General features: G+C 41.9%; 4 protein-coding genes, 1 long non-coding RNA gene, 1 other non-coding gene and 1 pseudogene across 13 annotated transcripts; 6 read left to right on the top strand and 1 right to left on the bottom strand.

Annotated features, from left to right (window-relative positions):
• Positions 1-54,238: 54,238 nt before the first annotated feature.
• Positions 54,239-138,765, bottom strand: LOC104845924 (uncharacterized). 2 transcript variants are annotated; one of them, XR_010318725.1, is made up of 4 exons: positions 135,428-138,765; positions 105,823-105,988; positions 90,025-90,081; positions 54,239-61,252 (listed from the first exon to the last, which is right to left on the bottom strand). It is a non-coding gene; the product is annotated as an uncharacterized LOC104845924 (long non-coding RNA). The 2 variants fall into 2 exon arrangements; XR_010318724.1 differs by having other exon boundaries at positions 138,422-138,761.
• On the top strand, positions 81,443-82,076 carry LOC111750691 (microtubule-associated protein RP/EB family member 1-like; annotated as a pseudogene).
• Positions 93,100-122,530, top strand: EPCIP (exosomal polycystin 1 interacting protein). Its single transcript, XM_064273194.1, has 3 exons — positions 93,100-93,757; positions 112,349-112,436; positions 113,863-122,530. Exon 3 carries the CDS (start codon positions 113,885-113,887, stop codon positions 114,584-114,586), a length of 702 nt encoding a protein of 233 aa, XP_064129264.1. The 5' UTR covers positions 93,100-93,757; positions 112,349-112,436; positions 113,863-113,884; the 3' UTR covers positions 114,587-122,530.
• LOC111750749 (U6 spliceosomal RNA) lies at positions 119,079-119,185 on the top strand. The gene has a single exon (XR_002785832.1). It is a non-coding gene; the product is annotated as a U6 spliceosomal RNA (small nuclear RNA).
• Positions 138,766-138,820: 55 nt separating the features above from the next.
• PAXBP1 (PAX3 and PAX7 binding protein 1) lies at positions 138,821-176,921 on the top strand. Its single transcript, XM_064273192.1, has 18 exons — positions 138,821-139,246; positions 141,614-141,742; positions 146,848-147,024; positions 148,702-148,923; positions 149,628-149,731; positions 150,740-150,957; positions 151,472-151,661; positions 156,186-156,309; positions 159,780-159,879; positions 159,968-160,083; positions 162,366-162,565; positions 164,585-164,729; positions 165,409-165,530; positions 166,211-166,287; positions 166,694-166,760; positions 170,182-170,328; positions 171,722-171,876; positions 174,675-176,921. Exons 1-18 carry the CDS (start codon positions 138,904-138,906, stop codon positions 174,790-174,792), a joined length of 2,754 nt encoding a protein of 917 aa, XP_064129262.1. The 5' UTR covers positions 138,821-138,903; the 3' UTR covers positions 174,793-176,921.
• Positions 176,922-183,658: 6,737 nt separating this feature from the next.
• On the top strand, positions 183,659-271,292 carry SYNJ1 (synaptojanin 1). Of its 7 annotated transcripts, XM_064273190.1 has the most exons (30): positions 183,659-183,743; positions 184,527-184,672; positions 208,021-208,107; positions 209,591-209,858; positions 212,978-213,203; positions 215,049-215,132; positions 218,099-218,160; positions 219,201-219,297; positions 220,580-220,749; positions 221,763-221,844; positions 224,904-225,056; positions 227,414-227,579; positions 230,131-230,154; positions 235,609-235,800; positions 238,067-238,151; positions 241,447-241,587; positions 241,867-242,059; positions 242,286-242,444; positions 243,407-243,563; positions 244,204-244,321; positions 244,421-244,636; positions 247,870-247,948; positions 249,272-249,434; positions 252,280-252,489; positions 254,124-254,267; positions 258,777-258,812; positions 258,953-259,023; positions 260,120-260,228; positions 260,461-260,678; positions 268,311-271,292. In XM_064273190.1, exons 2-30 carry the CDS (start codon positions 184,549-184,551, stop codon positions 269,088-269,090), a joined length of 4,614 nt encoding a protein of 1,537 aa, XP_064129260.1. In that variant the 5' UTR covers positions 183,659-183,743; positions 184,527-184,548; the 3' UTR covers positions 269,091-271,292. The 7 variants fall into 7 exon arrangements, with proteins under 7 accessions (XP_064129260.1, XP_064129258.1, XP_064129257.1 ...); XM_064273188.1 differs by lacking the exon at positions 183,659-183,743 and having other exon boundaries at positions 183,826-184,672; positions 227,423-227,579; XM_064273187.1 differs by lacking the exon at positions 183,659-183,743 and having other exon boundaries at positions 183,829-184,672.
• Positions 271,293-276,604: 5,312 nt separating this feature from the next.
• CFAP298 (cilia and flagella associated protein 298) lies at positions 276,605-288,047 on the top strand. Its single transcript, XM_003410305.4, has 7 exons — positions 276,605-277,277; positions 281,083-281,250; positions 283,190-283,257; positions 285,011-285,169; positions 286,261-286,392; positions 287,370-287,465; positions 287,737-288,047. Exons 1-7 carry the CDS (start codon positions 277,139-277,141, stop codon positions 287,845-287,847), a joined length of 873 nt encoding a protein of 290 aa, XP_003410353.1. The 5' UTR covers positions 276,605-277,138; the 3' UTR covers positions 287,848-288,047.
• Positions 288,048-288,358: the final 311 nt, after the last annotated feature.

Below are 288,358 nucleotides of genomic sequence, written 5' to 3'. Positions count from 1 at the left end.
CTCACTACCACCAAGAAAGAAGAGCCGGGAGTGGAGCACATCCTTTGGACCCGTAATCCCTGTGCTGAGAACCTCCTAGATGAGGGGAATATTGATGCCAAGACACCTGGAGATCTCCAAGGCACACCAGACCTACAGATGTTGAAAGGAGACAAGGACCTTCCCCCAGAGCTGATAGAGAGAGAAAGCCTTCCCCTGGAGCTGGCACCCTAAGTTCAGACTTCTAGTCTCCTAGACGCAGAGAGGATAAATTTCTGTTTGTTAAAGCCACCTATTCATGGTATTTCTGTTATTGCAGCCCTAGATAACTAAGACAGGAACATTGGGCTGAGAGCTTTGAAACCCCCAATTCTCCTGAGTCTCTCCCTTCACCTGCAAAGACAGCTCTCCCTGTCCCCCGCGTGCAGGACAGCTTTCCCATCTGAAAAGCCTTTCAATGACTTCACTTGGGACAGTTACCTCAAGTGCTGATGCTAATTCTCTTCAGGACCCACCCCACCTTGACCTTTCATTGCTTCTACACCAATAATAAGAATTGGATTCCAACAAAGCATAATCGGGGAGGTACAAGACCTGCCCTGGGAGGAGCCTCTTCAGTGAAAGATTTACAGGACTTCATATTGTTATCAGCAGGAGTCTGGGGAACACGTGTGAAAGTCGATTCTCAGGGTGTTAGACCAAGGAGGAAAGAATGTACGACTCACTTTGGCTAAATTTATAGGCATAGCTGCGCTTGCCCAGATGTGCGTGGAGCACTGGAGAGTAACATTAGTAATCTAAGATAGCTAATCAGGCTAATCAGAGCCTAGATGCAATAGTGGCCTATAGCCTGTGAGGTTAAAATGCCAGAAATCCAACAGAATACTGTAGAAAAAGGTGTCTAATGACTCATGGAAATGAGAATGTTGGAATGTATCTATTCTACTCAGCCAACGCTAACCATACTCCCTGGGATGCCCCAGAGGACCCCTCCTAAACTAGCAATCCATTGTTGTTAGATGCCAAAGAGTCAATTTCGATCCCTAGTGACCCCATATGGCAGAGTAGAACTGCCCGGTAGGATTTTCTCGATGTAAATTCATTGGTGAGGGTGACGTGAGAATCCTTGAAGAACTCTGACATACCTGTGCTCCGTAAGCTGGACGTGGCAGTGCGGGATGCTGTAACAGAATGAGATTTTCTGCTTTCGGTGAAAATAGTAAGATTCCAGAGTGGCAAGGGCCAGGTAGTGTTTCTTAGCTGTCACAGACAATTGCCATAAGTCACAGAGGTAGGGTGATCATTAGAATGTTTTGACTACAGGAAACTGAGGTGATAGCTAACTGATCACAGGGTCCCAAGAAATGAAATAGATTGAGAGCCTAAGGAGACAGTGTTCGATGTATGATATATAGGTGGGAAAATTCCAGATCTTGTGGGCAGAAACCTAACTGGAATCTCCACTGGTAGACTTCATGACCTCCTAATCAATTCCCAGATCTAAGCCAGTTCACATAATTGAGGCCTCTTGAATGAAGTGGAAGCAAAGAAACTTGAGGAAAAGTTCTGTACTCACTCTCCTGTTACTTGTCACAATATAGTCCAGGGGAACCTTGATTACCCATGGAACAGCACGCTGGCCATTATGTTGAAGACACCATGCTAATTGTGCCTGGTGATTAGAGCATAGCAGTACCCTAGATACTCCAGTGCCCTGGGTGCTTGCCCAAGTATGAAGACAAACTGTCAAAGTTCCATGGCTTCTCACATCAGGGATGTTTCTAGGGCTACAAGGGTCTTGGCCATGTCAGGATATCTTCTCTAAATGAGACACAAGTTGTTCTACCTTGCAGAACCCATCAAAAAATTAAACTATCATAATAAATTATTATAATAAAATCTCAATAAATTATATTAATTAATCCAATTAATAAATGGACAAATGATCTGAAAAGACATTTCTCTAAGAAGACACACAAAAAGCCGTTAAGCACATGAAAAGATGCTCAACATCATTAGTCATTACTGAAATGCAGTAAAAACTACAATGAGATAATTACTTCATACGTACCAAGTCTGCTGCCATCCAGTTGATTCCAACTCATAACCACCCAATAGGACAGAGTAGAACTGCCCCGCAGGGTTTCCAAGGAGCAGCTAGTGGATTCAAGCTGCTGACCTTTTGGTTAGCAGCCCAGCTCTTAACCACTGGGCTTCCAGGGCTCACTGGGATAGTTGAAATAAAAATAAATAAATAAATAAAATTACCATAATAAGATTGTAATAAATTATGTTATGATATAATATTTATTTGTATATTACATTACATAAACCTAATAGTTGTAGTATTATTATAATTTTATCATGATAAAATTATCATAACTTGGCAGATCTTGTTGAACATTTGAGCACACTGCTGCAACCCATTTCATGGGTAACCCGTGTTGCTGTCAGTTTTGAATGGAGTCCAGACTGTGGTGTGAACTTGCCAGCCACTTGAGCCTCATAGTTCAGCAGAAATGTCTATGGCAGAGAGATCCTGTATGGATTTTCTAGAAAGCCCCAATAGGAGAATCACAGTATGGACTCCTACAGTTTCAGGGCAAAGCATGCCATCTTCTGCTTCTCTGTTTGAAAAGTAGTCCCTAGCTTGCTAATGAGCTCAGGTGGAAACTAAATACCCGACCTCAATACACTAAGCGATTAAGCAACCCAAGCTGTTTATCGTGAAACGTGTGTTATCTGATCCACCTCCACAAAGCTGAATACTCACAGTGGTGTTCCATTGCAAAAATGAAATGGCGTACGTGAGACTGGCGCAGAGAAGCCACAGAAAGCTCCAGTAAATGGCATTAACAGATGGTTCAGTGTCCCACGGTTCTCGCCTTGACATCTTTGCCACCTCTCCCACAGCCCACACCTATGGCCTCGTGTGGAGCTTCTTGTAACGGGTTAATGGCGGAGGGAAAGGCACAGATTTGGTGTATGGATGAATTGGCACAGCACACTGACATCAGCTGGAAGTGGATGGCAGCTACATTATGCCACATTCAGAGAGAAAGCGATAAAGGGAAATCCTCCATAATTTGGGAATTCATCCGATGTCCAGTTGCAGCTACCTCCGGCCTTAGCATCTGTGAGCTGGGATGTCTTCAGAAAAAGCTGGCTACCCAGTAAGCAGCACTTGGGGAAACTCTCCTATCCCACAGCCCACTGCAGGGCTCTTTCCTGTTCACTCACCATTACTGACAGAATCCTCACTGGTTTGCTTAAATTCCGACATTAACATGTTTGATCTGAGTGAGAAAGCTTGGAAGTCAGGAGGTAGGGAAGCCAGGGGTGAGGTGTGGCCTCCTCAATACGGATCTCTTAGAGTGGGCGAAGAGTATGAGGAAATTCATGCTTCTTTCACTGTAGGTCATTCACTGTTGAGGAGGTTCTACTTTGTGGAATGACATCAAGGACATCATATAGTCGTATACAAAGAAAGCAAGAGGTTATTAAAAAGACGAGAATGAAAGAAAAGACCAAAATGGATGTCAGAAGAGACTCTGAAACTGAACATCAAGTAGCTAAAGCAAAAGGAAGAAATGAAGAAGTGAAAGAGTTAAACAGAAGATTTCAAAGGGCAGCTCAAGAAGACAAAGTAAAGTATTATAATGACATGTGCAAAGACCTGGAGTTAGAAAACCAAAAGGGAAGAACACGCTCTGCGTGTCTCAAACTGAAAGAACTGAAGAAAAATTTCAAGCCTCGAGTTGCAATATTGAAGGATTCTACAGGAAAAATATTAAATGATGCAGGAAAAATCAAAAGAAGATGGAAGGAATACACAGAGTCACTATACCAAAAAGAGTTGGTCGATGTTCAACCATTTCAGCACATACTACATGAGCAGGAACCAATGGTACTGAAGAAAGAAGTCCAAACTGCACTGAAGGCATTGGCGAAAAACAAGGCTCCAGAAACTGATGGAATCCCAACTGAGATGGTTCAACAAACGGATGTAGCACTGGAAATACTCACTCGTTTTTGCCAAGAAATTTGGAAGACAGCTACCTGGCCAAATGACTGCAAGAGATCTATATTTAAAGGTGATCCCACCGAAAGTGGAAATTATCAAAAAATATCATTAATATCACATGCAAGCAAAATTTTGCTGAAGATCATTCAAAAGTGGCTGCAGCAGTATATTGGCAGGGAACTGTCAGAAATGCAAGCCGGATTCAGAAGAGGATGCAGAACCAGGGATATCATTGCTGATGCCAGACGGATCCTGGCTGAAAGCAGAGAACACCAGAAGGACGTTTACCTGTGTTTTATTGATTATGCAAAGGCATTCACCTATGTGGATCATAACAAACTATGGATAACATTGTGAAGAATGGGAACTCCAGAACACTTAATTGTGCTCACGAGGAAACTGTACATAGATCAAGAAGCAGTCATTCAAACAGAACAAGGGGATACTGTGTGGTTTAAAGTCAGGAAAGGCGTGCGTCAGGGTCATATTCTTTCACCATACTTATTCAATCTGTATGCTGAGAAAATAATCCAAGAAACTGGACCATATGAAGAAGAACAGGGCATCAGGATTAGAGGAAGACTCATTAATAAATTGTGTTATGCAGATGACACTACCTTCCTTGCTGAAGGTGAAGAGGACTTGAAAAACTTACTGATGAGGATCAAAAACCACAGCCTTCAGTATGGATTACACCTCGACATAAAGAAAACAAAAATCCTCACAACTGGACCAATAAGCAACATCATGATAAACAGGAAAAAGAGTGAAGTTGTCAAGGATTTCATTTTACTTGGATCCACGACCAACACCCATGGAAGCAGCAGTCAAGAAATCAAAAGACGCATTGCATTGAGCAAGTCTGCTGCGAAAGTGTTTAAAGTGTTGAAAAGCAAAGATGTCACCTTGAAGACTAAGGTGTGCCTGACCCAAGCCATGGTGTTTTCAATCACCTCCTGTGCGTGTGAAAGCTGGAGGAAGAATACGGAAGACCAAAGAAGAATTCACGCCTTTGAATTGTGGTGTTGGAGAAGAATATTGAATATATCATGGACTCCCAAAAGAATGAACAAATCTATCTTGGGCGAAGTACAGCTAAAATGCTCCTTAGAAGTGGGGATGACGAGACTTGGTCTCACATACTTTGTACATGTTGTCAGGACCAGTCCCTGGAAAAGGACATCATGCTCGGTGAAGTAGAGGGTCAGTGAAAAAGAGGAAGATCCTCAATGAGATGGATTGACACAGTGGCTGCAACAATGGACTTAAGCATAACAACGATTGTGAGAATGGTGCAGGACTGGGCAGTGTTTCGTTCTGTTGTACACAAGGTCACTGTGAATTGAAACCAACTCGATGGCACCTAACAACTTCTTCCAAGACAGATTTGTTCGTTCTTTTGGCAGTCCACGGTATACTCAATATTCTTCTCCAATGCCACAATTCAAAGGTGTCACTTCTTCTTCGGTCTTCCTTATTCATTGTCCAGCTTTCACATGCTTATGAGGCAACTGAAAACACCATGGGTTGGGTCAGGCACACCTTAGTCCTCAAAGCAAATATGTGTTAACATCTAGAAATTCAAAATACAGGCTGACTGCTTAAATGTGATGCTTAAGTTAGAACACAAAATCTGCACAATGTGATTGTAGTTATTGAATACATTTTAATCAATGAGTATTTATTTTTATTAAAGTAATTCATTTTATTGTAACTACCAATGACCAACTGAAAAAAAAATTTTTTTTTAAATCCAAGGGTAAGTTACTGTGTCACAGTCCACCTTCCGATCAGCAGCCATTCCTCATTAACATGTGTGGCTCTGCTGATTTTTGCTCATTTGCACCCTGTAAAAGGCCAGTGACAGCTTCCTTCCCTCTCTGTTCAAATAAACAAACAAAGAAGGAAATTTGTAGCAGGTGAAAGTTTAGTTTTTTAATGATGCAGAGACCAAATTGTTTTTAAAGTTGAAATATATAAAAGACTCCAAAATCCCCTTTAATTTCTCATTTCTTGCAATTACCCATTATAGTTTACCAGATCTTTGACTTTGAGTCACAGAATCCGAAATAACTCAGAAACTAACCTTTTGCACGTACATAGCTTATTAGCAACAGGAAAAATTACTTCTCTCTCTGTCTGTGAACTCTTTTCCCTCCCAGAATATAAAATAGAGGCAAACTTATGGGATTTACAGGCAGTGACCAGTGAGTGACATTTTCATATGTTGGAGGTGAAACAAAATCTAACCTAGAGCAGGTAAGAAAGTGTAAGATTGGTCATTTGTATTCACACGGAGCAAAGGGGAACTGGGCACAGATGGATGCTCAGATCAGAACACCCAAGGCTGATGCAAGTTCTCTTCCTTCAGCCGCTCTGAGCCTGCGGGTCATGAGAAGTTGGCAGCTGCAACGCTTGGAAGGCATAACTAAGGCTGCTGAAGAAAATGCTGATGTGAAACACATCAGACGGGAGAGGGAGCAGTCAGCTTGATCACGTCAAGCTGACACTGAAGTTGAACAGCTTTGCAAATTCCTCTTAGTTATTTGAGGTGATCAATCACTGAGAGGTTTCAATACAAAGTCTTCTGCTTTTTCATAGAGAAAAACAAAACTCAGACCGTGGAAAAATCCATTGCTTGACTATACATATTTGACATTAGCCAGCAAAACACCCCACTTTTGACTAACCCCTTGATCCTGGGTCTCTGTTTTTCCTGGGAAAGCCTGGTGGCATAGTGGTTAGGAGCTATGGCTGCTAACCAAAAGGTTGGCAGTTCAAATCCACCAGGCACTCCTTGGAAATCCTATGGGGCAGTTCTACCCTGTTCTATAGGGTCGCTATGAGTCAGAATCGACCCAACGGCAACAGGTTTGGTTACAGGTTTTGTTTTTCCGATCCCCCTTTTTTTCTCTTTCCCTGTGTAACATTGTTGTTAGTTGCTGTTGGGTCAACTCCAACTCATGGTGACCCCAGGTACAACAAAGCAAAATATTACCGATCCTGTGCCATCTTCGTGATCGTTGGGCTGCTTGAGTCCACGGTTTCAGCCACTGTGTATTTGGAGTGCCTTCCAACCTAGGGGCTCAGCTTCCAGCACTGTATCAGACAATGTCCTGTTGTGATCCATAAGGTTTTCACTGGCTGCTTTTGGAACAGAGATCATCAGGCCTTTCTTCCCAGTCTGTCTTAGTCTGGAAGTTCTGCTGAAACCTGTCCACCAGGGGTGACCCTGCTGGTATTTGAAATATGAGTGGCACAGCTTCCAGCATCACAGCAACATGCAGGCCTCCACAGGACGACAAACTGACAGACGGGCGGTGGTGTGCAACAGTGTCATGTATCATTGTTCCTTTCATGTGCCATTCTTTTTGTGCTTGGCTACACTGAGACAATTTTACAGCTCATGGACAAGCTCTGATGGCTTTGGGGGAGTTCCAAGAACGGCTTGCACTATGGCAGTTCCCGTGGAATGAGCACATGTTGAGTTTCCTAGGGTGGCAGCACACAGCCCAGTGCTCACTAAACGGGCTGAGGCTGGCCTGCGTTCTGCTTTCAGGTATGAGAGTCACCTCCTCCACGATGCACATAAGTGGAAACAGCCTTCTTAATGCCGGGCCCGCCCAGATCCTCTCAAGTTATGGCAGAGATTAAGTTTCCACGACATCCAGGATCCGTTACACATTTTCCTTGCATTGTCAAAAGCAGCTCCTTCCCACCAACCTGCCAGATGACGGTGCCCTGGGCAGTGACCTGACCCTCTGAACAGGTGAAGAGATCATGTCAGAAAATCCATATAGATGCCTACTGCCGTTGCTCTCCGTGTTAACATATGCACTCTTAACTCAGCCCTTGTTCTGGAAAAGGCACTGAGCTTTGCCAGGTAACTTGATGCCCTCTTCACCCCAGGGTCAAGGCTCAGACTTGTCAGCTCAGTGACCTCTGTCTGAGGTCATGCCCTTGCCCTGCAGGGAGGCTTCAATGAATGGGCATGATACAGACCCCTGGGAGGGGAACTTCCCCCTAAGATGCTGCCCCCCGCACCCCACAGGGGACTGGTCCCATCTTCAGAGTGACCACTCTCCAGAGCAGATGCTGAGACAGGCAGGGCAGATGGTCTGATGTTGCCCTCTCACCCATTACCATCCCGTCAGAAGGTCTCAAGGTCAGAGAAGTCTGTAATTCTTTTACTATCTTTTACTATCTCTTTGATACAGATAGATAAATGGATGGATGGATGATGATAGATAAATAATAAATAGATACATAGACAATAAATAATAGATGATAGGTAAATAAATAAAGGATGCATGGATGGACGGACGGACGGACGGATGGATGGACAGGTAGATATGTGGTGTAATGTAGTGCAATATAACAAGTAGCTAGAACTGTGTAACTATTTCTTTCCCAGTACCTCATGAATCTGTAAAACAACGGGTAGACCAGCAGGAAATTCTGTTACTATGACTGTCATTACCACTGTGTCAGTTTCCTAATGCTGCCCCAACAAAGTACCACAGACTGGGAGGTTTGAAACAACAGAAATTTATTGTCTCACAGGTCTGGAGGCTAGAAGTCCAACCAAGGTGTCGGCAGGGCCATGCTCTCTCTGAAGATTCTAGGGGGAGATCTTTCCCTGGCTCTTCTAGCTGCCAATACCTCCAGGTGTTCCTTGGCTTGTGACAACATCCCTTCGCTGTCTGCTCCCGTCTCCACACGGTTGTCCTCCCTCTGCACCTCTGTCTCTGTGTCTCTTCTTCTTGTATTGAATTAGGTCCCATCCTACCCCAGTGATCCACAGCACAACACCGTCTCTCAGGCACCCCAGGTCTCCTCTCACTGAATCACTCACCAATCCTCTACCCAGTAGAACTCACTACTCTTTCTTGCCTCCTGCTACTCCCTGTGCCTAGAACAGACTTTCTTTTTTCTTTACCTGGCAAAGCTTATTCATCCCTCAGGATCTCTCTCAAATGTCACCTCCTCTGTGAAGCCCCCCCATGACTGACTTCCCTTCTTTTAGTGCTTATCATGTAGTATCCTAATTAGAGCTTCTAAGTGGTGCAGATGCTTAAGGTACTCAGCTAAACGAAAGGTTGGAGGTTTGAATCTGCCCTGAAGTGTGTGGGAAGAAAGGTCTGGTGATCTACATCTGGAAAATCAGCCACTGAAAACCCTGTGGAGCACAGTTCTATACTGACACACATGGAGTCACCATGCATTGGAATCTACTCAATGGCAACTGGTTTTTTTAATCATAATTGTTGGTTTACGATGTGATTATCTCCCTAGACCATAAGCTCCCCTTTAATTATTTTCTTTCCACCCACCGTGACCCCTCCAGATCCCTTGGCACAAATTAAAAACCACATCAAACCCTTTGCCGTCGAGTCAATTCCAACTCACAGAGACCCTTAGGACAGAGTAGAACTGCCCCATAGTGTTTCCAAGGAGCAGCTGGTGGATTCAAACTGCCGACCTTTTGGTTTGCAGCCATAGCTCTTAACCACTGCGCCACCAGGGTTCCAAATTAGGGGTTCAATTAATGTTTGCTGAATGAGTAAAGGTGCTAAAATTGAAAGGAGATACCGAAAGGGGGAGCAAAGGAAGCCCAGAAGACAAATGTTGCCCACTTCACAAATGTGTGTTGCATTGGCCTTGCTACAACACACTCAGACAGGCAGTGTGGCCCCCTTCACCATGTTCTTCCCTTCACCTCGGTCTCCCCTTCACCATGGTACCCCTTTCACTATGATCCCCCTTCACCACGGTCTCCCACTCTCCTGGTCTCCCCTTCACCATAGTCTTCTCTTTACCACAGTCTTCCCTTCACCCTGGTCTCCACTTCACCACGACCTCCCCTTCACCACTATCCCCAATTCACCCTGGTCTCCCTTTCATCACGGTCTCCCCTTCACCATGGTCTCCCCTTCACCACTGTCCCCCCTTTACCCTGGTCTCCCCTTCACCAGGGTCCCCCCTCCACCATGGTCTTCCCTTCACTGCTGTCTCACCTTCACCGTGGTCCTGCCTTCACTATGGTCCCCGCTCCACTACAGTCTCCCTTCACCATGGTCTCCCCTTCACCGTGGTCTCACTCTCCTCCTCTCACACCCGATAGCTTTGGAATGGATTAGTCTTGAGTCATAGTTTAGTGTTTTGCTTTTACTGAAATGTCGTCTCCCAATGTCTGTGAGTAATTTTTGTAGGGATTAACCACTCTTCGATAAGTGTCTGGGTTCCCTGAGTTCTTATTTTCTGCCTGTGTCCAACCAAGGAATTAAGGCATCATCCATTGTCTACAGTTAAGGGTAAAGAGGCAGATGGCAGATTTAGGGAGCCTGGTTATCATGAACTGCCCAGGGGCCTATCCCCAGCATGCTATTGCAGCGTTTGGTATTTGTGGGTTCAATCCCCCAATGAAACTGAGAAATCACATGCTTTTTCAGGAACAAGTAAACAATGAGGGCAGTGGTGGTCCAGTGGTAGAGTTCTTGTCTTCTATGTAGGCGACCTGGGTTTGCCTTCCGGCCAATATACCTCACATGAAGCCACCACTGTCTTGTCAGTGGAGGTTTGCGTGTTGCTATGATGTTGAATCGATTTCAATGGAGCTTCCAGACTAAAATGGACTAGGAAGACTGGCCTGGTGATCTACTTCCAAAAGTCAGTCAGTGAAAACCCTATAGATCACAATGGTACGATCCATAACTGATCATGGGAATAGCATAGGACTGGGAAGTGTTTCGTCCGATTGTGCATGGGGATGCCATGAATAGGGGCCCACTTGAGGGCAGCTAACAATAGCAAGCAAACAGGCACATGACCGGCTGGCCACCTTGCCCAACTCGTCTTCCTCTGTGTGGTCATCCCTGTGGCTCTGTCTGAGACCCGTGCGCGCTTGCTGAGACCTCTCTACTCCAATCTTGCTGGGAAACTGTTAGTTTAACTTTCGTGAAAAGAGTAGCAACTTCCCTGTGAGAACAGGAGAGTAGTTAACAATTTTCTCTCTGAAATGAGAGCAAATGTTGAACACAGAAACGAGAACCACCAAGTAATGGAATTTTTTTTTTTTTTTTTCGGTGAGAATGTTTATCACATAATTCTGGGTCAAAACAAGGAGGAATGTTGAAATTTGCAAATGAAAAATACCATTACCACATCATTGTCCCAGATGCCTCAGATAGCTGTTGCTCTGGGAGGGCTGTTAATCAGTCCTACGGGTAATGTATGCAATTATTGAGCCAGCACATAGCCTAAGGCCCTATTAGAATATACCATGGGAATTCATATTCATAATAATGTATGGATGTTTTGTCTCACCCACCACACACACATACACACACCCTGTTTTGTGAGTCTGTGAAGGAGACATCTATTGTTTGGTCCACCCCACTCACCTCTCTCACTTCCTTGGAATTCTCATAGGATCCACCATGTTCCTACCCAAGCTGCCAGCCTCAGTTGTTTGTTCCCAGGGTAGGTGCCTGTCCCAAGTAGACCAGTGCCTCACTTCCCTAAGATGTGTGGATATGGGACTTGAAGAGTCAACTCAGCATCTCTCCAGGGCCACAGCTACGAGCCATGAGACTCAGATGCTATCAGTAGTCATGTTTCCTAAACCAAACCCACTGCTGTGGAGTCGATTCCGACTCATAGCGACCCTATAGGACAGAGTAGAACTGCCCGATAGAGTTTCCAAGGAGCGCCTGACGGATTTGAATTTCCTACATAAGGACAAATACAGCTTGCAGCTAGAGAAGAAAGCAGCAGAGAGGAGAGGCCAAGTGGAGTTCTTGGTTCTGGAGGGAGTTGTCCCCGAAGCCAAGCTCTATCCCCTCTTGGATCTTAGCAGGGCAACAACTCCTTAGATTCTTTGAGTCCTCTCAGAACATGCTACCTATTTGAAGTATAGTGTTGGTGAAGAATATCGAGTATACTGTGGACCTCCAGAAGAACAGATAAATCAGTCTTAAAAGATTTATAACCAGAATGCTCCTTAGAAGCAAGGATAACGACGCTTCCACTTGCTTACTTTGGACACGTGATCAGAAAAGCCCAATCGCTAATGAAGGACACCATGGTTGGTAAAGCGGAGGATCGGCAAAGGCGAGGAAGGCCCTTGGTGAGATGGACCGATACGGCGGCTGAAACAATGGACTCAAACAAGGCAACGATCATGAAGATGGCACAGGACCGGGCAACGTTTTGTTCTGTTATGTGTAAGTTCACTACGAATCAGAGTCAACTCAAGGGCAACTAACAACAACATTTGTGTATGAACCACAAGCTAAGAATATAAATGGTTGGGGAAAAAAAATCAAAAGAATGAAATAAAGTTTTATTGGAACTAAAATAAAATTTTATTGGAACACAGACACACTTTTTTTTTTTTTAACACAATGTATGTGGCTGTTTTCATGCTACAGCAGCAGAACAGAGCAGTAGTAACAAAGACCAGATAACCCAAAAGTATAAAATATTTACTCTCTGGCTCATTCCAGGCAAAAGGGCCTATTCTAAAGTCAGAAACAATGGAAGGTCTTCTAAGAAGCCATGAAATTAAATCAACTTTTAAAAAATGTTACTCATGCAGCAAAAATTCTTTTTAAAAAAACCCATTGCTGTCCAGTTGATTCTGACTCATGGCAACACCATGACTTACACAGTAGAACTGCCATATAGGGTTTTCTTGACTATAATCTTCATGCAGGCAGATCACCAGGCCTTTGTTCCGGAGCCACCGGGTGAGTCTGAACCACCAACCTTTCACTTAGTAGCTGAACACAAACTGTGTGCACCACCCAGGGGCACGAAAACTCTAGCAATTGTTTATTTAAGAAGAAAATTTAACTGCAACCCTTCTGCTTTAGAAACAAAGAGGGGCCACAAAGAAGTCACCTTCACCTTTTACGTACATATAATGTCCTCAATTATTTATATTTGAAAAATGAGTATCACACACAGGTAAAATTTTGCTGAAGATAATTCAAAAATGGTTGCAGCAGTACATCAACAGGAAGCTGCTAAAAATTCAAGCTGGATTCAGATAAGCACGTGGAATGAGGGATATCGTTGCTGATGTCAGATGGATCTTGACTGAAAGCAGAGGATACCAGAAAGATGTTTACCTGTGTTTAATGACTATGCAAAGGCACACACCATGTAGCATGAGTCAGAATTGACTGGATGTCAACTGGATTACCTGATGTCCTTTGCCAAATCACATAACCTCTCTGGCATTTTGTTTTGTTTAAAGCAGGCTGGATTACATGATGTTTGAGGTCATTTTTGACTCTACTTCTATCATTCTTGTTCTTCCGCTGTGAGTCTGTGTTGCTTGTGGGGCTTATGCTTGCGTCAGGCGTCAGGACAAGTTTCACAGGTAGAATGTAAACCCAGTCATGGGGTGGCATTAACGTGTGACACTGGACTCTGTTCCAACTCATTTCAGCAAACCCAGTGCCGTATCCACGCCTGACAGACAAGCTGTGATGTCTGTTCACAGGACCAAAACCGAGCTCTGAGAAACGACACTGAATCCCACAGATGCTTGTCCTGTGAAACATCAGCAGGACAAAGACAGCCAAGTAGCCCTCATTAATCCACCTGGAAATAAAAAAGATTAAGCAGCCCAGAAACTGTGCCACTGGGAAAATTACAGAAATCAAGAGTGTTGTGTGCATCTGGTTTACCAGGGAGAAGACATGGAGATAAAGCCTTAAGTCTTTAATAAGGCTAGAAATTAAAACTGGGATTAACAACAAGACGCACATATAAGAAGCTGTACAGGACACTCCTGCGTAGGTTTTGCTGGCCTGGTTTCTGGAACATTCTCCATGTTGTTGATATCTTTCAGCCTTTTCTCTGGTTGAAAAAAATAGTCATCGCCTACTAGTTTCAGGTCTACAACCTTTCCCCTTGATGTACTAAACCAAAAGCAAACCCGCTGCTGTCAAGTTGATTCTGACTCTTGGCTACCCTCTGAGTTACAGAGTAGGACAGTCCCAGAGGGTTGTCTTGGCTGTAAGCTTTATGGAAGCAGATCACGAGGCCTTTCTTCCATGGTGGGTGATACTAGATGGGTTTGAATCACCAACATTTAGGTTAGCAGTTGAGCGTAAACCGTTTGTGCCACCCAGGGACCCTCTGGATATACTGTCGTTGTTAGGTGCCACTGAGGTGGTTCTGACTCATACAGACCCCACGTGACAGTAGAACTGTTCCGTAGGGTTTTCTTGGCTGAATCTTTATGGGAGCAGATAGCCAGGTCTTCTTCGTACAAAAAACCACCTGGCGGGTTCAAACCACCGACCGTTCAGTTAGCAGCTGAGTGCATAACCGTTCTGCCACCAGGAATCCTCTGGATATACTAGACCTGCTTAAAGACTTCCTTCAAAACCATCATTAAGCACCATTCCATGAGGTTCCTGCACAGCCAGGGAATGTGAGTCACTGAGTCTCAACCGAACCTTGTGATACATAGAGTAAACAGCTCCCCATAAGAGGGGACCGAGGCTACACGTCCATCACGTTGGTGGCAGCGTGGTGTGGACTTTTGTCACATTTTAGATACTTCACGTTCTCTACCAGAGTCAGTGTTTTGGATTATAGCAGTGCATATCCAGAAGTCCCTGTTAATTCGCTGGATGCTTCAAATGAAACTTTTTTTTTTTAATTATACTTTAGATGAAGGTTTACAGAAGAAACTAGCTTCTCATTAAACAATTAGTACACATATTGTTTTGTGACATTGGTTTACCAACCCCACGACACGTCAACACTCTCCCCTTCTCAACCTTGGGTTCCCTATTACCAGCCTTCCTGTTCCCTCCTGCCTTCTCATCCTTGCCCCTGGGCTGGTGTGCCCCTTTAGTCTCATTTTGTTTTATGGGCCTGTCTGATCTTTGGCTGAAGGGTGAACCTCAGGATTCAAATTAAGCTTTTGAAGTTCCATGGTGAGTAGTTGGGGAAAAGGACAGGCAACAGTCTTGAAAGTCAAGTTTTCAAAACATTTAAAAAAAATAGGATTTCTTAGACTTCCTGAAGCTGCATTTTATATGTCAAGAACTAAAGCTTTGAGGACTGGCCACAGAGCAGGTCACAGAATGCAGGATATGACATAAGGAAGCTCCCAGCCCACAGAAAGAAGAAAGGCCCTTCCAAGGCTCTGGGGAGGAGACTGGAAAGAATTCCAAGGGGATGAGAGAGGATCCTCAAGAAGGCACTTGGTACCCCATAACTTGCTGAGTCTCAGGGGTTTGGGGCAAGGTTCAGGTGAGGTGGCAGGAGGATGTGGACTGATTCAGTGGAGCCCAGGGACAGCTTGAGAAGGTGGCAAGGATGGTGCTGGGGCAACATGGTGCCCAGACAAGAGTGGTCAGGGTCTGAGGAAGGGGGGGCAGAAGTATGCAACTGAGACAATGCCATCAGAGACTGTGCCTGAGCATGGTGTGTCAGGAGATGCAGAATCCCCCATGTTCCTATGGGCCTGCAGAAGTGCTTAGAGTGTTCATGTGTGGAGGAGCCTTGGAACCAGGATGGGAAGGCTACAGATTGTGGGAATCTTAGAACCAGGGGTCATCCCAGGTACCATAACCCTTGGCGCAAAAACCAGCCAGCACAGAGCCCGGGATGTAGTAGACACAGCTCTGCAGACACAGTACAGATGCCCAGGAGCAGGAGGGATGGTCTAGGACACAGAGAAGCCAAGAGGACAGAAAATGGAGGAAGAGCAAAGCTCCAACCTCAATGTTATGAGACAGGAAGCCACTACTGACTAGCGGTTATCCCTGTGGGAAAAGGAAGAAGAGGGAAGTCGGAGAAACCCTGAAAAGCTGATTATTTAAAAGAGACTGAGTATAATGGGGCACAATGACCACCGCCTCCACCAGACCGAGTCTAGCACAACTAGATGGTGCCAAGTTGCCACCACCAACTGCTCTGACAAGGATCACAATAGAGGGTTCCAGACAGAGTGGGAGAAAAATGTAAAACAAAACTCAAACTCACAAAAAAAGACCAGACTTACTGACCGGTCTGAAAGAGACTAGAGAAACCCCAAGAGTATGGCCCCCAGACACCCTTTTAACTCAGTACTGAAGTCACTCGTGAAGTTCACCCTTCAGCCAAAGATTAGACAGGCCAGTAAAACGAACAATAACACATGTAGTTGAACCATGTATACAAGACTAATTGGGCATATCAGGCCAAAAACAAAGAAAAGAAGGCAGGAAGGGACAGGAAAACTGGATGAAGGGGAGTGGGGAACCGGAGTTGGAGAAGGGAAGAGTGTTGACACATCACAGAGTTGGCAACCATTGTCGCAAAACAATTTGTGGTTAATTGTTTAATGAAAAACTAATTTGCTCTGTAAAAAAGGAGAGAGAGAGACCGAATAATTGAAAGAAACTATTTTAAACCAGACATGACAATTTAAATAGTAAGTTTAATTGTTTTCCACTCTCAAGTTGGAATAGGGACTCAAGATCAAGTTTATTTCCACTACAGAAAAGTAAACTAAATTTCATCTATTCACATCTGAGTGTATGGCCTACAAAACTTGGGTCCTGTAAGAACATGAAAATATCATATGTATATGTTTTACTTAGGAGTCACTGGGTGATGCAAACAGTTAAGTGCTTGACTATTAATCAAAATGTTGGAGGTTCAAACCCACCCAGAGGCACCTCAGAAGAAAGGTCTGGTGATCTGATCCCAAAAGTCACAGCCATGAAAATCCTATGGAGTACAGTTCTACTCTGCAACACATGGGGTCTTCATGAGTTGGAATCAACTCAATGACAACTGGATGTATTATATACATGTTTATATATAAACACACACATATATATGAATATATACACCAAAAAAACCCCAAACCCGTTGCCCTTGAGTCAAATCCTACTCATAGCAACCCTATAGGACAGAGTAGAACTGCCCCATAGGGTTTCCAAGGAGCACCTGGTGGATTTGAACTGCCAACATTGTGGTTGGCAGCCCGTAGGCTCTTAACCACTATGCCGCTGGGGTTTCCATGAATATATATGGTACTAGCTAAAGCAATGGAAGAAATGATGAAGTAAAAGAGCTAAGCAGAAGATTTCAAAGGGTGGCTTGAGAAGATAAAGTAAAGCATTATAATGAAATGTGCAAAGACCTGCAGTTAGAAAACCGAAAGGGAAGAACGCGCTCGGCATTTCTCAAGTTGAAAGAACTGAAGAAAAAATTCAAGCCTTGAGTTGCAATATTAAGGGATTCTACGGGCAAAAAACTGAACGATGCAGGAAACATCAAAAGAAGATGGAAGGGATACACAGAGTCACTGTACCGAAAAGAATTGGTTGACTTTCAACCATTTCGGGAGGTAGCATATGATTAAGAACCAATGATACTGATGGAAGAAGTCCAAGCTGCACAGAAGACATAGGCAAAAAAAAGGTTCCAGGAATTGACGGAATACCAGTTGAGACGTTTAAACAAACAGATGCAATGCTGAAAGCACTCATCTATGCCAAGAAATTTGGAAGACAGTCACCTGGCCAAATGACTGGAAGAGATCCATATTTGTGCCCATGGCAAAGAAAGGTGATCCAATGGAATGTGGAAATTATTGAACGGGAGCCCTGCTGATGCAGTGGTTAAGGGCTTGGCTGCTAACCAAAAGATGGGCAGTTTGAATCCACCAGCTGCTCCTTGGAAACCCTATGGAGCAGTTCTACTCTGTCCTGTAGGGTCACTAAGAGTCAGAGCTGATTCAACAGCAAACGGTTTGGTTTTTGGTATTATTAACATTGCCTGTAAGTGAAATTTTGCTGCAGATCATTCAAAAGTGGTTGCAGCAGTACTTGGATACGAAACTGCCAGAAATTCAAGCTGGATTCAAAAGAGGGTGTGGACTGAGAGATTATACTGCTGACATCAGACAGATCTTGGCTGAAAGAGAGTATCAGGTAAGATGTTTGTCTATGTTTTATTGAGTATGCAACGGCATTCGACTGTGTGAATCATAACAAACTATGGATAATATTGTGAAGAATGGGAATCCCAGAACACTTAAGTGTGTTCATGAGGAACCTGTACACAAACCAAGAGACAGTCATTCAAACAGAACAAGGAGATACTAAAAAGGGGATACAGCATGGTTTAAAATCAGAAAAATTGTGCATCAGGGGTATATCTTTTCACCATACTTATTCCATCTGTATGTTCAGCCAATAATTTGATAAGCTGGACTATATGAAGAACAACATAGCATCAGGACTGGAGGAAGACTCATTAACAACCCGTGGTGTGCAGACAACACAACCTAGATTGCTGAAAGTAAAGAGGACTTGAAGCACTTGCTGATGAAGATCAAAGACCACAGCCTTCAGTATGGATTATGCCTCAACAAAAAGAAAACAAAAATCTTCACAACTGGACCAATAAGCAACATCATAATAAATAGGGAAAAGATTGAAGTTGTTAAGAATTTCATTTTACTTGGATCCACCATTAACACCCACGGAAGCAGCAGTCAAGAAATCAAGTGACGTATTGCATTGGGCAAATTTGTTGCAAAACACCTCTTTAAAGTGTTAAAAAGCAAAGATGTCACTTTGAGGACTAAGGTGTGCCTGACCCAAGCCATGGTATGTTCAATCACTTCATATGCATGCACGAGCTGGACAGTTAATAAGGAAGACCAAAGAAGAAACCATGCCTTTAATTATGGTGTTGGTGAAGAATATTGAATATATCGTAGACTGCAAGAAGAATGAACAAATCTGTCTTGGAGGAAGTACAGCCAGAATGCTCCTTAGAAGCAAGGATGGTGAGACTTCATCTCACATACTTTGGACATGTTATCAGGAGGGACCAGTCCCTGGAGAAGGACATCATACTTGGCAGAGAGTCAGCAAAAAAGAAGAAGACCCTCGACAGGATAGACTGACACAGTGGCTGCAACGATGGGATCAAGCATAACAATGATGGTGAGGATGGTACAGGACCGGGCAGTGTTTTGTTCTGTTGTACATGGGGTCACTATGAGTCGGAACTGACTCAATGGCACCTAACAACGTTATTGACTAATGATGTTGAACACCTTTCCATGTCCTTGTTGACTATTTTAGGTATCTTCCTTTGCGAAGTACTTGTTCAAGTTTTGGTCTGTTTTTAATGTATTGTTTGTCTTTTTATTATTGATTTGGAGGAGTTTTTTTTTTTTTTTTTTACATATTCTGGATAAAGCCTCTTGTCATATATATATATATATATTTTTTTTAATTTCCTTCCAGTCTTTTCACTTTCTTAACGGTGTTTCCTTTGATGAAAAATTTTTAACTTTATAACATTTAATGTGTGAATGTTTTGCTTTTATGGTTATTGCCTTTTGTGACATTTTAAGAAATCTTTGCCTATCCCAAATAGTGAAGATATTCTCCTATGTATTCCTTCTCAAATTCATTTGTAAGTAATGTATAGAAGGAGAGAGGAGTCCAGGTACTTTTCCCTCTGTGCCAATATCTAGCTTTCCCACCATTTTCTCCCACCATTGACTGAAATGGTGTTTTCTTTCCCCCACTGAATTGCTTTTGCATCTTTGTCAAAAACCAATAGGCACAGGTCTACCACTTCCCCAGTCACCACTGTGGGTCTGTTCCTGAACTCCCTATTCTGCCCTCCTGATCTGTTTGTATATCTTCGTACCAATACCACATTGTCTCAATTACTGTAGCTTGATAGTAAGTCTTGAAATCAGCTAATCATCCAACTTAGTTTCTTTCTTGCAGTTGTTTTGGCTGTTTTAGGTCTCTTGCACACAAATTTTAGAGATAGCTTATCAATTTCTACAAAAATCCCTACTGAGGATTTTGATTAGGTTTGCATTGAACCTATAGATAAATTTGTGGAAAGGTGGCATCTTAAAATACTGAGTCTTCCAATACACAGACATGCTGTATCTCTCCATTTATTTAGGATGGCTGGTGATTTGAACCACTAACTTTTCGGTTAGCAACTGAGGACTTAACCATTGCACGACACATATTTTGGAGCGACTCCAGGAGCCCTGGTAGTGCAGTGGTTAAGAGCTACGGCTGCTAACCAGAAGGTCGGCAGTTCAAACTCACCAGGTGCTCCATGGGAGAAAAGACCTGGCAGTCTGCTCCCCTAAAGATTATAGCCTAGGAAACTCTATGGGGGAGTTCTACTCTGTCCTATAGGGTTGCTGTGAGTTGGAATCAACTCAACAGCACATAACAACAACAACCAGAGATAGAAATAGATACATGGATGCAGATTGTTTTCCCCTGGGGGGTTAGGGACCCTGGTGGCACAGTGGTTAAGAACTCAGCTGTTAACCAAAAGGTCAGCAGTTCGAATCCACCAGATGCTCCTTGGAACCCTTATAGGGCAGTTCTACTCTGTCCTACAGGGTCAGTATGAGTCAGAATTGACTCAACAGCAACACACTTGGTTTTTGGTTTTGGTCTGGGGAGGTCAGAGGTTTAGAAGGGACTGAGGGGGTGGGGTGCAGAGGCCAGAATCGTTTCAGTTACATTTCTCCTTCTCTCAATGGCTTGCAAAGGTCTTAGGCCCAAGTGTCTCCAGTGCTTGCTGCTGACCGGGCAGGCCAGTGCCGAGGACAGAGGAAATGCAGGAGGCCCCTATTGGGCTGCAAGAGCAGCTCCTTCCATCAACTATACCCACCACCCAGGGTTCAGGTCCCCCGGCTGGACCTGCTGGGAATGTAGCCACTAATCACTGCTGAAAGAGCCCTTCCCTGAAAATGAGGGGTTTGGTTTTGTGCTCTGACATCAAGCAGCCTTGCCTGCACTGGCCTCCATCTCCCCCTTCAGTGAGCTGGCCTGTTGGGTCTCCATGTTATTAGCTTCCACCTCGCCTACAATGGCAGCCGACGGAAAGCAGGGCTCCCGCTGCGAGGGCCACGCCACCCTGGGAGGGAAATGACCAAGGTCAATGTTGGGGACACGGCATCTGCAGCAAAGCCTCTGCTCACTCTCCTCCTGTGGTCATTGTTACTTTCCACTGGCCAGCTGCCTGCAGGCTCCAGGCAAAGACAAAATGGGTAACACAGCCACCATTCAGCAGAGATTAAATGCCTGGAATGAGCCACACCTCTGAACAATGGCTTCCTAAAAGAGGGGCAGCCTGAATGGCTGGGAGCCCCATTGATAACTGTTTTAAAAGAGGTGAAGGCCAGCCTGGGGGGCAGACAAGTTTCACCCCCCCCCCCACCTTCAACCCAGCTCGGACCCTCCCTTCTCACCCTTCTTTCCCTCCTGATGGCTTGTTTTGCCCAGGTTGTCCTAATATAGGATCATTCCTTTCCATCCAGGGAAAGTTTAAAATCCACGGATTTGCTACTGTAAGTCACACTGCGGGTGCTGATGACATTAGTGCTCTTATCTGTGCCACTTTCCATGTGACAATTAGTCACTGTCATTCACACTGTGCGATCAGCTGTTAAATCCTCATTTCTGCTCATTTGAATATGAATGTGCTGTTCAATAAGGTGTTAGATTGCCATGTTTACAAATATCCTCCAGGTATTTAGAAATGAATGACGCAGAGCAGGCTGTGAAGTTGCGCTTGGTGCCAGTTTAAGTAACTTAAGCCTATTTATCAGTCACTTAGCAATTCTTTTCACATCCCCCCACCCAGTTCCTACCCTTCTCAACCAAAACTAAAATCTGCTCTTTTTGTTTGTTTGTTTTTTTGCTGTATTAAACTCATAATCTTCAAGAAGGGACTTAATTAGCAGTCACCTCTACACGGGTCTCCTTTTCTATAAATGAGAGAAATAAAGAAACGAAACAATCTGCAGCTGCCATGTTATGTATCCACTCCTAACCACGTTTCTGAAAACAAGACTTGTATGTAGCAAAAGGGGGGCAGGGGCAGGGAAGAGAACATTTTTGAATGAAGGTAAAACCTGGAAACTCCTGGAAGGAAAACAACCTGGGCCAGAGAGCAGGGCTTCTCAGACCTTAACATGCATCTGAATCGCCTGGGGGTCTGTAGGCCTTACCACTGCTGATTCGTTGAGCGGAGGAGAGTGATGGCTGAAGTACTATATTTCTAACCATCTCCCTGAGACCCTGGGTGGCACAAACAGGTTACCATGCTCAGCTGCTAACAGAAAGGTTGGAGTTTTGAGTCCACCCAGAGGTGACTTGGAAGAAAGGCCTGACAACTGACTTCCAAAAAAATCAGCCATTGAAAACCCTATGCAGCACAGTTCTACTCTTACACATATAAAGTCACCAGGTGTCAATCAACTTGATGACAAAGAAGGCAAGGAGTGAGGGAGAGAAGAATGAAGAAATGAAGGATGGGAGGAAGAAAGGAAGAAGGAAGGAAAGGCTGTCCCAGACGCTGCTGCTACTGCTAGTCCAGGGACCGTGTTGAACAGTGAGGCTCTAAAACACACATAATACATCCGCCTTCAGCCATGATTTTTACAACAAGGATACAATTCTCACCAGGAGATTTAAGAGATATTATAAATTTTTTTCTACTTAAAAAAAAAAAAAAAAACTACACTTCAGCTGATTCTACCCAGAAAGCTGCATTTCTACTCAATTCTTCAAGAGCAGGTCAGACATCACCAGCCCTGACATTATCCAGGGAAGAATTCATCAAGTTTTTCTCCTGTACTCTGACATCCTGGCTTAGTTCTCTGGTGCTGCTGTAACAGAAATACCATGAGTGGGTGGCTTTAACAAATAGAAATTCATTTTCTCACAGTTTAGGAACTTAGAAGTCTGAATTCAGGGCGCTGGCTCTAGCGGAAGGCTTTTTCTCTCTGTTGGCTCTGGGGAAGGTCTTTGTCTCTTTTGAGATTCTGCTCCTGGGTGATCTTCAAGCGGCTTGGCATCTCTCTTCCCCCATCTCTGCTTCCTTGCTTTCTTGTTTAGTCTCCTGTATATCTCAGGAGACTGACTCAGTAGCGTCTGGGGTCTTAAAACCTGTGAGCATCCATCTAAAATACTCCACTGGTCTCACTCCTTTGGGAGCAAGGGAGAATGAAGAAAACTAAAGATACAAGGGAAAGATTAGTCCAAAGGACTAATAGACCACATCTACCATGGCCTCTACCAGACTTAGCCCAGTAAAACTAGATGGTGCCTGGCTACCACCACCGACTGCTCTGACAGGGATCACAATAGAGGGTCCCAGACAGAGCTGGAAGAAAATGTAGAACAAAATTCTAACTCACAAAAAAAGACCAGACTTACTGGCCTGACAGAGACTGGAGAAACCTGGAGAGTATGGCCCCTAGACACCACTTTAGCTCAATAATGAAGTCACTGCCGAGGTTTACCCTTCAGGCAAAGATTAAAGACCCATTGCTGTCGAGTCAATTCTGACTCATAGCAACCCTATAGGGCAGAGTAGAAATGCCCCATAGTTTTCCAAGGAGTGCCTGGCAGATTTGAACTGCAGGCTTTTGGTTAGCAGCCACAGCCCTTAGCCACTATGCCACCAGGGTTTCCAGTCAAAGATTAGACAGGCCCATAAAACAAAACAAGGCTAAAGGAGCACACCATCCCGGGGGCAAACACTAGAAGGCAAAAAGGGACAGGAAAGCTGGTAATAGGGAACCCAAGGTCGAGAAGGGAGAGTGTTGACATGCCGTGGAGTTGTTAACCAATGTCATAAAACAATATGTGTATTAACTGTTTAATGAGAAACTAGTTTGTTCCGTAAACCTTCATCTAAAAGCACAATTAAAAAAGGAAAGAAGAAATATATGGGCTAATAAATAAATAAATAAAACAGAGACTGACTCAGGACACACCCTACACTAATCCTGCCTCATTCACATAACAAAGACAACCCATTCCCAAATGGGATTATAACCACAGGCATACCTAAAAAAATAAATAAATAAACAAGCCTTTTGCCATGGAGTTGATTTAGACTCATAGCAACCCTATAGGACAGAGTAGAACTGCCCCAAACGGTTTCCAAGGAGTGACTGGTGGATTCAAACTGCCAACCTTTTGGTTAGCAGCCGAGCTCTTAACCACCGCACCACCAGGGCTCCGACCACAGGCATAGAGGTTAGGATATACAATGCATATTATTAGGAGACACAGTTCAATTCATAACACACCCTTTGATCAAAAGTCTATTGCAAAGGGGGGGACGGAGCCAAGATGGCGGACTAGGCAGACGCTACCTCGGATCCCTCTTACAACAAAGACACGGAAAAACAAGTGAATCGATCACATACATAACAATCTACGAACCCTGAACAACAAACACAGATTTAGAGATGGAGAACGAACTAATACGGGGAAGCAGCGATTGTTTCCAGAGCCTGGAGCCAGCGTACCAGTCAGGTACGGCACAAGCACAGAGAGCTGCTCCACCCCCCTGAACTAACCCCGGGAGGGAGACCAGCCGGTTCCGCGGGCGGCGTGGGACGCAGCCGGTAGGAGAAGTCTCTGGGAGGCAGTGACTGGTCTTGAAGCAGGAAGAGCAGCGTCCCAGCTGGGGAACCGTCTTGCCAGGATTTGGACTGGACGCAGCGGATTTTCTGGAAAAACTAGTTTCCCAGTGATGGCTCGGAGACAACAATCCATATCAAACCACTTAAAGAAGCAGACCATGACAGCTTCTCCAACCCCCCAAACAAAAGAATCAAAATCTTTCCCAAATGAAGATACAATCCTGGAATTATCAGATACAGAATATAAAAAACTAATTTACAGAATGCTTAAAGATATCACAAATGAAATTAGGATAACTGCAGAAAAAGCCAAGGAACACACTGATAAAACTGTTGAAGAACTCAAAAAGATTATTCAAAAACATAGTGGAAAAATTAATAAGTTGCAAGAATCCATAGAGAGACAACATGTAGAAATCCAAAAGATTAACAATAAAATTACAGAATTAGACAACGCAATAGGAAGTCAGAGGAGCAGACTCGAGCAATTAGAATGCAGACTGGGACATCTGGAGGACGAGGGGATCAACACCAACATAGCTGAAAAAAAATCAGATAAAAGAATTAAAAAAAATGAAGAAACCCTAAGAATTATGTGGGACTCTATCAAGAAGGATAACCTGCGGGTGATTGGAGTCCCAGAACAGGGAGAGGGGACAGAAAACACAGAGAAAATAGTTGAAGAACTCCTGACACAAAACTTCCCTGACATCATGAAAGACGAAAGGATATCTATCCAAGATGCTCATCGAACCCCATTTAAGATTGATCCAAAAAGAAAAACACCAAGACATATTATCATCAAACTCACCAAAACCAAAGATAAACAGAAAATTTTAAAAGCAGCCAGGGAGAAAAGAAAGGTTTCCTTCAAGGGAGAATCAATAAGAATAAGTTCAGACTACTCAGCAGAAACCATGCAGGCAAGAAGGGAATGGGACGACATATACAGAACACTCAAGGAGAAAAACTGCCAGCCAAGGATCATATATCCAGCAAAACTCTCTCTGAAATATGAAGGCGAAATTAAGATATTTACAGACAAACACAAGTTTAGAGAATTTGCAAAAACCAAACCAAAGCTACAAGAAATACTAAAGAATATTGTTTGGTCAGAGAACCAATAATATCAGATATCAGCACAACACAAGGTCACAAAACAGAACGTCCTGATATCAACTCAAATAGGGAAATCACAAAAACAAACAAATTAAGATTAATTAAAAAAAAAATACACATAACAGGGAATCATGGAAGTCAATAGGTAAAAGATTACAATAATCAAAAAGAGGGACTAAATACAGGAGGCATTGAACTGCCATATGGAGAGTGATACAAGGCGATATAGAACAATACATTAGGTTTTTACTTAGAAAAATAGGGGTAAATAATAAGGTAACCACAAAAAGGTATAACAACTCTATAACTCAAGATAAAAGCCAAGAAAAACGGAACGACTCAACTAACATAAAGTCAAACACTATGAAAATGAGGATCTCACAATTTACTAAGAAAAAAGCCTCAGCACAAAAAAGTATGCGGAAAAATGAAATTGTCAACAACACACATAAAAAGGCATCAAAATGACAGCACTAAAAACTTATTTATCTATAATTACCCTGAATGTAAATGGACTAAATGCACCAATAAAGAGACAGAGAGTCACAGACTGGATAAAGAAACACGATCCATCTATATGCTGCCTACAAGAGACACACCTTAGACTTAGAGACACAAACAAACTAAAACTCAAAGGATGGAAAAAAGTATATCAAGCAAACAATAAGCAAAAAAAGAAGAGGAGTAGCAATATTAATTTCTGACAAAATAGACTTTAGACTTAAATCCATCACAAAGGATAAAGAAGGACACTATATAATGATAAAAGGGACAATTGATCAGGAAGACATAACCATATTAAATATTTATGCACCCAATGACAGGGCTGCAAGATACATAAATCAAATTTTAACAGAATTGAAAAGTGAGATAGATACCTCCACAATTATAGTAAGAGACTTCAACACACCACTTTCAGAGAAGGACAGGACATCCAGTAAGAAGCTCAATAGAGACACGGAAGATCTAATTACAACAAACAACTTGACCTCATTGACTTATACAGAACTCTCCACCCAACTGCTGCAAAGTATACTTTTTTTTCTAGTGCACATGGAACATTCTCTAGAATAGACCACATATTAGGTCATAAAACAAACCTTTGCAGAGTCCAAAACATCGAAATATTACAAAGCATCTTCTCAGACCACAAGGCAATAAAACTAGAGATCAATAACAGAAAAACTAGGGAAAAGAAATCAAATACTTGGAAACTGAACAATACCCTCCTGAAAAAAGACTGGGTTATAGAAGACATCAAGGAGGGAATAAGGAAATTCATAGAAAGCAACGAGAATGAAAATACTTCCTATCAAAATCTCTGGGACACAGCAAAAGCAGTGCTCAGAGGCCAATTTATATCAATAAATGCACACATACAAAAAGAAGAAAGAGCCAAAATCAGAGATCTGTCCCTACAACTTGAACAAATAGAAAGCGAGCAACAAAAGAATCCATCAGGCACCAGAAGAAAACAAATAATAAAAATTAGAGCTGAACTAAATGAATTAGAGAACAGAAAAACAATTGAAAGAATTAACAAAGCCAAAAGCTGGTTCTTTGAAAAAATTAACAAAATTGATAAACCATTGGCTAGACTGACTAAAGAAATACAGGAAAGGAAACAAATAACCCGAATAAGAAACGAGAAGGACCACATCACAACAGAACCAAATGAAATTAAAAGAATCATTTCAGATTATTATGAAAAATTGTACTCTAACAAATTTGAAAACCTAGAAGAAATGGATGTATTCCTGGAAAAACACTACCTACCTAAACTAACACATTCAGAAGTAGAACAACTAAATAGACCCATAACAAAAAAAGAGATTGAAACGGTAATCAAAAAACTCCCAACAAAAAAAAGCCCTGGCCCGGACGGCTTCACTGCAGAGTTCTACCAAACTTTCAGAGAAGAGTTAACACCACTACTTCTGAAGGTATTCCAAAGCATAGAAAATGACGGAATACTACCCAACTCATTCTATGAAGCCACCATCTCCCTGATACCAAAACCAGGTAAAGACATTACAAAAAAAGAAAATTATAGACCTATATCCCTCATGAACATTGATGCAAAAATCCTCAACAAAATTCTAGCCAATAGAATCCAACAACACATCAAAAAAATAATTCACCCTGATCAAGTGGGATTTATACCAGGTATGCAAGGCTGGTTTAATATCAGAAAAACCATTAATGTAATCCATCACATAAATAAAACAAAAGACAAAAACCACATGATCTTATCAATTGATGCAGAAAAGGCATTTGACAAAGTCCAACACCGATTTATGATAAAAACTCTTACCAAAATAGGCATTGAAGGAAAATTCCTCAACATAATAAAGGGCATCTATGCAAAGCCAACAGCCAATATCACTCTAAATGGAGAGAACCTGAAAGCATTTCCCTTGAGAACGGGAACCAGACAAGGATGCCCTTTATCACCGCTCTTATTCAACATCGTGCTAGAAGTCCTAGCCAGGGCAATTAGGCTAGACAAAGAAATAAAAGGTATCCGGATTGGCAAGGAAGAAGTAAAGTTATCACTATTTGCAGATGACATGATTATATACACAGAAAACCCTAAGGAATCCTCCGGAAAACTACTGAAACTAATAGAAGAGTTTGGCAGAGTCTCAGGTTATAAAATAAACATACAAAAATCACTTGGATTCCTCTACAACAACAAAAAGAACACCGAAGAGGAAATAACCAAATCAATACCATTCACAGTAGCCCCCAGGAAGATCAGATACTTAGGAATAAATCTTACCAAGGATGTAAAAGACCTATACAGAGAAAACTACAAAGCTCTACTACAAGAAATTCAAAAGGACATACTTAAGTGGAAAAACATACCCTGCTCATGGATAGGAAGACTTAACATAGCAAAAATGTCTATTCTACCAAAAGCCATCTATACATTTAACGCACTTCCGATTCAAATTCCAATGTCATATTTTAAGGGGATAGAGAAACAAATCACCAATTTCATATGGAAGGGAAAGAAGCCCCGGATAAGCAAAGCACTACTGAAAAAGAAGAAGAAAGTGGGAGACCTAACTTTACCTGACTTCAGAACCTATTATACAGCCACAGTAGTCAAAACAGCCTGGTACTGGTACAACAACAGGCACATAGACCAATGGAACAGAATTGAGAACCCAGACATAGATCCATCCACGTATGAGCAGCTGATATTTGACAAAGGACCAGTGTCAGTTAATTGGGGAAAAGATAGCCTTTTTAACAAATGGTGCTGGCATAACTGGATATCCATTTGCAAAAAAATGAAACAGGACCCATACCTCACACCATGCACAAAAACTAACTCCAAGTGGATCAAAGACCTAAACATAAAGACTAAAACGATAAAGATCATGGAAGAAAAAATTGGGACAACCCTAGGAGCCCTAATACAAGGTATAAACAGAATACAAAACATTACCAAAAATGATGAAGAGAAACCCAATAACTGGGAGCTCCTAAAAATCAAACATCTATGCTCATCTAAAGACTTCTCCAAAAGAGTAAAAAGACCACCTACAGACTGGGAAAGAATTTTCAGCTATGACATCTCCGACCAGCGCCTGATCTCTAAAATCTACATGATTCTGTCAAAACTCAACCACAAAAAGACAAACAACCCAATCAAGAAGTGGGCAAAGGATATGAACACACATTTCACTAAAGAAGATATTCAGGCAGCCAACAGATACATGAGAAAATGCTTTCGATCATTAGCCATTAGAGAAATGCAAATTAAAACTACGATGAGATTCCATCTCACACCAGCAAGGCTGGCATTAATCCAAAAAACACAAAATAATAAATGTTGGAGAGGCTGCGGAGAGATTGGAACTCTCATACACTGCTGGTGGGAATGTAAAATGGTACAACCACTTTGGAAATCTATCTGGCGTTATCTTAAACAGTTAGAAATAGAACTACCAGACAACCCAGAAATCCCACTCCTCGGAATATACCCTAGAGATACAAGAGCCTTCATACAAACAGATATATGCACACCCATGTTTATTGCAGCTCTGTTTACAATAGCAAAAAGTTGGAAGCAACCAAGGTGTCCATCAACGGATGAATGGGTAAATAAATTGTGGTATATTCACACAATGGAATACTACACATCGATAAAGAACAGTGACGAATCTGTGAAACATTTCATAACATGGAGGAACCTGGAAGGCATTATGCTGAGCGAAATTAGTCAGAGGCAAAAGGACAAATATTGTATAAGACCACTATTATAAGATCTTGAGAAATAGTAAACCTGAGAAGAACACATACTTTTGTGGTTACGAGGGGGGGAAGGAGGAAGGGTGGGAGAGGGTTTTTTATTGATTAATCAGTAGATAAGAACTGCTTTAGGTGAAGGGAAAGACAACACTCAATACATGGAAGGTCAGCTCAATTGGACTGGACCAAAAGCAAAGAAGTTTCCAGGATAAAATGAATGCTTCAAAGGTCAGCGGAGCAAGCGCGGGGGTCTGGGGAACATGGTTTGTGGGGACTTCTAAGTCAATTGGCAAAATAATTCTATTATGAAATCATTCTGCATCCCACTTTGAAATGTGGCGTCTGGGGTCTTAAATGCTAACAAGCGGCCATCTAAGATGCATCAATTGGTCTCAACCCACCTGGAGCAAAGGAAAATGAAGAACACCAAGGTCACACGACAACTAAGAGCCCAAGAGACAGAAAGGGCCACATGAACCAGAGACCTACATCATCCTGAGACCAGAAGAACTAGTTGGTGCCCGGCCACAATCGATGACTGCCCTGACAGGGAGCACAGCAGAGGACCCCTGAGGGAGCAGGAGATCAGTGAGACCAGAAGAACTAGTTGGTGCCCGGCCACAATCGATGACTGCCCTGACAGGGAGCACAGCAGAGGACCCCTGAGGGAGCAGGAGATCAGTGGGATACAGACCCCAAATTCTCATAAAAAGACCAAACTTAATGGTCTGACTGAGACTAGAGGAATCCCGGTGGCCACGCTCCCCAGACCTTCTGTTGGCACAGGACAGGAACCATCCCCGAAGACAACTCATCAGACATGAAAGGGACTGGTCAGCGGGTGGGAGAGAGACGCTGATGAAGAGTGAGCTCAGTATATCAGGTGGACACTTGAGATTGTGTTGGCAACTCTTGTCTGGAGAGGGGATGGGAGGATAGAGAGAGAGGGAAGCCGGCAAAATTGTCAAGAAAGGAGAGACTGAAAGGGCTGACTCAAGAGGGGGAGAGCAAGTGGGAGTAGGGAGTGAGATGTATGTAAACTTATATGTGACAGACTGATTGGATTTGTAAACGTTCACTTGAAGCTTAATATAAGTTATTAAAAAAAAAAAAGTCTATTGCAATAATTATTAGATCCTGATCAGTGCTCAAACGATTTGTGTGTATCTCAGTCTTTCTCCCCAGAGTGTAAGGCTTAGGGGACAATGGCTGGATGCCCAGGGAGCTGTAGTAGGTGCTGCTGCTGACCTAACCCCGAAGCACGTCTTCTTTCCTCCTTTCCGTCACAACCCTGGTCTTGTTCAGGTGTCCCCCCTTCTCCACTCGACCATGTGCTCTGGAAGAGGCAGGACCCTAGGGTGTGCACGGGCCATGAGGTATCCAAGGCAACAAGAATGGCGCCAATCTTTTGGCCATGATTGGTTCCAGCAGAGTCGTGGGTCAATTTTGTAGCCAATAAGACAAGATGGAGTTCTGCTGAGGGCTTCTGGGAAAGATTTCTCCACCCTTAAAAAGAGACACAAGAAAGAGACCATTCTTCTGCTTCCAAAGGATGTTGTGTCTGGCTAAGACCCATAGAGGAAAGCAGCTGTCTTGCCCCCAGCTCCAGGATTAAGCCAGCAACCGAGAAGAACAGGGAGTCCCTCAGTATTACAAAGAGTTAATGTCCTCAAATGCTAACCGAAAGAGTGGAGGTTCAAGTCCCCTCAGAGATGCCTCAGAAGAAAGGCCTGGTGACCTAGTTCTGACAAAGCAGCCACTGAAAACCCTGTGGAGCACAGTTCTGCTCTGACACACATGGGGTCATTGCCATGAGTCAGATCAACTCCACGACAACTGGAAAAAGAGGAACAGAGAGAGAGGAGGCTACAACCAAAGGAATCCAGAGAGGCGGAGCCTGAGCCTGAGCCCCGGGCACCCTGCCTGTGGGTTTCTCTGGGTTAGATGCTGAAGTCCCTCAGGCGGCATGGCTTAAGTTGGCGGAGTACCAGTTTTCTGTTTCTTGCAGCCCAAACCCACCTTAACTGATACCAATACCTTACAGATAGGAGACAATTCCTGAAGTTTTCAGGATTGAACTAAAGTAGGAAGAACTAAAGTCGGGCTGGTTCACAGCACTTAGAGGACTCCTCAGGCAGCTGATGCTGTTCCCTGTGCTAAGCAACCTCATAAGTGGAAAGCTGTTTTCAAACCAGAAAAACAACAAGGTGATTTTGTTTGTTTTTTTTTGTATGGAAGGATTTACCATGGGCTACTTTTCCTAGGGGGCCCTGCACAGTGGTTAAGAGCTCGGCTGCCAACCAAAAGGTTAGCAGTTCGAATCCACCAGCCGCTCCTTGGAAACCTATGAGGCAGTCCTACTCTGTCCTAGAGGGTCACCATGAACCAGAATTGACTTGATGGCAACGGGTTTGGTTTTGGTACTTCTCCTAGAGAGGATATGGGTGGTTCAGCGGTAACACTGTTGCCTTCCAGGTGGGAGACCCAGGTTTGATTCCCAGCCAAGGTACCTCACGCACAGCCATCGCCCATCTGTCAATAGAGGTTTGCATGTTGCTATAATGCTTCCACACTAAGATGGGCCAGGAAGAAAGGCCTGGTGATCTACTTCTGAAAATCAGCCAATGAAAACCCTATGGATCACAATTGGTCCGATTCACAACTAGCAACAACAACAAAGAAATCATTCATGGGGTCAAGAGATTTAGTGGCTAAACATTTTGCTTTAAATTAAGTAAGAAAGAACTAATGAGAAAATGTACAGTCACATGGAAGTATACTCAACCAGAAAACACTTAAAGGTGAGAATCATTAAAATATAGAATAATCTCTGAAAAGCAATGGAATATTCAAAACTTTGAGTCATTTTAAAATGGACAAAATAATTTCTTCCCAGAGCATGTCCAGCTACTTCGGAAATGTGATTATAACCTGAAAATTGTCTCAAAATTTATTTCGCAGAGCATTGCATTAACAACTTCAACTAAGATAGTACTGACAAACAATATCTAGATATATAACTTAACCCGTATCTTAAATTCCCCCATGTTTAAGGGCACTGAGGAAGTGTTAAACTTTAAATATGGAAAAACTACAAAATGCCTTGTTACTTCTTTGTTTGACTAGCTTTCAAATTCATTACCTGATGTGACAATGAGGCTGATAAAAGAAGGAAAGGAAGGAGAGATGGAGAGAGGGAACCTATGCATTCAAAATAACAGTAATGTTATCAGTAATGTTACCTCATACTGTGGTCTGCCAAAAGAACAAGCAAATCAGTTTTAGAAGAAACATAACCAGAATTCTCCTGAGAAGTGAGGATAGCGAGACTTCAACTCACTTACTTTGGACACTGTTATGGATTGAATTGCGTCCCCAGAAATATGTGTTGTAAATCCTAACCTCTATGCCTGTGGTTATAATCCCATTTGGGAATGAGTTACGTTAATAACTCATTCTGTTATGTTAATGAGGCTGTGTTAGTTTAGGGTGTGTCTTGAGTTAATCTCTTACAAGAGTTAAAAAAAGCAGGTTAGGCCCAGGACAGGAACCATTCCTGAAGCCAACTCTTCAGACATGGATTGGACTGGACAAAGAGGGATGCCGGTGAGGAGTGAGCTTCTTGGATCAGGTGGACACTTGAGACTATGTTGGCATCTCCTGCCTGGAGGGGAGATGAGAGGGTGGAGGGGGTTAGAGGCTGGCGAAAGGGACACAAAAAGAGAGAGTGGCGGGAGGGAGCGGGCTGTCTCATTAGGGGGAGAGCAATTGAGAGTATGTAGCAAGGTGCGTATAAGTTTTTGTGTGAGAGACTGACTTGATTTGTAAACTCACTTAAAGCACAATAAAAATTAAAAAAAAAAAAAGCAGGTTAGGTATCATGAGGAGGGGGTCGCTATTGACTACTCCAAACGATTTGTGTCTTTCCACTATGTCTTCATTAATTATTAAGCACACAGGTTCTTGGCTACCCCAGACGCCAGAGGCCTCAGTCACCGAAAGGGTAACAGAGAGGGAGAAAGAGCAAGCAAGCTTATGGCAAACAAACTCCAAAGTCCAAAGTCTAAGGTCCAAAGTCCAAAGTCCAGACACTTCTGTCACTTTTGACTACGTTGTCTCTTTGAGCTCAGGAGCACTATATCAGGCCTCTACCTCAGCAAGACTTTCGTCAAGCTAGGGTTGCAGAGGGATCTACTTTCCTTCAGACTGAGTAGAGATCGGGGTGGCTAGAAGGCCAATCGCCCTTACTTCCAAACTCAGCTGGCTCTGGGACTGTGGTCGATCAACCTCTTGCATAGGGAGTCCTCTGGCAGGTGAGAGGTCTCACACCACCTCTCTATTGTCCAAAAGGGGGTAGCTCTGATATGCTCCGAGCAAAGTTGAGTCTTAGTGTCTCTTCTTTTATACATGTTGGGGCTCTCTGAGCCCTTTAGGTTGGTGTTGATTAGTACTTGTTTACAACTTAGCTGGAGCTCTTTGAGTCTGTTTGGTTGATATTCATAAGTCCTTGTTTGTGACTTAGTTGGTCCCAGTTCTTCTGTTGATAAAGTTGTTTTTCTCCTCTAGGTTACATCGTCTTCTTTATCTTCTTTCTTCACATTTTGTTTACTTCTTCATTTACCTTCAGCCAGCCTGCTCTCCACATTAGGCAAGCAGAGATGGGGGAAGAGAGATGCCAAGATACTTGGAAATCTCCAAGGAACCAGGAAGCAGAAGCTGAAGAGACAAGGAACTTCCTCCAGAGCCAACAGAGAAAGCTTTCCCCTGGAGCTAGCACCCTAAATTTGAACTTCTAGCCCCCTAAGCTGTAAGAAAATAAACTACTGTTTGTTAAATCCACCCACGTGTGGTATTTCTGTTATAGCAGCACTAGATGACTGAGATAGAATTGTCATCAGGAAAGACCAGTCACTAGAAAAGGACATCATGTTGGGGTAAAGTAGAGTGTCAGTGAAAATGAGGGAAACCCTCAATGAGAAGGATGGACATAGCGGCGACCAAAATGTACTCAAACATACCAAGGACCATAGAGATGGCACAGGACCAGGCAACATTTTGTCCCATTGTACACAGGGTCTCCATGAGTCGGAGCCGACTCAACAGCAAGTAACAACAGTGTTACCTTGAGATTATACATTTATTCCTAAGCACCTCCATTCCCCAAATACTTTGGGGAAGCTTCTGTTTGGAATTCCTTTTTGTACAGTGGGCCTGCCTGGCAGCAGATGTACCAGTTAGATCATTGCTTACGTGAGCGTCGCATCCCATGATAAAGCTTTGGGCAAAAGAGACTTACAGGTTTTCCAGTGCTCATTTTATGGATGGAAAAACTGAGATTTTGAGACTCACGTAATTTAAGAGACTTGACAAAGTCACAGAGCTTTTATTCACTTAAAGATCAACAATGGAGTGAGAAAAGTGATTTAAATGCCTATGCTACACTGAACTATCCAAAGTACGTTTTTTTTTTTTTATTGGATTCACTCACTCATTCATTCCACATGTATTTACTGAATGCCCAGAGTGTGCCAGGCCCTGCCAAGCACACAGCAGAGAACAAAAGAGACACAAACCCCCACCTTTATAGAGCTCATTTTCCAGGGATTCGATATCATTTAAATTACTGATTCTATTTTTCCATCGAGGTTGCTATTTCAACAATTCTTGGGAACCACCTGATTAAAATCAAAACTGTCTTGCACAGCTAAACATAGGTTACATGTGATCCAGCAACTCCTCTCCTAGGTATTAACCTAAGTGAGACGCAGAGGTATGGCCCACACAAATCTGCACCTGAAAGTTTATAGCAGCTTATTCATAACTGCAAAAAAATTGGAAGCAACCACGATGTCCTTCAATAGGTGAATGGATAAAAAGGCTGTGGTCCCTCCATGCAATGGAGTATTATTCAGTGATAAAAAGAAATGAGCTCTCAAGCTATGAAAAGCCATAGAGGAAACTTAAATACATATTGCTTACTGAAAGAAGTCAGTCTGAAAAATGCATAACCCACTGGCGTCCAACAATTCCAACTCAGAGGGACTCTACAGGACAGAGTAGAACAGCCCCATAGCTTCTAAGGCTGTAAATCTTTATAGAAGCAGACTGCCATTGGTAGGTTCCAACTGCTGACCTTTAGATTAGCAGCCAAGTGTTTTAAGCACTGTGCCACCAAGGTTCCTTGTATATTCAATATTATCGCATATACAGTATTATACACAATTATATATATATCATACAATATGTGTGTACATATTACAGGAGCCCTGGCGGTTCAGTGGTTAAGGACTCGGCTGCTATCCAAAAGGTCAGCAGTTCAAGTCCACTAGCTGCTCCTTGGAAACCCTATGGGGCTGTTCTACTTCATCCTCTGAGGTTGCTATGAGTTGGAATCAACTCGCTGGCAACAAGTTTATATACTTATTATATACAGTATGTTATCCCAATATGCTTTATAGTTGGACATTCTGGAATAGACAAAACTATAGAGTCAGGAAAAAGATCAGTTGTTGTCAGGGGTTGGGGGCTTGGGGGAGGGATGAATTGGTGGAGCACAGGGCATTTTATTTATTCAGGGCAGTGAAACTATTCTGCATGATTCCACAATAGTGGGTACGTGATATTATGCATTTGCCAAAACCCATGGCCTATACAACACAGAGCGTGAACCCTAATGTGAACTGTGGACTGTAACTAATTATAAAGTCTCAATATTGGTTCATCCATTGTAACAAATGAACCACCTGAATGCAAGATCTTAGCAATGGAGAAACCCTAGGCAAGGAGGAGAAGGGGCATATGGGAATGCTCTCAACTCTCTGCACAATTGTTCTGTACACCTAAAACTGCTTTAATACATTTTTAATACTCTTTAGAAAATAAAGTGTATTTTTACAAATCTGTGATGTTGAGCCATTGTAAATTTGCTCTACCAACATAATCTGATGAGTATGGGAATTATAAATATTAGTCGACTTTATTAATTATAAAGAAAAGTGGAAGTGCCATCCATTCAATTTTTTAAGAGAGAGAAATTAAATCCCATGAAGAAACAATGTTCCAACATAACACCGAGACTCAGCAGCCACATCATTTAAAACAGTGGAAGACTTAGAAATAAGACAAAAGAAAAGTGAAAGAATTTTTTGAAGGCTTTACATACAGAATAGGAAACAGTAAACTTTTGGCAAGTGTTTTGGCAAGCTTGCAGAATGAAAGCACTCAGTGGCTGCAACCGTTTAGCTCACAGCTGTTGGAAATGAAGAATGTCAAAATACTCAACTGTTAGAATCCATGCACGCTTCAAAGAAGCAAAGCTCCAGGGGAGACCCAATTGTATGAGGGCTATCACCGAAAAAAAAAACCAAACCCATTGCCAGCGAGTCAATTCCCACTCAGAACAACTCTATAGGACAGAGCAGAACTGCCTCATGAGGTTCCCAAGGAGCACCTGGTAGATTCAAACTGCTGACCTCTTGGCTAGCAGCCGTAGCTCTTAACCACTATGCCACCAGAGTTTCACTGAAGACCTAGAGAAAAGGCAGAAAAGGGAGGTCCAGGACTGAGCAGAAGGCCACGTGGCCCTTGATGCCATGGCCACAGACCACTGCATCCACAGGCCCACTCCAGCCTCACGTACCACTAGGTCCACAGGCCCACTCCAGCCTCAGGTACCACTGGGTCCGCAGGCCCACTCCAGCCTCAAGTACCACTGGGTCCGCAGGCCCACTCCAGCCTCAAGTACCACTGCTTCCACAGGCCTGCTCCAACCTCATGTACCATCAGGGAAAATTACCAGAGGAACTGAGAAATTCGTTTTCACAGGATGCAAAACCTGTTGCTGTTACTTCATTCTGCACACTGGTTCTTGTTTATCCAATGAGGAAATCATGAAAACTTAGGTAGGGCTCCATTTTTTCTTTTGCTTTCTCTTTTTCTAAAAAAAAAAAAAAAAAATCGTATTTACTGCACCAGCAACCAGTTGCCATTGAGTTGACTCCAACTCATGTAACTGCACGTGTGTCAGAGTTGAACTGTGCTCCATACAGTTTTCAATGGTGTCTTTCTTCTAAGATACCTCTGGGTGGACTCCAACCACCAACCTAGTTTGCATTCCCAGGGATGCCACTGTACCAGCAGAAACTGTTACTTCTTAAAAGCCCAAAACTAATCCTATTTTATAAAGCAAAAATGTTGTTTATTTTGAGAAGCTAATTTCTTAAGGTGGCTGTTGAGAAAGCTCAAAAATCCCTGTACTTCTCTGGGTTAAGTAGACACAGCACATTCCAGCCACAGCGGGGAGGTGGGGACAACACAATGCCCGAATGAAAGGTGTGAAGATTATGTAACAACCTGGAGAAATTGTATGTGATATGTTATCTTTTTCTTTTTTTCAACCTTTATGTAATTTGACCATATTAGTTTTACAGGATTTCATTTTACTTGGATCCACAATCAACATCCACGGAAGCAGCAGTCAAGAAATCAAAAGATGTACTGCAACGAGCAAATTCATTGCAAAAGACCTCTTTAAAGTGTTAAAAAAAAAAAAAAAAAAAGTCACTTTGAGGACTAAGGTGCTTCTGACTCAAGCCATGGTATTTTCAATTGCTTCATAGGCATGCAAAACTGGACAATAAATAAGGAAGGCCGAAGAACTTGAATTATGGTTTTGACAAATAATATTGAATATACCATGGACTGCCAGAAGAATGAACACATCTGTCTTGGAAGAAAGTACAACCAGAATGCTCATTAGAATCGAAGACAGTGAGACTTCGTTTCACGTACTTTGACATGTTATCAGGAGGGATCAGTCCCTGCAGAAGGATATTATGCTTGGTAAAGTAGAGGGTCATCGAAAAAGAGGAAGATCCTCAACAAGATGGATTGACACAATGGCTGCAACAATGGGCTCAAGGATACGAACAATTATGAGGATGGAGCAGGACCGGGCAGTGTTTTGTTCTGTTGTACACAGGGTTGCTGAGCCAGAACGGATTTGACAGCACCTAACGACAACATATATATACATGCATATCCTTCGACCAACAATCCCTCTTTCAGGTCTTCATCTTAAAGAGCTAACAGAGAAGTACACGAAGGTGTTTGTACAGAGACGCTCATATCAGCGTTCTTTATAATGTGCAAAATGGATACACACTACATAGACAACAAAAAGGGATTCATTAGATCATTATGGAGTCTCACGCTTCCTTTAAAAAGGAATATGCAGATATAGAGATAATGATATATTTAAAAAGTCTCCAGGACATATTGCTGGACAAAAACAAGCAGTTTATAAAGTGGCAAGCATGGTATGCTGCTATTTTTATTTAACAAAATACATAAATGCATGGAGTTTCTGGGTGGTGCCAACAGCTAATGTGCTCAGGTGCTAACTGAAAGGTTGGAAGTTCAAGTCTACCCAGAGGTGCCTCAGAAGAAAGGCTTGGTGATCTACTTCTGAAAAATCAGTCCTTGAAAACCCTATAGAGCACAATTCTACTCAGACGCACGTGGAGCCGCCATGTGTCGGAGTTGACTCTATGGTAACTGGGTTTGTTTTGTTTTTAATAAATGCCTAGAAAGACACTGAAGTATGGCCTCCAATCTATTGGCAGTGGATGTCTCTAGGTGGAGGGTCTAGAATGACCTTCACTTTGCTCCTTATCTTTCCTGAATGGCTTGAACATTCTGCAAGAGTAGATGTCGACTTTATTTTCTGGTACAGGAAGGAGATGGAGCTTCTTGGGAAGTCCTGGAAAATCCCAGGACGACCATAAGTGGAGACTCCATGGTGAGGCTTGAAGGTTGAGCTGAAAGGTTTAAATGACGTGGAAGCAAAGAGGGAGCCAAAGTAGTCTGACGGAAAGAGAAAGGACCACGAAGAAGCAGAATTTTCAGGTGATTAGCCTGATTTCTTTGCAAGGCTGCAGAGGAGTGAACGTCCACATGATTATTCAGGGAATCCTGCCATCATGGAAGCCAGAGGGCCGTTGAACGACCTCTGTAACCCAGGTTTTTCATTTAGCTTGGATGCCTGTACAAGGAAGGGAAATACCAAGCTCATCATTTCAAGAAATGCCCTCGTCTTTGGTGATGGAGGAGAAATTGTTCCGTAGAACATAGTAAACCGTCAGCGTCCACTGGTAGGCTGTAAATTAACTTGATCTGCAGGTACATATAGCACTATTGTTGTTGTTCTTAGGTGCCGTGGAGTCGACCCCGACTCATGAATTCTGCCTGGTCCCCATGGTTGTATATTGGACCATTGGGATCCATAGGGTTTTTATTGGCTGATTTTTGGAAGTTGATCACCAGGCTTTTCTTCCTAGTCTGTCTTAGTCTGGAAGCTCTGCTGAAACATGTTCAGCATCATAGCAACCTGAAGGTCTCCACTGACAGATGGGTGGTAGTTGCGCATGAGGGGCATTGGCTGGGAATCGAACTGGGTTTCCCTTGTGGAAGGAGAGAATTCTGGCACTGAGCCATCATCTTTCCTACAAAGAAAGGTGAAAAGAGGGTGAGATGATCTATGTCTTACTATAACAGATCCAGCAGTACAGAGTGACCGGAGAATATCCCTGTGACTATTATAGTTTAGCTTTGAAATCTTCATAAACCAAAGTTGTGGGTAGTTTTCTACTAGAAAATATAATAGCTGTAATGCTAGTAAATTTTCTGAGTGAATAACTGAAAATTGACTGCCTGGGATGTGCAAACGGGTAAGTGCTTGACTACTAGCCAAAAGGTTGACAGTTCAAACCCACCCAGAGTTGCCTCAAAAAACAGGGCTGGCCATCTGCTTCAGAAAAGTCATAGTCTTGAAAACGCAGTGGAAGAGTTCTACTCTGCACCCATGGGATTGTCATGAGTTAGGATCTACCTGATGGCAACCAGCAACAACCGAGAAGTATTCTGGGCTTAATTTAGTAGTTTACCAGATTGAATATTCTCTACAGAATGAATGTAGCTAACAATAGAAATAAAAAGTTTCCACATTTTAATGAATTTTCATTGCATTGGTCTAGAACAGAAGTTTTGTTGCTAAGTCTGATAACGTATCTTCCGTTACCTAAATTTTAAAAAGCTATCATGAGAATGCAGCCAAAATATTAAAAGGAGAATATTTTCAAAATTACCGGCAAAAAGAGTTCCAAAACGTCTCAATTTAAGACGTCTGGAGGAAGTGACAGCCTAATTTTCAGAGGACTTTCCCACTTGATCATTTTTAATGATGTTCATTTAAAAACTTCTGATAGCTTTACAAGCCATACCAAATTAAAAATTAAACTGCCCCCCCCCAAAAAGCGAAACCATAAAGCTAAGCCAAGCTGCAACAAAGGCCCCTCAAACACTTTAGCCTATTAAAACATTTTAGAGCATCTCGGAGTGAAAATCAAGCATCTCTGCTCAGACCTCCTTAGGAAATGTTTGATGTCACCACACAGACTTGCTATCAAGCCCTTTGAGTTAACACAGAGATACAAAGTAATACAATAAGCATGGCTTCTCCATGGGATTCTTAAAACATAGGAAAACCTAACAGGCTGCCTGTTTGCTTGCTTTGGATGCGTGGCAATGGATGTAGAGGATATTATTAAGACCAAGTTATTCTATGACCGTTTGCTGCTTAAAATTTGCCCGTTGAGCCAAATCCATACATTGCTGATGTTCAAATGAGTTTTCTGTGACCACCCCCCACAAAAGGATTTGATTGTGTAATCTTCAAAGTGTTTAATTTGTATTAAAGCTAAATCTGGGGGCTCTGAAACCTTCGGGACTCTCACTGTGGATTTTTGTTCTGGTTCACACACCTTGAGACAAAGGCTCCTAGTCAAGATGTGGAGCAAAAAGACGTTTTTTTGTGTGTAAGACGCAGGGCAAATTTATTCCCGAGGCGGCCTGGAATGGGCTTCAGAAAATGGAAAGTGTCTCTTGAAGAAAGGGTCTCTAAGTAAACTGGACTGCCATTCAGAAGATTTGCTCTGACACTCACAAGTGGGGCAAGAAGAAAGGAAAAGCTGTTGCCAGGTTTGGGGTGTTTATCAGCTCCCCTCCAGACACTTGACCTGATGCTGGGCCCCCCCTAATCCGCTGATCTGCATGCGGTGGTCTCACGGGCCGCAGCCCACGACTGCCGGCAAAATTGCCAGGGACACTTGTCCCCGTACGCTGATCCCTGGGACATTGTACCAAGCGCACCTACCCCCCCGCCTGCCCCCCGCCCCTTCGAGCGACTCCCCCGAAATTTAATTCTGCTCACAAATTGTGAAATAAGTTGTTTGGGCTGGATCTGTCGAGTGAATTGTCCCGCTAATGAAACAGTCTGTTCATTACACAGTTGTAGGACGGAAGAGTGCGCTCCCATAGCCGGGACCCGGGCGGGTGAACGGTGTTAGACTGACAGTTGACAAAGGAATGAATAGCTTTCTCCTGTCAAATCAGGCTTACAAACAGCTTGGCCTACAAACAGCTACTGCTTGTCTGCAGGCGGATTTAGGGTTCCCGGCAGCTAATGCCCCAGATTTGTAAGTACAAATTGGTTAGTCTTCAAACTGTTTGCGGAAGGAATAAAATGACCAAAAATTAGTTTGTTTTAGCCTTTTCCCCCTCCCCTCCCTGCTCCCGAGAGTGAAACATTAAAAAAGGAAAGGATACAATTGTGCGTGTCGTGGTCCTGTGGAATATTGGGTTTTGGGTTTTTTTTGTTTGTTTGTTTTTTTGCTTTGCTTAAGGCATCAAACTAAAGAGGACCATTGTGGGCAGAAAACATTTTGTTCCGCACAGGCACCCTGCTCCCTGGAAAGCAGCTGAAAATCTAATGGAATTAATTTAAGATTGTGATTTTGAAAGCTAGAGAGCAGAGAGAGAAAGCGGAAGATCAAAAACTTTGGTTTCTATTCATTTTAGTACCTGTTGCTTAAACCGGTTATAAGACCTCCCCGCTTTTAACTGCACTGGGCATTCAAACGGGTAATTTAGATTTTTCGTGGAATTTTTCATAGACCATTGTGTGTAAATTAGATAAAAACCCGTTTGATTTTTCTCTGCCTGTTTGAATTGTTTGGTGAATACATTAAACTAAGGAGAAATGATTGCCGAGAAGGCTTTGTAGGTGAAATGTTTACCCTGTGGTTTCTCACATTTGAGTCCGAATGAGTTTAAATAACTCTCTGGCATATTACAACTGCTGCAGAATTGCAGACATGAGTAACATCATCTAATTATATCATTTGATGGGAAAACAAGCAAAAGGTAAAAAACTAAGAATATTTTAAAATTCAAGTCTGATCTAATTTCGTGAACTAAGAACTCGCCTTCTTGGTCAGATGCAGCCGCAGGCTGGCCAAACCCGTCATAACGCTAGGAGTTGCTCTTTCCTTTTGCAGTAGGTTCAGTCTCACATCTTTCTGAGCACATGCTCTAAGGACAATTTTTTAAAAATCAGACCTTTAGGAGCTTTGTAAGCAGCAGTTATGAGCTCATCTAATTGTGCCTTAAAAACGGCTCCCTTATCAGCGTCTAAATTCTGTGCCGATGTTTTACGGAGTCCCAGACAATAAGCATACCCTTGACTCCTAAATGCAAAGACAGTGATGGTTGGCTATTGGAAACCCGAATAAAGCACATGCATTAGGCTGGTAGAGAGAATAAACGGGTCAGCCTGTATCCCAGGTAAGGCTGGGTCATTTTTAGGAAGTTGTCCAAGTCTATAGAATGCACTGCACCTGTAAGCCCTCATGGCAAAACTGGTCACTTGAATCTGGGGACAGGGAGTGGGAAAGAAAGTCACAAACGACTGAACAACAACCAATTGGACTCTACGGAGGACACAGAATGGACCCAAGTGGCCTCTGTCCATTCTCCACCTCTCTGCACGGCCCCAGAACTTTGCAAACATTCTCTGGTGACAACCATTCCTTTTCCTTCAAATCTGAGATTCTTTCCTACTTCAAGACACGTGAGAGCTTTTCGAAGACAGAGGCCATGACTCGTGGAGAACTTTGGACTAGGAAGATGCATAGTTTTAGTAAAATATTTTCAGAGAAGTTTTTTTGTTTGTTTTCAGAGAGAGGGCATTTCCCTGTGAAGCTTGTAATGCAAATGACTATCTTACAGTGGAAAGTCACTGGAAAACTCAGGGGTTTCCATAATCAGGTCACCTGTTTGGGGCAGGCTTCTCTCACAATCTGCTAAGATGGCAAAGTACCCAGGAGTGAGTAGGATGAAAGCTGACCCATTGTTTTAGGGAAATAAATGCTTAGGGCTCTTTATTGTCTTAATCCTATGAAAAACAAAAGCCGCTGACAGAAAGCAGTTTTCAACAGCAAGCTGTAGGCTAAAATGGAAAGCGATCTTGCTCTGGAAGGGAGACCTGTGCCTGAGAAAAAGCTGCATCACTAGCAGGAGGGGCTGGTCATAGGTGTAGGCTGTGCTGGAAGGAACTGCTATTGACCTCTATCTATAGTCTTCATGGTAGTCAAGCCTCAGCCTTCCAGTGACCTTGGGTGGATCTCCTACCCTTTCTGAGATCTTACCCGCCGCATCTGTAAAATGGGGAGAATAAACCTCATACTCTTATTATGACGAATAATTGTGCAGCACAGCGCCTGGTCACCTGACCCAGAAGTTAAGTGTGTGTGTGTGTGTGTGTGTGTGTGAGGCATTGGTGGTTCAGTGATAGACTTCTTGCCTTCCGTGTGGAAGACCTGGGCTTGATTCTCAGCCAGTTCTTCTCATGTGCAGCCACCACAGTGAAGGCTTATGTGATGCTAAACAGGTTTTAATGGAACTTCCAGTCTAAGATGGAGTAGGAAGAAAGGCCTGACTATCTCCTCCCAAAAATCAACCAATGAAAACCCTATGAATCACAACCACCACCCAAGGATGGCACAGGACCAGGCAGTGTTTTGTTCTGTTGTGCACAAGATGACCATGAGTCAGGGTTGACTCCAAGGTAACTCACAACTATGTATACGTATATATGAATATAGGAGTCCCCAAACGGCTAAGCACTTGACTACGAGCCAAAAGGCTGGCAAGTTCAACACCCAGAGGAGCCTCAGAAGATGGTCTGCTTCTGAAAGCTCACGGTCTTGAAAATCCTATGAGACACAGTTCTACTCTGCAACACTTGGGGTCACCGTGAGTCAAAATTGACTCAATGGCAACTAACAACACTATATATATATGCACACACACACATGTATATATTTTTATGAGATTTCTGATATATATATACACACATATATGTATATGCTTTTATGAAATTTCTGATATATATATACACATACATATGTATATGTTTTATGAGATTTCTGATATATATACACACACATCTGTGTATGTTTTTATGAGATTTCTGATATATGGAAACCCTGGTGGCGTAGTGGTTAAGTGCTACAGCTGCTAACCAAAGGGCTAGCAGTTCGAATCCGCCAGGTGCTCCTTCGAAACTCTATGGGGCAGTTCTACTCTGTCCTATAGGGTCGCTATGAGTTGGAATCAACTCGATGGCACTGGGTTTGGTTTGGTTGGTTTTCTGATATATATACACATACATCTATGTTTTGTGAGATTTCTGAACTCTCCACTGGCTGAAGCACAGAAACACTGAGCACCTGTGCTTTACGAGGCATCCAGAGGGCCCAGTGGAAAGGAGGAGGTGATGGCTGTAGCTTAATAAGCCTACCCCATCAGTGAACCTCACTCTGCTCGGCATCAACAGTTAAGGTTTAATGCATCAAATGTCAGACCTGGGAGGGTTGTCCTGGAAGTCTACCTCCCTGGTTTTACAGATGAGAAAATCAAGGTTCAAATTCATATGGGGCCTCCTGATTCCCAGCCTGATAATGCTCTTTCTCGGCAGCACGTTAGTTTTAAAGGAAATGTAACCTGCTCTATCTTTTTGATCCATAATTTTTACTTTCTATAAAATGGACATTTGGGTGAGTTCAGTGAGTTATCTGCATTGATATTGATTGGTCACTTCTTGCCTTTTAGGTATGTTCATGAATCTGTCTTAGAAGAAACACAATCAGAATGCTCCTTAGGCACAAGGATGCCAAGACTTACAGGGCAGCGTTTCTTTCTGTTGTACGTAGGGTTGCCATGACTCAACAGCAACTGACAACAACATGATCTATAAGAGCTATTTTTAGAAGCTAATAACCATGTGGAAACCCTGGTGGCATAGTGTTTAAGTACTATGGCTGCTGACCAAAAGGTCGGCAGTTCAAATCCACTAGGTGCTTCTTGGAAACTCTACAGGGCAGTTCTACTCTGTCCTATGGGGTCACTATGAGTTGGAATCGACTCGATGGCAGTGGGTTTTTAATAACCATGTCTACTTTTTTTCCTAGTTAAATGCTGAGGTGGCGGCTGTTGTTTTACTTGTGAAATCAAGCAAAAAATATCTACTTGTCTTTTGAAATGTTTGAAAAATTTAGCCTAAAAAATACGTTTTTTTCATTTAAAGCATCTATGGACTCAAGAAAACTGTACCTAAGCCGTGACTCAATGGTAAACTGACTGGAGAGCAGGAATGTCAACTAGACCACATTGTACACAGGTTTTCCAAGGTGATCTAGGGCCCTCTGAAAACCTCCAAAAGGTATTTGTTTTCTCCTTTGTCATTTTCCTTCTGGGAAGGCTGCCAGGCCAGCTTCATTATTTGCAAGGAGTGAGCCCCAATTCAGTGTGAAGGGGCAACAAGGGTAAATGCCACCATTCAGGTCTTCAGTTAGGGCATAAGCCACCCATTGCTTAGGCTATGTATTGTCTTGCTTCGAGGGACTGCTTCTAAAATTCAAATATTATCAGCACCCCAGTTTGGCCGGGACAATCTTTTAGAGAAAAGGAAACTAAAACCCCCAAGGTGAGTTTCTTAATTTTGCCCAGTACCAGCCCGTGGAGGCTGTGGATAACGTGCTTTCACCAAAGATGGAGAGAACCAACATATTAAATCCTATATGGAAAGCACTATAGCTTAGGGGTCAAAATATATTGAGAGACTGTGCAGTCATAAAATGAGGATTTGAATTTTATTTCTGCTACTTATTAGCTCTGACTTCAGTTATTTAACTGGTTTACTCATCGGTTTCTTCATCTGTAAAACGGGGATGGTGATAATAGTACCTACTGCATGGGGTTGAAAGTAAAGATTAAATGAATACACATAACACACACAAAAAATATTCATAACACATGTTGTTGTTATTAGGCACTGTCCAGTTGGCTCCAACTCACGGTGACCTTATATAACAGAATAAAATGCTGCCCAGTCCTGTGCCATCTTCATGATGGTTGCCATGTTTGAGTCCGTTACTGCAGCTCTTGTGTAGTGCCTTCCAGGCTAGGGGGCTCATCTTTCAGAACTCTACCAGATAATATTCTCTTGTGATCCATAAGGTTTTCATCGACAATTTTTTGAAAACAGATCTCCAGGTCTTTCTTCCTAGCCTTAGTCTAGAAGCTCTGCTGAAACTTGTCCACCATGGGTAACCCTGCTGGTACTTGAAATACCAGTGGCATAGCTTCCAGCATCATAGCAACATGCCAGGCACCCAGCAGTGGATTAACCAGTCAGCAAGGTACGCGTGGGCTTCATTGTGTTTACTAACTAATCTGTAGTGTACAATTCCATATCTGTGTTGAAACCCATGTGAAATTGTGCAGTAGAGATTAGTAAGTAAGCACCAGTAAGCCCGGCATACCTTGCTTATTGGGTAATCCGTCCCTGCAGGCACCACAGTACGACAAATTGACGGACAGGTGATGATATAACACATAGTATTTTTTTTGACCCCTAAGCTATAGTGCTTTTCACGTTATCCAGAGCCTCCAGAGGATGGTACTGGGCAAAACTGAAGAAATTCATCCTGGGGGTTTTAGTTTCCCTTTCTCTAAAAGATTGTCTCTCCCAAGCTGAGGTGCTGATAACATGTGAATGTTAGAAGGAGTCTGTCGAAGCAATCAGCTGCTGTTATGAATATTCTCAAGATCCTCTGCACCTCCCTATTCAGTGTGTGGTCCTTGGACCAGCAGCGTCAGCGTCACCTTGTCAGAAATGCAGAATTTCAGTTCCCACCCCACACCCCCTAAATCAGAGTCTGTGTTTTAAGGAGACTCTCAGGGAGCCATCCACATACTGCAGCTTGAGGAGTCCTGGCTTAGAGCACACATCTTTCTTTCTGCACACTGAGACTTCCTCGAGGCCTCGACTGGGTGGTGTATGCATGAAGGCTGGTGTCTTCGTTCCGGGTCCCCCATATGCTAGCGCACTGCCCAGCAGGGAGGGTTGCCAGGCGGGTTATTTAACAGGTTTTATGATACATTAGATCTTCCAGACCTCACGGCAATTTGACCATTAAAGAAATAACTTTTTTTAAGGTAGCCCAAAACAAGTCAACTCAAGCGACTAATGGGATTAGCGTGATGATACTGAAATCAGAGTTGTACCACGTGAGTCTCCGCCCATCAATCACAGCTGATGTCCTCACCGCTGATTATGGCTCATTGTTTCATCAAATTAAACACCAAAGGGACGTTGTAAAGGCAGCATACGGTCTGCTTTCAGAAGCAGTCAGCTTGGCGGCCTCATTGTGACCCCCAGAAACCTTCCCAATCAATGCATGGAGGGTATTTGCTTGGGCAAAGCAATGTCTCATAAAAGTGGCTGCTTTTAATTGCAGGCTTGCCATTGCTGGAAGCCAAACCACATGACGAAGGGAAGAGTAGATGGATGATGTTGGGGGGGGGGTGGGGATCAACTGTCTTTTCCTGCTCTCCATCCCGGGGCAGCAACCCCTGGAGAAAAGATGGCGAGGGAGATACCTGTTCCTGCTCCTACCAACTAGATGGGTGCTGAGCACTCAGAAATTTTTTTTTTTTTTCTCCTCTCTGTTTGGAAAAGAAGAATTTCTGGGTGGTGCAAACAGTTAAGCACTGAACAACTGACTGAAATATTGGTGGTTCAAACCCACCCTGAGGTGCGTCAGAAGAAAGGCCTGGTGATCTCCTTCCAAAGGTCATGGCCTCAAAAGCCCTATGAGGCACAGTACTACTCTGCACGCATGGGGTCGCCATGACTCAAAATTGACTGGACAGCAACTCTTTGGGTTTGCTATTTGGTAAAGCAGGCTGGGAGTGGGCTTTGGAGTCAAAGTGGGGATAGTTGCATGTGGCCGAAAGATCTGCTGAAAGGGAGATTATCTAATGATCGGGAGAGATTAGAGAGAAAGCACATTGTGGAAGGGGCTGCTAAACAGCCACTGTCCTCGGCTTCCGGTGGCTTGCCCAGTTGTTGTTGCTGTTAGCTGTCGTCTGGTTGATGCCCAACTCATGGTGACCCCGTGTACCACAGAACGCAACACTGCACAGTCCTGTGCCATTCCTAGGATTGGTTGTGGAGTGGACCGTTGTGATCCGTAGGCCTTTCTTCCCAGTCCTTCTTAGCCTGGAAGCTCCGCTGAAACCTACTCAGGATCACAGCAACGCGCAAGCCTCCAATGACAGACGGGTGATGGCTGCACGTGAGGTGCATTGGCCAGGAATTGAACTCTGATCTCCCGCGTGAAGGGCAAGAATTCTACCGTTGAGCCACCGCTGCATCTCACAGCTTACGAGGCATGGTGTATGAGGCTTTGGAAGGTGAGCCCAGCCCAAGACTGAATTTCAAGAGAAAGCTATTAGACGATATTAGGAGCACTGTTTGGTTGTTATTTTGCACTAAGTGGCTGGCCTTTCCTCCAAGGAGCACACGTGTTCACCAACGTGTAATTAGCAAGCAGCAATCCTCACAGCCCCCTGTGAGCTCGGCCTGGAGAGGTGTCAAAGGCACCAAGTCACTTTAGCCATTTTCTCTCCTCTTCCTACTCCCTTGAAAACCCACTGCTGTCGAGTTGATTCTGACTCAGAGCAACCCCATAGGTTTCCAAGGTTGTAAATCTCTCCAGAAGCAGACTGCCACGTCTTTCTCCTGAGGAGCCGCTGGTGGTTTCGAACCGCCGATCTTTCGGTTAGCAGTCAGATACTTTAACCACTGTGCCACTTGGACCCAAACCAAACCCAACCCAGTGCCATCAAGTTGATTCCAACTCATAGTGACTCTATAGGACAGAGTAGAATTGCCCTACAGGGTTTCTAAGGAGCACCTGGTGGATTCGAACTGCCAACCTTTTAGTCAGCAGCTGTAGCTCTTAACCACTACGCCCCCGGGGTTTGACCAACCTTGATTCAGGGGTGGAAATCCCCCCGAGGCACATCCCACCTTCTGGCTTATATGTGGCACTTGGTTGGTCTGACGACACAGTCACCACCACCCCTAGAGAACAGCGCTGAGCCTGTACCCCTTTAGATCTCTCCTCAAACAACCAAGCCAGCAGGGAGTCATTGAATCACAGTCTGTAAAGGGATCTTAAAAATTTTTAATTTTTATTATTATTCAAAAGCATGATGCATTGTTTTAATTTTTAAAAAAATACTGAAGGGGATAAGATAAAAAGTGAAAATCCTGTCTGCTGTTCCCCTCTAATATCCTTCTCTCCTACCTTCTCCACCCCCAGCCCTTAACCACACCTGGTATGCTGTGTATTCTGAAAGGGATCTGAAATGGCATCCAACCAACTTCCCAATGGATATTGAAATCTCTTCTGCAATGCAGAGAACGAGCCAATTCCCCCAGTAACCTCACCTGGTGAGAAGACCTCACAAATAGCAGCCTTTTTCCTTGAAGGTTGGGAGATTCTGGATTTTATCCTGACTTTTTTTTTTTAAACTCTGGTAGGATTATAGTTGTATAAACCAGTTACCATCACTTTGACTCTGACTCAGGAGAGCCCATGTATTACAGAGTAAAACTGTACTCCATGGGGTTTTCAATGGCTGAGTTTTGGAAATTAGATTGCCAGGTCTTTCTTCCAGGATGCTTGTGGGTGGACTCAATTCTCCAACCTTTCAATTAACAGTTAGCTTGCACCACCCAGGGACTCCATATAGTTGCACAGAGGTGATATTTTACCATTCATAAAATGTTCACTTATGTAACGGGAAAACTTGCCATCTTCCTATAGAGGGCAAGGTTGGGGGGAGCAAAAAGCAATAAATAAATAGGTATTTAGGTCAACGAAATCCATGAAAGCAGCAATGTCAGTGACCTCAAATACCAAGACATCTCGTATACCCACATTAAATTATCTTGTTGTCATTGTGTGCCATCAAGTTGATTCCAACTCATAGGGACCCCATATCCAAGGCTGTAAGCCTCTATGGAAGCAGACTGCACATCTTTCTCCCTCAGAGCTACTGGTGGTTTTGAACTGCCAGTTAAGTAAAGGGATGATTTTATAAGAAATGGAACTCATCTACTGATCTGACTAAGGAAATTCGGTATGGAAAGATTTCATTTTCTCTCCTGCTCGATTAAGGGGTATTTTACAGTAAAACATGAGTGTCTTACAGCAGACAGTGGGTTCATCCACGACAAGACTTAGAAAATAGCACACCTCCACCTCGGTAACTGGTGGGGCAAGACCTGATGCCCAGGTTGCTCCTGGCGTAAAATTCATGGAGGGGGGGTTAGTGCAGGCGTGGGGACCCTGAGTGGCCCAAACACTGGTGGTCTACTTCCAAAAGGTCACAGTCATGAAAACCCTGTGGAGGACAGTTCTACTCTGACATACATGGGGTCTCCATGAGTCGGAATCGACTTGACAGCAACTGGTTTGGATTTTTTGTTGTTGTTAGTGCGTGCATACAGTGTCTGCCACTCAGCTGAAATAATGGATGCGCTTAACCAATTTAAGTGGCCTTAATAAACTCGTAACCCTGGCGTTTTTGTCACTTTGGGATCTACTGTAGCTGAAGTGTAGCAAACAAGCAACCTGCTGGGGAAAGGCACTGCTCACAACACACCTGTGGTGAGTTATTTTTTGGTATCAATTGAGAGCCCAAACACTGATGCAATTTGGCCAGCTTTAGAGCTGGGTGCATCGGCCGTGCTCCCAGTTAATTAACGCATGGTATTTTTTTTTTTAAGGTGTTGTTTAAGGTGTTGCTAATAGCTACACATCTTGTAAACATGTTGAGCAGGTCCTGCCCCTGCAGGGCCTGTGCTGTTAAGTGATATCTCAGCTGGGGCTGGCAGAGCTGGCCTTCCCACCCGGGATCTCCACAAGGTACACAGCCTCCACTCAGAATCAAAACATCAGGCTACCAGAGCTCCGGGCCCTCTTGGGTCGTTGCTGTTCCCACAGAGGTGACTGTCTTTTGGTCGTTGTTGTTAGGTGCCGTAGAGTTGGTTCCAACTCACAGCGACCCTGTGTACAACAGAATGAAACACTGCCTGATCCTGCGCCACCCTCACTGTCGTTGTTACACTTGAGCCCATTGTTGCAGCCACTGTGTCAATCCATCTAGCCCTGGGTCTTCCTCTTTTTCGATGACCCTCTACTTTACCAAGCATGATGTTCTTCTCCAGGGGATGATCCATCCTGATAACTTGTCCAAAGTATGTGAGACATAGTCTCACCATCCTTGCTTCTAGGGAGCATTCTGGATGTACTTCTTCCAAGACAGATTTGTTCATTCTTTTGGCAGTCCACAGTATATTCAATATTCTTCACCAACATCATAATTTTGATAGTAACAATAATAATAATAGTAATGCAATGGTAATAATAATGAGATGGAGAATAAAAATAAAGAGGAAGTGGAGGAGGAGCAGGGGAAGAAACTTGCCTTAAAGTTCACTAGAGGATGCTTCTGTCAAGGCTGGGGCAGGTGTCTTCCCACCAAAGGAAACAGGAGCCTCGAGTCTTCCTGAGAAAGATCGTGACTGTTCCTTAGTCTGCCCAAACTGCTGGCCTGCTGCGTTACAGCTAGTTACCTAAACTAAAACCGTGGCCACAGATGATTAAAACAGGTTTGCGAAACAGTTTAAAGATAGAAAACTATTAAGGGAGGCAAAAGATGAATGAAGAACTGGTCGCACCATGTGGCTGTGGCTTTGTTTCTTTGCTAACTTTATGCTTGGATTCTTCTGGAAGGTGAGATTAATCTTAAGTATTCAGTGGGATACCAGGGAAGGTGATGAGGGGCACGTACTGTTGTTCACGCCACCAGCCCAGCACTACGGACGCCTGGTGTTAGGATGAACAAACAGCCCGGCTTGCCAGGGCTCTCTTGGTTTTGGCACTGAAAGTTTCATGACCTGAAAACATGTCAGGCCCAGACAAACCTGGACAACTGGTCACCCGCCCTGGAGTCAGAGAAGTGCCTGGGGTTAAAAAAAGACCCTAGAGACTATCTTGCCCAACTCTCTCAATTTACACCGGAGGAAACTGGGGTCCAGCGGGATCAATGAGTCAGCACAGCAGAGGGCAGAATATCTTTTTAATAAACGATGCATATACCCACTGTCTCAACATGTTGATAAAATGACCAACATCAGAGCAAGAGGCAAAATTTGAAAGCAGGTTCCTCTGACACCAATGTCCGCATTTTCCCAACTATGGCACTTCACACTAGTATGGAGCAGCCCGCAAATTCCAACAGCTGATTACCCCCATCAGATGGGAATGTTGATTGGAAAAGGATGTTTTTCGGTTTGTGCAATGCAGTTAGGGAGATGACGCGATCATTACGGGATGCCCAGTTGACTGATCGTTGCGGGATTAATAACTGGCCTACTTCCGAGGATTTAGACCAGCGACATGTGTGTATTGACCTGAGTTTGCTTTTCTCTTTCTTTTTAATGACAAGCTCAGCATCTGATAGACTGTAAATCGTCCAAGTCTCCAGTGTCTTATCTTCATCAGAATCAGAATACAAACTCCATGAGGATAGGAATTTTGTTTCTTGCTATGTCTCAGGGTCTAGAACAGTGCCTGGAACATAGCAGGTTTTCAATGCATATTTTTTGAATAAATGAACGAGTGAATGAATGAAATTCAAAATTAAAAGTAGAAATGCTAAGTAATTTTATTACTTATTTTTATGTTAAATTTTATTTAAAAGTTAATCACAAACCCAAGTGAGGGGAAAATAGAAATAAGAGAAGCAAAGCTGTATCTGCCAAAAAAATCTTTTAACCAAGAAAATTACTGAATGGGCTCTTGAGAAGATGTTACACTAATAGAGATTGCTATTTAAAGTAATCATTTTTGCAGATTCTCTAGCAAAACAAAGAATCCTTTGGAAGAGAATAAAGACCATAAATTTACATTTCTAGAATGCGTGAGGGTTTCTGTGGGACTTGCTTCCAGTGAAGGATCTGTTATGTTCAAGTTAAGCCTCGCTTCCCTTTGTTTATGTAGTCACTTACATGTAAACCAAAAAAAAAAAAAAAAAAACCCAAACCCACCGCCATTGAGTCGATTCCGACTCCTAGCGACCCTATAGCGAACCTATAGGACAGAATAGAACTGCCTCATAGAGTTTTCAAGGAGTGCCTGGAGAATTCAAGCTGCCAACCTTTTAGTTAACAGCTATAGTTCTTAACCACTACGCCACCAGGGCTTCCGACTTACGTGTAGGGGGCACCAAATGGAATGGTTTTCTACTTTATAATTATTTTTCACACGTACATATTTACAAGCATCTTGTTGTCAAAACAGTATTATACAGCCCCAGACTTCTTCAAGCTTCTTTGTAAAATATATATTTGGGTCTTTTCTAAATGAATGGCTTTTTAAAAATTAAAAGTTTCTGCAAACACCTACAGGCACCTCTGTCTTGTCGGCATCTGAGTCAGAATTGACTCAACGACAGTGGATTTGGTTTTTGGTTTTTTGATGTTATCAAATGGCATCCCTCTGGTACTCTGGGTGAAATACGTGAGTATGCAGAATTCAAGGTTTAGGGCTTATGGGTGAAGCTTTATGTCACTTACCAAGTTCTGTGTTGCCTAACTAGTCAGCACTTGAAAAAGGTAACACGTTTTTTAATTACGTGTATTTGACCATGGAGAATAAATAAGAAAAAAAATCATGTAATTTCAAAAATGTTGTTAAATATAGCTTCAGTCCTTAAAATACATTTTAGAGAAAAAACAAATAAATTATTAGATACAGCGAATGAGAATAAAGAGCGTGTCAGGCTTAGTGGCAAGAGATCAGAAAGTCAGCTTAAAAGCAATATACGCTGTTTGGAACTTAAACACAAATTTAACATTCTGAGAAGTAACTTTCTGACAGAATTGCACTGCCGTTTTGTATTAGATGTACTGTTAAGATAATGGCGGAACATCTTCTTTTTTCATGGATACAGGAGGTCTAGTACCGTACAGAATTGATTAAATCGTGACCTTCTCAATGCAAACAGTGCAGAAAATACCCATATAGTACAAGGAGATGTGTCTATGTCAGGTCAACAGAGGCATAAAACCGTATAAACTCTACTTCTTTTGCCTTAGTCTTTACATCTCCCTAGAACTATGACTAATCCTCTTTATTTGAACAACTTCAAAGATTCCAGTTTGACACACATGGCACATACAACAAACTCCTCAGCTAATTCCTGCCAGCAGGTAACCAGAAGCAACAAAAAGGTGCGCCTTGACGAAGACTTGCCTTGCTGTCCAAATCACCACTTCAGTTTATCCAGCAGAAATGTATCCAGTCACAGCCCACTGCTCAGGGGCGGAACGACACCTGCTTGGTAGAGGCAGGAAATTCACCCAGCCTACCAGACTTAGACTAGTCAATTCCATCTCACTGTATTCCCATACAGAAAAACTACGAATTTTTATATGACTTTCTAACCAGGCACTTAACTGACTTATATCGTTATTTCTAACAGGTTTTCAATTGATTATTTATGGGTTTTGGAGATATACAATAATATCATCTGCAAATAATTCCCTCCCATATTTATAGCCTTTTTTCCTCTTGTCTAATCGCATTGGCTAGTACTTCCAGAATAATATTAAATAACAGTGTGCCCATAGCAGTCGATATTGTCCTATCTTTGATAATGGAAAACACTTCTTGCATTTTACTGTTAAGCACCCTGGTAGTTTTCTCAATTGACACGTGTGTCTGTGTTTACATGTGCCTCTATCATGTCCAGTGTGTATCCCTCTATTCCTAATTAAAGCTTTTCATATCAAAAGTGGCTGTTGGGTTTTGATAAAAAGCTCTTTGGGCAACCAAAAAGATAATTATGGAGTTTTTCTTCTCTGACTTATTAATATACTCAATTATGATAACAGACTTCATAACATCAAACATTCCTTGTATTCCCATGATTCTTGCATTCCAAGAAACTTCTGAACTCCATATGCTAATATGCACATTTAGAACTGTACTTAAGGATATACAATCTAAAGAAGTCACCAGAGCTGTCCCTCTTGATACTGGCGTTTCCGTTCCCTTCAGCACCATAGGAAGGCGGATGCTATTAATACACGTCTGGATGTAAGTCCTAACAACAGCTGACACATAGCCTGTTTTATCTGACAGATGCTAATCTAACTGCTTTGCATATGTTAATACTTTCAATCCCCATAACAGTATGCATGAGGCAAACACTATTATTGTTATTATCCTCATTTTTCAGATGAGGAAACTGAGCTTAAGTTGTCTAAGGTCACACAGGTGGTAGGTGCCAAAGCCCTTAACTTGTCTAAGGTCACACAGGTGGTAGGTGCCAAAGCCCAGGCAATCTGGCATGGTTCTTATTATGTCCTACTTCCTAAATCACTCATTTTATTCACCTGCAACATGCATTTATTGAATGCCTCCTATTTAAAGACACTACACAAAATGTGGCACAGTGATTAAGAGCTTGGCTGCTAACCAAAAGGTTGGCAGTTTGAATCCACCACCTGCTCCTTGGAAACCCAATCGGACAGTTCTACTCTGTCCTATAGGGTCGCTATGAGCTGAAATTGACTCAATGGCAATTGGTTTTTGTTTTTTTTTTTTAATGCAAAACACTTTCCTTTTTTTAAAAAATGAAAATTTGGTGAACATTTGGGGTCTAAAAATTATGTCTCTCTTTATTCCAGGCACTATTTTTTAAAGCTTTCTCCCCAACCTTTCTATCCTTTCTGTCAACCTGCTGCGATCCAGTATGTCAGACTGCAGTAACACTAAGTTCAGCCCGGGCCACCAGCCTCATCTCCCGGCATCCTTCCACATTCTGTGAGAGTACTGCTGAAAAGGCATGCCCTCTGTGACAAAGAGAACCAAATATCCACGTCAGATTGATGAAGATGCTGCAGATGACACTGGCAGATGCCCGTCTTGTCTGGAAAGGACAGAAAACTAGCTAGACTAGCACGGGCAGCTAGACCCAGCGTGCTTGGTCTGTAGAAGGGTAAAAAGTGGGGAGAAGCTAGTTCCTCGTGTCTATCAGCCCAAGAAAATCACCAAGCGCAGCCACAGCCGGTATGTGTGAGCGGAGTCCAGGAGGTGCCTTTCCCACCATATGTCTTGTCTCTGCCCCAGAGCCCCTGTGGCATTTTTGAAGTGTTGGTCCTTGATTCCTTCGGTTACCTGGTTGTAATTAACCCCCTGAAGCACCTTTGTCTGGGTGGCAGTGTCAGCTGGGAGGCCAATGAATGGAAGGCACCCTTGTCAATATTTTTTGGAAGGAGCGCTGTGAATGGGCCTGATGAACCGAGGCTGGGGGGCAGGGAGGGTGGAAGGAACGTTTCCTCTTTAATCCGGCATTTAATCACTAGAGCCTGGGACAATAGGAGCTCCTCCAGCCTCCCAGAGCCTGATTCCACTTGGCAAACCCAGCCCTCTTTTGTCAGCCTCACAAGAAGGTCCCACCTCCCCGTACTCCACACAAGACTCACTTCACAAGTGTCATTGAGATGAAGCAGCCAGTCCATGGGACTTGTGACGCTGGCCCCAGCCTCTGCCACCAGCACTGGCCCATTCAGCGTAGGCCTTTGTTACTCTCTGATCTATAATCCCATGAAAAGCCTTATTTGATTTCTAGGTACTTTCATAGTTCTCAAAGTGAGTGTAACCAAATGGAACTCTTCTCTCTATATATTCTTATTTTTCCAGAGAAAATTATGATTCTGCTAAAGAGTTAAAGGTGGTTCGCAGCAATATGAAATTATAAACGTAATGGTACTAAAATAAAAGGAAATCTCTTTCTTTCTTTCTTTCTGGCCCCCCCTTCCCTTCCAGTCCTTAATGACTATGGCCACCTAATTTTATATATCATAATCACAACAAAGGAAACCATGGTGGAGTAGTGGTTAAATGCTATGACTTCTAACCAAAGGGTCGGCAGTTCGAATCCGCCAGGCACTCCTTGGAAACTCTATGGGGCAGTTCTACTCTGTCCTGTAGGGTCACTATGAGTCGAAATCGACTCGATGGCATTGGGTTTGGTTTGGTTTTGGTTAATCACAACAAAGATCTGACTTTGATATTTTGGTGTTTTTCAGTCAAGTTTTTTTGTTTGTTTGTTTTGATATTGCTATATTGCCTTTGGAGACCCCGGGTGGTGCAAAAAGTTAATACACTCAGGTGCTAACTAAAAGATTGGTTGGAGTCCACCCAGAGGCACCTCAGAAGAAAGGTCTGGTGACCTACTTCTGAAAAATCAGCCACTGAAAACCCTGTGGAGCACGGTTCTACTCTGACACACATGGGATTGCCTGAGTCGGAATCAACTCTATATATTTTTAATATTGCCTTTGTGGTGATCGTTTTAATGGCAAGATCTTTATTTTATCATGTTCTTGAAGCTAACCTTTACCCAACTGCTAGACAAATGTATGTCACAGTAGGGGTGCAGCAGAATCATAAAGCCTCGGGCTGGTTCCGTCTTCTCCCAACATTGTAATCTGTGCACCTCGGCCACTCTGAACATGAATCTCTTCATCTATCAAGTGAAGGTCCCACCAGCACCCACCTCCCAGGGCTGCAGTAAAATCAAAGGGATGATGTGTGTGAAAGCTGTTTCCGTACTGCTGAGCCCAGTACAGCCAGTGGTCATTATTAGCTTGTCTCCAAGTTTCCAATACCAAAAAAAAAAAGATTATAGTGAGCACTTTCAAACACATACTGTTCAACTTCTTTTGGATTCTTTGCCTAGGACAGAATCCAAGAACTAGAATTACTAGATCAAAGAATATAAACATTTGTATGGTTCTTGCATCTGAATTGCTGTCTGATTTTCAAAAGGGTTGAGCCAATTTATATTGTAACCAGTGATGTCTGGATGCAGCATTTGTCAAGGCCTGGCCTTCACAGCACATGTTCATTTTGAAACATGTAGGCTAATTATGTAAGTTGTTCCTATTTGCATTGCTCAACTACTGGTGAAGTCTGAACATTTTCCACGTGTTCACTTATGAAAATAATTCCTCTTGTGTGACAGCTTAACCATTTATCAATGTGAGCTTTTATACAGCATTAGGCATTTTTGGAAACCCTGGTGGCGTAGTGGCTAAGTGCTACAGCTGCTAACCAAAGGGTCAGCAGTTCGAATCTGCCAGGTGCTCTTTGGAAACTCTATGGGGCAGTACTACTCTGTGCTATAGGGTCGCTATGAGTCGGAATCAACTCGACGGTACTGGGTTTGGTTTTTGGTTTTTTGGTTAAGGCATTTCTAAAAGAATGCAAACTTCTTAAGGCTGGATCATACAGGGAAACTGACTTGAGCTTTAAAACAACCCTTACATGTCAAAATGTTTGCAGGATTTTGTAGTCAATAAAAAAAAAAAAATGGGTTCTCAAAAATCAAGAATTTAACGTTCAAAAATTTCTCCTGCTTTTTCCTAAAATACATCTATCCATGTGGTTTCTCTGGATCTTGTGACAAGCACTGCAACTTTGGTCCTTTTCTGTAGTGCAGCTATTACCCGGTGATGAAAGTGACATATTTGGGGACTGACATTTTACCTGTGAGAAACTGAGGCCTGGGTGCTGCACTTCAATTAACAGATGTATCAACAAGTATTTATTAGGTGTTATTAAGCACTTAATAAAACATGGTTCCTCTCAGCAATCCCAATCCTAGGTATGTGCCTAAAAAAGTTGAAAGCAGGGATCATGACTTAATATTTTGATCAAAGAGTCTATAGACGAATCCTGATCAAAAGAGGGGAAAATATGGAACAGAATTTCAAATTCTCATGGAATCTAGGCTTTCTGGAGCCATCAAGGCTGGATGAACCCTCAAAACTATTGTCCTGAGATAATTAAGCCTTAAACCAAAAATATCCCCTGAAGTCTTCTTTAAACCAAACAATAGTTTAGCTCAAGTAGTAAAGAATGTCTGCCTTGAGCATTGTGCTCTTTTAAAGAACTATCTATATGGGATCAAATTGACAACAGCAACTCAAAAGTCTCGGTAGGAAACTTAGGGGGCAGTGAGTTTATGTTAACAGGGGAGAAACAATCTAGAAAAGGAGGATGACAATGGTTGCACAACTTGAAGAATGTAATCAATGTCACTGAATTGTACATGTAGAAATTGTTGAATTGGTGTATGTTTTGCTGTGCATATTTTCAACAAGAAAAAAATTTTTTTTTAAAAGAAGAAGTTTTAAACCAGGAATGCAAACAGAGACTTGCACACCAATATTCGTTGCAACACTTTCCACAATAGCCAAAAGGTGGAAAGAACTAAATGTCCACCAACAGATGAATGGATAAACAAAATGGGGCGCATACACGTAATGAAATATTGCACAGCCACAAAGAGAAATGAAATCGTGGTACGTGCTACAATGTGGATAAGCCTTGAAAACATTATTCTGAGTGAAGTAAGTCAGTTACAAAAGGACAAGTACTGTATGACTCCACTTATAAGAAATAAACAAATGTCTAGAGACCAAAGTTTATAGTACTTAGCAAGTGTGGGAGGGAAGGACGAAGAGAGTCTTTACTAGGGGGCACTTAGTTCTGTTAATGGTGGTGGAATAACTTGGAAACAGACGGCAGAAATGGTTATACAACATGATGACTGTAATCAATGTCACTGAATTGTCCATGTAGAAATTATTGAATTGCCAAATGTTTTGTTACATGTATTTTTACCCTAATTTAAAAACAACAGAAAACATGGTTCCTACTGTCAAAGGAAAACAATAACCAGAAGGAACTGACAATAGGTAACCATCATAGAACACTGAACATACTTGGAAACCTAGTGGTGCCACCTCTAAGCCCACCTGTAGATCAGGAAAGGGAGAGGACATGTAACCTGGAGCGAGCAGGAAAGTCTTCAGGGAGGAGGCAAAAGTCGCCTTGCCTTAGAGCAACGGCAGCGGAACACAGAAGGAGCTGGTCCACCTAACACATCTAGTGCAGTCACCACGCACAGCCGACCTGGAGGAGCCACGAAGGCAGCAGAGCCCTTGTCTATGAGGCTCTTAGGTCTAGATGGCAGGAGACGGGTGTTCGCAAAAACAAGACCTGGAAACAAAAGATGAAAGCACAAAATAAACAGAAAATTACAAGACAGCTCTGAAGATAGTATTATAGCTACAGTACGTGAGTATTGGAGTCCTTGCATGGTACAAAAGGTTACAAACTCAGCTACTAACTGGACGGTAGGCCGTTTTAATCCACGCAGAAGTGCCTTGGAAGAAAGTCCTGGTGATCTACTTCCCAAAGGCCAGCCGCTAACAACCCTACGTGAAGCTCTGCTCAGAAACGCAGGGTCATCGCAATTCAGAATCTAAAAACCCTACGTGCAGCTCTGCGCAGAAACGCAGGGTCATCGCAAGTCAGAATCTAAAAACCCTAGGTGCAGCTCTACTCTGAAACGCACAGTCATCGTAAGGCAGAATCTAAAATCCCTACGTGCAGCTCTACTCTGAAACCCAGAGGGTCATCGCAAGTCAGAATCTAAAAACCCTACGTGCAGCTCTACTCTGAAACGCAGAGGGTCATCGCAAGTCAGAATCTAAAAACCCTACGTGCAGCTCTACTCTGAAACGCAGAGGGTCATCGCAAGTCAGAATCTAAAAATCCTACGTGCAGCTCTGCTCTGAAACGCAGAGGGTCATCGCAAGTTAGAATCTAAAATCCCGACGTGCAGTTCTACTCTGAAACGCAGAGGGTCATCGCAAGTCAGAATCTAAAAACCCTACGTGCAGCTCTGCTCTGAAACGCAGAGGGTCATCGCAAGTCAGAATCTAAAAACCCTACGTGCAGCTCTGCTCTGAAACGCAGAGGGTCATCCAAAGTCAGAATCTAAAAACCCTACGTGCAGCTCTACTCTGAAACGCAGAGGGTCATCGTAAGTCAGAATCTAAAATCCCTACGTGCAGCTCTGCTCTGAAACGCAGAGGGTCATCGCAAGTCAGAATCTAAAATCCCTACGTGCAGCTCTGCTCTGAAACGCAGAGGGTCATCGCAAGTCAGAATCTAAAAACCCTACGGGCAGCTCTGCTCTGAAACGCAGAGGGTCATCCAAAGTCAAAATCTAAAAACCCCACATGCAGCTCTGCTCTGAAATGCAGAGGGTCATCGCAAGTCAGAATCTAAAAACCCTACATGCAGCTCTACTCTGAAACCCAGAGGGTCATCGCAAGTCAGAATCTAAAAACCCTACGTGCAGCTCTGCTCTGAAATGCAGAGGGTCATCCAAAGTCAGAATCTAAAAACCCTACGTGAGCTCTATTCTGAAATGCACAGGGTCATCGCAAGTCAGAATCTAAAATCCCTACGTGCAGCTCTGCTCTGAAAAGCAGAGGGTCATCGCAAGTCAGAATCTAAAATCCCTATGTGCAGCTCTACTCTGAAACACAGAGGGTCATCGCAAGTCAGAATCTAAAAACCCTATGTGCAGTTCTACTCTGAAATGCAGAGGGTCATCGCAAGTCAGAATCTAAAATCCCTACGTGCAGCTCTACTCTGAAACGCAGAGGGTCATCGTAAGTCAGAATCTAAAAATGCTGCGTGCAGCTCTACTCTGAAACGCAGAGTCATCATAAGTCAGAATCTAAAAACCCTACGTGCAGCTCTACTCTGAAACGCAGAGGGTCATCGCAAGTCAGAATCTAAAAACCCTACGTGCAGCTCTGCTCTGAAACGCAGAGGGTCATCGCAAGTCAGAATCTAAAATCCCGACGTGCAGTTCTACTCTGAAACGCAGAGGGTCATCGCAAGTCAGAATCTAAAAACCCTACATGCAGCTCTGCTCTGAAACGCAGAGGGTCATCGCAAGTCAGAATCTAAAAACCCTACGTGCAGCTCTGCTCTGAAACGCAGAGGGTCATCCAAAGTCAGAATCTAAAAACCCTACGTGCAGCTCTGCTCTAAAATGCAGAGGGTCATCGCAAGTCAGAATCTAAAAACCCTACATGCAGCTCTACTCGGAAACCCAGAGGGTCATCACAAATCAGAATCTAAAAACCCTACGTGCAGCTCTACTCTGAAACGCAGAGGGTCATCGCAAGTCAGAATCTAAAAACCCTACATGCAGCTCTACTCTGAAACGCAGAGGGTCATCGCAAGTCAGAATCTAAAAACCCTCCGTGCAGCTCTGCTCTGAAAAGCAGAGGGTCATCGCAAGTCAGAATCTAAAATCCCTACGTGCAGCTCTACTCTGAAACACAGAGGGTCATCGCAAGTCAGAATCTAAAAACCCTACGTGCAGTTCTACTCTGAAATGCAGAGGGTCATCGCAAGTCAGAATCTAAAATCCCTACGTGCAGCTCTACTCTGAAACGCAGAGGGTCATCGTAAGTCAGAATCTAAAAACCCTACGTGCAGCTCTACTCTGAAACGCAGAGGGTCATCGCAAGTCAGAATCTAAAAACCCTACGTGCAGCTCTGCTCTGAAACGCAGAGGGTCATCCCAAGTCAGAATCTAAAAACCCTACGTGAGCTCTACTCTGAAACGCACAGGGTCATCGCAAGTCAGAATCTAAAATCCCTAGGTGCAGCTCTGCTCTGAAACGCAGAGGGTCATCGCAAGTCAGAATCTAAAATCCCTACGTGCAGCTCTGCTCTGAAACGCAGAGGGTCATCGCAAGTCAGAATCTAAAAACCCTACGTGCAGCTCTACTCTGAAACGCAGAGGGTCATCGCAAGTCAGAATCTAAAAACCCTAGGTGCAGTTCTACTCTGAAACGCAGAGGGTCATCGCAAGTCAGAATCTAAAAACCCTACGTGCAGCTCTGCTCTGAAACGCAGAGGGTCATCCAAAGTCAGAATCTAAAAACCCTACGTGAGCTCTACTCTGAAACGCACAGGGTCATCGCAAGTCAGAATCTAAAATCCCTAGGTGCAGCTCTGCTCTGAAACGCAGAGGGTCATCGCAAGTCAGAATCTAAAATCCCTACGTGCAGCTCTGCTCTGAAACGCTGTGGGTCATCGCAAGTCAGAATCTAAAAACCCTACGTGCAGCTCTACTCTGAAACGCAGAGGGTCATCGCAAGTCAGAATCTAAAAACCCTAGGTGCAGTTCTACTCTGAAACGCAGAGGGTCATCGCAAGTCAGAATCTAAAAACCCTACGTGCAGCTCTATTCTGAAACGCAGAGCGTCATCGCAAGTCAGAATCTAAAAACCCTACGTGCAGCTCTATTCTGAAACGCAGAGGGTCATCGCAAGTCAGAATCTAAAAACTCTACGTGCAGCTCTGCTCTGAAACGCGAGGGTCATCGCAAGTCAGAATCTAAAAACCCTACGTGCAGCTCTACTCTGAAACACAGAGAGTCATCGCAAGTCAGAATCAGCTCCATGGCAGCTCTCGCTTGGTTTTTTCATATTTGTATTGTAGCATAATATTTGAGTATGATATGATGAGATCTTGAGTATCAGTATTTTAGTACAATATTTGAGTATGGTGTTATGTGTGAATACTATCGGTGTAATATTTGAATATGGTATTAAAATTACAACATTTGAGGATTAGTATTGTAGTATAATATTTTAGGATAACATCATAAATTTTTTAGCTTTACTCCAGCTGTATGACTTCACTTTACCATACTTGAGCGTCAGTTTCCTCATCGGTAGGAGTATAGTAACTCCTCTCTCACCAGGCTGACATAAGGATAATGTCTGTTTAAAGATATGTTTGTAACATTTATTTAATGCTTCACCGTCTGCAAAGCACTTCCACGGCCCCCATTTTGTTTGAGCCTTACTGGGCTCATTTTACAGACGTAAACACTGAGGCTGAGGGAAATCACATGACTTGCCCAAGGTCATATAAACCAGGGCAAACCCACTTGAACCTTGGGCATCTATATAAAATGGCGTTTTTTTAGTTTATTAGTGGTTAACTTGGGGCGGGGGGGAACCTTTCCTCAGGGAGCACTGAGCTTCTATTACACACATGTGAAGCTTGTGCCGGAGGTTTTACTTGCTTTACGGCACGCGGCCACCAGCCTCCTTGCTGTGAAGTCAGGATGCCTCTGCCCAGGTTTGCAGAGATGGTTCCGAGGCTCGGATGATGTAATCACCCAGTTAATTCACGGTAGGGCTGGATGAGCTCAGGTCTGTCTGAATCTAAAGCCTGAGTTCATTCCAGGACACAACCTACCTCCCCAGGAAATGATGGGCTGACGTCTTGGTTGGGCGAAGTCAACCTGCGGCCCCTCCTGGGAGTGACAGCCCACAGGTGACTGGACATACCTGAAGGAGGGGCTCTGCCTATCTGCAGAGAGATTGGGTGGCTGGAGACTGCAAAGGCCAACAGCATTCGGGAGTCATTGAATCCAAGGCAACTACAAACTACTGTGAACTACTATTCTGAAACTGTACGGTTGTTCGTTTCTGAAATGCATGCTCCCAGAGACACTGCACTTCAGCAGAAAATCAGCCAAAATCCTGCTGTTTGTTACTTCACTTGCAGCAGGCAGTGAAGATGGAACTCAACCTGAAAATTCCTTGCCATGTGAGCTAATCAATGAACATAGATTGTTTTCTTGATGCAATAAATTTGTTGCTTTTTCTAAACCTTAAAATATACACACGATTCACTATCAGGTATTAACTTGCTGATACATAGTTTTAGCACAAGTTTCTGTTTCTTTGTTTTTACCTTCTGATTATTCTGAACTTTGTGAAACTCTAAGACAAAGCAAAGTTAAAAATCAATCAAGAAAAAGATTTCAAATAAAAATGTTCCTCCCACCTTAATTAAACAAGGAAATGTTATTCTTTACGTTGTCAATTCGGCTTTAAAGAACATATGGCTTATTACAAAGGATGTTTGCAACCTCATGTAATTCCATACTAGTCTGTATTCCTTCCTTTCTCAGGAGATACACGGTGTTACAGGATTGCGTGCATCAGCTGAACTACATATGTGCTTTGTTAAGTGATTTTTGTTTCATTTCTTAGCAACTAGTATAGTTTTAGAAAGGTGATGTTGTGTTATGACATGGTAAATGACTCTAGGCAAACATTTAACATTTTAAAAACTCAGAACTTTTTCATAAGGTTTATTATTATCAAATTGCTAACCAGTTGCCATTGAGTTGATTCCCACTCATGGTGACCCCTTGTGTGTCAAGTAGAACTGTGCTCCATAGGGTTTTTCAATGGCTAATTTTTCAGAAATAGATTGCCAGGCCTTTCTTCTGAGGTGCCTCTGAGTGGACTCGAACCTCCTACCTTTTGGTTTAGCAGCTGAATACATTAACTGTTTACACCACTCAGGGACTCCATTAAATTGCTAGTCCCCTCCACATATTCAAACACAAAGAAAAAAACCAAACCCGTTTCTGTTGAGTGGATTCCGACTCATAGCGACCCTCTAGGACAGAGCAGGACTGCCCCATAGGGTTTCCAAGCAGCGGCTGGTGGACTCAAACTGCCAACATTTGGTTACAGGCGAGCTTTTAACCACTGTACCACCAGGGCTCCTCATATTCAAACAGATATTATTACAATGTTATTTTTAGTTACAAAAGGATGTAGAAGTTATACCATACTAATTTGAAATATATTATCAGGTTTTATTTTACTTATAATTTGGTGGCTTTTTTAAGTTATACTATTTCTTCATGTCTGTTATTAGCAGAATCTTATGCAAAAAAAAGGTCTGTTATTGTCAGTGTCTACCTCTGATTTTGAAATAATAATTTGCTTCGTTAATTGTTCATTAACAGAACGAGTCATAAGACACACTTTGGTATTGACCTGTGGGCGGCCGGCATCACTCGAGCGTGGTGGAACGACTTACAGAAGCTCGTTTGCCCTGGAAGAACACCCTGCGGCCGAACTTGAAAGTGGATTTTCTGCATTTCCAACTGCGAGCAGGAGAGAATGCACACTGGCAGAGGGGGACGAGCCTGGCGTGGCCTGGGACCCTTTTTGAGTTTATTTAACTTATCATTTTCAGTGTATCTACTCAACAAGCACAGAAATGTCTTAAATAATTGAAACAACTGATTTCCTGAGTTTCAGAAAAAAATTTTCCCAGATTTCAACAGCCATAGAACGGCACAGAAAACAATAATATTCTGAAAAGACGTGTGGATTTGTACAGACTCCTCTTAAAACTTTACAGTTGAGTTTGATTGGTTTGGATCCCAGTTGCTAGTGGGAGTATGTGGCCGGTTCCTAAGATTTTGCAGGAAAAAGTGGAAGGGAGTAATTATCTGTGAGTGTGTACTACCTGTCACCACAGTGGCAGCACTAGAGCAGAATACTGGTGACAAAAATAAAATGCAAGTCAGCCAAGCAGCCCTCTCAGGAGAAATCAGAGCCGGAGAACAGCGACCTCTCCAAGCCGGCACCAGCCTTGGCAGGTTCATTAGGCCACCTGGCTCAGAGCCCTTTCCACCCGTCTGCCAAGGGGTGACTCTGCTGTGCCCACCTTTCCCAGTTCAGCTTCAGAGTTGGGGTAGAAGAACTAAAAGACCAGGTGTGACAGGCAAGGAAACCACGATGGTTACTGTCCATTTTAAGACAGCCTCAGGCCCTGCTAGGAACTAGCCCGTTTGTCTTGTGTGCCTGTGGCCTCCCCTTTTTCATCCTATGCCCCCGCCCCGTTATTTCCAGCTCTCAGAAAAAGGTCTCATAGACATGTTTATATTTTCCCATCATTTTAAGTCCCTGGGCGGCATAAACATTTAATACACTCAGCTTCTAAAGACTAGAGATTCGAGTCTACCCAGAGGCACCTCAGAAGAAAGGCCTGGTGATCTACTTCCAAAAAAATCAGCCACTGAAAACCCTATGGAGCCCAGTTCTACTCCAACCCACATGGGGTGTCCATGAGTCAGAATCAAATCAATGGCACTATCTGTTGGGGGCGCCAGGCCCAGGGTGCTATCTCCTGGTGAGGTGGTTGCCCCCTGCAGTGTATGAAATAGCCACCACTTTCTTTGGGTTTTGTGATGTTTAGGACCCCCCCCCCACACACACACAGACACACACACATTGAGAGGAAACAGTAAAACACGAGGTGACAACCAAAAAAAGAAAAAAAAAAATAACCAAACCTGTTGCTGTCGAGTCGATTCCGACTCATAGCAACCCTATAGGACATAGTAGAACTGCCCCATAGAGTTTCCAAGGAGCACCTGGCGGATCTGAACTGCCAGCCCTTTGGATAGCAGCTGTAGCACTTAGCCACTACACCACTAGAGTCTACAAGCAGGAATAAAACAGGCCTGGTCCCATGTGGGTAAAAGGAGGAGAGTCGATTAAATGATTTCTCAGGTTTTTCTCAACTCTCCGATTCTGTGGTTCTGGGAAACAGGATGTTATAGTGAAGGGCTGTTGTCGCTGATGTCATTGTTAGCTGCCCTGGAGTTGGCACCTGACTCACGTGGAATGAAATGCAGCCTGGTCCTGCGCCATTCCCATGATTGGCTGGAGATGGGGCCCTTGTGATCCACAGGGTTTTCACTGACATACAGATCACTTGTAAATAGAGAATAAGATCAGGAGGGTCTTCCTCTTTTTCGATGACTTTACCAAGCATGGTGTCCTTCTCCAGGGACTGGTCCCTCCTGATAACGTGTTCAAAGTATGTAAGACGAAGTCTCACCATCCTGGCTTCTAAGGAGCATTCTTGTTGTGCTTCTTCCAAGACAGACTTGTTGGTTCTTCTGGCAGTCCATGGTATATTCATTGGCATGAGGCCAAATTAAGCTGCCTAAATGTCATTTCCAACAGGTCAATGACCTGCTCCACAGCACACCATCCTCCCCACCATGCAGGGCCACGTGAACCTCTTCCTGCCCTCCTCAGCTCCCTTCCTGGGACATGCTCCTTCCCCACACCTTTCCAAGTGTCATGCATTCACTGAGGGCTCAGTGTGAATACTACATTTCCTGGCTACTCTGTCCACCCTGTCCTTTCCTTTCTCTGAATATCATGATGGAGATACTTAAGTTGGGCAAGGAGAGAAGCGAGGATATGACAGTGGTGAGAAGTACTAAAAAGTTGGTAGCAACAATGTACTGGAGGCCCAAGTTGAATTAAATAATCTTAGGGTTGGGTGTCCCAAAGATAGGAGGTGGCAGTTGGAGATGGGGATGAGTGATAACTTGCAGGTATTGGTAATGACAAGGCGTCATGCCCAGAGGTGTGCTAGTGTCTTAGGCTGGGTTCTCTGGAGGAGTAAAACCAGTGAAGTGTATATATATATACATAGAGAAAGAGAGAGGGATTTTAAAGAAATGGCTCACACAGTTTTGGAGGCTGTAAAGTCCCAAATCTGTGGGTCAGGTGTCAGGCTGGAGGTTTCTTCTGACTCACATGGTTGCAGGGGCTGTCGAATCCCAAAGTCAGCAGGTCAGGTGGCAGTCTGCTGGCTCACATCCCAAGAACCAGAGGTCAGATGATGATGAGTCAGATGTAGGATCAAGAGAGAGCTTTACCAGAACATCCATATATACTGGATGCAGGCCACACCTCCAAGGACACTCCCCTTACATCAAATCACAAAATGGAGGATAATTATATGATACTGAGAATCACGGCCTAGCCAAAATGACACATAACATTAATAATCACAGCTGGTAAACCAGCACTTCTTAAACTGGGGAAGAAATTGAAGTTGTCAATGACTTCATTCTGCTTGGGTCAACAATCATTGTCCATGGAAGCAGCAGTCAAGAAATCAAACGACGTATTGCATTGGACAAATCTGCTGCAAAAGATCTCTTTGAAGTGTTAAAAAGCAAAGATATCACTCTGATGACTGAGCAGCATCTGACCCAAGCCCTGGTCATTTCAATTGCCTCATATGCATGTGAAGGCTGGACAATGAAAAAGGAAGACAGTGGAAGCATTGATGTATTTGAACTGCGGTGTTAGCAAAAAATATTGTCTATACCATGGACTGCCAGAAGAACAAACGAATCAGTCTTAGAAGAAGTACAATCGGAAGGCTTCTTAGAAGCAAGGATGGTGAGACTTTGACTCCCTTTCTCTGGACAGATCACCAGCAAAGACCAAACACTAAAAATGGTCATCATATTTGGTAAAGCAAAAGGTCAGTGAAAATGAGGGGAACCCTCAATGAAATGAATTAACACAATATCCACAACGATGGACTCAAATATATCAGAGATCACAAAAGATGGCGCAGGACTGGGCAACGTTCCGTTATATGTAAGACCGCCACGAGTTAGAGCTGACTCAACGGCAACTAATAACAACATTAAATTGCACTTATGACCAGTTCCTCCGAGGCTAGACTATAACAGTTCTCTAATTATTTCACTTGTCCAGGCACCTTCAAGGCACCACACACACTACCCGACTCATAGCAACATCGTGCGACAGAATAGAACTACCCCATAGGGTTTGAAGGAGCAGCTGGTTGATTTGAACTGCTGACCTTTTGGTTAGCAGCTGAGCTCTTAACCACTGCCCCACCAGGGCTCCAATCTCTGGGTAAGGAAGAATGTTTTCAAGCATAAAAGCAGAAGAAGAAATCATACACACACGCGCACACACACACAGACCTGACTGCACACAAATTCAAATTTTCTTTGCTACAAGAAAACTAACTGTAAGCTTTAATGTATGAACATGGCAATTGAGTTATTCTATGTATTATAAGAAACACTGACACAGCATGACAAAAAAAAGATCTCCAAGAGAAAAATAGACAAAGAAAAAAGACATTTTACAGAAAACAATATTTTTTTTAAAAAAGTCTTACCTCACTGTTTATCAAAGTAATGCAAAGTGAAATGGGATTGCATTTTTTACTTTTCATATTAGCCAAAATGCAAAATAAGAGTGTTCTCAAAGTGACAGACACTTTCTTAAGAAGCCCATGGAAACATAAAGCAGTTCAAACTTCCTAAAAACGATATGGACAGTGTATGTCCACAATTTTAAAATAGTTCATATACTTTGACTCAATGATTCCACTTCTTTGACACTAATCTAGAGAAATAAACCAAAGCAAACAAAGCTTTATATATCCAGGATTTTCATCACATCACCATTTATAATGGTGAAAAAATGGGAGGAACTCAAATACCCAGAGTTAGGGAAACAGGTAGTTTTGATACATCCATACACTGGAATATTTGCAGCCAATAAAAATCGGTGGTTTATAAGTCAAAAAGCAGCAAACAAAACCATACAGTATGATCCCCATTTGGATTTTTAAAAAATTGAAAAAACTTAACAATGGCCATCTCTGGGTAGTGGGATTACATGTGTTCTTATTTATACTTCATATTTTCCAAACTTTTATAACAGAGGAAAAGATTATGTAATAATGTTAATAACAACATAAAAGCTAACATTACCTGGCCCAGAGCCCCGCTGGCGCAGTGGTCAAGAGCTTGCCTGCCAACTAAAACGTGGGCAGTTGGAATCTACCAGCCACTCCGTGGAAGTGCTATGGGGCAGTTCTACTCTGTTCTATACAGTTGCTATGGGTCCAAATCGACTCGATGGCACAGGGTTTGGGTTTTGGTTTGGTTCCTTAAGTGCCCGGACTGTGACAAACACACTGCATGTACTGTCTCATTCAACACCCACAACAGCCTTATCATGCAGACGCTCAGGTCTTCTGCTTCGTAGATAAGGAAACCGAGCTAAGTGTTAGTTCCAGAAATCAGATCAGATAGTCTAACTCCAGAGTTTACATGTTGAAAAGATTTTTATTAAAGAAGAAAAATACTCCTGATAATTAAAAATTAAGGTATAAAAACAGGCAGAGTGTGTCAAGACAATTTTTTTTTTTTTTTTTAATGCACAGAGAAAAGTACTGGCACCAAAATGTTAACAGTGGTTCTCTCTGGACATGGAATTTGAGATTACGATTTTCCTCTTTATATATTTTTTATAACCATAGATTTTATCCTAATGATAAAGGAAAATGATAAACATTAAGACAGCAACAAGACAAGTCATATTACATGTTAACTTCGAAAGCTGCCATGTATAATTCTAATTAGAAAATGTATTTTTAGTTCCAAAAAAATTTTGAAAACACAACCCCTTCGTAGAGAGGGGGCTGCCCTACCAAGCTGCTCATACCATTTTGAACGTGGAGTTTTCTCTGTACGTATCTATTAATGAAAAGCGGCAATATTAAGAGAAATGTTCTGGAAGTTTTTCTGCTTTCATGAGGAAGCACAATGACTGGAAAAGTCACTTAACCGCATAAGCTTCCTGTAAAGAGACTTGACCCCTAGTTTTTGAGTCATGGCTAAACCCTAAAGCAGTATTATTCAGATTCTGTTATTCAGATTCTCTCCCAGGCACCACATGAAGAAAGCCTGAGAACGCAGAAATTCAGAAAGAAGGAAAAAAGGCGGATTCTTAAATCCAGAGTTAAATCCAAAGGTAGGCCCTTTAAAGGACATTTGCTTCCCGGTGTCTTCACTGGAGGGTTGGCTGTAACCAAGTGTACCCTCCCTTCTCTTGGAGCCTGGTGGTACAGTGCTTAAGAGCTTGGCTGCTAACCAAGAGTTTGGCTGTTTGAATCCACCAGCCGCTCCTTGGAAACCCTATGGGACAGTTCTACTCTGTCCTAGAGGATCACTATGAGTCAGAATCAACCCACACCAGGCTTGGTTTTGGGTTTTGCCTTTCTCTTTCACCCTCTCACTTTCATCTCTCCCCAGGTTCTAAGTTGGTTACAAGGCTAAAGGAAATCATCCTTCCTCCTTCTAGGTAAACAGAAGCTTCTGCACTTCTAATTTGGCTTCTCAGATTGGGGGTAGCTAGTGGAGGGGCAGGGGGTAGGAGTGGAGGGGCAGCAGGTGGGAGTGGAGGGCTTAGGCACCTCTTAGCGGAGGACAACTAGCTGGTCCCCAAAACCCAATGCTAGTCAAAACAAAAATGAGTCAGAGCGCTGTCCATGCCAGCTTGGCTTGCAGAGAAACACTGCCATCTAGTGGAAGAGAGAGCGATGCCCCCATTTTTTTCCCTGAGCCGCTGTTAGTTGCTGTGGTCTGATTCATGGCAACCCACGTTTGCAGAGCAGAACTGATGCACAGCGTTTCCAAGGCTGTGACCTTTCAGAAGCAGATTGCCAGGCCTTTCTTCTGAAGCCTCTGGATGGGTTCGAAACACCAACCTTTTGACTAGTAGTCAAGTGCTTAACTGGTTGTGCCACCTGGGATTTCTTGAGCTAATTATAGATTGGAGACCTACAAAGCCATTTCGTTTTTAAGCTGAACCGCATTTAAGCTTTCCTGGGAAAAGTTTTTTCATCATCTACTCTCTACCTTAAAATTATACTTCAGCAAAATGGGGCAAAGTAATTGGGCCCCATGTGTGCAGAGTAGAACTGTATTCCCTAAGGTTTTGAGGCTGTGAGTTTCCCGGAGCAGGTTGTCAGGTCTGTCTTCCAAGGAGCCTCTGGGTGAGCCCATTGCCATCGAGTCAATTCCAATTCAGAGCAGCCCTACAGGACAGAGTAGAACTGCCCCATGGGGTTTCCAAGAGCGGCTGGCGGATTCAAACTGGCGACTTTTGGTTAGCGGCAGAGCTCTTAACCACTGCACCATCAGGGCTCCACTGGTTAGCAGTTAAGCATTTGACCATTTGTGCCGCCCAGGGACTCCAGCTGGGCGCTGCTCACCTACGGGAAGTACCAGAAAGCTGACCTAGACAGGAGGGGAATGAGGGAGAGAATAAAGGTGTACTTAATTCATGATGGATCTACTGTTCCCCTCCTTGTCACTGGTACTTTCCACTTGTTTATATGCGTATTATGCCTCCTTACTCAAAGCTTCACCTCATTGGCCTCAGCGACTCAGGTTACACAGGTGAAGACCCGAAGTTATGGTAGCAAACTTCCCTGGGGTAGCATCCTGGTTTCATGACCTTGTTTTGAAAGCAATGCTATCAAGAAATTTCTGTCAAAATAGACATGAGATGATGACCCAAGATCCAGAGTGAAGTGTTAAGATTTATGACAGTCAGAGTGGAAATGAGGGGCAACGTCAGGCATGCCCTCTAGGATCTTGGCAAAGTGAACCTCAGAAAGTTTAGAGTAAAGAAAAAAAGATGACTGGGATAAAAATAAATACATCCATTATGGAGTAAGATGGTAGAAACAAATCTAAATGCACCAATAATCACATTAATATTAATGGATCAAATTCTCACATAAAATAGCAGATTGCATTATAAATCAGTGATATTTTATTTACAGAAGATAAATCCAAAATATGGGCAAGGAAATATTCAAAGTAAAACGATGAATAAAGATACAGCAGGTGTTATGGATTGAACTGTGTCCCCCTAAAAATTATGTGAAGCCCTGGTGGTGCAATGGTTAAGAGCTCGGCTGCTAACCCAAAGGCTGGCAGTTCAAATCCATCAGTGGCTCCTTGGCAATCCTATGCGGTAGTTCTACTCTGTCCTATAGAGTTGTGTTGTAAATCCTCACCCTGTGCCTATGGATGTGATTCCATTTGGGAATAGGGGCTTCGTTGTTATGTTAATGAGACCATATCAGTGTCGGGTGTGTCTTAGCCAACCACTTTTGGGATGTAAAAGAGCAGATCAGGCACAGAAGAAAGCAAGCACAGATGGCAGCAGATAGATGGTATGCCACAGAAGATCAGATCACCAAGGAACCAAGGAAGAGCAGCGGAAAAGAGACAAGGACCTTCCCCTAGAGCCAACGCAGAGAAAGCTTTCCCCTAAGCCAGTGCCCTGAATTCAGGCTTCTAGCCTCCTAAATTACAAGAAAATAAATTTATGTTTGTTAAAGCCATCCATGTGTGTTATTTCCGTTATAGCAGCACTAGGTAACTGAGACATCACCCACATGTGGTATTTCTGTTACAGAATAACTAGGTAACTAAGACATCACCTACCTGTGGTATTTCTGTTACAGCACCACTAGGTAGCTAAGATATCATCTGCGTGTGGTATATCTGTTATAGCAGCACTAGATAACTGAGACATCACCCATGTGTAGTATTTCTGTTATAGCAGCACTAGGTAACTAAGACATTACCCATGTGTGGTATTTCTGTTACAGCAGCATTAGGTAACTGAGATATCACCCACGTGTGGTATTTCTGTTACAGCAGCACTAGGTAACTAAGACATCATCTGCGTGTGGTATATCTGTTATAGCAGCACTAGATAACTGAGACATCACCCATGTGTAGTATTTCTGTTATAGCAGCACTAGGTAACTAAGACATTACCCATGTGTGGTATTTCTGTTACAGCAGCATTAGGTAACTGAGATATCACCCACGTGTGGTATTTCTGTTACAGCAGCACTAGATAACTAAGACATCATCTGCGTGTGGTATATCTGTTATAGCAGCACTAGATAACTGAGACAACACCCACGTGTGGTATTTCTGTTATAGCAGCGCTAGGTAACTAAGACATCACCCACATGTGGTATTTCTGTTACAGAATAACTAGGTAACTAAGACATCACCCACCTGTGGTATTTCTGTTACAGCACCACTAGGTAGCTAAGATATCATCTGCGTGTGGTATATCTGTTATAGCAGCACTAGATAACTGAGACATCACCCATGTGTAGTATTTCTGTTATAGCAGCACTAGGTAACTAAGACATTACCCATGTGTGGTATTTCTGTTACAGCAGCATTAGGTAACTGAGATATCACCCACGTGTGGTATTTCTGTTACAGCAGCACTAGGTAACTAAGACATCATCTGCGTGTGGTATATCTGTTATAGCAGCACTAGATAACTGAGACAACACCCACGTGTGGTATTTCTGTTATAGCAGCGCTAGGTAACTAAGATATCACCTACATGTGGTGTTTCTGTTACAGCAGCACTAGGTAGTTAAGACATCACCACGTGTGGTATTTCTGTTACAGCAGCACTAGATAACTGAGACATCACCCACGTGTGGTATTTCTGTTATAGCAGCACTAGGTAACTGAGATATCACCCACATGTGGTATTTCTGTTATAGCAGCACTAAAAACAGGCCAATATGAACATCCCCCCCCAAAATCTGGGATAGCCATATTAATCTCAGACAAAATAACGATAAAGAGGGCAATCAACATTCTGATATAAAATTCAACTGACCAAGAAAATAAAATGATTGTAAATTTTGATTTGGAAAATAATATTGGAATCATATCCTCGAGCATAGAGAATGTGAACCAGCTGGAGCTGGGCCCACAAGGACTCACAAGGACACATCAACTGGGGCCTGAGATAAAGACAATAGATGACACAATCTTGGAAATTATCTTTTACGGAACTCTTCACATAAAGCCAATCAAACAGAACACAACAGATTTTCCATTCTTACCTTGTTCTATTAGCATTTAGTGAAGGGGAAATTTGTTGGACCAACGAAGACCCTCCTGACTGTGGTTACTGAAACCTCACCAATGATTGTTAAGAAAGACAATTCAAAATGTAGGATCACAATTTCTAGACAATCTGTGACACGGTAAAGTTTTCAATGGTTTTGCCCATTTGTAATATTAATATATACTGACTATTCTGTAATGTTTCTTGGACTCGGGAAGACATAGTTGTGGCAGCGTGCTTGTCCGTTTTCCCATTCTCGCTTATTCTATAACATTTCCTTGGACTCAGGCAGATGTGGCTGTGGCAGCGTGCTTGTCCGTTTTCTCACTTCTGTCTATTCTGTAATGTTCTTAGACTCAGGTAGACACAGCTCTAGCAGCTTGTCCACTTCCCACTTTTGCTTTTTTGAATATACATCAAATAAAGCTTTCTTTTTGCTTTACTAAACTTTGTGATGTTTTTTACCCTGCAACAGTTAGAAGGCATCACATAAAATATAAAGCAATAATTGCAAAACAGGGCATTCTAAAATTAAATGGAAATGCTAAAGGCTAAGAATAGCCGAGGCAATCCTGAAAAAGAACAAACCAAAAGGATTTACATCATCAGATATCAGAACCTATTATAAGACTGTGGTAACTAAGACAGTATGGCACTGGCACAAGAATAGGCAGATAAACCAGAAGGATAGAATAATGAATCCAAAAACAGACTCAGGTAACCAGCTATCTGATTTATGAAAAAGCTGGCACTGCAGAACAGTGGGGGAAAGGATGGCTTTTCAATATGTATTTTCTGAGGCAACTGAATAAAAAAATCTGGACCTCTACCTCATACAAAACATGAAAACCAATTCCAGATATGTTGTAGGCTGAAAGTGTTAGGCTGAACCAGAAGAAGCTGCTGTTTTTTTTAAGGTCAAATACTGGTAATTTCATATGGCCCCATCTAATAAAACAGTAAAGTTCTTGGAAGAAAACACAGGAGAACATTTTTATGACACTGAAGAAGGGCAACAATTTCTTAAATAGACACGCAAAATTTGATAATCATGAAGGAGAAAATTAGTGAGTTAGAATACATTAAAATTAAGAACTTCTGTTCATCAAAAGACACCATTTAGACAGTGAAGAGGTAAGCCACAGAGTGGGAGTACAGATTTTTAATACACGTATTCAACAAAGGGCTGATATCTGGATTATGTGAAGAACTCTTATAAAGTGATTTTTTAAATCAGATAATCCAGTAGAAAAATGGGCAAAGTTATGGGCAATTATGTCATTTTACATGCAGATATCTATCAAATTATCATCAAGAAAATGCCAATTCTGACAAACCTGTACCACTATAAGGAGCCCTGGTGGCACAGTGGTTAAGAGCTTGGCTGCTAACCAAAAGGTCGGCAGTTCAAATCCACCAGGCACTCCTTGGAAACTCTATGGGGAAGTTCGACTCTGTCCTGTAGGATCAGTATGAGTCAGAACCGACTCAATGGCACCTAACAACTACAACAACACACCACTATACAAGGCATTGGTGGCTTAGTGGTAGAATCCTCACCTTCCATGAAGGAGGCTCAGGCTTGGTCCCCAGCCAACGCACCATCTGTTAGTGAAGGCTTGGTGTTGCTGTGATGCTGAACAGGTTTCAGGAAGCTTCTCGACTGAGACAGCCCAGGAAGAAACATCTCGTGATCTACTCCAAAAAATCAGCCACTGAATAGCCTATGGGTCACAACAGTCTGATCTGAAACCCATTGTGGGGGTGGAGCAGGACTAGCAACACTGTTTCATTCCCTTGTCCGTGAGGTTGCCAGGAGTCAGGAGCCCCTAACAGTAATAACAACCGTCATGGACTGAATTGTCTCCCCCCAAAATATGCGTCAGCTTGTTAGGCCATGATTCCCAGTATTGTGTGGTTGTTCTCCATTTTGTGATTTTCCTGTGTATTATAAATCGTAATCTCTGCCTGTGGTTAAAGAGGATTAAGGTGGGATGTAACAGCCTTGCTCAGGTCACATCCCTGATCTGACGTGTAATAGGAATTTCCCTGGGGTGTGACCTGTACCACCTTTGATCTTACAAGAGATAAAAAGAAAGGGAAGCAAGCAGAGAGTGGGGGACCTCATATCACCAAGAAAGCAGTGCCGAGAGCAGAGCACATTCTTTGGGCCCAGGGTCCCTTCACAGGGAGGCTCCCAGTCCAGGGGGAAGATTGATGAGAAGGCCAACAGAGAGAAAAAGCCTTCCCCTGGAGCTGATGCCCTGAAACTGGACAATTAGCCTACTTCACTGTGAGGAAATAAATTTCTCCTTGTTAAAGCCGTCCACGTGTGGTATTTCTGTTACAGCAGCACTAGATGACTAAGACAACAACATACCGCTACACACCTACCAGATGACTGAAACGAAAATGACGCCACCAAGGACGGGCAGGGATGTGGAACAGCCACGTACACCACTGGTGAGAATGTAAAATGGTCCAGTTACGTTAGAAAACTGCTCAGCAGGATCTACTAAACCTGAGCATACACGTAGTCTATGATCCAGCAATTCCACTCCTAGGCGTGTACACAACAGAAATGTCTATATGTAGTCACTAAAGGCATTTACAAGCATGTTCATGGCAGCACTATTTGTAATAACAAAATTGGATGAAACTCAAATGCCCCCCGATAGGATGGATAAATAAATTCTGCTATAGTCACATAGGAAACCCTGGTGGTACAGTGGTTAAACGCTACGACTGCTAACCAAAAGGGTCGGCAGTTCAAATCCACCAGGCGCTCCTTGAAAACTTTATGGGGGCAGTTCTAATCTGTTATATAGGGTCACTATGAGTCGGAATCGACTTGACAGCACTGGGTTTGGTTTTTTGGGATAGTCACGTGATGGAATAATATACAATAGTCAGTGAATCGACTCGATGGCGCTGGGTTTTTTAGTCCGTAAGAATGAACCATCTGTAACTATTTGAATGGATGAATCTCATAACCACTTTGTGGAGTGAAAAAATCAGATGCAAAAAGACTTACTAGCTGTACGAGCTTCGGCATGTTACACTCTGTGGTTCATTTTCCACATCTGCAAACTAAGGATGATAATAGTCCTACCTTATAGGGTCATGGAGAGAAGTAAATGAGTACTATATTCGAGGGTTTAAAACATTGCTTAGAACTTATTAAGTGCTATATAGGTTTTTGTTGTTGCTAGTAGTAGCAGTATAAGTAGCTATACTTAGTCCCAAGATAGGTTAGACATGTAATCTCTATTGGCAAATATACGTCCAACAATATTTAGTAATTCTATTAACAAGGAAGAAAAAGACATTGGATATTGGGGTATAGCAGAGAAGGTAAAAACAACAACAAATCATAATAAAGAAAAGACAAGAGAGCATGAATAACTCACATCAAAAAACAAGTGCCGATGTATCAGTTGGGAAACCCTGGTGGCGTAGTGGTTAAGTGCGATGGCACTGGGTACGTATCAGTTGAATTACTCTATGATGAGACAAAGCCAACAACAAATCCAACTATATAATGTTTAAGAAAGACTCATCTAAAACAAAACACTATAGAATGTAAAAGGGCAAAATCTAACAAAAACAACCAAGGTAGACAAAATAGAACTCAAGATGAAAAGTAAATGGGGAAAAGAAGAATAATTCACTTGGATAAAAAGTATGATGTCGATGAAGACGTAACAATCACGCAGCAAACAACGTAGCTCCCAGTAGATAAAGAGCAAAGAGTTAAAAATGACAAGAGAAACCATATCACCCATAATAGCAGTGGAAGACTTTCTCAAGAACTGACATTTCGAGTATGGATACTAAGTAAACATATAAAGGATTTGGATAACACAATTGATAGGTTTGATCTAACACATATTTGGGTAAATCTGAAGCCAATAAATGAAAAATAAACATTCTTTTCAAACCTACGGAAGACTTTCAGAAATGTTCACCACATATAAACCACAAAGAAAATCACAAAAAGTTTCCAAATGCTCAAGTAATGTAGGCTAAATTTTCAGACCACTATCCAATAAAGTTAGGAATTAATATTAGGAGAGCCAAAAGTAATGTCCCCCCACCCCCACCCGCCCAGGAAAAAAAATTTTTTAATCCTTTTTCAGGCTGTTACCAACCAAGCAGACTGATCAATTTAGCATCAACAAAACTGAGACAAGCAGATATTAGATACTTCCTGATGTAATGTCACGGGACGTACATAGCAGCACCCATGAAGTATTCCTGCAAAAAATAATCAAACCTGGACCTAATAGATACCACAAGGTAGTTATCTAGACTATGAGATTAAGAAAGCTCTAAAAGAAATTAAAGAGACCTGTGGAGCCCTGGCTGGCACAGTGATTAACAGCTTGAATACTAACCAAAAGTCTGGCAGTTTGAATCCACCAGCCACTCCTTGGACACCCTATGGGCAGAGTCAGAATTGATGTGATGGCAATGGGTTTGATTTTTGGTTTTGGTTTAACAACCAAGTATAAGTAGACCTTGTTTAGAGTCAAATAAACCAAATGTAAAAATTTTGTTTTGGACAATTCGGAAAATTTGAATACAGAACAATTAATTCGGTTGTAAAGAATTGTTGTTAGGCGTAACAGTGCTACTATGACTATTTAAGAAAATGTCTTCTTATTTTTGTAGACGCATCTGAAGTATTTACAGGCGGAATGACATGATGTCTGAGGTTTGCTTCAAAATACTCCAAAAATAAAAATAAATAAATAAAGGGGGGGGGAGGGTGTGAAATAAATGAAAGCAGTATGGCAGAATGCTGATGGTTTTTGAAGTCGGGTGATGAGTACATGAAGATGGATTATGTTGTTATTGTTGTTAGGTGCCATCAAGTCAGTACCAACTCACAGCGGATGGATGAGTCCCGTCAGTGGATCCCAGCTAACAACTGTGCTTGGGGGCTGTTTATTGTCAGTCTGTGGATATACTCTTCCCTGGCTCCATTGCCTTAAGGAAAAGGAAATTCCAAGCTAAGCTGAAAGGTGAACGTATTCAGAATTTTAAAACACTACAAGCAGGTTTTAAGAGAATGAGGATTGACAAAATAATTCTTGTGGACAAATCATGGGAAGGAAGTTTCAAGACGATTGTGAATTTGTCCAGTGGGGACTAATTTCTGGATGCGAAGATGGAAAAGAATCTGACTCCGCTGCAGCTGCTAGACAAGGCCAAGTACTTCACTGGCCCTTTCTCTTATTGCTGTGTCTCCGAATAAGCCAGCAGTTCAGCCCCACTGACGCCTGTTCCAACACACAGAACTACCAGTGCAGGCGCTGGCTTAGGCAACGGGGTGACGGAGCAGCGAAATTAAATAAAGCATCAGGTCAACGTATTGCAACAAGAATTGGAGAAGGCAAAGGATTTCTACTTTGGAAAGCTAAGGAACATTGAATTGATCTGCCTGCCAGGAGAACGAGGAAGATTACCCCGTATTGCATGGAAGTGTGGGTATCTTCCACGCAGCAGATGAGACACGATTCCTGAGGAATGGAGCCACTGAAGAATCAGAAGGGTATTAACAGCCAGGACCAGCGGAGCAGCAACACTGGAATTCTTCCCTCCAAATCATGTGCTTAGCTGTAAAATGCTCCCTTTTATCCTTCTTAGAGGACTTGATGGTCCTCCAAAAGTGCACTTTGATTGAAAAGACTTCATTCCTTTTCCCATACATTTGAGTGGGGAACTTTTACCTTACAATGAAGTATTACTATCTGGTGGGTTCGCCTCAGAAATGAAGAGGTTGATCTTGGCGGCTCACTGTAGGGTTACTGGTAAGCAATGACTTCTGGATCAGTGTTATGTACTATACTGAGGTGAAGACTTCAGAGAGAAAAGTAAAGACTACTGATTCACTGAATTGGATTAAGTTCCTGTGAAATCTGGTTAGAGAACATTTTTAATAAGAGTTAAAAAAAAAAAAATACACACCCAGGTAATAAGAGTAAAAAACAAAATCCAATTAAGACTTTTCAGTTTTTATCTTATTTGATCTCTCTGCCCTTTTGAACACTATATACCCTATCTCATTTCAGGAAGGATTTAGGATAAGGTTAATATTTTTGGCATATAATATGTTGATAGTTTCCTTTCTGACTTCTGCAATTACTTATCTTACAAGTTTCTCCATGCTCTTGAGATTTAATTACTACTCAATTAATTTTCTTCATATTTTCCCATGGCTTTTTTTTTAATTCACTAATCTCATATGGGCTTTATTCCATATGAAATGACAGTCTAAATTAGTTTTCCTCCAAATCCCTAGCCAGTGATTCCAAAAACATTGCTCCTCACAAACATGGAATGCCTTCTTTCACATATCAAATTTTTTATATTTAATAAACTATGATTCCAAGTTGTTTGTGCTATTCCATTGATCTGTCTATGTCCATGGCAGCAGCACACTGTTTTAATGACTCTAGCTTTATTTTAATAACTCATATAACTAATCTCCTCTTATCACTCTTCATTTTAGGAATATTCTTTGTTTATTATCTCAGTTGAACTTTAGAATACTTGTATCAATGCCTTCAAAAAAATACATGGGGATTTTTATTACTATTGCATTAGCTCTATAAATTAATTTTTTAAAAATTAATAATTTTACAATATTTAATTCTTCTACTTGAAACATGCTATTTCTGCAGAAGAAATTCCAAAACATGACTTGCATTACTTGGTGATTTGTTTGCTCTATGGAATAAAGGAGAAGGAAGAATAAAAAATGTTTCCAGGGTTTGGGGTCTCTTGTGACTGAGAGGAGCATAATAGGAGCCAACAGAGTATTGCTAAGAGCTACCCAATGGAAGAGGGAAGATTCTTCAACGTTACTTTGGAGGGCAGAAAAACAGTCAATGTCTCAAAATCGCCAGGAGACGGGTTCATTCGTACATACAAAACCATTTCACATGATAGAGCTTTCCAATAATGAAAAAAGCTGCCTTCTAAGGTGGGCCCTTTACCCTGAAGGCAGTCAAACAGGATGGACTACTAGGTATCAAGAAGACGTCCCTTCTATTTCTATAGTCTGTGATGAGTTGGTTCTCTATGTGGGTGTGACCTTAGTACAATTGAAACAAGGGGCTGGAATTCACAAAGAAGAAATGTAAAAAAACATCGATGGTCAAGGACTGAGCTTTAGGTAGTTGCCATGGATTGACCTGTGTCCCCCCCAAAATATCTGTCAACTTGGCTAGGTCATGATTCCCAGTATTGTATGATTGTCTACTATTTTGTTATCCAATGCGATTTCCCTATGTGTTGTAAATCCTATCATTATGATGATTAGCAGCAGTTATATGGATGAGATCTACAAGATTAAGTTGTGCCTTAAACCAATCTCTTTTGACATATAAAAGAGGGAAGGAGCAGAGAGACAGGGGGACCTCACATCACTAAGAAAGCAGCACAGGGAGCACAGCGCATCCTTTGGACCTGGGGTTCCTGCGTGGAGAAGCTCCTAGTCTAGGGAAGATTGATGACAATGACCTTCCTCCAGAGCTGACAAAGAAAGAAAGCTTTCTCCTGGAGCTGATGGCCTGAATGGACTTCTAGCCTACTAGACTATGAGAAAATAAATTTCTCTTTGTTAAAGCCATCGACTTGTGCAGCACTAGATAACTAAGATAGTAGTGCTCGAGGAAGAAGAAAGAAGAGCCCAAACAAGAGAAAGAGATGATATTCCAGACTAAGATGGACTAGAAGGAAAAACCTAGCAATATGCTTCTGAAAATCAGCCAGTACAAACTGTATGGATCACAACAGTCCACACTGAAACTAATCATGGGGATGGGGCAGGACTGGGCAGTGTTTGTTCCATTGTGCGTGAGGTTGCCACGTGCTGGGGCCCAAGTCGATGAGCTAATAACTTCAACAACCAATGATGTGACATAAACATCAAGGAACAGAATTGTGTATGATAAAGGAGGACCAAGGCAAAGTTGGCCAACAGTCAAGGACCACAGAGGAGTAAGTAGATTAAGGCCTAGTGAGAGTCACTAGACAGGAAAACAAAGTCACTGGAGGGTGTAGTTCCAGTAGACCTATGAGACCGTGGAGTGGTGCCTGACTGGTATTACACCATCAAGTGATGGGGAGGCTGTGTACATCCAGGACCCAAAATCTGGACAGGAGATACTAAGAAACAGAAAGTACAGTAGATCCCTGGCATTCGCGACTTTAATATTCATGGTTCTGACCACTTGCCTTCGACCCCACAATCCAAGACAGGTGTTAACTTTTCAATTTTGCCAAGACACATGTTGGAATTAGGTCTGCTGCGAAACAGCTATGGAGGAGTAAATCACTTATTTGGAGAGTAGCCTAGCCGACTGCCCAGAGTCTGTATCACATCATGCCTTTGTTATTCTCTATAAATCTTTGTCTATGCTGCAACCAGGGACAGGTCAACCAGTAAGCAAGGTATGCACAGGCTTACAGTAAGCAAGGTACCCATATAAAAAAAAAAAAAGGAAACCCTGGTGGCGTAGTGGTCAAAAGCTACAGCTGCTAACCAGAAAAGCCAGCAGTTTGAATACACCAGATGCACGGGCTTAATAGTGTTTATTTATTAATATGTACTGCACAATTGCACAAGGGTTTCTAAACAGATGAAACTGTGCACTACGGATTAATAAGTAAGCACAAGTAAGCCGGTGCATACCTTGCTTGTCGGATAATCCATCCCTAGCTCTAACTGTCATGAATTGATAGGGACTCTACTTCTTGTTGCGTAGTGGTTAAGAGCTACAGCTGCTAATCAGAAGGTCGGCTGTTCAAATCTACCAGGTGTTCCTTGGAACCTCTATGGGGGAGTTCTACTCTGTCTCATATGGTCGCTATGAGCAGAAATCAACTCGACAGCAATGGGTTTGGTTTTTGGTTTTGTTCTACTTCTTTATCCAGGTAACATCATCCCGTAAGCTCATGGATAATACTGCTGTTAAGACGACGTGCTATGACGAATGACGCTAGCACTATATGATATCATTAAAAGGTCTGAAGACATGATTTGATGTGTCAGGTACTGTTCTCTTTGCTTTATGGGGGCAATTATGTATAAGGAGGTACTCACAAAACTGGGGCTTTCTGAAGTTCTCAGCATACATTCCTTAAAGCTATCAAGGTCCCGCTTACTGGGAGAGGTGAGGGCATCAGTACAGAATGAAGCCTTCTCAGGAATTGGGAAGGGTGGATTTTTGGCTCAAAGGAGGAAGAATTTATTTTAGAATCTGGAAGGAAGAACAAAGTATGTGGCTTAGCCTGATTTAGCCAGACAGCAGAACATAAACACATATGTGCAAGGACTTTATTGGGGAGTGTGATCCCAAAAAGTAGGAGTGGAGGAGAATGAAACAGAGGGCAATACAAGTGAGAGGCAATACAAGGTATGTTATTGAGCTGCTTGACCCCACGGACCACCTGAGAAACAAAATGCGTGCGTCTCAGGATTATCTGTCTGGGGCAAGAAAGCTGGCATGCTCCATTAGTCAGAGAACCAGTTCAGGAGGTAGTAGCTTCCAGCACTTGTAGGTTGCATTTATGAGGATGTCAAGAGGGTGGGTGCAGTATCCCAAGCCACAGTGACAACAGCAAAGCCTTAGGATGAGAGGCAGGAGGCGCCTGCAGGTTGTCTCTATGTGCAGCTGACTAAAAGGATCTGAAGTGCCTGATCTGCGGTGAGGAAACCCTGGTGGCATAGTGGTAAACAGCTATGGCTGGTAACCAAAGGGTTTGGCAGTTCGAATCCACCAGGCGCTCCTTGGAAACTCTATAGGGCAGTTCTACTCTGTCCTATAGGGTCACTACGAGTTGGAATCGACTCAACAGCAATGGGTTTGGTTTTGGTTTTTTGATCTGAGGTGAAGTGTGTTTGTTATATACATGATACAAAGATGGTGTCTTAGTCAAGGTTCTCTAGAGAAACAGAACCAATGAGGGGTGTGTGTGGGGGGGGAGGGGTGTGTATGTGGAGACAGAAAGAGAGGCAGAAGGGAGGAAGAGGGAGAAATTTACTTCAAAGAATTAGCTCACACAATTGTGGGGGACTGTCAAGTCCAAAATCCATAGGTCAGATTGGAGACTCCTTCAGGCTTCTGTCCCAAAATCCACAGGTCAGGCAACAGGAAAAGTGCAGAATGAAGAAACAGAACAAGTTCTGCCAAAATATCTATTTATAGTCTGGAAGCAGAACACACCCCAAGTAAAACCCCTTTTCAATTGATAGATGCCATTGGATTAGATTATGACAAGTGATTACATTATATTACATTATGAAACAGCAACTAGTGTTTGGCCAAACAACTGGGAAACATAGCCTAGCCAAGTTGATGCATAAAATTAACCACCACAGATAGCCTTACGTTATTCATTTCTTCACAATAGGCCGAAGCCCATTAGCCTATAAAGCCTACTGCCAAATTGAAATTTGTGCACATCCAACTGTTTTTAAAATAGCCCAAACGAGGGGATTTTTTAGTCATTTAAATGCTGCCTGCTTTGCATACCCCATGAAACTGTGCCCAACATCTGGTAGCCGGAGATATGAATGATAGCAAAAACCCATTGCCGTCTAGTCGATTTCTACTCATCTCGACCCTATAAGACAGAGTAGAACTGCCCCGTAGGGCTTCCAAGAAGTGGCTTGTGGATTCAAACTGCCAACCTTTTGGTTAGCAGCCAAGCTCTTAACCACTGTGCCACCAGGGTTCCCTGCCCAAACCACAGATAAGATAAATCCAGTGGTTATAAAGACCCCAAGCTCCCCCTGCCCTCTAGAGCTCTCTGACCTAGAGATTCCCCATCTTGCTGCTGAAGGGCATCACCTAGCACCCCCCTATTTCCCCCTCCCCTGTCCCCCCAGTTCCTTTGCCCTCTTCCCCTTCTAGTGGCTCCCTGCGCCATTGTCTCTGGAGGGCCCCCTGCATGCAGCTGTCAAAACAGCAGTCCCAATAATTAGCTTGCTGTGTAACACTGCCACCTTGTGGTCAGAGCTTTTTCTTTGCTCAGCCCTGAACTCCCACTACAATGTCTGTGTAGGCAGGATGATGAGTAAAGCCCTCGCCAGGTCCCTGGCTCCCCTCAGAAAAATAATGTGCAAGATCCTTACAAGAATGAGCATGAGGAGTGAGCATTTGATGCAAGTGGAAAAATGTATCAAAGCTGCTGGGCAAGGGCTGACTGAAAGCATGGTGGAACTGCAGCTGGGTTCACTTGAAGCCACGCATCTTAAGCTTTTAGTTCTTCACATTTTCTCCATGAATTCTTTCCCTCTAAGAGCAGGAGTTGAGAAAACAGGCTGTGGGGGTAATCTAGGTGTTATGGATTGAATTGTGTCCCCCAAAATATAAGTTGGAATCCTAACCTCTATACCTGTGGATGGAAACCCTGGTGGCACAGTGGTTAAGTGCTATGGCTGTTAACCATAAAGGTTGGCAGTTCAAACCCACCAGGTGCTCCCTGGAAACTCTATGGCACAGTTCTACTCTGTCCTATAGGGTTGCTATGAGTCAGAATCAACTCGACAGCAATGGGTTTTTGGTTATACCTGTGGATGAAATCCCACTGGGGAATAGGGTTTTCTTTGTTATGTGAAGGAGGCCATATCAGTATAGGGCGTGTCCCTAACCTAATCATTTCTGACTTACAGGGAGCAGCAGAGACAAGCGAGCACGAAAAGGGGAAAGAGAGATGGTATCTGATGATGATGGAGGCAGATGAATCTGCAAACCCTGGAATCCAAAGATCATTGGCTACTAAAAGCTGAAATAGACAAAGCAGAACTTTCTCCTAGACCCATGCCCTGAATTTTGACTTCTAGCCTCCTAAACTGTGAGAAAATAAATTAATGATCTTTAAGGCCACCCAAGTCTGGTGTTTCTGCTACGGCAGCACCAGGAGACTAGACACTAGGGGCAGATGGTACGGAGTGCATGACAAAGGTAACGGGTAGTGGTCGTTGAGTGGTGCTGAGGCAGCTTTGGAGAAGCTCATCATGGAGCCCGGGGCTCATCATGGAGCCCGGGGCTCATCATGGAGCCAGAAGCAGCTGGAACAAATGAGGTAAAACCAGAAACACCATGGTATATAGGTACATGAGCACATGCAGTGTACACGGGCGTGGGAGAAAGAATAAAAGAGGAAGTTCCTCTGGAAGGTGAACAGAGCCATATGCTGATATCAAGGTCTAGAGCACAACCAATACTGCTGGGTGAGGACATGAATGTCTGTATTCTGCAACCAGCTGAGTGATATAGATGTTGAAGTTACCAAAGAAGGAGTTTGAATGGAAAGGGAGAACTTGAGGTGGCAATTGAAGTTGCCCTGGACGGAAGTAACAGCTCTTGATGAAGTAATAGAAGATACTGGTAATGATCTGGAGGAAGCTGGCTCTGGTGGCCACCACCTGTCTGTTACCCTCTGTCAGTCTGTCAACTGCGGTGGCTTGCATATGGCTGTGATGTGGGAAGCTATGCCACTGGTGTTTCAAGCACCAACAGAGTCACTTATGGTGGACAGGTGTCAGCACAGCTTCCTGATTAAGACAGACTAGGAAGAAACACCTAGTGATCTACTTCCAAAAATTAGTTAATGAAAATCCTATGGATCAAAGCAGAATATTGTCTGGTATAGCGCTGGAAGATGATGAGCCCCTAGGTTGGAAGGAACTCAAAATACACAGTAGATGCAACAATGGACTCAAACATAGAAGATGGTGCAGAACTGGGCAACATTTTGCTCTGTTGTACATGGGGTCACCATGAGTCAGAGTCGACTGGACGGCAGCTAACATGCACACACACACACACACACACGTCTGGAGGTGTAGAGATTTCAAATGGTGATGCTTGGGAGAAGGGTGTAGGGTATGGGTCACAGGTCTAAAAGGGCAAGGAGTAGGCCCATTTTTCTTTGCTGTTGAGTTGGAAACAGTGAAATCTCAGGCATTCTGGTAAAAAAGTTTAGGGAACAAGCATGTTTATTAGCAGTCAAGGCAGTTCTAAGGTTTGAAAACAAAGCAAGGTTTGCTTCTGTTCAGACTAAACACCAGATGTTATTTGTGCAGAGTTAGTTGGAGAGGGGGGTGTGGACTTTCATTTAAAACACTGGATATTGCTTGAGTGTTGTAATAAGGTGCTTGTATTGATTTTGTAATTAAAATGAAAGAAAGAAATAAAGTAAAATTAGTCAAGGGTAAAGCTAGACTAGATGCCCATAGAACTCCACCCACCAGAAGACTCTCCAGCTAAACAAAAAAAGGAGTCTATGGTGTGACTTCATTACTCTTCCCAAAACTCATTCTTATCAAACTATGTGTTCCAATTAATACAAAGAGCAAGTGGAATGAAATGTTTTGAAAAGATGAGGAGATAAAAACCTGTGGTAAATGTTTAACGTACCACACACAGAGATCCAGCCATATTTCATCAGCTACTGTTTGCCTGGCCTTCAAGTTTCCAGGGAGGTACCTACCTCCACGCCTTCTCGCTCTCTTTGTCTTCAGTCCAGTTCCCAATTCTCCAAGGGGTCCTGAAAGGCATCAAGGTCAAAAACAGAGAAAATGCCAAAGAGTAATAATTAGAATAGCTACACTATCAAACACCTCCATTCTGCCCAGGTTGTGCAAAATGCTTTACGTAGTTTATTTCAGTCAGTGGCTTAAGACAGCTGTGAGCAAGTGCTGTTATCTCCATCTTGCAGACCAGGCAGCACAGGAATTCAGCAATGCCCTCAGGCACCAGGTTCCTTCCATCTTCCAGCCCTTCCCACCTTTTTATGGGTGCCACTCTTCCAGCATCGTATCTACGTTCCAGCAGGAAGAAGGAAGAAGCAGACGAGGCAGTACTGGCAAACTGCCACTTAACTGACCAGATAGAAGAATACTGAATATACCATGGACTGCCAGAAGAATGAACAAATTTATCTTAGAAGAAGTACAGCCCGAATGCTCCTTAGAAGGGGGATGGTGAGAATTCAGAGATGTTATCAGGCGGGACCAGTCCCTGGATAAAGACATCATGCTTGGTAAAGTAGAGGGTCAGCACAAAAGAGGACCCTCAATGAGATGAACTGACACAGTGGTTGCAACAATGGGCTCGAACAAAACAACAACTGTGAGGATGGCGCAAGACTGGGCACTATTTCGTTCTGTTGTACATAGGGTTACTACGACACCTAAAAACAACAACTACAAGTTACTGATATGTCGGGATTCTTGGTTACAAACAACAGAGTCCACACTAGCTGGTTTAAATTGAAAGAGTTATTTTTAATGACATACAGATAGTTTTCTTTTTGAACCACTGGCAGGGCTGAAGAAGCTTACTCTAGGCTGAACACTGAAAGTCATCATAGAATTGAGCCATCAAGGGAGGGGCTGCCTCTTCCACCATCAGGAAGTTGCTGAATTAAGATGTCACATCCTCCAGCAGGAAGCCAGTGCCACAGTCATGCCACATCTGTCAGAACCAGGAAGCAACTAAATCAGAAATCCACCACCATAGTGGCTAGTTTCCAGACCACACTGCTTCTGCTGAGACCCAGGTCAGCAAAACAGATGTCACGCACTCTCCTCTTTCTCCCCACCTAACTCAGTTCCCAAGGTCTCATGGCCCTCTCTCCGTGTGACTTAGTTCCAAAATCAAATACAAACGATGAATACAACTTAAATCCTATCTGCAACCCTAGCTGCAAGGGAATCCTAGCTACAAGGGAACCCTAGCTGCAAGGGAACCCTAGCTGCAAGGGAACCCTAGCTGCAAGGGAACCCTAGCTGCAAGGGAACCCTAGCTGCAAGGGAATCCTAGCTGCAAGGGAACCCTAGCTGCAAGGGAACCCTAGCTGCAAGGGAATCCTAGCTGCAAGGGAATCCTAGCTACAAGGGAACCCTAGCTGCAAGGGAATCCCAGCTGCAAGGAAACCCCAGCTGTAAGATGAGTATTTTCGCTTTCCAGTCTCTGTAGTAGAGGCAGGGAAGAGAGAAAGATGTTGGAACAGATGTTGAGTACACCAAACTATGGTACTAGCCACAATTGCTCTGAAAAGCTGGGGCAGCTGTCATATGGCCGGCCAGCCTTTCCCTCCCCCATCCTCAGACAGCTTGCCTGCATATATTATCTCATTTAGTCCTCACCTGAACCTTTCAACTACTCTTGCTATCCATACTTTATAGATAAGGAGACTGAGGCTCACAACGTTTAGATGATTCGCTGGAAGGTGGCAGGATCAAGATTTGAACCAAGGTCTACGTTCCACCATTCTTAGATAGTAGAATTCAAGTGTTTGCTTTGCAGAAACTAAACACCAACAACAGTGGGTTCACCTCTTCTCTTTGCAATTCCCTTACTCCTGACTACGATTCACTGGCTTTCAAAAAAACTGAATAGACCTGATACTCATCTCCCAACCTTTGCTCTGGCAATTTTCTTAATTGCTTGAGATGCTTGATCCCATGGACCCCTGAGAAGCCAAACAACATGCATCTCAGGATTATGTGTCTGGGAGAGAAAGGAGGAAGGATTTATCCACCAGCTTGTCCCCCACTGGTCAAAGAATCACTCTATGAGGCATACTATGTGTCTTAGTCATCTAGTGCTGCTATAACAGAAATATCACAAGCAGGTGTCTTTAACTACAGAAACGTGTTTTCTCATGGTTTGAAAGGCTAGAAGTCCGAATGCAGGGCGCCAGCGCTGGAGGAAGGCTTTCTCTCTCTGTTGGCTTAGGGGAAGGTCTTTGTCTCTTTACATCTTCTGATCCTTGTCTCCTTGGCATTTACCTTGCCCCATCTCTGCATGCTTAATCTGCTTCTTTTATATGTCAAAAGACAACCCTACATTAATAGTGCCTCAATAACACAACAAAGAGAACCCATTCCCAGATGGGATTATAACCACAGATATAGATAAGGGTTAGGATTTACAACACATATTTTTGGGGGACACAATTCAATCCGTAATACTTTCCTTTTCCTTCATACCTGAGCACCCACATTCTAGCCATTTTCAAGGTCCCAAACCAAATGCTGTCTCTCCAGGAACACTTCCCTAGCCTCATTGCCAAAACGTGATCTCACCTCTGCTGAAACCACCACATATTTTCTCTGCACCGCCCTTCAAATATTTCCCACAATCAACTTATACAATCGTCCCTTTGTACGATAGGCTCTTAGAAGACAAGAACCAGTACATCTATTTCTGTGTCTCTCAAAACTCCTAGGACAGTGCCTGGGTGTGTGTGATGGTTCACCAGATGAATAATAAATGAGTGAATGAATTTTCCCAGTGAGGTGCTCTCGTCTTTAAAAATACTGGACAATCTGCACCCCCGTAATTGCAAATCAGGTGTTCTGGTCTCTTTGTGTTTTTAATTAGTGAGAGCCCCACACATTTGATCACGTTACATTTAGGGAGACTCATTGGTTACTGTTATGCTGCATATTTTTTTATATATTTGTTTTGTGCCTTTTTTTTTAATGAACTAAAAAAAAAAAAAAACAGGACTACATGTATAGAGTTGAAATGAGTTCATTTCCTCTTTGGAACAACCCAAGAGGATAATTTTTACAGTAGGGCAGACATTTAGCATAGGCTCATCAGGTCCTTGGGTGGCACAAACAATTCGCAGTCAACTGCTAACCAAAAGGCATCATGGAAGAAAGGCCTGGTGACCTGTTTCCATAAAAACTACAGCCAAGAAAACCTTATGGAGCTCAGTTCTACTCTGTAAAACATGAGGTCTCCATGAATCAGAATCAACTTGACGGAACAGGTTTTTTTAAATCATTCCCCAGACCTAAGAGAGTAGAACAAATCACGAAGGCAAAAGTATCGCGGCGTCTCCGTGCTCTACTTAATTCACTGGATTCGCTGCTAACGTAAGATTTCTTCCATCGGTGTCAGTACTTCAGGGTCAGCAGCCAGAGCAGCCTCCTTCGCTCCTTCTGGAAACTTCCCAGCTTAGAGCCCAAAAAGAGCGACGAGGAGCTGCCTAGGCAGGTTCTCTCCTGCTGTGGCTAAAGGAGCGGTAGGCCAGCCACAGCCTCCTGGTTGCCATGGAAACAAGGAGGGCTGCTGGCCCTCTGAAAGCGGAAAAGAACAGCAAGTGCCTGCAGATTAACCAGCTGTCAAGCCAGGGCGAAGGATCAGCGGCCAGACAAGGGGCTGCAGAGCCGAGGGAGAGACGAGCCTTGCTGGAACTGGGAGATGTAAGTAATTTAGCTGCCCTTCTTTTTTGGAAAGTGTGTATCTGTTAACGGACAGTTTTTAATAGCTTTGAAACTTCTGCATGGCAGGAAAGTTCTGTGACGGTGTTAAGGGCCGCTGTCGGTCACCTCCCTCTTGTCATATTTGCATTTCCTGAACACAAGATACACTGACGGGTGGTTTTCACTACAGAGCACTTTTTTAGGCTTCCAGGATACGAATTGCTCTGTACAGAGATCTTGCCTTTAAAAGGAAACGTTTTCAGTGCATTAAGCAAACAATGCAATGACCTTCTCCTTTAGTCCCTAAATAGATAAATGCACTTATGCTAACCTTGTATAACGGATATCTCTGTGGAATCTGGGCTTCTTGTTTCCACTGTATAACATCTGGCTATACTTTCCTGTCCATCTTTGATGCTATATAATAATTAGATAAAAGAGTTCCTTTCCTTATTGTGAGCCTAAACAAAGAAAACTACGAATTCTCAAAGTATCAGCTTATATTGTTTCTTTGCTGTTTTTATCGTTTAATAGTAGTATATTTACGCATTTACACGCTACATTTTATAGTTTAGCCCCTAGAAAAAAACATACAAAGGAGAAAACTAAATTTAGACAAGCATTAGCATTTGGGGATAGGATAGTGAACTCTTTTTGAGCTGGCCATTTTATTCAAAAGTAAAAACAAATGAACATGATAATGTAGTGATGATATAGGTGTTGGGGATGTTTGGTCAGACCCAGTAGTCCCTACACAGTCCAGTATATACTTCATCGTTCAGTAAATGCTTCTGGACAGTACTTAGTATTAAGTGTGTTGGTATACGTTGTTGTTATCAGTTACCATTGAGTCGATTCCAACTCATGGCGACCCACATGTGCAGAACAGAACTGTGCTCCACAGGGTTTTCAAGGCTGTGACCTTTTGGAAATGGATCACCAGGTGCCTCTGGGTGGGTTCGAACTGCCAACGTTTCAGCTAGTAGCTGAGCGTTTAACTGTTTGTGCTAACCAGGGAGTCCTTGATGTATGTTGTTGCTGTTGTGTGCTGTCGAGTAGATTCCGACTGCCCCATAGGGTTTCCAAGGAGCAACTGGTGGATTCGAACTGGCGGACCTTTTGGTTAGCAGCCTGAATGCTTAACCACTTAGGGAAAGGAAATGTTACACATGCATTGCGCACAATATTTATTTAAAAAAAAAAAAAAAAAACCTGTCCTTAAAAACTACCAAAAACATCAGACCTCACTTGTTTGAAAATTTCTTTTCATGAATGGAGTCATCCTTGAGAAAGTTTTTACTTTTTTTTAAAAATCTATTAAGACTGAATAATGCAATGCTTTTGGAAGAAAAAAAATTTTTTTACTGAATTTTTTATTATACTTTACTAAATTTTTTTTGACAGGAATTGGGCATGTTCTGAAAATAACAGTTTCAATTAAGTATTCATGGAAAGGAATGATTTTCAACAGCTGAAAGATTTCCCAACTTTCTTTTCCCCACCAATGTTTTTCTTTGCTCAAAGCTGGCATACTCAGAGCTTTTGAGATTCAGGGAGCAGTGGCTCCTTCCTCGGTGTCTGTGGGAGCAGGAGGAAGAGCAGGAGGCCATGCTGCCCCGTGGATGTGTGATTAGGGGGCACTTCTGCCAGCTGAGGTGAGCATACAGCAAGTGATCCAAGAAAAACCTTGATAGCCATTCTGTAATGAGCTCTCACAAGGACCTGTGTGGAGAAGAAGGGAGCAGTGGCTACGTATTTTAGCCGAACTTCCTCGTGGCTCTCTCTCTGAGATGTTTTTTGTCCTATAATCCAAGCCTGTATTAACAGAAGCAGCACTTAGCTAATGCTGTTCTCTATTCTGATTATGAACTGGAACTTATTTTTTAATCTAAAGTATAAAAGTTCCCTTTGGGAGCCCTGGTAGCACAGTGGTTAAGCCTTTGGCTGCTAACAAAAAGGTCAGCAGTTCGAATCCACCAGCCGCTCCTTGGAAACCCTATGGGGCAGTTCTACTCTGTCCTATAGCGTCACCATGAGTCAGAATTGACTGGATGGTTATGGGTTTGGTTCAGTTTTGGTTCAGGTTTGCTGTATGATTTCACGTATATGAAATATCTAGAATAGGCAAGTATATAGAGACCAGAGTTTATTTGTGGTTACCAGGGGCGGGTGGGAAGGTGGGAGAAAGGGGAACTCTGTTGCTTAGGGAACTCTGAGCTTCTGTTAAAGGTGATGGGAAAACATGGAAATGGATAACGGTAATGGTTGAAAAGCATGGTAAACATAAGTGACGTCACCGACTTGTACACTGGAAGAACGCTGAAATGGCAAACCATTTGTTGTGTATATATTTACCGCAATAAAAGATTTTTAATTCCTCTTTTAAAAAGTGTTTCTGAAATGATTATGTAAAATAGAACCCACTTAATTCCTTTTGTTTCCTACTCAATCACAACGAGGTTTTTATACATATGTTAGGTTAAAGACCATGAAGTTCAGTAATAGAATAGAAGTCATGGAACATCATTCCAGCAGGCACATGACCTTGGGGCCAGGAACACTACTACAATTGCCACCATGACTCCTTAAGATTTGGCTATCTGGGTTCAAATCTTAGTTGCCCGACTTACTGGCTCTCGAACCTTTGACAAGATATTTAACCTCTCTTGTCTCCATTTTCTGATGTGACTATGGGACCATAATATCTACTTTAGGGTTTTTGTAAGGATTAAGTGACATAAGACATGTAAAGTACTTAGAACAGTGCCTGGCATAGAAGTAGCACTTATTAATGAATAAAAAGTAGGTACAGTTACTGATTTCAGTGAGGTTTCAATATACATGTATCTCTTACATCTCTAATTTTAATGTACCTTGTACCTTATCAGAGCCCTGGTCACGCAGTGGTTAAGAGCTATGGCTGCTAACCAAAAGGTCAGTAGTTTGAACCTACCAGCTGCTCCTTGGAAACTCTATGGGGCTGTTCTACTCTGTCCTATAAAGTCGTTATGGGTTGGAACTGACTTAACGGCAGTGAGTTTGGTTTTTGGTTGCATCTTACCAATGACCATTTTCTCTATTTAGCTAGCTTAGCCTTGGGAACAGGGCTGAAGGGCAGTAAAATGTTGATGCAATAAAATACTGATATAATAATACCTCTCCTCCACCCAGGAGTCTGAACTTTGTTGGGAGTCCAGAGTTGTGTATTTGACTTGTTACATTTGCGATGTCTACCATACATCCAGTAGAGCTATCAAGTAAGACGTTCGATGCCTGAGTATGAAGCTCAGAGGAGAGGTTAGGAGCTAGAGATGCAACTCTGCTAATCATCAGCATATCCAGTTACCATCGAGGGAACTTCAACTCGTGGTGATCCCATGTGTGTCAGAGTAGAACTGTGCTTCACAGGGTTTTCAGTGGCTGGTTTTCTGGAAGTAGATTGCCAGGTCCTTTTTTCGAGGCACCTATGGGCAGACTTGAACCTCCAACCTTTTGTTTAACAGCCAAGCACGTTAACTGTTTGTACCACCCAGGAACTCCAATCAGCCGTCGAGTCGATTCTGACTCATAGCGACCCTATAGGACAGAGTAGAACTACCACATATGGTTTCTGAGGAGCAGTGCTGACCTTTTGGCTGGCGGCCAAGCTCTTAACTACTGTGCCTCCAGGGCTCCTTAGCATATAGATGGTATTTAAATCCATGAAAGAGTCTGTGATCACTGAGGGACTGGATGTACAAGGAGAAGAGCACCAGGCACTAAGCCTGAAGCTTGCAACAATGGCGGGATGAGAAGTGAAGACGCCAGGCAAAGAGACTGAGAAGGTATGGCCACTGAAATGGCAAGAGAACGTGGTACCATGGATGAACAAAAAGCTCTTCCCTCAAGGAGGGAATGGGCAACCATATCAAATGCTGTTGAGGAATCAAGTGAAACAAGACCAGAAAATTAACTTTTGGATTTGGCACGTTGGCTGGTGGGGGCCACTGGAGACCTGATACATGACGAGGTACTTTATGGGACTGTGATAATGTACAACTGCAAAGGGAAGGTCTGAATCCCCTTTTATTGTTCTGGAAGCAGGTACTTAAAATATTAAAGGTTTGCCAGCATTTTTGTTTCTTATCTCCTAGCAAAAGGGTTAGTGTCTGACTCATTTTCTCAGCAAGCTCACACTGATGTCAGTGGTGGCAACAAAAGCCTCATTGGAGTGGCTTAAAACTCTGACTCTCTGTGATTACAGATTTGTTTATAAAAGCTTGTTTTTAATTTCTTTTATAGTAGACTGACGTGGCCCTATAAGAAAAGCAGGTTTGAGGCAGGCAAGAACATCGCTCAGCTGCCTTACCCAAGTAGTTGCATGAAAGGGGTGGGATTTGTAGATGGATTACGAGATGAAGGTGGTTTCTTAGTGGATGAGAGACAGAAAAGTTCTCCAGATGCCGGAGCAACACAGCAGCATAAGGGAAGAACGGAGTCTAGATTTGAGAATTAGAAAATACAACGGAAGTGAAGAGAGACACCCTATACACCCCCCCTACTTTAGTCTTTGTTCCCACAGTATTCCCTAACACCTCTTCCTCCCCAGTTTTGATCTGTTTCCCATAAAAGGATTATTTCCAATTTGCCTCTCTGAAATGCTGGATCTCCAATGTCATGAAGGAAGCCAGGCTCTTCTCCACGGCCAGGGGGTCTGAAGAACTGTCAGTCTCTAGATACCATTTCATGGGCACTTGTTTTTGACCAAATTGTGATGCCCCCATCATCTGCTGGAACGTTGTTGTTATAACAAAAATTATCTTCAAGAAGTCATCAATAAGATCAGGGGGCATTCTATTTTAATAAACTTTTAAAATTTTAGAATCATTTTAGATTTAAGACTGTGACAGTAGTACCGAAAGTTCCCATATACTCCCCCACTAGTTTCCCCTGTGGTTAACTTCTTACATGGTTGGTTACATCATTGCTTACATGGTTCACTACATTGTTGGTGACATGGATGGTTGCACTGTTGGCTCCATTGTTGTTTACATTGTTGGTTCCCATCAAGTTGGCTCCAGCTCATGGCAACCTTATGTACAACAGAAGGAAAAGTTGCCTGGTCCTGTACCATCTTCATGATCTTTGATACGTTTAAGGCCATAGTTGGGGCTATTGTGTCAGTTTATCTCATTGAGGTGTCCCTGGTTTTCACTGACCCTCTACTTTACCAAACATGATGTCCTTTTCCAGCGATTGGTCTTTCCTGATGATGTATCCAAAGTAAGCAAGAGGGAGTTTTACCATCCTTGTTTCTGAGGAGCATTCTGGTTGTATTTTTTCTAAGACTGATTTGTTCTTTTGCTGTTGAGTCAATTCCAACTCACAGTGACCCTATAAGACAGAGTAGAACTGCCCCGTAGAGTTTCCAAGGAGTGCCTGGTGGATTCGAACTGCTAACCTTTTGGTTAGCAGCCGTAGCACTTAACCACTATGCCACCAGGGTTTCCGTTCTTCTGGCAGTTCATGGTATATTCAATAGTCTTTGTCAACACCACACCACAATTCAAATATTTTAATCCTTCCTCTGTTTTCTTTTTTCATTGCCCAGCTCTCCCGTGCATTTGAGGTGATTGAAAAGACCATGGCTTGGGTCAGGCACACCTTAGTCATCAAAGTGACATCTTTGCTTTTCAAAAATTTTAAAGGGCTCTTTTGCAGCAGATTTGCCCAATGGAACATGTTGTTTGATTTCTTGACTGCTGTTTCCGTGGAATACCACATTACATTTAATCGTCATTTCCAGAAGGCATTTTAAAACCTTTAAAAAAACTTTCAAGAAAGCAACAGGGCTTCAATAGCCTTTGCCTCTGAAGTTTTAAATTAAAACCAGCAAAGGAAAATTCAGTTCTTACTCTTTTAAAATCTAAAGGTTGGAACTTGAATATAGATGACAGGAAAGAGCGTAAGGCTTACATCTTGAGGAAATAGTTTCAGGTACTTTATGGGACTGTGATAATGTACAACTGCAAATGGAAGGTCTGAATCCCCTTTTATTGTTCCGGAAGCAGGTAATTAAAATATTAAAGGTTTGCCAGCATTTTTGTTTCCTATCTCCTAGGAAAAGGGTTAGTGTCTGACTCATTTTCTCAGCAAGCTCACATTCACATGACAGGCCCAGTAATTTGAACAAAGCTTTCCCTGAGTTCGCTTTACAAGACTGGACTCTCAAATGTTCAATTATGGAGAAATTTTGCAGCAGGGCTCATTATAATCTCAGTTAGGGCAATGGCTTTGTGATGCTCACAAATATCTGTGAGATCAACCTATACTAACTCTGTTTTGCTTAGGTCCTGGGAGGGTGTGGCGTGAAATGGAAGGACAGTGATCAGGGGCTCAGACTATCATTGTAAGTGAGCGTGTCACCCCGTGTCCCATCAGATTTACAGGAAAGTTCCAAGGCAACTGTGAAGCTACTCTGGGCTCATTGGTAAAGTGACAGGAAGTTGGGGTGACCTCTTGGAACCTTTGCCAGATGTCATCCATCCATGGTTTTTGTGGGTGACTCATAGGTAAAGCAAAGAACAGCACGCTCAAATTTCTCACCCGCTCTTCCATACTCAAAATGTCCTGTGGTTCTCCTGTCGTGGCTAGGCCATGCAATGAAATTCCTGCTGAAGGAGACGATTCTTGCTTGGTGATTTGGTAACATGATACAGTCCACAATTCCAGGAGGTAAAAGGCAAAAGAGGTACCAAAGGTCAGTAAGATGTATGACTTAGCCAATGCAGGGATTCATTTGGACAATATCAGTGTTAATGGAGAGCCTTGGTGTGTCAAGCTTGATTCCTTGACCTCATGCTTGGTAAAGTAGGGGGTCAGCAAAAAAGAGGAAGACCACAACAAGACGGATTGACACAGTGGCTGCAACGATGTTCTCAAACAAAGCAATGATTGTGAGGATGGCCCAGGACCAGCCCGTGTTTCATTCTGTTGTACATAGTGTTGCTGTGAGTCAGAACCGACTTGATGGCACTTAACAACAACAACCTATGTGTCAGGCACTGTGCTAGGAATGGGGAAACTGTGGACAATAAGGAGACCAGGGCTCTGTCACATCAGAAACATGACCTACACAGCATGCCAAGAACCAGGAGTCCAACACCCAATAAGTAGATTAGTGGGTGAAATCAACACCCAGTTAAGCCAACGATTTCAAAACACAAAATTGGTTCTTAGTCATCTTAGTCTATGAGCTTCTGATCGCTTTAGTCCATTTCTAGATTAAGTAACTTTAATCTCAAATCAGTAATCCATTTGAAACCTGGCTTTACCATTCAGTGGGTACAAATTAGGTTATATTAACACAAATAGCTTGTATTTTGCTGGTTCATGCTCTCACCTACCTGATACAGGTCCTTGCCTCCTCCCAACCACCCTCTCTGCCCAGCAGGGTCTCCTCCTAACTATTTGTGGAGGCCCCAGGTGTGTCTTACCTATATTTACAAATGGCCCTCTCACGTGCTTCTGTGCCTGGCTCCCACTGGATGTTAACTGTCCCTTGCCTCTGCCATGGGGTCTCTGGTGATTTGCTGCCCAGAGAGCAGTCTCAGGGGCACCCCAATCCGTTCTACAGAAGGGGCCAAATAGTGTTACCTGCTCCCATTCCTACCGCACCAGAGCTGTGCTGTGCTCAGGGCAGAACTGCGAAGAGTGCCCTGTTCCCACCCTGTGTAAAGCTTTGTCGCCCCGGCAGGGACTGTTTATGCCCCGTCTCAGGCTCTTCTTGAAGCAGTCCATTCAGTCTCTGCCTGCAGCTCCACTGGGCTCATCCTAAGGCCTAGGCTGGGTGGAAAAGAGGCTGCGTGCAGCAATTCCATCCCTCTTTTCTTCCCACCCCAGGCCCCAGGAATGCATCTTCTTTACCCTCCCTTCTTCCTCAACAACTCCACTTATGCAAGGAACCACCAGCGCTGGTGGCACTGTGGTTAACAGCTCGGCTGCTAACTAAAAGGTCAGCAGTTCAAATCCACCAGCTGCTTCTTGGAAGTTCTATGGGGCAGTTCTACTCTGTCCCATAGACTCACTATGAGTCAGAATTGACTCAACAGCAGCAGTGAACATCTTGAGGGGGCCATTATACAGCCATCACAGTCTCCGTCAGGCACGGTAAGAGACCAAAAGTAAAGTGTCCTGATCATGTTCCACGTTTCTACTTTTCCTTTAAACATCTTACACACATTTAAATTAGAAGAAACGGGAATTGGACAATCAATTTCCATGTGCCAGAGTTGTTCGTTAATAATTTCAGGACCTTCCTTTCCCCAGAATTTACAGAAGGACATTTATAAGCCTGATTATGATTGTTTACAGGAAAAATGATGCAAACAGGCCTTTTTGTTTGATGCTTAGCCTGCTCTCTATTCAAATTCTCAAGGTAAGCAGTGCATTTAATGAACCAGTTACTTTATATTTCCCTGGGGTAGCTTTTGGGGTGCCCTGACACAACATGCTAATCACTATAATTCTATAATCTCTATAATTCTGAAATTACAAAACATCAGCGTTTATGAGTAGTACTAATAAAACTAGTAAAATAATGAAAAACAGTAAAAAATCAAAGTAGTATCAGTGAAAACCCAGTAGATCACAATGGTCTGATCCACAACCAGTCATGGGGATGGTGCAGAATCGAGCAGGATTTCATCCTGCTGTGTATGGGGTCACCATGAATCCAGGGCCCATGTGATGGCAACTAACAAGAGCAACACCATGAAGAGTAGTGCAAGTACTAGTGAGTAGTACCAGTGGGTACTAGTGAGTAGTACCAATGGGTACTACTGAGTAGTACCAATGGGTACTAGTGAGTAGTACCAATGGGTACTAGCGAGTAGTACTAATGGTACTGTGTCTACTACCATAGGCATCTTATTTTCCTCTATCGTAACCTTTTGTGTTACGTCTTATCATCCCGGTGCCAAAAGGAGAGAAATGAGACCCAAGGAGGCTCCGTGGCTGGCCCAACACCGTGCAGTGTGAATTGAACGTGAACAATAACATAGTTTTTATTGTGTCCTTGTAAAACCCCAACTACATGCTTGAAGCTAATTTTGCCTAGTTCCAACTTAGAGAGACACGAAATTTTAACTTCTCCTTCCACCTGAGAAAGCCAAGCAGTTTAGATCCCACCGTATAAAGCAAACGAGCTCCCCAAAATGAGCCCCCCATCAATCAGAGTCGTGGTGCTTCTGTCCCCTGCCTCTCACAACCAGCTGTGCAACACAGGGGACTCCAGCCTCGCCAACAGAAGTCGCCAGGAGCAGAGACTTCAGAGGGAGATACTTGTAAGGGCGTGTGAAAATTCAGGGGGCGGGGGTGTGCTGTTGTGGAATGTGAAGAAGAAAGGAAAGACAACACTCATCGCAGTGAGAAAACATTGGGGAGAGACCCAAATTAACTTCCCTTTCAACTTTATAAACCTGGAAATATTAAACAGCAAGGATATCATTCCCCCCTCAATGTCATCTTAAGTAGTGTTATCTCTGACCAACCTTGAGCGGTGCATTCGTGGAACAGAGCCAAAGAAAAGGAAAATGCAAAAAAACTCCTTTTTCTTGAGAGCTTTTCAGGGTCCTCCACCTAAAGGCTTCACACAGCGTCCCATGAGCACCTCTGCCCCGTAATGCTGAATAGTCAGCATCACCCCCTCAGCCTAGATGGGGACAGTGATTGTGTAATTGCATGCCACCTCTGGAGGGTGGGAACTGGGCCTCAACAGGTGACCCCCCAATTCTGGGGTCTCTGGAGAATTTCCACCCCATACTTCTCCCACACTTGCCATTTGAGCCTTGCTATTCCTCTAATAAGGGGCAAAGCAGGTCTAAGGCTTAAAGTATAAATCCCCTTGGGCAATAATGTGTTGATTTAATTCCTATTAAGGCTTAAAAAAAAAAAGTTGCTGCCTAGTCAATTCCAAATCATGGTGACCCCATGTGTGTCAGAGTAGAACTGTGCTCCACAGGATTGTCAATAGCTGATTTTTCAGAAATAGATCACCAGGCCTTTCTTCCAAGGCACTTGAGACTTGAACCTCCAACCTTTCAGTCAGCAGCTGAGCGCCTTAACTGTTTGCACCCAGGGACCACTGAGGAGGCTTAAACAACTGATATTAGACCCCTCTCTGAGTGTGCATTTTCACGCCAGTAACCCAGAAAGAGTGGTTCAGGGAATGACCAAGGAATTAAGATGAAGGCAGGGTGAGGGGAACCTAGGGACTTGAGTGATACTCTGCTGACTTCATAGTCTTGCCCATAACTAGTCCTCCGTAGCAGCCGGTCTTGCTGCCGGTCTAATGAAACACGTGGCTGTCAGGAGCAGAGTAGATGTCTCCAGGATAGACTTTCCCAATGAAAAGAGCTTTCCACTGCTGCCCAGATGGGCCCTCCTTTTTCCTACGGGTCCCCCCACCCAGGGGTCAGGCGGCACTCTCGGCTGCATGCCCACAGCAGGGAAGGAACCTCGTCCCCACCCCTATCTCCTAACTCTGCCCTCTTGGTCCTCTCCACCCCTTCAAGGATTCCACATATGGAAACAGATTTATCCTGGGAGCCTGGAGTTAGGAGTCAGCAAATGGAGAGATAAACTTTCAAAGAGTATACAAAGGCAGAGTGTTCTCTTACTTAGAAGTCATTTTCCAGTCTCTAGTCTCCCTTTCAGCCTCTATCTGGCAGCCTAAATTACCCTCCTTCAACACAGATCTAAACAGCCCTCCCACCAGACTTCACTGCCTGATTTCTTGCCTCCTGCAGGGGCTCCCAAGGGGGGTGCTGACATCAAAGGGGTGCATAAGCCCAGCCAGTGGGGCGTGGGCTGAAATTATTGAAGCTTTCGTTTTCATTTATCTTTTATCCAAATTTAAAAAATTTTCTACTGCTTGTGCATTGTTTGCAATATAAATAATAAATAAATATGGTATTGCAGGTAGGCACTTGATAAATTTTAAAAAATGGTAGCTATTAGGGAGAGTTTTTCAAAGTTTTTATTGATGGGGTAAAAATCAGAAGAGTTTGGAAACCCACTGGTTGTCAGGGTGAAGTCCAAACCTCTAAGCTTGGCCAGCGTTCCCAGCCTCATGGGCTCCGAGACATCTTTTATAGTCATTCAATGTGCTCTGAACACACCAAGCACTTCAGTTTCTCTGAGATTTTGCTCACGTGACCCTTCTATCTGCACTGCCTCACCTCTCCTCACTCCCACCCCTTCTTTGCCTAAATAGCACCCCCTTTCCCGTTTCTCCCTTCCCAAGACTTGATCGGCATCTTTCATAAGCACCCACCAAGTGCACTGTCTCAGAATTCGTTGCCTAATTGTTTGTTCCCATAGCACATTCTAAATTTCTTAGGCAAATTTCAAGTTCCTTAAGGGCAACGATGATACCTTCTTCCTCTTTGATCTCAGCACCCGGAGTCCCTGGGTAGTACAAATAGTTAATGTGCTCGGCTACTAACTGAAAGGCGGGAGGTTTGAATCCACCCAAAGGTGCCTCGGAAGAAAGGCCTGACGACCTACTTCTGAAAAATCAGCCACTGAAAACCCTATGGAGCGCGGTTCTCGTCTGACACACGTAGGGGCACCATGAGTCAGAGCTGACTTGTCAGCAACTGATGAGGCCGCCGTCTGGCACAAAATAAGTGTTCTCTAAATGTTTAGTTCTCATTTTCTGTGGAGAAAAGAAGATGTAAAAAATCATAAATAGAAGTAAAATATTAATACCTGCTGCATTAGTCAGAAGAAGCCCTGATGGCACACTGGTTAAGTGCTTGGCTGCTAATTGATAAGTCTGCAGTTCAAACACACCAGCTGCTCCGTGGGAGAAAGATGTGGCAATCTGCTTCTGTAAAGATGACAGTCTTGGAAACTCTACGGGGGCAGTTCTACTCTGTCTTATACGGTCAATGTGAGTTGGAATCGACTCAACGGCAAAGGGTTTTTTTTTTTTTTTACAGGTATTTCATCAGTGTAAACTCTATTATAACAAACTTCAAAATATCTTGGCTTATAGTAGTAAAGGTCTGTTTATCACTTACCTTACTCTCCTATGTCTTTAAGGAGGAGAGGTACACTCTGCTGCACACAGTCATTCAGGGACTCAAGCTTCCATCTATAGTTCTGCCATTCTCTGGGGCCTTAACGGTCCTTCACGGGCTCTTGCAGCCATGTTCCACTACCCAGAACTCAGTCACATGGCTCCACCTAGATGAAAGAAACTTGGAAATGAAGTCCAGGAGTGTGTCAAGGGAAAAGACAAGAACATGGATATTGATAGGAATCTAGCACTCTACTAGCAGAAAGGTTGGTAGTTCAAACCCATCCAGAGGCACCTCAGAAGAGAAGCCTGGCAATCTTCTTCCAAAAGGTCACAGCCTTGAAAACCCTATGAGGTAGTTCCTCTCTGCACACATGGCATCTCCATGAGTCAGAATTGACTGAACAGCAACTAACAACAACAGAAGTCTCTGACACACCTAGACTGTGAGACACGTTAAATGGCTTTTATACAACCATAACAAAAGCTCAGGTGGTGTAAATCCATCTAAATTTTCCAGATACTAAAAATGTTTATGATCATTAAATCTTTGAGCCTTTATTAGATGAATCCCTGAAATTATTGCCCTGAGATAATCTTTAAACCTCAAATCAAAAACATTCCCTGAAGTCTTCTTAAAACCAAACAATAGCGTAGCTTAACTAGTAAAAAATGTCTGCCTTGAGCATTGTGCTCTTTTAAGAACTATCTATATGGAATCAAACTGAAAACAGCAACTTGAAAGACTGGATAGGAACCTTAGGGGGCAATGAGTTTATGTTAATGGGGGAGGAACAACTCAGAAAAGGTGGGTGAGAGTGGTTGTACAACTCAAAGAATGTAATCAGTGTCACTGAGTTGTACATGCAGAAACTGGAATTGGTGTATGTTTTGCTATGTAGATTCTCAGCAACAAGTAAAAAAAAATTTTTTTAATCTTTGAGCCTTTAAATCACTGAGCATGTTTAAAAACCAGAGTTACTGTTATCCTGAGATCAATTCGAATATTATTTTCGTATTGCAGCTGAAGAAATTTCTATAGCAAATAATACTAGCAACTAGCTGCACGAAGGCAACGACCTCTGAACTGAGCAGATACAGACATCAGTTACTTCAAAACAAATTCCGCACAGATTCCTTTCCAATCTAGGATTACACCCAACATTTAGATAATGTTTACACTTGACTCCGAAAGGAATGTTTCAAACTGGACTAGTTCTGTTTATAAGAAGATATTACCAGTAAGGAGATAGTGTGTCAGGGGGAGGATAGCATTTGGATCATTTGCCCAAAACAGATGTGAAATGTCATGAATAACAGTGTTTTAAACTCTATAGTCTCAGCACAAAAGAAAAAATATATATAACTGCAGAAAAACATGGTGACCTTCTCCAAAATCCTTTCAGCAATTAGGATTAAAAAGGGATTTAAAATTCTAATTCAGAAAAGTGAGTTCTAATTCAAAATTAGAAGTGATTTTTTTTTTTTTTTTTTTTTAAAGCGGAAAAGCACTTAGAGAAAAGACTCAGGTGAAGAAATTGGGGAAGTAAGAGGACGAGACACTGATAAGGTGTTCCAGCAAGAAGCAAACAGTCTCATGTACAGATCTGAGCTATGGTCCTGGGGTAAAGGCAGAACAAAGCCAGCATCTAGGCACCCCAAGAAACATAGCTTGCAGTCAGGAGGTGGGGAGCGAAGCAAGGATGTTGCTCACAAATGCGGTCCCCAAGGTGTGTCATCGCAGAAATTGTTGAGGATTCAGAGGGGAGAGTGACAGGTCATTCAACAAGAGAGATGGTTTGGGATCCTGGGTGTACCCCAAAGCGAGACACACACCTACATTCTTGGAGCATTCTTTTATCAGAAGAGTGCTCAGGAGAGGAGGAAGATGGCCATGCTCACCCCCGGGCACTAGCGCACAGCTGCTGTTTTGACTGCCCACCTTGCCTCTTTCTGGTGAAGCTTGCTGATTACCGCCATCCTCTCAGTTCGCTGTCTCCAGTGTGGCCGGTCCTACTCATCAACCGCATGGTTGGGCATGTGATTTGGGGAGACCCGTGCATTTTTGCTTCATACTGTTGGTAAAGCAGGACTTTTGTCTCTGGGAGTTGCTCAACTGGTAACAGAAAACCTGAACCTTCTGGTGACCATCTTGTCCCCAAAAGGGGTGAACTTGCCTGAGAATGAAGCCAAAACAGAGGAAAGCAGAGGCAAGAAATGAAGCTCATTTCCTGGCCACTTCTTTTTGTGCACCTGGATCAAGCCATGCCTGAAATACTCCCTTGACTTCAAATGCGTGAGATTTGTTTTGTTTTTAACTAAAGTTAACCAGTCTGAATTGGATTTCTAGGACTAGCAGTTAAAAGTCTTACTATACTAAGATTTGATAAACTATTTTTTTTCATTCATTCAATAAACATTTGTTGAGACCTTGCTATGCACTTGATGCAATGTTGGAAACTGTGACTACGGAGCCAGAAAGAGGGGTGATACTCCGGTGGAGATACACTTGAACCAAGAATCACATCACAGTGTGATAATAACAATTTGTATAGGGTGTTAAGTCTACAGGGAGCTCTGGTATTCTGGTGGTTAACCCTCAGCTACTATCCGAAAGGTCGACGGTTCAAACCCGCCAGCTACTCTGTGGGAGAAAGACGTGGCAGCCTGCTTCCGTAAAGATTTACAGCCTTGGAAATCCTATGGGGCATTTCTACCCTGTCCTAAGGGTCACTGTGAGTTGCAATCAACTCAAGGGCAATGAATTTGGTTTTTTTTTTTTTTTCCGGTTGTTAAGTCGGTACTTTTTTCTGGGGACAGGTAGGAGGAAGGTGACATGATAAGCTTCAAAAAGGAAGTAATATCTGAGTAGGAGACTATTTCTTGAATGGGAAAGAGAAAAGGGAAATTATGTAATTAGCGTACAGTTGTAAAACCAAAAACCAAACCAAACCCATTACCATGGAGTCAATTCCGACTCATAGCAACCCAAAAGGACAGAGTAGAGAACCGCCCCACAGGGTTTCCAAGGAGCAGCTGGTGGATTTGAGCTGTCGATCTTTTTGGTTAGCAGCAGGCTCTTAACCACTGCACCACCAGGGCTCCATAGAGTGGCAGGGACTTGAGAATTCCAAAGGCGGGACAGAGGAGATTGACGGGCTTTGAGGTGGCAGTGGTGGGAGAGTCAGGGGCCTTGCTGAGCAGGCACCCCCTGGGTCTTCCTGGCCCGACGGCACTTCCTCAGCGCCCCATCTTTTGTGTCCCTCATTGCGACTTGCCTCCTATGTTCTAACATGATCCCCCCTCACTGCACTCCCTCCGGGCAGGGGCACAGCAAGGAGCAGGGACAGTGTAACATATTATGGCCATTCTCCTTACGTCCCACGGGAATGTGCCTACAGGTGAACAAACACATAGCAAACTGAAGGGTTTTCTTGCCGTCCACATTCAGCAAGTCTAAAGAAAGAAATTCATGGTAAAACTGAAGTCGATAAATGTCCAGCTGGCCTCTTTGTGGTACCCTCATAAATACCTCATAGACAAGGGGTATTTGTCCCACCTTTCTTAGGCTTCCTGCATCTGGCCTCCTTATTCCAGCCTTCGGACATCCCTGATAAATGGTGCAAATGGTTAAAGCATTCGACTGGACTGAAAGGTTGGAGTTTTTAGTCCAACCACAGGTGCCTCAGAAGAAAGGCCCAGTGATTTACTTCTGAAAACTCAGCCATGGAAAGCCTTGTGGAGCACAGCTGTGCTCTGACTCAGTGGGGTCCCCATGAGTCCAAACTGACTCGACAGCAACTGCTTTGGTGTTGGTTTTTCATGTCCAGGAGGCAGGGACCACCCTGAGGTCAAGCCAGGGGCTTGACTGTTGGAAAGCTGCTCACGAATCCCTGTGGGGACTTCTAGCCCTGCAAGTTCCAGGACAGCAATATCCTTTTCCCTTTCACTCTTTTCCTCTTCCACGCATGCCTCTGAACAGTATGGAGCACCTGAAAGGATGATCCAGGCCCCTGTATAGACCATCTTTACCCACTTTCCCTTTAAGGCTGGGGTCAGAGTGGGCCAATGATACTGACAGCAACACTCCTAGTTCTGGGATAACAAGGTTCCTGGGACATGCTGTCCCAGAAGCCTCTGGCGGAATCTGGGACAGCTGGTCACCTAAAATTCTCTTGTAATTAATAAATTATTCACTGTTACTTACTAAGTGGGGTAGTCACCATCACACTCCAGCGCCATATAAAGCTGCCAAACCTCTTGTTCAGAGACAGCTCCGCCTCCACCAGTTCTCCAAGCCCTTTCTTTTATTACAAGATGTACCTGTTAATAAATCCCTTAACAGAACCTTGTGCCAAATTCAAAATAAACACAAAACTCTCTAAACCGCCTTATCCAGTCCCCCAAATGGAATTTGTCTCTGCTACATTTCTGTAACTATTTGTATTTTTAGCACAGCCCCTCTCAGCTCAGCCTTACCTGTCTTCCTCCTTTGAGTATAAGCCCCTGGAAGGCGGGGTCCATGTCCTGGTTATCTTTGTTTCCCCTACTGGGCCTAAGCCAGGGCCTGGCACACAGTCGGTGATGGCCCTACCTAACTCCCCCCTTTTGCCCACTGCTGCAGCCTCGTGGTCCTCACTTGCAGGCCTGGCCCAGCCTTGGGTACCACAGGCAACAGGAAGCAGGTTCAAGTCTGTCAGGACATAAGCTCCATGAAGGCTGGGACCTGGATTGCCTTGTTCTGGGCTATGTCCCCAGGGCTGACAAAATGCCTGCCACTTAGTTAATTCTCAATGAGCATTTGTTGAATGAAGGAATGGAGTCAGGATTGCTTGAACCAATGTCCCACCAGCTGTTCAAGTTTACTTGGCTAAGCTTATTTTTACCCTCCCTGCACTCCAGACACCCGCAGACAACTTGTGCTACCTGTCTGCCCGTCTTGGTTATCTAGTGCTGCTATGACAGAAATACCACAACTGGACGTTTTTTTTTAACAAACAGAAGTTTATTCTCTCACAGTCTTGGAGGCCAGAAGCCCGAGTTCAGGGTGCCAGCTCTAGGGGGAGGCTTTCTCTCTCTGTTGGCTCTGGGGAAAGGTCCTTGTAGTCAATCTTCCCTGGTTTAGGAGCTTCTCAGAACAGGGACCCCAGGTCCAAAGGACACACTCCACCCTCAGTGCTTCTTTCTTGGTGGTATGAGGTTCCCCTCCACGGCTCACTTCTATCTTTTATATCTCCAAAGAGATTTACTCAAGATACGACCTAAACCTGTAGGCTGAGTCCTGCCTCATTAATACAACTGCCTCTAATCCTGCCTCACTAACATCACAGGGGTTAGGGTTTACAACACATAGGATAATCACATCAGATGGCAAAATGGTGGACAACCACGCAATACTGGGAATCACTGCTTAGTCAAGTTGACACACATTTTGGGGGGCCACAGTTCAATCTATGACACTGGCTGTCTGTCTGATTCCCAGTAGTTTCAGCTTTGCTTCCCTTGGACTTCTCACTGCCTTGTTTTTCCAACCTGTGGCCTCATCTCCTGCTGTAGTGTTGTGTGTCTACCTGGCTTCTTTCCTGCTGTCTGCTTACTCTTTGGATGCAGGTTTTGCTCCCCAGCCCGGCCCTTCCATCAATTCCTCCCCCGCCTCTCTGGGGTGGCCCTGTCAATAGCTCTAGGCCTGCCTAGTCAGAGGTCTCATTCCAAGTACCTTGCCAATTCCATGGGTAAATATAGATGAACTGAATTGTATTGCTTGGTCTCTCTCTTACCTTAGGATGCAATAACAGGTAATTCACAGGAAATTTAATTATTTTTACAATACTGAAATCTGCCGCCGTATGCCATGATGCTTATCTTATTCCAACGACACCATAAAAGGAGACTTCCTACCTATTATATGCCAGGCAATCTAGTACATGCTCTACTTTGTTAGGGCTTTTTCCCCCAAGCGGACATTTGTGTCTCCACTGGACACTGATATTTAAATGACACATGCATTCATTCCTTATCTAGGATCGTTTTTTAGTTGTTGTTAAATGCTATCAGACAGTTCTGACTCATAGCAACCCTATGTACAACAGAATGAAACGCTGCCCGGTCCTGTGCCATCCTCATAATCGCTGCTATGTTTGAGCCCATTGTTGCAGCCACTGTGTCAATTCATCTCATTGAGGGTCTTCTTCTTTTTCGCTGACCCTCTACTTTACCAACCATGATGTCCTTCTTCAGGGATGGGTCCCTCCTGATAACATGTCCAAAGTATATGAGACGAAATCTCACCATCCTCACTTCTAAGAAGCATTCTGGCTGTACTTCTTCCTAGGCAGACTTGTTTGTCCTTCTGGAAGTCCATGGCATATTCAATATTCTTCGCCAACTCCATAATTCAAAAGCGTCAGTTCTTCTTTAGAATCATTCAGCAGCACTTATATATTGATTAGTGTTGTGTTGAATCTCTACAATAAATTGCTTGAAAAATCAATTCATAAAATTTGTTCTTATATTATTGATGTTGTTAGTTGCCATTGGGCCGGCTCCAACTCATGATGACCTTATGTACAACAGAACGAAGCACTGCCTGATCCTGTGCCACCTTCATGATTGTTGGTATGTTTGAGTCCATCGTTGTAGCTATTGTGTGAATTTGTGTCATGGAGGGTTTCCTGCATTTTCACTGACCCCTTACTTTACTAAACATGGTGTCCTTTTTTAGAGATTGGTCTTTCCTGATGATGTGTCCAAAGTAAGAAAGCCAAAGACTCACCATCCTTGCTTCTAAGGGCTGTTCTAATTATATTTCTTTTAAGACTGATTTGTTGGTCCTAGGCTGATTTGTTCATTCTTCTGGCAGTCCACATTGATACATAATCAGCCTCTTCACTGTCTAGTAACACAGTTACAATTGACTCTGGCACATTACTTCCTAGGAGGCCAGCAAGAGAATGAATGGATCTGTAAACAGATGAATATTGGGGGGGGGGGGGATGTTCATCTAGTTAGAAATTAAAGTTTACCATTAACCAAAAGTTCCATTGGTATTCATGCTATGTTGCTTAACAGGTAGCACTTGGGTAGCTGAATCCAACAAGGAACAATTTGTCCTGAATTCCAGGAAGTCAGATACGGAGGGGGAGAAGGGTGCGTACTGTTTCAGGGGTTCACAAGTCCTAAGTACTAGTAATTGGATGTTTGGAGGATGTGCCCACTCAAATAACTCCACATCCCTCCCCACGGATAGGATGCCGTCAGCCTCCGGTCTGGCACTCGACCTCACTCCTGCGCTGGCATGCTCACGGTCAGCTGACACCACTGGGAGTTCTGTGCTCATATAGTAGAGTTCGGGGGTTTTGCCGTGGCTCAGGGAAAATAGCACTCCCTGTGCTTGGGCTCCAAGCATTGCCCAAGTCTGACTCATGTACAACAGAAAGAAATGTTGCCTGGTCCTCAGTCATCCTCATGATCATTGGCATTTTGATTACTGAGTCCATCTTTGTGGCTGTTTTGCCAATCTGTCTCACCGAGGGTCTCTGTTGCCCTTGTTGGCCCTCTACTTCACCAAACATGATGTCCTCCTCCATCGACTGGTCTTTCCTGAAGATGTGTCCACGGCAAGTAAGTCAGACAATGGTCTGTTGTCATCCATAGCGTTTTCATTGGCTAATTTCTGGGAGTAAATCACCAGGCCCTTCTTCCTGGTCTGTCTTAGTCTGGAATCGCTGCCGAAACTTGTCCACCATGGGTGGACTCTGCTGGTATTGGAAATACTACCATCACAGTAACACACAAGCCACCACAGTATGACAAACTGGCAGATGGGGGGTGGTAGATTTGTTATTTAGGGGTTCCTTTTCTGTAGGCTGTGTTTCTTTTTTTTATTGTTGTTTAGATTTTATTTTTAATTGTGCTTTAGATGAACGTTTACAGAGCAAATTAGCTTCTCATTAATCAATACGTATATTGTTTTGTGACATTGGTTCAGGCTGTGTGTTTCTAATGAGAGGCTGTGATAACAAAGCTGCATATTTTCTTTCAGGTGAGTCTCAACAAACCAGTTCATGCAGGAGAGACACGAACACGCTGCCCCCACTGAGACAAAAATGGCACCACCTTCCAGGCGCTGTCTCCTGCTGGTCATTGCCCTGGGCATCCTTGCATTCGGCCACTTCACGAAAGGTCAGAAGAACAGCACTCTGATCTTCACAAAGGAAAACACCATTCGGAACTGCAGCTGCTCTGCAGACATCCGGGACTGTGACTACAGCTTGGCCAACCTGGTGTGCAGCTGTAAAACCATCCTGCCCCTCTCCGCAGAGAAGACCAGCTACCATGGCCATCTCACCATCTGGTTCACAGATACGTCTGCGCTGGGCCTCCTGCTGAACTTCACCCTGGTCCAGGACCTAAAGCTTTCTCTGTGCAGTACAAACACTCTCCCCCCTGAATACCTGGCTATTTGGGGTCTGAAGAGGCTTCGCATCAACGCAGAAGCCAAGCATCCGTTACCAGAGCAGAGTTTACTCATCCACAGCGGTGGAGAGAGCGAATCCAAAGAAAAGCCCGTGTCCTTGCACAAAGACTGGCCAACATGTATGTATATCTCATTCTTAGACATGGCTCTTTTCAACAGGGAATCGTCCTTAAAGTCATACAGTATTGCAAACGTTGCCAGCACCGCCAACAACTTTCCCTACTTTCCTTACTTTAAATCCGTCCCAATTCCAAGCAACAAAAGCTATGTTGTCACCTTCATTTACTAACATTGTGACTATGTTCAACCACTGGGAGCTTGGCAAACTATGGACAATGGGAACAAGGAATCTGGGAATAAGGTCACAAGATAGGTACCTCTACCCACAACTGTATCCTCCCCACCCCATGTCTTAGTCATCTAGTGCTGCTATAACAGAAATACCACCTGTGGATGGCTTTAACAAACAAGAAATTTATTATCTCACAGTCGAGGAGGCTAGAAGTCACAATTAAGCATGCCGGTTCCAGGGAAAAAGTTTCTCTCCTTGACAGGTCTGGGGGAAGGTCCTTGTCATCAATCCTCCCCTGGTCTAGGAGCTTCTCAGCACAAGGACCTCAGGTTCAGAGGGTGAGCTATGCTCCTGGCGCTGCTTTCTTCGTGATATGAGGCCCCTCTCCTCTCTGTTCTATTCTCTCTTTTGTATCTCAAAAGATACTGGCTCAAGATACAACCTAATCCTGTAGATTGAGTCCTGCCTCATTAACATAATTGCCTCTAATTCTGCCTCATTAACATCAGAGAGTAGGATTTACAAAATACAGGAAAATCACATCAGATGACAAAATCGAGGACAATCACACAATACTGGGAATCATGGTCTCGTCAAGTTGACACACATTTTTAGAGGACACAATTCAATCCATGACACCCCCCCATTCACAGAAGAGCCACATATACAAATGGGCAGCCCTCTCTACTCCAACCACGGGAGCTGTTTTGAAAAACAAAACATAAAGAAACCACCAAACCCCAAGGATCCAGTCCAGAAGCATATATTGAATGCCAGATGTAGGCTAGGTCTTTGTAACTGGTAGCCCATGGAGAAATGTCAGACCAGAAGTAGAGAAAGCAATACACACCAGGAACTGCTTACAGAGCTAAATGCAGGGGACGATCCTGAGAAAGGCATGGGCCTGTTCCCCAGAGGGATCTTCCTTTAAATCCCTGCCTTCGTTTTTTTCCTGCTTCATTCTGTCACATTGCCTGGAACGCTCCTCAGCAGACTGATAGGTTTCAGAGGTATAGGAACCGTGAATTCCACAAAACGATTAGGTTCTCTTAGACCGATATCTTCCTAATACTACCAAGAATAGAAGCACTGAGAAACAGGAGTTTTGAGAGTATGTTTGTTGAGTATGAAAGTGTGTGCATGGGAGGTAGGACACGCATGGATAGGGTAGATCCCTAGGACCAAATGAGGGCACTAGGGTCCCAAGGAGGGGTATCCAGAAATGGAAATTGGAGGACACAAAAAAATAATTGCATATATCTCAAAATTTTGCTTAGAGCAAGGTCTGAACACAGGCAAAGTTTCCTTCTCTTCTAGCCCCTCTCTTCCACGTCCTTTTCTTTCTTTGCTTTCTTCTGTCTCCTTCCCCACTACACCACATCCTCTATTTCTCCTCTCACTTCTTCATCCCCCTTCTCCTCCTTTTCCCTTGCTCTAGAAATCAAAACTTAGATTGACATCATTAGAACTATGTTTAACAAACAAAAAAAAACCCCAAACCTGTTGCTGTAGAGTCAATTCCAACTCATAGCAGCTATAGGACAGAGCAGAATTGCCCCATAGGGTTTCCAAGGAGGAGCTGGTGGATTCAAAGTGCCAACCTTTTTAGTTAGCAGTGAGCCCTTAACCACTGCACCACCAGGGCTCCTGTTAACGACCAGAAACAAAATAAAATAAAAAAACAGACCTATTGCCGTCAAGCTGATTCCAACACATAATGACAAGTAGGGGCTAAATAGACTTTTCTGGGCTAATCTGGGAATCTGATAATCATTTATAACATTATTCTTATAGATAAAAATGCTCAAATTACTAATCAATAATTAACAAAAGAACTTTTACAGCTCAGTCCACTTGGAAGTTTAAGATGATATGTGTTAAATGATATGTGTGTGTGGTTAACATAGAATGGTTTTATATGTGCCAATAAAAGGAACCAAAGCAATGTGATTTTTTTTTAATTAGATTGACTCATTATTGAACAAAGAAAATTTTGCCACACAGAGAGTCAACTTACCACTAAGGTGGAATCTAAAAAATACATGATAGTTGTGGTGCAAATATCTAAACTTAGGGTGCCACGAAGTTGAAACACCACTGTACCTTTATGGCACCATAATGATAAGAAATAGTTTTCTTATGAAATGACAAGATGTCCTAGGGTTGATGACTTTGGATCACATTCACCATATTTTCTGTCTTACCTTTAACATAAACCAAAAGCCAAACCAGTTGCCGTTGAATGGACTTCAACTCATGGCGACCCCGTGAGCATCAGAGTAGAACTGCCCTCCATAGGGTTTTCATGGCTATGACCTTTCAACAGATTGCCAAGCCCTTCTACTGAGGTATCTCTGGGTGGGTTTGAACTGCCAATCTTCCGGTTAGTAGCGAAGTGCTTAACCATTTGCACTACCTAGGGACTTCTATCCATAACGCAGGATAACTAAAATAACATGAAATTTCAATATTTGCTTAATTGGTGGGGGATTTGACCATTCAGGCCAATTAACATGAATCCATAATGTCAGTGTTTAAATTAGGCCAAAACTTGAAAAAAAAATTGAAGTATAAATTTTAATAGAAAAATGTAATGACCTCATTACTGACACTGTACTTCAGAGGTAAGATTTAAAGTGACAGAAAAAGGCAAATAAGGAAAAGGGTGGTGGAGAAAGGAAGGCAGAAAGGAAATAAGTGAAAAGATCAATAAATAAATAGATTTACTGTCCTGTAGTACTTAGTACTGAAAATGGAAACCCTGGTGGTGTAGTGGTTAAGTTCTATGGCTGTTAACCAAAAGGTCAGCAGTTCAAGTCCACCAGGCATTCCTTGGAAACTCTATGGGGCCGTTCTACTTTATCCTATAGGATCGCTACTAGTCAGAATCGACTCGATGGCAACCAGTTTGGTTTTTTGGTTTTTAGTACTGAAAATGGAGCCCTGGTGGCACAGTGGTTAAGAGCTTGTCTGCTAACCAAAAGGTTGGCAGTTTGAATTCACCAGCCACTACTTAGAAGCCCTAGGGGCAGTTCTACTCTGTCCTATAGGGTCGCTAAGAGTTAGAATTAAATTGATGGCAATGGTTTTTGTTTGTTTGTTTGTTTTTTGGTTTAGTCCTGGAAATGCAACAATTGAATTATAATGGATTTTTATTAATAAAATGTAAAATTAAATGATGTTAGAAATTATGTGCCTATTATAAATATCTTCCATTTGGTAGGTTTTAATAGTTCTAAAGCCCTTTCACATATGTTTCAAGTGATTCTTATAAGAAATAATTACAGGTCAATGGGATTTACGTCAACAGAAGAGAAAAGCTAATTTAGTTAAAAGCCCAGCCTGAGGTTTCTAGGTTTCTGGATTGAAAATGTGGTTCCGGCTGTGCTGTTGTGGGATAAATAGGTGACAGAGGACCCACAGCAGAGATGTGGGGACAAAGGGCCTCTGGGCTTAGCCTAAGGGTTGGGACAACAGTGAGCGGTGAGGGTTGTGGTAAACTCAGAGTGCACACCGCAGCTGAAAGAGTCCCTTCCTACTATGAGGGAAAGAACCACTGAAGGAGCGGAGCCAAGACAATAAGTGTAGGGTGTGGAGGGCCACGTGCAGTATTGACATGGCCAACTTCCTCACCTGCCAGAACCATCAGTGGCAACTTTAGGGCTCTGCATCCATCCTGCATTCAGCAGCCCACTCCTCAACATCAGGAGTTAATGGTCCTGAAAGCCCCTAAGGTGGAAGAAGGAGGGATAGAGGAACTTAATGCCTGTGAGGAAAAGTGAGTTAGGGGTTAAAACTCCTGAGCGAATCTGTGAAAGCCCCTGAAAAGAAGGAAGAAACAAAGCAGGGAAGAAAGAAAAGAGATATTAATAACATTTTACACACATTAAATTAGTAAAAATGGGATCTGGACAGTCAATTTCCGTTTCCCAGGCTTGCTCACTAATAATTTCAGGATCTCCCTCTGCCCAGAATTTACGGGAGGATGTTTGTAAATCTGTTTTGATTTCTTACAACAAAAGCAATGAGAAGTCTTTTTGTTTTATGCTGAGCCTGCTCTTTATTCTGATTTTTAATTTATTCTAAATTTAACAGAGAACCCAGTCACAGCTCAGACTGACATACAAGTCCTGTGTAGCCAATCTAAACTCTACAGAAGCAGTAAGGGTGAGTTGGCTCTGCAGAGCAAGAGAGGGTGTCATAAAGCCACACCGATGTAAGTACAGGCACAATAACACACAGACAAACAGATAAAGCAGTAGGGATCGCTTACAAACAGACTCTCAGTTTTAAAAAAGATTAGTATATGGTAAGGTTAAAATCACAAACCTCTGGAAAAAAGGAAAATAATTCAATAAATGGCGTCGGGGTGAAGGATCTGCACTATAACAATAGCAGTATTGTATCTGGGCGATGGGATTAGAAGCAATTTTTATTTTCTACTTCTTGAGTAGCTGAATTTTCTAAATTAAAAAAAAATAAACACACCGTGTTCAGTTCGGCAGCACATGTACTAAACTCGGAATGATACAGAGAAGATTAGCATGGCCCCTGCACAAGGATGACACACAAATTCCTGAAGTGTTCCATATTTTTAGGGGGATTGTGCTGTCACGTTGTAGAGATTGCAACTGTCACGTAACAACATGAGTATAAATTTTTGCATGAGAAATTAACTTGAGCTGTTAACTTTAACCTAAAGCACAATAAAAAAAAACAAATAAATAAATACACTGACACTATAACATCGGTAATAGGAAAAACCCAATAAGAGTATTTTCACGTAAATAAATAAGATGCTAGAACTGCCCACTGCTTAAAGTTACAGCCTCACCCCACAACAAGCATCATAATGTTAAGTTAGATAACATTAAAATGACACCACAGAACAACTTAAAAATATGGGAGACAAAAAGAAAAAGACTAACAAGCTAACAGAAAAAGAGAAAAATAATAAACACATAGTTCTCATGAGATGAAACCCAAATAGCCAATAACAAAATTTAAAAGAATCATCTCTAATAAGAAAAATACAATAGATATTTCATCAAGTAGGTTGGCAAAAAATTAAGTTAGTTGATAGCAAGTTTTGTCATGCCTGTAAGTAAACAGATGCTCTCTCATACACTATCCATGGGAGAGTAAACTGGTACAACCATTTTGAAGTACATTTTGGGACTCCCTGAAAATGCACAGAGCCTAGAAGCCAGCAATTTCACTTCTCTGTATTCACCATAAAGAAACACCTCCACACATACATACACGTCATTAGTAAAAATTCATTTAGCCGTTCACTTAGAATAAGTGCACATTTCTGTATGCATAGCATACTTCAGTAATGTTTGCAAAAGAATAAATACCATAACTAACACTCATATAATTACCACCCAGAACTGAAAAATAGGAACATTTTGTCACATCTATTTCATGTTTATTTTTTAAACAAAAAAGATAAACACTATTAGTTAAAAAAAAAAAAAAACTGCCAAGAAATCATGACATTATTGGGGCCATTGGGGAAACTTGAATATGGACTGGCTATAGATAATGAGAGTGTCTTGGAAGAAGTACAGCCAGAATGTTTCTCAGAAGCAAGGATGGCAAGACTTCATCTCACATACTTTGGACATGTTGTCAGGAGAGCCAGTCCCTGGAGAAGAACATCATGCTTGGTAAAGTAGAGGGTCAGTGAAAAAGAGGAAGACCCTCAACAAGATGGACTGACACTGTGGCTGAAGCAATGGGCTCAGGTGTAGCGACAATTGCGAGGATGGCACAGTACTGGATAGTGTTTCCTTCTGTTGTACACAGGGTTGCTATGAGTCGGAACCGACTTGAAGGCACCTAACAACAACATCGTGATGTCTGCGTGTAACTCTCAGAAGGCTCAGCAAAGAGAGAGAGAGAAAGTAGCAAAATATTAACAGTTGTTGAGCCCAGGTGATGGGTATATGGATGTTCATTGTCCTATTCTTGCTTTTTTATACATTTGACGTTTTCCAAAATAAAAAGTTGGAAAAAAGAAATGAGGTGTATTTATATGCATTTATAAGACCTGCAAACACCTAACTGAAAGCAATGAAGCACATTATAAAACGGCACATAGAATACGATACCATCTAGTTTAAAAATACACAAAACATTACTACAGATAGACGCTGTATCAGAAACCCTGGTGGCGCAGTGGTTAAGTGCTACAGCTGTTAACTGAAACACTGGCAGTTTGAATCCACCAGCCACACCTTGGAAACCCTATGGGGCAGTTCTACTCTGTCCTATGCGTCACTATGAGTTGGAATTGACTGCACGGCAACGGATTTGGTTTTTTTGGCTATGTATGTTGAGCAGAGAAGGCTTAAACACCAGGGGTTAGCTGCTTACAAAATCACAGGAAGGGCTGGAGGAATAGAAGTCGGGGCTGCCACTGCACTAATCAGCTGAAGGGCACACTGCTGCACCAGGGTCAGAAAGTCCAAACTGACTCTCACCAGTTTTGCTTTAAACAGCTCATACTTCAATTTTGATTCTTGTTTCATAACAAATGTTGTAATTATAAATGAACAAACGAAAAGATGTCATAAAAGAAATGTAGCGACCAGAAAATAAATATTACAACAAAATACTACTGTCTTAGTCATCTAGTGCTGCTATAACAGAAATGCCACAGATGGGCGGCTTTAACAAAGAGAAATTTATTTCTTCACAGTAAAGTAGGCTAAAAGTCAAATTCAGGGTGTCAGCTCCAGGAAAGGGCTTTCTCTCTGCTGGCCTTCTCATCCATCTTCCCTCAGAGTAGGAGCTTCTCCTTGCAGGAATCAAGGGTCCAAAGGATGCGTTCTGCTCCCGTCACTGCTTTCTTGGGGGTAGGAGGTCCCCCTTTCTCTGCTAGCTTCCCTTTCTTTTTATCTCTTGTAAGATAAACGGTGGTGCGTTGCCCAGCTACAAGCGATGACCGCCCTGATAGGGAACACAACAGAGAACCCCTGAGGGAGCAGGAGAGCAGTGAGATGCAGACTCCAAATTCTTGTAAAAAGACCAGCCTTAATGGTCTGACTGAGACTAGAAAGACCCCAGAGGTCATGGTCCCCAAACCTTCTGTTAGCCCAAGACAGGAACCATTCTCGAAGCCAACTCTTCAGACAGGGATTGGACTGGACTATGGGATAGAAAATGATACTGCTGAAGAGTGAACTTCTTGGATCAAGTAGACACATGAGACCATGTGGGCAGCTCCTGTCTGGATCAGGGATGTGACTTTAGTAATGGTGTTACAATCCCACCCTAATCCTCTTTAACATAAAATTACAATCACAAAATGGAGGATAAGAGGCAATACCGAGAATCATGGCCTAATCAGGTTGACACATATTTTGGGCGGAAACAATTCAATCCATGACAACTATATTTTTAGGTAAGTCTTTCACACGTTATAAGAAAATATTCCTTTCTATATTTTGCTCTTACGAGTTCTTTAGTGATATCATCACAATTAAGCTGCAAACAATATCCACTTCCATACATAACAAGGATAATGAATCAAGTCCTTCTTGAATCATCATTGTACAGTGAAGGGTTTTGAGTCTATTTAGGGACAAAAATGAGCATTCTGTTGTGCAGTTTGTGATTATTAAAGTTAGGAATATGCATAAAGCAATTGAACACTGGGAAATACGCATTGTATTTTATCTTCTACTATGGAATCATATGTACCTACATGAGTAAAATGTCTTTCCTGAATCTGTAAACTTAGTTCTCATGTAAGAATGAAATTGTTCTTCTCCGTAAAGGTCTGTATTTAAGTCATTGGGATGAGCCTGCACGCATTTCTTCGATGCTCTCACGCATTCTTCAGCAGGTATATCCACATTGTTTAGGAAGGAAAATCTATATGAAAGAACTTCATACACTCTCATTCCTCTTTTCGTGCAAGATTCTAGTGTGTCAGTGATGCTGTAGTACGTGGTTATGAAAATTTGATCTCTGGCATTCAACAACGCTTCTGAAGCACGTCTGTCATTTACGTGTTTCCTTCTAGTGCTTCTGCGATGGTGAGCTGCTTCATGATCAGTATTTCGCGTATTTGTTTTGATGTGTTTTCAAATTATTTCAAAATCTTCTCTTAAATTACGTAAATACCCTGTTAATGACTGGTAGAAGTCTATACACATCATTAAATTTACTTCTGAATCTTGGAGAGCTTGACTGGTCTGAGCAAAATGCTACAATATATTATTCTACATAACCAACATTAAAACAGTATTCTAGCGTTTCCATTTTGTTGGCAAGGTTTTCAGCTTCTCTTTTGGTATCTCCTTTTTGTGTCTGGACTTCAGCAATACTTTCTAAGGCATCTAGAATCTGAGTGTACGATTCAAAAATCTACTGCGCTACGTTCTACAAGATGAAGTGGATGTGCAGCACATGGTGTGGAAACGGTATATTCATTACACGCTAAAACTAGTGTTGTATGCCTTTGTAATGCTCTGATATATTGGCAGCATTGTCACAGGACCAGGCTCTGCACTTAGAAAAACCAGTTTTGCAAATTTCAGATAAATAGTGAAATATTTGATTTGCAATTTCTTCGCTAGTATGACTTTTTAAGCTAGTAAATGTGATAAATTGCTCAATAGGTTTTCCATCTGTGGAGACACATGCCTTAAATTAGAAAGATCAGGAGTGGGAATCTACAAAACTATACTTCTTTTACTGAAAATAGTTGATGAAAATTTATCACTTAACAATGGATAACATTGTCATCGAGTCAATTCCAACTTATACCTACCCTATATGACAGAGGAGAACTGCCTCATAAGGTCTCCAAGGAGCGACTGGTGGATTTGAACTGCCGAACTTTTGGTTACCAGCCGGGCTGTTAATCACTGTGCCACCAGGGCTGCTTATCACTTAAGTTTATTAATTCTTCACACATTGTTTTAGACTTATATGATGATTGCCATTTCCTGTGTTACCATATTTTGAGATGTGACCTGCTAAAAATGCATCACCTGAGCAACAAGTTCAAGTAAACCCCCAAAATTTCCATTTTGTGGAGACCCAAACACTTCATTTCTTCCTCGAAAAGATAGTCCATGTTCGGCATTGCAAAACGGCTTTCCAATACTGACATTCTTCATTAATTTGTGCCTCCAGTTCATGAGTGAAGCCAAAATCACACCTTTGGCAGAAACATGACAATATACAATTTCTGTGAATTGAACTCCTTTCATGTTTATCAATCACATTCGAGTTACACCGATCACTAAATCTATCTGTAGCAAATCGAGAATTAAATGATTTAGGACTGAATAGTTTGCAAACAATATACGGAGCCAACTGATGGAGAACACAGTAGCCACTCCCTATTGCAACTTTCACCATTAGCTTGGCACCCTAGAAATATACTGTTTACAGAACCTTATTTGTTTACCATCCAGAAATTTTTGACATGAATTTTCAGACAGTCCAATGTGATGTTGACAATCACTTGGCCCTCTTTTGATCCAATAATTTATATTGTTAGAAGAAAAATTCTTCCACAGAGCAGGATCTGTATTTCTGTTATGACTTCTGTACACATGACAATTTCAGATTCTAAAATAGTTTTGCTATCTACACCATTATTAATTTTTTTTTACCCCAACAAGGGATGGATGCAGAATTTGAAACAAACTCTGTTATATTCATACTGCCATTAGCGGTACTAGTACTAGTACAGCGGTACTAGTACTAGTACAGCGGTACTAGTACAACGATTTGCACCCATTAAATCTGAGCGTTCAATGGAAGAAGTCTCTTCTGATTCATCACGTTTTAAAAAGGAAGTTAATTTTGGAATTCTCTTTAGGGATTCACAAATCCTTTTTATTTTCTGTGAGTTTTTCTGCTCCACTTGGTTGCTATTTCATTTTACCTGGATATAAAATTAAATCACTTTTTAAATTGGCCCTACCATAGCAAATAAATTTGAATAATTGAAAATAGAATTTATAAAACAAGTAAAATTTCTAAAATAAAATTTAGATTCGAATTTAGGCAATAACACAAAAAAATTTGTATTTGAAAATTAGTAAGTAAAAAAATTACTTTGGAACATGTAATTTTGTTCTTCAGGTCTGAGATAAACAAAAGAAACAGTACTTATGAGGCAGCTGGAAATGATTTCATTCGTTTGTCTACGATGTTTGTTGGCAGGCCCTTCACATCTCTCCACAACTGTTTCCCATCTTGAAATAATACTTAAAAACTTGCGCACTCACTTCCCATCCTTTGTTGCTGCGTCTTCACAGTTCATTGGGCTACTGCTGATGCCCAACAGGGCGAGAGTGATCGCAAAGACTGTGATACAAATACAAGGGGATGCTCAAACTGAAGATGCGTTTTGGTTCGCTTTGCCCAGGACCAGGTATCATTATCATTAATTATGATAATTATGATATGATTAATTATGTCATGTAATTATGGTGCAGCAGGTGCATTCTTCTGAGAATTGAATGTGAGGTTATACCAGATTGGTCTGAAATGAGAAGGAAAATATAATTGTTACCATATACAAAATTTATAAAATGGTATTGATTTCATTTAGTACCCTGAGAGTTCCCTTCCACTGCAGTGCTCGCTTTTTCTTGTGTTCTGTCTGCTTGGTATCTATGGGTCTCTGCTTTGGACAACCGGTGCTCCTGTTTTGTTGATGACCTAGGCATATGCTTAACTTGCTTATTGGGTAATCTGTCCCGGCTTGACACAGAATGTTAGCTGAGTATCCATGATTGCCACAACTGCTTTGAGATGCCCAGAAGTCAGTGACTAGAGGACTTGACACTCCTGGTGGCCATGACTGACTTTAACTCCCTCATTGCATGGCCTCATTCACCAGCTCTGACAATAGAAGGAAGATGGCCTCTGCCTCACTTCAGCATCCCAAGTCTCACACCAGCGCTTCTCCAACTGGCAGAACATCAGTCCCATCCAGAAACCAAGCTTCAAGGGAGTCTTCAAAATGTGATTTTTAGCTTTGCAGTCCCTGTAGTACAGGAAGACGAAGTCCTGGTTGTACAGCGGTTAAAGCACTTGGTTGCTAACCATAAGGTCAGCAGTTCAGATGCACCAGCTGCTCCTCGGGAGGAAGATGTGGCAGTCTGCTTCCATAAAGATTACAGCCTTGGAAACCCTACGGGACAGTTCTACTCTGTCTTACAGGGTTGCTATGAGTCAGAGTCGACTCAACTGTAGTGGGTTTGGTTTGGGTTTGGAGGACAGGAAGATGCACAGAAGGAGGTGAGGAGCAAGGCCAAGTATCAAAGGATGACACCCAGCACAGTCTGCCCCTAGATACTCGATATCAATACACACTCCCTTCTGCCCACTTTTACACTTCCAAACAATAACAATAGTGACAAAAACATGGTCCTCCTAACTTAATACAGCTATCCTTCATACAAGTAAAAATGCTCTTACCCTCTCTCTAAAATCCCACAGACCAAAACCCCACAGTCACTGCTTCCACCGACAGGTAACATGCAATGGTCTTCTACATTAGTCACAGTCACGCCTTGGTGTCCTGTTTAAGCGGGATTAATGTTTACAACTGGTATATAAACATAGACAGGCATAACAGAGTAACCAAGAACACAAGGGTGGCTCCTACCATCCTCATTTCTGCAACTGGTCAGGAGGCATAATTAGTATCTATACTCCCTACGTCTGCTACCATTTCTTGTTTCTCTATCCCTGAGAAGACCAGCTAAGGAAGGCTCTGGCCCTGCAGGGGTAAACCAAGCCTTTATTCCTCAGGGTCTGAGCCCTTGGCACTGCTGCCTTTGTTGGACTGCATGATCTCCCGTTCATCTTTTCCACCAGATATGGGAGTACTGGGAACTGCCCCAAAGGATCCTCTATGTTCCAGATCTGTTCTTCACTGCCCCACTGTGCAAAAGCAGCATTATTTCCCCTAGATAGTAGGATCAATTACTAAGACCACAGAGTAACCCCTTCTTCTTTTCCCCTGATGATTCAGAAGCCAAAATTGGTTGGGATGCGTACTCAACTCCCAGTTCTTTGGAACCTTTGTGTCTTCTGATAGAAGCACTCCTCCCTTGGATAAAGAAACTTTCAAGCTAGCAATTTTCAGGTACCAAAACACAAAAACAAAATAAACCCATTGCCATCAAGTCAGTTCTGACTCATAGCGACCCTACGGGTCAGAGTAGGACTGCCAACGAGTTTCCAAGGGGTGGCTGGTGGATTCGAACTGCCAACACTTTGGTTAGTAGCATAGCACTTAATCCCTGCGTCATCAGGGGTATTTTTGAGTAGGCCGTTAGGTCTTGTTGGGAGAATAGTCTGCCTTTACACCTTCCATCCAGGCTGCCTAAGTAAAGGTGTGGGGTCAGAACATTCTCTGATAAGAAGACTGGGAATTGAGCTGTCTTTTCTTTCCCAGTTCCTTGTCCTTGTTGGGGAAGCCTTCCCCCTGTTCTGGGCACACAGTAACTTTCTCTGCCTCTTGTACATGCGTGGGCACTATATGGTACCTGGCCAGTCCCACTTTTGTTATCAGTTCCCAGCAGGAAGTGAATGGGGTCTCCAGTACTACAGCTTAAGAGGGGTGTCATGGATTGAATTATGTCCCCCAAAAATATGTGTATCAATTTGGCTAGGCCATGATTGCCAGTACTGTGTGATTGTTCACTATCTTGTCATCTGATGTGATTTTTCTATATGTTGTAAATCCTACCTCTACGATATTAATGATAGGTGGCAGTTATGTTAATGAGGCAGGGCTCAATCTACAAGATTGTGTTGTGTCTTGAGACCACCTCTTTTGAGCTATAAAAGAGAGAAGCAAGCAGAGAGACAGAGGGACCTAATGCCACCAATGAAGCAGCACTGGGGTCAGAACATGTCCTTTGGACCCAAGATGCTTCTGCTGAGAAGCTCTTAGCCCAGGGGAAGACTGATGAGAAGGACCTTCCTCTAGAGCCAACAGAGAGAGAAAGTCTTCCCCTGGAGCTCACACCCTGAATTTGGACTTCTAGCCTACTAGACTGTGAGAGAATAAATTTCTGTTTGTTAAAGCCATCCACTTGTAGTATTTCTGTTATAGCAGCACTAGATAACTAAGACAAGGGGTAGATGTAGAACATCTGCCCTGTACTGGCCATATGCGGGATAAGCCTGTTGGCCATGGGAGACTGGAGTCCAGCTGATCTTACTGCCTCTTCTCTATGTGAGTAAAGTGTTTCCCATGCTCTGAGTGAGCATGTGTGTGGTCTATTGCTGGTGATTGTGAACCCTGCCAACAGGTGTTATAGGTAGAGATGCCATCCTTTGGTCTCCAGACGGGTGTATTCGGGCTAGAGGATATTAGTTACTGGTTCAAAACATATACATCAAACAAACAAACATATCCATTGAACAGCATCCCAGCCTCTCAAGGCATTGTCTCCCAGTTGGCGCCATGGCTAAGTCTTCCATAGGCCACGCCTATGTTCCATAAAACCAGATTCTTCCGGGTGACAGGATACATGGAAAGGTTAGCAAATCCTGTGAATGAGACCATTGCACTGTTTTTCTTACTGTAAAATTAGTCCCTTGTTCAGAAGCAATGCTAAGTGGATAAGGTCCAAGGTACAACCATTATGGTAGGTGGCTGAGGTGGGGTGGTAAAGATGGTTACTGGAGGCAAGGAGGCTAAAGAGCTAAGAATCCAGGGAGGTCATCCACTCAAGTGGTGAAGCGACTAAGAATGAGTGAATGTATAAATGAATATTTATTTTTAAAAATTCTGGAAGGAAAGGCACCAAAAATTAATAGTGGTAATAAGATTATAGGTGATTCTTACTTTCTTCTTTGTATAGTTCTGCATTTTCTAGATTTCTAAAATCTGTGCACAGTTCTTTCATAATGAGATAAAGGTTACTTCTTAAAGTCCACTTAGAGTTCTTACCAAATTGAAACTTGTATGTGATTCTTAACTTTTGTTTATCCCCCTGTAATTGTACCATGTATTTATTGTACAACTTTGCAGCCCTCTAGTAAAACTAACCCCACGCATCTGTCAGTTTGTCATATTGTGGAGGCTGTGTGTTCCTGTGATGCTGGAAGCTATGCCACCGGTATTCAAGTACCAGTAGGATCACCCATTGTGGACAGGTTTCAGCTGAGCTTCCAAACTAAGACACAATAGGAAGAAGGACCCAGCAACCCACTTCTGAAAAGAATTAGCCAGTGAAAACCTTATGCATAGCAGCGGAACATTATCTGATATAGTGCTGGAAGATGAGCCCCTCAGGTTGGAAGGCACTCAAAAGACGACTGGGGAAGAGCTGCCTCCTCAAAGTAGAGTCGACCTTCGTGACGTGGATGGAGTCAAGCTTTCAGGACCTTCATTTGCTGATTTGGCATGACTCAAAATAAAAAGAAACAGCTGCAAACATCCATCAAAAGTCGGAACCTGGAATGTACGAAGTATGAATCTAGGAAAACACGAAATCATCAAAAGTGGAATGGAATGCACAAACATCAATATCCTAGGCATTAGTGAGCTGAAACGGACTGGTATTTGAATCGGACAATCATATGGTCTACTATGCCGAGAATAATGAAGTAAAAGAGCTGAATAGAAGATTTCAAAGGGTGGCTTGAGAAGACAAAGTAAACTATTATGATGACCTGTGCAAAGACCTGAAGATAGAATGCCAAAAGGGAGGAACACACTCCGCATTTCTCAAGCTGAAAGAACTAAAGAAAAAATTCAAGCCTCAAGTTGCAATACTGAAGGATTCTATAGGGAAAATATTAAATGATGCAGGAAGCATCAAAAGAAGACGGAAGGAATACAGAGTCACTATACCAAAAAGAATTAGTTGACGTTCAACCATTTCAGGAGGAAACATATGACCAGGAACCGATGGTACTGAAGGAAGAAATCCAAGCTGCACTGAAGGCATTGGTGAAAAACAAGCCTCCGGGAATTGACAGAATACCAATTGAGATATTTCAACAAATGGATGCGGTGCTGGAAGTGCTCACTTGTCTATACCAAGAAATTTGGAAGACAGCTACCTGGCCAACTGTCTGGAACAGATCCATATTTATGCCTATTTCCAAGAAAGGTGAGCCAACCGAATGTGGAAGTTATCGAACAATATCATTACTATCACATGCAAGCAAAATTTTGCTGAAGGTCATTCAAAAGAGGCTGCAGCAGTATACCGACAGGGAACTGCCAGAAGTTCAAGCTGGATTTAGAAGAGCACGTGGAACCAGGCATATCATTGCTGATATCGGATGGATCCTGGCTGAAAGCAGAGAATACCAGAAAGATGTTTACCTGTGTTTTATTGGCTATGCAAAGGCATTCAACTATGTGTATCGTAACAAATTGTGGATAACATTGTGGAGAACAGGATGCCAGAACGCTTAATTGCGCTCATGAGGAATCTGTACATGGATCAAGAGGCAGTCGTTCGAACAGAACAAGGGGATATTGCGTGGTTTAAAGTCAGGAAAGGTATTCTTCAGAGTTGTATCCTTTCACCATACCTATTCAATCCGTATGCTAAGGAAATAATCCGAGAAGCTGGACCATATGAAGAACAGGGCATCAGGATTGCAGGAAGACTCATTAACAACCTGCAATATGCAGATGACACAGCCTTGCTTGCTGAAAGTGAAAAGGACTTGAAGAATTTACTAATGAAGATCAAAGACCACAGCTTTCAGTATGGATTATAACCAAAAAAAAAAACCCAAACCCAGTGCCATCGAGTTGATTCCGACTCATAGCGACCCTATAGGACAGAGTAGAATAGAACTGCCCCATTGAGCTTCCAAGGAGTGCCTGGTGGATTTGAACTGCTGACCCTTTGGTTAGCAGCCGTTGCACTTAACTACTACACCACCAGGGTTTCCAATATGGATTATACTTCAACATAAAGAAAACAAAAATCCTCACAACTGGGCCAATAAGCAACATCATGAAAAACGGAGAAAAGATTGAGGTTGTCAAGGATTTCACTTTATTTGGATCTACAATCAAAACCTATGGAAGCAGCAGTCAAGAAGTCAAAAAATGCATTGCATTAGGCAAATCGGCTGCAAGAGATCCCTTTAAAGTGTTAAAAAGCAAAATGCCTCCTTGAGGACTAAGGGGCGCCTGACCCATAGTATTTCCAATCGTCTCATATGCATGTAAAAGCTGGACAATGAATAAGGAAGGCTGAAGAATGACACCTTTCAATTGTGGTGCTGGCAAAAAATACTGAATATACCAAAAGAATGAACAAATCTGTCTTGGAAGAAGCACAACCAGAATGCTACTTAGAAGCAAGGATGGTGAGACTCACATACTTTGGACATATTGTCAGGAAGGATCAGTCCCTGGAGAAGGATATCGTGCTTGGTAATGAGGAGGGTCAGCGAAGCGGAAGAAGGCCCTCAACGAGATGGATTTACACAGTGGCTGCCACAATGGGCTGAAGCATAGCAACAATTGTGAGGATGGTGCAGGACAGGGCAGTGTTTCATTCTGTTGTGGATAGGGTCGCTATGAGTCGGAATCAACTAGATGACACCTAACAAGAATAGTAAAACTAAACAATACAGAAAAAAATTTCTGCCTTTTATACCCAGAGGGAATGCTTATAACCCTGCTGCCTTCAACACTATAAAAAAACACTATACCTGTTTTTAATTTTTTTCCCCAAGAGGGACAGATAATAATATAGGAATGATACAGAAGCTAACGGACGTGATAAGAAAGTTCTTTCAGGAAAACTATTGCTACTTTTTTTATTGACTGTACAGTTCTCAGCTGCATCAGTAAAGTGTCCATTGTGAGCGCAATATAAAATCACATAGTACTACGGTTCTGAATTATATTCTTTTCACACAGTAATATAAAATATTGAACTGGATAAAGTTATTTCAACTGATCCTTGTTTGAAGTGAAGTGTTTTTCAAAAAGTTCGCTAACGAGACGTGCTGGAGCTGTTAACTGTAATCATCTTGCAGGAAAATGTTCTGCCTCAATCCCAGAATACCTTACACATTTTCTAATGATCCAGATACTTAAATGGTCATTGGCCCACAGAAAAGAATTAACTCAAATTGAAATCGCAATCATTTTACATTTGTGGTTCTTAAGATGCGGTGGGCAGCAGCCCGCTGGTTTTCTTCTTAATAGTCACAATTGTTGTTAGGTACTGTCAAGTCGGTTCCAACCGATAGTGATCCTGTGTACAACAGAATGAAACCCTGCCAGGTCTTGTGCCATCCTCACAATTGTTGGCATGCTTGAGCCCATTGTTGCAGCCACTGTGTCACTACGTCTCGTTGAGCATCTTCCTCTTTTTTACTGACCCTCTACGAAGCATGATGTACTTCTCTAGGGACTGGTCCCTTCTGATAACATGTCCAAAGTATGGGAGACAAAATCTCACCACTCTCACTTCCAAGGAGCATTCTGGCTGTACTTCCTCCATGACAGATTTGTTCGTTCTTCTGGTAGTCCCTGGTATATTCAGTATTCTTCACCAACAACATAATTCAAAGGCACCAATTCTTCTTCGGTCTTCCTTATTCACTGTCCAGCTTTTACATGCATACGAGGCAATTGAAAATACCATGGCTTGGGTCAGGCACACCTCAGTCCTCAAAGTGACATCTCTGTTTTTTAACACTTTAAAGAAGTCTTTTGTAGCAGATTTGTCTAATGCAACGTGTCTTTTGATTTGACTGCTACTTCCATGGGCATTGATTGTGGATCCAGTAAAATGAAATCCTTAAGAACTTCGATCTTTTCTCCATTTACCATGATGTTGCTTATTGGTCCAGTTGTGAGGACTTTTGTTTTCTTTTTGTTGAGGTGTAATCCACACTGAAGGCTGTGGTTTTTGATCTTCATCGGTAAGTGCTTTAAGTTCTCTTCACTTTCAGCAAGCAAGGTTGTGTCATCTGCATATCGCAGGTTGTTAATAAGTCTTCCTCCAATCCTGATGCCCTGTTTTTCTTTATATAGTTCAGCTTCTTGGATTACTTGCTCAGCGTACAGGTTGAGTAAGTATGGTGAAGAATACAACCCTGATGCACACCTTTCCTGATTTTAAAACACACAGTAACCCCTTGTTCTGTTCGAACTGCCTCACTGTTTATGTACAGGTTCTGAAAGGGCACAATTAAGTGTATTTGAAATACTGGAGGCATAGCTTCCAACATCACAGCAGGACCCATGCCACCACAGTACAACAAAGTGACAGAGGAGTGGTGGTGATTACAATTAATGACTAATTTTTGCTTATTATGTCTCTAGCACCTGATTAGATCCAGAAGGACAAAGAACATATCTGTCTAGTTCACTGTATACTTTTATTATGACACTCCCAGTTTGGATAGAGAGAAAAGAAATTTCACTAGCTTTCTTTTTGTTGAAGAAACTGCCATTTCAGATGAAGATTGACTATTACAGCTGAACAGTGAATACATTTGAAAGAGCTATGTCACTCTCCACTGGGAATATCAGTGTGGTAAAAAAAAAAAATTAGTATTAATTTTTAAAATCTTGGATCTTTTTGCATCAATTAGTCCCAACCCACCTGGAGCAAATGAGAATGAAGAACACCAAAGACACAAGGTAATTTTGAGCCCAAGAGACAGAAAGGGTCACATAAATCAGAGACTACATCAGCCTGAGACCAGAAGAACTAGATGGTGCCTGGCTACAACCGATGACAGCCCTGACAGGGAACACAACAGAGAATCCCTGAGGAAGGAGAGCAGTGGGATGCAGACCTCAAATTCTGGTAAAAAGACCAGACTTAATGGTCTGACTGAGACTGGAAGGACCCCAGAGGTCATGGTCCCCAGACCTTCTGTTAGCCCAAGTCTGGAACCATTCCCAAAGCCAACTCTTCAGACAGCGATTGGGCTGGACTATAAGACAGAAAGTGATACTGGCGAGAAGTGAATTTCTTGACTCAAGTAGACACATGAGACTATTTGGGAAGCTCCTATTTGGAGGGGAGATGAGAAGGCAGAGGGAGACAGAAACTGGCTGAATGGACACAGGGAATACAGGATAGAGAGAAGGAGTGTGCCATCTCATTATGGGGAGAGCAACTAGGAGTACCTAGCAAGGTGTATATAAACTTTTGCGTGAGAGACTGACTTGATTTGTAAACTTTCACTTAAAGCACAATAAAAATTAAAAAAAAGAACCCTTGAATCTTTTACAGATGGATTCCATCAATGAGAATGGTTTGATAGAAAAGATGATCTCACTGAATTATAACCAATGGCTAAATTTCATTGAAATTTGAGATAATGTAGACATTTTCTAACATTTTCAGCTAGGATCATTTATATATTGTAGATGGAGAATTTTTGTTTTTTTAGATGGAGAAATTCATCTTTCTTTACTACATACTTGCAAGGCAAAGAGCTTACCTCATTTTCGCACTGCTTAAGCGCCAGTGAGGATAAAACCAAAAAAAAAAAAAGGAAACTTGTTGCCATTGAGTCCATTCTGACTCATAGCAGCCCTATAAGACAGAGTAGAACTGCGCCATAGAGTTTCCAAGGAGCAGCTGGTGGATTTGAGTTGCCAACCTTTTGGTTAGCTGCCGAGCTCTTAACCACTGTACCACCAGTGCTCCAGTCAGGACATCTATGGGCATATCATAAAAAAAAAAAAAAAAGAAAAAAACACATACTCAAACCCTATAACAACGAGTTATTACGCTGGTAAGCCTTATTTTATTTCACTTTTACAATCATATAATTTTCACTGATGAAATTAACTCTTGGATTAATTGAAACTCTTTGGTACTAGGCAATGGAAACAAGCTTGCATTGCTTTAAGCAAACACAGACACACACAATAAAACATCATCAACAACACCAGCAAAACAACAAGGAATGTATGATAAGGACCCCAGGGAGTATCAAAGGGAACCCACAGACAGGAAGAGAGACCTGGCCCAGGAAGAGTCGTGGGTAAAGGACGCAGAAAGGTGCCAGAATCTTCTGCCTTCTGGCATATCTGCTTGTTTCTCTCTCCTGGTTCACTGAGTAGTTCTCTCAGCTCCGGAGTTGACACGGTAATTTATGGCTTTCCTACGGTGTTTGAGCTCATTGCAATTCCAGCCAGAAGCAGGGATTCATCGTCTTACTATCTTAAGTGCAAATTCTTGGGAGAATCTGATAGATTCACTTTGGATAAGGTGCCCCCCTTCACCCAATCCAGATACCACAACCAGACATCCAGCCTACTGAAGGCAGTTCCCAAAGGCAGAGGGGGTGCATTTTAGGCTGGGTGCTACACTGAAAGGTGTCTATTACTACTTTAAGAACTAATCTGCCTTAGTAATTTATAACATTGAGATTGTGTTTTGAGAATAGAGGGATGAGAGCTGCAGAAAATGTTAACTTATATCATCATACCTAAAAAAAAAAAAAAGAGAGAGAGAGAAAACCCATTGCTATTGTCGATTCCAACTCATGGTGACCCCATACGTTACCGAGTAGAACTGCTCCACAAGGTTTTCTTGGCTGTAATCAGAAGCAGTTTGCCAGTACTTTCTCTGCACAGCTGCTGGGTGGGTTCGAACCACCAGCCTTTTGGTTAGCAGCCGATCAAAACCGCTTGTACCACCCAGGAAACTTTTGTATCAGCAGAAGGTAAAACACTGATCACTAGTGAAAATTAATAAAGATAATGTCCGATACCATTCAGTAACAAATATTTATTGAGTGTCTACAGTGGGCCAGTAGCTATTCTAGGTGCTGTGAAATCAGCAGTGAACAAAACATAGAAATCTCTTCCCTTATGAAACTTACATTCTACTTGAAGTGAATAAAGAACTGCCGTCAGCAAGGCAAGGTCTAAAGAAATTTAGGCAATGTCTTCAGCTTTTTTTCCAGACTAGGATTATTGAGATGTCCAGAGCTATAGTTTTAGAAAGGAAAAAAAAAAATCCTATATAAGGGATTCCCAGACAATTTTCAGACAATTAGATTTTACCTGCCAAGTAAAATTTAAAAAAATAAAATAAAAAATCTGAGAGGACTCATACTCTCACTATTTAGTTTGCCAAATAAGGACATTATAACACTACCATACACTGTCAACATTTCATAAAAGAAATGTTAGCATCTTAACATCAAAACAGAAGGAATGACGTAATCTCAGAATAAAGGACCCTTCTTTCTGAAAAAGGATATCTGACTACTCTATTCTGACAGACTGTCTTTACGCTGCTCCTTTCACTTGTTCATAGATCTGCATTTGGTAACCACTCTAGACTGAGTTGGCAAACGAAACAGATATGCCTATTTTATCTGAATTTATGGGTCAGCTAATCCTTGTGAAGTCACAATTTGGTGAAAGAAAGTAATCTGAATAGTTGTTTGAAAAGACGACTTTTTAGAAAGAACTCAACTTATTGATTTGAAAAACTGGTTGACGCTTTGCACGAGTTTTTGCCTTCCCAGAATACTAATGTCAGTCCAATGTAAGTTGGTGATGACATACTATATTCATTAAACATATTAGTTTAACACTCAAAACACAGAAATCCTTTATGAAGTAATTATTGTCTGATAATATAAAACCAAACAAAGCCAAACCCATTGCCACTGAGTCAATTCCAACTCTTAGTGACCCTCCAGGACAGAGTAGAACTGCCCCATAGGGTTTACAAGGAGTGACTGGAGGATTCAAACTGCCAACCTTTTGGTTAGCCATTGAGCTCTTAGCCTCTGCACCATCAGGGTTAATTTATTCAGGGCTAAGTTATTCAATTTCAGGAATTTAATTTCCACAAGGTCTACAACCTCTGTTGGAAGAATCTTTGGCTTGGTTGGGTGACAAAGTAATTTTTAAGTGTTTAACTCTGCTCTTTAATTATCTGAATAAGTAGACTGGCAAAGTTATAAATACATTTGTTGTCTTAATATTTTGGATCTCTTTAAAATAACAAGGGTTTCCCCCTCTATCTATTTTCCACATTAATCACCAGTCTTTTACAGCAGGAGATTTTTAAAAAATAATTTAATTTTGTTGATGGTAAGAATATATACAGCAGAACAGACACCAATAAACAATTTCGACATGTACAATTTAGTGAAAATGATTACATTCTTCAGGTTGTGGAACTTTTGTCACCCTCCTTTACCGAACTGTCCTTCAACTGTTAACATAAACTCAATGCTCCCTAAATTTTCCATCTAATCTTTCGAGTTGCTGTTGTCAATTTGATTTCATATAGTTCTTAAAAGAGCACTATGTTCAAGGCAGACATTCTTTACTAGTTAAGCTAAACTGTTGTTTGGTTTTAAGAAGACTTCAGGGGATATTTTTGGTTTAAGGTTTAAAGATTATTTCAGGGCAATAGTTTTGGGGTTTACAGTGGGAGATTTTTTTTGAAGTTTTAGGTCAAAATACAAATATATTCTGCTTCTGGACTTTATCTTTGCTCCTTCTACCTTAATTTTCACTGCAAATCCATCTCTGGGCTCAGGTGTCTGGAGGCTGACCAGGCACAATTCAAATTGTCAATGGTGGAAATGGGAGCTCAATTTCACTATGCAACAATCTTTTGGAATAAGAACTGAAATCGATGCTGAACAGCCAGAACATGAGGACTGAGAGGAATGTGAGTAGAAAGTAAGTCAGTTATTTACTGGAGGGAAGTCTTTTTTTTCTCAGCCCAGATCATGTTTCTAGTTTCCAAAACTGGGTCCTAGGTGGGCAAGTTTTAAATCCCATCAAAGACAACCAGAGACAAGAAGAAGATGTGTATGAAACAGACATTCTTGGTGGGCCTGGGATCTTCCACCTCAACCTGCAACTTAAATCTCACTGAAATTTTAATGGGATGGAGGTGGCAAGCAGGCACTCAGATACTTTGCTGGTAAGAATACAAATTGGCACAACTTGTAGCAAGAACAAATGAGAACTAGCAAAATTATGAATGCATAACTTATGACCCAGCAATTCCAATTCTAGTTCATTGTAGCATTGATTATTACAGCAAGGCTGGAAATAACCTAAATAGCCATTTTTATGAGACTAGTTAAATCATGGTACATTCTGACAACAAATCATTATGCAGCTGGGTAAAAGATCGAGTCAATAATATACAGACCGGGACCGATGCTAAAAATGCACCGTTTATACAACATCTCCGTCTAAAGGGGGGAGTGCATGAAAAGTATACATATTTATTTGCTTTTATGTTCATAAAATCTCTCGGAAGGATCCTAAGAAACTGATAACATTGCCTCCGAAGAGGTGAACTGGAAGGCTTGTAAACACGAGTAGACTTTTTCCACTACCCTAAATGACCTTTGTACCTTTTGAATTTTGAAACATAAAAATGTATTCACATGTACACGCACACGCAAAGGAGAAGGCTCCAAGTTTGGTGATGCAATGGGGGAAGCGTGTGACTTCAACCTCAGAAGCAGTTACCCTGCTAAAGTCTTCCCAGCTAAGATTGTAACTCTGTGACGCAAACCTTAAGTCTGCCACCATTCTCACCCCCATGTCTATTTTCCTTCTATTTGTTTCTGAAACTGGCTACGCTTCGGATCGTATTTAGTCATGTAACTGCTAGCAAAGTTGGCATTCTGGGAAAAACAGTAGAACATTATTGCTTTCGTTATAAGGGGGGGATTTCACCAGGTAACATTTCATCATAAATGAAACTCAGTCTGTGACAAAGGTGCAGAAATACGAAGTATTACTCAATAAACCCCAAATAGAACTACTAATAATTATCAAAGTCACAGTTTCGAGACGAGTATTCCAACCCTAGAACCTGACTTTACCTCACCAATGTCAGGTGCTCCTCTGGCTCCTCCCCGCCTCCTCCTCTATTCGCACCTCCCAGCCCTTGGCGGGAGGTTTCCTCACGTGACTGCACTGCGTAAGTGCGGAATACACACTGCAGGGACGCCGCCGAGGGACGGCCGAACGTACTCTTTCCTCTCGTCTCTATGGTCCTCTCTGTGACCTATCGGACAGTCACGGAGCCACCACCTAGAGTCCCAAAGTTCTCTGCTAATAGTCGTCCAGGCCGATAGGGGGCAGCGCTATGAGATAACGTTCTCGCGAGAGGCGCGCGGCCCGCCCCCAAGTACTTGAGGGTGAGTGTGAGCGCGGGCGCATGCGCACTGGGCGGCGCGCGGTAGCAGGAGGGAAGACGCAGCCCCGCTGGAGCTCAAGGGAGCGCGCGTGCGCCGTCGCGAGCTCGGCGCTGTCTGGGCTGCCGTGTGAGAGCGGGTGAGAGGGCTCGGTGCCGGCCGCGGGGATGTTCCGAAAGGCCCGGCGGGTGAACGTGCGCAAGCGGAACGACTCGGAGGAGGAGGAGCGGGAGCGCGATGAGGAGCAGGAGCCGCCGCCGCTGCTGCCGCCCCCGGGCACCGGCGACGAATCGGGCCCCGGCGCCGGCGACAGGGCCCCCGGGGGGGAGCCGCTGCTGGCCCCGGGGCTGCCGCCGTCCTCCGCCCTGATCCCGGGCCTCGGGGCTGAGTCGGGGGGCGGCTTCGCGGGCAGCGCAGAGCCGGGCAACGGGCTGAAGCCTCGGAAGAGGCCGCGCGAGAACAAAGAGGTGCCCCGGGCCAGCCTGCTGAGCTTCCAGGACGAGGAGGAAGGTAACCGCCGGCGCCGTTTCCGTGTCGCGCTTCGGGCCCGGGCCTCGCACCCTGTGCCCTCGGCCCCGTGCCCCGGACCCCGCACACCGGCCCCCCGGCCCTGCGCCCCGACCCCCGCGCCCTGCGCCCCGGAACCCGCACACCGAACCCCGCGCATTGCGCCCCGGGCCCCGCGCCCCGGATCCTGCACCCCGGATTCCGGACCCCACGCCCTGCGCCCCGGCCCCTGCACAGCGGACCCCGCGCCCTGCGCCCCCGACCCTGCGCCCGGGATCCCGCACCCCGGGCCGAGCCCTTCCCGCCGGCCTGGCCGCTCATCTTCCCCGCCTCCGGCCTTCTGCCCGAGCGGGACCTGTGTCCCGCCCCCCACTCGCCACCAGCCTTTTCCTAACAACCGCCTGCTCTGCACCGCCCAGCGGTGCGTTTTGTCCGCGGAGGGGCCAGAGCTCTGTTCAGTTCTGAGTTTGTAAGTGTAGTCAGCCTCCCCAGTGCTGCCTGTTTCCTGCTGGGGTCTCCCGACTGCTTTTGATACCTCCTGAGCTCCCTGCAGGTCACTGTCCATGCCTGTGGGGTGCTCGGTCCAGGCACCCTTGACCAGCAAGGCCGGCCGTTGGCTAAGAGGAGTGCCAGGTCTGGGGATAGAAGCTCGTGTTTGCAGCCCTGGTTATAGTGACCTTGGGCCAGTCCCTTGGAATCGCCAAGTCTGTTTCCCGGTAAAAGTAACAGAGTAACAGATATGCCGGTCTCCTGGTAATGGTTTTTAGAGGGCTGAAGACAGACTGAGCAACAGTGATGCAAGGCGGTTTGTCTAATAATGGAGAGACCTGGCTGCAGTGGAGTTAGATTTCTGGTCTTTTCCTCTTTAGATACTTATAGGGTTAACGGTATACCAGCCACTTTTTATGCCTGGGGACCTCAGAGGTAGTAGTTATTCAGGTTCTAATGCACTTAGTGTCAAGGTGGGTCCCTCCTGAAATGTATGAAGCTCAGCAGACCTGACATGGAGGCTCATTGTTGCGTAGATGAGCATTCTATTAGATGATGGTTCCTGGATGTCTTAGTCTTGTAAACTTTGGTTTTTTTTCCCCTTTTATTTCTGTGAGGTGAGGCTTGTAAGCGTAATACGGCTTTCCTATGTGATACTTGGGGAGCCCTGATGGGTTTGTTTTGGTTTTTCTGTGTCATATTTGGAAAACCAGGGCTCGCAATGTAACCCAATGGAAAGGTACCGGCCATAAATTCTGTATTTAGTTCTTATTGGTACATTGTCACATCACAGATGGGTGGCGCCAGAGTGCCATTCACCTTATTGGCAGCTTGTATTGCCAGATCTTCTCCAAATCCATATTAAAACCAAACCCGTTGCTGTTGCTGTCGAGTTGATTCATAGTGACCATATCGGACAGAGTAGAACTGTCCCATAGAGCTTCCAAGGAGCGTCTGGTGGGTTTGAACTGCCGATCTGTGGTTAGCAGCTGTAGCTCTTAACCACTATACCACCAGGGTTTCCAACTCCATATTACCAACCAAAAATTTAAACACACTCAATTGGTAAGTGTGCATTCCCATGCTGAAAACTCATGCCAGCAAAAAAAAAAAAAAAAAAAAATTCTTTTTTAAGTAAAAATCTGGTAATGAAACAAGCTTAAATCTTTTTCCTTCTTGACCAGTTGTGTGTGCGTGTGTGTGAATAACTGTGTTCCGTGTTATGAAAAAATATAACTTAGAAACCTCATTTGCATGTTGGTGCGAGATAGTTTCTTGTTTCCGCTACAGTAGGCTGTTTTCCCTTGGCCTTTCTGTTATTTGTTTCATTTTGTTTGAGATTATGCAGCCAGATTTTTGTATTTGGTGAGTTGGGGGCTGTTCGATAAAGTGGTTTGCATTTGACTTTTTAATTTTCAAATTAAAGAGGTCACAATGGATTTATCATCCAAACTTGTAAAAAGTGACTTGCCCTCAGCTTAGACTTGAAAAAAGGCATGTCAGTTTGTGATGGACAGAGAGTTCCTCAAACTCAACGAGTTTTGATTTGGGATGTTTTGTTTCAGATTCCTTAATAATTTGGGGAGTGAGTACTTTTCCAGAAACATTTTGAGTGATTTTTCCTGTGAAATAGATGACTTAAGAAATGTTTGTGACGTTACACGTGTTATTCTTGTTTAATGATTCTCAAGTCCTCATCACTCCAGATTAATTTATGAAGTTGGCCTCTGTTTTTGAGAGCCGCTGAGATTTGAAGTAACTTCAGATTATGTAATGATGGTATTTGACTACCTGGATGGCAAATAAGACCATGTCAAAGTTAGAAGGGAAAGTGTTTTCAGAAAAATGGTTGCTACAGACTTGCTTTAATTTCTTTTTAAGAAAATGAAGAAGTTTTCAAAGTGAAGAAATCAAGTTATAGCAAAAAGATAGTAAAATTACTTAAGAAAGAATACAAAGAAGATCTTGAAAAATCGAAGATTAAGACAGAACTCAACTCATCAGCCGACAGTAAGTACCGAACTAATAAGAATGTGTTGAAATGGCGGAATGAAAAGCTCTTTCTTTACAGCAATTGAACAGATTTAATACATACATTGTGAACTGATTGAGTTACATCTGACTGATGGTCGAGGGTCCAGACTGAGTAGCAGTACAGTTCCGTAATTTAATTCTAACACAATTGCATTGTAAGTGCATCCTTAAAGTTGTCACCCCTGGAATGCTCCCACGGGAATGGCTAAACCCTGTCCCGATTTTCCTAGTAGCCTATAGATGGCTGTTGAGCAGAGAAAGGTTTCCCATTTCAACCTAAGAGTTTTCCATTTCTTGGTGATATTTCCTCAGTTGGTTTAATTCTTAGAGAACTTTCAGGAATGTCCCAAGTTTAATGTTGGCAGTGCCCCCACTCAGTGGTCCTATCTGCTACATTGATGAAGACTCCTCAGTATGCGGCAGGCACCTCGTACAGACTTCCTTCACGTCCTCTCAAAAGCAAAGTTTAAAAATTTTAAGCAGTTATTTTGTCATTAGGAAAGTGGATCCTTTATTTAAAAAAAAAATTGCCGTCAAGGCGAACCTGACTCATAGTGACCCTAAAGGACATAGTTAAACTGCCTCATAGGGTTTTCTGCTGTAATTTTTATAGTTCGAAGCCCTGGAAAGCAGACTGCCACATCTTTCTCCTGCAGAGCAGCTGGCGGGTTCGAACCACCAACATTTCAGCTAGCAGCTGGCTTAACCGCTGCACCACAAAAACTCCTGGATCTATTACAGCATGAAGTTATTGTGTGAAATTTAAGATCAAATTTATTATGTTTCAAATTGTCACCTACAGTCTGAATATGAAAATGTGTGGCATTATATGTGATTTACAGTCTAGTTTTAGAGGTGACCTCATGACAGTAGGCCCCAGTACATGGCAAAATGTTGAATCAGTCGTCCAAGGGATAGCTACACATTTTTTTTTTTTTTATTTAAGGGAAGGGACAGAGAATGCTTCATAGAAAAAGCGGGATTTGAGTCTCGCTCTTTGATAGTTAAAATTCTAAAAAATAGGAGAGGGATGATATGGGGCTCTTATCACAGGTTAAAACAATTGAGGCCTTTATAGATGAGAGCTAGTACCTCTGACAGGCCAAAGTGGATGATCTGTGTAGAAAGTACTTAGAGGTTAGAGTGAAAGGTACGTGGCTGACAGATCGTGAAGTATGTTTAGTATCTAGTAAGGAGTTTAGAGTTGCTGTCTTCCGGGGCTTGCCGAGATGGTGACATGATGAATGCCGTTTTGAAACCTTAACCTGGTATTAACATACAGCATGGATTGGCGAGAGGAGAGGTTGGAGGCCCAAAGCAGTTGAAACTCAAGGGCCAGCTTTGATCCATTAATAGTGGGTTTTAAAAGGTCTCAGTTGAGCAAGACCCAGGCTTTTCCTGACTCAGTGGGAAAGTTATGTTAACAGTGTTTGCTGTGGATGTGGGAGAAGAAATGGGAGGAAAGGATTATTTGGGAAACATTTCAAGGGAAGAATTGGTAGGCCTGGTGTATGCTTTAGCTATTGTATTTAAAAGAAATAGTTAAATTTGAGCTTTTGTGCCAGGGCGACTGAGAATAATTAAGTATTCTGTACAGAAATAGGGAAGGCAGGTTAGAGGAGGAGTATTTTTTTAGGGAAACTGCCTTGGTTTTCCCAGACCTCTTGAGAACTATGTACTATGAAATAGTATGAGCAAAGTGAGGACTGGGAAGGGACTGTTGGCATGATTGCCATTTGCCGCTGTAGATTTAGAAATTGAAGGAAGTATGAGGCCATCTTCTATGGCTTCCTTCTGCCTTCCAGCCCCACATAATCCTAATATTCTGCTCACCAGAAAGCTCAGATAATCCCTGTACTCCCCAAGGGTGGCCCCTCTGTTGGTATTATGGGTGATGGTCATTGTCCTTGAAATGGTGGTGCTTTGGAGCCCTTTAATTAACTCATAGTCCAGAGCTCATTTTATCTCCAGCTCCTTAAATAGGCAAAGAGATGTATTAACTTTAAAACAAGAGTAGTATTGACTTGGAAAGCCTATTTTTTATAACATTCTTAAAATAATGAGCTCACTCTTAAATCTGAGTGGAAATAACCAATAAACAGTTGGACATGTAGATTAGATGTGGTGCTTATAGAGGTAATAATTAAAACCAAAAGCGAATGACGTTGACAAGGAAGCAGCACAAAGGAAAAGTTGTTGTTAGGTGCCGTTGAGTCAGTTCCAACTTAGAGCGATGAAACACTGCCTGGTCCTATGCCATCCTCACAATCGTTGCTGTGTTTGAGCCCATTGTTGCAGCCACTGTGTTAATCCATCTTGTTGAGGGTCTTCCTCTTTTTTGCTGACCCTGTACCAAGCATGATGCCCTTCTCCAGGGACTGGTCCCTCCTGATAACATGTGCAAAGTACATGAGACAAAATCTCTCCATTCTCACTTCTGTGGATCATTGTGGCTGTACTTCTTCCAAGACAGATTTGTTCATTCTTCTGGCAGCCCGTGGTCTATTCAGTATTCACCAGCACCATAATTCACAGGTGTCAATTCTTCTTCAGTCTTCCTCATTCATTGTCCAGCTTTTGCGTGCATATAAGGCGATTGTGAAAATACCATTGCTTGAGTTAGGGACAGCTTAGTCCTCAAAGTGACTTCTTTACTTTTTGATGCCTGAAAGAGGTCTTTTGTAGCAGATTTGCCTAATGTAATACATCATTTGATTTCTTGAAAGCTACTTCCATAGACGTTGAAAATTACAGAGGAAAAATGACAGAGGGCCAAAGACTTATACCCTGTAATAAGTCCACATAGAGAAGAGGATTTACCAAAGGAGATGAAAGAATCAGAAAGCCCAACGGAGAAAAGGGAAGAAAGTTTCAAGAAGATGATGGTCAGTTAGTTGTATGAAATAGAACAAAAAAGTTCAGGAAAATGAGGAGGAGCTGTTGGTACAGCTTCCAGATTTTTCTCTGGAGGAGGGCATCTGGCAGAAGGGAGTGATTTGGTAGCGAAGCTCCGTGCCCATAGGGCTTCGCTGCTCAGAGAAAGAAGTGCCTTTTGCTACCTTGCCCAATGATGCTGTATGAATTAGCTGTGGCTACAGCCATCAGGTTAAGTTGGTGAGCTTAGATTGGGAGGAATCTGAGTCCCTTTGTCAGGATTAAGGCACACAAGTTGATGAGGAAGTAGAAGACACCAAGTCCTCACTGCTTCTGTGGGAAGTTTGGCCAAAAAAAGAAAAATTAGAGAACAGTAGCTAGAGGGACAAATGAGATCAATAGAAGTTTTTTTGGTAAAGAGAAACCCTGTGTGTCTTTGTAGACGGAAGGGGAGAAAGCAGTGGAGGGGGAGAGCCAAAGTCTAAGGCGAAGGGCATAGTTAATTGTGAGAGCAAGATTCCAGAGGTAGTAGTAAATGAACTTACGGGTATCAGTGGAACCCTTAGAGATGTGTGTAAGGACAATGTGTGACCGCTAACCAAAAATTGACCTGTCCACTTGTGCGGTCACAAGCAATACTTGTGAACTTAATGAAACATAGACTCTTAAAATCTGCAGAAACCATCTCAGCATGTCTGATCTAATAGATATTTTGCAATTGTGTTTTCAGCCTACTAAAAGCTTTTTTTTTTTAAAAGCTGTGGATTTAGTGTGGGTTTGGAGAGGAAGGATATAGGTAGTTTTTACTCCATCTAACCATACACCTATCCATGAAGCGAGTTTTCAGTTTCATAACCCCAGAAGACACTTAAGGAGGAAGTCTATGGCTAAAGAGATAGGATGTTAAATGAGGAAAAAAAATTGAACAGCCTAAAACAGAATGACCTAAATCTTCTCAGTAATGTCCTAAAAAGTGGGGCATGGTGATAATATCTCTGGAAATTTTATTTCAGGAGGAGACTGTGGTTTGAGAAGAATGGAGGACATTAGAAGCAATTTTGAGAAGGGGAACATGCTAAGGAAACACCAGTGGAATATCTTTTATATTTAGAGTAAACATTCGCTTTACTCTTTTATTATATTCATTGTGTCTGTTACATGCATCAGAGTACGTCTAGGTGAAAAACACTTTGGTATTCTGGAAACAGTGCCTGGGAGGGAGGGTATAGTAGGACTATAGAATCATCCAAGCCCATTCCTGTTGAATCTGTCCATTCTATACGACAGAGTAGCAACCCTATAGGACAGAGTAGAACTGCCCCATAAGGTTTCCAAGGCTGTAATCTTTACAGAAGCAGACTGCCACATCTTTCTTCCACAGAACTGCTGGTGGGCTCTAACTGATGACCTTTAGATAAACAGCTGAGTGCTCAACCACCGTGCCACCTGGGCCCCTATTATAAGTAATGTAAAACAAGGAAAGTTTATCATAAAGGTAACTGCTGTAACCCTGTGGCAAGGAAGCAGCCTTGAAATAGGCCTGAGGATGAGAGAGCCCTCTTCTGTCCACAGGGCAGAAGGTGGCCACTCCACAGCTCCGCCCTGGGTTTACACGTGGTTGTTCTTATGCCATCTAGTTTCTGACTTCTCTCTCTATCCCAATTCCAGATGCCCAGAAAGAGACTCAGGTGGTTATATATTCAGTCATGGCAGTGGAGTCCAGCTGCAAAATGTAAACAGGCCTGTCCGGGCCTCACCCCTTTGGATGTTGAGTGAAGAGTAGTTATGAGCTGAGACAATACCCCAGAAACCGTCCCATTACAGGAAGATTTATCTCGTTTACAAACATATGGTGCTTTGTTCTTGACAGAAAGCTGCCTTGAACAGGCTTAGAGCTTAATGGAATACTGACGTAAAATGAAATAGTGCCTAAAAGAGATACGAACAGGTACCTTTGGGAGTTTAGATGAAGAAACAGTTAATTTGATAGAATTCCGCTGCCAGTGGGATTCTCAAATATATTCCTTATTTTTCCCTTCTGGTTATGTTTATTGTGACAATATTTTCTTGCATCAACATTTGAGTTTTTAATAAAGTAATTCGAGCTTTAGTGGAGTGAGTCCATAATTGAATAACAGTGACACTTTAATTTATGGATTTTATTCTAAATATATTTTAATTAGGTTTTTTTTCCCCCATAAATTCAGATGAACAACCTTTGGACAAAACAGGACATGTTAAAGATCCAAATCAGGAGGATGGCGTTATCATTAGTGAACACGGTGAAGATGAAATGGACATGGAAAGTGAGAAGGAGGAAGAAAAGCCAAAGGCCGGTGGAGCCTTTTCGAATGCTTTGTCTTCTCTGAATGTTCTCCGTCCAGGTGGGAACTCAGAACTGAAACAAGCCCTCAAGAATGGGCCATCCTTAAAGATGGGTGTTAAGGGAGAGAGCCAAGTGGCATGTCTTAGTACAACAGCCCTGTGTGGAACTAGGGTGTTGGCCATTTGCAGATACAGACAATGGGTTAACTAGAAGCTTTCCAGCTTTATCAGGTTTATTTACAGATGGGTAATTTTGTTACCAATGCAAATGAGATTTCAAGTCAATGGATAAATGATGTACCAAAGTGTTCTTTTGCATTTCAGATAAGACTCACCTTCTTTTCTGCAAAATTTTCTTTCAGAACTGCTACGAGAAGTAAAACTAACTTCTATGTCCGCACTTTTCTTCCTTTTTCCTTTTCTAGAGGAAGTGATTTGTAGATCTATACGCTGACTAATCAGCTTTTGAATAAATAAGTATTTAATAGCCAAATTTAAATTACGAGGAGGTGCCATTTAATTTTCATTACATTTATTAAGTTTAAAAATACCTACTGTATCACTACAAATATATGTACTTAGTGACAGTAATTGGCAGTCCTTAAGGAAAGCTACTTGCTAATATGAATGAATAGATTTCAAAATATTCTTACTCTTTGACTCTGTAATTTTATTTTTAGAAATTTACCGCAATGATATAATGGTTTCATTGCAACATTTTTTGCAGTGGACAAAATTTAGAAAAAGTATCTAGCAGGAGGGGGATGGTTTAGTAAATTAAGATACATTCGCTTGATGCGTTGTTACATGGGTGTTTAAATAACAGTTACTAGGCAAGCAAGATGGCCTTCGTTTTTACAGTAGGGAAAAACAGTCAGTTCTTTTGATTGTTTAGTAAAATATGCTTCATCTCTTCAGTCATTTTGTGTTCATGTAAAACAGTAGCATGGAAAAAAGCTTATTATGGCTTAATATAAAGAAAAAATAGATACAGAATTATGTATTCAATATGCTTACAGGTAAACCAAAAACAATATTTGTGAGAGAAGTATACTACGAGCCTAATCGTGTTTCCTCAGGGTCAGGAGATCACAGTGACTTGTTTTTATCTGTTTTCCAATTTCATATACAACTAAACTGGAAAACAGATAAAAGCAAAAGGTAGGAATGGTTTCATTACTTTCGTTTATTTCTTTAATAGTGAAAAAAATATAAAATGCAACTGCTCTGGGGGGCCTTTCGCCTTTTCCCTCCTTCCACTCTCTCCCGTACATGTTATTATGTATTTCCATGACTTTTAGTTTCCATTTAAATTGAATTAGAGAGATAAACCAGCTGTTTCTATATCAAACTTTTGTTCTCTTGCTTGTAACTCCTAAATTTAAACACCATTAAATGCTAGAGTTTTAAAACAACTTTATTAAGTCATAAAATTCACCCATTTCAAGGGTACAATTGAGTTGATTTTCAGTAACTTCACCAGGTAGTACAACCATCGTTATAAACCAGTGTTAGGTGTTCTCACTCCCCTAGTAATAAACATACCAGATTTAATTCAGGCAGTAGAATCCATCATCTGGGCTGCACGTATGGTTTGAGGAGGGGTGCCAGCAGCTAACAGTAGCACATCACTGTTACAGGGTATCTTGGTGAGATTGTTTTACCCATTGTATTTTCAGAAAATTTATACCTTTAATATCGCCATACTTTATAATTCTCTTACCGTTTGTTTTCAGGAGAAATTCCAGATGCAGCTTTTATACATGCTGCCAGGAAAAAGCGTCAGATGGCCCGGGAATTGGGAGACTTCACTCCTCATGATAGCGAGCCTGGTAAAGGACGCCTCGTCAGGGAGGACGAGAACGATGCTAGCGACGATGAAGATGATGACGAGAAGCGCCGTATCGTTTTTTCGGTGAAAGAAAAGTCACAAAGACAAAAAATTGCTGAGGAGATAGGTAACATAATTTAATAGGCTAGCAAGCCCACTCTGTTGCCATTAAATGTGGTTTGATGCTATAGTCAAATAAAAAATAACTACACTGTTTTGTTTTGTTTTTTAACTGTTTTCAAAACCCAAAACCAAATCTTTTGCCACTGAGTTGACTCCGACTCATAGCGACCCTATAGGACAGGTTAGAACTGCCTCATAGAGTTTCCAAGGAGTGCCTGGTGGATTTCAACTGCCAACCCTTTAGTTAGCAGCTGTAGCACTTGGAGGACAGTTATTGCTTGGGTACAAGTGTCTTATTGGACTTCTTTGAAAACTGTAACATATTTGTGATAGTGTACGTTTTTTTTTGAGCACTTCCTGTGACCGGATACTGTGCTAAAGCACTTTAGATGCATAAATTTATATAATCCTCACAACGTTTTTAGGAAATATTAGGTTTTGTTGTTCCCTTTGTTTCAGTCGAAGCTTACAGACAGTTATTAGGGAAGCTATTTAAGGTGGTAACCACTACATTATACCACCTTTAGCTGTCAGGGATGCTCTGTTTAAGACAAGTGAGGTCAAGAGCATCAAATGACAGAGGAGGGCACAGTAGGAATTGTATTTTAGGAAGATTGAATTAGTACCAATAGTTTTATTAAATTATGGTGGAGTATCAGGCTAACATCCCTTCCCTTTTCTCGTGTACTTTGCTGCTTATGTTTGCAGGTATTGAGGGGAGTGATGATGAAGCCTTAGTAACTGGGGACCAAGATGAAGAGCTCAGCCGATGGGAACAGGAGCAGATAAGAAAAGGAATTAATATCCCTCAGGTAAGAATGAAGAAGTAAATTTCAACAATCAGAAAGCCTTTTTTGTCTATTTTGTTAAAGTGGAAAACATGACATATGGAATCTTTGTCATTCATTCAATTAACATAGTCAAGAAAACATGAGGTAATGGTGCCAATAGACTTAGAAGAAGTGTATTATATTTTGCTTTTTACAGTCAGAGTGATGGAAGAATTTACAGTTCCTTAGATCATTGTTTCTCAAAGTGTGGCCCCCTGGCCAGCAGACTCAGCATTACATGGGAGCTTATTAGAAATGCAGAGTCTCAGGCCCAGCCCAGACCTATTGAATCAGAAAATCTGGGGAGTGGGGCCTGGAAATCTGTGTAATAAGCCCTCCAATGATTCCTAGGGACACTGAAGTTTGAGAAACACTGCTTTGGATAATTTTTTTTTTTCCTGTGTAGCTTTTTTTTTTTTCTTATTTGAATAATAGCTTATTTAAAAGTTATTTTGTAGATGATTTCTCAGTAATGCAAAAGCTTGTTGAGATAGGTGAAAAATGTCTTCCCAAGTAGTTATAAGTTTGTTTTATAGATGTAAATAGTGCAGTGGGAAAGGTTGCCTGTATGTAAACTATTTTTGTAATAGTAGTGCTTTGAGGCAGACTTATGCGTGCATTTGGTTGAAGAAAAAATCCTGGACTAGGTGTCAGGAGTCTTAGATTGTAATCTCTGATTGTCCCTTTATTCTTCAATCACACCCAGGTCATTTATCCTCTCCCATTGATAAAAATGGTGGCCTGGGTTATTTTTAATGTTCCTTCCAACTCTAAACTCCTGTTACTGTGTTTTTCTGAAAATTACTAGGACAGTCACCCAGCCCTACTTCTGTTTGATTTTGAAGAACTTTGCAGTTATTTATTTTAATTATACACTATTTAGAAAATGAGTATGATTTTTGTCTTTTTTTTTTTTTTTTAACTGTAGGCATGCTGTTCTTTTCAAAGTTTTTGCTCATAGTTTTTATATATGTCCCATTTCTTTTCTAGGTTCAAGCAAGCCAGCCGACTGAAGTGAATATGTACTACCAGAGCTCTTACCAGACAATGCCTTATGGTTCATCCTATGGCATTCCTTATAGCTATGCGGCCTATGGATCATCAGATGCCAAATCTCAAAAATCAGATAATACAGTCCCTTTCAAAACTCCCAGTAATGAGATGACTCCCGTTACTATTGATTTGGTAAAGAAACAGCTTAAAGACAGGTAGGGCAGATCAACTTCTTAAAGACCTGTCCACTAGCTTTCTGTCCCCTCAGGCAACTTGTAGTCTGGGGTAGCAGATGCAGGATATCAGCAAAGAAGACTCACTGGTCCACATCTTCAAAAGCTCAACAGAAGATGCCTTCATACTTTGTCCTGCCACCTTCTTGGATTACTTCTGTGGAAGCTGCGAAAAGTTATTAAAAAAAAAAAAAAAAAAGCCACTCCATGTTGAAGACAGTTCTGAGTTTGCACCTCTTGGACTCTGAAAAAGTGTAGTCAAGATATGGGGGGAAAAGCAGAGCAGTGAGATTTTGGTTAGCCCACCAAATAACTTTTTATGAAGTCTGTAAACTGCCATTTTTGAACAAAAAGCAGTACAGATGGAAAGCTGCCATCCCAAGTATTTTTGTGTTTTAATAATGGAACTGAATGCATTATTATAATATTGCAAGAGTCCTGACAGCATAGATCTGGGGATGTAAATGTGTTATATTTATCCTTTTGTGTTCTCAAGGTTGGATTCCATGAAAGAATTGCACAAAACAAACCGACAGCAGCACGAGAAACATCTGCAAAGCCGAGTGGACTCTACCAGGGCTATTGAGAGATTAGAAGGGTCTTCTGGGGGTATTGGTGAACGGTATAAATTTTTGCAAGAAATGCGAGGGTATGTCCAAGACTTGCTTGAGTGTTTCAGTGAAAAGGTAAGAATGCAAAAATATTAATCTCTTTGAATAAACCAAATTAGGGAGGTGTAGATGACCTTGCGTAGAACATTTCTTTATTTCTCAGAAAATACCTCCTGAATGCAACTGTAGAAGCAATGCAAAGTCATGCTTCCTTTTCTTCACTTCTTTGGTGGCGTTAATACCTCAAAGCACATTTTAATAAGACTTTGGCAAGTCTTGCCTTAATGCGATGGTCGATTATTGGCCTGCCTTAAATTGCTGGAAAATAAGGCTCATCTGGTGGAATTTTCTTTTTTATGGTTCAGGTCTACGCTTGAACTTTCTATAAGTAATTGCAAATATGCATAAAGTAGCAAATTTCCTTAGTTCTTATTTTTTACTCCATATAGAGTTGGTCACCACTGCTGCTAATTGTTTTCACCTAAATAAGCGTGTGCTTCATCCATTTCAGAAACCATTCATTGGACTTCATTTCTTTTAAGGTCTCATTTTTTCCAGATCGTTTTTATAGTATGATAGTCAGTTGACACAATTTTTTGCATTCTTCTGTGCCATCGTTTACATTTTTAAAACTAGCCACACACAGAATCCCCCTTCTTCTCAAACAATCTGTTATGGTTTGATGGATTAGTTATAAACATTATAGACTTTTCGGCCTTATCTTTAAAAAAATTAAAATTATGGTCAATGAGCATCTTGTCCCTAAACTTTTAAGTGATAAAAGATTGGAAGGCATATTTCCCTTTATCATTAGCTATGTGCTTTGTCATAGAATCTGTAGCATTTAGTATGGTTAAATGAATATGTTAACTTTTTAATTGTCTCTGTTGACTACTTCAGTACCCTAAAATCCAAGAATGGCAAAAGAACACTGGCAGACTGTGTTCCTAATTAGTCTTGGTGGTTCCAGTCAGTCTGAGGTCAGATCCAGGCTGAGACAGCATTTGTCATGTTTTGTCTGGAGGATTTATGTTCTTGTCCTTATCACCTGGTTTTTGGAGAAGCAACTACAGTCTGAGCTTTGAACCCTTGTGGCAGATTACTGGCTTAGGGTGACGAGTACAGGGGTGGGGAGGAACCATAGGCTTGGCTGTATTCCTCTCTCTAGGCAGCGGGGGGATGGAGTGCCAGAGTCAAGATGGGAAGTGGGACGTAAGTGTGGGAGTAGTTAGTGGTTGCGTCCTTCCTACTGGTAAAGCCGTTCTGAGCCGGGCATGATGGGGGCTTATCTGAAAGCCTTCTGTGACTAGAGACAGGAACTTTGTCTTAGACCATCCTGAAAGTGAGGATTGTCGCTGTCGAGTTTTGTCTTGAAGTTTTTTGGTGTTTGCGTTGAAACTTAATCGAGTAAACTTACACACCAGTCATTGCAAACAGATGAAACTTTTAAAAAAGTGACAGTAATGATCAACTAGAGTGTGTTAAAAAAAACCTTTTTGCGATTGAGTTGATTCTGACTTACAGTGACCCTGTAGCGTACCATCCTTGAATTAAAGAGGATAGCAGGACATCCTGGCTCATGTGGTTTTAAATTGCATACTATTTTTAGAAGAATCATTAATCACTGTTTGTCTTTCTGTCTGAATCTACATGTTCTACGTAATATATATTCACATAGTAAAGTGTATTAACACTTACACCATTTTAAACTTAGTCAAAGTCTAGATCACTTATCATTGGGAATAGAACAAAAAAAACGGTACACCCACTCCTCACTTATCGACATGGTTAGCTTCCAAAGGCCAGGTCATGATGTAAAAATCGGCATTGTGTGAAAATGGAGGGTAACTACATTATTACATAACTGCCAGTTACATTATTACATGAGTGCCAAACCTCTGAGAATCAGGACCCAGCCAAGTTGACAGGTAACCATCACAGCCAGTGTTGTTGCCCTCACCTCACACCTTGGTGTTCACTTCGTACCTCGGTGTCCATTACTGCCAGACGTATGTCATTAATGTGCAAAATAGTCAGATAATAGGTTTTTTACTATTGTTGTAAATGGAAAATGTCAGATAACGAGATAGCTGCTAAGTGAGGAGTAGGCGTAGTGTCCTGGAGAAGGATATTTTGCTTGGTAAGGTAGAGGGTCAGCAAAAAAAGAGGAAGACCCCCAATGAGATGGATTGACACCGTGGCTGCAACAGTCAGCCCAAACAGCAATGATTGTGAGGATGGTGCAGGACTGGACAGTGTTTTCATTCTGTTGTACACGGGTCACTGTGAGTTGGAACCGACTCAGCGTCACCCAACGACAATGACAACAACAGGTGTAATGTAAACTGGTACAATCATTCACATGAAGTTTGTTTTCAGATGTTTGGACTTTTTTTTTTTTTTAATCTTTCAGTTTTTTGAAGTTCATTTTATTGGTGAGTTCTTGCAGAAAAGGTTAAAAGGGGGAGGTTCTTTGTCTTTCCTTGATGATCCTGTTCCTGGAGACGTCTGCGCAGATGGTGCTGACACGGTTACAGAGTCACTAGATAAATGTTTTCAAAGCAGATCTTAAACTTCGTAGATGAGAGAGACTTTCTAATGTTAGGAGATAGAGCTCGCTTTTAAAGATCAGTGTTTTCTTTCGTTTTGACATTTTCACACATGCTCAGTTTCATTAAGAGCACTGTCATGCCAATAATGTCATATAAACTGTTATATTGGAAATATTTAGGAACATTTGGATGGATTTGAGTAATTCAGTTTACTTGTTATTCTATAAAAGTATTGTTTTCAGGGCAAGACCACAAGAACATAATCACATTATTTTATAAAAGTAATTGGTTTTTGAACTTAAATTATTTGCAGATTATCTTAACTTTCCATTTTTTTGTTTCCCTCTTATCATTTTCCTTCTTGTGTTCCTTGCCCTAAATTTGGTCCTGAACTAAAACTGTTTAGTAATGGTTTTGAGTTCGGAGAGGGTAAAGAAGTTATCTTGGTGCAAGCTCCTGAGATAAATCAATATTGTTAAGAATTGAATGAGAGCTGAAAATGTGTCCTTAGGGCTTTTATTCTCAGATTTTCTTTGGGCTTTGTCAAAAGGCATTCCAGTTACCTAAACAAAAAGTGCTTTATCAGGATTTTAACTGCAAATTTGATAATTAAATCTTGTATGATGCAGCGTCAGGCATGCAGCCTCACAGTAGAGGAGTGTTAACAGACTCCAGGGCCAAGATCTTAAGGACCATTGCTTGTCTTTAGTCCTTCTAAATGAGGTGGGGACGAGTGAGCCGTAGTAATATGGAGTAGTGAAAACATTGCTAACAAGTTCACTTGTAGGGAATTTTAATGCGAGAGTCTCCAGGCTCTGCTGCCTCAGCAAATGCAGATGTGGGGACATTGTTGCCCATGGCATGGCTTGTTAGAGAGTGAAACGACTGGACCTTTCTGTGGACATTTGCTCTTTCTGCACTGGAGTCATGCCAGCATGTAAAGTTGCTGTTATTACAGACATCTTTCTATTCCCTCTGCCTTTCTTATTTTCCATTTACAGTCCGTTCAGTTCAGGAAGCTGCTGTAACACTCGGTGCCAATCTTCCCAAACTCTAAATAATGCGTTTTCCATCTGTACTAACCATCAGGAAACTAGAATTTCTGGTTTCCTCAGGTGTGTGTAGTGTTCCTTAGTGTTTTGTGAAAGTTTCATAGCATTTGGTTATGAACTAAGATATGTATAAAGAGAAAGCGTTTTTTTTTTTTTTTTTTTTTTTTTAAGTTTTTTGTATTCTGTATGAATTAAATTGAATGCTTTAGCTATGGATATCAACCTGGAAAAATTTATTGAGTTTTTAAACTGACATTTTTGTATGAAGAATTTTAGTATTTTGTTACAAAATGTGGATAAATTTAAACATCTGATAGGAAGAAAGGAACTTTCTAAAGCTAGAGATTTGGTTTGCCCTATTAATCAGTCATTCAGCTTACATTTAAAACGTGTGACCAAGTTGCAAGATAGTGTAACAGATTACTGCAAGGTGCTTGGTGCATATGAGTGGCAGGGCAGTGTGGATGTCTCAGGTTGGGTGGTTAGTAGATTCTTGATCATAACCTCGTGGAGCCATTGCATGGTGGGGAGGGTACTGCACAGTGATAATGGTTTACTATTAACCAGTGGGGAGGTACTGCACAGTGATAATGGTTTACTATTAACCACAAAAACCAAGAGGCGGATCATACTCCTGGAAAATTAAAACTGGACATTAAAAGACTTCCAAGTACTTAAATATTCTAAAGAAAAAGGACTAAAATTCTTGACGTTTATTTGCTCTCTTTACTAACATTGAAGTGTTAAGTTTCCTAACAAAGCTTTTGCTCCAGTGACTCAGCACTGTCCATTATGGCTCTGTACGTGGATTAAAAGAAGAAGTGGTGTTGCCTAAACGTTATAAAAACAGATTACTGTTTGTGTCCTTTTGGGGATTCGTAATTATTCTGTCCATAGAGAGGGTATTTTTTCAGAAATCCGGAAATAGGATGGAACCCTGAAATAAGTAAGCCGCTGAGGAGTTTGGTGTTACGGAGTATGTTGTATTTTCACAGGTACCACTGATTAATGAACTTGAATCAGCAATACATCAGCTGTACAAACAGCGAGCTTCCCGCCTTGTCCAAAGACGGCAAGATGATATTAAAGATGAATCTTCGGAGTTTTCAAGCCATTCAAGTCAGTCCATCTTGAAGGTTTTTATTATTCATTAAACAACCTTGTTTCCTTAGTGCAGCCTAATTGAAAATTAGATATCCCAGCTTTTTTTTTTTTTTTTTTTGTTAAGAAACCCGTTTCCTTGCTCTTAGTCAGGTAGATCTAAACACCTTCACGGCATTTAAGAAGCTATAGCTTCACAAAAGAGCTCTAAAACCTGCACTGATAGTCTGTCAGTCTTATTCTTTGGGCATATTTTTTCATTCTCCTATAGAGTATGGAAACTAGAATATGATCCGTATTTTATCTTAGAACTACTATCTGTTTTTCCCTGATTGATTTTTTTCCTTCATTTTCATCCTGTTCATAGCACTAACACAAATGCTATCGATGACAGGGAAAGATTTTGAGTTTCGAGGCTGGGAAAGTGTGTGCGTGTGTGTGTGTGAGTGATGTAACAAATGACACAACTCCAAGATTGAGAGAGTTTTCAGATTCATTTCTAGGATAAAGCAGTGTGTTGTATATTTTCATTTTAAATGTTCCTTTCTCCAGTTTGCCCTATATACCGGGCTTTTTAAAAAGTCAGTTAATGCCTATAATTCTTGAAATTTTAATGTAAAAGTTTAGAAATTGAATTTATATTCCTTTTATTACAGATGTCTGTTAAGAGAAACCAAAGTTAATTAGAAACCTCTTCTATAGCTTACCTGAGATTCTTTCACCAGACATTTTAAACCTTTTAACTCCGTTTTTCCACTGCCCAACATATCCTTGGATGCTCTGATAGGAATTTTCCCTCATGGATACCTTGTGGCTTCTTTTGTCATCTGTTTTCTACTTCAGCAGTTCTCAAGTGGAAGTGTATATCAAAATTACTTGTGGTATTTATTTAAAATGCAGATTTCCTGGTCCTATCCCCAGAGAGTCTTACTAGGTCTTTGGTGGTATCCAGAAATCTGCACGTTAAATAACCATTTCAGGTAATCCACGTGCAAAAGGCCGTACTGTTACTTTTTTTAAAAATACTTTTTCATACAGAGTGACCTTTAAGTCAGAGAGACGCCCTGAGAACGCATCATCTAGCCTGTCAGATGTGTTTGGGAGAGCGTAAAGAAAGGGTCACATGGCCCGTAGAGCTGACTCAGACTCCGCTGTGAGCCATGTAACAGCTCTGACCATTTCCACCACACAAGTTTAAATCAGATCGTTGACATATTAGGCACCTAAATGACTAACACATCCCTGTCAGATTACTTCTGATCCAGACAGAACCAGATTTCTGGGGCAGATTACAGGGAACCGTTACACCTAGGAAGGGAAGAAATGGTTTGTGTGAGTTGTGTATTTCGTCAAATTCCTTCTCCTGTCTGTTATCGGTTCTTCATGATTTGGAGCTATTTATTTACATGGAACTTGAAGTGAAAGTTGAATGGTATATGTTAGACTGAAAGTGAGGGGAAAAATGGAAAGGTAATGAGAAGTTGAAAAATGCTATTCTAGAGGTGGCTACCTTTACTGCCAGAGATTTGAGGAAAATTGCGTGGGACAAATTCCCTCTTTGGTCTTTTTTTTTTAACGAAGCGAAGACTAGCCTGAAATTCATCTGTTTGAAATGATAGGTACCTGTCTACCGTTACTGCGTGTAGTTCTTACAGAAGTGAAGGAGCCTGTCGCTTGAGCCGTCTGTCTGCTCTCTCACATACCATCCCCAGTCGCTGTTTGTAAAACATGTAAATATGGTACTATTTTAAGTATTTAGTGTAGTGATAGATATTCTTTACAATACTTCTCTAATGAAAGTTACCTTTTGAAGAGGCAGGAATCACTTCTATGATACGTAAGTAGACTCACAGCTGAAGTGGGCTGGGCGTCTGTCTCGTTGACTCTAGTAATCCTTTATTGTAACTCAGGAACCCTGAAACATACCTCCTTCCTAATATCAGCTATTTTGAAATACGAGTGAAGAATTCAGGGAAAAAGTCAACTTGTAAAAATAGTAGGGTCTAGGATTGTGAGGATGGTGCAGGACCAGGCAGTGTTTCGTTTGGCTATACATAGGGTCGCTGTGAGTCAGAAGTGACTCGATGGCACCTAACAGCAACAGCAACAGGATAGTCAGAATACACTGGGATAGAGAGCTCATTTTTGGTTTTGTTATTCTGTTGCTGATGTTGGTGACATGTCTCCAATGGCAGGAAAAAATAAATATATTCAAGCTTAAATGGGTGTCTTTCATCTTACACCTGACATTTTCCCCTCCTAGCCCCTAGCCTGCTTCCTATTACTATCCCACATTTTCCAGGGCATCTTGATAGTGTGGAACTAAAGTATAGAAATGAGGGAAGTGCAGCAGCCGGGTATTTCCCCATCCCTCCTATCTTAGGCAAGAGATTGAAAGAGCCTTCTCTGAAGAGAGGGAATGGGTCCAGAGAAAAGACCCTGAAATACTAGCATTAGGGGCCCCCAACTAAGAGCTGGCTCCCCATTCAAGTGATCTGATGGGATGCCTCTGGTAGACATCCCCCTCCTAGGCATATAGAGCCTCCAATCTCTTTCTTAGATATGAACAGGTAGCTAACCGCTCACCACCGAAACCGACACGGCAGTAGAACCAAAGGGACTCTGAGGAAACATAATGCAGGTGGCAGAAGAATGCTTCAAAGCCTTAAAATTGATATCCTCAGGGAGATAAGATATTCTACTCATAACACAAGTGTGAGATTCTGTAGAAAGGGATAGTCTGAGAACAAGAGCCATTGCTTGGAAATTAAAAATGCAAACGCAAATTTAAATAGAAGAGGTGGAACATAAAGGTAGAAAATTGTTTCAGAACGTTAAATAGAAAAGTAGGAGGAAAAACAAATGAGGCAGTGAGCTATGAAAGAGTAGTGTGTGTAAGTTGTGTAACTATAAAGTATAAGTTGGTCCTACTCAGATACGGTTTTCAGTAGAGTTGATTCTGCCCTTGTTCTAAAGATCATAATAGAGAAGAAATTTCTCTATTCAAAGCAGAATTAAAATATTAAAGTCCTGCAACAAAACCGTTTTCATCCTTCCCATCTATGTTTCTTCTTTGGGGTCATTTCATATTATTCAGCATGTGCTGCCTAAGTTCTTCCTTTAAAACAGTAATCTATTTTTCTCTTTGTACAGGTAATTTAGACTTTAATTTATTTGATCATCATGGTAGCATAAACTAGTTCTGTTACTTGTACACAAAACTAGTGATAAAGCCCAATCAATCTCTTTTATGTAGGATGTTGAACTGTTAAAACAATGTCAGTTCTTTAATTTTTTACTCCTTTTCATAGGAATGCAGAGTAATGTTGAGATTTCTTGAAAACTAAAAAGCTACCCAGTACCAGTTATTGCAAAGTCCTGCTGTTTTGAGATAGCAAGCAGTCTGTCATAATGGCTTATTCTGTGCAAACTCTTTTCTCAGAATTGTTGAAGGAATGCTTTTAATTTTGACCATTGTTGTTTTACAGATAAAGCTCTGATGGCACCAAATCTTGATTCTTTTGGACGCGATCGGGCACTGTATCAAGAGCATGCAAAACGTCGAATTGCAGAACGGGAGGCCAGAAGGTAATTCTAAAAATTGTTTGCTGTCAGTTTGTATGGAAAGAAACACATCTCTGGTATCTGGCTTGAGAACTTGGCATTTGTCATTTAGGACTCGTCGTAGACAAGCCAGAGAGCAAACTGGTAAGATGGCAGATCATCTCGAAGGCCTTTCCAGTGATGATGAAGAAACTTCTACGGATATTACTAATTTCAATCTGGAAAAAGGTTAGACATTTATTTGGATACAGGATTCATTGTCAGTTTGGTTTCTGCTTGGATGGGTGTTTATGGTTTGAGTTTTTGTGGCCTCTGCACTAGAATCGGACAGCTTTTTCATAAATGTAAAACTTAAACCCTCTTTTATTACTGAACGTCATGATGAGCTCTCCAAAGTGGGGTGGTATTTCCTGGTCAGGAGGTTTATTCAGTACTTGCATGGTAAACGAACGGTGCTGCTCTTCAGAATCGTTGAATTTTTAAGTGACCGAAACGTGTGTCCGATCCCGAGGGCAGCTCTGAGAGAGCCTGTCCGCTCTGGAAAGGAAAAGGTTGCAGCAGGGATGGAGTCCTGGAAAAAGCGCCTGGTCTGGGCGTCCTGGATGATTCCCTGTGCCACGAGAAACAGTGCTGCTGTGTGCAGGGCATTTCCAGAAGGCACCGCAGCTGAGTCTTCATCTCCCGTTGCTGGCTGTAGCTACGTGTAGCCATTTGGAACTTAGTTGAAGAAGCGTATTTATTTCTCCCACATTTTTATAGTAAACAATTCTAAACGTAGAAAATTTGAAAGGAAAGCACAGTTATCATCCATATACCTGTCCCCCAGATTCAGCAGTTCCTAACGTTTAACCAGATTTGCTTCATTTCTCTAGATGTGTGTGTATGTTGCTAAACCATTCGGAGGTAACTTTCAGACATCCTGGTACTTCACCCCTGAACACTTTATTAACATATGTCTCCTAAAACAAGGCTATTTTTCTACCTAACCACAATACATGAATGAAAGTTTCTAAATGTGTGTGTATTCAGTTTTTCTCTAAAGCATCCCAAAAACTCCTTGGAAACTGTTTATGGGTTATTTTTGTAGGTTTTTTTTGTTTGTTTTTTCCCAAACAAGGGTCCACATATTATAACCTAGAACAAGTGAGTATCCGCAGGGACCCTACACACACCCTTAGTATGTTTTATTTGTTTGTTCAAGACGTTAACTTTTGAAGAGCCTGGGCCACTCACTTCTCTAATAGGCCGGTCCACATTCTGGATTAATGTGAATGTTTCCTTTTGCTATTATTTAGCTTGTTCTTCCGTTTATTATAGTTCTTGCGAACTGGAATTTAGGTCTGAGGGCTTGATTAGATATAGGCTAAAATTTTTTCTTGGCAAGAATAGTTCACAACTACCACAACCTCCACCAGACTGAGTCCAGTACAACTAGATGGTGGCCAGCTACCACCACTGACTGCTCTGACAGGAATCACAATAGAGGGTCCCAGACAGAGCTGGAGAAAAATGGTAGAACAAAATTCTAACTCACAAAAAAAGACCAGACTTACTAGCTTGACAGAGATTGTAGAAACCCTGAGAGTATGGCCCCTGACACCCTTTAAGCTCAGTAACGAAGTCACTCCTGAGGTTCACCCTTCAGCCAAAGATTAGACAGGCCCATAAAACAGAAGGAGACTAAAGGATCCCAGCAGCCCAGGGCCAAGGACTAGAAGGCAGGAGGGGACAGGAAAGCTGGTAATAGGGAACCCAAGGTCGAGAAGGGGAGAGCATTGACATGTCGTGGGGTTGGTAATCAATGTCATAAAACAATATGTGTACTGTTTGGTGAGAAGCTAGTTCTGTAAACCATCTAAAGTACAGTTAAAAAAAATTTTCCCACTGTTAGTGATGTTAAGTTTGATCTTCTGATGAAGGTTGTCACAACTCAATCTGTCCATTGTAACAGTTCCCTTTTTCCGAGTCACGTGGTGCACCGTTGCAGATACCTTGTTCCCAAATAACCTTTCACTTAAATATCTTAGCACCCTTGCTGGTACTTGTCTGGGTCAGTTATTGCTGTCACCAACAGACTTTAAAAGATGTGATGTGATTGATCACTGATCATGATGCCCATCTGTTATTTATGCAGTGATTTGTGACTGATGAGCCAGTAGCAAAGATTGCACTTTTATGCAGTTACTCGCAGTTGATACACCACGGTAACTGAAATTTGAACTGTGCTGCTGAAGGACTGGTGTTAGTTAAATGAACCATAGTAACGAACTTGCACGCGTTGGAACCTCAAAATGAGGACTGCTTGCACTTTGGTTTGCATAGTAGACAAATTGAGACCTAAACTTAACTCTGTTTATCTTCTAAATGGTGATTAACAGTGATTTCTTTGTTAATGAACCTGTCTTACTGATACATAAGCTACAAAGATAATGCTTACAATGTTGAACTGTTTTTCTACTCCATACTAAATTATGGTTCTCTGCCGGGGGCGGGGGGGTTGTTGTTTTTAGATCGCATTTCAAAAGAGTCCAGCAAGATTTTTGAAGATGTCCTTGAGAGTTTCTGTTCAATTGATTGTATCAAATCACAATTTGAAGCGTGGCGTTCAAAGTACTACAGGTCCTACAAGGATGCTTACATTGGCCTCTGTTTGCCCAAATTGTTCAACCCCCTTATAAGGCTGCAGCTCCTCACCTGGACTCCTCTTGAGGTAGGTGGCTGACGTCGCCATTAGGAAGCAGTATAATATAAAGCCTGGGCCATTTTAACCTCTTAAGCTAAAGATACAAGCTTAAGCAGAGTATTTTTCAGGGGAAATACAAAAAAAGATAAACCACTTGCCTTCGAGTTGGTCCCTACTCCTAGCGACCCCATAGGACAGGGCACAACTACCCCATAGGGTTTCCAAGGAGTGGCTGGTGGATTTGAACTGCTCACCTTTTGGTTCGCAGCCAGACACTTAACTACTTTGTGGTAGGACTATATTAACTGGTACAGATTGTATCTTGGTGTAATCTTACATCTTTTCTTTTAAGCTCTGTTACAGATTGGATCATGTCCCCCAAGAATAAGTGTGCTAAATCTTAAACTATGCCTGTGGTTATAATCCCATTTTGGAGCCCTGGTGGCACAGTGATTAAGAGCTATGGCTGCTAACCAAAAGATCCGCAGGTGGAATCCACTGGGTGCTCCTTGGAAACCCCTTTGGGAATGGGTTGTCTTTGTTATGATAATAGACAGGATTAGGGTAGGGTGTGTCTTGAGTCTGTCTCTTTTGAGATATAAAAGAGATTAAACAAGCAAGAGAGAAGCAGAGATGGGGGAAGGGAGATGCTAAGCCTCGTGAAGATTCCCAGGACCAGAAGCTCAAAGAGACAAGGACCTTCCTCTGGAGTGACAGAGAAGGCCTTCCCCTAGAGCCAGCACTCTGAATTCAGACTTCTAGCTTCCTAACTGTGAAAAAATAAATTTCTGTTTGTGAAAGCTACCCACTTGTGGTATTTCTGTTATAGCAGCGCTAGATGACTAAGACAGGCTCCATCCCCCTTACAAAAGTTTTCTGTTGCTTTTCAGTGTGTATACAATGTCTTTCTCGGTCAGCTAAGTTACATGTAGTGACAGTGGAATGTATGGACAGTAAGATCTTGGTCCCTGGGTCCTAGAGGAACTTAGAATCTGATGGGAAAACACAATCAGGTGGGTGTGACGTGAGGGCCCGAACTAGGTCAGGGCGCAATGGCAGCTGGGAGGGTGAAACAGTAGACATCAGCAGAACCTATTGGCCTGGCATATGACAGAGGAGACCAGAATTGACTATATAGGCCTAGTGGTTATGTTTACGATACGGTTTTGGAAGTTACCAGCATATAGGTGGAGCCATGGGCATGAATGAGAGTGGCTAGGTTGAATGTGTAAACCATAAAGAAAAGAGGGCCAAGATTGAAACTAGGAGGCACAACCAAGAAAAAAATTTTTTTTTAAATGGGAGCTCTGGGAGCCATTCAGCTCGCAGCTCCTGGCTCTTTGCCTGACCTCGTGGAGTTCACCCTGTGTGTGTGTGTCTTAGAATACAGCAAAAGCTCAAGAGCCCCCAGATAGCACCTCCCAGCCAAATAATAGACGAGCACATAAAATATACAGTAACACCCGAGAGAAGCGTACTCCTCAGAACAGTCAGTTTTACGAGACCAAAAGGGCATTATCTGTCCAGAAGCAAAGTTGACAAGGCAGGAAGGGGTAGAGAATCAGGATGAAAGAAAATGGGGCAAGCAGCAGAAATGGGGAGAGAGCCAACACATTGTGGGGAATGCAACCAAGGTCATGCACACTTTATGTCCAAATTATTAGATGAAAGAATAGAAAACTAATTTGCTCTGTAAACTTTCATCTAAAGCACAGTCATATACACACATGCACAAAAGCTTAGGAGCACCCCGTATGTATTTCTAGAGTTCTTTTTCTGCGCAGCTCCCTTCTCTCCAGAATGGTCTCAACTCAGCAAGACTGCTGTGCTCTGCTTGGGATGCTGCACCCTAAATCAGGGCTCACCTGGTTTGATTCCCTTCTTTCAAGGACCCTAGTCCCATACTGCCTATGGTCCATTGTGTGAAAACATGTTTCATTTATTTTGTCCAGTTTTTAGTTGTTCATGATGGAAGGTTAAGTCTATTATGACTAGAAGCAGAAATAGCAACTAAAGTGTTTGACTAATCTCTTCAATATTTTGTAGGCAAAATGTCGTGACTTTGAGAGTATGCTGTGGTTTGAATCTTTGCTATTTTATGGTTGTGAAGAGCGGGAGCAAGAGAAAGACGACGTGGACGTTGCATTGCTGCCCACCATTGTGGAGAAAGTGATCCTTCCTAAGCTAACAGGTAACTCTCGTGTTTTCTGGATTCCACATCGGAAACGTGGTTTCTCAATTGTTTTTAAGAGAGTTTTCAATCCAGAGTGTATTTCCTCGTAGAAATTATTGTAAATGATAAATTGGCCACCTGGCCCAGAGGTGGCTAAAGGGCAGGGGTTCTTAACCTGGGACTTGAGTGCCATGTGGTGTGGGCCTGGGGTCTGGGGTCTCAGGCCTGGGACCTGGGGCGGTAATTGCTCCGCAGGCAAGTCTTAAGAGACCCACAGGGTGCCTGAAGCAAAACTGAAGGCAGGTTTTTCTAGAGAGCAGTTCCAGTGCTTTCACTAGTTTCTCAGAAAGGATTAGGAATTGTTGGTATAGAAACCTATTTAAAATATTAAATATAAATTCCTAGCCTACTGAGAAGTTCTTGATGCCAGGATAGCATCTCTAGGGTACAAAAACCCTTGTTTTTTCCCACCTTCGTCTTCACTAAGCAGCAGAGATAAGAGGGATTTACCCCCTCTCCTCATCCCTACCCCTGGACGTTGCCGTGGTTAATAGAACAAAGATGACCAAAATTTTTATATTGTAGAAAGCAATGAAAAATAAATCAGGATTGGCATTTATAATTTGAGAACTGCTTGATGTCAAATTTAAGCAAGCTGCAATTTACTTCTGTGTGTCAACACATTTTTTCTTAATAGCGATAGCTGAAAACATGTGGGACCCTTTTTCTACGACACAGACTTCAAGAATGGTTGGAATTACCCTGAAATTAATAAATGGATACTCTTCCGTGGTGAATGCAGAAAATAAAAGTACACAGGTAATTTAGTGTTTATCTTTGGGAAGCTTTTTTCCCTCTCTCTCCTTTTGAAAATGAACAGGGGTTGAGAACGAGTGGTTATGTTTTAAGCCAACCAGAAACCGTCTAGATAGCATCTCATTTTGACTATTTTTTTCAGCCTCTCACCACCCCAACCCCACTCCAAATCTGACTAATGAAACTGTATTTTGGGGGAAAAAGAAAAATGCAATATTAGAATGGGTAACAATTGAAATTTAAATGTTAAAACATTTAAACAGCTTATAAAATAACTAGTTATTATTTCATAACTAGTTTCTAAACTTAAAATTGCTGCTCTCCCTCAGTGGCCATTCCCTATAACATTTAGATGCGGAAAGGGTGCTGTTATCATTGTTGTATTTTCACTGACTTGTTTCGAGAACCAGAGCACCTGATCTTAAATCTTTATATAGCAGATGAAGGGGCTCAGATTTCTGAGTGACTTTTGCCTGGTGCTTGTTGACGGGCGTATCAGTGGAGTAGTAAGGGTTAATGTCCTTGGAGCACTCAATGAGGAAGATAAAAAAATTCGAGGACAGTTTACACACAATTGAATAGTTAGTGGATTTTATGATTTGAAATGTGGCTTATTTCTTACAAGGTAACTTTTATCACAGACCTTATTAAAACGTGTGATCTAGTTTTAACTCTTTATTTAGGTGTACCTAAAGGCACTTTTGTTGAGAATGAGAAGAACCTTAGATGATGATGTATTCATGCCTTTATATCCCAAAAAGTAAGTAGTCCCTGAGAACATTAAAGATAATAACCTCCATTCCCTTCCAGAGAAGGCTTTTAAGTTCTAGAAAACTAAAGGCAGCTTGAAATATACCCTTAATTTATGTAGTGTAAACTGTTTTTTATGTACTGCAAACAGACTGGCCCTGTGGGGAGATTGTTCACTTAAGTAGAACCAAGTAAATAAGTGCTCTTTGTCCTCCCTCAGTATCTCAGAATGAATTCTCATGACTTTTTAAAATGTATTATTACTTTCTAGAATACAATTGTTTGAAACTTTGAAAATCACTGGATTCCTTTGTTAACCTATTTTGCTTATAGAAATCTTTCCTTACAGGAGTTATATGCCACTTGTAAATAAAACATCTGATCGTGGTGTTTTGTTTGTTTGTTTGTTTTTTTAGTGTCTTAGAGAATAAAAATTCTGGGCCTTATTTGTTTTTTCAGCGACAGTTTTGGTCTTCAGTTAAGGTAAGTGTCCTAGTTAACTAAAAGACTTCAGATTTTGTTTGAAAAGTATTTTAGTAATTGATTAAGTAACTTTATAGGCTTAGATTATTTATCTATACAAAATCCCCGTTTTACAAATAAATCTTACTCCGAACTAATTTTGATTCTGCCTTCATATTTCCGTAGGAGAAATTGAATTCCAAGTTCCAAAGTAGGGTCTAAGCTAGACAGCAGAATGCCTAGGTAAACCACAATGAATGTAAGCAGCAAGTAGAGTGCCAGGCACTCCTCTGAAGTTTGGGAATGTGTCAGTGACCAAGATGGAAGTGGAGTCCTCACAGAGCTTACGGTCCATCACAGTGGACAGATTGTGAACAGTAATTGCAGTGTGTGATGAGTTGGGAGAGGGAATTCAGGCGCAGCTTGGAGCAGGTGGCAGGGGGCACAGAAGATACCCTTCTACCCTGAGGAAGTGATATTTCAGTTAGTAGACCAGGAGAATAAGTCAGAGTTAGCCCTGAGGTGAGGGAGAGCAGGGCTCACTAGAGGATGTGAAGAAAGGCCAGGATGGCTGGAGTTAGAGGAGGTGAAAAGTAGGTCCCTATCTTTTTTATCGTACAGGAGCTGATAGGTCTTGTGAATGATTTTGGTCTTTATCTTGAAAATCGTGAGAAACCACAAAAGAATTTTTTTTTATTAAGGTATAATTTAAATACAATAAGTTTCAGTGAGCAAATAAAGCTTTGTAATCATGACCAAGTCAAGATGTATAGTCTTTCCATCGTCCAGAGAAATTCCCCATCCCTTTTTGTAGTCAAGCCCATCCCTAACCCCAGGCCACCTCGATGCATTTATTGTCCCTGTGGTTTTTGCCTTTGCAGGAGTGTCTTACGAATGGAATTATGTAGTAGATAGCCTTTTGAGTCTGGCTCCTTTCACTTAATGCATTTGAAATTCATCCCTTTTTATTGCTGAGTAATATTCCATTAAGGAGCCTTGGTGGCACATTATGCTTGACTGCTAGCCAAAAGATCAGCAGTTTGAAACCCTCAGCAGCTCCCCAGGAGAAAGATGTGGCAGTCTGCTTCCATAAAGATTTACAGCCTTGGAAACCCTGTGGGGTCGCTGTGAGTAGGCATCGACCCAGTGGCAGTGGTACTATTTCATTGTTTTTTAAATCCATTCTCCAACTGAGGACACTTAGGTTGTTTTCAGTAGAGTGCTATAAACATTCACATACAGGTTCTCTGTGTGTGCAAATTTTTGTTTCACTTGGGTAAATACCTAGGCCAAGCTGTTTTCCAAAGTGGCTCTGTCATTTTGCATTCTTACTGGCGATACATGAGGTTACAGTTACTCCTCATTCTACCACCGTTGGTATTGTCAGGTTTTTTGTTTTGTTTTTAAGTCATTCTACTAGGTGCATAAAGGTATCATTGTTTCTATTTTCATTTCCTCAAAGACTGATGTTGACCGTATTTTCATGTACCTATTGGCCTCTGTATATGTTCTTTGGTAAAGCGTCTATTCCAACCTTTTGTCTACTATTTTTATTGGGTTGTTTTCTTATTATTGAGCTTTGAATTTTATACTCTGGATGCAAGTCCTTTATCAGATATATGATTTACAAAGAGTTTTTTTTTCCAGTCTTTGGCTCGTCTTAAAATACAGAAGTTCTTAATTCATAAGAAATCCAGTGTATCACTTTTTTCTGCTATGGATTGCACTTTAGCTATCATATTTAAGAAATGTTAGCCCAACACAAAGCCACAAAGTTTTCCTCCTACCTTTTTCCTAGAAGTTTCATAGCTTTAAACTGCATTTAGGTCTATGGTACCTTTTGAGTTAATTTTTGTATAGGCTGTGAGGCATGATTGAGATTCAGTGGTTCGGCACCATTGTTTAAAACACTACCCTCTCTGAACTGAATTGCTGTTGTACGTTTGTCAAAAATCATCTGACCATATATGTGTGAATTGTGGAAGGGTTTTTAGCACAGAAGTGACATGAACAAATTGCCATTTCTAAAATACCATTCTGGCGATAATGGTTTCAAGCGGTAAACATAGTAATAATGAAAATGGGAGTTAGTACTGTATATTTGCTAAGTACTGAGAGCTATGCCACACACATCTGTAGATGATCTTATGGAATCATTACTACAGCTTTCTGAGGTAGACACTGTTAATCCCACTCTACCAGGGCACAGAGTGATCTGCCCTGGGCCACACACGTCTATAGATTGTCTTGTTGAATCCTCACCACAGCTTCCGGAGGTAGACACTGTTAATCCCACTCTACCAAGGCACGGAGTGACCTGCCCTGGGTCATTCAGTTGGTAAGTGGTAGAGACTGGAACCTAACTCAGGCTAGTCTGACTCTTGAGCAGCTCCTCTCAAGCCGAGTTCTGTGAGGAAATTAACACATAATGCCCTGAAGCCTCCACTGTGTGTAGTGAATTCTCTTTTCTCCTACTATGTACCATCCATGGGAAAGCTGAGTAATGAGCCTCTCAAATCATTTTCTGTAGGTTTTTGTTCTCTTGAAGAACCCTGCCTGAGAAAGGCTACTCCAGAGCTTTATGCTCATAATCACATAAGTGACTGAAGGGTCCAGAAAGAGGCAATGGCAGCATAGATCAGGGAGGTGGCAGTGAGAACTGAATGAAATAGGCCGACTGGAGGGAGAGCCAAAGGACTGGAGGCAGAGGTCAAGCATGGCATCTGGATTTCTGGTTGGATAGTGTTACCATTTGCTGAGTTGAGAAGTACTAGGAAACTAGAAATGTTTATAGTCAGATGAGGGTGGTAGATGACAGTGCCTTCCATATCACACATATTGCGCTTGAGTAGCTTGAGATGTCCGTGTGATGTAACAGGCTCAGTCCACACTCCTGATCTGGTAGCTGTGCAGTGTTACAGTCAAAAACAATTTCCAACTTTTTTGGAACTAGAACTAGCTTAGACACGATTTTGAAATGGAAGATGCTAATCTAAAAGTCATCACTGCCCAGTACTTTCTGCGATGTTCTGTATCTGGGCTGTCCCATATGGTAGCCACTAGCCAACCAAAAAACCAAACCTGTTGCCGTCAAGCCAATTCCAATTTACAGCCACGCTATAAGACAGAGTAGAACGGCCCCATAGGGTTTCCAAGGAATGGCTGGTGGATTTGAAATGCTGACCTTTTGGTCTTAACCACTGTACCATCAGGGCTCCAGCCACTAGCCATGTGTGGCTATTTAAATTCTAATTGATTAAAATTAAAAACTCAGATCCTCGGTCATACTAGGAAATATCTGGGCCCTTTAAAAGTGCTTATTGTTTTGGTAAGACAGTGTCTATTCTATTTCAAGTGGTGTTTTACTATGTAGCTAATTTACTTTGTACCTACTTTAATTGCTTAACATTGCTCTCAATTTTTTTTTTTTCCTTTTTTCTAGCTATTAGGGAATTTTCTTCAATGGTATGGCATTTTCTCAAATAAAACTCTGCAGGAGTTATCAATAGATGGTTTACTAAATAGATACATTCTCATGGCTTTTCAGAACTCAGAATACGGAGATGACAGCATCAAAAAAGCCCAAAATGTGAGTTAAATGATAAGTACCATACTGGAGTTTTTAAAGCATACACATTAAAATAAGTTTTTGTTTGTTTGAAGAGGAATTATGAGAATATTAAGAAACACCCTTGGTCATTGGAGTTGGTATAAGGTTGACCATCAGTTTGCTTACCCAGGTATTTCTAAACCCCATAGCATTTTTTAAATAAAAATGTTCTTTTGTTACATGTGTATATGTGTGTTTATCTGTCCACCTGTCTGTCTATATCGGAAATCTTGGTGGTGTAGTGGTTAAGTGCTATGGCTGCTAATCAAAAGGTCGGCAGTTCACATCCACCAGGTGCTCCTTGGAAACTCTATAGGGCAGTTCTACTCTGTCCTGTAACCGTCTCTATGAGTTGGAATCAACTCAATGGCAGCGGGTTTGGTTTTTTGATTTGTCTGCATCAGTATTTTTGTAGGGGCTAATTAAAGCTTTTATTTTGAGATAATCATTTTATTACAGTTGAGTGAATGTTACTTTGAGTGTTATCAAAGGAATTGTTTCTTTTCTCATTTAAGACATAATTATATTTAATACAGTTTTTTTCTACTTTATATACCTGAGTTACATGTATTTTTTTATCTTTTTAAAAAAATTTTTTTGAAACAATCACAAAACTAAAGAAATTTGCAAGTTGAGTACAAAGAGTTTTTTCCCCTTGAACCATGTCAGATTGTCTCTGACATGATGACTCACCTCCCTCAGGTGCTTTTCTGTGTATTTCCCACAAGCATGGCTGTTCTTCTACCTGGTTGCAATGTAACCTTCAACATCAGAAAATCAACACTGATAGGCTCCTGTTATCTAATCCTCAAGTTTTGTCCGTTACCTCAATTGCATTCCTCATTGACAGAAGACAATCCCAGACGGACTATGTGTTGCATTTAGTTATCGGGTTTCTTTCATCTCCTTGAATCTGGAAGAGTTCTTCAGTCTTTTCTTGACTTTTCCAGGCTTGACGCTTGTGAAGATGATAGGCCAGTCATTTTGTAGAATGTTCTTCATTGTTTGGAAACACTTTCTTTCTTTATGGCAGAAAATACTCCTGCCTCACCTCATGCTTGTTCTGCCCTCGACTCTGTTGTTTCTGCGAGGGTCCCTGGGTCAGTTTCAGGTCCCTGATTTACCTAATGTTGGATGAGTTCTCTTTTGCTTTGAGTTACCTAACCTACTTGTTGAAATAAAAATTCAGGTGTATTTGTGTAGTTAATGTAGGAAGTCAGGTTTAAAAGACTGTCATCCTTTCAGAGTAATTAGCTACATGTAGTTCGATGGCAAATCTTCTAGTTAAATGCATTATACCTATTAACCTAGACTCAACTTTTAGATACTTTTATTCTGTTTTAACTCTTTAATTTTACATTTTTCTTTATAGGTAATCAATTGTTTTCCCAAACAATGGTTTGTGAATCTGAAAGGAGAAAGAACTATTTCTCAATTAGAAAACTTCTGTCGATACCTTGTACACTTAGCAGATACAATTTACAGAAACAGTATTGGGTGCTCTGATGTGGAAAAAAGAAATGCAAGGTAATTATTTGTAATTTAATGAGGTGGTGATGTATAGTTTCTTAGTTGTTCAATTTAATATCATTGAAATGTTTTAAGTAGAGACTTCATATTTTAGTTTAAACTGTGTGCTCACTTAGTATTGGCAAGCCTATCAAAATACACAGTTCTTCATTATTGCAGTTTTAAACCTTTTTTCAACTTTTTTTTTTGTGAACGTATTAAGACTCCTGGTAAGGACTGAAAAGCCTTCAGGGGAATGAATAAACCACTGTTTTCTGTGTCTTCTCCCTTGGAGAATTGGGGTGCTCTAAGCCTCCTTGATCTTTGGAGTTTCATTATGCAGGTATAAACCCTGGGAAAGATAGTCACTTGAACCCAAAGTAGATTGAAGGGTACAGTTGGCCCTCCATATCCGTGGATTCCACATCTGCAAATTCAGCCAGCCACGGATCAAAAATATTCGGGGGAGAAAAGTTCCAAAAAGCAAAACTCGGATTTGCTGCGCACCGAGTGCTGCGCTGAAATCTGCAGGAATGAAGTGATGTGCAGCGTCCTCTGCTGTAGCCTCCTGCCATCTCACACATGCTCAGTCTCTCTCCAGCACTGGGTGTTTGAGCATCATTCGCCTGGCCCTTCCTTTGCTGCTTATGTCGTGTGCATACTTTGTTGTGCAGTTCACATGCATTTACATTGTATCAGGTGTTATAAGTCACTAGAGCTGATTCAGATTACACAGGAGGATGTTACGTGCAAACGCTATGCCCTTGTATGTAAGGGACGTGAGCATACTCAGATTGTATCCACGGGGGTCCTGGAACCAATCCCTGCATACTGAGAGACGACTGTGTCTCCCAGTTTGGGGTATTTATGCTCCATGTTGTTTTTCTGTATCTGTATCATGGACCACTCATGATTTTTGGGGAGCAGCTTATATATAATTTTTATCAAATGTTGAAAGGAATGAATGAACACTTATCCTTCCTGTGAATGCTTATGTAATTTGGGGGTAAATTTCTAGCATAAAAAGTAAATAATAAAAATAATAACAGGTACAATTTGAAAGGAGCCCTGGTGTTACAGGGGTTAAAACGCCCAACAGCTGAGAGGTGAGCAGTTTGAATCCGTCAGCCCTCCTCAGGAGAAAGATGTGGCGGTCTGCTTCTCTAAAGATTACAGCCTTGGAAACGTTAGGGGGCAGTTCTCCTCTGTCCTGTAGGGTCATGTGAGTTGAAATTGACTTGACAGCAATGGGTGTTTAGCACAATTGGAAAGAATTTTCATTTTAAAGGTTTGACTTCATACATTCTTCCTATTCCCAGAGTTTCACTTTTGTTTGTGCACACCATTAGTCATATCCCATAATGAAACTCTGTTTCTGTTTTCTGATTCCCCTTCTCATGAAACAGAACCTTAGTTTCTTGAGAGAAAATGTGCTGGGTCACAGTAAAATTAAAAGCAAAGTAGATAGTAGACAAGACCTTAGTGGTAAAAATTTTTGGCAGGTGATTTTGGTTTATATTTTTATTTTGCCCTTAGTGTGTCATTTTGATGTTGGTGGTTATTTATTAGTACTAATATTTTTTTTCTCAGCATGTTTTTTACTAGAAAAATCCTGGTCTTTTTTTTTTTTTTTTTTTACTTTGATTTATATACATTTGACAGTGTTACTGTTTGGGTTTAAGTATCAACAAACAGTACATATTTTTCTACAGAAAGAACCTAATTTAGCAGCTGTTTAAGCACCTGCTCTGTGCAGTGGATGTTAGGCTCCACGTGGGTTGCAAAGCTGTAAAATTGCAGTCCTTTCCTAAAGATGCTCAGTACAGTTTATAGAGGAGAGGAGACAGCTAATAACACATCACATTGTGTGCTGCTCATCCTGACTGGCTCAGACTCTACGTTAAAGCAGCCATTCCTAAAGTGTGGACCTGGACCAGCAGCATCAGCATCACCTAGGAGCTTGTTACCAAAAAAAAAAAAAAACCCGTTGCCGTCGAGTCGACTCTCACTCATAGGGGCCCTATGGCACAGAGTAGATCTGCCCATAGGGTTTCCAAGGAGCGCCTGGTAGATTTGAACTGCCGCATTTTGGTTAGCAGCCAAACTCAGCCACTGCGCCACCACAGTTTCCAGGAGCTTGGAAATTCTTGAGCCTCAATCTAGACCTACTGAATCTGAATCTCTGGGGGTGGGGCCCAGCAAAATGTGTGTTTTAACTGCCTTCTGGGTAATTCTGATGCACATTAAGATTTGAGGATTACTTCACGATAAAAAGGGAGAATGGCTTTGAGCTGTGGTGACAGGTGGAGCATGCTATGCTTGATTTAGACTTTTGGAGGCGTGGAGATGATGCTGGATCTTGATGGGTTGGTGTCCCAGCTGTATCTGTAGGACAGGACCTCTGGGGCTGGATCGGACAAGCAAGTAGAACAGGTGTCCCAGCTGTATCTACAGGAGCCAGGACACTGGTTTGGGAAGGACTAGGAGACAGGACTCTGAAGTCCTATGGAGACAGATTGCTTTCTTTCCTTTTTAGGTCTTAATGAAAGTCATTGGTCTGAATGAGTTTTTTTTTTTTTTTAATGAGTTCTTCTCTGGGCTAATCATTTAAACATATACAGAGTTTCACTTTATATGAATCACACGTTTATCATATGCTGCAGCTTGCTTACCTTTATTTTACTCCCTTTTTAAAAAAAAGTACTTTGGTAAAAATTAGCTGCAAAATCTCCAAAATACTCCTTAATAGCAAATTTTCTCTTAAAGCTTTTTGTATGCATTAATGAGATGCTACTACTGCATTCTTTCTGTTCTAGGGAAAACATAAAACAGATCATAAAACTCCTTGCAAGTGTTCGAGCTCTGGATCATGCGCTGTCTGTTGCAACCGACCACAACGTCAAAGAATTTAAGTCTTTGATTGAAGGAAAATAGATCTGTGGGGCTGAGAAGTCTGTTATTTGCTTGAATACCATTCCCAGTGTATAAATTTTGTATATATGTAAAGTTTCTTAACCTGTAAAATACTGATTCTTGTTTTAATACAGAGAGCATTATTATATTCAATACTGTGTCCTTACATGCGATTTCTTGGGAAGGAAAGGAGCTCAGATTATTTCTAGGAGTCTGTGAACATTTTCCTTACTGCCTGTCATACTTTGTTTACAGAAGTATTTTGTATGGCCATTCAAATTAGCCCTCGCAGTTAGTTGCCCTCTGTAAACAATGTGTGCGGTGTAAATTGTGTAACTATGCATATATGTATTTATACTACCATGGAGTTACTTTCACACTGGAAATTTGTGGTCTTTTTATACAGAGTAAGCCTTTTAATGGAAAATTATTCAGTAGTCAATCATCTTAGGGCAATTACTACACATGGCAACAAAGGCCTGGCTAGTGACTAGATGTCTGTCACCTTTCGGTTCACAGTTGCTGTCACAGCAGCTGGGCTGCCTTAAAGCAGAGTTGAGCTGTGGACTGAGTCATTGAGTGAGCGGGGAGCTCTCTCCCTCGAGTCGGCATTACAGTGAAGTGTGGACTTAATGTGAACTCCAACCAATATATGCAAAATCGTTCAGGTGGAACACAGGGGTTTAATTTTAAAAAACAACAAACCCACAACATAACTGCGTGATTTGGGGCTGACCGTCCTGTCTCGTTCTTGATTGTACTCCCTGGCCAGCTTACAAATACATGCATTTGAACTTGAGTAGTTGTCAAGCTAGTTCAGATCCCACACATGTGAGTTACATATGCAATAAAGTATACACCTTGCTGATTAGCTACACCCAGGCAATTGACTATCCCATGGTCTTCTATGATGTTTATACCACATTGTAAATACTCAGAGAACTTGTTTTAAAGTTTATGCTTTCTGATTCTGTGATTTTCAAAAGAGGAACTTTTTGGAAATTAAGGACTATCGTTTGATAATTATATATGTAATTACGCTTTAGCCATGCATTAAATTAATTTTTAAATAATCCTCTGTTGTATTTTGCTGGTGACTTATTTTAGTTAGGGCATTTTAAGTGACTAACATCCTGGGTCCATGTCCATGTGTACCCTTGGTCAAGTTAAGTAATACAGCAGTGTCATGCATTTTAATTGCTGTCAGCTTTATCTTTCTTGTAGGAGTATTTGCTTATGTCTACCTATTCATTTTGGATGATTTTTTTGTCATGCCATATTGGCCTGTGTTTTAGTCATCTAGTGCTGCTCTAACAGAAATACCGCAAGTGGATGGCTTTAACAAACAGAAGTTTATTCGCACCATCTGGGAGGCTATAAGTCCAAATTCAGGGTACCAGCACCAGGGGAAGCCTTTCTCTTCTGTTGGCTCAGGGGGAAGGTCCTTTTCATCAGGCTTCCAGGTCAAGGAGCTTCTCAGCACAGGGACCCCAGGTCCAAAGGACATGCTGTTCTCCTGGCTCTTGTTTCTTCATGTTTTGAGGTCCCCTTGTCTCTCTGCTTGCTTCTCTCTTTTATATTTCAAAGGTGATTGATTTAAAACACAACCTAATCTTGTAGATTGAGCCCTGCCTCATTAACATAACTGCCACTAATCCCACCTCATTAACACATAGAGGCAGGATTTACAACACAGGAAAATCACATCAGATGACAAAATGATAGACAGTCATATAATACTGGGAATCATGGCCTAGCCAAGTTGACACACATTTTTGGGGGACACGGTTCAATCCTGACAGCCTAAATAGAATTAAAATCAGAACACTTATTCTTAATTTCAGTGGAATAAAACATAAGCATGTATAATATGTACATCTTTTGGACCTCAAACTATATTTTCCTGAAGGCACTGGACTGACTACTTTTCTTATGTCTGCTTTTAACAACTCTTAAAATAAACTGAGGTTTTTTGTTCTGTGGGACATGATGTAAGGTGGATTGAGCATAGAACTGTGCACAAAACAAATGGCTGTCATATCCCAGTCAGAAAATTTTCATTCTTAAAATAGCTAAAGGATGTTACTTACAAAGGGAATTCTCAAAAGATAAATTAGATAAATTGGCATTTTAATAAAGCTGAAGTTATTTTGTCTTTTCGTTTTTTTTTTTGTTTGGGGGCAGTCGTCTGAATTAACTCCATTTTATCAAAAGTGCCTAGAATGCTACCTGGTGGGTGCCAATAGATGTTCAATAAATATTTGTTGAACAAATCCATTTGCTAAGTAAGAAAGTGGAAGCACTTTTCACGAAGCCTAGTAGGTTTCTACATCTTTTTTTTTTTTTGTCACGGTTTATTGTACTAAGAATCCCAGGAATTCGTAATCCTATGTAAAAAAAAATCTACTTTGGTCTTTACCTACTTGACAAAGAAAAATGGTAAGCATTTCGATCCATTTCATTGATCTGTTTTAAAGCTAACTGAGCTTAAAAGTAGGTGAGGTTTTTGAAAACGAAAACTGTTGAGACAGTATAAACCACACTGGCTAATACATCTGATGGCAAAAGATATTGGTGCCCCACCCATATCCCCGTTCATGCCACTGTCCTCCTCCTACAAGGCCCCCTCTTGGCCTGTCGTGCAAGTGCCTGCAGCTGTGCGCGAGACCTCCTCTCAGCCTTTCCTACAAGTGCCTGCGGCTGTGTATCAGGCCTCCTCTTGGCCTGTCCTGCAAGCCCCTTTGGCTGTGCGTGAGGCCTCCTCTTCGCCTGTGTCCTGCAAACACCTGCAGCTGTGTGGCTGTGTGCAGGCTTTCTCTTGGCCTGTGCCACTGGCTGGAGAGTCAGTGAACTCAGGCCCCTGGGAGCAGCCCTCAGCCAGTGAAGGAAGTTGGAGGATAAGTACCCCCAATATGTTAGTGCAGGCCCTCTGAGGAGCAGACACCAAGATAGCACTAGGAGTACAAGAAATTTGGGGTGGGGAGTGAGGAGAGGGATCTGGAAAAGCCTTGAGAGTGCCATCAGAACACGAAGACCACTGTGAAGGAAGAAAGAAAGATCTTAGACTTCAGCGTGGTTCTAGGAAAATTTCAGGAGCCCATAGAGACCTCAGCCCCAAGTTGCCATTCAGTGGAGTCCTGTTTCCCCCAGCAGTGGGCCTGCTTTTGTATCTCTCTGTCAGTGGTGGAGAGCATCTGTTGGGGACCGTGGCCAGGTTCAAAGTTGAGTTGTGTTCCCCGAGGTCTTCAGTTGATTTGAGTCCTATTTATCTGTAGGGTAACCTCATTAACCCCCAGAATCGGCCAGAAACAGCACAGGTCTCAGAGCGTGCACCTTCTCTATTAGAATACGCTAAAACGTAGAATTAGGGAACATCCTTTTTTTTTTTTTTTTTTTTTTAACCAGGGTTATTGAGGTATAATTTACAAACAACAAAATCTACCCTCTGAAAGTGTACAATTCAATGAGTTTTGACAAATGCCCGATTTTGTCTTCGGTGCTAATTTCCCTTGAAATCATGTAGCCTTCAAAAACGATGAGACATAGGACTGCAATATACATTATGAAAGTTCTTCATGGTTACAAGAGCTCTTTCTAATTTGGTGATATCCACACAGTAGTGTTCTGACTCATAGCGACGCCACAGGTCGGAGTAGAACTGCCCCACAGGGTTTCCAAGGCTGTAACTTCTATGGAAGGAGACTGCCACAGCTTCTTCCTGTGGAGCAGCTGCTGGGTTCGAACCACCAGCCTTTCGGTTAACCGAGCTTTCGGTTAGCTGCCGAGCACTTCAACCACTAGAGCTTGCTATGAGTTGGAATCGACTCTACCGCACCAGGTTTTAAAGAGTGTTGCCGTTCACTCATTAAACCAAAAGCCAAACTGGCTACCAGCAATATCAATTCTGATACGTAGTGACATTATAGGACAGGGTAGGACTGCCCCATAGGGTTTCCAAGGAGTGGCTGGTGGATTCAAACAGCTGATCTTTTGCTTAGCAGCCAAGCTCTTAACCACTGCACCACCAGGGCTCCATTCACTTACGACCAAACATTTTCATCTGTTTTATCAAGTCAATGAAAATGAGCAAAATTAAGCACTAGAACTTATATATGTAGAAAGACAGTGAATTTTGTATGTTTGGGAGGTCTTATACTTCCATAAGAGGAGCTTAGGTGGCACAATGATTAAGTGCTTAGCTGCTAACAGAAAGGTTGGTGGTTCTAACCCACCTAGCAGCTCCTTGGAAGAAAGACTTAGTGACCTGCTCCCATAAAGATTACAGCCTGGAAAACTCTATGGGGCAGTTCTACTCTGTCACATGGGGTCTCTATGAGTCAGAATCAACTCCATGGCACCTTACGACATAATTCCATAAAGCTGTCATTGCCCAAAACATTTTGGAGACCACCCTCTGGAACTGAAACTCTGGATACTAGGTTCAGAACTTCTGAGAGCAAGTTCAGAACACCAGTAAAGGCAGACAGGCTAAAAATTGTTATATGAGATTCACAGTGATGTGCAGCATAGACTGGTCCCCGTCCTGCTTCTGGACCTCTGGGCTCCAGTAATTTGTACTGGCATTCCCCCAGTCCTTATCAGCTCTAAGGGAGGCTTAGAAGTTAGAATCACTCTGTACAGTGAGATTGCCTGGCACAGCGTTTTTCAGAATCTGTATTGTGGCCCACTAGTTCTTAGGCTCTTGCTTAAAAATAGCTTTAAGGAAATGCACATTATATCCCATGCTCGATAATTCAAAACACATAGCAAAGGCTAAAAGTTTTGATAAATCCTGCGGAAACCATTTGGAGCTACTTTGCAAAACACTCTGACTGTGAAAGCTTACCTTATCCGTGTAACCTTGGTGCAATCCTGGAGGCACCTGCTGCTTAGGGCCCAGAGCCAGCCTGAAGAGTGAACATCCTACAGCTCTGATCTCAGGAAAGCCAAGTCCTGTTACGGCTCCAGTCCTTGGATTTGCAGGAGAGTCCTGTGTGTCATTAAAATAAACCCCCTTCACTTGAACTCTCTGGAATTGGCCTCCTGTTCCAAATGATGGCACTCCATTTTTGTCACACACAAGTTTACAAGTTCCCTGTTTGCTCCAGTGGTAATTTCCTACCTATTTGTATGTGTAAGCATTTTTTCAGTCTTGAGTTTTTGTTTGATTTTATTCTCACAATAATTCTGCTCTCAAGCTTATATTTTCTACTTATAGGATTTCGTTTTTCCGATTTAAAAGCTTGTCATTCACTGATTACCATGAACTTATTGTTAGGTTCCGTCGAGTCGGTTCTGACTCATAGCAACCCCATGTACAGCAGACTGAAACGCTGCCCAGTCCTGCACCATCCTCACAATTGTTGCTATGTTTGAGCTCATTGTTGCAGCCACTGTATCAATCTATCTTGCTAAGGGTCTTCCTCTCTTTCGCTAACCCTCTGCTTTATCAAGCATGATGTCCTTCTCCAGGGACTGGTCCCTCCTGATAACGTGTCCAAAGCACATGAGACAAAGTCTCACAATCCTTGCTTCTAAGGAGCACTCTAGCTGTACTTCTTCCAAGACAGATTTGTTCATTCTCCTCGCAGTCTATGGTATAGTCAATATTCTTCACCAACAACATAATTCAAATGCATCAGTCCTTCAGTCTTCCTTATTCATTGTCCAGCTTTCACATGCATATGAGACAATTGAAAATATCATGGCTTGGGTCAGGTGCACCTTAGTCCACAAAGTGACATCTTTCTTTTTAACACTTTAAAGAAGTCTCTTGCAGCAGATTTGCCCAATGCAATGTGTCTCATAGTTAAAGCAAATAACTAATGGTATTTGTAACCTAATGTTGCATTGCCTTTCAAGACCACTGTTTTCTCTTTAACAAGGAAGGATCTGTGTACTAATAGATCTCTGGAGCCCTGGTGGTGCAGTGGTTAAGAGCTCAGGCTGCTAACCAAAAGGTGGGCAGTTCAAATCCACCAGCCACTCCTTGGAAACCCTATGGGGCAATTTTACTCTATCCTATAGGGTCACTGGAAACCCTGGTGGTGTAGTGGTTAAGTGCTACAGCTGCGAACCAAAGGGTTGGCAGTTCGAATCCGCCAGGTGCTCCTTGGAAACTCTATAGGACAGTTCTACGCTGTCCTATAGGGTCGCTATGAGTTGGAATCAACTCAACGGCACTGGGTTTGGTTTTTTTGTTTTATAGGGTCACTATGAGTCAGAATCAACTTGATGGCAGTGGGTTTTTTTTTTTGTGTGTGTGTGTGTGTGTGTGTGTGTAATTTCCCTCTGCCTCCCTTTTATGAAGACACCATGACTGCATTTGGGGTCCACCCAGATAATCCAGGATCATCTCGCCATCTAAAGGTCCTTAACCACATCTGCAAAGACCATTTCTCCAAATAAGTTAACGTCACAGGTCCCAGTGAGTAGGATATGTGTCCCTTTTGGGAGGCCATTTTTCATCCTCCCATGGGGCCTCTCGGTCTTCATTTTCAGGGGTCAGAAGGGCAGCTTGTCTCTGCAGGGCCCTTAGGACTCACTAAAAATTTCGTCTATGCCACTGAACCTATATTTGAAGTTTGATTGCCCCAAAGACCCTTTTCAAGTTTGTTGTAAATTGTCCAGCAATTTTCAAGTGCTGTAGCAAACAAAAGTAGAAGTATAATAGGAAAGAAGGACAAGAATAAGAAGGAATAATGTTTAAAAAGCCACTAGTAAAATTACCCATATCCATTTCAAGCCCTGGATATGTGCTTATCTCATGGCTAAAATGATATATTTTAAGAATTTGGAAAAGCTGTGACCTTCTACTGATAACTCTAGCAACGAGAGCCCTACCACCTCCAGTTCAATTTGGCTTGAAAGATTAACAATTCCAGCCCAGAGCCAAGAAACAAGATGTCAGTCTCCTTAGTCCAAAATCAAAAAGAGCTAGAAGTAGGCAGAACAACTTTTTCTCTAAGAGCCTAGCACCCACGCTTCCTGTCTGAGAAATGAGGGGTTCCAGTATAGGGGTGTAGTGAAAGAGATCTTGAGTTTGGGTTGAGCAAGTTTGGTTTCATGTCTGAGCTCCACTTGACATTGAGTGATTTTCAGCAGCTTAACTAAGACTCAATGTCTTAGCTGCCATAAAAGGGAAACTCCTAAGCAATGCATTTGATAATGTTAATGTCTGTCCTGGAGCTATGACCTTCCATGTGTTTTTGTGGCACATACCTCTGTAGGGAGACCTTCAAGAATATAGAGGTATTATATTTGAAAATGGAAACCCTGGTGGCACAGTGGTTAACAGCTACAACTGCTAACCAAAAGGTCGGCGGTTCAAATCCCCCAGGTGCTCCTTGGAAATCCTATGGGGCAGTTCTACTCTATCTTATAGGGTTGACTATGAGTCAGAATTGACTCAATGACAATTTTTTTTTTTTTAATACCTGAAAAGGAGAATGAGAAAAATTCCATTCTCACCCATTCCGGTATAGTTTTCTTTGTCAGTTGCAATCTCAAATTGAAATGGAATCCTCTGGAAAGAAAAATTAGTAACCCCTGACCAGTAGATAGATGATACAAGTGTAATTTTAAGTCTGCTGTTTGTAATCAATGCAGACAGCAAAGCACATTTTCTAGGGAGACAGTACTGAATGGGAGAGGAATCTCTTGCTCTCAGAACTACATACAAGTGTCTTTTCATTTCTCCATCCTGACCTGGCCACGGCTTCTTTTTCAGTAAGTTATAGCTACTTTAGCATTCCCCAAACCAGGGTGGGTCCAGCTTCCCTAAAGTGGGTGAAGAAATGCCAAATGAAGCATATGACAGGGCCTGGAAGGGAAATGATTTTGTGCAACATATCCAGTTTAAATTCTGCGTCTGCAGTTAAAAACAAGAAAGGGAAGAGAGAGAAACAGCAAAGACAAGTGGAAACGGTTTCTCAGAGTGCTGGTTTCCTCACGTTTCCAATCCCCCTTTGGCCCTGTTGGCTTTGATTTCATTCCCATATTTAGGCCTATTAAGTGGAAACAGAATGAGAAATCGACAGGATACGCTGATTTGCCAGGAAGCATGAATTGAAATGAGGATGAAAGGGTTAGATGCCTTTAGCTACTGCTCTCAGTGATGAGCAGAGTTGCCTCGGCCTCACCACAGCGAGGTTTTGACTGAGTGCTGAGATCCTGGTTTGTGCCTTCCCGCCCGACCTATGTACAGCTGATCAGCCTCTTCTGTAGCATTCCTGGAGGCCTTCAGCGCACACAAGAAGGAAGCAAAGGCAGCAATCGGGATTGGTCCAAAGCAGGCTCCAGTTTCCTTCCTGCTGCCTACCCAGAGGCTTACAACAAGAACCCGGCGCTGTTGGCTGTGAGACACCATGGACAGCTCTCCAGGCGCCACCTGGTTGGCCCGGGGAGTTGGCCGTCCCGGGCCCTCCCTTCGCTCGTCAGGCCCGGCGGGGGCGGCAGGGGGTAGTCCTGCCACCCATCTTGGGCACATAGCAATACCCAGCCCCAAAGCATCTCCCCCAGGCGCCCACGGCGAGCGTTGGCAAGCTCTAAAGATCCCACGTGAGGGGGCCGAGGAGGCCGGAAGCGCCCTCTCCCCGTCCCCGCAGCAGTGGGACCACCAGTTGCCGCCCGGGGGTGGGAGGGACACGCCGCAGGAGGCCCAAGTCGCAGCAGGTGGCGCGCCTGCAGCTTGCGGGGCCCAGGTCCGCAGATCGGCCTCGCGTGGGCAGGGCCTCCCTCCCTAAGCCGCGCCTCCTCCCCGCGAGGGGCGGGCCTTCCGTCCCCGTCGCGGCGCAATGCGGGAGAGCGGGGGGGAGGGGCCTGCTGGGGCGGAAGTGACGGTACCGGCGGGGCTGCGGGAGGAGGAGGAGCCGCAGGAAGAGGCGAGCCTGCCGGCGGGGGGCGGGGAGCGGCCGCGGGCGGACCGGTCGGGGCTGCCCGAGGGGGTCTGCCGCCGCTGCCTTCGCGGAGCGGTGAGGGGCGGCCGGTCGGGGGCGTGCGGGGCGCCGGCCCGGGGCTGTGCTGACAGCAGCTGTCAGCCGGCCGCGGGGACCGAGCGCGGCGGGCTGGGCGCCGGTCACCGCTTCTGGCGCATCATGGAGGGTGGGCTGCTCGGCGCCCTGTGCCCCGGGAGGGAGCTGCTCTCCGCGGCTGGCGGCCCGGGGCCCCGAGGAGCCCATGTCCCCAGCCGTGACCCCTTCCGGTGGCCATTCATGCCCGGAGCCGGCGGGGGTCTGTGCCGCTGGCCCTGCCCTTGGCCGGCGCCTCGGGGAGCCTGTGGGGCGGCTAATCCTCCCCTCCTCCGGCCCCAAGGAGCTCTGAACCGCCGGGCCGTCCTTCCCCCCAGGAGCGGCTTCAGGCTCCCCACTGGGTTCCATGTCAACGTGGTGACAGACCCTGAAACAGGAAGCTGATAAACAACTCCGAACGAAAGGCGCTCAAAATTTTCCTTTTCGGTGAACGTAAAAGAAACGGGAAACTCCTCCGAACAAACCGCTGGTAGACTTAGAGTGACAAAACCTTGTCTTGCCTTGCCATGAGAATTGGTAGCTTTTCCTCTTGGTTTTTGGCAAGATCAAGTGGCGACTTCTGTTTTTTGGGATAAGCCCTTCTTCCCCTGCGCTCCCCCGCGCCCCCCCTTTTTTTCACCCCACCCCCCATGCAAACCTGGCAGGGAGGGACTGGATGTCTTGCAGGCTTCGCTGCGGAAGGAAACACCGGCTTCATTTGCTTGGCTTTGCTTGGCTTTTTCACAGGACTGCCTCTGAAGAAAGGAGAATGGCGTTTAGCAAAGGGTTTCGGATCTATCACAAATTGGATCCCCCACCTTTCAGCCTCATAGTGGAAACTAGGCATAAGGAAGAATGTCTCATGTTCGAGTCTGGGGCTGTGGCCGTGCTCTGTAAGTCATTCTCTATAGCCTAACTGGTCCTTGTTTTGCTTGGAAATAATTCAAATTCAGCCTTTTCTTTCAAAGAGAAGACGTTGACAACCCACTTACTGTGTCTCATCTAGCAAATTATGCTTTTATTTCCTTTTATTCAAACCTTATTTACTTGTAAATTTCATCTTCAGGTTTGTTTGGTTTTGGGTTTTTTGTGGAGGGGTTTGCTGGTTTTGGTTACGGTTTTTTGCTTTCTTGGGTTCTTCTGATGTTTCTAAAAGTAAATTTTTTTTCCCTTGGAAATACTGTTAGAGTTTATAACATATCCCGTAAGCTCATAAAGTAGCTTGCTTGACGTTTCTACTGTGATGAACAGAATTTATTATAGGTTAGTTATAGTAATTGACTATAAGAGTACTTATTTGTCAGGTGTTGTTGGCATCTCATAGAATGAAGCCCTTATATTTTCATTAAGATGAATGTAAGCAACTTCTAGAATTTCATGTGGGATATGTCATTGATTTAATTTTATTTTTCAAATTATTTTTATAGCTTATTTTAAAGAAAAAGTTTACCGTGCTACAAGAAAAATAGGAGATTACTGTGGTTTGGATTATGTTGTGAGCAGACATATGAAGTTAAAAAATTAAGATTAATTTGACTATTACATTTTCTTCTTATGTAAGATTTAGACAGGTGACTTCGGTTTGGGGTTATTTCAACTATGACTGTGTCTTTTAGAGGCTTTCTGGTGATAACACTTGTTCTTTAAAATAGTTTTATAATTTTAGCATCCATTTAAGTACTAGGTCATATTTTTGTAAATTAAAAATAGTGTTTGAAAAAGCATACTTAAAAAAAAGCCCTTAAATGTTTAAAAACCATTAAACTTTCACTAAATTCGATAAAGAACTTAAGATTATAGCCCTTTGAATACAGAGTATTAATGTTAGTTAAAGTGTTAACCTGATCTTAGTACTGTAAAATAGTAAAATTTTATCCTGACTGGGAAGAAGGGAACTGATGTAACGAAAAATCTTAAGCAAAAAACGGTGTATCAGAAATGTGTAATTTTTGATACAAATAGTAAGATGGTTTGAGTGAGAGGAAGGAGCTGTATGTATTCAAGAAAGAAGTGTAAATAATACTGCTTATACTTAATCAAAAACCAAACCAAATCCACTTCCATCCAGTTGATTCCGACTCATAGCAACCCTATAGGACAGAGCAGAACTGCCCCATAGGGCTTCCAAGGCTGTCCGTCTTTACGGAAGCTGACTGCCACATCTTTCTCCATTGGAGCGGCTGGTGGGTTTGAACCGTCACCTTTTGCTTAGCTGATGAGCACTTTAACCACTGCGTTACCAGGCTCCTTATATTCAGTCAGCGTGGAGCCAACTTGCTACAGTATTAATTTGCATAGGATGTTTTTCTTATTGAAAATATAATTCTTATACTATTCTTAATTAAAAATGTGGTGGTGGGGGTGACCATGGTCTTAGGGAACATCTAGCTCAATTGGCATAACATATTCTATAAAGAAAATGTTCTACATTCTACTTTGGTGAGTAGCATCTGGGTCCTTAAAAGTGGCCATCTAAGATACTCCACTGATCTCACTCCTTTGGAAGCAAGGGAGAATGAAGAAAACTACAGACATAAGGGAAAGATTAGTCAAAAGGACTAATGGACCACAACTAACACAGCCTCCACCAAACTCAGTACAACTAAATGGTGTCCTGCTACCACCACTGACTGCTCTGACAGGGATCACGATAGAGAGTTCTGGACAGAGCTGGAGAAAAATGTAGAAAATTCTAACTCACAAAAAAAGACCAGACTTACTGGCCTGACAGAGACTGGATAAACTCCAAGGGTATGGCCCCTGACACCTGTTTAGCTCAGTAATGAAGTCACTCCTGAAGTTCACCCTTTAACCAAAGATTAGACAGGCCCATAAAACAAAAGGAGACTAAAGGGCACACTAGCCCAGGGGCAAGGACTAGAAGGCAGGAGGGGACAGGAAAGCTAGTAATAGGGAACCCAAGGTCGAGAATGGAGAGGGCTGACACTTCGTGGGGTTGTTAACCAATGTCATAAAACAATATGTGCACTAATTGTTTAATGAGCAGCTAGTTCTGTAAATCTTCATCTAAAGTACAATTAAAAAAAAAAAATATGGGGCGAGGGAAGGCTTGGCTGAGTACTTGTGAAACTGCTTGTGTTTTTGTTGACATTGCCTGATTGATTAATCTTGTCCAAGTTGTAAATGTTTCTTTAACTGTGGTCACTGGTAATGGGAAGTCAAATTTTCAGCTACAAAGCATGTATGTGTTACTTACAGTTTTTATCATTATTGCTCTCCATTACTCCAAGGTCAGGAAACCTAAAAATACTTTCAATCTTTAGCAGCCATCTTTTATGCCAAATAATGGTTAAAAAAAAAAAAAAAGGCCTCCCAATATCTGTTTTGGTATGAATATTCATCTTAAGAAAAAATAATGTAAAAATACTGTCTTAACTATTTATTAATACATTTTTATTAGACTTAGACAAAAGAGCCCTGGTGGTGCAGCGTTTAAGCACTCAGCTACTAAGTGAAAAGTTGGCGGTTTGAACCCACCAGTTGGTCTGAGGGAGAAAGATGTGGCAGTCTGCTTCTGTAAAGATTCCAGAACCAAAACTACAAACCCGTTGCCATCAAGTCAATTCCAACTCATAGCGACCCTATAGGACAGAGTAGAACTGCCCCATAGGGCTTCTAAGGAGTGGCTGGTGGATTTGAACTGCTGACCTTTTGGTTAGCAGCCAAGCTCTTAACCAATGCGCTGCCAGCCTTGGAAACCCCATGGGGCAGTTCTGTGTTATCCTAGAGGGTAGCTATGAGCTGGAATCGACTTGATGGCAGTGGGTTTGTGTTTTGTTTTTAGTATGTATGTAATTCCTTCAGGAGAAAAGAAGTTTGAATATTGCCTCTTTGTAAAGCTAGCATAAGTGATGTAGGATCCCTTGGGTGTTTTATCAGCTTTCCTACTACAAACTTTACAGTAATAATTGAAATATTAATATTTAAGACCTAACAAACTCTTATAAATCATATGTCTTATAAAATTAATTCGGCATTCATTTTTGGAGTGATGCCAGGGTGTGTATTGTGCTGTATCATGTTTGTTTTTAAAACCTGCACTTTTAAAAAATGCCTGTTGTTTTCAGGGAACTCCAATAGGAAAATATCGAGTTCTCTCAAACAGTCCCACCCCCTGAATATCAGTGCGTCCTATGTATTAATCTACCAGAAGACTCTTAAACCAAAGTGCAGCCCTGTTTTTCAGTAAGATGAAGTTCAGACTCCCTGAACTGTCAGTCAAGGCCTTCCATAATTTGGCCCCTATCTTAATTATCTAATGCTGCTATGACAGAAATACCACAAGTGGATGGCTTTAACAAACAGAAATTTATTCTCTCACAGTCTGGGAGGCTAGAAGCCTGAATTCAGGGCACCAGGTCCAGGGGAAGGCTTTCTCTCTCTGTCAGTTCTGGGGGAAGGTTCTTGTCATCAGTCTTCTCGGTGCAGGGACTCCGGGTCCAAAGGACACGCTCTGCTCCCTGCACTTCTTTCTTGGTGGTAGGAGGTCCCTCTGCTCTCTGCCTGCCTCTCTCTTTTGTATCTCAAAAGAGATTGACTCAAGGTACAGCCTCATCCTGAAGAGTTAGTCCTGCTTCATTAACATAACTGCCTCTCATCCTGCCTCATTAACATCAGAGGGGTCAGGATTTATGACACACAGGATAATCACATGAGATTACAAAGGGAGGACAACCACACAATATGGAGAATCATGGCCTAGCCAAGTTGTCAGACGTTTTGGGGGGACACATTTCAATCCATAACAGTCCCACCCTGCTTGCTTGGTGTTGATTTCCTTTAAGGAGGCTTCGGGCGCGTTCCTCAGTTCTTTCCTGAAGTACCCTGCTTTTTTAAACTTCTGTGGTGCTGGTCCTTGTTAAGCCCTCTTTCTCCACAGCTGTCCAATCCAGGCATGGCAGTCCCAGCTCAAGTCTCCTTCCACCAAGAGACTCTTCCCCACATAGCCCAGCTTGGCTTCGTCCCAGCCTTCCTGTAGAACTCAGTCTGTATCGCAAGATGAGCACTTTTTATGTGCTGGTTTTGTTCTCTAGATGTTTGTACGCAGGTATTTTTATTGAAACTAGGCGGTTAATGGCACTGGGTTGGGTGAGGTGGTGAACAGACTCAAGGGGACTCAGTCTTCATAGACTGATACGCTGTGCAGTGCATTCATGCTGGGCACTGGGTGCTGCAGCGAGAGGTATCCTCACGGGACAGTTCTGATGATTGCTTAGCAGATCACACCTGTGTGTGCCATCACTTAAGACCCCATAGCCGTCAAGTGGATTCTAACACATAGCGACCCTATACGACAGAGTAGAACTGCCCTGCAGGGTGCCCAAGGAGCAGATTCGAACTGCTGACCTTTTGGTTAGCAGCTCTTAACCACTGTGCCACCTGGGTTCCATTTAGACATTTTAGCTAAATTGGATAGAATTGGAAAGTAAAATAGAATGTCTAGACGTTAAAAAACCAAGGCTTTTACTGTGGTAACATCATTTTCTTTGGATGCTTACTTTGTCTAGTCTTTTAAAGGTTATGATTTCAACAGGCTCTAGCTGCCCTGTCTTTAAAGAGCAAGGTTAAAAAATTAGACATCTTAGTCAGTACATAGCCTTGAGGATTGGCAATGACTTAATTTTCTTGGTTTACGTCATTGGTGCCTGTGAGATACCAAACGTGAGATCTGGTTTTTCATATTATTAGCAGATTCCAAAAGATAGGCTGCAAGTGAAAATGTAATGAAAATGATCTCAGACGATGGATACCTTTAGGGATCAAGTGTCTCTGAATCCATCTCCAGACTCTGTCTTTATGTTGGTAGGGTTCTAGCCTTAAATCAGTCATGATACTACAACTTAATCAATAAGCCAGTGGTTTTCACCCTGGCTGCATATTATAAAGGAGCTCTGGTGGCTCAGTGACTAAGTGCTCACCTGCTAACCAGAAGGTCAGCGGTTCGAACCCACGAGCTGCTCTTGAGGAGAAAGATGTAGAAGTCTGCTTCTGTAAAGATTTAAAGCTTTGGAAACCCTATAGGGCAGTTCTACTCTGTCCTATATATAGGGTCACTATGAGTCGGAATTGACTGAATGGCAACGGGTTTGGCTTTTTTTTTTTTTTTTTTGTAGATTATAATTACCCAGAAACTTTTAAAAATACTGGTGCCTTGGCTCTAGTCCCCCAGAGATTCTGATATAATTAGATTGGGGTCATCTTTTCTCAGCATACTTTATAAACGTCTTTCTGTGTTAGATCTTGAGATAACTTTTTTGGTCTGCAGATTTTATTCAGAATAGCCAGGTTCCCAGAATTTTAATGCTATTATTGTCTACTGTGGAGCTAATAACTAGCTCTCTTGAAACTCTTGGACCGAACTAAGTGCTAATGCTCCCATAGCACTTAGTAAGGCTCTTTTTTATTGTATGGAAATTGCAAACAGGCTTCTGTGTCTGGATGCTGGGCTCCTTGAAGAAAAGGCTCACGTCTTAGTAACCTCTGTATCCCTAGCATTTAGTACAGTGTTTTACTCATAGTTGCAGAATAAATGGTTATTAGATGAATAGCCTCAGGGGAAAGGACTAACCTGAACTAGGTTACAGGATTGATAAAGGTGTGGTATTTTGTCTTTGACAGTATGGCGTCAGGAGTGTTATTACTTTGTGGGGTAGGAGATGAAGAGGGAAAGGAAGACAGTGCCAGTAGAAGACCTTAGAGTTAAGAGTAAAATTGGTAGCATTTGCTAACAAAGGAAGTTTTAAACTTACTGTGTTTTGCCTCTAAACTATTACTATAGTATTGTAGTAGAGGGAAAACATGGTTTGATTTATAGTTAGGCCATTACAAACACAAAGCTTCCTTGCTGGGCCAAGTTGAATTTCAGGATCTGGGATTTGGGGTGACAGAGTGGAGTGGGTGGTGATGACAAGCAGCGTGGGTAGGTTTTTTTTTTTTCCTAATGCCACATGCTGCCAGTCAACACGATTGCCCTTTAGATAGGTTGCAGTATCCTTTCTCTTGTTAAGAAAAAAATTTCCAAGTTGAAGGGAAAAAATGACTTTTTATAGTTGACTTTTTCAGCACAGAAAGGATAAAGTTGAAACTCGTTACATGTCACTTTGTTTTAGGATTACAGAGATTCATTTGCTCCTTATAGATTTTTAGAATGTTTACATTTAATAGAAACGAAATTAAACAGCAACTTAAATATCAGCTCTTTAAAACAAAACAAGACAAACAACAGACCTCTCCCTTCCTGGGCTGAGTAGCAGGATTAGCCCACTAAATGTGAAGACACATCAGTAGTTCTTAATCACTTTCATTTCTTTACCACTTAGCTTTGTTATGAGGAAATAAAAGCAAAGGTGGAATTTCTTTCACTAAAGTGTAAAACTCTGTTGTGCAACTTTTTATTACATGATTTCAGATCTATAATGTATTCTCTCTTGTCCTATAAAATACAGGTAGCCTACCACTTTGGCTCCTGGCCTTGGTGGAGTAACAGGAACTGGCTTTACCCTTCCATCTTAAACAACAACTACAACAAAATGAGCAAAATATAGGAAACGATTTTTTGACATTAGATAGTAGGCAGCAAGAGACAGTAGTCCCTGAAAGAAGGGCAACAAATGAGGTGAGCCCTAGGGTTGCTCCAGTTTGTCGGCCGCCCGGAGAGTTTCCAGGCAGGAGCAGCAGGAGGATGAACCCAGACAAAGCCTGGCAGTTTGCCTGAGTTGAGAAGACCAATTAGGGACTTTGGAGGAATCAAGGCATTAGAATTCTCAGAGCTGAATACCCGAGTGATACGGAGAGCTCCAGAGCTGTGTAGAGGATTCCATCTGAGACTTCAGCTGAGTACTGATGAGTGCAAGTATGTGAGGAAACCACATACAGGAAAACCAAGGCAGGGAAAAAGCGAACTCATTGTGTTTGAGTTGATTCCGACTCATAGTGACCCTATAGGACAGAGTAGAACTGCCCCATAGGGTTTCCAAGGAGCGCCTGGTGGATTTGAACTGTCGACTTTTTGCTTAGCAGCCATAGCTCTTAACCACTACACCACCAGGGTTTCCAAGTCAGGGAAGGACCTCCAAAAATGGGCAGGAAGAAACATTCCTGGAGCTCCCCCAGGGCTGGGAATAGCTTGTGTTCTCAGTACCCCGAGTGGAGAAGTCTTGTAAAGCGTGAGGAATTGGGCTGAGTACTCAAAGGCTGTTGCTTCGGTGGTGGGGCAGAGTAGCCCCAGACAGAATGCAGCTCCGGTTGTGCCCAGCAAAGCTGAAAAGCAAGGCCCAAAGGGATCAAACTGTTCTCAAAGAATTTAATTTCAAAATGATTGCATCCCAGAACAAAATTTAAGAATGTTTATAGGAATACAAAAAAAGAAAGAAACCCAACCCTGTAAAATTCACAATGTCAGGCGTCTAATTAAAAATTACTGTGCATGCAAAGAAGCAGGAAAATACAACCCATAATGAGGAGAAAAGTCAATCCATAAAAACATGCTGAAATGAATAGATAAGGCCATAAAACAGCTATTATAGGTATACCCCACATGTTCAAGAAGTAGGGAAAAGAATGAGCATGTTAAGGAGAAACACAAAAAAATGTGAAAGAATTAATCAGACTTCTAGAAATGAAAAACACAGTGTCTAAAATTAAAATTACACTGAGAGATTAGCAGCAGGTTAATAAACACTGCAAAAGAAATGATTGATGAACTTGAAGGCCTAGTAGCAGAAATGTGCAAAATGAAATACAGAGAGAAATAAAAACTAAAATAAACAAACGCAGCATCAGAGGGCTGTTGGACAATTTCAAGTGGCCCAATATATACATGTAACTGGAATCCCAGGAGGGGGTTGGGACAGAAAAAATATTTGGGAAAAAAAATGCCAGAAAAATGTCCAAATTTGATTAACCCCAGTGAACCCCAAGCAGAAGAAATGAAGAAAACTATACCCAAACACATAATCAGTTGCTTAAAATTAGTGATACAGAGAAAATTTTAAAAGCACCCTGAGGGGGGAAAAAAGGAAGGTACAGAGGAATGAAGATAAAAGTGATGATGGAATTTTCTTTAGAACTAGCCCAAACCATTTTGTACAGTAGAGCAACATTTTTAAAGTACTGAAAGAAAAGAAGACAGACAAAACTGCCAACTTAAATTCTATCCCTAGTAAAAATGTCTTTTAAAAACAAAGATGAAAAGACTTTTCAGATGTTCAAAAGCTGAAGAAATGTGAGCCATTTATACTGGGTACCATTTTAATAGTATTGCTTTTTTTTTTTTTTTTTTGCATCGAAGGCCAGTGTTTTAAAAAATTCTGAGGTGATAAAGCCGGAATCAGTGAAATTTTGCTACTCAGTTATGTTAAATTGTAAATTTGAAAGAAGTAAAGAAGTATAGAGGGTTGGGAGCCCTGGTGGCGCAGTGGTTAAGATCTCCGGTGAGCTACGGCTTGGCTGCTAACCAAAAGGTCGGCAGTTCAAATCCACCAGCCGCTCCTTGGAAACCTTGTGGGGCAGTTCTATTCTGTCCTCTCGGGTCACTATGAGTCGAAATTAACTCAGCAGCAATGGGTATGAAGAGTAGAACAGGCTAGTGTAGTTGGTTAGCCTTGCCAGTAGAGTTCCAAAAGGCAATAATAAGGCTTAAAAAAATTACAAATCATGAATTTACTGGTGACAATTTAAATTTATTTTAATTTTTTCATGGTTGTGATAAGAATTTGTGTTTTCTTCCAGCTAAAAATAGATTTTGCAAGAGTAAGCAGGTGATGGTATTGCCGTGTAATGTTACATAAGATAAGCACACGCATACACCTTGGATGCATTTCATAAATACTGAACCAGTTAAATTACTGTGAGTGAATTTGGCATTTGGAGAGATACATTAAGTCTTCATCAGCTGAACACTAATTACTCTTTGAGTTCAGGTTGAAAGAATTTATATTCCCTTGAAACTCCTGAATGATTTTGAGGCAGCTAAGTCAGTGAAAAGAAAAATGAAGAAACAAAATGGTTCTTAATAAATTATTAGATCAAGCATTAACCATTTTGCTTGGCTAACTGAAAGACCAGCAGTTGGAATCCACTCAGAGCTGCCTTGGAAGAACGGCCTGGTGATCTGCTTCCAAAAGGTCACAGCCAGTGAAAAGCCTATGGAGCACAGTTCTAATCTGAAACATATGGAGTTGCCATGAGTCAGAATCAACTCATCGGCAACTGCCTGCCTATACTTATTAAAATATAGTGTTCTGATATTTTCTATAGGCTTCTTTATTTATTTTGAATATCGTGTTTTAGGTGAAAGTTTACACAGCAAATTAGATTCCCATTGAATAAGTCACACACAAATTGCTCTGTGACGTTGGTTACAGTCCCTGCAATGTGTCAGCGCTCTCACCATTTCTATCCCTCCTGCCCTGTTTCCATCCATCCAGTGTCCTTGCCCCTACTTGTCTTCTCATTTTTGCATTTGTGTAAATGTTGACCATTTGATCTCGTATAGTTTATTGTTTAGAGGAGCACTTTCACTCATGGGTGTTATTGGTTATTTTATAGGCCAATGTGTTATTTGGTTGAAAGGTGACCTCCGGGGGTGGCTTCAGTTCCAGGTTAAAAGGGTATCTCAGGGCAGTAGTCTTGGGGGTGCCTCTGGCACTATCAGTCCAGTGAGTCTTGTTTTTTGTTTTTGTTTTTTATGAATTTGAGTTTTGTTCTACATTTTTCTCTCATTCCATCGGGACTTTCTATTGTGTCCTTGATCAGAATGGTTGATACTGGTAGCCGGGCACCCCCTAGCTTTTCGGGTCTCAGGCTAGAAGAGGCTGTAGTTCGCATGGGCCATTAGTCCTGTGGACTAATTTCTTCCTTGAGTCTTTGGTTTCCTTCACTCTCCTTTGCTCCAGGTGGGAAGAGACCGATAGTTATATCTTAGATGGCCACACATGAGCTTTTAAGACCCCAGACACTAGTCACCAAACTAGGGTATGGAATATTATCTTTTATGAACTAAGTTATACCAATTGACCTAGTTGTCCTACAAGACTATGGTCCTGAGACTATGGTTCCATAAATAACTTATAAAATATAAAATGTGTTTACTTATCCAAAGTAGCACTTTTTTTTTTTATCCAAAGTAGCACTTAGCGATAGATTTTTATTGAGTATGTTTCATTCTGTCCACAAGTAGACTGTAGGATTGCTGTAGCCTGCTGAATACCTTACTGAAATGTAGATAAACAAAGTCTTTTAATATCCTTGTGGACCATGTGTGACATGTAGGCAGGATGAATCTTGTAATACAGTAAGTTGTACATTTTTGCTCATTAGTTGTCTGTCCTTGGTCGACGTCAGGGACAGATCTTTGAGCTATCTTGTTTAACATTTTCATCATCCCTTGGACAATGGGGTCAGTTTGTACGTGTTGCAAAGCAGTGTAGAATTGATACAGAACTGGTAGAATAAACAGCTATAGTGGATGACACAATTGAGATACAGATTTTTCAATGGCTTGTTGTCAGCTGCTGTTGAGTTGGCTTCTGACTCATGGCCACCCCACACACAACAGAACCCATGATCAGTTGCCGATCAGGCCGTAGTGATCCACAGGTTTTCATTAGCTGGTTTTTGGAAGTAAATTGCCAGGCCTTTCTACCCAGACCAAACCCACAAAATAAAAACCCTCTTCTTGCACTGGATCAAATTGAATATTGTATCCATTGCTGAGCCAGTTCCTGCGGCTGTGAGGTACCGCATGCTATTTGGGTTGACAGAAGATTTAGTTAGAAACTGGTATCTATGAATGTCTAGTTCAGTACCCCAAACTGAATGGTGGCTACACAGTAAAGGAGGGCTGGAATAGACACTGGATTGATGGTCACATTGACCAGTGAACACCCACAAACCTGCTCTTCCTTTAGTCTTTCTCTTTTAGCATATTGCTTTCCTTCTGCGCAGTGATTTAAACCAGAATTTAAGAACCATGCTTGACACCTCCTTCTTTGTTACTTCCCTCTTTTGTGCCATTACCAAGTCAAGTTAACTCAGCCTCCTAATTTCATCAGGAATCTATGCAATTCAAACCATTTTGGCTGGTTCTATCCTAATGAAAAGGAGCCCTGGTGGCATGGTGGTTAAGCACTCAGCTGGTAACCGAAAGGTCAGTGGTTTGAATCTACCAGCTGCTCTGCAGGGGAAAGAAGATGTGGTAGTTTGCTCCCATAAAAGATTATAGCCTTGGAAACCCTGTGGGGCAGTTCTTTTCTGCTCTTTTGGGTCACTATGAGTTGGAATCAACTCAGCGGTGATGGGTTTGGTTTTGGTTTGGTATCCTAGTCAAGCTACTGTTATTTTTTTTGTGGGTCGTTATAATAGCCTCTTGTTAACTGATCTTTCTGCTTTTGTTCTCTTCCCCATCTCCCTGATCTTTTAAAAACACAGTTTTATTCGCCTGCTTAGTACCTGTCAGTGGTTGGCCTCTGAACTTCAGATAAAATCCAAACTCTTTAAATTGACCTATAGTAAAATCGAGCCCGTTTCTCTCTTCTCTCGTGCCATCACCGTGTCCCTTGGTTTCCTGTGTTCCAGCCATGCTGGCCGCTTTCAGATCTGAACATGCCAGGTTCTGTCAGGGTCCTCATGTATGCTGATTGTTCTGCTCAGAATATTTATTTTTCAGAATAAACTTGTTAAATCATAGCGCACACATAGTGTACATTATACAGCTTGATGAATCACTGCAGAGTGAACACAGCCACGTAACCACCGTCAGGGGGAGAACAGAACATCATTCCTAGCACTCCAGAAGACCCCTGGTGATACCTCCACGTATCTCCACCGTAATCTGTAAAGGTAATCACCATCCTGACCTTTTGCACCAAAACAAAACAAAACAAACCCATTGCTATCGAGTCGATTCCAACTCACAGCAGCTCTACGGGAGAGAGCAGAGCTGCCCCATCCAGTTTCCGAGGAGTGGCTAGTGGATTCCAGCTGCTAACGTTTTGGTTAGCAGCTGTAGCTCTTAACCATTGTGCCACCAGGGCTTTGAACTTAATATAAATGATATCATTCAGTATGTATTCTTTTGTGTCCAGCTTTTTCACTCAGCATCATATGTGGGAGATTGATCTGTGTAGTAGCGGTAGTTTATTCACTTTCATTTTTACGTAGTATTCTGCTGGAAACCCTGGTGGCGTAGTGGTTAAGTGACCAAAAGGTCAGCAGTTTGAATCTACCAGGTGCTCCTTGGAAACTCTATGGGGCAGCTCTACTCTGTCCTGTAGGGTCGGAATTGACTTGATGGGAACGGTATTCCATTGTAAGAATATTCCACCATTTACCTGTCCTGTTTTCATTTACTTTATTTCCAATTTCTGGTATTTCAAATGACACTAGTAGACATCCTTGTACCTGTCTTTTGGCATACCTGTGTACACATTTCCCTTCTTACTATTGGGATTGCTGGATGGTAGGGTACGTGTATGTTGCCTGGAACATCGTTACCATGACTCTTCATCTAACTGACTCCTGTGTATCCTTCAGGTTTCAGCTTAAAAGCCACTTCCGCAGTCAGGTGTATTCTAAGCACCCTCCTTCCTCAGCAAACAAGTCTGCATCAGGTGCTCCTGTTACAGTGGGTTGGAGGTTCATCATGGCACTTACTGTCATTTGTGATTTTACATTTCCTGCTTGTCTTCTTAGAAGATGGTAAACTCCATCAGGATACTGATTATCCCTAGGACCTTGCCAGGGCCCTGGTATGTGGTAGGCGCTCAATAAATGCTTGTTGCGTGCAGGAATGAGGGGTTATTGTTATTCTGGAATGTTGCCAAGATTGCAGCGTATGGTTTATATAGAATGTTAGTGCAGTGTATAGTTCATATAGAACCTTAATTTGGATAGTATGTCTTTTAGCTGGAACACTAATTACTTAATTTTATACAGAAAACTTTTTTTTCCACGATATTTCTCCTTATGTATGATGAAATGGAAAGAGGCTATACTGCCAGCTAGTTACATGATCTTGGGTGAATCACTTAACCTTTAGTCTTTTTCTCCTGAAAAGGAGTAGTTAGGCTACATGATCTCCAGGATTCTCTGCACCTCTGCCCAAGTGCTACCTGCTTGCAAATAAACTGACCACAGAACATGGTGCGTGCAACCACAGGCAAATTACGGTTCCAGGAAGGTCATTTGAGTTTGCAATTTTGTTTTCACATTCTTACCGACCTTTGTTAGCTTGGTCGACTGTACTAGCTGGGGAAGGACAGTCTGCTCCCAGTTTGGAGGGTTCGAAACACAGCTGAATGTTCATATTGAGTAGTCAGACCTTCATTGGGTGGCTTTATTGTTTAGTTTGAATTATTGTAATCCTTCAGAAGTTGGAGAAATTTAAATTTAAACTCCAAAATACCTTTGAAATTAAACACAGATGGCTTTTACATTATCTATTGACTGTTGGATAATAGTTAATTTTGTTTCTTTTCACTTCAGATGGTAGAGTTAACAGTGGGGTGTGATTATCATCTGACAGTTGTTCTATGTTAATAATCCTCTGTTTTAGAGTTAAAACTTATGAAAATCAAATATGTATATGATCATGTCTTCATATGAATTTCTGTAATCCAATCTTAATGTTTCATTATAGGTCTTAAATTCTAATTTGAGAAATGAGAGTGTAATACCTGCAGTGCTGAATAGTGACAGTTACGTCAGTTGATACAGCCAGTGCTATAAAAGCCAAAAAAAAAGTAAGCAAAAAAGAGTGTAGGATATCAGAGCTAAGTTATTTAGGGTGAACATAAGGAAAACATTTAAGACAGAGTGTAGAGCAGTATTTACCCTTCTTGGGGCCTCTGTTTTGGAATTGCGAAATCTTCTTTCCCACAGAGTTGGTGACTGTTTGATAGCCTTGGGAAGAATAGGCTATGGAGCCATTGTAAAGGTTGTAGGCCTTCTGCCCGCTTTCAGATTTACAGAAGCCCAGATGCCCACTGAACTCCTGACTCGTACACTCCTGGCCTTGGGTATTTGGAACAAACTATGTACCTCTGTGGAGTCCTCGTGGTGCAGTGGTTAAGAGCTTGGCTGTTAACCAAAAGGTTGGCAGTTTGAATTCATTAGCTGCTCCTTGGAAACCCTATGGGGCAGTTTCTACTTTGTCCTATAGGGTTGCTATGAGTTGGTATGACACCCCTCTGTGATCACTTAGAATTCTCATACCCCCTGCCTCTCTTCAGGACTGGCCAGAGCTACCTTCCTGAACTTACCCCGTGTGCCAGAGAATGTTGTCAGAATAACTTATTTTTTAACATTTTATTTTGTGACATCTCAGATATGCATCAAAATAGAAGAATTGGCTGCCATGTATCTGTCACCCAGCCTCAACAATGACCAGCTCATGGACACTTGTTTACCTGTATCCCTACCCACTACCTCCCACTCTCTGTTTATTTTAAAGTCAGTCCCAGACATCATTTGATTTTATCCATAAATATTTCAGCATGTATCTCTAAAAGATACTCTTTCTTTCCCAACAAAGCTACAATGTCATCACATCTGAAAATTTCTGGTTCTTTAATACCAAATATCCAGTCTGCACTTAAATTTTGCCTGATTGCCTCATATGTATGTTTGTGAAAATAAATTGTTAATGACATGTTTTATTTTACTTTAAATTCTATTATACATTTAAGGTCATAGTCACATACGGCCTTCTTCATACTCAGGTATTCACGAGGAGTAGAATCAGATGGGCTTCAGACGATGAGTTCTAATGATGTGAGGGTATGTGTAAAAAGATAGCCTTAAGATAGCTCTGTGTTCCCAGGAAATGCATGGGCAGATTAAAGACTAAGAAAAGATTTAAGGCACAACTGAAAGATGGTATTGAGAGTGGCACAGGAAGAACCTATTAAACAAAGCTTAAAACAAACTATTGAGGGAGTTAGGCTCTGTTTCATCTCTGAGGTGTTCTCCAGAAGTCCAGCTCTGCTTACCTGACTCACTCAACGTGAGAACCAAGGAAGGGCAGGCCTCTTATCTTAGCTGAACAGCTGAAGATCTTGATCTGCTCAGAGTCACTCTTAAAACAATGGTCTTCTTGGGCGTTCATACCTACTAGTGGCCAGAAATCAGTAACTTGTAAAAAGGAAGGTTTGTTTTTCTTAGCATCTTACTTGTTTGAAAATACCACCATGACCAGAAGAGAAAAAAAAATACAAACCTTGCCACAAAAGGCAGTTTATTCCCCTCATGGAAAACACAGTGGCCACTTGAAAGATTCCACTAGCAGATAAGTGAGCTGAACTTCCATGTCACCATATCCATTTGAACCTTCATTTCCGCTCATGGTTTCAGTTTGTTTCCTCTGAGCCCTCCACAGACCCTGCCATTTAATAAACTCTGCTAGTCTAAGCACTGGTTAGCAATTATTTAACATTACCTGTCTTCCCACCCTGGCTCCCTGCCACAGGACAGACACATTTGAAAAATTCCAGACATCATGGTAAGAACAGTTAAATTTAAACTTCAACAATAGGCCGTTCAAATACTTTTCAACCCTAAAGGAAAGCAAATGTTTCCCTTTTTGTGTGCTATTTTAAAGCTAGCAAAACATGCCCTTTTGTGCTGCAACTTCTCAGTTTGTTTTTCTCTGTTAGATGATTACTCAGCAGCTGCGTTGTTCAAAGCCTGTGTACTAAGATGGTCCTGTGTTGAGGTAAAATGAGAACTAGTTTCTCTTGCTGTTTGTGTGCAAGTGTCTGTGTATGGAATAGAGAGAAGAAAGGAGTTTACTCCCAGCCAGAGTGATCAGGGAAGACTTGAGGAAGGAGGGCGTTTTACTTAGGTATTGAAGGATGTGTAATGTCTGGGAATACAGAGATGACTCCAGGGTATTCCAGATGGAAAGAACACTGCGAATGAAGGAGCAGGGGAGAAGAGTGGCGCGCATGTAGAAGGGCAGCAGAGTGCTCATTTTTGGCTGAAGCCTGGGATGCAATCAAGAGTGTTAAGGGAAAAAGAAAGATAGGGATGAGTTATTTACAAATAATGTGTTTTATCTAAGGGTTATACATTATCATAAATAATGTAGTATGTTGTTATTGTTGGGTGCTGTTGAGTCAATTTTGACCCATAGCGACCCCACGTGACAGACTAGAACTACCGCATAGGGTTTTTAGGCCATAATTTTTATGGGAGTGTATCACCAGGTCGATCTCCGTTGGAGCTGATGGGTGGGTTCAACCGCCAGTCTTTCATTTAGCAGCCGAGTGCTTAACCGTTGCACCACCGAGGTTCCTTAATGTAGTATAAGCTTTCTATTTTTTAGATTCTCAGATTATTTTCTAGAATTAAATTACAAAAGAAATGGGACAGTAATTTGATTAGTTTCTATCCCTCTGATAGCTTGTATTTTTCCACATTTTATAAATTGTTGTTAGGTGCCATCAAGTTGATTTTGACTCATAGTGACCCTGTGTGACAGAGTAGAACTGCCCCATAGAGTTCTCTAGGCTGTAATCTTTATGGAAGCAGATTGCCAGGTCTTTCTCCCATGGAACCACTGGGTAGGTTTAAACCACCAACCTTTCAATTTGCAGCCAAGCACTTAATCATTAGTTGTTGTTGGTAGGTGCCATTGAGTCGGTCCTGACTCATAGCGACCCTGTGCACAACAGAAGGAAACACTGCCCGGCCCTGTGCCATCCTCACGATCACTGTTATGCTTGAGCTCGTTGTTGCAGCCACTGTGTCAATCCATCTCGTTGAGGGTCTTCCTCTTTTCCGCTGACCATCTACCAAACGTGATGTCCTTCTCCAGAGACTGATCCCTCCTGACAACGTGTCCAAGTATGTAAGATGCAGTCTCACCATCCTTGCTGCTAAGAAGCATTCTGGTTGTACTTCTTCCAAGACAGATTTTTTCATCCTTTTGGTGGTCCATGGTATATCCAATATTCTTTGCCAACACCACAATTCAAAGGCGTCAATTCTTCTTCCATAGAGTTTTATAACATAAGGAAAATTTTTTTCCCCTGCTAAAAAAATGCCTGGGAAGAGGTGGCCATAGCATTATAAGAGTTTTTCTTATTAGTGCCATTTAGAGATAAAACCTACTTAAGAAGATGCACATGTATTTCTAAGATTCATTTTTGGTCATTAAAGTTTTAATTTTGAAACAGTTTCAAGCAGACAGAAAAGATGAAGTTCAGTACAAAGAACCTTTTTCTCAGGATGCTCCATCATGGACCCTCAGATACTTTATTATATATTTTCTAGAAAGACATTCTCCTCCATCACTGCAGTATAACCATCACCATATAACTTTCACGTTTCACCAGTTGTCCCAGTAACATCTTTTATGCGAAAGGATCCAGTTCAGAATTATACATTTTCCTATTGAGTTGTTATATCTCTTTAGTTTCCTTAAAGTGGGAAAAATTCCTCAATTTTTGACTTTCATGATTTAAAAATTTTTGAAGATGAAGGCCAGTTAATTTGTAGAGTGTCCCTCAATTGGGGCTTATCGATGGTTCCTGATCCTTAGATTCAGTTTATACATCTTTGGCAGGAGTATCACAGAAGTGATGCTGTGTTCTTTTCAGGTGACACGTGGTTTTGACTTGCCTGCTTACTGTTGGCGTTCACTTTGATTACTTGGTTACAGCGGTGTCTACCAGGTAGCTCCTGGCAGGCTTTCTCTTGCTTTATAACTAATACGTGTTTTGAGGGGAGATACTTTGAGACTGTAAATATCCTCTTCCTCATCATACTTTCAAATTATGGGCTTATTCAGCGGACTTATCCATTACTCTTATTACTTATTTTAATGTACAAATTGTCCCAGATTTTGCCAGTAGAAGCCTCTTACTACTGGTCTCTGTGTTTCTGTGATATGTTTCCATTATTCTTTGAATGCTTCCTTAGTTTCTGGCACAAGAGTAGGTTCTAGGCTCCACTTGCCCTTCCCTGGCCCTGTCCTGGGATCAGCCATTTTTCCAAGAAGTCCTAGTTTTGTTTAGTGGGAAGGTTGTGTAGAAACCATGATCGGGGTACTGGGTGTGCTCGGTGCTATTGGATGTTGCTGATTCTAGATCCTCTCAGTGGTAGAGCCAGGCAGTATATATGTAAGTATGTGTGTATGTATGTACGATTGCTGTTGTCGTTGAGCCGTTTCCGACTCGTAGCAACCCTGTGTACAAAAGAACAAAACACTGCCCGGTCCTGCGCCGTCCTCACAATTGATGCTGTGTTTGAGCGCACTGTTGCAGCCACTGTGTCAGTCCATCTTATTGAGGGTCTTCCACTTTTTTACTGACCCAGAACACTTAATTGTGCTCATGTGGAACCTGTGTGTATACCAAGAGGCAGTCATTTGAGCAGAAGAAGGGGATACTACATGGTTTAAAATCAGGAAAGGTACGTGTCGGGGTTGTATGCTTTCACCATACATATTCAATCTGTATGCTGAGCAAATAATCGCATATGATTATACACACAGGTTTGTATCTGTATTTGTATATTTACCTACATATACACATATATTGACAACTGAGTTTGCACTGATAACTCCATTCCGGTCAACACTACAGTGTTCATTCTTGTGTCCTCTTTTTCCATATGTGTAACGCCCTCCTCTGGCAGTGTGAAGCCTGGTTTCATTACCCTTGATCACTCCCCCACGTGTAAGCACTGTACTGTTCTGCTGCAGCCTCGTCCGTGGCACACCTGCCCTCCTGACCCTACTCGGGCGGGCTCCAGCACCTGCCTGGGCTGTCCCCTGTGCTGATGCGCTCTTCACCCCTCTCGAGCTCCAGCATACCATGCCAGGCCTCCCCCAACACCCCCCCCACCCCCGGCTTCAATACCATGCACAGGGCCGTTCTCCTTACTCTTCCTCAACTCACATGCCCTTCCTGGGCCCCCTCTATTCTGTCTACCCCAGACCTTTGAAGCATATATGGATGAATAGGAAAATATCTATGGTTCCCAAGATAGGAAAACATTTGGGAAGAAAATACTGTGTTTTTTTTCTCTTAGGAAATCGGAAGTGTGTGGAGATAAAAGTACATATGGGTCTTAAATTTAATTCAGTGATTCGTTGAACACGCAATTATTGAACTCCTAGTGAATGCCAGGCATTGAACTAGGCTGTGGGGCTTGGGTCAGTGAACTAAAGAAGGCCTCCATATCACTCGGGCAGCTGCATTTTCTGACTCTGCTGTCTAGCCTTAGGCAAGGTGGTAACAAGCTAGTAAGCTCTCTAAGCCTGTTTCCTCATGTGTCAAATGGAAATTGTAGTAATTTCCTCCTGAGGCTGTTGTGAAAATCGAAATAATGCATGAAAAACACCTAGACCCTTGTGAGTTACTGTCATAATCACAGAAACAAGGTACAAGTGCCTAGCTGAAATGCTAGTCATTTTAAAATTTCTTCTGGTATTTTAAAGGGAAATAAAAAAATTCATGGCACTCTGACACCCTTTTAACTCACTATGGAAGTCACTCCTGAAGTTCACCCTTAAGCCAAAGATTAGACAGGCCTATAAAACAAACAGTAACACACAGAGTTCAACTATGTATACAAGACTAATGGGCACACCAGCCCAAAAGCAAAGAAGAGGAAGCAGAAAGAGACAGGAAAACTGGACGAATGGAAATGGGGGACCCGAGGTTGAGAAGGGGAGAGTGTTGACACATTGTTGGGCAACTAATGTCACAAAATAATTTGTGTATTAGTTGTTTAATGAGAAACTAATTTGATCTGTAAACTTTCACCTAAAGCACACACACACACAAAAATTTCTGGCAAGGAAAATGACATCTCATCTAGGGCTTGAATTACTTTTCCTTTCCTTTAGCTTACTTTTATCTGAGAATGTGTACTTTAGTTTAAACTGTGTGTGTATCCTGTTTCCTGTATCTTAGAATATGGTAGATTTGTTAGTAAGCTTGAGTTGAGTGATGCGCTAGTAGGTGGGCCTTCCTTGGGCCTGAGGCACGTGGTCGGTTGTTCATACATTTGGAGTGCAGTTAATGAGGAGATGAGTGTTATGCATTATTAGAAGAGCAGGAACATTTTGTTGCATGGTAATTTAAGTTATAAAACAACTGTTTCCTTTTTCTGAGAGAAGCTGATGACTTAATACTGAAAATATATTTTCTTTTAAACTATCGCTACTGCCAGTATATGCACTGAAAGGATGATTCCACTGAACCCAATACGTTTAGTAATTTCTGTATTACTGTATTAGTGACGGTACTGGAGGTGCATATGGCATGTAACCTGTAAAACTCCAGAACAATATTTGCCCTGGAGGCCATGCCTTCTGTTATCAGTCATTTGTTTTTGAGTACATGTGGTACTCTTACCTCTTACCTTCCGTGGGACAGTATATAACCAAAAAAAAAACCAAACCCATTGCCTTTGAGTCGATCCCGACTCATAGCGACCCTATAAGACAGAGTAGAGCTGCTCCATAGGGTGAATTCGAACTGCCAACCTTTTGGTTAACATCTGACTCCCTAACCACTGTGCCGCCATGGCTCCCGGGACAGTATATAGGGGAAGGCAATCCTGATCTACTTCATAAAATATCAAAATTTATGTTGTCATTTTTTTATATTGGTGTTGGTTGTCATCAAATATTAGGAGTAACTTTCTGTGAACATACAGTGTTACAGTAGGAACTCTAGGAATGCCGAATGAAATAGAGATTCCCATAACTTTAGTGGCCTGGTGAAACCTTCCACCTCGCTAACTTCATACTGAGTGGGATGCTAAAGATAAGGCCCACACTTAATGATGATGAGCCTACTAGAGAACCGTGACAGTATCAACGGATTGAGTGATGGGGTCATTTGTTGAAGCCTGTGCTGCCGGCTAGCAGAGCACCACTCATTGGAAGGTGGCAGTGGGATAACCTTGGGAGGAAGACTTAAGAGCAGGTGGTCTGAAAAGAGGTGAAGCAGGCAGGGAAAGTGAGATGGTCTGTGGAACCCTGGAGAAGAGCTTCATGGTAAAGGAAAAGATCTCTCATGCAAAATGTTGTTGTCATCAGGGGCTGCCAAGTTGATTCTGACTCATGGCGACCCAGTGTGCAGAGTAGAACTGCACCTTCGTGTTTTCAAGGCTGTGACCTTTCAGAAGCAGATTGCCAGGCCTGTCTTCCAAGGCGCCTCTACATGGTTTCAAACTGCCACCTTCACGTAGTGGTTGATCTCTTAACCGTTTTTGCCACCCAGGGACCAAGGAGTATTAGGTAAAGCCGTAGGCTGGGAAGAAAGCCCTTACGTTGGCAGTAAAAATTGACAGGAATTGAGACGGTCATGAGGATCTGCTTACCTGACCCTCTCATGTAGAATATACCAAACCAAACCCACTGCTGTCATCCAGGGGATTCCGACTCACAGCGACCCTGTAAGGACAGAGCAGAACTGCCCCATCAGGCTTCCAAGGCTTTAAATCCTTAGGGAAGCAGACTGCCACATCTTTCTCCCCTGGAGCGACTGGTGGGTTCAGACTGCCAGCCTTTCAGTTAGGAGCCGAGCGCTTTAACCACTGTGCCACCAGGGCTTCCATAGAAAACACCAGCATTTCCATAATGTGCTGTAATTTATAATTCTGTATCGTAGTTGAATGGGGGAAAAGAAAAGGGGAGAGAGCAGAGGTAAGTAAGGAGTGAACCTGTTGGCCAGCCCAGTGGTGAGCAGGGGTGGGGGTGGGCTTATGGGAAAAGGAAAGCAGTGGAGAGAGGAAGACACCTCAGGGAGAAAGGGAGGGCTGAATAAGAGGAGCCTCCCCTTCCGGACTGTAGATTCTAGAATGTTGCTATGTTTTATTGTCCTTGGAAATACTAACCGTGCTTGTATTTCTTTGGTTCTGTTCCAAATTTTGTAAACCCTGGTGGCATAATAGTTAAGTGCTATGGCTGCTAACCAAAGGGTCAGCAGTTCTAATCCGCCAGGCACTCCTTGGAAGTTCTACGGGGCAGTTCTGCTCTGTCCTATAGGGTCGCTATGAGTTGAAATCGACTTGACAGCCCTGGTTTTGGTTTTGGTTTGGGTGCCAAATTTTTAAGGAGTCTATTTGCTTTTTTTTTTTTTTTTTATTTGCTAGGTACCAGGAAGATTTTTCCTAAAGTTTCAGGGATTTTTTTTTTTTTTTCAGTAGAACAATTTTAACAGTTTGCCATAAGGAAATTATTAATGAGATAACACCAACTTTATGAGGAAATAAATCAAGCCAAAGGCCAGTCCGAAGGTTTCCTTATTCCCGTGGTAAACTGTAAAGTTAACTGCCGTCATTAGCTTTCATGGTTTAAAGGTTTTATCTTGTGTGTCAAGCACTGTTCTAAGTGTCAGGGAGACAAGCGAGAATAAGGCAGTTCTTGCATTCCACAGTCCCTGGTTGGTGCAGACAGTTAATACTCTGGGCTGCTAACCAAAAGGTCAGTGGGTTAAGTCTACCCAGAGGCACCCTGGAAGAAAGGCCTGGTGATATGCCTCCAAAAAATCATTGAAAACTCTGTGGAGCACAGTTCCACTCTGACACCACGCATGGAGTCACCATGAGTTGGAATCCACTCAACGTTTTTTTTCCCCTCACCTTCAGGGAGCACACTGGCTGGTGTGAAAGATAAGTGATAAGTTTATATCAAATGTTTTGGCAGCATAAAGAAGGACCTCTGTGAAAGGGTATGCCTGGAGAAGTAAAGAAAGGCTTCCAGGAAAGTGACCTTGTGGCTGTGTTTTTATGAGGTCAATAGAATTTACCAAGAGGCAAAGGTGGGGCACAGGCCTTCCAGGTAGAAGGCACAGAAATGTTTAAAAAAAAAATGTGATTAGAGCAGTAAGATGCAAAGGGTGGGCAGGCAATGGGAGTAATGAAAAACGAAGTGGAAGGAGGCCCTCCTGAGAAGGTGGGTCTTACCCTCCTAAGGGTAGGCACGTAGATCATTGGGACAGAGAGGAAAACCCCAAAACAGCCCCAAGTACGTGGGTGTGTTATTAAAAGTAGTGTTTCAGATCAGCAGGGAGAGGGTGCTGGGATAATTTAAGTCTTTGGGAAGAATAGTTAACTTACTAGTTTGAGAAAATATTTTATATAGTACATTTATGTTAAAATATCTGTTAGGTTTTAAAACTTCTGGTTGAAACTCCGGCTTTATTTCTAAATAGAGGCTGATGTTTTGGGTCACTTTCTTAACCTAAAACTTTTTTTGTAGCATCTGCAGAAAAAGAGGCGATCAAGGGTACATACTCCAAAGTAATGGATGCATACGGACTCTTAGGTGTTTTACGATTAAATCTTGGTAAGTTTGTTGTTCATTACTGTTCACGCAGTTTTTCATTTCTGTTTGTGTAGCTCTAAGGATTTGAGAGAGACTACCTATAAACCATTTTCAGACTCCATATTTGTACAAAAAATGTGGTAACATCTTTTAAACCCTAATTAAGCTAATCTATGCTCAAGCCCTTGTGATTTTAAGTTCAAGAGACACTGTCCTGTTTGAACACTTTAAGGGATTGGCGTTGGTTGTCAGAAAAGAAAGTTAGGGAGTTGCCCTTTTTCTTTGCTTCAGTGCATTTAGGAAAATGTGCCCTATTGGGGACCAGGCTCATTTCCCTGGTTATAGCGGAAAGGAGGGCATGGGTTTTGGATTCAGAAGGCTTGGTTTGAACCTGCCTCTGCTCCTTTCTGTCACCACGGGCTGTAGAGTAACCTTTATGGTTATCATTCTGATTGTGTTTAACACTGTGGCTCAAAGTGTGGCCCAAGAACTGGTACCCTTCCTTGTGAACTGTTAGTTACTGTCTGTGATTAGATCACGGAAATCAACACCCAGCTTCAATCATCTAGAAAGTCTTACTATGAAAACAAAGGCAGCTAAACAGAAGGGTGAACACAGTGACGCAAGCTGATTTTTCAATCTGGAGTCAGCACCTTTTCCCCCTGGGGACTGTAAGAGTTCACTGACCATATTTGGAGTAGGAGTGGTCTGTAAAATGGAGATTTGTCGTTTAGCATGAATCTATCGTAAAGCTGGTGCCGAAATGATTGTCTTGGGTAATCCTCACAATCCAGTGAGGTATTGGTTTTGATTCCTTTTTACCTTTTTATAAAAGAAGCTGTCTCAGACTGGTTAGGTTAACATACCTGAGTTGATCCAGACAATAAGTGGGAAGGCAGTATTCAGGGTCACCTCTGCCTACATCAGAGCCCATGCCCAGAGTACACCACTGCTGAATCCCAGCATCATACAAAGTTCATAGAATTTTGGCATGATTAGATGAAAAACCCCATGAAAGTTTTGTAAATGAAATCACTTTATAAGTATTAGCTGTACCAGGGACTTTTTGCCCATATATCATCAGCCCACATGTATATACCAATATTTTTCAGCTTGACTGTTGACAAAGAACTTTCTCATTCGTTGTCTCATTTGAATTTCCCGTCAGTCATAAAAGGAAAAGAGAGAAGATACCACGTAATTTTGGGGGGAGGGGTAAAGTTTTCTCAGCCTCAGATTAAGTGGAGGCACTGTTTGATAACGGCGAGTTTAGCCTGCTAATGTTTAAATGCTGTACTCTACTAAATGTATTTAAACAAGGGTTTTTTTCAATTCTTGAAAACATCTCATTGTGAGATTTAAACTTAAAGACATCCGCAGTAAATTTAAAATAATCACAATGTCAGATTTAAAAGACGAGGACAGGAGAAGAAAGTCAGAAGAAACTTTGGAAAGCTTGAAAAATATTAGGGCTTCTCATTCAATTAAATCTTTGTTTTTACAGGCGATACTATGTTACATTATCTGGTCCTAGTCACCGGATGTATGTCTGTTGGAAAAATTCAAGAGTCTGAAGTTTTCCGAGTTACTTCCACTGAGTTTATATCACTGCGAATTGATTCTTCAGATGAGGATCGCGTTTCCGAAGTACGGAAAGTTTTGAATTCAGGCAACTTTTACTTTGCATGGTCTGCGTCTGGAGTCAGTTTAGATCTGAGTCTCAATGCACATCGTAGCATGCAGGAACACACAACTGATAATAGATTTTTCTGGTGAGTTTCCTTTCTTTTTTCTGCCTGTACTCATGTGTTGTACCATAGCTTGGTCATTTTGAACACAACATTCGCTGTTCCCAGCGACAGCAAGGGGTGGACGTTGCAGGCGAGCACACGCCCCTTCCTGCTCCGGGATCCTCAGCAGAGACAGCCGGGTAGGCAGCCACTGCCGCTTTATTGGAATTGGCATGTGACCTAAAACCCGTGGCTCTTCCTGATCTAGACAGCCCTTTCATTCCAGAAATACATGTAAAATGCTTGTTTTAAATTTAGGAATGAATTTGGTTGTAGTAAAATTGTGGCATTTGTATTTATTCTTCTTAGTTTTGAGATCTCGTCTCAGGCAGCATTACAGTCTAGAAGCAGCATTCTCTTATTTATTTAATGTTAAGGCTGTAGGTAGATGATCTTGATTGAAGAGCAGCAAACTTTAGAGTAGTAGTATTCTGGGACCAAGTCCAGTACTATAGTAAAATAGAGCTCAAGTAGGTAACTGTGCGGTATTTCGTGTTGGTTCATAAATGTGCTCTGTTGTTTAAATATGTACAGTTGGTGTGGGGAACCCATGTGACTGTAATTAGTATTGCTTTGTGTAGCCAGACCAGATTTCTAGTATACTGGTTCTGTTACCTACAACTGATATCAGTGCTGACCTTTTCCTGTAATAAAACAAACAAGAAAAAAACCCAAGTCTGATGCTGTCGAGTCAATTCTGACTCATAGCCACCCTACAAGTCAGAGTAGAACTTCCTGCCCCATAGGGTTTCCAAGGAGTAGCTGGTGGATTTGAACTGCCAACCTTTTGGTTAGCAGCCGAGCTTTTAGCCACTGTGCCACCAGGGTTGAACAAAGAGGAGGCTAAAGCACCCCAGGTGAACTTTGCTCATTTTGCTGTATTGCTAAGGATTGGCACTCCCACTATCATTGTACATAAACAAACGGAAGCTTTATTTACCATGCATCCCCTTGCAGCTTAGTAGTATTTTCTAGGATACAGCCGAGAACCTTTTGTAGCCTAAGAGTGGTAAATAAACTGTCACAAAACCCAGGTAACCTTACTCCATTGGAAATTCAGAACGGCTGCCAGTTGAGAGCTGTGTACAAATTTAGGTAGAATTGAAACAGTGACACATTGACAGCAAAGAGAAATGCAGACAGCAGAGAGGAAAGCCCCGTGCACAAAAGGCACAGGATGTGAGACCTGTCTGAGGACAGGTGAGTCCCTGTGCCTGCACCATGAATGGTCTCCGCTGTGGTGGCTGGACATGCTGGGTCACAGTCAGTTTGAGCTCTCCCTCAGATCACCATAGGTAAGAATAAAACACGCATGCTTCAGTCGTTTATTAATTTTTAAAATAACATTTCTCAGACTTAAGGTTACCCCAGTAGTAATCTCACCACTGGTTTATATTCCACTTTGCTTTCTGAAATGGATAAAGGAGGCTAAGGTGATAGCTGGTTTACAGGAAGTGCACCTGGCCACTACCTGTTTTATCTCTAAACTGTTGGCATTCAGTCGACCCCAACTCATGGCGATCACACCTGTGTCAGTAGAATTGTGCTCTGTAAGGTTTTCAGTGGCTCATTTTTCAGAAGAAATGCCCCAGGCCTTTCTTCCGAGGCTCCTCCAGGTAGACTTGAACCTCTAACCTTTTGGCTAACAGCCGAGCACTTTAACCATTTGTACCACCCGGGGACTCCATCTTATTTCTGTTGCAGCCTGTAACCTAAGGGGACGTTTTGTCTCTACTGCAGCCTGTAAACTGAGTGGGACCGCTACTCGAAAAGTGTTGCTGTGTATAATTGATATTAGTGACCCTGAGTCTTCAAGAAAATGCTAATTAAAAAATTTTTTTTTTGTTTAAAACAGCAAGGTAGTGCAGAGCACTCTAAAAAAAGATTTCCACTTAAAATGGTAGACGAGTTTTAAAACTTAGAGAGCCAAACTTCATTGTTATGAAAAACCCCTTTTCCTAAGGCACCTTGCTATCTGAAAATGCCAGTTACCTTTCCTGCACAGCAGTGCATTTTCTTTGGTGGTATATGGGTTAGGGGCGACCACAGAAACTTGCATGTGTGTTCTGTGGAGGACCAAGCTTCCAGTAGAGACCCCAGGGAGCAGTCAGCAAGTCTGAGAAGGTCAGCCTGGCAGGGCTTTGGCCTCCCACTCCTGCTGTAACATGGTGACTCTGCTGCTCTCCTACTAGAGTTTTTGTTTGTTTGCTTTTTGCAACCATCACCACTGTTTATTTTCAAAACTTCTTCATCATGCAGAACAGAAACTCTGTACCCATTAGGCAACAGCTTGCATTCTCCTCTCCCCCAGCCTATGGTAACCTCTCACCTGCGTTGTCTCTGTACATTTGTTGACTCTGCTTTTGTCTGTTTTCTAATCATCAGGCTTCTGCATGTTTGTTTGAATAAAACCTTTTTCATTGAAGATTTTTATTAACCAGGTCCCATCTGTTACCTAGAATGCTAAAAGGTATTTGGAGTGATGGGAAACTGTACCGCCATGCTAATAGGGTAACCACTAGCCATATCTGGCTATTTAAATTTAAATTAATTAAAAGTAGAGCCCTATAAAAGTCAAGCCTTAAGAAGTTGTTGTAGTTGAGTTGATTGTCACTCATGGCGACCCCATGTGTGCAGAGTAGAACTACTCCGTGGGGTTTTCAAAACTGTGGCCTCTCAGAAACAGACCGCCAGGCCGGAGACACTTCTGAGGGAATTTGATTTGAAGCACCAAGCTTTTGGTTAGTAGTCAAGTGCTTGAGAGAGAGAGAGAGTGTGTGTGTGTGTGTGCATAAATGTACAGAATCCATTTGGAACAAGTTAGATTGCAAATACATTAAAAAAAAAGACATTATATATAAAGACAGGGTGCAGAAACTAAAAGCACAAAACGTGCTTCTCCTCCATGGATCATGGATCGTGTATCCCAGGATCTCATTGTAACCCTCCCTTCAGCTCCGTAGTGTAGTCAGTGTAGGTGATTCGATTTGTTCACTTCTAATTTAATGATGTCAGTTTAATGTTCCAGAAACACCGTTCTAAAATGTAGACTTTGTTGTTGAACACTCATGAAGCTGAGGCAGCTCTCTCTGTTCCCCTAGGAACCAGTCTTTGCACTTGCACCTCAAGCACTACGGTGTAAATTGTGATGAGTGGCTGCTGCGCCTCATGTGCGGAGGGGTAGAGATCAGAACCATCTACGCCGCTCACAAACAGGCCAAGGCCTGCCTCATTTCAAGACTGAGCTGTGAACGCGCTGGGACCAGGTTTAACGTCCGGGGGACAAATGACGATGGCCATGTCGCTAATTTTGTAGAAACAGAACAGGTATCTTGTGTTCCGCCGTGCTTCATTTATGTATTATATGACAGGCACAGAAAATGAGAGAATGGCAGATTGTTATTTTTTTAAGAACTCGTTTTGACATCTGTAATACCTTTTCATTATTGTTCTTGACTACTTATCGGCCTTAGGAAAGGTTTCCCTAGAAGACACTTGTTTAGGTACGCCTCTTGAGGTGAGTAACAAGATGCTCACTAACCAACACAGCACTGTCAATGCCTTAAGTGGTGCTGAGGTAAAAATCCTCAGTGAGAGAGCGGGACAACTTAAGGGAAGCTTTTTTTTTTTTTTTTTTTAGTGAAATTATATCAAAACCCAACTCTTAAAGAGGGATATTGTACCATCTAAGAATTAAAAAGTTAGGATACATTTTTTAATGACATTCTTTCTTAGAGCAGGTTTAGGTTTACAGAAAAATTGAACAGAAAGTACAGAGAGTTCTTATGTTCTCCTTTCCCCCTTGCACACAGTTCCTCTTTTATTTACATCTTGCATTTCTGTGGTACATTTGTTAGAACTGATGAACCAGTGTTGTACATTGTTATTCACTGAAGTCCATAGTTTACCTTAGGGTTCACACTGTGTGTGTTGTCCTATGGGTTTTGACAGATGTTTAACGCCATGTGTCCACCATGACAGTATCATACATAAAAATGCCCTGAGCTCCACCTCTTCATCCTTCCCTCACTCCCCTAGCCACCGTTGACCTTTTCACTGTCTCTAATTTTACCTTTTCCACAGTGTCCTGTAGTTGGACCTATACAGTATGTAGATTTTTCAGACTGACTTCTTTCACTTAACAATATATATTTAAGGTTACTTCATGTCTTTCCATGACTTGATAGTTCATTTCTTTTTATCCCTGAATAATACTCCATTATATGGATGTATCACAGTTTGTCTATCCATTCACCTATTGAAGGGTATCTTGGTTGCTTCTAATTTTTGGCAATCATGAATAAAGCTGCTGTAAACTTTTGTGTGCAAATTTTTATATGGACATAAGTTTTCATCTCGTTTGAGTACACACCTAGGAGCACACTTGCTGGATTGTATGGTAAGCCTATGTTTAGTTTTGTAAGAAACTGCCAGGCTCTCTTCCAAAGGGGCTGCACCATTCTACATTCCCACCAGCAACGAGCGAGCGTTCGTGTTGCTCCACATCCTCACCAGCATTTGGTGATGTCAGTGTCTTAGGTTTTAGCCATTCTGATGGGTGTGTAGTGGTGTCTTATTGTTGTAATTTGCAATTCCTTAATGACATATGATGTTGAGCATTTTCTCATATGCTTATTTACCATCCATATGTCTGTATATTTGTCATCTCTGTGTATTTGGTGAGATTTCTGTTCAGAATTTTTACCCATTTTGGTTATTTTCTTGTTGTAAGCTAGGATATTTTTGGCTGTGGAACTACATAATTGTAAATTCAGGCTTATACTTTTATGCCTTTTGAGAGCCACCCCCTGCCTTCAGGCCAATTCAGGTCCCCCAGTTAAGTTAGTTTTTGAAAATATAAGAAGCTAAAGAAAAAAATTAAGTAAAATATAAACGTATGTCTATAAAATATGGAGGTTCAGAAAGAATTCCTTTTCAAGAGCTGCGATTCTTACACATATCCTTTTATAATTTTCTTGGTAAACATGTAGAAGAACTATCACTAACTGAACAAAAGTGAGTAAACTTGTTTAGTGGCTTATTTGGAATATTTTGATTAGGGAAGTTTGGTCATAAAATGTGCCAAGTGTGCATCGTACTTCAGTAAATTTGTTGTAATGCCAGGGTACCAACTTTTCCTGTGGAAATATTATTTACTGTTTTTCTCTGCAGGTTGTGTACTTGGATGACTCTGTTTCTTCCTTCATACAAATCCGGGGATCTGTTCCATTGTTTTGGGAACAACCAGGTTTGCAAGTATGTGTTTGACATTCATTTATTATTATTTTTTTTCTCTTGAAAATTCACCATATTCTCTAAGCTTTCAGGGTAGCTCATTAGTTCATAGCTCTATTATTCCAGCCAATCACACCAGCTAAACTTGGAACTGGGGGTCTGAATCCAGAGTTCTTGGAATTATCTTAGATGTTTTTCCTTTCTTGTCCTTGCAAATAGCCATAGAAATTCAGCTGCTGTATTTAATGTTAAAACTTTGATATGCTTTTATAATGAGTTGATTTTCAAAGTGCTTTCATATTTATTATCTCATTATCTTAAACCAGAAATCAGCTGTCATTGAGTCAATTCTGACTCATGGCAACCCCATGCGTGTCAGAGAACTGTGCTCCATAGGGTTTTCAATGGCTGATTTTTCAAAAGTGGATCACTAGGCCTTTCTTCCCAGGTACTTCTGGGTGGAGCCCAGCACCTTAGCCAAGTGTGTTAACTAAACACATTAACTCCTTAGGCAGAAGTATGTAATAGTTAAAACAAAGACTCTGGAACCAGACCAACCAATTGGAATCCTTGCTCTACCATTGCTAGCTGTGTGACCTTGCAAGTGATTTAATCTCACTGTGCCTCAGTTTCCTTAACTGTACGGTGGTGATGATAAAAATAGTGTCTATTTCATATGGTTGTTGTAGGATTAAATGAAAAGCACTTGGAATAGTGTTGGCTGTCAGAATAAGAACTATGTATAAGTTTTTTTTTTTATAAGTCGATTGTCGTTCTTGTAATCAATATATCTTCTAGTGAAATTTTATTTAGTAATTTATAGTGACCTGTTCTCTGACCTGCTTTCTGATGTTTTTATCTATTTATTTTCCTTTGTCTAATCTTTAAAATATAAGATCATTTTTTTTTTTTAATGTAAGGTCATCATGTTGGATTGCTCATAACCATGTAATTTTGCATAATATTTCTATTAAAAAATCTTTAGTTCCTAAAGTGTAAGTATGTTCATTTTAGGCTTCCAGGTATGTATAGCCTAGTGAATTTTGTGTCTCAGCCATTTTGAGAGAATGGACAGGAAAGAAATCTTGCCTCCTTTTAGTTCACAGCTGGGTCTGTCTTACACTCCAGCATGGTTATTGTGGAGAGAAATTGCAGACTGCTTGAGTGTATTCAGTAATATGGTTTATTCTAGACAGAGGAAAGATCAACAGGGATTAACAACTGTATTACTTTGCTAAGGTTCTTGAGGTCTTGGGTTAGACTTTTATGGGTTTTATCTTTGGTGTGTAGGATAAATTAAACAGATATTATCTCTCCCCAAATCTCTTTGGGGGAAGAATCCCTATCTAGCCCATCTCTCCTAACTGTCATGATCAGAGCACTGTGTTTGGAATATTTAAGAACATTTTTTAAGCCCTGCTTTGATGCAAGGTGAATGCCTTTGTTTTAGTGTCAGGCCGGTGTAAGAGATTTTTTTTAATAACCTGTTTATGTGCTCTGTGTTATACTGGTTTCTGTGTGATTTCATTAAGATGTTCAGCCTTACAGTGTTTGTCTGATATGGTTGGGTCCTGAGGGATCCTTGTCGGGTGGGACTTTCTTCCCGCTTCTTTCTGTTGTGCCGTGGCCTGCCTGCACAGATAGTCTTGTTGGTTAATGTCATAGTTATGTACTGAAAACCGTGGATTTCTAAGTCATGCATTTCTTCATAGAAATAGTAATTTCTGAGATGTTGAGATAGTCCAGCAATTCTGCTAAGCTATCACTAGACTGGACTAATTGTCTTGAGCTGGGGAGAGGATTAAGTCAGGGGTTTTCTATTATTTAGCTTAATGTTTAAAGTCAACCTTGCATTGATAAGGAATGGATTAGTTTCATGAGTATCTTACGTTCCAAAACATCTTCCCTACTATCCTAAAAAAGAATGTAATAGAGGAATGAAATATATAACTGATAAAAAGACTGAAAATGGATCACTGATTTTTGAAAATAAAAATACCAAGTCCAAAGATTAATTTTCCCACAATAGCCCAAACAAGGACTTTTAGCTTTACGTGGTGGTAAACAGTTATCAGGTATGCTGTGTATCCTCAGGACTGGAATTTATTTTAGGGGATCCTTGAACTTGGTGTTTCCTGGTGAGATGCCCCAATTCAGAAGTCATGCGTAGAAAGCCCTTAGGCTTTCTCCTTGACTTGCTCCTTGTTATCCATGCCTAATTCCTGTGAGGTTTTTTTAATTGAAATTTCTCAAAGGAATCACCTGGCGTGGTGTTACAGTGCAAATCAGCTGAAACAGTCTCTGGAGTGGGGCCAGGAGTGTGCGTTTTTAACCAAGATCCCTGCCGCTCGGTATCGAGAACTTCTGTTGAACAAGAGTCCAGTCTAGTTATCTTGCATCATGTCCAGCCCAGTCTGCCCCAGGGCCCAGTCATGAGCAAGCCGAGAGAGCATTTTTAATTTGTTTAAATTTAATTTGGTAAAGGAGAATATTCAGCATAGGAGAGGAAAAAACACATAGACATTGCAGCTGTAGACAGCTTGGAAGAGTAGGGTGAGAATTTAGGTCTCCAGAACCTTTTTGGAGTTAGTTATATTGATCAAAGAGGGCAAATTATTTGACCTCTCAGTATTGCAGTTTTTAATTGCCCAAATGGTGCTAATATCTGTTAACTTACGTAGGGCATGTAGTTGGAGTTTAAAACAAGGCAATTATGTGAAGCATTCTTAAAAATATGTTTCATAAGTAAAAATTCCTGTTAATTTATAAGTGTTTTCATCCTGGTGTAACTTCTAGTTCTTTTTTATACTTCAAAAATATAAAGAAGGGGAAACCCCCAAAACTTTTTTAAAAGAATGTCATGAATGAAAATCATTTACTTAATTTACTGTGTGCTGAGCAAATGAATTGTTATATACTGTAAAATATGATGTCTCTTCTCTACATGTTTGTTTTTCATATGATTAAATGTATTATTCTTGTCCAAGGTGGGATCCCATCGTGTCCGTATGTCAAGGGGATTTGAAGCCAATGCACCTGCTTTTGACAGGTAAGACTGGTTATTCTATACAGTGTAGTGTTGATACTGTTAAGCAGTGAGACCAATTATATTTACTGATTCATTTCAACTTTTCTGGCTATAAGTAAAATTCCTTCTGACTAATTTAATAGGAAGGCAGTGACACCTAGTATCGTAACTTCTACAAACGGTAGCACTGGATGTGTTGGTCTTGATCTCTTGGTCTTAAAACTGTCTCTCTGGGTGTGCTGACCAGTATGATAGCCAGTAGCCATGTGTAGCTATGGCGTACTGGGAATGTGGCTAGTCCAAATTGAGATTTGCTCTAAGTGTAAAATACACACCAGGGTTTCGAAGACTTAGTGCCAAAAAAGAGAATGTAAAATATCTCATTTGTGTTTGTTTTATATTGATTACGTGTTGAGATGATATTTTAGAAGTATTGGGGCTAAATAGAAAGTATTGAAATTAATTCTTTTCTGTTTCTTCTAAATTTTTAAAATACGCCTTGTAGAAAATTTAAAATTACATGTGAGGCTCGCCTTATGTTTCCCTTGGACAGCATTGTCCTACAGCCTCTGGACTGGTTGGAGCCTGGAGAGGAAAAAGACCATACTCTAGGCCTCACTTTCTTAGGGCTAGAGCTTATGAAGGAGGCCCCTCTGAATACCCAGAGTATGTGATGTGCTCATGTAGGACGTGCAGCCCCGGGCCCTCTGCCCTGGCTGCCTTCCCAGCCAAGCTTGTGTTCTCTCTGCTAGTCCAGTGCTCACCTCACAAATTGGGGAGGGAGCTGGCTGACGCATTCATCTTGGGGGTAGGTAGGAGCTGATTGGCATCTCTGCCTTAGTGGAAAGAAAGAGGTCGCAGCATCAGTATGTCAGAAGAAATAGCATTAACTGAGAGTTTCTGTGATTCAGAGTTTTGAGACCAGGTAGAATGAACTTGTACCCCATTTTGCCAGTTCTGTGAGTTTAAAATACCACTGTGTAGGTTCTTGATTTTGGGGGGAGGAGGAAACGTTAAGCTTATCATTTGATACATATTTATTTTCTTTATTTCTTTAACAGGCATTTTAGAACACTTAAGAGTTTATATGGTAAACAAATAATAGTAAATTTGCTTGGGTCTAAGGAAGGTGAACACATGCTGAGCAAGGCTTTCCAGGCAAGTATGATCATTTTTTTCTTCTGTCGTGACCCTTAGACAGTAGAATGATATTTAAAAAAATAGTACAATCATCAGGTTCACCCAGGAAGTAAATTACTTCCTAGAAAAAGGTTGGGTACTTGTCAAAGCCTTCTGTAGCTCTTTGGGGCTGTTATAAAATAGTTTAGGCTAGTGCTGCTGAAAATGGGGTGGTGGAAGGCTCAGGGCAGTTGGCACTGTTTCCTCGTCTGTTTGTGCCGTGGGAAGCAGAAGAAAACCTCTTCCCCCAGGGTGCCCATCTGCCACCAGCAGAGAAGTGTCAGGCAGTTCCTTTCTCCATCTGTTCATGGCTTTGCTTGCTTCTGGGAGCCATAGTCATTGCTTTCATCATATGAGATGTGATGATGCATTTGTATACATGGAAGACCATACCTTCTCTCTTACAAATAAATACCTAGGAACTGGTAAGAGGGTTTCAAGTGAAAAAACTCATAAACAACAACAACAAAAATATCTGACTTCTAAGGAGAAAACATTCTCAATATATGCTCATCAAATCAGTCATGAACTTATATAACTTATGATATTAGATGGGAAACTGCAGGCATAGTGGTTAAGAGCTATAGCTGCTAACCAAGATGTCGGCAGTTCAAATCCACCAGGTGCTCCTTAGAAACTCTATGGGGCAGTTCTACTCTATCCTGTAGGGTCGCTATGAGTCAGAATCGACTCGACGGCAACGGGTATAATGTTACATAAAACTGTAAACTGAAACAAAATTGTTAGAAAACATTTTCTAAAGGTTTATGTAATTAATGGAGTTCAGAAGTAACCTAGTGGTTTTGCTATTTTATTTTAAACTTGTGAAATAAACATTATTAGTAAACAAATTATACTTTTATGTAAAACTTTTAAAAAATCTGTATGTATCTAATGAAGGTATAAAAAAATGACTCAGTCTGTGACTGTAAGTTTGCATTGTAAAAAAGGTAATGCTGGTGGTTGAAAATAATTTTTCATTTTCTAAACCTGATGAGAATATTACTTAAGTTCTCTGTTATTAACTATGTCACCTAACCTTTCAGGGATAGTATGTGAGGTTTTAGGGAAGAGGTGCTATTGAGTATCAGCAAGTGATTTTCCATTGGACTGCAGTGTCAATGAAAGTTTTGTGATGGGTTAGTAAGAGCTCAAGAGACCCTGCTGAGGTTTTAGTTTAAAAGGTAAGGTTCTGTTTATAGCATATGTTGTTAAATCGTATTTAGCTAACATTTAGATGAATATTTGCGTTTACTTTCAGAGTCATTTAAAAGCTTCTGAACATGCCACCGATATCCAGATGGTGAATTTTGACTATCATCAAATGGTTAAAGGAGGAAAGGCAGAAAAATTACATAGTGTCCTTAAACCTCAAGTCCAAAAGTTTCTAGATTATGGATTTTTTTATTTCAATGGAAGTGAAGTTCAAAGGTTTGTTCTATTTCTCTGTTCTTTAAATTGGAGCTTTGTTGTAATTTTAAAATTGTTGCTGACCTTAAAGTCTTAAATATCTTTTTCTTAAAGCATGGCTTATGATAAATAAGATATCTTCCTTTATTATACTGTAGACTTTTGCTCTTTCTTGAGACTTCAACAAAGAATAGTAGCAGCTTGTGTTATCGAGCACATTCTGTATGCCAGGCAGTATACTTCGTGCTTTACATGTATCAAAAACAATTGTAGAGGTAGGTTCTGTTATTACCCCATTTTACGTTTGGGGAAATTGAGACATAGGCTGTTATCTTCCCCAAGTCACATGACCAGGAGGTGTTAGAGCCAGGACCCATCTGCCTCCAAGCTTCACACTAAAAATCTATGCATCTAGGCCACTTCACTCTCAAAACTAATATTTTAATATTTCTTAACCTCAGTAAGGATTTTAGCTGCAAGCAGAAGTAAAAGACATTGCTGTATGTTTACATCAGTATAATTTAAATGTTCGGTTTTGACATATGAAATAGAGAAAAAAAGGGTTGAAAAATTTACCCTAAGTTCAGTGTACAGGTTGAGGTAAACTTCAGTGAACAGAGCTCAAGTTTCTAATTTTTTAGAGATCTGTTAGCGATGACAGTTCCTAGGCTTTTTAATTCGTTTCATAAGTATTTTATTACCTTTTATAAGCAGAGAACACTGGAGTTATAAACCTGGATGTACATTTAGCTCCTGACTCCAGGCCTAATTAAAAATAAGGGGGTCTGGATGGATAGTAGCTACATGACAAATGACAGAGGGCAGATGTTAACGGGGCAGACTCCGGAGAGGGGGTGTGTGAAGGCTCGTTATAATATTCTTTCAGCTTTTTTAGATGTGTGAAATTTGTAGTAATAAAAAGTGGAGGAGACAGTGGGTGCCACGTTTTTAATCACTTTCATTTTTCTTAGTGTGTTTTAGTTTTGTTATTTGTGTTCCAAATTAGCTGTTTAAGCTTGTTGCATTCATTGCAGATGCCAGAGTGGTACAGTTCGCACGAACTGCCTGGACTGTCTGGATAGAACCAACAGTGTGCAGGCATTCCTTGGCCTAGAGGTAAAAAATAAAGCACAGTGAGTGTATGTGGCTTGTGTCACATGCCTCTTTCAGTGCTTTTTAAAGAATGGTGGAAGCATACACAAAAAAACATGTCCCGTCTCTGCGATGTCTAGATGCACAGCACAGTGACATCGTCCAGTTCCTTTGCAGCACAGTACTTCTGTCTCTCACTTGTTACGTTTTGCAAAATGGCAGTAAAGTTATGCTTTCTTTTTGCCTCTTCTAGTTTCCCCCGCCCTCAGTCCCTTTTGATCTAAATGTTTCGTTTACCTGTTCTTCAGGCGGCTGTTTAAGTATGTCCTTCTGTTACCCCTTAAATTCTTCCTCCCTTTTACATACTGCTGTCTGTGCTGTCCAATAATTGCTGTGTTTTGGGCGGAAGGGCCTGTCTTTTGAAAAAAGAGTGTTTTTGGTCTCCTTCTCTGTATTGTCTTTTAAAAGTCTATCTTAGGAATTGGGGAGGGTCTGTTTTCATGTACAATCCTGCAGGATTACATTTTGACAGTCTGTAACTCAGTCTGGTTTGTATGGCATTTTCAAATCAGTAGCTACAAAAATCAGGATCGAACAAAAATGCCTTTGTTAGTGAGAATGAAAGTGACTGAGATTAACTTCTCTAAGATCTTTATTTAAAAGTTTTTTTCTTTGCTACATATCTATCAGATTTAGCCTAATATTCCAACTCATAGCGACCCAATAGGACAGACTAGAACTGCCGCATAGGGTTTCCGAGGAGTAGCTGGTGGATTGGAACAGCCGAGCTCTCAAACACTGTGCCACCAGGGCACTGATATAGTTGTAGTCTCAACTTTATTGGACAAACTGTGTAGCAGTGCTGAGCTTGCTAAATATTTCCTGTTATGCAACAGTTGTGGTCATAGGCTGCGGTGGAGCTTCTTTTAGTTCCTTAGGAACAGAATGTAATTCTCAAATACCGTGAAAAACAGGAACGTGAAATGGCATGTTTGTACCACCTCTAGTTAATGTCTTACAGTCAGCCAGAATGTCAGTAACTAGTGACCCTGGAGCTGAGCTTCTTTCTTTCTCAAAAATGAAATCACAGTGTGGAAGGATCTCTGCTACAGAAATGTGTTTTTCATGTAACTAAATAAATTTTAGTTTGTTCTGACTTTTTTGAAATCCATCTTTGAGGTTTATCATTGCAATTTATTTAGAAAATATGACAGAGACGAGAAAAGTGAAAAAAGCAGGCATGTTGGTTGTTTACATGGAGATCATCATAAGACTGGGGTTTGTTTCCAGTTTTGTTTTTAAGTGATTGAGTTATTTTGCATGGATTTTGAGACAGTACTTATTCAAATAGTTGGAAATCTTCATTAAAAGTACAACAGGTATTAGTTTTCAGACTCTGACTTAGCTGTCTGTCCGTTGTTGGTAGTTAGGCATAAGAATACTCCCGTATACAGAAATTAGTTGACTAGTTATAAAATTTACTGCTAACGTAGGCAAAACCAAGCTAACAGTGAAGTAAGATAAGCTTTGTCCAATTCCTTGAAGTTTTTTGAGAGAGAGAAAGACATATAAATGATAAAGGATGTCCCGAGGGCTCATTTTGTTTTATTAGATAGCTCTAGTGCCAATCCCTAGGTGATAAAATGAACATAGTTTAGGGTTTTTTATGTTATTTTAGTTTCTGGTCGCCATATCATTATGGGAAGGAGCCCTGGTGGTACAGTGGTTAAGTGCTCAGCTACTAAGCAAAAGGTTGGTGGTTCAAACCCACCAGCTGCTTCTTGGAAGAAAGATGTGTCAGTCTGTTTCTGTAAAGACTATAGCCTTGGAAACCCTAAGGGGCAGTTCTGCTCTGTCCTATAGGGTCATTACGAGTTGGAATCGACTCAACAGCAGTGATTTTTTTTTTTTTGGATGTGACTGTGGTTAATGTTGGTATTTATCGATAAGCTAAAAGAAAACAAATGGGAAACAGATCAGTAAAAATGCAAAAAAAAAAAAGCCCATCACCATGAAGTCGAATCCGACTCATAGTGACCCTATAGGACAGAGTAGAACTGCCCCACAGAAGGACCAAGGAGCGCCTGGTGGGTTTGAACTAATGACCTTTTGGTTAGCAGCCTTAGCTCTTAACCACTGAGCCACCAGGGTTTCCAGTAAAAATGTAAGGCATAGAATATGACTGGACTCTAAATAAAAGAAGAAAATGAATGAGGATTGTGCATTGTCTTGACTCTGCCAGATTTCAAGGCTACAATACATTTGGAATAAAGACCAATTACTCTTCTTGCTTGTTTAGACACCCGTTATCTGTGATAAAGGGATGTTGGTGTCCCATAGTTTCCTGAATTCCTTGTGTGCCGTGTTCCCCTGGCTCTTCCTGTGCACATTACCAGCGTAGACTTGATGCATAAAAAGCTGACACAGCTTCATTCGAGATGGAATGTGTTTTCGTGACAGTTAAGGAGCAGCTCTCCTCTTTTCATAATCCCCTGACTTAATTACCCAAGTTTATGGAACCAAACTCAAAATTAAAGAAACTTAGATATTCACATGTATAATTAGATAAATTAGGTAAGTATTTTTCTCTGCTCTCATACATGCTGTTGAATAGTTAGTTCTTTTAGGTGAGCAAAATACCCATTGCCATCGAGTCAATTCCAACTCATAGCGACCTTCTAGGACAGTGTAGAAATGCCCCATAGGGTTTCCAAGGAGTGGCTGGTGGATTCAAACTGCCCACCTTTTGGTTAGCAGCCAATGCCTTAACCACTGTGTTACCAGGGCTCCTGAATTAACATATACAGGTATATTTTTACAAGATTAATTTCATCATTTAACCTGAAAGAAGTTCTTATTAATACAAGGGAGTATTAAGTTACTTGTAAATTTAATTGATGTGATAGTTACTTTAACACCTGAAATGGTGGGGAAATAAAGTTAACACAGTAAACGGTTATGTTTTCAGAGTCTAGTCCCACATAGTCCTATAAATAGAAATTTTTGATTTGATTCTGGTAGTTCCTAAAAGTCATATCACAATTAGTGTGTTAACATGAAAGTTTCCGTTTTTGCTGTTTCAGATGCTAGCTAAGCAGTTGGAAGCTTTTGGCTTAGCTGAAAAGCCTCAGTTGGTGACCCGCTTTCAAGAAGTCTTCCGGTCAATGTGGTCTGTGAATGGTGATTCCATCAGTAAGATATACGCAGGAACTGGAGCGCTTGAAGGGAAGGCCAAGGTAGACCTAGGAATGTCGTAACATCACAAAGGACCCTCCTTTTCTCTTAATAAAGCTTTTAAATGTATTCTTTTTTTTTTTTTAATAATTTTTTTAAAGAGCTTGTTTTAGAATTGTCTTACCATCCTTTTATATCCTCTCTAACACTTCCTTCTGTGGTGGATACTGATGACTAAATGGAAAATAGCTGTTTCCCTGGGTTTAGAGGGTGTGTATATCTGACGTGTTTAGTTACGTGGTGATCACTAGGCCAATATATGTATGGCTTACTTTTTTTTTTCATTCTTTTCCTTTGCATATCTGTTTTACTTTTTATATTGCTTATTTTGCTTATAAATATGATTTTTTTTGAACTGTAGTTTTACTGGGGTGTAGTTTTTAAGTTTTCTTCTTTTAGTTATGTCATCTTGAAAAAGAGGCATAGAAACGTGGAGAGAAGTGGGGGGTATGGACTAATTATAATGCTGTGCATCGTTACTACTTTTTAGTTGTTATTATTACCTACAGGCTGCTTTCCCCTCTAGTACTTGGCCTGTATTGAGGGATTTTGGAAGCATGCCAGAGATATTTTTTATTATTTTATGTTCTCAAATATTGTTAAAGTTTTAAAGGACTTTGATCTCAGTTGATAACATTCTAAAGCTATATAACCCCTCAAAGTACCTCAGGAATAGAAATGAGAACACTTGTCACCTTTATAGTTCTCATCCACCCTTTTTGCTATAGCAACTGGAATTCTTAAAAGAACATTCGTCATCTGCACGTCTTCTTTTAATTTGCAAATCGACCTCTTTTCTATGTGTCTGATAAAACTTCTCGTACCAAGACTGAGAGATGAGGCCTTACCTGCAAAGTTCCTCTTGTCCAACTCAGAGAAATAATTTGAATTGTCATTTGTAAATACTTACTTGTGAATTAGTCCCTATTTTTGAAAACCTGTTTATTCCTTTTAAATAGAGAACATGGTTCTTGCTGTTCCCTTGCCCATTCTCTATGACTGTTGCTTCAAAATATTCTTTCGTGTTCTTCCACCTTCCTGTTTCTGCATTGACTAGGATAGTATATGTACAGAGGTTACATATATTATCAGTAATGTATAGGTATGAAATATTTGTACGTTGAATATACTAGTCTGAATTACTAAGTCTAACATCTGAACTGCTTTTTCTTTTCCTTTCTCTGGGTTCCCTTTGATTAATTGCCTGAAATGTGAATGGTGAGTTCTTTTCAGATAGTCACTTGTGTATGTTATCATATGGAAAGAAATAACATTTCACTGCCAAACTTGAATAGTTGATTAAATATGCAGTCTTCATTTAATGGCTCTAAAATAATTTGGCCCTTTTTTAAAAAAACCAAACCAAAAGCCAGACCACAGCCATTGAGTCAATTCCGACTCATAGTGACCCTGTATCGGACAGAGTGGAACTGCCCCATGGGGTTTCCAAGGCCGTGAATCTTTATGGAAGCAGACTGCCACATCTTTCTTCCACTGACCTTTTTGGTTAGCAGATAGATGCTTAACCACTGCGCCACCAGGGCTCCTTTTTATTCTAAAAAGAAGCCTCTAGTTACTGTTATTTCTTTAAGGAATAAAAATTGCATGTTGCAAATTAATTTTCTAGAAGGCATTTTTTTTTTTTTTTAAAGCATCAAAATCTGTAAGATCAAGGTAAATCTTCCTTATGGTAACTAACATGCCCAAGTAAAGTATGTATTCATTAGGATTTAAAATACAGTCTCTTATTGTAAGAATTGGTGTAAGCTTATTACTTTAATGATTTGTATTTACATAAGCACTAAAATTGCCTGAAATATACAAACGGTAATTTACATATAATATTTATTTAGGAGCTACAGTTAGAAATTTCTTTTTATGTTAGACCTTTGTTATTACATTCAGTTTTAGTTTTAGCTACCATAGGTTATTTGGTATCAATTAAAATGATCGTTTCCTGTTATTAAAGTAATGTGAAGTCTTCCTAGTAGATATAAGTTCATTGTGCCCTCCTTTATCTCTCCTTCCCCTCTCCTCCGACCCTATCCTTAAGTCTAAATGTTAAGATTTGTTTGTTTTTAACTTAGTCCACTTTAGTTTATTTCCTTTATACTAAGTGAATTTACACATTTATGGCTGTAGATGCCTTTACTGGCAGTAGCAGTGGCACTGAGCTGATATTTTATCTCTGTGCAGAGGAAAGAAATAGTCACATCTTGAGGCATACTCAAAATAGGAATGATTGAGTCCTTTTTATTACAATAAAACCTTAAAAAACTGATTTAAAGTTTCAAAATCCCTGTTGCATAAAGCCAACAATATTGAGAATGACAGCCCTTGTTCCCATCTCCCCCAACAGGGTGGGAAGTTAAAAGATGGAGCTCGCTCTGTTACCAGAACAATTCAGAACAACTTCTTTGACAGCTCCAAGCAAGAGGCCATTGACATTTTGCTGCTGGGAAACACTCTGAACAGTGATCTAGCTGACAAAGCTCGAGCGCTCCTAACTACTGGAAGTCTGCGAGGTATGCGTACTTCATGTTGTACTTAATTTGTATTATTTATATTCCTTATAAAAGTTCATGGAAACCCTGGTGGCATAGTGGTTAAGTGCTACAGCTGCTAACCAGAGGGTCAGCCGTTCGAATCCACCAGGCGCTCCTTGGAAACTCTATGGGGCAGTTCTACTCTGTCCCATACGGTCGCTATGAGTTGGAATCGACTTCGATGGCACTGGGTTTGGTTTTTGGTTTTATAAAAGTTCATGAGGTAAATGTAAACTTATTTACATGAATAATTGTTAGATTTATAAAAGTTGATTAAAATAGTTTTTGAAATGAATTTCTATAGAGGTAGTGTTTTTTTTTTAATTGCATCCTCTAAAGGAAGTTTGTCTCTTTTAAAATGTTTATGCTATCAGTGGTATTATTAAGCTGTAAACAGTGTGTTGTCTTGAACAGATTATGGTTGAGAGGGGTAATGGTTTAAGTAAACCTAAAGAGTGTTCAGTGATCTTAGAAAATAAAGGCTTTATTGAAAAACCCAATACCTATATTGGTGGTTTTTTTAATTGCCACCCAAAAGTTACTGTAACCTGGTTTTACCTTTTAAATTGTGATTGTTCGAAAAACCATTAAATCATATTAATTAGTAATTTAAAATATTGCTTATTAATGGCCACTAACTACTATTGCCAATTTTACTATGTGACATAAATATATAGCTTTCCAGATAGCTTTTTATCCTTCACCATGCATTTTTTATTAAAAGTAGAATAATTTGAGCTTCTCTTGTCAGCGAGTGCATGTAAATAATATCATGGGAAAACTCAGTGTAGAACTCGATAAATTAGACTTCCTTAATCCCACTCCCTTTTTTTTTTTTTTATTTTAACCTTTTAGCCTTTGGACGTTTTTTAAAATTCTGTTCAGAAGGTCCAAAAGTAAACTTTTCAATTTTCCCTTTTCGAGTAGGAGAAAATTATCTTTAAATCAATTAATGACTCCGGGTAGTAGCTTCATCAAATGGTTGTCATGGATTCTTTCAGAATTCCTCATGGTATTCTGAAGGTAGTTAATTACAGCCAGCTCCCCAGGGATATGTAGGTAGGCTGAGGAGACTAAGACATACTGAAACTCTTTAAAAAAAAAAAAAAAAATCTGATCTTAGCTATTGCTTTTAACTTCAGGCTTTTTTTCCTGCCTTCTAACAGTAGAGTTGACTAACTTGCTTTATCACCTGTGTCTACCTTGATGTAGAGGCATTAAACCCATTGCCATTGAGTCGATTCTGACTCATAGCGACCCTATAGGACAGAGTAGAACCGCCCCCATAGGGTTTCCAAGGCTGTAATCTTTATGGAAGCAGATGCCACAGCAGCCTCCCACAGAGCAGAGCAGCTGGTGGTCCCAACCGTTGACCTTTCAGTTAGCAGCCGAGTGCTTAACCACTGTACCACTGCTTCTTGAGGCCCTAATAAGCAACAACTGAAAGTGAGCAGTTGAAGGAAAGCAAGAAACCTGAGTAACCCCCAAACTTGGTAATTTGTTACTCTAGATCTTTTTATTGTATGTAAAATATGCCTTAAAAAAATATATAGTCAGCTCTGCTGTAACACTTGTTCTGAAAATGGGAGTTTGTTCCAACATGATTTCGGAAACAATTTGAGCATATTGCAGATTTTGCATTAGCTTATGTGTGATTTCACTGGCCAAAAAACCCTAGGTAAACACAGAAAACTGCACCCAGCAGAACTGAGTTGGGTAGAAATACACAAAATACACAGGCGCACGTGCACACTTCAAACATCTACCAGCTGCCAGTGTTCCTCACATGTGTTATCAGCCGTACCCTCCACATCTGTTGTTACAACGTTCTGTCCAATCTCGGTGAGCCCTTCTTTCGTCACACACGAGCTCTAATACATACCTTTTCGGGTATTTTCTGGGACTCGCCAACTGACAGGTACAGTCAGTTCTGCTATAACATAATGTGTGTGCTCCAGAAAAATCACCGCACTGCGCACAACTGTGCGAAGTCCTACAGCCACAGGGTTTATGGGAAAAACTGGGCTGGGAACAACACTCAAAAAATGTTACGGTGACACACCATAAGAGGTCCTAAAAGCTGTATCTTCCATGTCCTCCAGCCTCTTAGATTTTTCATATTTACATTCTCTCTCACTCATACATATATGTGCATGCGTGAGTGCGCACACGTGTCAGCATAAGTACACACACACAGATACACACATACACACGCACGCACGCACACGAGCACCCTAAAGAGCAAGCCTAGAAGTCACTGACCATCTGATTGTGAGACTGGGGTGGACTCCTCAGAATGGGTAGACATAACTGGACCACTTCAGGGTTTTTTCCTCTGTGCAGGGGATTTCCATCAGTTATTATCGTTGTTTTTAATGTTTGTATTTTGTAGCCATCAGAGAAAATAAAGTCATCAAATTGACTTAAAATAAGTGAGGCCGTCTTAGAATGTCTTGTGATAACACGCAGATTCTGACTGTAACCATTGTTTTACTAATGCCTCTTTGTTTTCTTTTTGGTGCATCCATAGTTTCTGAACAGACGTTACAGTCAGGTACAGTATCAAAAATCAACCTACAAATAAAAGCAAATTTTCTAGAATTGGTACTGTAAACAAATGAAGCCCTTGTAAGTGGAAACTTGTATTTTGCACTCAGGTTCTACAGGATAAATTGATACCTTGTTTCAATCTGAGAAAACAATTTGAACACTTGTTTAGGAGGAAATATGCAATGTTTTCTGTCTTTCTGTAGCAAATGCTCAATTCCAATTAAAAATAACTCACCTAGTTTTAATTTCATTTTTATAGTTTATTGAACAAACATTAGTGTTATACTTTTAATAGGCTAATGGACAAAACACAGATGCGACTATTTTGGATTAATTTCCAGGTGCTATCTATAATATCTGTGACTGCTCGACAGTGTTCTTCACACAGAATAGTCGAGAAGACACTGCTTCTTTTTATCACATTGTAGATGAAATATTTTCTGTAAATATAGTCCTGCACTAAAATGTGATCTGAAATCTTAATTTAAAAGCACCAAGATTGCTAATAAACTTAGAAGAATTAAGGTTAAGACCTGAATGTGGTTGTTTTCCAAGTCTGCTTATTTGTGGGAATCTAATGCCTCATTCTCTGGACAAGGCTTAAGGTCTTGTCTTTAAATAAATATGAATTTGTGGCAAAAGGAACAAAAACTAAAACTCTTGCCAGAACTTCAGCTGAAAATGCCATGTTTTCTAACCCTCAAGTTTGGTAGCACTTAAGATCTGTTTTGCTTAGTTATTGTCCTGAGTGTTTTGAGGAACTACTGGTCATTTTTTTGAGAAGGGTGGAGGAAGGGAGTGTTGTCATTACCTTGAGCTAAGTGCTGAAATCCATTTTCTGGAGTGACGTGGTGCTGAGGGACAGACATCTGTGGTTTGAGTGTAGACTCATTATGCCTTCCGTCACATTCAAGTGCCAATCAGTTAAAAGGATGCTAGAAATTACATTGAATCTTTTTATTCTATTTAAAAACTGACTTCTCTCGGTTCACACAATATGCCGGTGTATTTTTTTCACACAACTGGTTGTCTGGCTGGGTTTTTTAAGTTGTTTTGATCGTTAGAGAACTTGAGTTTTGATATAGAAAGGATTGCAGAAGCTTATTTTCACAACAGTAACAGTGGGAGTGACTTAACTATAAAGATGATTCTTTATCTGGGTGCAGTCAGCTTTCCATTCACCACACTAACAGGCCAGAGCAAATAATTTGCTTCCATTAACTCCTGACACCTCTGTACAAGTAATCAAATCGAATAGCCAGAGGGTTAGAAACCTGCATGCCTGCCCCTGGGGACAGCGGGCATATGCTTGTCATCTAAGTCAGTGATCCTTTCAGGGGGCCCACAGGTCAACACTGTGTTCACAAGGGTACTAGGATGCTGTCTGCCTTTGTTAGTCTCATTCTCTCACAAGCTTGCGGTGGAGTTTTCCAGAGGCTGTGTGACGCGTGATAACACGGCAGATTGACTACAGACACAGATATGAGGATTCACGTTCTTCTGTTGACCAGACATTGAAGAGGTTTCTGAGAAATGTAAAATAACGCCACTTCTCTCAGAAGAGTTTTCTCATATGTTAGAAACTATAACCTGTTGCCGTTGAAGCGATTCCAACTCATAGCGACCCTATAGGACAGAGCAGAACTGCCCCATAGAGTTTCCAGAAAGTGCCTGGTAGATTCAAACTGCTGACCTTTTGGTTAGCAGCCATAGCACTTAATCACTATGCCACCAGGGTTTCCTTGGAAACTATAGTTTTTTCTTTTTTAAATGAACATGTATTTATTTATATGAGTAAGTAATGGGTTTATCATTGTTATTTTTAAATGAATTAACCATTTCTGAATGTCCCCAGAGTCACCAGTGGTGGACTAGAGCTGCCTGGCTTTTGGTAGCCGATCATGAGCATATTCTTCCACCCTCAGTGACGTCACACCGGTAGCTTGAAGTTGACCGTGGTGGTAGCATTTATACCATGGAAATAGGTCAGTGCTACAAACAACTTTTTTCCCCTCTGGAGAGCCAGCTGCGAAACATTGACCAGCACAGTCTGGATATAATCCACACGGGCAAAAGCTTTTGGCAGTCTTCAGCAGTGCTGAAGAGCGGGAAGGGGTCTTGAAACCAAAAAGTTTGAGAACTGCTGTTCTAGATCATCCCTGTCCAGCGTTCCCAGCACTTACTGTTTCGACTTTCTTCCAGTCTCATATTACTTAGTTGTCCAGCCAAAATTATTTCAGGATAAGAAAAAAGACAACAGTATTTAGTCTGGGCTCTGGCACTAATTAGTTACGCAATTGTGACCAAATCATTTAACCTCTTTGGACTTCAATATTCTTATTTGTAAAATGGGAATGATCTGTCTTACCTACTTCACAGGTTTCTTGTGAGGGCCAAGTGAAAGTACAGGGGACTGGCTAAGATGAGAATATCAGTTCCAAAAGCAGGGAAAGCTGTTATCCAGACTCATGTGCCAGCTGTCGAATTCCAGTAATAAAGTAGTGCTTGTGAGAGAATGAGAGTGAAGTAGGCGAAAAAAGAAACAAAACCACACCCGTTGTCATTGAGTCAGTTCTGATGCAGGGTGCCCGTGTGTGCAGAGTAGAACTGCACCCCGTGTGTGCAGAGTAGAACTGCTGCGTGGGGTTTTCAAGGCTGTGACCTTTCAGAAGGAGATCACCAGGCCTGCCTGCTGGGGCACCTCTCGGTGGGTTCGAACCACCAGCCATTCCGTTAATAGTCAAGTGCCTAACCGTTTGTGCCACCCGGGGATTCTTGAAGCAGGCAATAACATCCTAGTATTGTTATGAGAATAGTCTTGACAGTGTTGAACCTCTTGAAACATGTTGAGGAAATGAATCTGATTTTAGTGAGGCCCAGGAGTGCAGGAAGTTCTGGCAGCCGCACTGCAGGGGTACAGTCCCCCACGGTGGTGAGCTGGGAAGGGAGCGTGCGGGAACTCGCCCTCTGGGAGTAAATGTCAAATCCTCAGGCAGTGGCCTCATGCTATTTTCTCATTTCAGGAAGTACCTGGAATTTTACATTGGGAATCTCCTTTATACACAGATGCTGTGAATTTTATTCACATTTGGATTAAAATACTGGTTGAATTTTTTTTTTTACTGGGTTGAAATTAGGAAAAAAACGGCATGGTTGAAAAATTGTCTATAGTCTGTTAAAGGAACACAGGCCTCTTTAATGTGAATTAGCTCATCCACAATTGACCAGCAGGGGAGTGATGTCAATATGATGCAGAAGTCTTGCTGGCTCGTTTAGGATTTTCCCCGCATGTTAGTGTTGTGAACTGTTCAGGGTCTCCACACAAGTGAAGAAAAAGAAAACCTTAATATTGTGAAGAATTTAAGACAAGTAGAAATGCTGCAGAAAAATCTTATCTTAGTGCAAGAAATGATTTTGAGACCGACCAAAATTTCCACTAGGTTTCATTTCCTGGGGGAGGGCAAATATAGGTGAAGAAGCTGAGAATTGATAGCGTCCTTTTAAAAAAAAAAAAAAAAAATTTTTTTTTTTTCTTTTCCCGTGCTTAAAAGAAATAACTGACAAAGGCTACCTGTAGATCATATTTTTCATTTTGGTGAACCTGGTTTCTATCCAACCTAATGGCTTCAAGAACCTACATCTCCAAAGGATCACGGGCTCTAGTTATGTGCCTGCAGAAAACTGGGCTGACTGTGAATTTAGGGGCAAAGGCTAATCGATATTTAAGCATAAACGTCTTTATTAGGATTGTCATTGTTCTTGTTAGTACTCTGCTTACAAAGTTCCATAGGTTGCGAATGGTCCACCCAACCCCATTTTTTCCTATAAGCTGTATTTTCAGCAGTGTGCTGGTCTACAGAGTGTTAGACTTTTCAGGAACGACGCAGCTGTACTTCACGAATCCAGGTTCACATTTGCAGGCCTCAGTCCATGGCAGTGTGGCTTCTGTCAGTCAGAACACACAAGTAGGCAGGCAGATATGGTACCTTTGTGTAAGACGAACCTGTGGAAACCTGTGTGCAGTGTCAGTTACTGCGTGCGCACACGTTTGTTAATCCTACAAGGATTACCTGGCTGGCGTATTGAGAGGAGTTGTTTCATCTACCTCAGACCTGACCACATGCCTTTAATTTATACAAGGCTGCTGTACTTTGTTATCACAAAATAATAAATGACATTGTAATAAGATCATGTGGGTGAAAGGTGAAAATCGTTTTGATTTCCTTTTCCTTGGCCTGGTTAACTGCCAATTAAGTGCAAATTTCTGCTTTTCGATTGAGGTCCTATTTAAATTCTATCCACTTTCAGCGCCGAGAATTTGACTGAACCAAAATGAAGTGCAACGTCGAGGGAAAGATGATAGTGAACCTACAAGAGGGAGATGGGGAATTTGAAGCGTATCGAACAGTCATTCACTGAATACTTACTGAGCACTTACTGCATACCGAGCACCCTTCTAGTCACTTAGAGGTGTTACAGGAAACAAAACACTTCTGCCCTCGTGGAGCTTCCATTCTTATGAGGGAAGAATAGGGTCACAGGATAAATAAGTGAAATAAGTAGTTTGTAAATGGTGCTGAGCGCTGTAGAGGAAGATAAAGCGAATGGGGATATGGGTTTTAAGTAAGGTGGCCAGGGAAGGTCTCACTGGAAAGTAACGTCCTGAAGGAGGTTAGAGAAGTGCTCCAGCTGTGGGAACCGCCAGAGCCAAAGCCCCATGGTGGGAACATGCCTGGCATCTTTTTGAAATAGCAGAGAGGCCAGTGGCTGAGCAGTGAGGGGGCAAGGAGGGCAGTGGAGTGGTGTAGATTAGGGAAAAGGCAAGCAGAGCGCACAGGGCCTTGTGGGCCATTGTGGAGGCCTTTGGCTTCTACCCTGAGTGAGATGGACACGTTTAGTAGTGGCTTCATTTCAGACATCCCAGTTAGCGTCTGTAGTTTATACTTTTGTCAGGCAGCCGTTAGTCATCAAACTTCTTGCCAATAGCTTGAATCTTAAGTGCACATGTTTGTAAGTGTTTCTGTTTAGAAGAAATAAAATTTATATATTTTTACCAGCCTCCTAATGAAAGCTGTATGAAAGTATTCCTAAAAATGTACATTTTTTAGATTTTATATGTTATAAGATACGTCAATAAAATAATGCACCATTTCATTGAAACAGAACCATTAATTCTGCATGTTTTCTGTTGCTGCAGTAATTTTGTAGTTGCTTTTTTTATTTTGCCTATTGTGTACATTGTGGACGATTTTCTTTATTTTAATCACGTTGGTAAATTCCGTCGTGCTGGGTTTTGCATCCAGGACTGGTTGTTATTTTGTGCCTGTGCATGTCTGTTACACTTGTCTGTGCATGTGCTGGTAATTGTATTTTCAGGACATCATTTGTCAGTCATGAAAATCAGTTTTCATAAGTAGTTTAATCAGCTGAATTTCTGTTGTGTTTTGTTTTTGAACAGCATCTTCTAAAGTCCTAAAGAGCATGTGTGAGAATTTCTACAAGTATTCAAAGCCCAAGAAAATCCGAGTGTGTGTTGGGACCTGGAACGTGAACGGAGGGAAGCAGTTTCGCAGCATAGCTTTCAAGAATCAGACGCTCACTGACTGGCTGCTGGATGCGCCCAAGCTAGCTGGCATCCAGGGATTCCAAGGTTGGCCTTTTATGGGGTGGATGTGGTTCATCAGCCCTGACTGGTTTTTTGACCTGGAAACACCCATAGCTTTCCACAGCACATAGTGATTTATGAAGAAGCTTCGGTTTATAAAGTTTGAGCCCAGTGTTTTCATAGGTCAGATCTATTAAAATCTTGCCTCTGTTTATTTTCAGACCTTTATTTTCTACTTCATGAAAAGCATAATGGTAAAATAAATCTTTTTTTGTTGATAGTTGGTTCTCAGGAAATGGGTCCACACATAAATAGGTTACTTTGAAGGCATTGCACATATTAAAAAAAAGGAAAGAACGTTCTGTTTTTATTATTTTAAATTGACACAAACCAAGCTTATTTTCTAATTGATAATTCCACTTCACTTTTCAAACCCAGTGTGCACAGCGTTTAAAACTTAGTCCTCTATCGAGTTACAAAGATAAGAGATAGCTTGGGTCACGAGCGGTCTTCCCAACATGTTGTGATGTTTGTTGGCTCTTTATAACTTTAACGGTCCTGGCTTATCCCTGTAAAGAATTGGCTGTCACTCTGTTTGGGCACTCTGCCACCAAGCTATTAATGGCCAGAACCAAATACTAAGTGAAGGATGCTTTTATTAAGGGTTTGGTGAGAACTATGAATTTGAAGCCTCCCTCATTTGTTAAGTCAACTTTAATTCCTTTTTAAAATAGCATGCAGTTACCAAATACGATATATGAAGGTGGTATGTGTAGGAAAAGGAGCCCTGGTGGCACAGTGGTTAAGTGTTCGACTGCTAACCAAAAGGTCAGTGGTTTGAAACCACCTACGGCTCCTCCGGAGAAAGATGTGGCAGTCTGCTTCTGTAGAAATTTACAGCCTTAGAAACCCTGTGGGTTTGCTATGAGTCAGAATCGTCGCAGTGGCAATGGGTTTGGTTTGTTTAATATATAGGAAATAGTTTGAGATACAGATTTTCCTTTTTCAATTATCTTTACTCAGTTACATCTTAAACTCTGAGTTTATCCCCCAACTTTTAGTAAAATGTCTCCTCTTTCACTTACATCGGGCTTGATATGAAGTTGTAGTCATGGTAATAATAAAATAGTAGCTAATACCACAATTCTAAGTACTTCGCATGTGTTCATTTAATTCTTAAAACTAGACCTATTACGTAGACACGATTATTATTCCAGTTTTACAGATGAGGAAACTGAGACACAGAAAGGGAAGTCACCTGCCCAAGGTCATGCCAGTCACGGCTAAGCCAGGATTTGAACTCAGGCAGTTTGGTTCCAGGGTCTGTGCTATATTGTATCATGTGTGTGAAGTTTGGGTGAGGTGCTTAGCTTCTCTAAAGCCTCAGGTCCTGTCTATAAAATAAAGGCAAAAATAATCTCTCATAGGGCATTTGGTATTAAATCAGATGATGGCCGCATGGACCTTGCACACAATAACCCGAACCAAAAACCAAACCCGTTGCCGTTGAGTTGATTACGACTCATAGCGAACCTATAGGACAGGGTAGAACTGCGCCATCAGGTTTCCAGGGAGTGGCTGGTAGATTGGAACTGCCAGCCTTTTGGTTAGCAGCTGAGCTGTTAAACCACTGCACCACCAGGGCTCCTTGCACACAATAGCAGTCAATAAATAATTGTATTTTGTTTATCGTTATTCATTGTATTATAGACTCTCTCTAGCCATTTGTCCTCATTTCTGAACACCAGAAGACTCATGGGCTGCTTACCTCACAAAGCTTCTGTACGTTTTAAGTGCCTGTCAGCTATGAGAGAGCTAACAGCTGGAATGGAGTAATAGGTTTTAACCTTGGATCTCTTCTACTGTTTTCCTGGAATCCCTCTACCCAGGAAATAGCAAAAAGATCAAGCCTGCGGTTTTCAAATTTGAATGTCAAAAATCCCTCCCAACTGTTCCCTCTAATTTGCATGGTTTTTCAGCCACTTTTTTTTCCAATCTTGAATCAGTTCAGCCTTTGAGAAGTGGCTTGTTTCTCAGCTGTACACACTTCAGCAAAAATTCTGTCAAGGTGATTTCTGATAGGACTTAAGGATCTTCAAGAAGAACAATCTTGAAGTAGTGTAGCAAATGTAGGACATCTGGATAGAAGTTTAAAGTAATTTTGTCCCACTCATGAGTCTTTACCTTTAATCTGAATTTGGTTGAACTTAAATGGATTTTTATGGGATCTGGTACTGATCTTTGTTGTGTTGAGAGGGTTGCCATTTGGCTAAGTGTATATTAAAAAGTCTTTCTTGGGTGTTAATTATAGATAAAAGAAGTAAGCCAACTGATATATTTGCAATTGGTTTTGAAGAAATGGTGGAGTTGAATGCTGGAAACATTGTGAATGCAAGGTAAGCCAGCCAGGTGCCACATGGGAAAAATTTCTAGTCGAGGGATGGACGGCAGTTAGCTAAGTAGTAGTTAGAAAGATAGACTAAGATAATGTGTGTATGTGAAGGTGCTTTGTAAACTGTAAAACAGCAGTTCTCAAACTTTCTGGTCTCAGGGTCCCTTTATACACTTTAGTCTCGAAAGTATTTTTTAATACGGTTCTCTCAATATTTTATCGTATTAGAAGTAAAAACAGACATTTTTAGGACATTTAATTCATTTTAAAATAACAATAATAAGCCCACTCTGTGTTAATATAAATAACTTTTTTTTTTTAAATAACTTTTTTTTTATATTCTACGACAGAAATTGTAATGAGAAGGGTGACATTGTTTTGTAGATTAACAAATCTCTGAAATAACTGAATTCTTCCTTGTACTTTTTTATCAGTCTGTTACAACATGTGAAGAAAATCACATAGCTATGTAATTGAAAAAGGAAGAGCTTTAAGAGACTCTTCAGACAATTTCTTCTTTAATGCTATACCAGAACTCAACAAGGACGTTTTTAAAGATTAGGTGTGATGTGGAATCTGAGACTATCAGTGAACTCTTTATCCTCTGTTATATTAAATTCATTAGTCAACCTTTTACCCTTGTATGATTTTGTAACACCGTGTATTGGTGATTTGAAAAATAATGGTTCACTGAGTTATTACACAGATATTCCACATTCTGACAAATTTAATTATACACCATCAAAGAGTTGTGTTCATTAACATAACCACCCATGTCATCAGAAAATTCTGGAAGTACTGAGAAGCTGTCGAGATCACAGTGACAGGTACATATTTGCCAGAATTCTAGTTTTTGCTTGCAAACTCAAGTTTTATCATTGCAACTAAATACTGCCAGTTGTTACCCTTGAAGCGACAGCCTTGGTTGAGAAAATGTTTGCCAAATACCCAAGTCTTTCGTTAGCTCTTCAAGTAAGATTGTCCTTCCTGAAGAAAGTGGCAGTTCAGCTCACAGGTGAAACCGTCCCGAGCTTTACGTCGAGACAGCCATTGTGCTCAGTACACAGCAGAAGTGCTTTTCCTTTTATTCCCCATCCATCAGACGGTTTCAAAAAGATGCGACTTGGGTTAAGATTTGATACAGTTGGTAATGTTACTGCTTCATCGAGGGCATTCTTAGTGAAGTTAATGTTTTTTTACTGTGAGTGCTTGGTGGTGAGGACTGACACCCAGTGCCTGGGGTCATGCTAAGGCATCAGCACTTCTACCCCTTGTTTCTTCTGCACCATCAGTGTAAATGTCCGTGAACACACTGAAAAAGGCAAGCCCTGCCTTTTATTATGAGAACAGTTTGGACCTCTTGGGTTTCGGGAACCCTTTAGGGGTGTCTCCAGACCACACTTTGAGAACTCCTACTCTGACGCCTTATTGCAAATACAGTTTATTGGGCTGAAATTTAAAAGCTTGAGTGTTCTATTTTAACATAAAATATGCTTTGTATTTTAAGTTTGAGCAGTTGCCCATGTCTTATGACATTTTTAAGATTTTTCAGGATAAAATTCTGGGCGGAAGTAGTATGGTATAGTCATCAACTTTACAAATTGCAGTTTTTTTCCTAGCTAAAGTGAATAGCAGTTTATATCAGGGAAGTAGAAAAAACATCTGTCTTCATTCATTTTGTTGTTTTGAGTATTTTTTCTGAAAATGTCTGTTCAGGTCTTATAATAGAACTTAATCTTAGGGTTCCTCCTGCCAAACAGAGTGTTCAGTTATTTGTCTAAATGGAGTTTAACCACATAATTCTTTACTAAAGTGATGGTTATCCACTCCTTTATTAACCAGTGTCCACTAAGGAGTTGCTTTAGGTGCTGCAGATACATCAGTGAATACAGGATACAAAACTCCTTACCTTCATGGGCTTTATATTCTAGTGGGAAGAGACAGACAATAAACAAAACTGTAACAGGTAAATCAGAGGGCACGTTAGAAGAGGATCAGTGCAGTGGAAAATGCATAGAGGTAAAGGGGTCAGGTGTGTGAGGTGAAAAGGTGTTTGCAGTTTTAAATGGAATGATCAGGGTGGGGTTTATTGAGGAGAGACCTGAAGGAAGGGGGAAGTAAGTTGTTCTCAGTTCAGAATCAGAGTCAGAGCAGCAGGATTACGGCAGAAAAGATGCAGCACCACCCTGGAGGGGTGTTTGCCCCCACCCTGAAAAAGAAAAATGGGCTTGTTTCCTAATCAGACCTCTACATCAGACGGCTGGTTTATAGGAAATATGAAGACATACTCAGCCAGTCCAGACTGTTGAACATTCCAGAAGGCAAATGTCACGGTTTGTAGGAAATATGAAGAACAGAGGGACAAGCGAAGACACCATGAGGACACACTCAGCCAGGCCAGACTGTTGAATGTTCTAGAAGGCAAATGTCACAGTTCATAGGAAATACGAGGAACAGAGGGACAAGACAAGACACCATGAGGGCACATTCAGCCAGTCTAGACTGTTGGGCATTCTAGAAGGCAAATGTCACAGTTTCTTTAAAAAAGAAAAAAAAAAAAAACCCAAAAAACTGGGCATTTAAAAGAGGGAGTGGACATTGAGAGAGGATTAAAGATTAAAAGAGATTCAAGAGGTAGAATAGATATACCATTTATAGAGTAGACACACTGTGTAAGCCTTGTTGGACTTGTAGGCCTTGTTTTAAAGAAACGAACTGTAAGAAGGGAGAATTGGGGAGATCTGAACCAAGGGTTAGATGATGATAAGGAGGTGTTACTGCTAAAATGGTAATGACCTTGTGATTCTATGAACATGTCTGTTGGGTTAGAGATGCATACTGATACCTGTACAGGTGAAGTGATGTGCCTTAGAATCGGTTAAAATGCTCCAGATTTACAAAAAAAAAAAAGGGGCAGGGAGGATAAAAAAAGATTGGCAAAATGTTGATAATTGTTGAAGTTGTGTGATGGGTATTTGGTGGTTGACTATAGTAAGTTTTTAAAAAGACATTGATCGTAATTCAGGAAAATAAGCGAGTTCCTATTTTCGTTGTCAAAGAGCCATAGATTAGATTTTGAATTATGGTGTTCTTTTGGTGAAGTTTTGGAGTTTCCTTTTAAAAGGAAACAAAACAAAACACCAGCCTACATATAAATATTTCACTACTGACGTGGCTTCCGTGACTATTGGTAAGTCGTACGAAATTTGGGCATATTAAGATATAATTGGCAGTTGTCTTATGAAATAGGCTATTGTTAATGTCTTTTAAGAGATTCCCTTTTGAATATCTTATGGTAGCACAACTAATCAGAAGCTCTGGGCCGTGGAACTTCAGAAGACAGTCTCCAGAGACAACAAGTATGTGCTGCTGGCCTCTGAGCAGCTGGTGGGCGTCTGCCTCTTTGTTTTTATCAGACCACAGCATGCTCCTTTTATCAGGTCAGTAAACCGAGCACTCGCTAAAGGCTACTTTCTACCATTAGCAAGGAAGCAAGAAAAAGGCCTAGAATATTTGCTGCTTCAGAGAGACACGTATGCATTATTGTTTTAAATTGTCCTGATGAAAGAGTCATTAATAACTGCAGTGGGCTGTCTCACAGCACCGCTCTTGAGGCGCCATGTGCTCTGCAGTTAGAGGATCCTATATGTTCTTCATTTCTTGTGGGCATGGAACCGTGGACATTGCAGGTATTTGATTCAGAATTCTGTGTTTTCAAGGGATGTTGCAGTTGATACTGTGAAGACTGGGATGGGAGGTGCAACTGGGAATAAGGGGGCAGTTGCCATCCGGATGCTGTTCCACACCACCAGCCTCTGCTTCGTGTGCAGCCACTTTGCTGCGGGGCAGTCACAGGTGAAAGAGAGAAATGAGGATTTCGTAGAGATAGCGCGGAAACTGAGTTTTCCCATGGTAAGCTCCGCTGCTTGTTCTTGAAGACGAAGCTTTGAAACGTATTTTAATTTACCTCGAGTTCCATATCAGTCTTTTTGAAAATTTAAGGCAGTTCCTAGGAACATCAGCACCATTCACCTAAATAGATCCTGGGTGTGTTGTTACCATTAGGTCATAGGAGGGTGGGAAGCATATCTGAGGTAAATGCTGCTTCGAATTTAAAATTCTGTCTCATTGCTTCCAGGGAAGGATGCTGTTTTCCCACGATTATGTGTTTTGGTGTGGAGATTTCAACTACCGAATCGATCTCCCTAACGAAGAAGTTAAAGAGCTTATAAGACAGCAAAATTGGGATTCTCTTATAGCAGGAGATCAGCTAATCAATCAGAAGAATGCTGGACAGGTATGTCTGTACTTTGCATTGGGGAGAGTGGTACTGTTTGTATCTTAGGGGATTTTTAGTAATGAAACATGCTTTCCATAATTATGGCGTGTGTGTATATTTTTAATCTTAAAGTCTCTTATTATATATATATACATATTTAATAGTATGTATTTTATATACATATTTTACATGCGTATGTATATTAATGTGTTATATATATGTATATGTTATATATATGTAGTCTAACAGATAAAGAATTACCATTCCTTAAAAAAAGAAAAGAAGACCCATAGTGCACAGGAGGGAAAATATATTATGTCTCTGTAAGATTCACTTTCAAGTGGTAAAGGATACACATTTTTGTTTTATTTTTTTCCGTAATAAGTGAGTTCAGGATCTTAGTCTTCAAGACTGCTTTTTGACTTTAAGATCCTATGCTGATCTGTTTGTATTTCGTCTCTTGTTTCTCCTATCATTTGCCTTTTTGAAACACTGCTTAAAACTTGTGACCACAAAATTTGGGAATTTTTTTTTTTTTAAGTCGAGGTGCGTGGAGGCCACTTGGTATGGTGTCTGGTGGTCATGTGACTGGAATTCCCACCGTTGGGCACTGAGTACCCTTTTGAAGCCTCGCTTCATCATTTGAGAATGAGCCGTTAGGCTAGATAGTTTCCAGAAGCCCACGCAGCCCTCAGATGTCTGCTGTAGCTCATAGTCTAGTGGAATCCCCATATTTGTCTTTTTATAGTTCGTTTAATTGAAGGTCAAACAAGTGGTGTGAAGGTGGCCACGACTTAGGCTGTTTTTTTCTTGAGCTTTGCTCCATTCAGTTGGAAGTGTCTGTCCATCAGAGATGTATGAATTTCGGTGTGAGATTATCCAGCCTCTGATGGACTTTTCAGGAACACCTGCCTGAATAAAAACGGAACTTTTCACTTTTTACCTTTTAGAATAACTTACTGTGTATATGTTTATTTTAGATTTTTAGAGGATTTTTAGAAGGGAAAGTAACTTTTGCTCCGACATATAAGTATGATTTGTTTTCTGATGACTATGACACCAGTGAAAAGTGCCGCACCCCAGCCTGGACGGACCGTGTCCTCTGGAGAAGAAGGAAGTGGCCTTTTGATAGATCAGGTTGGGAAATGAAATGGACTTCTTCATTTAAATGGATTTATGCACATTTCATGAGGGAGAAGGGAATGATAGGAATATTAAATGAGAACAGGAGAGCTATTTTATTTCAACGAAAGTTATCCAGAATAGAATAAACAGAATTTAAATATGAATGATGCCAATATGTTTAGATACTCTCAGACCTGCTTATGATAGATTTGATTCATTTTCAGTCCATTTTCTTTTTAGTGACATAATTTCATATAAAAAGAAGCAAGGAAACTTTTATGTGGTATTTTCAATTGAATGCTAATTAAGGTTTTTAACTGGAATGATTAAAGTGGCTTGCAAGTATTTCGAACTGCCTCTTGTCTGCTTGAATTATTTATGAAGCATCTTTGGTCAGAGGCCTTTAAGTAATCTCAGAAGTAAAGTCACATCCTTAAATTAATTTTTATTAAGTAAAGCATAAAATGATAATTTTACTGAAAAAAGCTCTTCTAACTTAGAGAATTCTAGCCTTGCCTGCCTGTTAACAAGCGTGTCAGGTATTCTAGCCTCAGACACATAAAGCCAGTGAAAAGCAGGAAGCAGCTCCTTGCTCCATGTGATCTGCTGGGTTGATGCAGCTTCTCTTGTACTTTGTTTTATCTGACTGCAGCTGAAGATTTAGATCTTCTAAGTGCGAGTTTTCAGGATGAAAGCAAAATCCTGTACACCTGGACTCCTGGCACGCTGCTGCACTACGGACGGGCTGAGCTGAAGACTTCGGACCATAGGTTTCAGCGGTTTCTGTATTTCTAATGATGCTTGAAATTTGTTTGAAATATCCCCTTTCTTAAACATTTCTAATACATATGTTCTTTCTGTGTCTTCAGGCCTGTCGTTGCCCTGATTGATATAGATATATTTGAAGTTGAAGCTGAAGAAAGGCAAAACATTTATAAGGAAGTGATTGCAGTTCAGGGTCCCCCAGATGGCACAGTACTGGTCTCAATCAAAAGTTCTTTACCAGAAAATAATTTTTTTGATGATGCTTTGATTGATGAGCTTCTCCAGCAGTTTGCAAGTTTCGGTGAAGTTATACTCATAAGGTGAGGAAAATATTTATTACCCTATGTTTTTTATTTATAAATAATAGTTTCTATGTTAGAAATAACCTCGGTGTTTGAATAGTCTGTGTTTGTATCTACAAACTAAAGAAAAATCATACCATAGATACGTAATTCGAAGAACACAAAGGTTTTGAAACCAACTCAGAGTTAAATAGTGAAATGTGATACGAACAGTTGAGGTCGAAAATAAGTGCAGATTTAGGTATGATCTTTCAAGATTCCTATACTCGTCTCACGTACTTTGGACATGTTATCAGGAGGAACCAGTCTCTGGAGAAGGACATCATGCTTGGTAAGGTAGAGGGTCCACCAAAAAGAAGAAGCCCCTCAATACGATGGATTAACACAGTGGCTCCAATAGTGGGCTCAAGCACAGCAACGATTGTAAGGATGGCACAGGACCAGGCAGTGTTTCATTCTGTTGTACATAGTATTGCTGTGGGTCAGAGCCGGCTTGACAACACCTAACAACAGCAACAACATACAAAATAACATATAACAAAGCCATGTAGCGAAATGCAGCCATGATTACCATTCTCTTTTTTTTAAAGAAAGACCAGAGTGGAGTGAATTTATACCCCGTAAGCTTTTTAAGCTTAAGAAATTTGAGGTTTTAATTTAAGTATGTTTTATTTCCAGCCAGTGGAGAAGCAGCACAGCCAGATGAATAGTCAGGAGTCATCTCTGCCGTTTTTGGTTTCCCTTGTTGACTTAAACCATCTGCTTTTGCAGAGCCAGGCACCTCTTTCCTTTTTCAAAATATGTTCTTTTCCAAGTGTACAGCGATTTTGAGCGATTGAATGACATATATGTATCTGAATTTCATAGGGAAGAGGTACTGTTGAATTTCTATGCTGCTTATTTGCTTATTTGAGTATATTTTTATAGATATTTGGTGGGTAAATTTCCATACTAGGTGTCATGGAGCAGCTGAGAAGGCACAGAAGACTTGATTCCTGCTTGTAATCTAGTTGGGATGACCACTCCACGTGCGATGGCTTCCAAGACCCTAAACAGCGTTAGTCCCCAGAATTGAGATGGTGTAGTTTCAGTAGAGCCGAGAATCGTGCCTAAGAAATCTGGAATACTTTCAGAGAGTAAATTAGCGAATAGAGAAGAAATCATATTTAGACGTCCCACAAATCTTTTCATAAAGATCTACCCCAAAGCCTTAAAACTAAGCAAAAAAAAAATTTCCAGAATCTCAAGATTCCAGCGCAAGTACGTAGTGAAATCTCCAAGTCTACAGATGACAGTAAGCTTTGCCAAGTACGGAAATGCCAAACCACCAAGAGCATCATGTGAATCATGTGAGTAGGCTGCAAAGTAGCGGATAAGTGTCATTATGAGAAAATGTAAGAGTGCTCCGGCCTAGAAATGGTCCAAACCGTACCTGAAAGAGGAAGGACTCTGACATGGGAAAAAGACCTGCTGGTCTTCATAACCCAGGCCCTAGAGAACTTGATGTGCAGCTGGGGCCAAAGCTTTCCCCAAAGTGCTTGTCATCATTAGGAAATGTATTGGTAACAAAACAAGAGATTATTTTAACATCATAAAACATCCTATCCACACCTTAATATTCTACCTATTGCACCTGAAGACAGCCTCATTGGAAAAGAAAAAGCAGACAGTTAAACAGGGAGAAGACTGCCCTGAGCAATGAGGCTAAACTGATTATTACTTTTTAGTCAAGAATAAAGGAGCCCTGGTGGTGCAGTGGTTCAGTGCCCGGCTGCTAACCAAAAGGTCGAACCCATCAGCCACTCTTCGTGAGAAAGATGTGGTGATCTGCTCCTGTAACAATTACAGCCTTGGAAATCCTGTGGGCAGCTCTCCTCTGTCCTAGATGGTTGCTATGAGTCAGAATTGACTCAACGGCACTGCGTTTTAGTCTAGAATAAGACAGTTCTTAAGGAGTGACTGAAGTCTGTAAATCTGTTTCCACTGAAAGAAGAGGTTCCCTGGTAATGTAAGTGGGGGAAAATGAGATGCATATAGATACTGATATTAGTTGGGGTAGGGGAAGTGTGCGGAGGAAGCTTTTACCCTAGTGAGTAAAAACCAGGGGAAAACCAAGCTTCCAAAATGGCCTCCAAAAACTCGTGGATGTGAGGCGGATAATCGAGGGTAGTGGTGGTTCAGTGGTACCATTTCTTGCCTTTGGTGTCGGAGCCCTGGGTTTGATTCCCAGTCAGCTCTCTCGTGCACGGCCACCACCTTCTGTCAGCGAAGGCAACTTAGTAATTTATATCAAAGACTTTGGAAGTCACGGACCTTGGTTACGTTTGAGTGATAGTAGAAATTTGTTCCAGGCTTTTGATTTCAACTGCTTAAGACACTTGTGCACACTTTTTTTTTTTTTGCCTTTTCTTCTTACTATCTACAATCTATAGTTTTGACTCCTACTTTTAAGTGTATATGTGTGTGTACGTTATGTGTTCTCCCCTCTCTCATCTTTGAAAAACCTTTGAAAATTTCTGAACTTGATTTATACAGTTGGGGATAGTTTGACTCATAAAATTGTTTTAAATAAGACTGATAATGTTACACATGGTTTTGTTCTTTTTTGTGTGATAACCTGATTTGTTAGCAGTGACCAACCTCCTCAGAACTTGTTCTAATACCCCTTTCATTTTTCCTTTTGGGAGTTTTTTGTTTCAAAATTATCAACTTAGAATCATAGCAGAGGCCATCGAAGTCCCTATAAATGGCTTGTCAGTGATCAAAGACAAGGACCATAAATGGCTCCCTGGGCCAGTCTTTACTGACATCTCCGTATCTTCTTTCCTGGTCAAAGGGAATTTCCTTCAGGGAAGTCACTGCAACAGTGAGATAGTATCGAACTTACGGGTCAGGAGGCCTTATAGAGTGAGTTTGAACAAATCACTTACCCTATGGCCCTTTTTTCCTCTTCAGTGAAATGAAGGGTTGGATTACCAGGGATCATAAAGGGAGGTCCACAGGTCTCCTGGCAGACTGTCTTATTAGCATAAAATTTAAAGGAATTTGACTTTGAATGCTTTCGGGGGAGAGTGCCCTGTCTTGGTCACCAGCAGCCCTGCTGCTCTTCCTCCTCTATTTGTTTACACAGTTTATGTCACCTTCCTGGCCCCTGTCCTAACCTGGCCCCTGTAGGCCCTTGTTAATGAGTCATCATTGGGATAGTTATGCCTAATATATTAATTATGCTTTTTATTTTTATTTTTTTAAAGGTTTGTAGAAGATAAAATGTGGGTTACATTTTTGGAGGGAAGCTCTGCCTTGAATGTTCTGAACCTAAATGGTAAAGAGGTAATGTAGCATTTGTTGTTCTGAAACCATTCAGAAGTTAAGTGTCTATATATTCTTGTAGATGTACAACAAAATCATCTAAATGTATTTTTAATTCAGGCAGGTTAAGCCCTTATGACATGCTTGAGGATTTATAGGTTAAATATTTTTTATTTAGAGTAAGTTTCTGATTAGCCTAGGGTTATTTTGATCCTTCCCTGAGACATTAACCATTGATACAGACTAAAGGAAAAGGGAGCCCTGGTGGCTTGGTGGTTAAGAGCTTGGCTGCTAACCAAAAGGTCAGCAGTTCAGATGCACTCGCCACTCTTTAGAAACCATATGGGGTAGTTCTACTCTGTCCTGTAGGGTTGCTCTGAGTTGGAATTGACTTGGCGGCAGCGGGTTTGGGTTTTTTGGTTTTAAGAAGAAAACGTTTGCCAATTTGATTTCCATTATTATGTTACATTTCATTATATAAAATGTTTAAGTTTTTAATTGAGAGTAAGTATTCTGGCTCATCTGTATAGCAGAAAGGATTTTTATCAAATGAAGAAAATATTTATAAGAGAACAAGGGGGGAGGGTGCTCTTTGTTCCTAGGCACTTGTTTTATTGACTTGGGTCATGGTGCCCAGATACCTCATTTAAGCATACGTAATATGATTCCCATGGCTAACAGTCCCACTGAGAGAAGCTTTCATTAGTTGGAGATATTCTTAACCTGTGATTCAAAATATCATTGATGTGGGAAGTTTACAGTGACGGCCTGGGAACAGTTCTCTGAAATGGTGTGTCTGTCAATTTTTTCTGAATGTTTTTAGACAAATCTTAAATCTCTAAATATATGGTTACTGGAGAGATGGACTGAAATCCAGGCCTGATGTCTCCAACAGAGAGCAGCTGAGTAAGGATCTCCTAAGCTTTTCTTCTGTTACATTACAGCCTAGAAAAGACCTTTATTTACCACCACAGGCTTTAAAAAAAATTTTTTTTTTTATTGTGGTGAAAATATGCATAACAAAACATATACCATCTCAACAGTTTTTACATGTATTTAGTGACATTTGATTGCATTCTTCAAGTTGTGAAACCCTTGTCACTATCCCACCTCAGGCTTTTTTAAGGGCGGGTTGGGAGCAGCACGACTCGACAGCACTGGGTTTGGGAGCAGCGTTTAAACTGGTTAAAAATTCAGTGTGCATAGAGGGATTGTGTTGAATTGCGTCTCACTCAATTAACTTCTACACCATTTCATAGTACAACCAAGGCAGTCATGGTATTCCAAAATAGTCTGTTTTCACGCCAGTAAATCTTTATCTTATATCTCTTTTTGTTCAACTAGTTACTGGGTCGGACTATAACTATCACTTTAAGAAGCCCAGACTGGATCAAAACTTTGGAGGAAGAAATGAGTTTGGAGAAAATGAGCGTACCATTGCCGTTGTCAACGAGCTCCACCCTGCTTGGCGAAGATGCCGAGGTGACGGCAGATTTCGACATGGAAGGTTTGTTTATTGAGCGCGTTTACTTGTGTGGTTCTAGATGAGTTTCCTTTCGATCTGTAAAGTCTTACTATCCGATTTCATCCTTCTCCTCCTCCTTAGAGCACAAATGGCCGTTTTAATTAGGTTTTGTTTTGCATCGCATTGTGTTGATTTTGCTTATTACCTATCTTGAAATGCATTTGCGATTTTGCCATTCACACTTGCAGACATTTACAAACGCTGGTTTATATTCCTGCGTGATGAGAGCTCAAGTTGGTATTATTAGTGTCTAGTTTCCCTCTACTAAATGTAGTTAGGTAAAAAAAAAAAAAAGTTCAGAGTAGGTGCTCTGACATCAGAAATGAGTTCAGAATCGTGACTACAAAGGAAAATATGTTCCAAGGTAATTTTAAAAGTGCCAGGAACACAAGCATTTGAAACTGAACCAAGCCATGTAAATGTGGCCATTTTAGGTTTGGAATTGGGATGTTGGGAAAGGCTTCCCAGAGGAATTGAAACTTGAGAATCTGCAGGCTGAGCGAGAATTAGAGTAAAGAGGGTAGAGAGGATTGATCCAGGAAGAAGACAAATGCACAGATGGCAGGGCGGGAAGTGTATCTACAGTCGATTATACAAGTGTAGCTTGTGAGGGGGAGATGAAGAAGGATGGCTGCAGGAGGAGGAGCAGGTATGGGGTGGGAGATGGACTCGCTTTTTTCCATGTTGAATTTGCAGTGCCTGTGAGTTGATTAGGTGCAGGTGGTGGCTCCAGGTGACACCATATCATCTGTTGGAGTGTCCAGTAGGATTATGTAGAGAAGGGAGAGAACTAGTCCGGATCCAGTCCTGAGGAACACTGACTTCAATATTAAGCAGAAGGCTGTCTGTAAAAGGAAAACAAAAAGAAAAAACCGAAATATCAACCAGGAGAATATAAACCAAAACACCAAACCCATTGCCATTGAGTCAATTCTGACTCACAGCGATCCTATAGGACAGAGTAGAACTGCCCTATAGGGTTTTCAAGGCTGTAAATCTTTACAGAAACAGACTGCCACATCCTTCTCCCAAAGAGCGGCTGGTGGGTTTGAACTGCCGACCTTTCAGTTAGCAGCTGAGCACTTAACCACTGTGCCACCAGGGTTCCTCAGGAGAATATAAGAAAAAAAGAGTATAGTGGCATAAAAATAAGGAAAGACCATAAAAAGGAGGGAGTAGTCAGTGATGTTCTGCCACAGAGATGAGGAGAAACAAAGACTGTGACTTGTCCTTTGGATTTGATACCAAGGGGAGGTTGTTGATGACATTCACGAGAGTGATTTCAGTGGCGTGATGAAGCCAGGTGGTGGTAAATTGAGGTACCAGTGGAAGGTGAAGAAGTGGAAGTGCCTGTGAACAACTTTTTAAAGGGGTTTGGCTAAGATGGGGGTGTGGGTATGGGGAGAAGAGAACTGTTTTTCCAGAGAGATTGAGGATCCAAGCAGTGTTGTCAGAGGCCCGAGATTGCTTAAGGCTGTTGGAAAAGCGCCGGGAGAGGAGAAAGGGCTGATGAAGTTGGGGAACGGCAAGGCAGAACACGTCATAGAGCAAGGTCACTGAGAAAACTGGAGTGGGTTGGACCGCAAATACCTGAGTGCCGGCTCAGGGGCAGGTTGTTGAAGGGGGCTCTCATCTTACAAATTTTCTTTTCTCTGTGAAGCTTAGAGGTGAAGTTACCTGCTGGAGTAGGGCAACGCACAGTTTTCGCAGAGTTGAGAAGGCTCTAGATACAGCTCCTGTGGAGAAAGGGTGAGGGGAGAGCCAACCGTGGATGGCCAGGCAGCTTCGAAAGCCCAGCTGAGGCTGAAAATGGCACATTTAATGTGACTTGGGTCATCAGGATTGCGAGGTTTTCTTTAGCAGCAGCAGCCCATGTGCAACTTCAGAGAGAGTAAATGGAATTGATCCAGGGCTGGGGTTTTGTCAAGCAGGTGCTATGGAAGAAGTGATGTAGGGAAACAATTGAGGTAAAGAACCGTAAAATCTAGATAGATACAGAAGAAAACAAAGTCAGATGTGACCAGGGCATTTATTTAGGTTGTTGAATGGGCTGTCCCTCTGGAATTTGATGTTGCACAGAAAGATGGTAGCACCCAACTTACCCTCTTGCTCTCTGTCAGTCCTGTGAATGGGCTCAGATGACCAGAATGATGGAGGTTGGGGATTACTGCAACAAGTGGGGGTGGCATAAGCATCAGAGAAATCGGCCTTTTTGATGGAGGTTGGAAGATTAATGTTCTGGCATCAGAATTAGGTTGCAAGGGGTACTGTGACCCCACTTTGCAACCCTGAGGTACGTGGGATGAGGAGACTTGAGGGAGAGTCAGTGTTCAGCTGAAGCAAAGGTGTGCGTGGGTAAGGGGAGTGTGAGGGGAAGGGGAGTGAGGAGACTGAGGGAAGGCTTATGACTGTGGCTGTCTGAGAGCCAGCCCCAGGGTGTGGGTAGAGGGGGTCCCATAGAACACAGCAGAAACTTGGGAGGGAGAGCAATAAACTTTTGAGTCATCACTGAGATAGCTGCTTGGGAATTTAAAAGCCCATTTGGTCAACCCAGGTCCTGGCTTGTCGCCACTCGCATCCCGCTGTTGCTCTGAGATGCTAAACTATCTTTAATTACTTTTTCTCTAAGAGAGTTTATACTAATTCTAGTTTTATACATATAAATTTTGTTTATACATGCCTATGTGCGTATTCCACGTATGTTTGCAATGTAAAAATATTAGCATGTTTATTCTGTGTGTTTAACCCCTTAAAACTTCGGTAGGGAAAAAAGAATCTCTGAGAAAGTTTACATGGTGGTACCGTGTGTAACCTCGGTTTTCCCCAGGTGATGTTGATGACTACAGTGCAGAAGTAGAGGAAATCCTTCCTCAGCATCTCCAGCCGTCTTCAAGCTCTGGCCTGGGTGCTTCGCCAAGCTCTTCACCCCGGACCAGTCCCTGCCAGTCACCTACCATAGCAGAGGCTCCTGTACCGCCCCCTCCTGTAAGACCAAGCAGAGCACCGTCAAGAACTCCGGGACCTCCAAGTTCACAAAGTGTGTATTTTATTTTAAAGTTTTCTGTGACTTTCTTTTAGCCAGTGTGTTTGATTTTACCTGGTCAGATCTCTGATGCAGTTGAGTCTCCTTTAAGAGGAGACATTCTTGCTTGACTTCTATACCCCTGTGTTTTCTGAGCATACAAAGGAGGAGGACTTGTAGATTATAAGCCCTCACCGGAAAAGAAACTCATCATTGCTATCAAAGACGAAAAATTTCAAATCATTTTTTATGTGGTCAGGTTTGTCCATTTCTTAAAATTGACAGTTTTCTATTATGATGGTAAATGAAACAACAGCATGGTAAGAACACTTTGCCATAAATCTTACTGATTTGGGCTGACCTATAAGGAGCCTGGGGGCACAATGATTAAGTGATCGGCTGCTAACTGAAAGACCAGCAGTTTGAACCCACCAGCCGCTCTGTGGGAGAAGAGATCTAGTGATCTGTTCCTATAAAGTTTACAACCTAGGAAACCCTATGGGGCAGTTCTGCTCTGTCATAGAGTCACTATGAGTCAGAATCGACTCAGCAGCAACACAGATCTATATGGAGTCCCGGGGTGGTGCAAACGGTTAATGTGCTCAGCAGCTAACCAAGAGGATGGAAGTTCAGGTGTGCCCAGAGGTACCTCAGAAGAAAGGTCTGGCAACTGACTCCTAAAAATTAGCCGTTGCAGTCCCTATGGAGCACAGTTCTACGCCGACACTCATGGGTAGCCAGGAGTCAGAATTGACTCGAGGGCAGCTGGTACTGGTTTATAGATCTATCTGCTTGTTATTGAAATGAACTGTTTGGACTTAACTATGAATCTGTACATTATCAGTATGACAGTATGAAGCAAGGAGTTACAAAGCAAGTTCTTTTTAATTGAACTTTATAGTCATTTCTCCTTCAGTGTTGAAAGTTTTGTCCCTGGCAGTTGTTAAATTAAATTATGAAGTCACTGTTCCATGCCAGTCAACAGCTCCAAAGATACCTTCCATTTCATAAGCTTCTCTAATTTTTCCTTTCTACTCTTGGAGGACTGGCTTCATTAAATAAATTTGAGATAAGCTAAGATGGAGAGAGAAGACGGGACCCCCTTTGCTTTATTCTTCTCTCCAACAGCCAGCTGACTGCAGATGACTTAATTCAAAAAATGCTGTGTTCCATCTTGATAGGGACACCAGGTAAACCAACTTTCAGCACCCAGGGCCTAGGTCCGCAAAGAGTCAACCTAGAGCTATCATTGTTTGTTACGTGGTATCAAAGGGAGATTTAATGGTAGAATTGTTTATGTCATCCATACTGAAAATTTGTGTCATTTTTTTACACTCTATATACCAATTTAGAAAATTAGCAAAACGGGAAATTTTATACACACATGCATTATGTACATGAAGTGCTATACTTCTCTGGAGCCCTGGTGGTGTAGTGGTTAAGCGTTCGGCTGCTAACCGAAAAGTTGGCAGTTCGAATCCACCAGGTGCTCCTTGGAAACCCTGCGAGGCAGTTCTACTGTGTCCTATAAGGTCACTATGAGTCAGAATCGACTCGACAGCAGTGGGTTTGGTTTTGAATTTTGGTATACCTCTCTGCCAACACCCACTGGAGCCTGATTTTCTTACATAACAACTGTGATTTTTTAGGTTCTCCTGCCGACTCTCAGCCAGCAACACAGTTGCAGCAAAAAGATTCTTCTCAGACCTTAGAGCCCAAACGGCCTCCTCCTCCCCGCCCAGTTGCTCCTCCTACGCGTCCAGCTCCCCCACAAAGACCACCTCCACCGTCAGGTAAGAGACTGTTTTACGTCCATTTCTGCTAGACTTAGAAGTCTCCTCCACCCCATTTAAAAATGCTTTCCGTGTTTTCACATCTGTAGCTACTAGATTGGATTATTTCTTATTGTCGCTACTTCTTCAGCTTTTCTCTCAGAACGTGTAGGCTCTAGGGCTGATGGACAGGTGAAAGAGTGCTTGTCAGCCGATTTCTCTACCTGGTCTCCATAGCTGCCTTCTTACACATGCACACGAGATGCTGGGTTCTTCTGTTCTTGTGCATTTGATCTAATTGGGCGTGTGAATTGTTCTTTGGTAAAACTAGGTTTTAATTTTTCCAGAATCCTCACTCCTGGCTTAAATAAGCACAAAATCACTAGTTTACTAATTTCTATAAACTCTATAATTAGAACTGAACAACACAAATATACTTACTCAATATGGAATAAAGTTTTTATTCATTTAACTGTTTTTAAACAAGTACAGTGTTTGTGACTTAAATTATTAGAAGTATATACATTAAAAACATTTGTTTTTTTTTTAAATAATACCCGGATGCTAATTTGTACTTCCTACATAACATTTGAAATAATGAATGCCTCTGTAAATCTCTGACATCTCAATTCTTTGTTTAATGTCATTTCCTTTCTGCTGCGTGTTTTCTTGTGAACTATAAGGGGCTAGGAGTCCTGCACCTGCTAGAAAAGAACTTGGAGGTAACTGTTTACATTTGTTATAATGTATGCCTCGCGGTTCATTCACGTTTGAAGTTTGATCCCTATAGCCGCATTTTACTCTAGGCCTGTCTGACAGAAGTCTGAATGAAGGCCATTTATACGCCAGGTTAAACATAGCCCCAGACTTCCCTTATCTTTCTGTCAGGTGACAGGTCAGAGCTTAGTCTCAGTAGTGAACAGGACTGGTCTGGGAGGGCTTATGTTTGGCAGGTAAACATAGTTGATCTCGTCATTAAGGCCCAATACACTATTAGAGCAGTTTTTCTTGATAAATAATAGTCATTTTGGTTGCAAATATTAAATTCCCAAAAGTCATGTTGCGTTCAAAAGGGATTCAGGTACAGTGAACATAGAACATTTCCCAAGTATTTGGTTTGTGATGCTCTAGTGCATTCCTTTGTTAGGAGCTTGTAGACTTAGTCAGATTTCCTAGAAATGCAGTTTAGAGTTATAATAATTATCTGAAATGTATTTTGCATGCCTTTGTCATAACTTGTCATAAGACTCATGGCTCTTTTTTTTAAATTTAAGAACTATATGATTTTCTTCTTTTTTCTCTATAAGGCGTTTTTAAATACTGAGGGCCTCGCTCTTTATTCAAAGTGTGTGGAGTAAACTCACTTTAAACTTACTCTGAAACTCATAAAGACTCACGAAGCTCAGTTGGAGGCGTACACTTGACAAGTTTATTTAATCTAGTTCTCAAGAAAGGATGAGGCAGGTTCGGCACAAGAGCTTTTGCAGACCCAGTTTAATATCACTGAGGTCTGCTGTGTGTGTATAGTCGATCTGTTTCTGCTCTAGCTGCCTGACCAGGGCCTCACGATAGGAGGTGGGCTTGTTTGTACGTAGACGTTCTTGACTTTACGTGATGAGAACCGCCAGTGGTTTCAGCACCACAGCGTCTGTAGAGCTCTGCCGGGTGATCATTTCCCCACTGACTTACAGAAAACGTTACTGTCTCTGGTTCAAAGCCCTGCTTATTTAATTTTCATGAGAAATTGTATCTATCTTCTGCTTTAATTAGGAAGACAATCTGTAGAAAATAAGTTTTAAAAATGAATTTTTGAGAGGTTATATTAGCAAACCAGTGGCTTATTTAGAAACTCAGTTTATTTTTTTAATTGTTTCTCCTCATAGTTCTTTTTTTTTTTATTGTGCTTTAAGTGAAAGTTTTCAAATCAAGTCAGTCTCTCATACAAAAATTTATATACATCTTGCTATATACTCCTAGTTGCTCTCCCCCTAATGAGACAGCACACTCTTTCCCTCCATTCTCTATTTGCATGTCCATTCGGCCAGCTTCCGTCCCCTTCTGCGTTCTCGTCTCCCATCCACACAGGAGCTGCCCACATAGTCTCGTGTCTACTTGAGCCAAGAAGCTCACTCTTCACCAGTATCATTTTCTATCCCATAGTCCAGTCCAATCCCAGTCTGAAGAGTTGGCTTTGGGAATGGTTCCTGCCTTGGGCTAACAGAAGGTCTGGGGACCATGACCTCTGGGGTCATTCTAGTCTCAGCCATTAAGGCTGGTCTTAATTTGATCTTCACGGTTCTTTTACAGGTAGTGTTTGCAATATAGTTTATGCTACTCTGTAAGGAAGTAGGAAACCCTGGTGGCGTAGTGGTTAAGTGCTACGGCTGCTAACCAAATGGTCGGCAGTTCGAATCCGCCAGGCACTCCTTGGAAACTCTATGGGGCAGTTCTACTCTGTCCTCTCGGGCAGCTATGAGTCGGAATCAACTCGATGGCACTGGGTTTGGTTTTTTGTTTTTTTTATAAGGAAGTAAGCTTGGGTGGAAAAAATCAGGGTAGTATTTTCATAGCTGTTTTTTTTTCTCTTCTAATTTGTCAAGATCTGACTTCTGCTGTGTTTATGTAATATAGTTTTTTAGAACTTTGAAATGGAATTGAAACTTCATTCTTGGATGTTTTTGACTTTTGGACTGTCAAAGATGGGAGCTTTTAGTAGTGGCCTAACTGTATAAAAGGAATGAGATGATTGTAAAACAAAAGGCTTTCATCGAATAGATTTTTTAATTCCCCACTGTGAGTAATCTCAGCTAGGAAAAGAAAACCATCATCCCGTTTCTGTCTTCTGTTTGAGGAAAGGGAGGACTCGGGTTTGGACTAGGCACATGAAGCCACGTTGGTTTGTATGATATGTCTGAAGAAATTTAAAGCAATAAAAGAGGCTTTTTATAAAAGTAATTTTGATGCAGTAGTTTTACGCCTGCCTTTTATTCTGTGCTATGGGCCCTGGACAAGCTTCTGTTCTCTCTTTAAAACGGTGTAGGGGCCCCTCCCAGTCCTTGGGTAGCTAGGAGACAGATGGAGGAAAGTAAGGAGACACTTGCTTCATAGAGATTGACCTCTCGTTTTACTTCTAAGCGACAGCCCCTCCATTGCTTAAAGGCATTCTGTTCTAAATCTTTGCTTAGTCCAACTGTATACCTGTCCTTCCCCTCTTTATGTATACCTTGTAACCTTTATTTTTTTCTTTCTTTTCCTTCTATGTTGTATATAGTTTCTAACATATATCCGTTTAATTTCCCTGAAATTCTCCTGTTGTTTTGTGCTCTGTTCTGTGTACATTTGCGTGTAGGAGGTGAAATTACGGCACTGTTTTGTTTGAAGAAGGCTTTCAAATTTCTTTTCACAATAAGTCAAATATTTAGAAATGTACTATATTAAACCTGGAGTTTTAAAAATTAGTTATTATATTTAAACTATTAATTCAGATCCAAGAACATATATTCAGTGAATGATCTCAGATGGCTTCATGTTTTTATGTGTAGTCAGGCTGAGCTGGACTTGTTTAGAAGACTGCTAAGATCGGAGGCTGTTCATCCAGATTCTATTTGTTAAAGAGCTGGTGCATTTCCCAGGACAACTGCACTTGAATTTGCTCTCAAAAAGGAGGGCGAACATCTGATGCTGCCTTTGATAGACCCTCCTACTCTTTTTGACCCAAAAAGTAACTTAGTTCATTTCATCCTTTAGCTATCTTTTAATGTGTTAACATGGTCTTCCATAAGGCAATGATACTGATACTCGTAGTAAAGTATGCCTGTCTCCTACCTTAGTCATAGGATTTGTTATAGAAATCCAGAGGACCTTGTTATAAGATTGTTTTAGCCATAATGATATCTACAGCATGAAGCCCTAAAGGAGTGTTGTTAGGAGCCTCTTGTGTAAAACTTGAAAAATGCAGCTCTGTCTATTGCACAGGAGCAATCCGTCTGCCAGTGTCTGGGGAGCAGTAGCGTGCACGTGACCATGTACACATGCCTGTGACTGTGTGTGCACACCATGGCTATGCGTGCAGACTGTGGCCATGTGTGCAGACCGTGGCCATGCATGCACACCATGGCCATGTACACAAGCTGTGACCATGCGTGCAGACCATGGCCACTCATGCAGACCATGGCCATGTGTGCAGACCGTGGCCATGCATATAGTCTGACCATATGTTTGAAGGTTCATAGGAGAGAGCTCTGCTGGAAAATCAACTTAGAAGTGACCCTATGAGTGAGATATCAGACCGAGGACTAAACTTGTCTCCCATAAGAGACTCTCTAAGCCTTCTAATTTTTCTCTCCTTTGGGCTGTTTCACTCAGGTCTGATCATAATAGCAGCCTCCACCATTACCCAACACAAACTACTTCGTTTTCTTACCATCTCACGCTCCCATTTCTGCTGGTAATGAAACGGAGCAGCCAGCCGATGTTATGTGATATTACTCTGTTTATTTATGACTTATTTTTTTCCTTCCTGCTTCAAAGCACCCAAAAGCCCTGGAATGACACGGAAAGATATAGGTAAAAACTTTTGACTTTAGCTACTTAACATTAAAACTGGACCATGAAATAAAACTCAGATTATAAGTGCATGGTTTCATGTTTGATATGACTGTTTTTTTTTTTTAACCTAACCACATGATGTGATGTCTTTGTTCCAGGACGCAGTCAGCCTTCACCTCAGGCAGGACTTGCAGGCCCAGCCCCTGCTGGATACAGTGCAGCCAGACCGGTAGGCAATGCCTTGCCTGGGGGCCACAGGGTCCAGGTCCTAGGCCCAAATCTGCTACTGTTAATTTTGTTACCTTAGAGAAATCATGTGACCTTTCAAGGCCTCTGTCTCCTCAGCTCTAGATGAGGGAATTGGCAATAGATAACCTCTAAGGTACCTGTCAACTCTAACATTATATTAACATAGTCTTCAAAAGTAACTAAACGTACTTCAGTATTTGGATAAAAGTGATATGCTGAAATAATCGTGGTCACAAAAGAAATAGCTGAGGGTGTCAGGTGTATGAGGTGCTGGTACACCTGGACAGCTTTTTATCATAGTACCTGAGTAACTAATGAGGATGACAACTCTTGCTTCAATAAGAAGGGTTTTAATTAGATTTAAGGAAAAGTATTTCTCATAGAGTCAATATACTGACACTGTGAGGATAGGAGAAAGTCAGGCTTCCGTGAGATTGCAGTCGTACTAACTTTGGCTTAAAATAAGAATTGTGAGCTTAGAGCCTTCAGAAAATGTATGAAAAGAGAAAACGTATTTTTGAGCAGCGCATCTTCTGATGTGTTTAATTTGGAATAGTGAGTTAGTCATTCCGGAGTTTTACTTTTGTGTTTAGAAAAAAAAAGATACAGGGTGTGGTTTTTTGTAAGGCTTTTAGTTGCTAAGAATCAACATGGTTCCATATCCCTGTGACCTTAAATGTCTTCCCGGCCTATTAGAGCAGTCGTGCACAGCAGTAAGGGCAAGGGCCCTGCAATGAGCCCTGGGTTTGGACCCTAGCTCTGTGGCCTTGGGCAGGTTATATGCATTTCCTCTCATTGAGTGATAAAACAATACCTACCTCTTAGAGACATTTTGAAGATTAAATGAGAATGCCTATACAGTGCTTAGCACAGTGCCTGGCACATAGTACACTATTTCATGGTAGCTTAAAAATAAAAGGGAAGATTTAAAAATGTATAGCTACAAATAGCAGTTGAAATGATGAGATGGGGAATAATACCAGACAGGAGAGTAAAGGTGATGCAAAAGCAGATGTTTTTGCAGAATCTTATCTTTTGAAAATAAGTGTCTCAAATGTCATATTTCCCATTTGTAGACGATTCCGCCCCGTGCTGGAGTTATTAGTGCCCCACAGAGCCACGCCCGGGCATCTGCTGGAAGACAGACTCCCGAAAGCCAAAGCAAACCCTCCGAAGCACCAAGAGGTAGACGCTGTTAGAAATACCAGCTTGACCTGTGTTCTTTCGTTTTCCCTTCTATCTTCACCCACCTTCCACAAGCTGTTCAGTATAGATGCCCTTCTTTACACCACAAGAAACGAGGCTGCTTACTGGACAAAGAAACTAGAAGGTCCTCCTAACATCTCACTACAGGAGGGAAAAACACTTGGTTTTTTGGAAAACATTTAACATCTGAAAATTTTTTTTTTTTTTTTAGGTTCAGCTTACCTTCCTGAACCACTGAAGCCTCAGGCTGCCCTTCCCGGGCAGCCTTCTCTGCCCCAACCTGTTCAAAAGTTGCAGGAGCCTCTTGTCCCTGTGACAGCACCTCTGCCTCAGTCTGTACCCCAGCCAAGTTTGGAAACTCCCCCTCAACCACCGCCTCGAAGCAGGTCATCCCATAACTTGCCTTCAGAGTCTTCCTCACAACAGCAAGTAAGTCTCACTGTTAAACAAAATACCGTCTTTGAGGCATACGGTGCATTCTTCAAACATACTTATTTTAATTATTAGCTTTTATAAGAACAAATTCAAGCTTTAGACTTGTCTGTTTTTGTCTTTTGGTATTAATAACGTCTTGAAATAGGACTTTAACTAATGAGTGTCATTTGACCTCACAGACTAGTCATATGATAAATGCATGGTTTGGCTATTTGGGGGCTCTCTCTCTCTCTTTCATTTATTTATTTATATTTATTTATTTAATCTGCTGCTTAGATCAAGTGTTCTCACAGTGATCCTAAATCAGGGTTTTTGGGGGCATTTCCCACTGGTTCCCAGGCCATTTTTTCTCACGTTAATGTTTTAAAGTGTTTGTGACTTTTTTTTCCCATGCATAATTTACTTTGAATTGCTACTAAGTTAGCAAGGACACCATGGATTTATTTTTCTTATTGCCCGCGACTAATAAATTAGTCTTGGCTTTTCCTTCCTGGAGAGGAAGGTGGAACAAATCAGCCCCTCGACCAATGGCTATGTGGTTAATTTTCAGTAAATACAGAGTAATCCTTTTGCTCCTCTAATGCAAGCAGTACCTCTTTTCTGTGTTGGCACCGACATCAGAGCTTCTCACTTACTTCCAATCGCTGTAGTCATTATTGGACCCGTTTAGAAGGTTTGGGGTTGCAACAAGAGGCTCGTTCACCAAAATAAAAAACCGTCAAAATAATAAACCAACTCACTGCTGTCAGGTCATTTCCGACTCCTAGTGACCCCACAGGGTTTCCGAGGCTGATGACAGAAGCACACTGTCACATTTTTCTCCCTTGGAGTCACTGGTGATTTCAAACCACCAGCCTTTTTGTTAGCAGTTGATTGTTTAATTGCTGAGCCACCAGGGCTCCTTATTAAAATAACAGGTCACCTCACTAGTGTCTCTCAGAAGATGGTGCCATTGCCTTGATGGGTTGAAATCATAAGACCTTTGTTCTGCCAGAGCGATCTCATGTTGAAAAGACTTCTCATGTATATAAAGTTATATTAGTACAGGAATAATCATTCAGATGAAATTATTTTTGGTTAGATGCTGTTTTACTTAGCTTTGTTATACACATTTCGGTAAAATTGTTAAAATGAAATTTATATTTATTAGTATGTTTTTTATTATCTAACTTTGTATTTTATTTTACCTTGAAGTTTCAACCTGGAAATGCCATTAAGGCCAAAGAAATGTGTGAAATATTCAAAGTCTGCTTTTAAACTTGGAAAGATCTAAAATACAGAAATACTATACATTGGTGGTGTCCTTGAAGCATCTTTACAGGTTGTAGTTTGCATTTATCTTTACAGATATATGAGCGTGTCCAGCTAGTTGGTAGAAGTTAACCATCTCCTGTCTTAGTTTCTAGATGGTGAAAAACAGATACTAACAGGACTTTTTAAACATTCTGAATATAACCATAAACAACTACAGAACAGTGAGCACTGGCTCGTTAAACTATTGGTCACATTCGTGAAAGCTGAAGAAGGATATAAATAATAAACCAAACCAAACCCAGTGCCGTTGAGTCAACTCCGACTCATAGCGACCCTATAGGACAGAGCAGAGCTGCCCCATATTATTGCCAGGGAGCACCTGGCGGATTCGAACTGCCGACCTTGGATTAGCAGCCATAGCACTTAACCACTATACCACCAGGGTTTCCAGATATATATAATAGAGAAAAATAAAATGTTCTCTTAATCTGATGAATACCAGAAAGTAGCCTGTATTTTCTAGTTCAGAAATCCAAGATGCTGAAGATATTTAATGTTAGAAATCCTTCAAAGAATAAACCCACTATTTTTTTCTCCCTACCAAGCCACCGGAAGTGAGTCAGGAATTTCTCTTCTTTCTTTCTTGTAATGTATGCACTTCTGTTTTTTAAATGGAACTGTAGGGCAGAAAGCTCTGAGCGTTTTACTCCTGTTTGAGGGCAGAAAAGGGGCATCCAGTTCGTGGTAATCCTGTTGCCATTGAATTGCTTCCAACTCATAGCGATCCTATAGGACAGAGTAGAACTGCCCCATAGAGTTCCCAAGGCTGTAATCTTTATGGAAGCAGACTGCCACAGCTTTCTCCTGAAGAGTGGCTGGGGGTTCGAACTACCAACCTTTCGGGTAGCAGCTGAGCACTGAACCACTGCACCACTAGGGGCTCCTTAGTCCATAGTAAAAGCGTACCTTAATTCCTAAAACTCTGTATTGGTGTAAGTATCCTTAGATCAGCATGACAGTATGAGTATAAAGCATCTTTTGACATACAGTGGTACAGGATGGATGTGCCTGTGACCGTCCAGGGCCATTTGTCACTGCTTTTCAATGAAATGAGCACGGTGATTTGGTGGCAGACAGCATGTGCACTGTATGTGGCCTGGTAACATTCTCCTTTTGGGTCGTGTGACATTCCACTTATCAAAAATAACAAGACGACCTATGAGAGACTAGATCTGTAAACTTTCACTTAAAGCACAATAAAAATTAAAAAACAAAAACAAGACATTTGTTTTAAATTTTCTTTTTTCCTCAGTCATGCATACAAAATTCTTCTGAAAATTATATACATGTACACATTTTTCTTTTTTGGAGGGTAGGCATCTCATTTGTGTGTAGACCGTGTTTGTGAGGATCCCAAAGTGCTTAACAAGAGTTTCCTCTAGGAATGTCAGTTTGAGGGGAGAGAGGGCTTTTCGTCTTACACCTTCTTACATGTTTTTAATTTTGAAATTTAAGAATAATACTTATTCAAAACATTTTTAAAGTTCTCTGAAGTAGCTATATGTTGACAAAGTTAAGAGTGAGGTTTTAAAATCTGACAAAATTTGATAGTTTGGTAATGACATGAAATAGTCTTAAAATCGAACACTTAATAATCTTTATTATTTCTGCCCCAAACCAACAAGGTGACTTGCTTAAAACATGGAAACCTACATGGCCTAGCTTTCTCTTTATTATTATTTTGTGTGTGTGTACGCTTTACGTGAAAGCTTATAGAGCAGATTAGTTTCTCATTAAACAGTTAATACACAGATTGCTCTGTGACATTGGTTGCCAGCCCCACTGATGTGTCAGCACTCTCCCGTTCTCCACCCTGGGCTCCCTGTTTCCATTTGTCCAGCTTTCTTGTCCTTTCCTGCCTTCTTATCTTTGCTTTTGGGCTGGGATGCCCATTTAGTCTCAGACACGTGACGGAACTACAAAGCATGTTCCTCATGTGTGTTATTGTTGGACCTACAGACCTGCCTAATCTTTGGCTGAAGGATGAACCTTGGGAGTGACTTCAGTACTGAGTTAAAAGGGTGTCGGGGGGCCGTACTCTCAGGATTTCTCCATTCTCTGTCAGACCAGCAAGTCTGGTCTTTTTTTTTCGTGAATTTAAATTTTGTTCTACATTTTTCCCCTGCACCATCTAGTTGTGCTGGACTCAGTCTGGTGGAGGTTGTGGTAGTTGTGGAGTGTTAGTCCTTTGGACTGTTCTTTCCATTGTGTCTTTGGTCTTCTTCATTTCCCCTTGCTCCAGCCAGGGTGAGACCAATAGATGTATCTTAGATGGCCCCTTGCAGGCTTTTAAGACCCCAGTCACTGCTCTCCACAGTCGGATATAGAATATTTTCTTTAAACTATGTTATCTACTTTTTATTATTCGAATGTCCTTTGACTCTATAATTCTATATGGGAAAGTTTTTTTTATATCTAATGAATCATTATATAACACGTTAGATATTCTTGATGACATACAAAAATGCCTCACTTCTCTGCTAGGCTTCCAGTGTCTTAGTCATCTGAATATCAGTCCAGAACCAGAAGCAGGGAAATCCCACAGTAAGGAAAGTCATGGAACTCACTTGAATAAAAGTGAGAGCTGACCATGAGGGAAGAAGCCAAGGAGAAAACTCAGCATTCTGGGTCTACTTAATGGGGTCCAGCAGCCTTGTACGTCTTAGTATGAACCCTCTCCTGCTCTCCTGTCCCAGTATAGAGAGTTCTGAGATCATCAAGAAAGTGTTAACTCAGATTCAGGAGACTTGAGTTCTATGGCAGGAAACCCAAAAAAATGTTTAATGTATTTTAGAATGGTATCTCTCTAAATTGCCAAAGTATGTTTTCCTAATTAAAGATAATACCATCTTTAGGTGTTGGGGAGGATTTGCCCAAAACTGTTTCTTGAGAATTAAAGAAAAAAAAACAAAAACACCAAACCTGTTGCCATTGAGCCAATTCCAACTCATAGTGCCCCTATGCTATAGGACAGAGTAGAACTGCCCCACAGGGCTTCCAAGGCTGTAATCCCTGTGGAAGCAGACCTGCCACATCTGTCTCCCACGGAGCAGCTGGTGGGTTCAAACCGCTGACCTTTTGGCAGCAGCCGAGCGCTTAACCACTGTGTCACCAGAGCTCCTTGTTTCTTGAGCATACTGGGTAAGAAACATACTGCTGTATTATAGAAAGATTATGATGAATTTTGTTTTTAAACAACAAAAGTAGATCTAGTTTCTTACCTTGTTTAAATTTTAAGGTGAGTTAGTGATACCATCCTTCAGAAAGTCTGAGTAATATGGGGCAGTCTGGATCCTGTCCACTTATTAAATGAAAACTGGTTTCCAGCGAGCTAGGGCTTTTGCAGAGTGATGTCATTTTGTACATTTTCTCTAACGAGGACAAATCCATAGGCTCTCCTAAGCTGCTTAAACATTTTAGAGTCCCAAAAATCTGTTTGGAGTATGTATATATACATGCCAAAGCTTTAAACTGGTTAGTAATCAACCTCAGGCAAAATTTAAGTCTGGGCCCTAATTCAATAATAAATTTTGTGTTCAAAGTTATTGAAAGGAATTGGAATTGTTGCTTGAACTAATGCTGTGACCTGCAAATATCACTGTTGTTGGATTCTGTATGTGTGGTAGAACTGAAGGAATTTTGAAGACTGCATTGTTAGGGTTGCTGGTTGGTCTGGGATTGTCCTCCTAATTCTCTCCTTTGATGTCTGTGTTCTCTTTCTCAAAGCAGGAGCACCCTTCAGGGTAACAGGTATCTGATTATTATCAATCTTCTCTGTGCTTCCATCCGTCCTAGCACATCAGATGTATGAACCTTCTGCTTCATACATCTCAAGACTCACCCATGTTTAAAACCACCTGTCCACATTCATAAACTCTACTATCATACCATAAAACTTGCTTTTTTATTTTTCTTACTATTTCGAATTTTTAGGAACCATTTTAGTCTTTCTTGCTAATGCTTTACAATTTTTTTTTGCTTCATTTTTTATGAAAATTAACAAAACTAAAATGTATAGCTTCAAAGAGGTAAGCTTTAGGCATATGGAAACCTATTTGGCAAAACCAAATGGGTTCTCAGTTTTCACAATTAATTGTTAAATGACATAATCACTTCAACACAAAATTCAGTCATTTTTCTTAGATTTCTTATGGGGATTTATTTTTCTAAGTAGTTTTACCAGCAAGATTCTTTTTGGTAAGAAAGAATCGATGATTTAGAAAGGCGAAAGTTAATATTATAACAGGATTATTTGAAGATCCTTCCAACACCTTTCTCTGAAAAAATATAACTGTATTTAATGTCATCACAAATCCTGCTTAGATTTCAGTTAATTCCAGTGTCATGTGTGGTGGTGTGGCTCTCATTGTAATTTCAAGTCTGATTGGGCAGGATGACACTGCAGCTACCAAGTTACTTTTATTTTGAAATAAAACTTTTTCTCACATATGAAAGTAAAGGTATTTAAACACATGGCATCTATTTGGCTTGGGCTGGCTAAGCTATGCAAAGCATAAAATTCTCCTTTCTTGTTATATCGATATTGTGAACTCTTCCATCTGCCACAGGAGAATTGGGGCCTGGGCTCCATCAAAATATTTCCATTTTATTTTATTAATCATAAATAATCCAGAGATTATTGGAAATATAGTTCGTTGTAATTTTCCGATTTCTGTGATGAATTTGTTTCTGATATGTACTTCCATATGTAGGTCAGTTTACCTTTTATACACGTAGCATACGGTTTATGAGTCTGCTACATGTTTACTCTTTTATTTGTACAAATTTATACACTAAATTTGTTTGAAGAAAAATTTACTTGTTCATTCAGTACTTGTTCATTTAATTGTAAAGTATGTTCCATAACAATTGAATCAAACAACCAGATACTGAAAGTGATTCACTTACCAAGTTGTCCCGTAATTTCCTTCTGCACATGGGGATCCCAGTGCTTAAGCAGTGCCAACGGTGGTGGTCTGTAACCTAGTTACATTTCATCAGGACTGCCGGTCTTTTTTTCAACCTATTTCATGAAAATGTAGTTGTTTTGCTTTAATAACTATCGTAATTTGTTTTGGGTAGTGTCATTTTGTTAGGAAAGCATATTGTTCTCTGAGGAGGAAAAATATTGAAAACCGTGAGCTGGGGCGCTCCCTCCCCAATCTTTCCAACCCTGAAGTTTTTTTCTTATCCTCAAAGTTGGCATGCACGTCCAAGTCATTTATCCAGTTATAACAACTATACAGAGGTTTTTTTTTTTTCTTTCCCTTAATTAATAATGAAGTGCCTGGTGAGCTAATTTGCTCACGCGGCCAGGATCAGAGTACTATTTCCCATGAGAACGGTTGGATTTGCTCAGCCCGGTAGCCTTGCTGGCCTCCAGAAGCTTCTCCGTGAACTAGGCGAGAAGGGCTCTCAGGGGGCAGTGTGAACTTTTTATCACTAAAATAATTCAGGACACTCCTCCTGTCAGTAACAGTCCACGACCACCTCTATCACATAGGAAGGACTGGGCACTGCTCTGGGCGCAGCTTCATTTTGATTTTACAATTAAAAATACCAAATAGAAAGTGGGCTTTTTCCCCCCGTTTAAAAAATATATATGTTGTACTTGGTTATTAATAAGCATATCTGCTTTGAAACATTTTTACAAGATGAGGCAGGTCAGTTGTTACATTATTCACAGTTTATTCTGAAAAAGGAAACTTACATTAAAAGGCAAAGAACTCTTTGAAAATTCATTTTTCCAAGTAGAAAAGGAAAAGGTGTATTGTCTTCAGCTTACGATACAAATATACTAGTAAAACCAAATTTTCATCCATTTAATTGAATTTCCATAGTACCAGTAACTTTAAATGGAAACGTATTTACAGGAACAGTGAAACCACATCACCGTCACAGAGGGGCGCTGGAAGTTCATTCACACATTTAGCCCAGGGTTTGAGTCCGGGCTTCTTAAGTTTGTGCTAGAATGTGATAGGACTGGGGTGAACACAAATCATTTGTTAATTCTGTACAGTTCTCCATTTTAACGTTTTAATACTTGCATGAAGCAAGTTCTGTTAATTTCTTTGGAATTCAAAGAATGTATTTAGTAAAAAGACTTATTTAGTAGGGAGTTTTTAAGGAGTAAGACCTTAGCTCCATCATCATACTTAAACCACCAGAGTAGCAAAGTACCCAAAGCTGCTTTTCAGTCCCTAAATTTGTGTCCTTGCCCCCTAAAAATGAAGCACAACTAAGACAGGAAGCATAGGAAATACTAAGAGTAAATACAAACTGTGATTATTCAGTGCCCTCTTTCTTTTCCAGGTAAAAATAAATGGAGTCTCTGATGTCAGATCAGAATCACCATTAAAGAGTGACCCATTTGAAGATCTGTCATTTAATCTGCTTGTATCAAAGGCTCAGTTATCTGTCGAAGCATCACCTGCTCAGTTGCCTTCTACAGCACCAAGTCGTGTTGATGCTCTGAGTTCTCTAACTTGCATGCCGGCAACGCCTCCAGTTCCAGCGCGGAGTAAATTCCAGGAGAACATGCGGAGTTCTCCAAACCCATTTATCACTAGCTTGACCAGCACAAATCCTTTCACTGACAGGACTGCAGCTCCTGGAAACCCATTTAGAGCTGATTCTCAAGAATCAGAGGTAGCTTCGTGGCCCTCCAAAGAAGGGCCTGTTGCTAACAGCCCTTCCCCTTCTTTGCGGCCCCACAGTCTTAACACAAGCAAGCCTTCATCTTCCCTTGATGGCTTTGTGGACGGTTTTGATATGCAGAGCCAAACCTCGGATAAAAGTAGCAATCCAAAAGGATGGGTAACCTTCGAGGATGAAGAGGACTTTGGTGTGAAGCAGAAGTCAAAATCAGCTTGGTGTCCAGGCTCGCTGGGTAACCAGCCAGGCTCACTTTCTGGCTCAGACTTGACATTTGATGATGACTGGAATAAGGGTACAAATATTTCTTTCTGTGTGTTGCCATCAAGAAGACCACCCCCACCTCCGCTCCTGCCACCCGGTCCTGCCCCTCCAGGAGATCCTTGCACAGCTATGGCGTCGAAGGCATCACCCATCCTGGGCTTTACAGAAAGATAATGGTATGCAATAGAAAACAGCCGTTTCTTAGTTTGGCAGGGTAAAGCCAAAAGAATTGGGCATTCGTTATTCATTTTGTGCAATAAGGAATTGCTGAACGCACTGATATCTTCATAAAATACCACTATTTAATGTGTACAAAGCTGGAATATGTGTATATTGGAAATAACTGGAGTTATTATCATTAACTGGAGTTTTGGTGTGTTTTTGTTCAGATGGATAGAAGAGAGTAGTAGCCATAAAAAAAAAGTGCTTAAAACTACTTTAGAAAAATAGTCCTTATTCAGAAATTCTCTGTGAGTCTTCGCTGAAGAATCTTAGAAAGTCCAGACAACTTTTAGCTGACATTACTGCCAGCCATTTCATACTTGTTAATAATTGGTATTTATGAGTATTTACCAAAGATCTGCCAAAGTTATAGTGAAACAGTTTTGGAAGGCTTTGCTTTAGAAAATATATATGTGTGTATACATATATATATATATATATATATATATACATTTACATCTTTGTAAAATTCATAATTTAAATTCCAAGATATAATCTGAATCAAATTTTTACGTAAAAGTTCTAACAACATCTTTTTTAAATATTACCAAATAGATGACTGCAAATGTAATTTGGACATTTTATTAATTTTCTTGCCCAAACTAGAATACTGTCCCTACAGAGTCTGATTTATCTCCCATTCCATACCCCACCCCTGCAGACACACAAATGCACACACACACCCCACTGTGTATACCTCTGTACACTTTTCTCTCTAGGAGAAGGTCCTTGCAGCTGGTGGCAGCATCCTTTGTGGTCACGGTCATGTGGGTGGATGTCCCAGCCCTCTCAAGCAAGCACTGCGGCCTTAGATGTCGGGAAGGCACGCACCACCGTGTCTAACTAGAAACGTTAGGTCTGAACGCACTGTGTTCTCCCTGCACGTTTAGGTTATGTTGCCCGTCTCCCCCCACACCCTAGTATCTGCTGCTTTCACTTGGGCATTCTGCTTCTCATGGGAAAAGCAGCACTCCTCTGTGTGTTTTGAATTGGGCGCATACTCGCTTCCCTTAAGAAGTTAGGTCACATATCTAAATTGCTGCTTTAAGTCTTCGGAGGCAATGCCTCAAATTAGCTGTGTATTTTTTCTCCTGCACTGCCAATATGCAATGAGTCCCACTTTTATTCATTTTATGAAGACATATACAGGATTTCTACAGAGCATGGTATTGATAGCGTTACATAAACCCAGTCAGAAAACCCCCTAGAGCAATAGTTGTTTTGTTGTCAGTTTAAGTTAAAATTGTCTTTACCTGTTAAGACTCACATTAACATTCCTTTTATGTGAAGGGTTGAGTCTGTCCGCCTGAAATTCTGTGTCCACCTTCACCTTCAAAGATGTCCATTGGGGGAGTATCAGAAAAGAGAGTTTATGGCTAAGAATATATAAAACCACAGCAGACTGCTATGCACTTAAAACAGAAGCAAACCTGTTAGAGAAACGGCCCTTTTCTAAATGCACAAATGCTATCAAAACGCTATATTTATAGAAATAATCCTCTCTTTGTCAAACAGCCAGGATTTGCTGTTAGGGATAACTCTTGTTTTATATTGTGTTTTTTTTTTTGGGGGGGGGGGCTTCTAATCATTTCAGCAGTAGTATATTTTAAACAGCAGTATTACAGTAAGCATCGTGCTTCAAATGTGAATTAACTTGTTGAAACTGTGGCTTTAACATCTACGTGATTAGTGTATATGGTCCTTGCTCTCCATTAACAAGATAATTCATTATTAGGTTAAACTTATTGTTCAGTTCTGAAACACTGAATATAAACATATAAACTACTGTCTAAAATATACATCTCATGCAGCAGCTCAGCCTTTATCAGGAAAATTGCAGTCGTTGGCAAGTTGCTGAAAATGCACAAAGTTATGAAAGTCAAAATGTACACTCCAAACAACTAGCCACTTTTCTGTGTATTATTGAAATCTTTACCAGTTCTGTTAAAAGCAGAGCAGAAATTAGACACTAAGGCTCTCTGTGAATTCTTTGTTCTCTATAGTAGTTTGCTGTTTATATGTAAAAGTTTTATTGCTTATGTGGCATACAATATTTATAACTATATACTTTATAGAAGTATTAAAGTCAGTGGTATACATTCTGTACATATCCTGTGAAATGTGCTGTCTATGAAATAAATACACTTGTCTTTACCATGTTGACTGCTTTGCTCAAAAGGGAAGAATTTTTCTTAACCAGTTCTCTTATAGTTTGCATATACCAGTTAGTGATATTTGGGGATTATAGGTTGTTAACTCCTGTTGTCAAATCAGGTATTTTAACCCAAGACCTTATTTTCATTAATTTCATCTCTCTGTAGAATGCTTACTCTAAAAGCAATAAGAGAGATTTTCTGAGGTAACGAGTCATCAAGAAGCCTGTGTGCACTTATTGTGTAAGAGAAGTGCTCAGTCAGAATCTTGCTGCCATCAAAATAACACAGGAGCATGACAGGAGCAGAGACCCACAGGAGCAGAGACAGCTGGATGGGGTGGGGAGGGAAACAGACCCTGAATAGCCAGACAGAGACCAACAAAACCTAAATTAAGAGGCTGGGGCTGCTAGTTCCTGTGAGTAACTGCCTTTTTTCATTCCTGCGTGATTGATAAAATAACCTCGATTCCTAAATAAATCTTATATTTAGGATTCTCTAAGAAGTTACAGATTCAGAGTAATAGCCTTTAAAAACAAAAATACTTTGAGAATTGTAGGTTTACACGCAGCTCTTAGAGATATCAAGAGATCCCATGTCACTGTTTACCCCATTTTCCCCTACGATGACATCTTGCAAAATGATAGTCCAGCATCACAACCAGGATGTTGGCATTGATGCAGTCAAGGTACTGGACATTTCTGTCACCATGGGGATCCCTCACGTTTCCCGTTTCCCAGTTCCCCATCCGCGTCCTTAACCTCCGGCAACCACTCATTCATTCCCCATTCCTATAATTGTGTCATTTCAAGAATGTGATATAAATGGACTGATAAGGTATGTAACCTTTTGGGACTGGCTTTTTCACTCAGCATAAGTATCTGGAGACTCATTCAGGTAGTTGCATATATCAATAGTGTGTCCTTTCTATTAGTATCCCGTGGTGTGGATGTGCCACAGTTTATTCATTCACCCATTGAAGGACATGTGGCTTGTTACCAGTTTGGGGCTAGTCAGAGTAAAGCTGCAGTGGACATTTGTGTACAGTATTTTTGTTGTTGGACATCAGCTTTAATTTCTCTGGGATAAATGCCCAGTCGTACAATTGCTGGGTAATACAGTAGTTGCGTGTGTACCTTTTAAAAAGCTGCCCAGCTGTCTTCCAGATTGTATCATTTCACATTCCCACCAGCAATGTGTGAGTGATCAGCTTCTCCAAATCTTCGCCAGCATGGTGGTGTCACTATTTTTTACTTCATCAATTCTCACTGTTAAACATGATATTTCATTCTTTCCATTTCCATTTCCCTAATAGCTAATGATATTGAACATCTTTCCATGTGCTTATTTGTCATCTTAAATCCTGTACATGAAATGTCTGTTGATGTCTTTTTTCTATTTTCTAAATAGATTTTTTACAGTTTTTTTTAGATTTATTGTGGTAGAACATATATAACAAAACCTTTGCCATTTCAGCTATTTTTACATGTATAGTTCCGTGACATTAATCACAGTCACCATGCTGTGAAACCATCATTTATTGCTGAGTTTTGAGAGTTCTTTATACATTCTAGATCTTTGCCGGATTAAGTGGTTGGCAAGTATTTTCTCCCAGTCTGTAGCTTGTCTTGTCATGCTCTTAACAGGGTCTTTTGCAGAGCAAAAGCTTTTAATTTTGATGAAGTTCAATTTATAGGCGTTTCCTTTTACGGATTGTGTTTTTACTGTCAAGTCTAATGACTCTTTGCCGAACGCTAGATTCGCGACGATTTTCTCCTATGCACTTTCCTAAAAGTCTTATTATTTTACGTTTTGCATTTAAGCCTGTGGTCCATTTTGAGTTAATTTTGTATAAAATATGAGGTGTTTGTCTAGATTCATATTTTTGCCTCTGGATGTCCAGTTGCTCCAGCACCATTTGTTGAAAAGACTATCCTCCCTCCATTGAAATGCTTTTGTGCCTTTGTCAAAAGTCAGTTGGGCCTATTTGTGTGGGTTTATTTCTGGGTTCTCTCATCTGCTCCATTGACCTCTGTGTCTATCCCTCCACCAATACCACAGCCTTGATTCCTACAGCTGTGTAGTAAGTCTTGGAGTCCTGGTGGCACAGTGGTTAAGAGCTTGGCTATTAACCAAAAGGTTGGCAGTTCAAATCCACTAGCTGCTCCTTGGAAACACTGTGGGGCAGTTCTACGCTGTCCTTTGGTGTCACTATGAGCTGGAATTGTCTCGACAGCAATGGGGTTGTTTTTTTGTATAGTAAGTCTGGAAATCAGGTAGGCTGATTCCTCCCACTTTATTTTTATTCAAAATTGTTAATCATGTCTGTATCTGCTATATTTACAAAAACCCTGATATCCACCCATGACCATCGAGTTGATTCTGACTCATAGCAACCCTGTAGGAAAGAGTAGAACTGCCCCATAGAGTTTCCAGGGAGCGCCTGGTGGATTCAAACTGCTGACTTTTTGGTTAGCAGCCACAGCGCTTAACCACTACACCACGAGGGTTTCCAAAAAACCTTGATAGGAATTACATTAAACTTTATCAATTTGGGGAAAATTGACAGCTTTAATATGTTGAATCTTCCAATCCATGAATACGGTGTGTCTCTCCATTTATTTAGATCCTGGATTTCTTTCATCAGCATTTTGTTTTTTTCAACATACAAGTCCTGCACATTTTGTTAGATTCACTTTTTTTTTCTTTTGAGCAATTGTAAATGGTATTGTACCTTTAAATTTTGGTATCCATTTTCATTGCTAAACCCATTGCCTTCGAGTGGATTCTGACTCATAGCGACCCTACAGGATAGAGCAGAACTGCCCCATACAGTTTCCAAGGAGCACCTGATGGATTTGAACTACCAACCTGTTGGTAAGCAGCCATAGTTCTTAACCACTATACCACCAGGGTTTCCCTTTTTTCATTGCTAGTATATAGAAATTCAATTGACATTTATGTTTATCTTGTGTCCTGCAACCTTACCTATTGTTGTAGGAGTATTTTGTTGTTTTGAGGATTCCTGGGGGTTTGCTACACAGACAACCATCTGCAAAGAGGGACAGTTATTTCTCCTTTCCAATCTGCATGCCTTTTACTTCCTTTCCTTGATGTATTGCATTGGCTACAACTTCCAGCATGATATTTCTAATAAGAGATTTTAGAAATAAAGCGGCTTTTCACCATTAATTATAATGTTAACGGTAGGTTTTTTGGAGTTGCTCTTTATCAAATTGAGGAAGTTCCCCTCTATTCCTATTTTTCTGAGAATTTTATTATGATTGGGTCTTAAATTTTGTGAAATGCTTTTTCAGCATCTATTGATATGGTCTTGTGATTTTTCTTTAGCCTGTTAATATGGTGGGTTACTTTGATTGGTTTTTGAATATTCAACCAACCTTGCATCCCTGGACTAAACTTCACTTGGTTGTGGTGTATACTTATTTTTATAGCTTTATGAGTTTTATTTACTAAGATAACAATATTTTTACATCTATATTCATGATGATATTGGTCTGTAGTTTTCTATTTTTGTACTGTCTTTGTCTGGTTTTGGTATCAGAATAATAGAATACTTGCTTTATAAAACAAATTGGGAAGTGTTCCTTAAGAGGGTGTACAGAATTGGTGTAATTCTTCTTTAGATGTTTGGTAGAATTCCCTAATGAAACCATCTGGGCCTAGGAATATATCTTTTGGGAGGTTTTAAATTATAAATTCAGTTTCTTTATTAGTTCTAATGCCATTCAAATTATGTATTTCATATTGCATGAGTTGTGGAAGTTTGTACTTTTCAAGGAATTGGTCCATTTTATCTAAATTGTCAAATTTATTTATGTAGAGTTTTGCACTCACCCAGTGGTTCTGTGGGAGAATGACTGGCAATGTGCTCCTGTAAATACTGCAGCCAAGATAACCCGATAGGGCAGTTCTGCTCTGTCACACAGAGTCCCTGTGAGTCAAACAGCACCCACCACCAACTTCTGGTGTCTATAGTGATACTCCCTCCTTCATTCCTCAGATTGGTAATTTGTATCTTTTTTCCCTTGCTCAGTCTTGCTAGAAGTTTGTCACTTTTATCAATCTTTTCAAAGAACCAGTTCTTAGCTTCATTGATTTCTCTCTTTTGTTTACAATTCTTTGCTTTCTTCCCCTCTCCCTGGGCTTCACTCTCTTTCTCTCCAATCTCATTCCACATATGGGCCTCCAGTTGGGTTTGGGCATCCCTCCAACCCTCTCACCCCCACCCTCCCCCCATTCCTTGGGGATGCATTTTTGATAAAAAAGGCTGAAGTTTCAGGACAACAAAGCAGCAGGTGTTTGTGATACAGGCAGTCTCCAAGTTACAAACGAGCTCAATTCCTGAATCTGTCTTTAAGTCGAATTTGTAGGTAAGTCAGAACAGGTACATATGGTTCTTAAAAAAAAAAAAAGTCAAATATTTGTCTCAGTCTATTTTTTTTGATAGTATATATTTTACCCTTCTATGCATATAAAACACTTCAGAAACACTTCCAAACCATGCAATGTTTTCATGAGCATCACAAAGTAGCATTTGTGGTTATTACCAACAATTATATTTAACTCATTATGGCAATCCATTCTTAAGTACTAGTCGGGGACTCCCTGTAATCAAACCATATCCGGCCCTGCCCCTTGGAAGGAGATAACCAGGTAGAGAGGCCTTGTGCTATCTTAGCTTTGCTCGAACAGTTGCCACGCAGTCCATTCTGACTCACAGAGACTCCGTGTCTGAGCAGAACTGAGTTCCACAAGGTTTTCAAGGGTTGATTTTTTCAAAAGCAGATCCTGGTTTTTCTTCCGAGGACTCTGGGGGACTGTGACCTCCTGCCTTTGTTAACTGTACTGCCCAGGATCTCCCATTTTTGCTTTGCTGGCCACCCACCCCTTAACGCATTTCCTAACCATCCAACCGAAAACGCCAGTTACCCTATTTTGTCTTTTTTATCTCTATTCGAATTTGCCTTCTTCATTTATGTTTGTTTGCTTTGTCACTGACACTAGAACGTAAGCTCCGTGACAGCAGGACTCTGGACCTGTCGCTGTGTCACAGGGGCCTGGGAGAAGACCGCCCAGCTGAACGGCCTTCGGTCTGAATCTGTCGGAGGAAGGCTGTCTGCTAGATATCTTTGGGAGGTCACCCTGGGGGCGGCCCATTGGGCTAGCCCGGATGGGGGAACCCAAATCGGACCTCCGGACACAGAAAACAAGCGCACCGCCAACGGCATCCCGCCTCCTCCAGACGGAAGCAGCGGGGCTGCGTTTCCGGAAGTGGAGGCTGCAGGCTGCAGAAAGGACTGCTGGGAGTGGGAGTGGCGGTGACTTTACCCGCAACAGACCCACCATCCTTTCCCACCCTGCTCCCTGGAATCTTGAGCTCCCAGGCGAGTGGGCGGGGCGGCCCGCGTTCCCCTCCAGAGGCTTCTGTTTGAGGGTTGCCGGACAACAGCCACTTCCAGGAGAGGGCCCCCGAGGATCCCGCTCCACAGGTGCCGGCTGGGTCCGCGGGCCTCACGGTGGACGGATCGTTGCCCCTGGCGACAGCTACTTCCGGGAGTGGATTGAGGGTTTCCGCGCACCGCGGCTTCCCCACCTTGGGAATCCGACGTAGAGCTGGCGGCCCCTCCGCCTCTGTGTTGAACTGTTGCCCCTGGCAACCGCCACTTCCGTGAGCGAGCGCCGTTTCCTCCCGCACCGCGGACGCCCGAACCCCTGGTTCCGGCCTTTAAGCAGCGGTTGCTTGGTCGCCGACGTTAGTCCCTCCGGGTAACTCGGGCCGCCAGGGCCGTGGGCCGCGCACCCCGGACCTTCCCCGGGGCCGCCATGGTTCTGCTGCACGTGAAGCGCGGCGACGAAAGCCAGTTCCTGCTGCAGGCGCCGGGGAGCAGTGAGCTGGAGGAGCTCACGGTGCAGGTGACCCGGGTCTACAACGGGCGGCTCAAGGTGCAGCGCCTCTGCTCAGGTGCGGCCTGCGGGCACCCCTCTCCCCGGGCGGTGCGAGTCCGGGCTGTCTGTGGCGGGTGGGGGCCTGGGCGGCGCCGCGCCCCGAGGGGTGAAGAAGCGGGGCGACCTGGGGCGGAGAAGGTGTCTGGGGCTCAAATGGGACCCCGGGGAGACCCCGGGGGAACCAGACGCCAGGAAAGAGCAGGCCTCCAGCTTCCAAAAGCTCTCGGCACCCAGCTCCGGGTAGGCAGCCGGGGAGGCCAGGGTGTGCGTCAATGCCTCGGAGCCGGGATTTGGGGTGCTGGTGAGTAAATGGTTGAAACGGACGGGGTAGAGAGGGAAGTGGGCCTGGGAGGGAGCCGAAGGACTAGGCTGAAGAGCCCATGGAGTGAACCAGACAAGTGCGAGAGGCAGAAGGATAACCGGGCGGTGTTTTTTAAGTGAATTTGTATTTGGAAACTCGAGTCGCTGTGGGACGGCCCCTCGCAGGTGAGAAGACATGAGACAGCCTTGGCGTTCTTTCCCCTTTTTCCTGGGGAGGAAGCCCGACTGTTTTGATGTTGCGGGGTTTCGGGGTCTCTCACCGCCCTGGTCACCCCCTGGGAGCCCTCGAGCAGCGCGGCTCTCTAGAACTTTCCTCGTCTGTGGAAATGTGCCGTGTTCCCTGTCCGGTGCAGTGTTTGCTAGCCGCCTGTGGCCGTGGAGCATTTGAAATGTGGCCAGTGCGACCGAGGAGCTGGATTTTAGTGTTATTTAATTTTTAATTTAGTTAGGCCAAGTATGTCTAGTAGCTGCTGCTGTTTTAGAACCGGACATGGGGTACTCCGGGAATGGTCTGAGATGTTGTTCGCTGTTTCTGTAACTAGGTGATTTTTGTTCCCTGGAGAACTCTGAAAGGGTCACGATTTCTACCTTTAAGAAGCCTGTGTAAAGTTTCTTAATTTTACTGATGCCAAAACAGGCTCAATATTAAATGTTATGTTAAAATGCAAGCCTTTGGTAGAGAAAAAAGACCCAGACAACGTCTTCTGTAAAATTATGAACTGAAAATGTGCTGAATGTAAAGAGTCATGGGGGCAGTGGAGGTTCAGCGGTGGAATTCTCCCATGCGGGAGGCCTGGGTTCCCTTCCCGACCAAGGCACCTCATGGGCAGCCACCCCCCATCTGTCAGTGGAGGCTTGCATGTTGCTGTGATGCTGAACGGGTTTCAGTGGAGCTTCCAGTCTAAGGTGGACTAGGAAGAAAGGCCTGGTGACCTTCTGAAAATCAGCCAATGAAAACTGTGTGGATCACAACAGCCTGATCCGCAAACAAAGATGGGAATGGTGCAGGCTTGGGCATCATTTTGTTTCCTTGTGCATGGGGTCATCATAAGTCAGGGCCGACTTGGCAGCAGCTAACAACAGTAGTGAACTTAGAATGCGTTGGTTTATTACAGACTGAGGGAGGACACTGTCACCTGTGATACAGGCAGGTGCCAGTGCTACAGCTCGGAAATACAAGGGTGAAGGAGACCAGTCCCCTGCCCCCCAGGTGCTTAGGTCTGGTGGGCGAGAGACAAGGAACACTCTATTCAGCTACACCATTTGCTCCACAGGTTATATTATTACAGGCCACAAGTGTCTCCAAGGCTTTAGGGGAACACACAGATCTGTGTGCTTCTTTCCGGTAAAAAAAAAAAAGGAAAGAACAGCAATTTTGTTAAAATGTAGATTGGTTTTAGTGTGAATATATATGGAAAGTCCCTGGGTGGTGCACACAGTTAATGTGCTCAGCTGCTAACCCAAAGTTTGGTGGTTCGAGTCCACCCAAAGGTACCCTGGGAGAAAGGCCTGGTGATCTACTTCTAAAAAATCAGCCACTGAAAACCCAATGGAGCACGATTCTACTCTGTTACACACAGGGTTGTCATGAGCAACTGATTTCCTTTCTTTTAAAATTGTACTCGAGATGAAGGTTTGCAGAACAAACTAGCTTCTTATTAAACAGTTTGTACACGTATTGTTTTATGACATTAACAATCCCATGACATGTCAACACTCTCCCTTCCTGACCTTGGATTCCCTATTACCAGCTTTCCTGTCCCCTCCTGTCTTCTAGTCCTTGCCGTTGGGCTGGTGTGCCCCTTTAGTCTTGCTTTGTTTTATGGGCCTGTCTAATCGTTGGCTGAAGGGTGAATCTCAGGAGTAACTTCAGTACTGAGTTAAAAGGGTGTTCAGGGGCCATACTCTTGGGGTTTCTCCAGTCTCTGTCAGGCCAGTAAGTCTGGTCTTTTTTTGTGAGTTAGAATTGTATTCTACATTTTTATCCAGCTCTGTCTGGGACCCTCTATTGTGATCCCTGTCAGAGCAGTCAGTGGTGGTAGCTGGGCACCGTCTACTTGTGCTGGACTCAGTCTGGTGGAGGCCGTGGAAGTTGTGAGTCTTTAGCTTTCTTCGTTCTCTCTTGCTCCTGAAAGGGTGCGACTAGTGGAGTATCTTGGATGGCCGCTCATAGGCTTTTAAGACTGCAGACACTACTCCTGGTTTTGCTTTTGGTTTATGTGTGGAAAACAGAACAGGAAAAGAATAAAACCATGCACTCGAATAGTGAATGTGATACTACAAAGCCAAGACCCTTGTCTCTGTCACTTGCCAGGGGTGTGAGCTGCCTGAAACTCTCCCCACTGAACGGAGCGGATTTATTTACACGAGGTGTCTGTCAGCGGTGTGACTGGGAAAGCCTCAGATACAGGGGTAAATTCAGGAGGACAGGGATGTGGACAGCTGTCTCACCACCTGATGAGGTTGATTAGATGAGGGGATTCTTGTGAGTGCGCTTGGAGAACTGTAAAGCCCCGTAGGAAGTCAGACTTCAGCAAACATTGACATCGTGCTTCCAGAATGCCAGTCTGGGAAGAGTTTCATAACCTTTTTGCTTCTGTTGAATGAGGCTGCATCGGTGACTCTTTATCAGGGATCAAGGATAGGTCTGGCACATAGCAAGTGGTAATTTGTTAGCTCCTGCTAAGCCGGCCCCGGACCCCTGGCCATCACATGCACGGAACAAAACACTGCCCAGTCCTGCCCATCGCTGTGATTGGTTATAGATGGAACCATTGTGATCAATAGGGTTTTCATTAGCTTATTTTTATTTACTTAATTTTATTGTGCTTTAGGTAAAAGTTTACAGCATAAATTAGTTCGCATTCAAAAATAATATACACAAATTGTTTTGTGACATTGGTTACAATGTCTGCAATGTGTCAGTACTCTCCCCCTTTCCATCCCAGGTTCTGTGTCCATACATCCATTTTTCCTGTCCCTTTCTGTCTTCTCCTCTTGCTTTTGGGGCAGGAGTCGCCCATTTGGTCTCATATATTTGAACTAAGAAGCGTGTTCCTCACATGTGTTATTGTTTGTTTTATAGACTTGTCTAATCTTTGGCTGAAAGGTAAGCCTTGGGAGTGGTTTCGGTTCTGAGTTATTATTAGCTTATTTTTAGAAGTAGATCACCAGGTCTTTCTCCCTAGTCTGTCTTAGTCTGGAAGCTCTGCAGAAACCTGTTCAGCATCATAGCAACACACAGGCCTCCACTGGTGGACGGTGGTGACTGTGCTTGAGGTGTATTGACTGGGAATCAAACTGAGTCTCCCACGTGGTAGGTGAGAATTCTACCACTAAACCACCACTGGCCTCAAAGTGGCTTCTAAGTATTTGTTAAATAAAATAATGAACCAGACGGGCAAGGCCACAGACCTCTGGGGAGCCTACCTTCCAGTGAAGTGTAAGGTGTGACAGTGCTGGTTGCGATACCTATTGTCTAACTTTCTCTTGTTTTTAAGAAATGGAAGAATTAGCAGAACACGGCATATTTCTCCCTCCTAATATGCAAGGACTGACTGACGACCAGATTGAAGAATTGAAACTAAAGGACGAATGGGGAGAGAAGTGTGTGCCCAGCGGGGGCTCAGTGTTTAAAAAAGATGATGTCGGACGAAGGAACGGTCAAGGTAATGGAGCAGCCTTCTGTGTGCATGCCCAGAGGTACCCATAAATCATGAACACAGTCCTTGAAATTTAAAAATTGGCCCCAGTCTTTTTATACAGACTTACACAGTACTGCGCTGTGTAACTCATTGTGGTAGAGTCCTAGTCCAGAATGAACTAGGTGTGGAAATGAAGCTCCTCCTGCCTTCTCACACTCACTAAGTGGCAACCAGCTCTTAAATACATGAGCCAGGTGACACTGCCATTTTTGTAGGTCAAAAATGGTTGAACACTGGCAGTCTTATATGGTTCAACCTAATGGTTTTGGGGTGGTAATCATTAAAAATTTACGAAAGGTCGTGTTGTATTATGGTTGGCAGATATTGGGGTTTATTTGGAGATTCTGGGAAGGACGGAAGTGGATTCCATACAGGGCTCCCCCCTTGACTCGTGGACACGCTTCTTCGGTTCTGAGCCCCTAGGCCCACGTTGGAGTGCTGAGGAGACTGTCCTTAGGTCTGTGTTCGGCATATGGTTGATCATGAGGAATTTGAAGGCAGAAAGTACGATAATCCTTTTTTGATAGTATATCCCTTTTATCCTGCACAAAAAGCTCCATTTAAAAACTGTAATTGATTCACAAACACCTGAATATCTACTGTGTCCCCAACACTGTCAGTCATTTGAGGGAGTGATAAATTCAAAACCGTGTCCCTGCAAGGCCTTTACAAACGCAGAAGTATATGTTTGTTAAATTGGGGATGTAGGCATTCCTAGTGTTACTGCCTTTGAATTTTAACCTGGAAAATGGTTGGTTGCCATCCATGTCTTTTCATACCTAACCTTGTTCTCAGCTTAGAGAGTTTTTTATTGTTTTTTTTTTTTCTTATTAGAAGAAATTGTATCAATGAGAAAAATAGTATCTTCTAAGAACCAGTTAACTGTTCATCATTCATCTTTAAACAGATACTGTCTTAAGTTCACCATTGTATTTCTTATACTTTCCATATCCAATATTGTTATTTATTTAGACTACACCTTCTCCTCACTTAACGACTATTTAGGTATCTGATATTTCACATTTATGCCAATAGTAAAAAAATCTACTCTCCGACTGTGTGGCATGTTAACAACATATGTCTGGCAGTAACAAACACCTAGGTGTGAGGCGAGAGAAGCGCTGGCTGTGATTGATGGTTAAGGTTACGTGTCAGCTGGGCTGGGCCATGACTCTCAGTGGTTTGGCAGTTATGTACTGATGTAATTTTGCAATGTTGTAATGATGTAGTCGTCTTCCATTTTGTCATCTGATGTCATCACCCTCCATTTTCGCATAATGCTGATTATCTCATAATGACCTGGTCTTTGGGACCTAAGCACATCCATGGGGGGGGGGTATAAAGTTTGAACTTGTCACGTATTCTTTAGATTTCGATGTTCCATCTCCATTGTTTTTGCTTCCAAACTTTTCATTTTATTGTTTTTTTTCTTCTTCTCCAGGCATTGACAAACTGGCCAAATTCAGGCAGCCACCAATTTTTGTAAATAAAGTTTTACCGGAATGCAGCCATCCAATTTGTCTGCATTGTTGTTTGTGGCTGCTTTTGTGCCTCAGTGGCAGAATCAAGTCATTGCAAGGGAGACTATATAGCCTCCAAAGCTATATATATGTATATAATTTACTGTCTGGTCCTTTACAGAAAATGTCCAATGACGTTTATTCTTGAAAGCCTTTGCTACTTTGTATAAAGTGCACTCAAGGTCTCCTGTCGTGATGAGATCATTAGCCAACACCTCACAGCCAGCCTTCTTGTGTCTGCCCGCTAAATCCCACGCCTGCGCTTTCATTCACTTACCTCCCCCTGACCCCCACGCACAGACGTGATCGGGAAGTTGAAGAAGAATTTTAAAGAGACTGTATTTGATGGCTGTCTCTCCCCCCCCCACCCCCTTTTTTAACAGCTCCAAATGAAAAAATGAAGCAGGTGTTAAAGAAGACTATAGAAGAAGCCAAAGCAATCATCTCCAAGGTTAGCTTTTCAAACGGTGGCTCTAAAGCTTGTCTTCTGAAATACAAATCACGATGTCCAGAGTTAGCTGTCTCCTCCATTCCTCCTCTCCCCTCCACTGAGGCCCTACTTATGCTTAGGCTGGGAGACCGAGGCCACCTGGCCGGAGCCATGCAGCTCTCTGTCCTCCCCACCCCCCATTACCATCCTGCTTCTCTTGTCCCTCCTTGGGACTCCAGAGGTCACTGTCTCTCCCATCACTGCAGCTGCTCCCACTCCTCCAGCTTGTTTAGCTCCCCCGCTCAGGAAGGGATGCTGTCTTGAGTCTTTCACCTGTGGGCTCTGTCCTCTGTAAACACACTCAGACCTTTTCCCTTAGGTTCACATCAATTCCCTGCAGCTTAACTTCCCATCCTGCCTCCCCTCTTCCCTTCTCACAGGCTTCCTGGAGGAGGGGCCACGTTGATTGGCTCCAGACCCTTAGCCTGTATCCCCTAGGTGTCTTCGACCAGGCATTGGCTTTCTTCCTTACAAACACTTCGCCACCAGTGACCCCTCATCAGCAGTCCTCTTCTTGTGCTGACTCTTGGGTCCAGAGCACATCTGCGACCCTACTCTGTTCTTGTTGCCTTCCAGCTCTCCAGTTGCTGTTTCATCTTCCTTTTGCCTCTTAAACTTGGTGTTTATCAAAATTCTTTATCGTGGGCCTCTTCTCTTCCTTCCTGCCTTGGCCCTTTATCTGCTCTGCCAAATGCCAATTCCACCTCTGTAGATCTCTTTCAGACCTCTGTCTTGTACCCCAACATCTTCCTGAACTTGGGGCTGAGTTTCCAGCTGCCAGCTGGATGGTTCTACCTGGGTGTCCGCCCAGCACCTCAGACTCACGTTCTCTGGAATTGGCCCCATTATCCCCTCGCCCTTCGCCCTCTCGTTCTGTAGTCAGGAATGCGCGCTCCCTGCAGACATTTCTCTTTCTGTCCAGGGGTCACCAGTGTCCTAGAAGCTGCCCTCGGCAGCGTCACCTCAGCACGTCCCCTGTCCCCAATGTGCCACCATCTGTTCCCATGGCGCCCGAAGCCCACCTCCCCCGCTCGTTTCCACAGCCATCCGTCTCAGGCTCTCCGGCAGCCTCTCGTCTGTACCTGCAGAGCCTCCTAGCTGGTCTCCCCACTTAGGTCCTCTCCACCCCACCATGAGGGTAGTCTTTGTGTTTTCACTCCTTCCCAGGAAAATGAGTCACTGCCCGTTGCTGGCAGTAAACAGACGCCTCGGCCTGGCTTCGTGGCCGCTCAGAAAACAACTCCAGCCCACCCTCTAGCCCTCTCTCCTCTTCTTCTTGCCCCAGATAGACTGGTCTGCTTGCTCTTGAGATGCCTGGCTGCCACCTCCACCTGCTAAATCCACCTGTGTCTTCAGGCCCACCTGAGATGCTGCCTCCCATGCAGCATTTTCCGGCCTCTCCCGTCTGTGCAGGGGGTCGTGGGTGCTTTCCCCCAGAGCGTTCTTCACACCTACACTGTCCTCTCTCCATGTTGTCAGGATTCTGCTTTGTCACCGAGCTGCAGTGCACCTGGCCCACCCCTGAGATAGGTTATGGTGGCTTTGGTAGCAAGAACTGCTTATTCCTTTTTGCTGCTAGAGCAGTGTCTGGCAAGGGCCCTTCCTGTGCAGGAACCTGGTGAATCTTGGCAAGGGCCCTGTACGGATGGGAACTTGGTGAATCTCATTGGATTTATGAGCTGTGCTTTAGATAACGGTGCCTGCCCACTTTCAGAAACAAGTGGAAGCCAATGTCTGCGTTACCATGGAGATGGTGAAAGATGCCCTGGACCAGCTGCGCGGTGCAGTGATGATTGTCTACCCCATGGGCCTGCCCCCCTATGATCCCATCCGGATGGAATTTGAAAACAAAGAAGACCTGTCAGGAACTCAGGTGTGTGGCTCTCACCTGCCCTCAAAGGTGACCTCATTCCCCCCAGAGGGCAGACACCCATCACACTGGACTAGCCTCCAGGGAGTGGTATTTGTTCCTCACCCAGCTTGCCATCATTGCTGCCCCGTGCCTCAGGACAGTTCTGGATTCACAAGAGGACCCTGAGGGGTGGGACTTGTGGTTGCAGAGTTCGGCCATAGAGAGGTTTGTGAGTTCACCTGTCTGGAGTAACTGAAAATGTTGCCACGTTCTTTGGCTGCTGGGAAGCCAGACATCTGATTTGTGGCCTGCTTCTACCCAAACGTATAGTCACTTGGCATGAATTTTGTGTTCTAGCTCTACCCTTTGCTTCATATTATTTTCTACCCTTACTTTCTGTTTCCCCTTATTTTTCTCATTTCTTATCGTATTGGACAGTATATGTTTCTCTAAAAAAAACCCAAACCAGTTGTCATTGAGTCGATTCATACTCAAGGCGACCACATGTGTACAGAGGAGAACTGCCGCGTAGGGTTTTCAAGGCTGTGACCTTTTGGAAGCAGATCACTGGGCCTTTCTTCTGAGGTGCCTCTGGGTGGGCTCGAACTGCCAACCTTTCAGTTAGTTCAGTGCTTAATCGTTTGCCCCACTCAAGGACTCCTGTAGATATGTGGACGTGGGGTGTGTGTGTGTCTGTGTGTCCCTGGTGGCTCAGTGATTAAGAGCTCGGCTGCTAACCAAAAGGTGAGCAGTTTGAATCCACCATCTACTCCTTGGAAGCTCTGTGAGGCAGTTCTGCTCTGTTCTATAGGGTTGCTATGAGTTTTGGTTTTACACACACACACTCGATTTGGACTCATAGCAACCCTATAGGACAGAGTAGAACTGCCCTTTAGGGTTTCTAAGGAGCTGCTGGTAGATTTGAACTGCTGATCTTTTGGTTAGCAGCTGAGTCCTTATCCACTGCTTTACCAGAACTCCAAACCAAACCTGTTGCCATCGAGTTAATTCTGACTCATAGTGACCCTGTAGGACAGAGTAGAACTGCCCCATAGGGTTTCCAAGGAGCAGTGTCCCGGGAACTTACAGCGGGCTCTTCCGTTTGGCCCCAGGCGGAACTCAGTGTCATTAAAGAGTCGGAGGCACAGCTGTGGTGGGCAGCCAAGGAGTTAAGAAGAACAAAGAAGCTCTCAGACTACGTGGGGAGAAACGAAAAAACCAAAATCATCGTCAAGATTCAGCAAGTAAGTACTTCAGCTTTATCACCTCGGTGTTCTATTGTTACTGACTTCCAAGCTGATGAAAATTTACAATAAACCTGAAACATTTAAACTACTTGTCCAGATATGTGAATCTTCTTGGCCTGGGGTTGAAGTAAAAATGTCCTATTTGTGCATACCACCCAGAAGAAAACAAGATTAATTGACAAGACCTAGAGTTCTAATTTGGGGAAGCACCTTGGAGGGCATGCCATGTGGAGTCCCTGGGTGGTGCAAATGGTTAACATGCTTGGCTGCTAGCCAAAAGACTGGGGGTTCCAGTCTACCCGGAGGCACTGCAGAAGAAAGGCCTCGTGATCTACGTCCAAAAAATCAGCAATTGAAAACCCTGTGGAGTGCAGTTCTGCTCTGATGCACATGGGGGCACCATGAGTTGGAATCGACAGACAGTAACCAGTTTATGCCATGTCAATACTAATTGAAAAAGTGGGGCTGTGAGTAAATAAAAAATGCTCCAGCCGAGAGCACTGATACCCAGCTTTTTCAAAATGAGGGAAGGGTTAGAGACATTTTGGGGCTATAATGCAGAGCGTACAACCACAGGCGGCTCTGGTGTGTGCTGTCACCTCAGTCATCACTCTGTAATTCTGGGGAAACAGGGTCCTCCCCAGTGATCTCCATCCAGAGCCCGTGGCTCCAAAGCATCTCCCTTCCCCATTGGTCTGCAGTGGCTCGCTCAGGAGTGGCCGTGACAGAGGGGTCCTGGGGAGTGGACGTCTAGGCAGATGGCATTGCCGCGGCCTGGTTTCCTTCCCTCCACCTCAAGGGTGCAGAGCTCCCGTGCTGCCAAGACCAAGGCTGCCGTGATAATTCTATCTGGGAATGGACGGCCTGCTTGTCTTTACAGGTGGCAGAGGTGGTTGTAAGGTACTGGGTGTAAATCTTGTTGTCACTCTGAGAGCGCCTCAGTCAACGGTTCACTCTTCCGCTGGTCTTTGCAGAGGGGACAAGGAGCCCCCGCCCGAGAGCCGATTATCAGCAGTGAGGAGCAGAAGCAGCTGATGCTGTACTATCACAGGAGGCAGGAGGAACTCAAGGTATCAGTGACAGGCTTCTGGCAGAGTTTGCGCCTGGGGCGCCTGCCCCTCTATCTTCCCCAGGGGTGCTGGGGCAGGAGGGGCCAGTGAGTCCTGCAGGATGTGGGGGACTGGCCTGTCCCAGGCCGCTGGGGCCTTGCCGGTGTCAGCCCAGCCTCCAAGACCGGGGAGGAGAGGGGAGTGGGAGGCCTGGTTATGGATTCTTTCTTGTCTCTTTATGTGCAAAACGCCTTCCTGGAATGCCTTCCTGAGTAAAAACATTTATTTCCAGAAACTGGAAGAAAATGATGATGACTCCTGTTTAAACTCTCCATGGGCTGATAACACTGCTTTGAAAAGACATTTCCATGGGGTAAAAGACATAAAGTGGAGACCACGATGAAGTCGGCCTGCTGATGGAGCTTTCAGAAATACTAACTCACCTTTCTTTTAGGCAAAGTAATTTTAGTAATAAAAAGAGCACCCACAACACTGTACAGAAGATGCTGAAATTTCTGATTTTCCTAGTGTTTCTCTTAACTTCAGTTTTTAAAGTAAAGGTTATTTAAGGTTATAGAACTTAATAAATGCATCCTAAAAGAATCTGCCTAAATTATTTATATTTCTGCACAACTAATTAGTATCTGAGGAGCTCTGGTAGTTAAGAGCTGAGCTGCTAAACAGAAGGTCAGCAGTTTGAATCCACTAGCTGTTCTTTGGAAACCCTGTGGGGCAGTTCTGCTCTGTCCTCTAGGGTCACTGTGAGTAAAATCGACTCAGCGGCAGTGGGTTTGGTTTTTGTAATTAGCATGTGAGGTTCTTCTTTGATGAAACAGGAAAGATATAATTGCAGTCTTTTATTATTGTTGTTGTTCATTGCTTTGGTTTCTGTTCTCGTGAGAACTGTTGCATCT

The sequence above is a fragment of the Loxodonta africana genome, chromosome 20 (assembly GCF_030014295.1).
Source record: "Loxodonta africana isolate mLoxAfr1 chromosome 20, mLoxAfr1.hap2, whole genome shotgun sequence".
In the NCBI taxonomy this organism is placed as follows: Eukaryota; Metazoa; Chordata; class Mammalia; order Proboscidea; family Elephantidae; genus Loxodonta; species Loxodonta africana.
Note: the sequence above shows the minus strand (reverse complement) of the source record. Positions and strands in the feature narration are given on the sequence as shown.

What these genes read in the sequence shown, in the direction of transcription:
- EPCIP (XM_064273194.1), top strand. Translation starts at nt 113,885, where the DNA reads ATGCAGGAGAGACACGAACACGCTGCCCCCACTGAGACAAAAATGGCA.
- PAXBP1 (XM_064273192.1), top strand. Translation starts at nt 138,904, where the DNA reads ATGTTCCGAAAGGCCCGGCGGGTGAACGTGCGCAAGCGGAACGACTCG. An exon ending in ACTCAACTCATCAGCCGACA is followed by an intron (nt 141,743 to 146,847) that starts GTAAGTACCGAA and finishes CCATAAATTCAG; the next exon opens with ATGAACAACCTTTGGACAAA. An exon ending in AAAAATTGCTGAGGAGATAG is followed by an intron (nt 148,924 to 149,627) that starts GTAACATAATTT and finishes TTATGTTTGCAG; the next exon opens with GTATTGAGGGGAGTGATGAT.
- SYNJ1 (XM_064273187.1), top strand. Translation starts at nt 184,456, where the DNA reads ATGTCTTGCAGGCTTCGCTGCGGAAGGAAACACCGGCTTCATTTGCTT. An exon ending in AATGGAAGTGAAGTTCAAAG is followed by an intron (nt 220,750 to 221,762) that starts GTTTGTTCTATT and finishes CATTCATTGCAG; the next exon opens with ATGCCAGAGTGGTACAGTTC. An exon ending in GTGGCCTTTTGATAGATCAG is followed by an intron (nt 243,564 to 244,203) that starts GTTGGGAAATGA and finishes ATCTGACTGCAG; the next exon opens with CTGAAGATTTAGATCTTCTA.
- CFAP298 (XM_003410305.4), top strand. Translation starts at nt 277,139, where the DNA reads ATGGTTCTGCTGCACGTGAAGCGCGGCGACGAAAGCCAGTTCCTGCTG. An exon ending in CCAAAGCAATCATCTCCAAG is followed by an intron (nt 283,258 to 285,010) that starts GTTAGCTTTTCA and finishes GCCCACTTTCAG; the next exon opens with AAACAAGTGGAAGCCAATGT. An exon ending in GGAGGCAGGAGGAACTCAAG is followed by an intron (nt 287,466 to 287,736) that starts GTATCAGTGACA and finishes ATTTATTTCCAG; the next exon opens with AAACTGGAAGAAAATGATGA.